Source organism: Daucus carota, chromosome 8, assembly GCF_001625215.2.
Source record: "Daucus carota subsp. sativus chromosome 8, DH1 v3.0, whole genome shotgun sequence".
In the NCBI taxonomy this organism is placed as follows: domain Eukaryota; kingdom Viridiplantae; phylum Streptophyta; class Magnoliopsida; order Apiales; family Apiaceae; genus Daucus; species Daucus carota.
This window is the reverse complement of record NC_030388.2, coordinates 25,412,736-25,656,432: the sequence shown is the minus strand read 5'-3', so window position 1 is coordinate 25,656,432 and position 243,697 is coordinate 25,412,736. Positions and strand designations below refer to the sequence as shown.

General features: G+C 34.6%; 32 protein-coding genes, 3 long non-coding RNA genes and 1 other non-coding gene across 50 annotated transcripts; 23 read left to right on the top strand and 13 right to left on the bottom strand.

The window, feature by feature from the left end:
• Positions 1 to 17,446: 17,446 nt before the first annotated feature.
• Positions 17,447 to 21,657, top strand: LOC108199273 (protein NRT1/ PTR FAMILY 5.2). The gene is made up of 4 exons (XM_017367023.2): positions 17,447 to 17,704; positions 18,546 to 18,763; positions 19,745 to 20,310; positions 20,646 to 21,657. The coding sequence occupies exons 1-4, from the start codon at positions 17,587 to 17,589 to the stop codon at positions 21,526 to 21,528; spliced, it is 1,785 nt and encodes a 594-aa protein (XP_017222512.1). The 5' UTR covers positions 17,447 to 17,586; the 3' UTR covers positions 21,529 to 21,657.
• Positions 21,658 to 21,696: 39 nt separating this feature from the next.
• On the bottom strand, positions 21,697 to 26,879 carry LOC108199272 (protein unc-13 homolog). 2 transcript variants are annotated; one of them, XM_064082871.1, is made up of 7 exons: positions 26,273 to 26,879; positions 24,931 to 25,443; positions 23,916 to 24,800; positions 23,303 to 23,755; positions 22,984 to 23,170; positions 22,588 to 22,777; positions 21,697 to 22,491 (listed from the first exon to the last, which is right to left on the bottom strand). In XM_064082871.1, exons 1-7 carry the CDS (start codon positions 26,282 to 26,284, stop codon positions 21,813 to 21,815), a joined length of 2,919 nt encoding a protein of 972 aa, XP_063938941.1. In that variant the 5' UTR covers positions 26,285 to 26,879; the 3' UTR covers positions 21,697 to 21,812. The 2 variants fall into 2 exon arrangements, with proteins under 2 accessions (XP_063938941.1, XP_017222510.1); XM_017367021.2 differs by having other exon boundaries at positions 21,697 to 22,777.
• Positions 26,880 to 27,031: 152 nt separating this feature from the next.
• Positions 27,032 to 30,187, bottom strand: LOC108199274 (heterogeneous nuclear ribonucleoprotein 1). Of its 2 annotated transcripts, XR_010286340.1 has the most exons (3): positions 29,821 to 30,145; positions 28,058 to 29,290; positions 27,032 to 27,361 (listed from the first exon to the last, which is right to left on the bottom strand). XR_010286340.1 is itself a non-coding variant. In XM_017367024.2 (2 exons), the coding sequence occupies exons 1-2, from the start codon at positions 30,040 to 30,042 to the stop codon at positions 28,160 to 28,162; spliced, it is 1,353 nt and encodes a 450-aa protein (XP_017222513.1). In that variant the 5' UTR covers positions 30,043 to 30,187; the 3' UTR covers positions 27,827 to 28,159. The 2 variants fall into 2 exon arrangements, 1 of the variants encoding a protein (XP_017222513.1); XM_017367024.2 differs by lacking the exon at positions 27,032 to 27,361 and having other exon boundaries at positions 27,827 to 29,290; positions 29,821 to 30,187.
• A 1,146-nt stretch (positions 30,188 to 31,333) lies between these two features.
• On the bottom strand, positions 31,334 to 34,807 carry LOC108197394 (uncharacterized). The gene is made up of 2 exons (XM_017365002.2): positions 34,041 to 34,807; positions 31,334 to 31,810 (listed from the first exon to the last, which is right to left on the bottom strand). The coding sequence occupies exons 1-2, from the start codon at positions 34,289 to 34,291 to the stop codon at positions 31,753 to 31,755; spliced, it is 309 nt and encodes a 102-aa protein (XP_017220491.1). The 5' UTR covers positions 34,292 to 34,807; the 3' UTR covers positions 31,334 to 31,752.
• Positions 34,808 to 35,746: 939 nt separating this feature from the next.
• On the bottom strand, positions 35,747 to 41,514 carry LOC108197030 (uncharacterized). Of its 2 annotated transcripts, XR_001801894.2 has the most exons (3): positions 39,010 to 41,496; positions 36,199 to 36,277; positions 35,747 to 36,122 (listed from the first exon to the last, which is right to left on the bottom strand). It is a non-coding gene; the product is annotated as an uncharacterized LOC108197030 (long non-coding RNA). The 2 variants fall into 2 exon arrangements; XR_010286390.1 differs by lacking the exon at positions 36,199 to 36,277 and having other exon boundaries at positions 39,010 to 41,514.
• A 2,451-nt stretch (positions 41,515 to 43,965) lies between these two features.
• Positions 43,966 to 47,401, top strand: LOC108198427 (protein MAIN-LIKE 1-like). The gene is made up of 4 exons (XM_017366181.2): positions 43,966 to 44,070; positions 44,932 to 45,785; positions 45,887 to 46,370; positions 46,523 to 47,401. The coding sequence occupies exons 1-4, from the start codon at positions 43,966 to 43,968 to the stop codon at positions 47,399 to 47,401; spliced, it is 2,322 nt and encodes a 773-aa protein (XP_017221670.2).
• Positions 47,402 to 48,432: 1,031 nt separating this feature from the next.
• On the top strand, positions 48,433 to 50,812 carry LOC135148527 (uncharacterized). The gene is made up of 2 exons (XM_064083805.1): positions 48,433 to 49,515; positions 49,613 to 50,812. Exons 1-2 carry the CDS (start codon positions 48,433 to 48,435, stop codon positions 50,810 to 50,812), a joined length of 2,283 nt encoding a protein of 760 aa, XP_063939875.1.
• A 1,236-nt stretch (positions 50,813 to 52,048) lies between these two features.
• LOC108200049 (protein PROTON GRADIENT REGULATION 5, chloroplastic) lies at positions 52,049 to 52,797 on the top strand. The gene is made up of 2 exons (XM_017368108.2): positions 52,049 to 52,456; positions 52,564 to 52,797. Exons 1-2 carry the CDS (start codon positions 52,202 to 52,204, stop codon positions 52,666 to 52,668), a joined length of 360 nt encoding a protein of 119 aa, XP_017223597.1. The 5' UTR covers positions 52,049 to 52,201; the 3' UTR covers positions 52,669 to 52,797.
• Positions 52,798 to 53,568: 771 nt separating this feature from the next.
• On the bottom strand, positions 53,569 to 73,074 carry LOC108200048 (eukaryotic translation initiation factor). Of its 2 annotated transcripts, none has more exons than XM_064083320.1 (6): positions 73,070 to 73,074; positions 56,735 to 56,948; positions 55,915 to 56,083; positions 55,678 to 55,803; positions 53,947 to 54,012; positions 53,569 to 53,868 (listed from the first exon to the last, which is right to left on the bottom strand). In XM_064083320.1, exons 2-6 carry the CDS (start codon positions 56,935 to 56,937, stop codon positions 53,821 to 53,823), a joined length of 612 nt encoding a protein of 203 aa, XP_063939390.1. In that variant the 5' UTR covers positions 56,938 to 56,948; positions 73,070 to 73,074; the 3' UTR covers positions 53,569 to 53,820. The 2 variants fall into 2 exon arrangements, with proteins under 2 accessions (XP_063939390.1, XP_017223596.1); XM_017368107.2 differs by lacking the exon at positions 73,070 to 73,074 and adding an exon at positions 64,038 to 64,042.
• On the top strand, positions 58,055 to 59,990 carry LOC108200047 (peroxygenase). Its single transcript, XM_017368106.2, has 6 exons — positions 58,055 to 58,205; positions 58,735 to 58,884; positions 59,035 to 59,120; positions 59,215 to 59,309; positions 59,389 to 59,514; positions 59,616 to 59,990. The coding sequence occupies exons 1-6, from the start codon at positions 58,085 to 58,087 to the stop codon at positions 59,767 to 59,769; spliced, it is 732 nt and encodes a 243-aa protein (XP_017223595.1). The 5' UTR covers positions 58,055 to 58,084; the 3' UTR covers positions 59,770 to 59,990.
• LOC108198904 (uncharacterized) lies at positions 62,359 to 63,799 on the top strand. Its single transcript, XR_001802215.2, has 3 exons — positions 62,359 to 62,563; positions 62,995 to 63,051; positions 63,321 to 63,799. It is a non-coding gene; the product is annotated as an uncharacterized LOC108198904 (long non-coding RNA).
• LOC108197762 (uncharacterized) lies at positions 65,625 to 67,635 on the top strand. Its single transcript, XM_017365456.2, has one exon. The coding sequence runs from the start codon at positions 65,763 to 65,765 to the stop codon at positions 67,494 to 67,496; it is 1,734 nt and encodes a 577-aa protein (XP_017220945.1). The 5' UTR covers positions 65,625 to 65,762; the 3' UTR covers positions 67,497 to 67,635.
• Positions 67,997 to 70,210, top strand: LOC108198930 (probable peroxygenase 3). 3 transcript variants are annotated; one of them, XM_017366704.2, is made up of 7 exons: positions 67,999 to 68,280; positions 68,362 to 68,519; positions 68,631 to 68,780; positions 68,885 to 68,970; positions 69,072 to 69,166; positions 69,449 to 69,574; positions 69,646 to 70,206. In XM_017366704.2, the coding sequence occupies exons 2-7, from the start codon at positions 68,420 to 68,422 to the stop codon at positions 69,785 to 69,787; spliced, it is 699 nt and encodes a 232-aa protein (XP_017222193.1). In that variant the 5' UTR covers positions 67,999 to 68,280; positions 68,362 to 68,419; the 3' UTR covers positions 69,788 to 70,206. The 3 variants fall into 3 exon arrangements, with proteins under 3 accessions (XP_017222192.1, XP_017222193.1, XP_017222190.1); XM_017366703.2 differs by having other exon boundaries at positions 67,997 to 68,519; positions 69,485 to 69,574; positions 69,646 to 70,210; XM_017366701.2 differs by having other exon boundaries at positions 67,999 to 68,519.
• LOC108197285 (large ribosomal subunit protein uL14) lies at positions 70,348 to 72,453 on the bottom strand. The gene is made up of 4 exons (XM_017364863.2): positions 72,295 to 72,453; positions 71,639 to 71,923; positions 70,922 to 70,963; positions 70,348 to 70,594 (listed from the first exon to the last, which is right to left on the bottom strand). The coding sequence occupies exons 1-4, from the start codon at positions 72,305 to 72,307 to the stop codon at positions 70,512 to 70,514; spliced, it is 423 nt and encodes a 140-aa protein (XP_017220352.1). The 5' UTR covers positions 72,308 to 72,453; the 3' UTR covers positions 70,348 to 70,511.
• An 873-nt stretch (positions 73,075 to 73,947) lies between the features above and the next one.
• On the top strand, positions 73,948 to 83,635 carry LOC108199771 (pre-mRNA-processing factor 19). The gene is made up of 18 exons (XM_017367741.2): positions 73,948 to 74,100; positions 74,229 to 74,311; positions 74,846 to 74,917; positions 75,010 to 75,072; positions 77,104 to 77,190; positions 77,285 to 77,432; positions 77,558 to 77,679; positions 77,849 to 77,965; positions 78,536 to 78,631; positions 78,714 to 78,773; positions 78,958 to 79,032; positions 81,103 to 81,207; positions 81,346 to 81,462; positions 81,543 to 81,620; positions 81,711 to 81,807; positions 82,640 to 82,691; positions 82,897 to 82,967; positions 83,067 to 83,635. Exons 1-18 carry the CDS (start codon positions 74,088 to 74,090, stop codon positions 83,180 to 83,182), a joined length of 1,572 nt encoding a protein of 523 aa, XP_017223230.1. The 5' UTR covers positions 73,948 to 74,087; the 3' UTR covers positions 83,183 to 83,635.
• Positions 83,636 to 84,238: 603 nt separating this feature from the next.
• Positions 84,239 to 87,020, top strand: LOC108199772 (serine carboxypeptidase-like 46). The gene is made up of 9 exons (XM_017367742.2): positions 84,239 to 84,724; positions 84,839 to 84,943; positions 85,036 to 85,131; positions 85,215 to 85,393; positions 85,485 to 85,787; positions 85,867 to 86,000; positions 86,082 to 86,174; positions 86,286 to 86,403; positions 86,583 to 87,020. Exons 1-9 carry the CDS (start codon positions 84,484 to 84,486, stop codon positions 86,763 to 86,765), a joined length of 1,452 nt encoding a protein of 483 aa, XP_017223231.1. The 5' UTR covers positions 84,239 to 84,483; the 3' UTR covers positions 86,766 to 87,020.
• A 1,076-nt stretch (positions 87,021 to 88,096) lies between these two features.
• Positions 88,097 to 91,630, bottom strand: LOC108199773 (uncharacterized). The gene is made up of 8 exons (XM_017367743.2): positions 91,439 to 91,630; positions 90,209 to 90,705; positions 90,025 to 90,097; positions 89,853 to 89,933; positions 89,653 to 89,716; positions 88,629 to 88,716; positions 88,446 to 88,530; positions 88,097 to 88,135 (listed from the first exon to the last, which is right to left on the bottom strand). The coding sequence occupies exons 1-8, from the start codon at positions 91,517 to 91,519 to the stop codon at positions 88,097 to 88,099; spliced, it is 1,008 nt and encodes a 335-aa protein (XP_017223232.1). The 5' UTR covers positions 91,520 to 91,630.
• A 2,182-nt stretch (positions 91,631 to 93,812) lies between these two features.
• Positions 93,813 to 95,623, top strand: LOC108197731 (plasmodesmata-located protein 2). The gene is made up of 3 exons (XM_017365425.2): positions 93,813 to 94,883; positions 95,074 to 95,187; positions 95,285 to 95,623. Exons 1-3 carry the CDS (start codon positions 94,091 to 94,093, stop codon positions 95,290 to 95,292), a joined length of 915 nt encoding a protein of 304 aa, XP_017220914.1. The 5' UTR covers positions 93,813 to 94,090; the 3' UTR covers positions 95,293 to 95,623.
• On the top strand, positions 95,425 to 99,696 carry LOC108198425 (dynamin-related protein 4C-like). The gene is made up of 3 exons (XM_017366180.2): positions 95,425 to 95,560; positions 95,791 to 97,984; positions 98,135 to 99,696. The coding sequence occupies exons 2-3, from the start codon at positions 97,510 to 97,512 to the stop codon at positions 99,616 to 99,618; spliced, it is 1,959 nt and encodes a 652-aa protein (XP_017221669.1). The 5' UTR covers positions 95,425 to 95,560; positions 95,791 to 97,509; the 3' UTR covers positions 99,619 to 99,696.
• Positions 99,697 to 100,784: 1,088 nt separating this feature from the next.
• LOC108198424 (dynamin-related protein 4C-like) lies at positions 100,785 to 103,068 on the top strand. Its single transcript, XM_017366179.2, has 2 exons — positions 100,785 to 101,259; positions 101,449 to 103,068. Exons 1-2 carry the CDS (start codon positions 100,785 to 100,787, stop codon positions 102,921 to 102,923), a joined length of 1,950 nt encoding a protein of 649 aa, XP_017221668.1. The 3' UTR covers positions 102,924 to 103,068.
• Positions 103,069 to 103,704: 636 nt separating this feature from the next.
• On the top strand, positions 103,705 to 103,785 carry TRNAS-AGA (transfer RNA serine (anticodon AGA)). The gene has a single exon. It is a non-coding gene; the product is annotated as a tRNA-Ser (tRNA).
• A 4,408-nt stretch (positions 103,786 to 108,193) lies between these two features.
• On the top strand, positions 108,194 to 115,406 carry LOC108200026 (nuclear transport factor 2). Of its 2 annotated transcripts, none has more exons than XM_017368084.2 (9): positions 108,194 to 108,376; positions 108,621 to 108,755; positions 110,273 to 110,579; positions 112,252 to 112,526; positions 112,645 to 112,831; positions 113,171 to 113,292; positions 113,383 to 113,454; positions 113,650 to 113,731; positions 114,919 to 115,406. In XM_017368084.2, the coding sequence occupies exons 1-9, from the start codon at positions 108,338 to 108,340 to the stop codon at positions 115,122 to 115,124; spliced, it is 1,425 nt and encodes a 474-aa protein (XP_017223573.1). In that variant the 5' UTR covers positions 108,194 to 108,337; the 3' UTR covers positions 115,125 to 115,406. The 2 variants fall into 2 exon arrangements, with proteins under 2 accessions (XP_017223573.1, XP_017223572.1); XM_017368083.2 differs by having other exon boundaries at positions 112,639 to 112,831.
• A 916-nt stretch (positions 115,407 to 116,322) lies between these two features.
• Positions 116,323 to 119,574, bottom strand: LOC108197569 (uncharacterized). Its single transcript, XM_017365221.2, has 6 exons — positions 118,825 to 119,574; positions 118,061 to 118,233; positions 117,506 to 117,584; positions 117,248 to 117,430; positions 116,773 to 116,945; positions 116,323 to 116,684 (listed from the first exon to the last, which is right to left on the bottom strand). Exons 1-6 carry the CDS (start codon positions 119,281 to 119,283, stop codon positions 116,615 to 116,617), a joined length of 1,137 nt encoding a protein of 378 aa, XP_017220710.1. The 5' UTR covers positions 119,284 to 119,574; the 3' UTR covers positions 116,323 to 116,614.
• A 7,141-nt stretch (positions 119,575 to 126,715) lies between these two features.
• LOC108197503 (auxin-responsive protein IAA12) lies at positions 126,716 to 129,684 on the top strand. Its single transcript, XM_017365146.2, has 5 exons — positions 126,716 to 127,073; positions 128,370 to 128,692; positions 128,884 to 129,007; positions 129,165 to 129,226; positions 129,321 to 129,684. The coding sequence occupies exons 1-5, from the start codon at positions 126,889 to 126,891 to the stop codon at positions 129,377 to 129,379; spliced, it is 753 nt and encodes a 250-aa protein (XP_017220635.1). The 5' UTR covers positions 126,716 to 126,888; the 3' UTR covers positions 129,380 to 129,684.
• Positions 129,685 to 131,077: 1,393 nt separating this feature from the next.
• Positions 131,078 to 138,733, bottom strand: LOC108199508 (3-isopropylmalate dehydratase large subunit, chloroplastic). Its single transcript, XM_017367341.2, has 15 exons — positions 138,493 to 138,733; positions 138,266 to 138,406; positions 138,003 to 138,173; positions 136,927 to 137,079; positions 136,742 to 136,810; positions 136,519 to 136,635; positions 135,571 to 135,645; positions 135,305 to 135,382; positions 135,096 to 135,191; positions 134,876 to 134,925; positions 133,767 to 133,821; positions 133,327 to 133,458; positions 132,648 to 132,695; positions 132,407 to 132,565; positions 131,078 to 131,503 (listed from the first exon to the last, which is right to left on the bottom strand). Exons 1-15 carry the CDS (start codon positions 138,538 to 138,540, stop codon positions 131,363 to 131,365), a joined length of 1,533 nt encoding a protein of 510 aa, XP_017222830.1. The 5' UTR covers positions 138,541 to 138,733; the 3' UTR covers positions 131,078 to 131,362.
• A 747-nt stretch (positions 138,734 to 139,480) lies between these two features.
• Positions 139,481 to 142,175, top strand: LOC108199509 (mediator of RNA polymerase II transcription subunit 22a). 2 transcript variants are annotated; one of them, XM_017367343.2, is made up of 4 exons: positions 139,481 to 139,582; positions 140,724 to 140,895; positions 141,294 to 141,359; positions 141,782 to 142,175. In XM_017367343.2, exons 2-4 carry the CDS (start codon positions 140,743 to 140,745, stop codon positions 142,016 to 142,018), a joined length of 456 nt encoding a protein of 151 aa, XP_017222832.1. In that variant the 5' UTR covers positions 139,481 to 139,582; positions 140,724 to 140,742; the 3' UTR covers positions 142,019 to 142,175. The 2 variants fall into 2 exon arrangements, with proteins under 2 accessions (XP_017222832.1, XP_017222831.1); XM_017367342.2 differs by having other exon boundaries at positions 139,485 to 139,582; positions 140,727 to 140,895.
• A 2,611-nt stretch (positions 142,176 to 144,786) lies between these two features.
• Positions 144,787 to 163,510, top strand: LOC108199558 (DNA mismatch repair protein MSH1, mitochondrial). 3 transcript variants are annotated; one of them, XR_010286336.1, is made up of 24 exons: positions 144,826 to 145,079; positions 146,407 to 146,545; positions 146,668 to 146,765; positions 148,010 to 148,085; positions 148,203 to 148,322; positions 148,493 to 148,540; positions 150,715 to 150,779; positions 150,909 to 150,994; positions 151,145 to 151,309; positions 152,591 to 152,700; positions 152,819 to 152,924; positions 153,035 to 153,110; positions 154,842 to 154,900; positions 155,479 to 155,546; positions 155,934 to 156,107; positions 157,475 to 157,681; positions 159,007 to 159,263; positions 159,341 to 159,484; positions 160,051 to 160,381; positions 161,001 to 161,720; positions 162,176 to 162,362; positions 163,052 to 163,156; positions 163,282 to 163,321; positions 163,403 to 163,510. XR_010286336.1 is itself a non-coding variant. In XM_064082855.1 (23 exons), exons 1-22 carry the CDS (start codon positions 144,967 to 144,969, stop codon positions 163,105 to 163,107), a joined length of 3,405 nt encoding a protein of 1,134 aa, XP_063938925.1. In that variant the 5' UTR covers positions 144,826 to 144,966; the 3' UTR covers positions 163,108 to 163,156; positions 163,282 to 163,419. The 3 variants fall into 3 exon arrangements, 2 of the variants coding, with proteins under 2 accessions (XP_017222920.1, XP_063938925.1); XM_064082855.1 differs by having other exon boundaries at positions 163,282 to 163,419; XM_017367431.2 differs by lacking the exons at positions 163,052 to 163,156; positions 163,282 to 163,321; positions 163,403 to 163,510 and having other exon boundaries at positions 144,787 to 145,079; positions 162,176 to 162,657.
• LOC108198993 (uncharacterized) lies at positions 163,079 to 164,406 on the bottom strand. The gene is made up of 2 exons (XM_017366763.2): positions 163,748 to 164,406; positions 163,079 to 163,390 (listed from the first exon to the last, which is right to left on the bottom strand). The coding sequence occupies exons 1-2, from the start codon at positions 164,263 to 164,265 to the stop codon at positions 163,237 to 163,239; spliced, it is 672 nt and encodes a 223-aa protein (XP_017222252.1). The 5' UTR covers positions 164,266 to 164,406; the 3' UTR covers positions 163,079 to 163,236.
• Positions 164,407 to 166,740: 2,334 nt separating this feature from the next.
• LOC108197560 (uncharacterized) lies at positions 166,741 to 170,507 on the top strand. The gene is made up of 4 exons (XM_017365208.2): positions 166,741 to 166,976; positions 168,214 to 168,284; positions 168,440 to 168,575; positions 170,254 to 170,507. Exons 1-4 carry the CDS (start codon positions 166,796 to 166,798, stop codon positions 170,334 to 170,336), a joined length of 471 nt encoding a protein of 156 aa, XP_017220697.1. The 5' UTR covers positions 166,741 to 166,795; the 3' UTR covers positions 170,337 to 170,507.
• A 903-nt stretch (positions 170,508 to 171,410) lies between these two features.
• LOC108199527 (histone-lysine N-methyltransferase family member SUVH9) lies at positions 171,411 to 178,389 on the bottom strand. 4 transcript variants are annotated; one of them, XR_001802438.2, is made up of 3 exons: positions 176,080 to 178,389; positions 175,148 to 175,290; positions 171,411 to 171,816 (listed from the first exon to the last, which is right to left on the bottom strand). XR_001802438.2 is itself a non-coding variant. In XM_017367368.2 (2 exons), exon 1 carries the CDS (start codon positions 178,127 to 178,129, stop codon positions 176,138 to 176,140), a length of 1,992 nt encoding a protein of 663 aa, XP_017222857.1. In that variant the 5' UTR covers positions 178,130 to 178,389; the 3' UTR covers positions 171,411 to 171,816; positions 176,126 to 176,137. The 4 variants fall into 4 exon arrangements, 1 of the variants encoding a protein (XP_017222857.1); XR_001802439.2 differs by having other exon boundaries at positions 176,126 to 178,389; XR_001802437.2 differs by lacking the exon at positions 175,148 to 175,290 and having other exon boundaries at positions 176,080 to 178,388.
• A 4,759-nt stretch (positions 178,390 to 183,148) lies between these two features.
• On the bottom strand, positions 183,149 to 189,664 carry LOC108197158 (cell division control protein 2 homolog A). 2 transcript variants are annotated; one of them, XM_017364682.2, is made up of 9 exons: positions 189,554 to 189,664; positions 188,474 to 188,517; positions 188,216 to 188,400; positions 187,057 to 187,177; positions 186,376 to 186,549; positions 185,109 to 185,272; positions 184,837 to 184,924; positions 184,691 to 184,744; positions 183,149 to 183,523 (listed from the first exon to the last, which is right to left on the bottom strand). In XM_017364682.2, exons 2-9 carry the CDS (start codon positions 188,480 to 188,482, stop codon positions 183,434 to 183,436), a joined length of 885 nt encoding a protein of 294 aa, XP_017220171.1. In that variant the 5' UTR covers positions 188,483 to 188,517; positions 189,554 to 189,664; the 3' UTR covers positions 183,149 to 183,433. The 2 variants fall into 2 exon arrangements, with proteins under 2 accessions (XP_017220171.1, XP_063939406.1); XM_064083336.1 differs by having other exon boundaries at positions 189,550 to 189,568.
• Positions 189,665 to 193,788: 4,124 nt separating this feature from the next.
• Positions 193,789 to 194,928, top strand: LOC108198951 (membrane protein PM19L). Its single transcript, XM_017366725.2, has 3 exons — positions 193,789 to 194,012; positions 194,102 to 194,279; positions 194,434 to 194,928. The coding sequence occupies exons 1-3, from the start codon at positions 193,892 to 193,894 to the stop codon at positions 194,666 to 194,668; spliced, it is 534 nt and encodes a 177-aa protein (XP_017222214.1). The 5' UTR covers positions 193,789 to 193,891; the 3' UTR covers positions 194,669 to 194,928.
• A 4,170-nt stretch (positions 194,929 to 199,098) lies between these two features.
• On the bottom strand, positions 199,099 to 199,578 carry LOC108197785 (small acidic protein 1). Its single transcript, XM_017365488.2, has one exon. It carries the CDS (start codon positions 199,439 to 199,441, stop codon positions 199,253 to 199,255), a length of 189 nt encoding a protein of 62 aa, XP_017220977.1. The 5' UTR covers positions 199,442 to 199,578; the 3' UTR covers positions 199,099 to 199,252.
• An 897-nt stretch (positions 199,579 to 200,475) lies between these two features.
• LOC135148202 (uncharacterized) lies at positions 200,476 to 202,599 on the top strand. Its single transcript, XR_010286105.1, has 4 exons — positions 200,476 to 200,805; positions 201,282 to 201,410; positions 202,042 to 202,185; positions 202,459 to 202,599. It is a non-coding gene; the product is annotated as an uncharacterized LOC135148202 (long non-coding RNA).
• Positions 202,600 to 202,696: 97 nt separating this feature from the next.
• LOC108198423 (myosin-6) lies at positions 202,697 to 219,452 on the top strand. The gene is made up of 33 exons (XM_017366178.2): positions 202,697 to 202,850; positions 203,002 to 203,060; positions 203,178 to 203,337; positions 204,857 to 205,006; positions 205,074 to 205,210; positions 205,282 to 205,428; positions 205,518 to 205,619; positions 205,906 to 205,963; positions 206,049 to 206,150; positions 207,811 to 207,848; positions 207,957 to 208,083; positions 208,190 to 208,360; positions 208,450 to 208,581; positions 208,933 to 209,042; positions 209,153 to 209,213; positions 209,611 to 209,788; positions 209,868 to 210,073; positions 210,923 to 211,237; positions 211,556 to 211,654; positions 211,798 to 211,874; positions 212,026 to 212,104; positions 212,382 to 212,462; positions 214,146 to 214,319; positions 214,905 to 215,033; positions 215,227 to 215,394; positions 215,931 to 216,023; positions 216,119 to 216,189; positions 216,294 to 216,393; positions 216,483 to 216,539; positions 218,078 to 218,134; positions 218,671 to 218,754; positions 218,852 to 218,946; positions 219,022 to 219,452. The coding sequence occupies exons 1-33, from the start codon at positions 202,698 to 202,700 to the stop codon at positions 219,137 to 219,139; spliced, it is 3,888 nt and encodes a 1,295-aa protein (XP_017221667.2). The 5' UTR covers position 202,697; the 3' UTR covers positions 219,140 to 219,452.
• Positions 219,453 to 227,127: 7,675 nt separating this feature from the next.
• Positions 227,128 to 229,661, top strand: LOC108198625 (probable indole-3-pyruvate monooxygenase YUCCA3). The gene is made up of 3 exons (XM_017366392.2): positions 227,128 to 228,107; positions 228,197 to 228,568; positions 228,963 to 229,661. The coding sequence occupies exons 1-3, from the start codon at positions 227,412 to 227,414 to the stop codon at positions 229,191 to 229,193; spliced, it is 1,299 nt and encodes a 432-aa protein (XP_017221881.1). The 5' UTR covers positions 227,128 to 227,411; the 3' UTR covers positions 229,194 to 229,661.
• Positions 229,662 to 243,697: the final 14,036 nt, after the last annotated feature.

The window sequence follows — 243,697 nt, the reverse complement described above, 5'->3', positions numbered from 1 at the left end:
GCTAAGTCACCTAGCCCTTAGACCGTCGCTCGAAAAAGAGCACTGAACAGCTGAGTCACCTAGCCCTTCGATGAAGACTAGGCTGTTCTTGAAGTGATTATTGCCCCACTCCGCTGTGATGGGTGTCTCAATATCGCTCCCAGGATAAAACAGCACAGACCGAACCGCTCACAGACACGGAAACGATCAACAACGACTAGCACCTCAATTCGCCCAAAAAATCTATGCAACTCATATACGTTTGCAAGATAGGCACTTAGAGATCCTACTTAGAAAATTCTCAATTTGCCCAAAAAATCTTTGCAACTAATTCACGTTTACAAGATAGGCACTTAGAGAATTCTCCCTTTAAAAAAAATCTCAAGTGTCCTTCTCTTTATATAGGGACAAGTAGTTGCTCTCTTACTATTTTACTCGATGTGGGATCAAGTCACAAAATAGTAAAAACAAAACAAAACAGGTTTTGTTCATTATTTATATTATTCAAATTACTTAATATTAATATTTTATAATATATTCAGAGTCTGATTATTTAAAATAATCTCGACTCAATATATTTAATATTAATAATAAAATAATCTATATATAAATAAACGTGAAAAAGATATAGAAGTTTTTACTAGCACTAGGCCACACAAGCATTCCACTTGTATTAGTAGTTGTAAACACACTTATACAAGATGCTATATAAACTCCATAATATCCTTTTACAAAATCAATGTGGGACTAAATCCACATAACCCATTTCAACTGAGCAACTTTGCCTCAGTATATTTATGGATTTCCACTAAGAAAATATCTTAGATCCAAGTACGAAAGTTTAAGTCCTCATAGCAAGGAACAACCTCCAACTATTAGTTTCTGGAAATTACATCAAGAACATATATAAAATATGACTCAAACTTTTCCATTTTCTAACAATCCCCCACAAATCCATAATAGAATTGCATATCAGATTTCATCATGACTTGTTTTTTCAGAGTCGGTACCCTTCCGGGTTTGAACCCTCCTAAGTCCTCTACTTCGATGGCTACTGGATATAGATGGAATGTTTCACCTTGAATCTTTATCCATTGGGTGTAACCACACTCCATAGACGACGACAAGTCAAAGGCTATGGTGCCAATCTACGGCTCTGAGACATTAAGGGTCGTGTCTCGATCCTGTTCGTCGAATGCATCAAGGAATAACCCTTTCCTCTAATTGCGACCACACAATTACATTCGCTTAGCTGGGCATCTCCTAGAGATGTACTGCTACCATCTCGTCTAATGACTTGACCCCATTCAGAGTTTTAAAACTCTTGCTATACTAGCAGTGACAGTACCTTTTAGGTTTACAGGGGATAGACTCAGATACATCGGTATCTCAAGTTGTAGTTAAAGGTACTACCGATCCACCCTTACAGCTTGTTATACCACATTGAATACACTTCGAGGGATCTCCTCTCAGGTGTATTGGGTTCCCGCTGTAGATGAATCATGATGGGTTATCAGTCCCATCCCCAACCTCGACTTAAGGACAACAGCATGCTCAAGTCCTTTAGTCAGAGGATCGGCTAAGTTATCTTGAGTACCAATGAACTCAATAGCAATAGTCCGATCAGACACCAAACCCCTTATAGACTTAAGTCTAACTTGGATGTGCCTCTTTGTTTTAGCATTATACTTCGCACTTCTGATCTTGTCGATAGTTGTACGGCTATCACAATGAACAGAAATTGCCAGTAGCGGACGACTTACTACAGGCAACACAGACATAAGTCCATGTAACCATTCAGCCTCCGTCCCCGTGGCATCCAATGCACACAACTCAGCCTCAAACGTAGACCGAGTTACAATAGTCTGTCTAGTCGACTTCCAGGATACTGCTCCACCCGCAAGGGTAAACAGATATCCAGTCACCCCATTGGAACCAGACTTCTTAGCTATCCAACTTGCATCACTATATCCCTCGAGCACACCAGGATATCTCCTGTAGTGCAATCCAAGATATATGGTGCCTTTCAGATATCTAAGTACTCTATCTAGAGCATCCCAATGAGTTCTGTATGGACAGCTTGTATATCTTGCTAACTTAGACACAGAATATGAAATATCTAGTCTAGTACCATTAGCAAGATATTGCAAACTTCCAATAATCTGAGAGTATCTTAACTGAGACACAGGTACACCTGATGCATTCTTGGTAAAAGCAACTTTAGGATCATATGGTGTACTAGCAATTCTACAATTTGAATAACCATACTTCTCAAGTATAGATTTCTCTATATAATGAGATTGTGACAAGGTTATTCTCTCAGTTGACTGAGTCAACTTGAGTCCAAGAATCACACTAGCCTCACCCATATCCTTCATTTTAAAGTGCGCTTTCAAGAAATTCTTTGTCTCGTTAATAATCTCAATATTGGTTCCAAACAATAGTATATCATCCACATACAAGCACAACACAATATGTTCACTTCCTTTAACCTTATAGTAGACACACTTGTCATTATCATTAACTATAAAATCCGAAGTCAAGACAGTGTCATCAAACTTCTTGTGCCAGTCTCTAGGTGCTTGTTTCAAGCCATCGATAGACTTGACTAACTTACATACTTTCCTCTCATTGCAAGATGCAACAAATCCCTCAGGCTAATCCATATAAATCTCTTCTTCAAGATCACCATGAAGAAAAGCTGTCTTTACATCCATTTGATGGATGATAAGACCATGTACGGAAGCCAATGCGACAAGCATTCGGATTGTTGTCAATCTTGCAACAGGAGAGTATGTATCAAAGTAGTCAATACCTTCTCTTTGCTTAAAACCCTTAGCTACCAATCTAGCCTTATACTTATCTATTGAGCCATCTGGTTTCATCTTCCTTTTAAAGAGCCACTTACATCCTATAGTAGTACACCCAAGAGGGAGGTCAACCAACTCCCATGTTCCGTGAGAAACAATAGAGTCAATTTCACTCTTCACAGCGCCTTTCCAATGCCTAGACTCCGAAGAATCCATAGCTTGTCGAAAAGTTAAAGGTTCGTCCTAGACATTGTAAGTGACAAAATCACTTCCAAAATCCTTAACTACCTTTGCACGCTTACTCCTTCTAGGTTCCTCTACTTCATTAGGAGTAGAGCTACTAGCAGGATCTGCCCCCACATTTGTCATCTTTTCTACATGATTGGGAATAGAAGTAGATGTGTGAGTAGGATCATCACTAGAAGAACTATGAGGTATACCAGTCTTCATAGGGAACACATCCTCAAAGAATGTTGCATCACGAAACTCAACTATCGAGTTTGCCACTATACCATCTATGTCAGATTTTAATACTAAAAATCTCATAGCTGTAGTGGTTTCGAGATAGCCCAGAAAGATACAATCAACAGTTTTCGGCCCTAGTTTCTTTCACTTCTGTTCAGGGACAAGTACCTTAGCAAGGCACCCCCACACACGAAGATACTTTAGACTAGTTTTCCTGCCTTTCCATAATTCGTAAGGTGTCTTGTCCATATGTTTCAGAGGGACTCTATTCAGAATATGGCAAGCCGTATTCAGAGCCTCCCCCCACATGTACTTAGGCAACCCCGAATTAATCAACATACTGTTAATCATATCTTTAAAAGTTCTGTTCTTTCGTTCTGCCACCCCATTAGACTCAGGTGTATATGGTGGAGTCACCTCATGAATTATACCATTGCTCTTGCAAAATTCATGAAAGGTGTTTCCCGTATATTCACCACCTCTATCAGATCTCAAACGTTTAAGCACTTTACCAGTTTGTGTTTCAACTTCAGTTTTAAATCTAATGAATTTTTCAAGTGCTTCATCTTTATGTTTAAGCAAATAAACATAACAATATCTACTACAATCATCTATAAAGGTAATGAAATATCTACAGTGTTCCTTAGTCAACACACCACCAAATTCACATATGTCCGAGTGCACTAAATCTAACAAGTCAGAATCCCTAACCACACTATGAAAAGGTTTCCTTGTTAGTTTAGCTGTCACACATACTTGACATTTAGTTTTCTTATCAATGGCATGCTTTGGAATCAACTCTAAGTTCATCATATTCTTTAGAGCACCAAAATTTAAATGACCAAGCCTAGAGTGCCACAAATCGGATGATTCAATATTATTAATAGAAGGAGAAGCAATATCATTAATAAAACCGCCTAAAACAGGCTCCACATTTATTAAAAACAAGCCATCTGACAAGTAGCCCTTGCCAAAAAACACACCAGTCTGAGTAATAACTACTTTATTACACTTTAAAGAAAGTTCAAAGCCATTTTTAACCAAACAACTTCCACTAATAATATTTCTTCGAATCTCGGGAACATGATGCACTCTAGTAAGGGATAGAACACGCCCTGAAGCAAACTTCAGGTCCACGTTTCCTATTCCACGAACTTGAGCCGCACTAGCATTCCCCATCGTCACTGTCATCCCATGAGCCTGTTGATAAGATACAAACAGAGTAATATCAGCACAAATGTGCACATTAGCTCCCGTATCAATCAACCACTCATTAGACATATAAGTGGAAAATAGTTCAGGGTTGTACTTAACATACCCGTCATTGGTTTCAGAGACAACAGCCTCACCAACAACCATGTTAAGCACAGGCCCATCAGTGGTTCCAAGCACAGTATTTGCTTGTGCTACCACCTCAGCTTTCTTTGCTTTCTTTACAGGATAGTCCTTACTCCAATGACCAACCTGTCCACAAGACCAACATGGTTTGTTGGCCTTTGATTTCTTAGCCTTGCCCTTGTCAGTTTTGGGCTTAGTGTTCACCTTCTTAGCGACAGACTTTCTTTTCTGTCCCACAGTCACTACATTGACCTTCGAGCTACCAGATTCAGTTGGCATCACATGTCCCTGTTTGGACTTGTGCTGCTCCTGCACATAGATGTCCAGCATCAGGTTAGTCCAAGTGATCTCTCCCTTCTGCCTATTCAGGGAGAGTGCAAACTCTTCCCAAGACTTAGGGAGTTTTTCAATCACAGACATAACCAAAAACTTTTCAGGAAGGTCCATTCCGGACTCCTTCAAAGCATGCACCAACGTCTCAAACTCATGCACCTGCTCAGTCATGGATTTTGTATCCACCAGTTTGAAGTCCAGGAACTTAGCCACAGAATACTTTTCCAACCCTTGCGAGTCAGTATTGTGTGTCTGATCAAGCTTCTCCCACAAGGTCTTAGCAGTGTAGGAGTCAGATGAGTAAACATCGAACAGAGTGTTCGTTAAGGCTGCTAGTATAGCAGCCCTAGCCACCCCATCCTTTTCCTCCCACATAGCATAGGCCTTAAGGGTTTCAGCCTTTTCCTGTACCACAACTGGTTTCTCATACTGTAACACCGGCCACAGACCCTTAACCGTAAGCCACAGTTTCATCTTTTTCTGCCAGCGAGAAAAAGAAACTCCCCCACCAAATTTATCGGGAGTACCCGAAAATCGATAGGCTGTGGGAAACGATACGTAGTCCAGTCGATGTTACTAGTAACACCAGACCCAGAACCAGTGGTACCAACAACCGAATCACCAATTTCGTTAACCATCTTGCTTACTACGCAATATAACAACTAATCACTTCAAGATTGTTGCAAATCGCTGATTAATTGTGTATATGATCTTCGTGCATGCTATATAGTTGTGATTTTGTTTGCCTGTTCTTGCTTATATAATATAACTGCTCTACACATTGTTGCTGTGATATTCACTGTTATTTTTTTTTCCAACAATCTTGAAGTGATTATTACCCCCACTCCGCTGTGATGGGTGTCTCAATATCGCTCCCAGGATAAAACAGCACAGACCGAACCGCTCACAGACACGGAAACGATCAACAACGACTAGCACCTCAATTCGCCCCAAAAATCTATGCAACTCATATACGTTTGCAAGATATGCACTTAGAGATCCTACTTAGAAAATTCTCAATTTGCCCAAAAAATCTTTGCAACTAATTCACGTTTGCAAGATAGGCACTTAGAGAATTCTCCCTTAAAAAAAAATCTCAAGTGTCCTTCTCTTTATATAGGGACAATTAGTTGCTCTCTTACTATTTTACTCGATGTGGGATCAAGTCACAAAATAGTAAAAACAAAACAAAACAGGTTTTGTTCATTATTTATATTGTTCAAATTACTTAATATTAATATTTTATAATATATTCAGAGTCTGATTATTTAAAATAATCTCGACTCAATATATTTAATATTAATAATAAAATAATCTATATATAAATAAACGTGAAAAAGATATAGAAGTTTTTACTAGCACTAGGCCACACAAGCATTCCACTTGTATTAGTAGTTGTAAACACACTTATACAAGATGCTATATAAACTCCATAATATCCTTTTACAAAATCAATGTGGGACTAAATCCACATAACCCATTTCAACTGAGCAACTTTGTCTCAATATATTTATGGATTTCCACTAAGAAAATATCTTAGATCCAAGTACGAAAGTTTAAGTCCTCATAGCAAGGAACAACCTCCAACTATTAGTTTCTGGAAATTACATCAAGAACATATATAAAATATGACTCAAACTTTTCCATTTTCTAACAGTTTTAAAAAAGGTTGTTTGTATAACTAAAATATATTTAAACATCTTTACTAAACACATATTTCTCAAATCTATTTCTTAGTTTTTTGACGGACTTAATTATTTGAAACTTATTTAAAATGTGTAACAAAAATGTACTAATTTAAACATCTCTATTAACTATTTTAAAGTATATATCAATTAGAAAATTAATATTATTCTAGCAAAATTTTATCTTCTAAATGAAATTAAATATTAAAAATATATAAAAAGTAAATAATATAAACCAATCATGCATCACATAAAACTAGTGTTGATTAAAGTTTTTTTTTTTTTGACAAGTATGACTTATAGCCTTATAAATGAATATCTTTTCTACGAAAAAATTCTTGGGTGAGACTTGAGACGACAGAAGATAAGCTCTTATAATATATTTTTAATTCCCACCCTTCTTGTATTAATTTTATGTGCCAATAAGCAGAGTTTAGATGTAAAAGGAGAGCATAAGAAGGCAATGTTAAAAAGTTATCATGAAATTGCATTGGAGGTGGAGAGGGACTACTATTGGGCCTTGCATATGGGTCATAACATTAGCTTCTTAGCATACCGATCTAAGAAGATCTTGAAGTTATGCTAACTTATAAGGTAAGAGGTCCCAGTCTCGATAGTCGATACTTTCACTAGGCCTAATATGTCTTGAACTGAACTTTCCTTTGCTGGAATCTCATTTCCTATTCAAAGATCTCAAGGTACATATTCACCAAAATAAGGCATTATATATATTTCGTGTTGATTAACATAAATTTATTGACCATGCATTTACTTAGTAATGTTACATATCTAAATTATATTTTCAAAACTTTTTTCAAATGATGTGACAGACAAAAGACTAGCTTTAATTATGTGGTTCATGTGCATACGTGAGTTTCATTATTATCGGTGTAAGTCCAACCAATCATAAATTATCAATCATAAATTGCCAATTAAATTTGCGAAATAAATATTTGGGAATATATTTTAGATACCTAACATTTAGGTAATGATATCCGTGATGTTAATATTGTTTCACCACTTAATATCATTTTGTATGTTCATTTTTCTAAAGTAATCTGCTTCATTTCTTTTGACGTACACCACCTTATGTCGTTCCTAGAGCATTGAAATTACAAATTAGAACATTGAAAACATAAATTATATCTTAGATTTAAAAATTTATATGATGAATATGTTTAATAACTATGTAGTCTTAATTATTTATCAAAAATATAAAATAATCTAATATTTTATATTTATTCTACAATGTCATACCAAACAATCAAATTATACTCGTTCCACTCATTATAACGTGCATGTTTGGCTACCACTATTTCCAGCTTTTTTTTCAAAGTTAGCTTCTACTTTCCTTTCTGAGTAGTGCTACATGCACAGAATTAGGTATAGAAATTTGTACAAAATGAGGTGGCAACTGAGGTGGAAAATTTTAATGGGTGCTATTATAAATGCATATACACACTACAAGAAAAACTGCTTTTAGCGATCAAGTCCCACCTCGGTCGCTAAAGTCTGTCGCTGTTTGGAAACAATAGCGACGGATTATCGGTCGCTGATACTTTTAATCGCTGATAGCTGTTTTTCTTGTAGTGACAGGGGTCCATTCCAATGAAAAGTTAACACATATGTGAATGTTTTTTATCCAATTTTGTGCATCTAGCATACTTCTTTCTTAATAAGCTGAGAATGCTAGATTTTTTTGTGAGGACTTCTACTTTTTTCCCAAACATTTTAATCACTTATAAATCTTAATTTATTTTTCACTTATACTCACTTTTAATTCATTTTTTTATTTTAACGAAAAAATATTTTTTCTAAGTTTACCCAAACCGCCTTACCTTCCGCTTCTGACTCGAGTGTACTAAAGTTCGTACACTTGTCTGATTTAGCACTGGACTCATGTGAATAACTACTCAATTCCTTCTCTTTCTGATTTCTGATAGGAAGTTGGTTTCTCGGCAATTAAGCATTCAACTCTAATCGCTACAGCCCTCAAGTTGGTGCAACTACGAGAATCTCAAAAGTGTAATATTACTTCGAACATCATATGTAAGACTTCCTTAAAAAAAAACCTACACTGATCACTATGTCAAAATAAAATTACGATTTTCAAATATTTGTGATATATTTTCAGGGCAAGTCACGGCTTGATTGACTGATATCTTTGAACAAATCTATTTAAAAATTTCACGGTTCTCACTTTTATTTAATCCGTCTAGCATTGTCCTATTGATATTAGCTGAAGAAAAAATCACTAGTATCACTAGTATTTGAAAACAATTTGAGAAGTATAATAAATAAATATTACTTTTAAATTTTGTGTAGGAAAAGTAATACTTCCCTGAAACAGGGAATTATTATCATGACCACCACGCCATCAATTAAAATTATTTAGTACATTCAATAAATCAAGCAATCTGTCAAATGAGATCACAATAAAGATATACAAATCATTGACTAATCGTTGTCATTATACTCCAATTTACTTTTTATATCTAAAATTGCTTAAGTTGAGTGTATTTAATGTCTTCATCTTGAATTATTGAGCCTTGAATTGGTTACTATATGAGTTACTTGTGGAATTGTGGAGTTGTGTGCAGTGATGTTATACAGCATATTGAAATTTCTTCGAGCATGCATTCCTGCGGGCTGCGGCGTTAATTTGTTATTGCATATTGAAAAGTCATGATTAGTTGATTGATTCACTCTTCTGGATTATTTGGGTAATTATTTGAGCTACTTGTTTGACTCGAATTTGGAAATGAAAATTTAAAGTTTACTTAAAGTTTTTCTCCAAAGCGATCTTCAGACAGAAAGCGGTAAGTTTTTAATTGGGTTTTTTTACAAAATCCAAATCTAGAAATTTGTTACAAAAATAATATAATTTTTAAAATATATTTGCAAAAGTACAATCTTTAAAATAAAATTTGCAAAAAAAAATTATTTTTTGAAATTTTATAACAAAAATATATTGGTTGTATTTGCAATCATATTTGCAACTGCTAGCAACTCTATACGCAACAACAAATGTATTTTTGAAAAAATTTGTTAAAAATATCACATTTAATTGTGCAGTAGGTTGTAATTAGTGAATAGATCGCAATCCCGCAAGATCAATATTAATATTACAAAATCAACTAAAAACAAATCAGAAAATCAACTAGAAGAAGTAATAAAATTTGTATCTCCATCACTTCCGACCAACTCTATATCGTCTCTACTTCTATCTATCCATCCTTTGTTCATAGACACCTCTATCTTTCTCTCTGTCAAGAAAATTAACACAAATTTCATTTCATTCGTAAATCACCCATTTTTATGTACCTATCACAAATTCAATTAACACAAAATAACAGCACTCGTAATACCCTAATTTAAGTCTCATGAACAGTAACACCCAACATGCAACACCTCTTAGGATCCGTGATCTGTGCGAAGTCACTGTTGAGGGTTTGTTTTGCTGCGATTTCAGTGTGCATCCACTCTGCACTCAGTTTTATCTGTCCTTACGTCATAGTCTCTTTCTCTTTGTTTATTTTTGGTTGTTACATTTGAAAAAAATACATATCAAGAAAAATTAAGGGGCCGTTTGGGTTAGATTAAAAGAAGTGACTTCTTGCTTATAGTAAAGAAGTGGAGTAGAAGTGAGAAGTAAATAAGTTAATAAAGTGTTTGGAAAAGAAGCATTCTCAGCTTTTTAAAAGTGCTTCTACTTCTTTACACAAACGGGTCAAGAGAAGCAGAAGACAGAAGCAGCTTCTGCTTCTTTCAACCAAACAGCCCCTAAATGAGGTAAGTTATTTTTATGTACTTTACTAATTTGAGAACTAAAAAAGGACGAAAGGCGTACCATCTTTCTCACTTATCACAAAAGAATTTTGAATTGGGTAAAAAGAGTGTGGAGAGATAATTGAGAGAATTAATTAATTGAAAAATAAATGAAATAGAAAGAAGCATATCATATTCTTCAAAATATTTTGATACATACAAAAGTTGCATGAAGTTACACTGTTTATTCACAATTTTAGTAAAATTGTAAAAAAACTTATAAAATATATTTACTAAAGTTCCAATTTGATTTACTTAACATTTTTCATGGGCTCTATTCATTTTAATTTTACCTATTGTTTCGAGAAACTTATAAAATCATAATTGAGTTACGGGCCACCAAATAATGCCTACATGTCTTAGCGATCGTTCATGTTAATCGTTACATATCTAAACCGTCAACATTATCCAAATTTACCTCCATGTATTTATTGCTTCACGTTATTGACTCAATGTTGAAAGTCAAAACGTGGTTAACATGAAATCATCATTTGACAGAAGGATAATATATCAATTTAGAGAAAATAGTAAGCAAGTCGACGTGGCATGTGACAAGGAAATCGTAATAGCGAGAAAAAAGTGTATATTTTTTAGAGAAATGTTGAAATGTAGCTTCGGTTGTGAGACTGACACATTGTTTTAGTCCAACGTCAACGGGAGAATAAAACGTGAAAATGGTAACCAGCAGGGACCCCATGATTGTGATGTCGAAACAGAACACAAATCCAACTCCGCCATTTTAGAACTTGAATTTTGAAGAATCTCTGACTTCTTAGGTTTTACACTTGAGGCTGTCATACTTAGGTATTGTTGGGGATTGCTGTTGGAGACATCAACAGCAGCTTTTTGCTGAAAAACAGGTGAAAAACTGTTTGATAAATCTAAAAACAGTTTTCCTGAACAGTAGCTTTTAGCTGAAAAGCTGCTTTTAGAAAAAGTAGGTTCCCCCATGCTTTTGGAAAAAGCTGTTTTCAGCTTTTGTCAGAATCTGTTACAAATTTCACTATCAAACCTCATCAAAAAATTATATTTTTATATTATAATTCAAAATAAGCAAACATCAAAAAAATTACCATACAGCTATCTGATTTCTGCAACAACACTTCTTTTACCAGCACTTTTTCTAAACACACAGCAATTTTTAACAGCACTCCCAAACAGACCCTTAGTCCAGAAAAATAAAAAGAAATTGAGTGGAAAGAACACATACAAATACAATGGGCCTGTTTGTTTGCCATATCCGTGTCTGGCTTCTACTTTTCTTAACCCGTTTGTGTAAAGAAGTAAAAGTATCTTTAAGAAACTGAGAATCCTAACTTCTCTCTCACAGTTTCTACTTCTTTTCCAAATATTTTATTAACTTATTTACTTCTCATTTCTGCTTCACTCCCTAGTTTAAGTAAGAAGTCACTTATTTTAAGTTTGTCCAAACGGCCCCAAAGACAAATATCTTATTAAAAAGGGCTTCTTTATACATTTACGAAGTTTAAAAGAATTTTTGCAAAAAACTTATCATTTTTTAAAATAAATTGTAAAAATACTATACTCCTGAAAATATTTTCAAAAATATGGTGGTTGCATATGCAACTACATCTGCAACTACTAACAACCTGATGCAATCACAAGCGAAGCGTTGGGAAAAAAATTTGAAAATATATTTATTTGCATAATAGTTGTAACTGGTTGCAAAAGGCAGAAAAACATGCAGGCAATCTACTTATCTACTTATCTACTCTACTTATATATATAGTAGCTCAACAGGTCCGTGTCAAACCTCCATCCTGAGCAAATAAATTACCTAGCTCCGAACCTGAGCCTAACTCCGAACCTAACTCCTCTTCATAAATATAAAAAAGATGTTAATCATCAGAATCGAACCCAAGATCTCTCAAATACAAATACACCACTCACACCACTTCAACTACACAATCAATTAGTTTGTTATTCAAAAAGCATTAACTACATACATTAAAACTCTTTTACCTATATTCTTTTGAATATCTTATTTAACTGAGGTAAGTTATTATTTCAGCGAAGTCTTATATATAGTGTACATGATAGATTAATATCTATAGATTAATTATTTGTGTAAATAAATTTAAAATTGAAAAAGGATCTGGATAATCGGGCTCGAATCTTGATTCAGATTTCTAAAAATATATATAATTCATATTCCAATAAAAATGAGTGGGTTCAAATCTAACTTAATAGTTTAAACGAGTACCAATAATATATTATAAATTTTAATTCATGTATGTAATAAATAAGCACAAAAACTGAGGTTTCGGTGAGCATATTTGAAAGGAAAAAAAATGATGGACCTTCAATATGAACTATGTAGTATTAATTTTTTTTAATTATAAAAGGTGATTTATAAAAAGATTAATATATTTTGGAGAACATAAAATATAGCAACTGAAAGAATATTCTTATTCAGATTACTTTTTATTTTAAACTTATGAATTCAGAATTACACGTGTAACTAAATTGTTTTTAAAAAAATATTATAGATATAAGAATAGTGAGAAAAACATCAAATTTGATACTAGAAAATATATCTCAATAATGTAATTTTGATGATATATGAATTTGAAATATTATAACTTGTGATATGACGATAAATTTCGGGAAATTCTATATTGTTGCTCAAAATTCAACCAAATGAATATAAAACGCGTTTATGAGACCTGCTAAAAAGAATTGAATTATGAATTTTACTTGGTTAAAATAAAATAACACATAAAAATAAGTTATGTATATTAGAGTCTTAAAAATATAATTTTAATATGTCATCCATCAATATATAACATACCAGTTAAACAAAAGGATTCAAACTACAATTAAACTAATCAATCATTTACTAATTAAACTAAAAAAATATAATTAATTCTGAACCGGATAATCCAACGCGATACGGTGAAAACTAATATCTGATTAAACGGGACTAGAACAAGAATATTTTTTCCATAATCCAGAGAATATCGAACAACACCTGATATGATCTTTAACAGTTGAACATGATATATAACATTGCTCATTCCAAAGAAATACGAGTATCAAAAATATTTAAAAATGTGAGTTTGCACGAATATAAAAAGTAACTACACGACTAATTAAACTAAATATTTTATATTTTTATGAATTTCATGGGACCTAACTCATATCTACACTCTTTTTGTTATTTGAAATTCCAGAAAATCATTTTGAGATCTGGTTTATAACAATTACATGACAAATCATTACAAATCTTAATCAACAAGCTCAGACAACTAATGATAAAAAAAAATTACTCCCTCTGTCCCATTTAATTGTATACGTTTCTTTTCAACTGTTCGACACGCATTTCAATGCTTTTATAAAACATAGTTCTGTAACTTATTTTTGAGATTTTCTTTTTCTGAATAAAAATATAACATTCAAACTTTAATTCAAAAAAAGAAATTTTTAAAAATAAATTACACAACTACGTTTTACAGGAGCATTAAAGTCCGTGCCGCGTCCCCGTCCCCCAATGTATACTACTCAGGGGGACGGAGGGAGTAAAATTTTATAACAGGACAATATTATAACATTGTATCAAAGTAATCATCTAAAGTTTTAAATTAACAATAAAAAATCTAAGACATTGAAGTGCTATGTAATTGATATGAAAATTAAAAGGGTAAGCCACATCAAACGTGTCGGAATTTTTTGGGTACAATTATAAGGTTAGTAGTTCGATAGATGCTTTTATAATAAAATAAGGTATGAGTCTTTTTACATATAACATATGTTTTAATTTCTATTTATACAAACTGTGTGCAACGTATGCTAAAAAAAATGTGTTGATGATCCGCCCATCATGTATCACTTAACCATTATACAAACGTACACTCGAAAGAGAAGAAATAAATGTAAAACAACGCGGACCACACATCTTTATCTAATCATGATTTAGTATATCGTAATTCACATACAAAATCAAGTTTTCATCAAAATCATGGTTATATTAGATGAAATAATTTAATAATTTTCAACAATAAATTACAGATACTTTTAATGAGCTATAATTAAAATCTAAAAGTTCCAGTATTAATTTTATATATAATTTTGAACACGTAGATAATATAGTAGTGACCTCTGTATCCTAACGAGTTGAACATAGAAAAATCAGGTCAAATGTAGTTTTTGATCCATAATTTTTTTAAAACATAATACTTATTATTACTATTAATGCTATTAGGTTGCATATATTACATTTCATATTCACATATTTTGTCAAAAAATAAAACATAATAATTATGCTCAAAATAATACGATGACACATGGATATTATTTAAAACGCAATATAGACTAGAAGCCCGTGCCTCGCACGGGCTTACGAGTTGAATATAGAAAAATCAGGTCAAATGTAGTTTTTGATCCATAATTTTTTTAAAACATAATACTTATTATTACTATTAATGCTATTAGGTTGTATATATTACATTTCATATTCACATATTTTGTCAAAAAATAAAACATAATAATTATGCTCAAAATAATACGATGACACATGGATATTATTTAAAACGCAATATAGACTAGAGGCCCGTGCCTCGCACGGGCTAACGAGTTGAATATAGAAAAATCAGGTCAAATGTAGTTTTTGATCCATAATTTTTTTAAAACATAATACTTATTATTACTATTAATGCTATTAGGTTGCATATATTACATTTCATATTCACATATTTTGTCAAAAAATAAAACATAATAATTATGCTCAAAATAATACGATGACACATGGATATTATTTAAAACGCAATATAGACTAGAGGCCCGTGCCTCGCACGGGCTTTTATGCTAGTTCTAATATACAACCTAAAAAGAAGTAAAGAAAATATCCGATAGAGCGAGGGAACATGACATAACAATAGATCAGCAGTTTAGCACAGCAACATTTGCACTGATCCAAAACTTGTTATCAACATCCTACCCGAGATCATCCATACCCGCAAGTATTTAGTGGTCCCTGTTCATGCTTGACTTTGATTCTTTCCCTCTATGTGAATGGTCAACACTTCTACTGCATATATTACTCACAATACAGTTAGGTATCCAGGCAACTTGCCTGTTATTGTCATCGAGAAACATATACTGTCAGAGTTTTTATAACCTTATCGATTTGGAATCTCGCTTAATAAGCATGTTGATCATGAGTTATATGGTCCCACAAAAATCGATCAAACATGGCCGCGATATTTTCTCCAGCGATACTCTGCTCTTTTTTTTATCAATAACAAGTTCTGAATTCAATCTCGATCCAGTACTGATAAATTATTAAAAATAATTTATCTGACTTAGCGAGTTAGCGTGGTAGTAGAAGGAAAGATAGTGATCAGATTCTGGCCCAAATGCGATGCACGATTTAAAAGTGATCGCGAGAGCATATCTGTGTTGGGTTAAATTATCAACCTTTTTTTTTCTCATAATTATAGATAGTTGATTTATTTCAGATAAATGTCTTATTTATATAATATTTATTGATATCAAATATTACATATTTTATATTCATATATATAAGTCTTTTATAGTTTATACTGATAAAAAAACTCAATTACATATTTTAATTTCTTTCGAGTAAATGAAAAATAATATAAAACAAACCAATCCAGCTATTTGGTCGAGAGCCAAAAATGTGGACGTGCTGAGAGTACGAGTAAAGCTCCATAACTCTACTAATCCCATGTTTCAATTCCTAATTATGGTCTATACACGTGTCCCCGTGTCTACTTCCTAATTTTGTTTTGTCTTTCGCCTGTCGCGTATTTTTTCCTCATCGGGTTTCAAAGGGTTCGATGATAGACATATCCTGTTGTCTGCATCCGGGTAAATAGTTAGCGGAGAAAGTACTTAGACGAGTCATGAGAGCATACAATTCTTACTGGGGATTTGCATATGTATATATTCAACTTTTTGTAGCGAATCATGAAGAAGTAAAATATGAATGAAAGTAAAATATGAATGAAAGTACTCCTACATGATTATCTATCAGAGAGATTCTCATAAAAAATTATTAGCAAGTGAAATCTTGAAATTGTGTTTATTGGATGAAATGAAATGGGAGAAAATAGATCGAAATTTGTATTTTAAATTGAAATGATTAACAAAAATAATTATTTCATTTCAAGCTATTTGTACTAGAAATCAAATCCATGTGTTTGAGACGAAATATTCATCCTAGATCTTTATCACGTTTCTCTACAATCTTCATTTTTAAAACATTCATATTTAGTCATTGTTTTCTCGTATCTTCTCCCTTTTTCTACAAAATTTATTCATAATTTTTCATTCTATTATCACTTATTATATTCCATTCAAGTAAACGTAATTTAAGTCTTCAGAATATATATTAGTATTCTGTCACCGGTTTTATAAAAACATAACGTCCTTAATTCGAGAGAATATGGTTCAGACCAAACCCGCATGAATTTACTGTGAAATTACCTAGAGTACATATTCGGGACTTTTAAACTGTAGCTTCCTTGATTAAAATATGCTCCAATAAAGATTTCAAATGTTCTTGTCTAATAAGTTTGGACTAGAGATGCACAAAAGATCTGTTCGGGCCAGATCCAGACCGGGCCAAAAAAATCCGGATTTTTTTCAAACCAGATCGGGCCGGGCTTTTTTAAAAATCAGGCCGGGCCGGGCCGGGCTTTTCCAAAAATATTAGGCCCGGTTTAGTTATAAAAAGGCCGGATTTTTCAAAAATCCGGATTTTATCCGGGTTTTTTTGAAAATATTAGGCCTGTTTTAGGCCCTCGGGCTGGGCCGGGCCAGACCGGGTTTTTTTCGGATCGGATTTTTCAGATTTTTTTCCAGATCGGATCAGATCGGATTTCAGATTTCAGATTTTTTGAACATCTCTAGTTTGGACTATGCAAGTATGCATACTGAAAAGCTGGTTTTTTTTAGTTTGTGGAAATTATCGACTAACTTTTTCCCATTTATATTTCATACAATAAAAGATACGATGCGAGCGGTCTATAAAATGGCCGAGTTGCTCACACTTTGTTGGCAGAGAAAACACTTCTCTCCAAGAGTGGTCAATAGTTTACAGAAGATACCAACACACATATAAAAACAACCACAGAAGCTCATCAGCTTAAACATATTCATATACAATGGGTGCGGAAGAAACGGGCCATGATGATTACACGCAAGATGGAACTGTTGATCTTAGAGGTAACCCTGTTCGAAAATCTCAGAGAGGAGGATGGACTGCTTGCTCTTTTGTTGTTGGTAATCCCTCTCCCTCTCTCCCTCTCCCTCTCTCTCTCCCTCCCTCTCTCTCGCTCTCCCACCCTCTCCCTCTCCCTCTCCCTCTCCCTCTCCCTCTCTCTCTCTCTCTCTCTCTCCCCCTCACAAAATGCCATGAAAACAACTTATAATAGAGAAGAGTCGTGTTTACAAGTGGATGGCCGGAAGTTTTCGAATCACCGGTGATTCCATTATAATGCAAAGATGTATTCAAACTAAAACTTCTTAACTTGCATCTAAGTTATTTTGAAGATTATATCCAACACAGACCTCTTCTAGTCTTCAACTCGATCTCGGATATTTTTTCATGATACGTAGTTATCACTTGCAAGTTGCATCTATGCACATGGTAGGTATGTAGTTTCAATAGTATGGTACAACCTCCATAAGCTAATAATAACTGCTCATAAGAAATTAATTTTTTTTTTAAATAAAGGAGACCCATAATTATATAATTGATACTATTACAATTCACATATGCAGTAAAAGTAGTAAATATTCAAATTATAAATTGAACATAAATTTCGAAATTCACACTATACATTACCTTGCAGAGTTTCCACACTCATTTTTTCTCCATGTTATAACTACGCGAGTCCATGACCAACTAACTCGTACCTGTTATGTTCAAAGAAAAATAATGTGAAGTACTTATAGAGCCGGTTCACGCCGACTGCTTAAGCCAGAAAACGAACAGGGCATCGCACTTAATTACAATGTTACCGATACTCGACATTTTACTATGTTATCGGAACTCGACAAAAATATTTAATATGTATACGTGTTCGAGTGCTAATACTCTAATCCTATTGAATTTATGCAGTGTACGAGATATTTGAAAGGATGGCGTACTACGGGATATCATCGAATTTGATATTATACTTAACGAGGAAGCTGCACCAGGGGACAGTTACCGCATCAAACAATGTGACCAACTGGGTGGGCACCATCTGGATGACTCCGGTTCTGGGGGCCTATATCGCCGACGCTCATCTCGGCCGATACTGGACTTTCGTCATCGCCTCCGCCATTTATCTCACCGTATGTTTCTCTTCCTTTTTTGCTAACTGTTACTTCATAGTCTCTTCAATTCTTATGTGGTTTATTTCTCAAAAGCTTGAAATTTTATGAACAACAAAAAATCGAAGAACCTGGCTTTGAATATTCTGAATCTAGCTAAGATATTTTGAATTTTCAACACATGTGGAGTAGGACTTTTACGTATCACAAATTTGTGGGTAAGGTTGACAGGGACTTGCATGTTAGTTTCTTGTACTACACTTGTTTTTCAACTGTTTCTGAAAAAATATACTATTAAACATGTGAGGCCATCCAAACCGCTTGTTAATAACATATGTTCGACGGATAAAAATTTATTGAACGAAATTTTATTAAACGAGAGAAATTTTAGATTGAATAGGGTTCTTTTTTTTTTAAATCCGGGATCCGGACCAGTGTATTCTTGACGGTCGAGTCAACAAGATAAGTCCGAATATTTGCATATATTATGCAATAGGAAGGCGTGAACTGATGCAGTATTATATCACCTTTCTTTAATCCCCTGCATGCATGTTGTCTCTTTTTACAAGATTAAACTACTCAAGCGTTGAACGATTACGTGATCAACTGACAAAATAATATTTTTATTTTAGTTACTAAATATTTATAATGTCACATCACTCCATCACATAATTGCAATATAGTATCTGATAAAATAAATCAAACTTGCGTAAGTTATCGCGGTCAACTCTACTTATGACATAAACGACGACAGAGGTGGCACAATAGTCTTGCCCGTTACCCCTGTCCCCTGTATCGTAATCAATAAGTTTTCACAAAATGATTTTATATTTAAACTTTATTTTACACCAAGTAGTTATATATTATCTCTCTGTTTCAAAGTCTTTGTCAAGTTGTATTTTAAATGGTTCAGGTAAGGGTGATGTTTGTTTACGGAAATAACTTCCCTACTCTTTTTATCTTATTTTCGAGTGGGACATAATTTTCGACGTGATCATGCAGGGTATGGTTGTACTGACTCTCACAGTCTCCATCCCCGGTTTAAAACCTCCTAAATGTGTGGACCCTGACATATCGAATTGTGAGAAGGCCTCCACGTTGCAGCTAGCATTATTTTATGGTGCTCTCTACACTCTCACAATAGGAACTGGTGGAACCAAGCCCAACATTTCAACTATTGGTGCAGACCAATTCGATGACTTTGATCCAAAAGAAAAGGCCCACAAGCTTTCCTTCTTCAACTGGTGGATGTTCAGCATTTTTCTGGGAACTCTGTTTGCAAACACTGTTCTTGTGTACATACAAGATAATGTAGGATGGACTCTTGGTTATGGACTCCCTACTCTTGGCCTTGCTGTATCGATCATGATCTTCTTGACCGGTACGCGATTTTATCGCCACAAGGTGCCTGCTGGAAGCCCTTTTACAAGAATGGTTAAGGTCATTGTTGCTGCATTGAAGAAGTGGCATGTACCAGTCCCAAGTGATCCTAAAGAATTTTATGAACTTGAGCTGGAAGTGTATACCAAGAAAGGAAAGTTCAGAATTGATTCTACACCCTCATTGAGGTTTGTCTTACATAGTACAATCATAATCAAATACCTAAATCAACTGACTTGAAGATATGTATATATAGAAAGAAGGGTCCGGATCCCTGACATACGTATGTTAGTAGCATATGTCAACAGAAAAAAAAAAAAAAAAAAAAAAGCTGGACAGCTTAACTCTAAGTTTTTGATGTATATACAGGGGTGCTACAGTATCATTCCGCGGAAAATTACCTCATTCTAGCATTTTTCACGTCCAACACTTTTTTTCTAGTGGACGTGTACTATTAGCATTCGTATATTCTGGACCAGCTTCCTAGAAGAATACTTAAAAGTATGCATTTGTTTTTGTGCAGGTTCTTCAACAAGGCTTGTGTGAAAACAGGGCCAACAGATGAATGGACATTGAGTACAGTGACACAAGTAGAGGAAACGAAGCAAATGTTGCGCATGATTCCTATTTTATTTGCTACTTTTATTCCAAGCACGATGATTGCTCAAATCAACACACTCTTTGTGAAGCAAGGCACAACTCTAGAGAGGAACATTGGTTCCTTCAAAATTCCTCCGGCCAGCTTAGCCGGATTCGTCACATTGTCCATGCTTATATGTGTGGTGCTCTACGACAGAGTTTTCGTTAAAGTTATACGAAAATGGACTAATAATCCGAGAGGTATAACTATTCTGCAGAGGATGGGGATTGGTATGACTTTCCACATTGTTATTATGACAGTTGCTTCACTTATGGAAAGGTACAGGCTCAGTGTAGCCAAGGATCATGGTGTAGTTGAGAGTGGTGAGCAAGTTCCATTAACAATATTTGTGCTTCTTCCACAATTTATCCTTATGGGGACAGCTGATGCATTTCTGGAGGTGGCTAAGATTGAATTCTTTTATGATCAAGCTCCTGAAAGTATGAAGAGTCTCGGAACTTCTTATTCAACTACTAGTCTGGGAATCGGAAGTTTCTTCAGTAGCTTTCTTCTTACCACTGTGTCGCATATTACCAAGAAGAATGAGCACAAAGGGTGGATTTTGAATAACCTCAATGCTTCTCACCTGGACTACTACTATGCATTTTTCGCAATACTCAACTTCTTGAATTTCATTTTCTTCTTAGTTGTGAGTAGGTACTATGTGTATAAGGCAGAGGTTTCGGATTCAATGGAGGTGCTTGGAGAAGAACTGAGGGAATCCAGAAGATCTGAACAAGAATCAAGTAGAAGATCTAGACAATAATAACAAGGAAAGCTTAGCAAAGTTTAGAAACATTTACACTATGTTTCATAGTCATGAAATTCCTCCATGTTGATTATTAGGAGTATATTTTGCAACAAATGGTATAAAACTTATACTTTGTGTGTGAAAGCCTTGAACTTTATACTAAATTCTCAAAAAACATGACAAAAAAAGAATGTTTCAGTTTACACTTACACTTCACATGAAGAACATAGGGGTAGGAACACAATTATTCAAGTCCAGTTTTCTATATTCTTGTTTGCAAATTTGGAAAAATAATCTCTTTACCTCCTCTTTGGTAATTGGAATGTTCTTTTCAAGTAATTGCTAGCTGCTTGATCATTTCTATGGCACAGGACTCTTAATATAGTATTCGGATCCGACCTACTCCATCTTCCTGTTGTTGGTGGCATAGACAGTTTTTGCCCTGCCCCAACTGCACTTACCCCATATGTCTCAGTTGAAACTCTACCAAAATCTTCCACAAGCTGTTCTGTGGACTGTCCCATCAACGCCACTACACCTTCCGCTATCTCTGCCTCCCTATCCACCAAATCTTCCGCAAGCAATCCTTCACCAGCTGTAGAAAAAAGTTTCTTTAAGCTATCAAAATCCTCCTCAATCATAGGGTGTTCTTGCCTAGTAAAAACCCGAGTACCCCCTCCAGCTAGCAAAATCATAAGGAATACATCGAAGGATGCCTTCATTACTTCTTTTATAGCCAATGCTTGAATTTTCTCTATTAATATTGCCCCTAAAAGTATTAGGTTTTGTTTGAGAATCCTCACAGCTGGTTTTATACGTGCATTCTCTACACCATGAACATATATGCTCCCATAAAATATAGAGTTTGAATCAAGGAATATGAGACGATAGCCTGCAACTTCTGAGACGTGTCGTGTGGCAGACTGAATGCCAATTCTTGTTTCGTCGAAGTAGGAATTGCCAGGCTGGTGACCACGGCTGTTGGAGGGAACAATATTAGGGGATAAAGTAAGTATTTTGTCGAAATTGTGGAGCTGTGAAAGAAGGTAATGCAAGGTGTTGAGGCGAATGTACAGGCGTTGTGTTCCACGACTGGTTGAGGGCCGGGGATGGCTTTCTTCATTAGAACTAGTAGAAGCAATGTTGATCAAATTTTCCATGGGAGCTGTGCAAAGGCCGCCTTTCTTCCACAACTTGAAGAACTTCGGGTCCCGGTTGCAGCGTGTGAGAGGAGGCAGAGTGGGAATATAGCTCTGTTTCGAACCTGATTCATAATGAGTAACACAAATTCAGTTAAGCTGATCATGCTAAAACTTGTAAAACATTGAATCTATAAAGTTGTAGAAACTGATTCTTGTTTACTAATTAGGACTAAAGATCGATGTTACCCTCAAGTCATTTCATATCAAATATTTTTTTTAAGTAAACCAGTGGCAAGTGAAAACCGAACTTAGTAGAGGCATTGCGTACCACAAGATGAAACGAATGTGGTGTATTCCTGGAGTAAATACTCTAAACCCTCAGCTATTTTGTGAATCAAGACCTCGGGTATAGTTATTGGAATTTCAAAGAATTCATCCAGTGCTATCTTTGTAAGTTTCACTAGCTCCACTGCAGTTTGTGCATAAGGCTCGTTCTTCGACTTTGGGTTCCATGTCTAAAAAACTCTATATTAGTGACCAACTATATGTGCTCCTTGTAAAAATTGTGGCGGTTCTATGTTCAGCAGTTGTGTATGACATGTGTTACAACAATTTTTCGCAACTTATAATTAGTACTGAAAACTTACTTCAGTTTCTTTAGCTTTTTCAAGAAGTTCTTTCCCCAAGTTCAATTTTTGTTGAACCCAGTGTCTTATAGACTTCATTATGATTGAATCAACTTCATATGGTTCCATTTCTCTCACGATCATTTTGCCACCATCTTCACTCTCCACAGAGTCTTCCACCACCATCTGAATCAAAACATTTTCAAGCCTCCCGGCCCTCTGCAAAACTTCAAGCGTCTCATTTGTAAGTGAGGGTGAATCAGATAAGTATTGCCTCAGTAAGGTTCCATAGCAAGTGTGTAGTGTCACAGCTGCAACACCTGCTGGAATCGAGTGCCACTTCTTTAGCAAAGGACTATAAGTTTCCTTCTCCATCGTTGCCAATTCCTCTGTGGCCTGAGCTAAATGAAGAAGGGCTTCACCGACTTCTTCCACTTCAACCACATCGACATTAACATTTCCATCATCAAGCATCTACAGATAAAAAAATATAGAAGAACAATCAGTCTAAAGCTATAGCTACATATAAATTTTTAGAACTTGATAGTTCATGAACACTGATCAACTTTTAGCCATTTGACATGTCTGCAGTACAAATGTACATTCAATTTCTTAAAAAAGAGCAGGAAGTTACCTTTGTGAATGCTTTTGTTAATGATGACCTTATATAAAGATCAGCTCTATTTCCCCTTGAATCGGAAGATGTGTCATCATCTTCCTCATGTGAAGTTAAAGTATAATCCGGGACATCTTCTTCCAGGATCCTGGTAGCTGTAGAAACCAGTGGTAACATGCTCTCCATCAGCCCCATATTTTCCCTACTAAAATTAGCATGGTAATCAAGCAGTTTCTTATCACACCATTTTTTCATGGACTTCAATCCTTGGCCTAACATCTTCACATATATAGGCTCACGATCCGCCTTTTTTGCATCATTCGCTACCTCTGCCAGCACAGCAAGTGAAGCTCCAAGAAGATCAGCCTCCACTTGGCCGGTCTTAATATATTGATGGAAAAGCACCCAAGAAAAACACACTTGGTGAATGGACCTATCGATCCCCAAAGTAGTCCATGTCTTCTTTACAAGTTCATAATGCTCGTCGATCTCATCAAGCACACATGTACCATCCTTCAAGTCGAAAACTGAGTAGAGAAGAGCTGTGTATAAGTGTATGTTGAGGGGATATCCATCAGCCCAGTGGCAAACATCAGTTGCTGATCCATCAGGGCTTCTCCATGCTAGTGCGACTACATCATTACATAAAGCTTTCATTGCTCTGGAGTTTCTGTCAGTGTCTAATGGCTCTGACTCACAAGCATTGATCGTTTCTTGAAGACGAATTGCAAATTCATTTGTTTTATCAACTGGGATTGAAGGGTAGCGGAGTAGCCCTGCCTCGAGAAGCTTGAGTTGACGCCTTTGCCATACATGGTACTCCACTGGACTACTGAATTCAGCAGGCTTTTGCTGGCGAAGCAGCTCTAGTGGAAGAATTATTGTCTCTGCCCTCCTCCCTGTCTGCAGTAAAATTCATAATTTACAAAATTAAAACCTTAAATTGAAACTTGAAAACATTAAAATGAACGATCTTCTACGAAATCAACAAGCAAAATTAAACAAAAATCAACAATTTTTGCATGTAACATACTTGGCCAACAAGAGTCCTCATGAGCGTCTTCCTGAGCCTATTATCACTTTGCTCTGTGACCCTCATTTGTTGCCTCATAATCTCCGCAGGGCGTCTCTGCCTAGGGTGCGAAAACTGAGAATACCCCGGACTTCCTGAGGCGTCAAGTTCCAAGGGTGAACCTGCAGGCGAGTCTGGATTGGAGCCATACGAATCAGTCCTCCTATACGATGGCAACCGCCTAAGCGTCTTCAATCCCAAGACCTTCTTGATGTTGCTTGTGACAGGGGAGCCGGGCCTGGGGGAACTGGCATGAAGATCAAATTCAGTGGAAGAGGAGTGGAATGAAAGAGGGGTTCGTCCTCCAAAGCCAGGCAAGGAGCGGCATGATGTGAAGAAGATCTCGTATGCAGCCATGCGAAGGTCATCTTGGTCGAGGCCATCGATGATGGGAGTCCCGAAAGGCCATGCAAGCTGGTTGGTCTCCACCGTGTCATGTACCATGTTGGACGTCTGAGTGCAAGGAGCAGCTACCTGCAGCCATCTGAATTGATTAATCTTGTTATATATGATCAAGTATCATCTACATTATGTTGATGATCAACATTTGTTGAGAGAGAAGAGAAGAAATGCAGAGAGAAAGTTGTGGAGAGAGATCGAGAGAGGGGAGAAATGCACAAGGAGAAGGAAGGGCGAGCATTGATTTGCGAACAAAATGACAGTTTTAGCATTTTAATTTGAGAAGACAATTATACTTCACATGCAAAGTGTTACATCTTATCTGCATGCATTTGTAAATTTGCTATCTGATTGGAATTTATGAAATCGAAAGAAATGAACTATATTGTATTTCAATGTTTAATTCATGTCCTCGTTTTAATATTTATTACAAAATATCCAATGATCTAACTTTTATAAAACTTACATAATAAATAATTATCAACTAAACCGACTTTGAGAATTTGTTACAACATACATACAATGCAGCAGCATATACATGGGTGGCTGGGTGCTAATTTGAGAATTCTATTCGTATAATACTTTTTGACAATTTAATTCAGATTTTTCTGCCTTACAAACGAGAATCAGTTTTAATACTTGTCTGTTTAACAAGTTTCGGTATGAGTAAGAATCTAATCGGATGTCCCACAATAACTGAAGATAAACCCATCATCGAGTTATCCAATTACTGAGCTATCCAATCCCGTCTGGAAAAAATCTTTCCGACCTTTTTACCTCCTATGCTTATCTAATTGATTTCTTAAATTCAACTTTTTTACAGGCGTTATCCTGGCCGGACCTACGCCAATAATAATAATAAAAAAAAAAAAAAAATATCCTCTTTTCATCGATCCCACTTTACCGGCGAGGTCATCAGTATATCTTGCCCGTTTTGGAAACATCATTGCTAAAACCAATCTCTGAATCAATGCATCCAGCCAATTGACAACTCCGCAATCTGAAATAAACAAAATGATAAGGGGGTTACCAGCCCCATCTCCTGCTCATGAAGTACCTAGTGTTTTTTAGCCTCTGCTAAATTTAGCCAGATTCAGATGTTTTAAGCATGAAAAGTACGGATTAACAAGTCAATTGGATCTAGAACCCAAAGACCTGTGATGACACAGTGGTACCTACAAAAAATAACCCTAAAACCTTGAAGAATAAGATAGTAACAGCTGAGGCACCAAGAGAGAAGAAAGCATCTGTCGTTTTTAGATGGTAAAAATCAGGACAACTGATACAGAGAATGTGGTTTACAGACAAACACCTAGCTCAGACATAATTGTACATTTTTTGAATCTAGTGTATACCGTCGAAAGTAACAAGCAGAGTACTGCGTAGTTGCATTCTTTCTCATTAATGATTACTTGTGTATAAAACAATTCAATACAGTCTTTTGAAAGTAGAAATTTGTAGCTTATATACAAGATATGCTGCATTCTAACACTAGCAAGATATATGCATATATCGGGCACAAGAAAGAGCAAAACAATTTCCTGCAGTCAAAAACAATATAGTAGAAACTACTTTAACAAAATTATATTCGTTTTCTTTATCTAAAAGGACACAAAGAAAAAACAGAAACCAGAATAAAGCAAGTTTGTGCTGCATGAATGAGTAACATTAAAAAAAGGCTTGTATTCTATTTAGCAAAAAAAGAAAGAAAGGCTTGTATTCACCTAGAATCTAAAAGTATAAAATTTTGGTAGCAACTTTTACTCCTTTTGTCCTGGTCTAATCAAAGCCCAAACAATAGGCAAATTAACTAATGTTATTTAAAGTGTGCAGGATACCCACATGAACTCCCGAGTTTAGCCTCTGAACACTTCAATTTCACCCCACAACCTCAGTGGCACTGTCAGATCTTCACGGCCTTGCTTCAGAATCCTTAGCATGAAGCTTTTTTATAGCCATGACACATCAAATTGGTTATCAAGCATACCTCCTCCTGTACAACACAAGGGCACAGAGCCAAGTCATTATGCCATTGTCTAATTTCAGCTACCACTATGGTTACCGCTAATGCTACCACTACGGTTATACCGCTAATTCTACCAATACGGTTACCGCTACCGCTACCGCTACTGCTACCACTACGGCTGCCACTAATGCTACCACTACAGCTACCACAAATGCTACTTACTGCTAACACTACTTATACGCATACAACACAGATGATCCAAAATGGCTAAAGAGCTCCACTTCTACCATATACAAGGCTCACAAAATCCTCCATACTGCTACAGCCTACAGAGTCTGATTTCAATTCTAATTACCTCATCTCGAAGGAAATTTCCAACATATAGAACAGTCACTGAATCCTTATCAATGACTGCAACAGGTCTCTCTGAATTCAATTCTAATTACCTCATTTTGAAGACAAATTTGAAACACATAAAAAAATAAAATCATATCACAGCAATCAAGGAAACAATATTAATAGTTCTATATCATTCATACACATTACACACTAGCATAAAGAAACCTTCAAACAGACAAACAGATACTTGTAAGCACATCAAGTTCAAAACTACACTTAGCAAGCAAATAGGAAGAGCCAAAACCTAATTAAAGATACTGCTTATTATAAGCTACCAAAACACTTAAACAGATACGCAAACTACTAAAATTCAAGCATTCCAACCATTTCAATTGTTAAATGCATGATGCATCAATTGTTTGCTGCAACAGCCCTTTAGAACATCAACTGTGTGGCTTTTTCAGAACCAGACTCACGATATCAAAATTACTGTTGTGGTGCGCCATAACCACCGCCATATCCAACTTGTCCGCCACTAGGTGCCCCATAACTACCAGAACCTTGCGAGGGGTCAGATCTCCATCCTTGGTTTCCGTATCCTGAATTCCCTGTTGGATCCCCATAATTACCACCCATGTATCCTCCACTGCCAGATTGTACTTCACCACCAGCAGATGAACTATTTGGGGCACCACCAGGCCGACCCCCAACAGCACCATATGCAGCTGGATTTCCATATGACCCATCCGGTCCACCATATCCACCATAGCCATAACCTTGGTTCCCATAGGCAGCAGCTCCACTAGGAGATTGACCTGTGGGCACAGAAACAGGTGCACCACCAGGACCACCGTTAGAGCCACCCGAAGCACCCCACTGAGTATTACCATATCCAGAAGATGCATGGGCACCATATGCATTCCTTGAAGCACCTGCTGGACCACTACCATAAGAACCATAACCAGTATTTGGGACATTAGGGTTTCCATATGAGGCCCCAGCAGGACCACCATACCCAGGATTGGCACCACCATAACTACCATAGCCACCAGAACCAGCGCCATTACCACCAGGACCGTACCAATTACTAGATGCACCATATCCAGATGATCCATATGATGGATAACCACCACCAGTATTCTGAGACTGCATGTACCTGCTCGAATCACGACCATCATATGAACTTACATTGCCACCAGATGCGCCATAGCTCGGATAACCTCCACCACCACGGCTTACACCGCCACCCATAGTACGACCACCCCCACCAGCATTGGAATCTCTGGGAAGAGCCCTTTTAACTTCCACTTGCTTACCGTTCAAATCATGGAAGTTTTTGTGCAAAACCCGATCAACTGCATCCTCGGTATCAAAAGATATAAAACCAAACCCACGTGGACGATTAGTCTGCTGGTCATACATAACCACCACATCAGTAACTTGCCCATAAGCCTCAAAATACTGACGAAATTCTTCTTCACTCAATGTTGGAGGTAAACCCCCAACAAAAATTTTCTTAGTCCTAACATCACCACCCCCATAGCTTCTGCCAGAACTTGGGTTCCCAGCCTTCGACACTTGTTGTTCTTCCCTAGACATGGCCCTCTTAGGCTCAACCTAAAAGTAAAAAATTACAATCATATAAAAAAGGAGCAAGCAACGAACAGGCCACCATTAACCAAAGAATAACCAAGAGACAACAACTACATGAAATGCCACAGCCACACAACACAAGGCCACAAGCCTCTCTAACAACACCCAAATGGGAAGACACTGAATCCAAATAAAAGCAATCAATCAACTGGCTTGCTGTGGCCACTAAATAGCACAAAACTATGCACAAAAAACCAACAAAAGAGCAACTATAAATCACCAGTAACATTCACTCCAACTATCCAAGGCAGATGACACGAACAAATCAGCCGCACATAAAACCATTAAAAAGTCAAATCAAAATCAAAACATCAATTATCCACTAAAACGCTAAAAAACCCTCGACCTAAAACACCTCTACTACCACAATACAATACCCACAAAACATCAAATCAATACAAAAACGCCCAGAATCAAATTCAACAAAACAGAAACCTAGACCCACATAAACACAAACACACACATACATAAAAAAAATAAAAAATAAAAAATACCAATCTGCCATCAATGACATGTTTCTCCTGAAGAACAGCATCAAGAACAGAAGGATCTGCAAAGACAACAAAGCCAAAGCCTCTAGGCTTTCCCGTAAGCTTATCTTTCATGACAGATGTCAACAAAACCTCCCCATAATTCCCAAAATACTCACTCAGCTTCTCCTCAGTCGTGTCCCATGATATCCCACCAATAAACAGCTTCCCCTGATCTGAATCCATCCTATCGTATCTATAGCTGTGTGTATACTTATTTATACCAGGGTTTCAGCTGAGTCGCCGACTGGGGTTTGGGGACAAGTCAGGAATTTGTGTATTGGCGTTGGATATATATTGTGGAGATAGGGTGAATATCGTCGTAATCAACGGCCCAGATTTTATCACCTTATTTTTGGTTTTTTATCCTGTTTGGACAGGTTTTCTTATTATCTTTTATGTTGTTTTAGCTGTCCTGTTAATATATGCACAATGAAAAACCCTATTAAGCAATAGACTTCTACTTATTCTTTATAAAATCAATAAAACATATTATTTCTAGTAATTCACTATAATAAATGATGTGAGAATTTAAATATTATTTCTTAGATGTATTTATATTAGAAAAGATGAAAATTGAACTAAAAGTGAATATTATACTCGTAAACAATAGGTTAAGAGTGACATATTAATTATGGGTTTGGATCATTGCACTCCTTATCCAACCGTCTCCGATTCTCCGACCTAGTAGCGGGACGGGGATCGATCGGGGTCGAGCAAGGGGAAGAATGATCATCCTTGTACAAAGCTAGCTTGAAAAGTTAACCTAATAATAAATATAATGAGATTCATGATATAAAATTAGTTTGAAAAATTAAATTTATAAATAAAAGAGTAGGATAGACGGAAAATAAGTTAAATTTGATACAAAATATAGCACCAATTGACATGTTAGTTTCACTTTTTGGTATCAAATTCACATGAAGCAAAGCACCTTGGTTGGTTGCCCGGCCAACTAGAGTCATATTGAGAGTAAATGCATGACGCATCTGTCCGATAACAAAAAACTGGAGTTGTTTATAAGACTGATATCATCCTAATTAAGCGAACTCTAAGTATATCCCTAGGACATGTTTCAAGTTACACGAGGTAAAGTCACTAGCAGAGGCTTGAAAGTCCGAGCACCGAACTTAGACATAGAGAGAATGAAACAGAAACTGTACCAAAGCTCAGGAATGAGGTGAAACCGAAATAGAATTTGTGGAGGACGACATAGGCTGCATTAGATTAGTTATGTATATCAAATCACACTTTAAGTTACCTTCTGTGTTGCATCCAGAAGGAAGCTAAACCGGCCTTTTTCACCTTGATCCGACGGTTTCCAACAGACTAGTTTAACCTCTACTTCTTCTGCCCTGCGTTACTGCTATTTTAGAAGACGAGAGTTGAAATCTTTTCTGCAATAGTGTATGCACGGCTACCATGCAAGTAACTTGCACAAAGTTGAGGTAAAATCAAATTCCATATGGACCCATAATACCAAGGATAAGCATTTCAGGAAATTTTATTCTAACGAGAAGCAAAAATCACATAGATACTTTCTCCTATAATACGATATACAATTTAACACGAACATGAGTTACACTTGTACATATTAAAGATCACTGATGTAATAATTAAGCATAGATGCACATCGTAAATGTACTTTAAAAGGCTATATCTCGATATAATCATGTTGATGAGTATTTGCTCCTAAAAACACGGGTCTTCTTCCACCAGGAACCTCAGCATACGTTAAAGATCCGTGGCAAACTGGCTTGCCGGTGACAAAGTTGCACATGGAAAACTTGCTCAAAACAGCAACCACTCGCTACCAATAGAAACTTTTACAGTTAAAAGTACAGCTCACAAACTTTTACTCTTATATATTTGCTGACAGGTGATCTTCAACAAGCTCTACATTATTCTACAGAGGCAAGAATCTGATTCCTCGTCATCGGAGTCACTTGCGTCACTGCAGAAAAACACAAGATTAGCAATGACGGCAACTCAAAAGTTTCCTTTCTTCAGCACTTTTTATATTCACTATATACATGCCATAATCTTATTAATGAAGCTACAACAGTTGTTACATAGTTCACAGTACAGTAGCAAATCAATTGAGCAAATCAGTTGTTACTTGAGTCAGTCCCACATTAGTATTTAGCCTATTTAAGCAAATCAATTGTTTTAAAATGTCAGATAATCTTAGTTAATATCAACAAGGAACCAAGTTCTCTTTTTTCTTGCCATGTTCTCTTGCTAAATTTTTCAGCTGCATCTGGTTCAGGATCTCCAACAGTTATCTTTACTTAACTTTAAACAATCTACTTGTAACCTCCGTGAATTTCACAAAACATCTTTTCTCACTTTCTAATGTCATCTCAATTCTGATAGAAAATTACTGGTGCCACGTCGGATGGAAAATTAAGTATGGGATAGTATTATAATAGGAGAGGATTAATTGATTAAATGATACTTGGTCTATACCAAGTCTTGATTTTATGTAAACAACAAAAACCCTTACACTGTATCTACTCATACTTTCTTTTTTGACAGAATACTTGTTTTATTACATGAAAGGTATTATTATTCTTTCATAGATTAATCCCTTAAATATCCCTTGTAAAGTGAAAATGGGAATAGACTATTAAAATAATCAAAATCCAAGGATTGTAGCGATGGGGCTACAATGTGAGGATTATAATCATTCCCAACAAGAGAAATATTGAGAATGAAAACATAACAGTCATAAATTTATGTTCCGCAGTTCTAAGCAGTGATAGGAATGGAAAGAAGGGTATGTCAATGGGGTCATTTAACTTACTTGTATTCCAACCCTAGCCATCCTATAACTACAGATATGCTTTGCAGACGACATGGATACAACAGGAAAAAGGAACTTTATCCTAATACTAGCTCTTTAAATGAACCCCAAATATATTCACCTCGGCCTATAACAGTACATATCCATTGAGGCTTGCAGACTCTTGCAACGTTATGAAGATCATTAAGTGTTTATCCTTCAACTTACTGGTAATTTAGGATTTGCAGTTATATGTGATGCGTGAATAATCAAACTTCCATAACAGATTTAAAGCAGGATTCATATGTTTTTTGGAGGCTAGTAAATAATGCAGCCCCTTACATTCCAATATACTTATGCTCCCGTTATCCACTCATATTCCAAATCATTGTCAACCACTCAGCCATTCTAACATCATTATCACTGGAAATGTGTTAGCCCACAATGTTGTCTGTGGACCATGGATTGTCAAGAAACTTACCAATAATTCTGATCTCAAGAGTACTACAAAGTGAACATATTTATAAGTTTTAGTTTAGTTTTAGAAATAACCTAAGCTAGATACATAATCTTAGTGGCTTTTCTCTTTATAGAAACTGGGAGACAACAAATGAGTTTGAAGGCAATGACTTGGGCCTCATACTGCTTAATTTAGCACATACAGAACTTGATTACCATGACCACTTGGAGATATCATCAAATCCGGTTTTGTACGCCAATATAAAAAATTTCGCAGACTTAGTTTAATATAATTTACTAGTAACTGATAGGCTCAACACCAGAATATGTATTATCCTGGAACATCACCAGCATTACTAGTATGATGGCACTCAAAGCAGATTCAGCTTGGATATCACTTGGGCCTTGGCCATAATTAAGACTTAAAACAGACTATCACCCTTTTCAGATGCTTAACAGTACGCTGCCACCCAAAGCAAATTTAGCTTGGATATTGCTTGGCCCTAGTTAAGACAGACTATCACCCTTTTCAGATCACAAAAGACGGTTCCTTCTCATTAGCAATGAATATCCCTCCAAGATAAGGCAGCACTGAGCACTTAGCTGCCAATAGGAAATCAATGCCCAATGTAACGTCGAAATGATCTAGAAGCATCGCTAACAGTTTACACTTTCCTTCCCACGATCTATGCAGGTATTTATGTTTTATCGTTTACTTGCACTTATCTATCCTCCCTTACGTTCAAGACATTAGTTATCCACAACAAATCAAGATAATTTATTAACTTTCCTATATCAATCAAATACAATCAAAAAAGTTTACTGGCAAATAAATAAATACTAGCAATCAGGCATCACAAAACTACAAGATTAAATTTCATATCAAATTCACAAACTCAAAGAAATATAGATAAACAAAATCACTAACAAAAACGATTACCTTGGTTGATATTCCAGCACTTGAGCAAGCTTATTCCCATTAATATCATTCCACATTACTTTCCTTTGTGATTTCTCCACCTTCCTTGACAACCCACCTCTCCGAGGAGGAACCAACAATGTAGTCGTCTCGTCTTCATCCTCCTTCCTATCTCCATCAAGTAAACTAGTTTTCGACTCCACATCACTCAACAACGCCTCACTCTTAACATCATTTTTATCACAACCATAATCTTTCCCATTACTATCCATTTAATCTCCGAAATCAAGTAACTCTAAAACCCACGAAAATTCCTAAAAATATTGAAAACAAATCATCACACCAACAACGCCAAATATCAACTCTCACAAAATTCTTGAAATCAAAGATATAACAAAACCCACTAACTTTATAAAAAAAGATCAAATCTTTATCAAAATGAATACATAAAAGACTATAAAAACACAGAAAGATCAGATTTTTGCAACCAAGATTGCAAAATTGAAGATCATATATTCATCAAACAACAAGTCAACCCAAGTGAAAACAGCAAATCATAAATACAAACACATGTACATGTAAAGAAAGTGGTGCAAATAGAGTTAAGACAATCTAAGAAAATTTATTACAGAGAAAAAGTGAATAAAGAAAGCATTAATGAGATGAAAATTAGAGCTGGAGAACCCTAAAGCTAGAAAAGAGGGATATAAATTGTAATTGTAGTAGCACAAGAAATGAGAAGAGAGGAGACCTTGACTACTATTCTTGCACTACACCGAAACTGATGTGTATATTTTTGATTAAATAAAAAATAATTTTTGTATTCCCTTCCTTTCATATTTTATACGTATTTTATGTCTTTTTCTGAATATTTACGCATTTTAAGAGATTAACTAAAATATTTAATTTTCTCATCTATATTTTTTAAATTACACTGTGAGTATATATATATATATATATAATGACGATTTTCCGTTGAAAAGGTCTTTTTTTTTTATCAAATTGATCTATTTTCTATTCAAACTCTTAGTAATCAGTATATATATATATATATAACATTTAAATTATTGCTTTTAAAAGAGGCGAACAAATGTTATTTGACATAATTTTTTCCAATAACACAGATAAAATGGGACGAGGAAGTATATTTTAATAAAAACTTTTTGTAATTTTAATTTTGATTTATGCTTATTTGACATGTTTGATAGCAATTCTTCCCATGTATTTTCTGAAGAGGCTAATTTTAAAATTTTATGTTAAAATTGAAAATGCGTTTCCATATAAATTGCTTACTTCAGTCAAGACAGTTATATCAAAATTTAATTTTTTCAAAGATTATTTCTTTTTCACAAAAAGATAAAATTATGAAATACCTGGATAAGAAATAAATTTCCCATTGATGAAAATGGCCAATTGGAATATAGATATTATTTTACACTAAAGAATATGGTATCTTTGCCAAAAAAAAAAATTAATTTAAACTTGAATTCAAATTTATTAATTTGATAAAAATTCATATCCACAAACAGCTATAACACCAGGGAGCACTGGTCTCAGCTGCCCCTCTTCTCAGTCCCAAAAACAAACACACAATCACTCTACATGTGAGGGAAAAGTGTGTTAGTGTGTGGGAGTATTAAAGATGCCAGCCTTTCAGATGGCATCACCCACTTAATGAAAATCTGTTTCTGAATCTACCAATAAGCACTCACCCAACACTATCTGGATTAAACAATCAGGCAGCCACTGTAACAAAATCAAATATTTTTATGACAGATTCTGGTGGAATGCAAATGCTAATTCTTCTATTTCCGTCTCCAGATAGGCAATCATCTTTAACCAAACAAATAAAGCAATTAAACCTTAAAATGACCAGGCAAGCGATATGCGCTCAACTTACATAAACGGTAAAAGGGATTTTACGTCCTTCTGTTTGGCAGACAAAGGGTATCCACTTCAATTCCAGTGTCGATCCCAACAGTGAGTGGTGGGGACAGTAAAGTTCTGTTTCTAAGAGCAGCCAAAGTGTTAGTGGCTGCATTACCAGGAAGTGGAACAGCTATCTCTCTTCTGTCTTCAAATCCCTTGTGATATGCAGAACATCTGTGGCAGATTAAATTAGCATCTCTTGGTTAATATATCATTTAGGTCAAGCAATTTACAAAAGACCAGAACTCACACTTCTTTAGTGTTGCGCAAGATGAGTATCATAGCAACAACAAGCTCGAAAAGCACATTAATGAAATAACAGGAAACACCTGATAGCAAAAGAAGATGCAAGTATAACATAAATTCATTAATTTATAGATTTATTTATAAAAGCTGGCATATCAAAATGCTTAAAGCCCTATTGGATGGGAAATCAACAGTATACTTTCAAAGGATAAGATCACCAAATGTACATAACTCACAAAGATTGACAATCTACTGTTCCATTAATCCAGCGTTCATTGTTCAGAAGCTAATTGAATTAATCATTACTCAGCTAGAATCAAAGAATATCCTTTCAAGGCTTACTAGATCATGGATTATCATGGTGGTTCATTTTTTTCATGTGTAATGACAGTAAAAATAGCACTAATTGTTTTTACTTCATATGGCCTCACGTCAAACTTTCATGGATTATAGTTGCATCACACTAAATCATAAAAAAGAGTTTAACTAGAGGTACACAAATTGGTAACAAGATCAAAGTTTGTATTCAATAGACCTAACCCAAATAATAAGGTATTATCCAAATTAAACCAAACCAAATACACCCGGTAACAAGTTACTTAAAATAGTTACCAGTTAGATCTACAGCATATTTACTCTTCCATATCAACTCGTTTCTACTTAAGGAATTGTATTTTTATATGGAATAAGGTTCCACGCTGTGCAGCAGAGTAGATTAGTAGAACCTAAAAGAGTTTTAGCTGAAACTTAAAATTAGCCCTGGTATTCAGTGGAAAAAAAAGGTATTTATCCATTATGTTAAACAAGAAGCATTTTGGTCCTTTATACATAATATTAATTAAGAAATTCAATTTGGAAAACTAGGCATTTTATTATCAATCTTATGAGCATGAACTAATTTGTTTCCCTCAAAGGGGGAGTAAAGTGACTGGGGCACAGATAATGCAATACTGGAGATCATTGTTCCCATATCTAGAGTCAAGAATTTAAAGGAAGTAGTTATTACTCCTATTGCAGAATCTTGGCTTTCAAATCCCATTACAGCTTGAACTCAACTATCTATTCATTCCTTGTACAGGACTACAGATTATGGCCAATTGCAATTTATTTAGTAAAGGATCAATTATTTATCAGTTATATACTATATTATAGAATCTTAAGAGTCAAATAATAGTCCCTGGGTCAGGAACGTTAATGCCTACGACCTGTAAAATTTCTTAAAGTCTTTAAATAATGGCTGCTGTATTGTGGAAGGAAGATTTCAAAAAGAAAAAAAAAAATAGTTTTCTCTGTACTCTATGGTGTGAGACACAAGTATTCTAAGTGTGAACTAGCTTTCTTTGTCCCTTATCAATCATCATTTTAGTCCGGTCTTACTACAACCTTGTTACCTAAATCAAGCCATCGACAGACCAAATTGGTAATATTAAAGAGACTTGCATCGTCGTAGCTGAACTATACAGTTGTTCCACCCTCAAGTTTGTTAATCTATCTAGTGTACTAACTAAATGGTAAATGCATTTAAGGTGGCACTATTGATTCATGCAGACATATATTTGAAGAGATGTCAAAGGTGCTTCTTACTTCCCAAACAGAACTTAATTTAATTGAACTGCGCTCTTAAATTTTTAATTGGGGTTTTGTCAAGGAGCTGTGCTCTTAACTAAATAAAATGCATTAATATAATATTATATTATAATACATTTAATGCACCTTAAAAACGTGACCCTGTCTGTTATATTGAGCAAGTAAATTTCTATCAACACTAGCCTGCAAGCAATTACAGTAACAATCTTCTTTACTAGAAGAAAGGAATCTGCCTTATTTGATACTCATCAAAAAGTAGCAATTATATTACTGAGCACCACACTAAAGGTAATATTAGAAAATGTCATATCACATGAAGTATCTTGAGATTCATACAAACTAAAGTTACCATACTTGTTTATCGGAGAGATAGGCCTTTATGTGTGGCTAATAAACAGCTATATTGGCAATAGCTGCCCATATTGTCCACCAGCTTTTAGACTAATTCAACAATTAGTTGAGGTTCTTAAGCTTTGCAAATAAATATATAATTTGAGCAAGCATTGATTCAAAAACGGTTGGAAATATGTTGATCAATTACTCAGCTAGCACAAAGTTCTTGCCTGTGAGCATGGTTAGACAGGAAAAGCCTCAACATATCTATCTTCTAAATAATCCTCATCAGTACTTTATGCATTAAGACGAGAAAATTTTCAAAAAGTTATAATGTTGCATACAGCAATTAATCAGTTGTTACATGATAAGAAACATTAAATGTGCAGTAGCCTAATAATAGACATAAATCTGACACTTGGTACGATACAAGGAAATATACCAAGCACCAATTCAAAAGACGAGAGGACCTAGAAGAGAGAGACCTAGCAGTACCATTTATTAGTAATGGCAGCCAATACAAAATTTGTACAGATACTTCTTAGGATATTTTTTTCTATGAAGGTAACACGCAGAAATCTAAGGTTGACTAAATAATTCATTATTTTTGGATTAGCACATACAATTCATATAACTGGAAACTGGGAATGTATTTATATGCTTAAATTTTACTAACACTTAAAACATATAACATTATAAAATTTTACTGGCATGTCCATCAAAAAAATGAAATAATTACGCTTTTAACAGCAAACAAGTAAATCACAATATTTTTATTTCGATTAAAAAAGATAGAGACGTGATTATAGAGATAGCTTTCATTCAGTTCTGTAATCAATAGGTTATTGGAGTACATAACTCAAAATATTACAAATATAAAACCAAAATGCCGTACCTTCAGATGACTATATCTTTATCTTTCATTTAGGAACTCATAGGTATTTGCAGGTCAAAAGCCATTACTAAGGTACCTCCTTGCTGCAAGTCACACATTTCACCACCATGGAAAAATGAGAGCAAATTGAAGAATTGATCACCCATGGAAGGTGTATATTTTAGTATGAACTCTATTCACCACATCGAACATTATGCACGAACAATAATGAATATTATATACTACACTTTGGTGTCAATTATTATAAACAAATTTTGTTTCACGTTAAGTCGTTAAGAAACTAAAACCAAAAAATTAGTAAAAACAGAAAAGTACAACAGATGTTTAGACTTTAGATGTTGGAGTATCTGGAATAATCAGAATTCAGAGTAGGCCCATAACCTAAACACTTTAAGTTTTAGGAGAGAGGGTAACTCAACAGTTTGCTAAAATATCATCACTGCATGTTGTAGGCAAGAAACTGGACAAGGTGGACTGAACCTTGTGAATTCTCCATGAGTCAGCAAGTTCCAGCATGTAATGTTTTCTATTACCTTCCTTTATGAATTATGATCTTAATTAGAGTCCTTCCAAAAAAAAAAAAGAAGATATGATAGAAAAAGATCCAAGTATGCCACATTATGTCTTAGACAAGACAAAACACCATTTTAATATGTAACAGAAAGAACTTAGTGCCTGGGAGCATAAACCATTGCTGGGTAACTGGGTTCTTACTGGCCTTGACCCTAAAATTCAACATCTTTAGGACGCAAATAAGATCAAGCATACCCCCCCAACACTCAACAAGTCAACATACATGGATTGAGTCAATTTCACAGATAACTCTATGACATTCCTTAATTTCATTATGTAACAAAACATAAAACCCAAAATAAAGTACTGCAAGATAATGATCTAGCATATGATTTTTCTTTAATGAATAGAGGATTTCTTGCAGTAATAAGACATCACATTATCAAGTTGAAATATGCAATTTCCCTGATATAGATAAATTTGACCAAAAAAATATTTGTATTGGATGACTGAAGGATTCACCACAACCAATAGATTAAAGTGTTCGGGTTTTTCCTGAAAGTTTTTAGCTTCTTCTGGACTACCCCGCATATAAAAAATGATGCAAATGGCATACGTAGTCTATTTCTTGCATAACATCAAAAAGAGGGAGATCTCGTCTACATGTTTATGGTATCTCATGAATTTGAATCATCTACAGCTTTGCAACAGTACATGATTTGAAACATCGGTCATATGAAAAAACATATTTAACATGCATTGAGGCCTATATGAATCACATACTAATGATATTAAAAGGGAACAGTTGCCTATCATCATAAAAACGTGAAACAACGTTTCTGCATGTTAACAAAGCATTGTCAGGAAAAATAGTAAGAATCAAGTCTATCAATGTGTAGATACTTGTATGTTATTGACAATATTAAGATACAATTCAGTAATAGAGCCATAACCTCGTATCTTTGTAGCTCAATAGAACAAAAAACATCTGTCTCAATCTAACTCGAATTCAGTAACTGGGCGGACCACAGAGTTCTCAGCATCAAACCCTGCTAGCAATTGCCCACTAGACTGAAAAGACTTTCTATTATGAAAATGACTCAATAATCCTGACAACAGAAAACTTATGATCAGCACTACAATCACATGCCCGATAAACATGAGATTCACCAAAGCTTCACTGCGATATTTATACTCATCAAGCTCACACTTGATAAAATTCCTCCCATTGGCAACGTCAAATGGAAGTCTCTCACACCCACTAAACAAAAATGTATCAGTATACAATGACAACCCAACTTGTAGAACCCAAGTCCCCTTCAATATCATCCCAAAACATAACAAAAACTCCGCGAAAAACGCAGAAGGCCTAATCGAAAGAAACAAGCAACAAGCTGCACAAACAAAACCCAAACCACCTAACCAACCATACATAGCCTCACCATAACCAACAACCGCTTCTCCAGTCATCATACACTCAATAAGAAATGCAACCCCAGCATACACATACAAAAAATTCTCAGGAATCAAGGCAAGTTTATAACTTTCCTTCAAGAAAATCAAAATGAGGAGTACCCAGAAGAACAAAATTACTAAAGATTGTTGCAAAAATGCAAATTTGTAACTGGGGTGGCCAGAAATCACCAAAAAGAGTGAAAAAATGAAAACTGAGGAAATGGGTAGGCCAATTAAAAGAATGTAAAAATCAAAACTTTTCCATCTGGATTCAGAGAAATACCAAGATTTCGATCTGTAGTGAGATGGGTTTTTGAGATACAGAGATAGACAAGAAATAAGGCGTGTAATACCAATTGGGAAGATTACAAGGAATGATGAGAAATGGATTACTAATGATTCCATGTTTTTGCTAATACAATTTGGTGTCTGATTTCTAACTTTCTGTGTTTGACAGTAGAACTGTAGAAGTGTAAAATGCAAGCCCCAAATTGATTGAATGCCCATATTTTAGTTATTTTAATTTTATAAACAAAACTCTTGCTTCACTTTCATACTTCTTTCCGTTGAAAAGGCAATAATTAAAGGGGGAAAAAAGATAAAAATATCATAATTTTAAAACTTTTTTACATCACTCTAGCATAAGTGCCCACCAAGATATGCAATTTCGAATATAGATTGTGCTCGTGTCAGTAATTGGATCGATTTCGAGTAAAGATTAAATCACTTAAAATGAATAAAATTGGAAATTAAAATTTTTAGAAGTGAAATTTTAATTTCGGGTCATTTTCAGATTTGATCTCGGTAAATCGAATTGCGAATTGAGTGGGGTTCAGGTCTGGTGTTAGCATGCCAGAGTCCAAAACTTATGATTTTAGACAAAATTTTGATTTGCAGAAGTTAGAAACACATCATTTGCGATCACTACACATCATGAAGAAAAGACTGACGGTCCAAAAATTATAAATTATTATCATACATTTAATTGAAAAAATTATTAGATAGGAATGTAAGACCGAATGAGTCAATTTTTTTTTTTTTTGACAAAATGTAAATTCATTCCATTAAATTAAAACAAGTCTAGTCGGAACAAATCCCCAACTGACAATACAATCAGGTTGATAAACAATAAAACGAGCTAAACAAATAGCCGCATTGTTTCCAGACTGCTTAACACACTGAATCCAAGGATCTTTGAAACTGAAAATGAATATAAAGGTTTCTCGAGTAATCCAGCCTACATCAATCCCGAAAATGATAACTTCACAATTGACCTTCACAATAGTTCCATGGCTGTTGCGGTGTTCAGGTGACTCAGTTGTAAAAACTAAGCAATGAGGAATAAGAGTCCTCGAATAATGAACAACTATAATTTGTGAAAGATGAGCACATGCGATCGTCACCGTTCCAAGCATACCCCAACTATCTACATACCGGGAGCCAGAAAGACATAACAACCACAAATATAACAACGTGGAATCACCCAAAAATTGGGTACTAAATCAACACACGCCAAAAGGCGAGACGGGAAAACACAATCGGACCTTTGATTTCAAAAGATCTGATTTATTCAGAAAACAATCAAGTCTAAGCTCAAATCCGAAACAGATCCGAGAATAAAACTCGATTGAAATCTTCGAAGTTTAAGCAACACTCGATTTTATTGAATTAGAAAATAAGTAGAGGGCGGAGAGAGGGCGGGGCGCTGGGCAGGAGAAGGAGGTTGATTAGAGAAGTAAGGGGAAAGGAGGCTTGAAGAGGAATGAAGGGGAGGGGAAGGATAGATTGGGAGAGATGGGGGGTGGCGGCCGCCGGTGGAGGGTAGATGATAGGTTAGGGTAGGTCGACTCTAATGTTGTGTTTGGTTGGGGTAAACGATTCCGAAAGGAATGAAATGAAAAATGAACTATATAATGGGCAATTGTTAACAAATTTCATTCCTTCCTCCATTCCATTCCTTACATTATGTGCTAGAGATCATACATTCAATTTGAGATGGAATGCTCCATTCTCTCCTACCTCCAATTTCTTCTCAAATCTCATCATAACAATTTTGCCCTCACTTACATTTATTCCAAAACTTCCCTCCTATCTCTATTAGTTCCAAGTAATTTTACTCATTTCATTCCATTCCATCCATTCTCCCCAACCAAACACAACATTATTGATTAGAGAATTCTTTTGAATGAGTCAATTTTAATTGAGTGATAATTTTATTTCTTTTACTTATATCAAAATAATTAAAATTATCCGGTTAAATAATTTTTCAGCTGATAATATGTCCTCGTATTCGTATATCACGGAATCCTATGGAAAAAAATAGAATCCATTATATTGTTATTCGTGGAAAATAGGGTCACTTATTTTGGTAAAATGGCCCTCAATAACCATTTTTTTTGTTTTAATGCCCATAATAACAGAATTTGATAAAATGGCCCAAAATAACCATTAGAGACGCTACGTCGTTTAGCGTTTTATTTTTTTTTATTAAAGATGAAAACGCTACACGCAGTAGCGTCTTCTGTTTATATATATACCGCACTTTAAACCTCAACGGCTAACAAACAAAACAAAACATATCCCATTTTATACAGAGTTTTATACAGAGGTGAAGCACCTGATTATTCAACGAGTGAGGCGAGATTATTCAACGAGTTGAAGCAGCTACCATGGATTTCAATGTATATTCTTTAACCTTTGGGCGATTTTAATGTCTCAGCTTTGTTAATTTTCACTGTTTTGATATGCTTGCTATGTGCTTGATTAAATTCCTGTGTTAAACTGGAGTGTTAGTTACTCTGACTTTGAGCTCACATAGGCTAGATTAATTGTTATGGATGTGTTTTAATGTTTCATATGATTGCTAGATTATTGCAACCGAAAGAAATTATTCGTTTCATTTAATCAAATTTATCTTCCCCCGACTTGTTCCTGCATGTACGAATGCATTCGGTATAAGAAACAATTTGTTACCTGGACAAAACAATCATGGAAATGCAGACGAAGCAAGCCAGCAGCTTGACCAATGTCTTGCGTGAATTCCTCTTCGAGTTGTTTCCTGACAGTGGCCTCCAAATCAGGGCAGCTACTCTCGTAAAAAGTCAATGAAAGTCCCTCCGCTACAGGGGGGTAATCTTGTGCTTCCGAGACACACAAGTTGGAGAGTAGTGCGATTAAAACACAGGAGCATAGAATTTGAAAATAGTTGGTAAAATAAGAAGCCATTGTTAAATATTTTGTTTCTAGTTATTCTGAGTTATGATCTCCAACAATTAAGGGGTTTATATAGATGAGAATAAGATGCTTATTAGCTTCAAACACAGAGGCCACGCCATGTTCTGAGGCGGCTTACGTTTTATTTGTCTTGTCTATATTTGGATGTATTATCAGATTACATTAAATTAACTTTTTTTGGATCTTTTAAAAATCGAATTTAGTAGCCAAATACCTGAAAGCTTCAATTGCAGCCTAGTAAACTTGAGAGTAAGTGTTGATATTCTGCAGCACTGTAAGAACTTGAGTCTGATTCTTAGACTCAATTTCCATGGTGAAAATCTGACAGCCTCGGCACCCTTGTACTAGCAGGCTGCCAACTCACTGGTTTGATACCTAACTTGCTGCAAGGTTTTCCTTTCATGGAACCAGTTCACAAAAATGGTTATTGAGGGCCTTTTTTCCTTAGTTTTTGATATTTGTAAAATGATAGAAATTCCTACATTGTTTCTGTTTGTTTATACATTGCTTTTGTTATTATCATGATTAATATTGATAGACATGATTTATTGGTGAATAATATACATGCTATTTTATCATATTATTGGTTATTGGATTTACATGATACTATTATATACCATTCTGCGGGAATCGTAGTATTTGTATTGTGTTAATTTAATTAGTTTTTCTCTAAAGTTAGTATGATGTGCTGACTTTGTATTTCCTTGTTTTTGTTCACAGGCTATTGTTAGAGACCAGGGACCTCGTGATCCTAGCCTTCTTCACCTACAGGCCACTCATAGGTCTCGTTCTGTCTGGAGAACCGGTGCTGCGCCCTCGCAGTATTTCAGGCGTCGTGATGCCAACCAGTCTGATTTGAACATTGATGTTCGATTGATCCCCATTCTGCAGGCAGCCGGTTTTTATGGTGTAGCTCGGGTATCCACTCTTCAGCTTGATTGGAGTTTGCTTGGTGCTCTGGTAGAGAGATGGCGACCAGAGACACATTCATTCCACCTGCCGATGGGAGAGTGTACTATTACACTGCAGGATGTTGGTGTCTTGCTCGGGTTACCCATTGACGGAGAGCCCGTTATGTGTCCTGTAGGCCCTCCACCTGGACAGAGATGGGAGACCATCGTTGGTGAGGTATTTGGACAGATTCCTCCACCCGAGGCTTTCAATAACTCGAGGCTACGGCTCACATGGGTAGAGGGTCTCACTCCAGCGAGATTACGTGATGATGCAGGCGTTGAGGAGATCAGGCTTCACGCCAGGTGTTACTTGCTACAGTTGTTTGGGGGGTCACTGTTCACCGACCATTCTGGTGGACTTATACACTCCTCGTGGGTTCATTTTGTTCGTGACCTGGAGGCGCTCGGAGGCTATGCATGGGGTCCAGCTGTTCTAGCTCATCTATACAGGGAGCTTTGCAATGGTTGCAAAGCGAGTATTAAGGAGGTAGCTGGATGCCTTCTCTTACTGCAGCTATGGGCATGGGAGAGGTTGCCCACTCTTGCCCCTGTTCGGACCACTGTTCCATTAGAGGATGTTGCTTTTTGGGGGCATCAGCTTCCAGGACCACATGGAGCCAGGTACATAGTAGCTGTGTTTTTACTGGTTTGTACATTTCAAGTTGTGAATTGTCTTTTTAAATTGACTAATGTGTTTTTTTGTATTCCTATGATGTCTATAGGTGGCTTGTTGGACATTCATTCGTTGAGAGTGATGGAAGCACTGTGACTACGTCTCGGGCGGCATTGGATGCGCTTGCTCCACATGAGTTTATTTGGGAGCCTTATGCTGGGATTCTTGATACACTGCCAGACTATTGTTTAGCCGGCCGTCATCTCTGGCGCTTTCGCGGCCCCATGATATGTGTTTACATAGTCGAGCCACATCAGCCGGACAGAGTTGCTAGACAGTTTGGCATGATACAGCGTATTCCCGATCAGCCACACTACTCCCACGAGCATCACGGTATGACGCTGAGGGGCCAGAAGGTCTTGGATTATGCAGTCGTACATCAGCCCAGTATGACACACTGGCAGCATCGTCTGGAGCATATTTGGATTGATGACGTGATTGATGGTCATGCTACAGTCCCAGAGTACATGGATTGGTACTTGCCTCGGACTGTGAGGTTCATTAGTCAGTTGGGTGCACTGCATACCCACCTGGTAAGTATTTTTTGACTATTATATCTGTACTTTCTGTGATATGTGTCGTGTGTATTCCTTATCTGTAGTTGGGGTATTAGTTGTATTAGTCGTCATGCTTTATTTGATGGGTTCTAGTAGTTGATATTGCATTTGTATTCGTTGTATTTCAGGGAGTTGTGCTAGAGACTATAGCAGCCAGGACAGCAGACGTCCTCCCGGATATGTCCCAACTAGCCACTCAGAGTCTGCACCATCTCCGAGATCGGAATGCATACAGGTTTGATCCACGTCAAGTTGAGGAGCAGGATGCTAGACAGGACGGGGGAGGGGAGGATGCAGGTGGTAGAGGAGGCCGTGGTGGTGGCAGGAGAGGCCGTGGTGGTGCCGAGAGAGGCCGTGCTCGTGGCAGAGGAGGCCGTGCTCGTGGTGATGGAGGCCGAGGCAGTGGACGGTTAGTTGATGAGCCGGATGATGATGCTGATCATGCGGATCATTTAGGTACAGGCGAGGATCGAGGCCCAGAGTCTGATGCTACTGCTGCTACAGCTACTGTTGCTGATGCTTCTGCTGCTGCTGCTGCTGCCACAGCTACTGCTACTGTAGCCGAGGCTTCTACTCCCCATGCTGCTGCTGCTGCTGCCACAGCTACTGCTACTGTAGCCGAGGCATCTACTCCCCCTGCTGCTGCTGCCGCTGCTACTACTACCGCCGGTGACTGGTGGCCTAGTTTTTCTCTAGGCCTAAGTTTGCCTTCACAGCCAGTACCTGAGCAGCAGACTTCTCAGATGCCAGATACCAGTACAGAGCAGCCTCCTCCTGTTGTGCAGCGTCAGCATAGGATTCGACCTTGGCATGGTACACCAGAGGTACCCCCTTTTGACTTGGGCAGCTCATCACAGTCTACACAGTCTACGCAGCCTAGTCAGCCTAGTCAGCCTAGTCAGCCTGCTACGCAGCCTATTGTACCCCCTTTTGACGTCTTTTATGTTCGCCGGTCAAAGAGGGCTAAGAAGGTTCCTGACTGTGGTACTGGTTCACATAGGGGATGATTATATTTGTCGGTTTTTGATGATATTCTAGTTATAGGATGCTGAACTTGTGATATATGATAGCACGAATCTTGTAAATATTTTAATTTCATGTCGTATGTTTCTGTTTTAGTATAGCTTTAATGTTTTAATAATTAAATTGGCCGACGGTTAGGGTTTAGGATTGAGGGAGTAGGGCCGGTAGGCCCTACTCCCTCGAGCCTAAACCCTAATTAAGCGAGGCTGAAGGGCCGAAGGCCCTGAAGCCGAGACGCCGGCGGAATGATAATTTTATAACCGTTAACATTTAGGGTTTAGGTTTGGGTTTTAGAAAGATTAATTCATACTGCATATAAATTGGCCGACGGTTAGGGTTTAGGATTGAGGGAGTAGGGCCGGTAGGCCCTACTCCCTCGAGCCTAAACCCTAATTAAGCGAGGCTGAAGGGCCGAAGGCCCTGAAGCCGAGACGCCGGCGGAATGATAATTTTATACCTTAATTTAACTTAAATTAAGGCAAGGTTTTAATTCAAATTTCCAGCAAAAAAGATTTGATATTTTTACAAATCATTTTTAATATACATTTTTAATTTAATATACATTTTACAAATTCATTATACATTTTACAAATCATTTTTAATTCAAACAAATGCGTTTTTAAATTAAAAGAAATTCAATAATTAGTATGATGAACACGCTACTGGCAGTAGCGTTTCTTTAGTTTATATTAATATAACTTACAGACGCGAAAGCGTGTAGCGTTTTAACAGTTAATGAATATAACTTACAGACGCGAAAGCGTGTAGCGTTTTCCTTTAACAGTTAATGCATGAAAACGCTTTTTAAAATAGCGTTTCAGTTTTCTATAAACCTGCTAGACGCTAGTGCGTCTAGCGTTTTTGGTTTTAAACCTATAACGCTATACTCCCAGACATAACACTTGTACTGCCATACACATATACACCACACTGCCATACATTTTGTGCCCTAATTCACCCTAATTCACCCAAAATCTGCCCTAATTCATATTTCAAACATTCTATACATACAATCATGGCTTCTGGTTCGGGCTCGGGTTCGAAAGCTGGGAATACGGTTGTTGGATGGATATACCATGACGGTAATATTATCGAATCTCAATTAGAAGGTTTTATTTATGATAAACCTGTTTCAAAGCATGTTAGGCTCGATTTATCTATGAATTATGCCAATTTATGTGCTTTGTTACATTCCAAGTTGAAGATTGATAGTAGTAGTAGGTTGAGGATATTTTATAGGTCTAAAAATCCCGATAATTTGAAATTCGGGATTATACCTATTGAGGATGATGATGATGTAGAATTAATGTTTGGTGTTGTGGTGTCAAAAGGGATGCCATTTTTTGTTGAACTTTATGTAGAGAAATTGTCTTGTGATGGAAATTTGGTAAGGAGTAGTTCGAGTGTGGGGGAGAAGAGTAGTGGGCGTGATTCGGGGGGTAGTCATTTTAGACATGATCAGGATGTGGGTGATAGCTATATGTCTGTGGATACTTCCCATTTAGAGAGGATAACCTCATTCGACGATGTCGAGGTTGAAAATAATGAGGTCCCGTTGGAGTTGAAGGAGGGAAGGTTATTTAGCACGAAAGAGGATTTGATGCATGTGGTGAAGCAATACCACATTCAGAATCACTTAGAGATTGGAGTGATACGATCAGATCCGAGTAGTTGGTATGTTGCTTGCAAGTATAGAAATGATGGTTGTATTTGGAAGTTGAAAGCTAGAAAGAGGACTTCACATGGTAAATTTCAAATCATGGAGAGTGTAGGACCACATACTTGCTTGAGCACTACCATCACACGAGATCATCCCAACTTGACAGCCTCGGAGATTGCTGGAGTGATTAAATCTCAAATTGTTGCTGATCCGACAATTAAGGAGAAGGTGTTGTTAGCCACTGCTAAAGATAAGTTTGGATATGAGCCGGGCCGAAAGAAGATTAGGAATGCAAAGAAGATTGCATTGGAAGATATTCATGGCTCGTGGGAAGGATCATATGAGGACTTGCCACATTTGATGGAAACTCTTCAGTCCTTCAATGTGGGCACGAAGGTGGACTGGTGCTTTAAGGAGGATGATGCAGAGCACCTAGAGGTATGTTCTATCACCGTGTAATTTAATTCATTTTCATTAAGTATTTGGACTCCGTTATTCATTTTCTAATGTAATGTTTGTTATTTATTTGGAACAGGAAGTGACATTTAGGAGATTGTTCTGGGCTTTTAAGCCATGCATTGATGGCTTCGAGTATTGCAGACCCGTCATACTGATAGACGGGACTCATTTGTATGGACCATATCCGGGTGTTCTTCTGAGTGCAACAGCTGTAGATGGTTTTAGTCACATTCTACCATTGGCGTGTGCTATAGTGGAGTCGGAGAACAACTCTAGCTGGGAGTGGTTCATGGATAGGTTGAGGAGCTTGGTGGTTGGTCGGAGGCACGGGATATGTATCATTTCTGATAAACATTTAGGGATCATGGCAGCTATGCAGAAGGAGGGATGGTGTGAGCCACTTAATCATCATCGGTACTGTGTGAGACATTTTGCCACAAACTTTGCCACCAAATTCAAGAAAGCTGGATTGAAGGATAGATTGGTTGAGTTGGCATATCAGGTCCAGCCTAAGAAATTTGAACTACTATGGGGTGAGTTGTTGGCACTAGAGCCTCGAGCACTTGCATGGTTTGAGGACAAACCAGTAAGGAACTGGTCACTGGCACATGACTACGAGCATCATCGTTTTGGCATCATGACTACCAACCATGCTGAGAGTTGGAACAATGCAATTGTCGATGCTCGGAGGCTCCCGCTTACTTCATTGGTGCGAGTACTATTCCATAAGACGGTTGAGTACTTTGATCAACGTCGCCTTGAGATTGCAACACAAGTATCGAAAGGTAATATTTTCACCAAATATGCATCCCATCTCTTGAACCGTGCTGTAAGACGTTCCACGGGTCATAGTGTGAAGATATTTGATCGGGGGACTTGGTTATTCCAAGTAGTTACAAGGAAGGATGGGTTGAAAGGGGGAAACACACACACGGTTCGTCTTATGGAGTCTAGTTGTACTTGTGGAAAATTTCAAGCTTATAGAATCCCTTGCTCCCATGTAATTGCATGTTGTTCACATGTGAGGATGGACTTCCATGGGTTTGTTGGTGATTGGTATAAGTTAGAGAACCAATCGAAGATTTATAATGGTATCTTTGAGCCAATTCCAAACAAGGGTGATCCTCGATATCCTACCGAGCTTGCTTTCCCGAGAGTTGTGCATGACCCCGATATGGAGAAGAAGAAGGGCCGAAGAAAATCAACGAGGTACAAGAACGAAATGGATTTCCAGAGCCGGGGAAAGCATGGAGGGACTTCATCGAGAGATAGTTGATTCTCTAGTTGTTTTTATTGTTGTAGTACTATGGTTCAAGTACAATTTGATATGGTTGTTTGAATTTCGCGAAAATTGGAATTGTATGAATGATTTATGATATAAATTAAATTTTATGTTGTTATGAATTAGTTTATATTGTCCATGCAATTTACATTGAATTGGTGTTTTAAAGTTTTGGTTTTTAAGTTGCGGTTGGAGTTTTGGTTTTTTAGTGGCAGAAGGCAGTAGCTTCTGCCTTGGTTTCAAAAATTTAACAGGACAACGCTATTAGGTGTAGCGTTTTAGTGTTTTTATTGAACTTAGACGCTACACGGTGTAGCGTTTCTGCTGTTTAACAAAAATCTATATTTAGAACTGAGACGCTACACCGCGTAGCGTTTTTGTTGATTTAAAGAACTGAGACGCTATACGATGTAGCGTTTGTTGTTTTAACAAAAAAACAACTTTTTTTGTAACTTAGACGCTACACGATGTAGCGTTTTTGTTGTTTTAACAAAAACGCTACTCTAAAAACGTCTCTACTGGTTATTGAGGGCCATCTTCCGGGTATTTGGTTATTTAGGGCATTTTGAACCTAAATATGGTTATATGGGGCCAAAACCCCTTATTTTGTTACTCCCTGCATTCTCTGCACCTGTTTAACGGCTGAGAAACAAGCTCTATTTTGATGTTAACATTCAGTTGTGACCAAGTAGTACCCGTTTCCCTCCGTCCATCTGCAGAAACAAGGTTCACATTCTAGCAAAAAAATTCATAAAATAAAATTAATAAATATATGACTCATGGTTTCATTCTCGTAATTTAAATGCAAATAATTATAATTACGTGATTATATTTGATCTATATCACAATTATTGATTTACATCCGAATTACTCGTTCTCGGCTTCTCGTCCGATTTATTTTATTTGATTCGTATTTGAATATCGAACACGCGGGCGAGCACCTGCTCCCTCATGTCTTCTCGGGTCCGATTCCAACCTTTCACCGATCTAACAGCCTTGATTGTTCCACATGGAACACTAGGGACCCACTTACAAAAGTGGACCACCACAAGGGTTGTTACAAAAATTGTCCTCCAAACAAAAGGGACCAGAGGAGAAGTAAAATAAAATACGTGTTGAAAAAAATAAAAATCAAACTTAATTTTCAAGGCAGCAGCATGTGTGGCTCTCAGGAACTCTCCAACATTTCCCACACAATATCACCAATGAAACATGAGGTTCTTATAACTACACCAAAACCTCAAACCCCTCTTAAGAGATAGGAGCTTCACAATTCACTACACAAATAAAACACTACTTCTCTTCAAGGCCTTAAAAAAAATATTCCAAGATCTACCACAACAAAAAACAACTTCTAGTTTCTGTTCTGGTTGTGTGGTTCAAATGGCAACTTCAGTTCCCATTTGTTCTTCTTTTACCGGAACATGGGCAACATCCATGGCCAATGAAGACTGCGCCATGCTGGCTAAGTGTCCAACGCGGGTACGTGTCGGAAGGCCGGTTCGATCACAACCGATGATGAAGAATGTTAATGAAGGGAAAGGCCTTTTTGCCCCGGCTGTGGTTGTAGTACGTAACATAGTTGGTAAGAAGCAGTTCAACCAGCTTAGAGGAAAGGCCATTGCTTTACACTCTCAGGTAACTTAATATTGACAGTACATATTTAATCTCGATAAATTAATAAAATTTAGCGGTCCTGACATTATTAATATATAGAGGTTTTACTGTAAGTATGCTCTGTGCAGGTCATTAACGAGTTCTGTAAGTCCATAGGAGCGGATCAAAAACAACGACAAGGACTAATCAGACTGGCAAAGAAGAACGGGGAGAGACTCGGATTCCTGGCGTAATTACAGGGTTCATTGAAGTTGAAAGATTGTAATAGTTTAAGGACTTCCAGATGTATATACTCTTGTCTTCATCTGGATTAAGTGATAGTTACCCTGTTAAGCTAATATCATGAAATTCATACTTGCATATACTATTTTGTTACTTCCATTGTTATCATACTATTCAAATGATAGTAAAGATGCTTAGGTAGTTTGTCCACTTTGGTTTAAAGTAGCTTGGTGCATGAACTTGTACATGTGGTCTTGGTTTCAAAGAGTCCCATCTGCTCTGTGTGGTCTCAGTTCAAGACGGTATAATATCTTTGCATTGTTTCGCCAAATAAACAAATTTACAAGCACAACATAATTACAAAAGGTAAATTAAGAGGGCATTTGGTTGATGGTTAATGAGCCCGGTTAACGGGAATCGGAACCTAATACCCATACATTGTGTTTGGATTAGTAAATTTTTTGCTTGGAATGGGAACATCATTCCCTCTTGAAGGGTAAATCAATACCTCCACACCCCTTGGGTTACCATTTCCCATACCCTCCATTCTCATACCCTCCATTCCCACTCCCACCAATCATCCAAACACCCCCTGTGAATCGTCCCTGATACTTTATTAGTAGCAATACCTCAACATAGGTCAGGATAATCCTTTTCTTCATAACCCTAGGACTATTTACGACCATCCAATTTAGATTTCTCAGATGAACTAGTACTAGCCAGGCATCAAAACATTTCAATTGAAATTTGGCCACCAAATTCTCCATTCAGCATCAAAATTCTCCATTCAGCATCAGAGTTCAATTTGGATTCAAACATTTGCTCGTTGCGAAAAATTGCTAAAAGAAGACTTGAGGCAATGATTGTTCCATAATGAGCAATTCATAGCCCCAAGCATAGAAGTTGCAACATTAAAACTAAGCCTCCAATCCTTTAAACTCATGGGGAAAGATGCCATAAGCTGAAATACCAACAAACATTCTAACGATTTAAACAAAGTATAATAGTTATCGGAAAAGGACAGGCCCCGGTCATTTGATGGCAAAACATTGCTACAAAACAGTATATGCCGAATTGTAATATAATTCTGCTCAATATGGTGTTCAGCAATCTGGAAATTAAGTATTCAACATCAACAAGATGAATGGGGAAGGTTTAGTAAGTTAGACAGCATATCGACTTTTTGCAGATCTCTCCCTTTTAGAATCATCCTGCAACAATCAAAGACAATTCATGAGTTTATTGTATTTTTACGACTCAAACAGTAAAAGGCAGCCACAAATTCATACATGAAAGCTGTATGATATCTTATCAGTAATATCGAGAATTTCCTTCCACTTCCTTCCAATGCTCATCTGCAAAATAATAATAATAGTTAGATTGATTATAAAAATAAAATTCTATGCTGAACTGCACCATATATTATGCTAGTACATGAAAACAAAACTTCATTTTATCATAAAGAACACATGGATCAAAGAATTTGCAATCCAGTTGCATATTTTTAATTGTGTGTTGATTTGACATCAATTATAACAAGTATACAAAGTAATGCATGCCATGGGCCTACAAATTTGTTATTTATTCTAAGGCCTTGTGAAGAGGGAATTACCTTCACCAGAAAATGCAGAACATAATTCTATCGAAGTATTTCGAAGTCAAAAGCATGTTAAAGTTAAAATGAAAAAAGAAGTTATGTTCGAGGTGTTGAGCACTTCAGTTCTTTCTAAAGCATATGAAACTGGCCTCATCCTTGGTTATACTTATACCTATCTATTAGTACCAACTACAAAAATATTTGGCCCATCATGGATTTATAAGTCATCTAGAATCTCTTCAGTTCAAGGTGCATTATTATTGAATTCGCATACAAATTTCTTGTATGACTGATTTCGGTACTTGAACACAGTCATACAGATCAGCATTTCAGCACATATTAAATTGTTACTGAAAATACCAAAATATGTTTGACATCTTAATATTACAGTAGAGCAAGCATAATACAGTATGATGAAAAGTATGATACTATTAATATCTTCCTGCAGATTTTATGCGTTTGTTTATTCCCGATCTTCTTTCTCTTCTAAAGCCATGTTTGGTATGGATGTTGCAGATACCAGCTCTCTACTTGCACCTTAGTACATGTAATCATGTACTTTTAAGGGTACTTTAACAGATCTTAGTTTCAGAAAAACAAATTCTCTAACTACTAGATCTCTAAACTAGGATCAGTGTTATTAAACACGATATGCGCACAGAAGCACAAAGGCCCCCCAGAGCATAAGCACAACGAGCAATGTGCAACGCGAAATGCGCGGATTCATCGAAGAAAAAAAAATATATACATATATATATATATATAAATGATATATATGCAGAATATTGTTAATTAATAGATAAGATGACATTTAATTGATAGAGCAACCAAATTCATCATCATTTAGATACAAAGTAGAACAATTTAAAGTCTAAGTAGCAAAGAATGACTTAGTCCATTATTCTAATTCTTCGTAATCAATATTCAGAATATCATCATCTTTACTAATATAAGTTGGATCCTTAACAAAGTCTTCTTCAGCATCGTCAAGTCATATGTGTATATACAACACTTGTATGTATAAAATATATCAGTGTATACAAGATATGTGTATCTTATTACTGTGGGTATCTATATGCAATAATCATACAAGAAGATGAGTTTAATCTTTTTCTCCTGTTCGATATCTCTCGTTCTTGTATGTATATCTGGTTTGTATTTTTTTCTGAACCCATTTCCTTTAAAAATGATTCATTTTAACAGAAACATTTGTTTTGCGCTTTTGAACAGCACATTAACCCTCGATGCACATAAAAGCGAGCTCATCATTGAAGGCACATCGCATCTCCAAAGCAATGTGCTTCATGCGCGCATCATATCGCACCTCGCATATGCGCGCTTTTATTAACAGACCAGGATATAAACAAATAAAGCATGTACACATATACGCTTAATTATCAGCATTCAATGCAAGATTATTAACCTGAACTGCTTCATTAGCTGCATTCCTAGTCCACAATGCAATTTTATCCTGTCTTTGACGCACGCTGACAACTACACCACATATCTCCTCAGCCTCCTCAAACTGCTCTCCTATTAAAGCCATCAGCTGCTCAATAAAACGTCATTTACACAACATGTTCCAAAATATAGAGCTTGCAAAACAATAGCCAGAATTTATTAGATAATAACTGATTACAAAAAAGATATAGATACATACAGTTTCAAGCCACATGGTTTCAAGGCCATCCTTGTTGCTGGAAATTACAGTCCATTTGCCTCCACTCGCACACGCAGGATCTTCCCACTTGGGCTCAACTCCAGCTCGAAATAAATGAAAATCAGCTTTTTCAGGCAACCTACTGGGCTTAAATACATGATCATACAAGCTGCAGCAATATTGAAAACATCAAGTTACTCATTAATCTTGACATACATAAATACTAACACTTTTCCACATGCACGGGGCGGTAAATTCTTCAATTAGAGTTAAGTTCATACCTCATAAGTCATTCATTTCTACAAGCATCTGATACCTAATATTAGATTTTTACTTGCCCAAGTTCGACTAAATTCCAACTAAATTAAATAACCATACAAATCTAAAAGTTCTTTAGAAACTATAAAACTGGATTCAATAAACTCAATTTCAAACTTAGCTCATATTAAAATAATTATATGCATATATTGCTTCTACACCCGTTTTCTGCTGCAAAGGCCCGGGTCTTCAAATTAACATCCTCTCACTATCTATTCTCCGTAGTGGAGCAAGGGTGCGCGTATCTACCCTAATTCCACACCGGGTAAAATCACACGATAATAGAACTATAATTAGGCTTAACGAGTTTTATTTTAAATCCAATCTTTACACCTTTCCCCAATACACTCAATCGAATATCAAACACGTTTATATACAAACCACAGCTAAACACATTATACACAAACAACAACAATTACAAGATGCAAAAAATAAAACAAGAGCAAGTGAAATAATGCAAATCAGTAGAAAAAAGATACAAGAGGATGTGAAGATAATATACCACCAGAAATCTTGAATGGAGTCAAAAGTGAAGGCTTTGCGAAGAGAAGAACCCCAAGCGGCGCCGCTCTTGGGCTTGGCCTGGTTGTCGAACCAGAAAGCCCATTTGTTATCCAACAAGTTGGGCTGCTGCTGCGGCTGAGTTTGAATCTCCGTCGTCTCTGAGGGCTGTTCAGTGGCTGCTCCGCCGCTCACTTCCACCATTCTTCTTGTTTGTAGTTTTGCCTCTGCTTTCAGTCAAGTCTATGAGGGCGGGTGTAATTGTGCGGAGTCTGCAGTTTTTGGATACTTTTGTTGGGTCGATGGGATGGGCTGGACTGGGCTGGGGTTCGGATTATGTTTACTTGATGAGACCAGTTCCAGGGATGTGCCCGTGGTCCAGCGTCATTTGTTAATGTTTGGCCTGTTTGGTTCAGATTAATAAATCAAAACTCAATTCCATATTTATGTGTTGGCTTAATGTTTTGATTACTCATAAATCATAATACGATTTAGATGCAAACGGTCTTGACTTTTTATACGTAACTTAAGGTATAACAAAATTATATTTTATATATTATTTTTTTAATTTTTTTAATAAAAATTTAATATGTATATTTTTATTCAGAAAAATAGTTGAAAAACAAATACAAAGATATATTTTTTTATACCTCACATTACGTGTAAAAAATCGATTTAAATTCAACAAAACTAAAGTTGTGCTCATTTCAATGGAATGGAATGAGTTAAGAATAAAATGAAAAGTTATATAAAAATTTTAAGGAGAAGGAAGAAAGTATGACATAATAGTGACAAAACATGAATGTATTCAAGTTATGTGTGAGAAAGATGGTAAGAAAACATGATATAAAAATGAAATGAGCATTTTTTCTAAAACATATGAGTTAGAATTATAGTTAAAATAATATGAATGGAATAATTAAAGAAATAAAAATTATATACATTTTTTTTAATTAACATCATCTTTTACTTTTTAGTACAAAATGCATCTCATTCTCTATTCATTCCATTCACCCTAAGTGAACACAACCTCAGAGTTATTACTTTCATGTTCGAGTAAAATTTTGGGCAGGTAATATCACGACACACGAGTTCGAACTTGGGATGTAAAACGAGGCGTGGGTACACGTGGAGCAAGCCAAAGACAGGTGGCACAAAAAGAAGAGAGCAACGCTGCATGAAAGTGCACACTACCCTGCATGCTTGCCACGATTTTCTCTATTTTTCTCTCTCACGTCACGTTTTTTAAGACGTACATATCGATATATGCTTGCTATATCAACCTTATCTCACTTCAATTCTTCCATAGAGAAAAAAAGAGCACACAAAAGTTATCAAAAGAGAAGAGAAAATGGCAGGAATAGTAGAAGGAATGGAAAAGAATGCAACCATGACTGAGGCGCCACTGGCTCCCGTTACGATTCAGAGGAAGGTCCGCACCGACTTGGACGATACTCCTCTACCCAAGCCTTGTAAGTTTAATTTGTTTTTCTTCGGGTTTTGTACACGTAATTTAAGGTGCACAAGCATATGATAAATAACTGTTGGTATTATTTTTCGGGTAATTGATGAAATGATACTTTGAAAAAAGTGTAACTTACAAGTACCTTGGACTTGTTAAGAGTGTAATCTTCATACTTGATCCAAGAAAGCAGAGTCTCTATTGTTGTGTGGTAGATAAAGATGAAACCAAACTTGTGAATGAAATTTTAAAAAACGAGAATGGAAGATAGATATTGTTCTGAAAGTCGTTGATCATGTTCCGACGAAAAACTGATTAAATATCTGATTATTCAATTAATTATTTGATTAATTTCAGATCAATGATTAAATATTTGACTATTTAATTAATTATTCTATTAACCTCCGATCAATTCTTGTACCGTATATTAAGTCTCATTTCCGCTTTCTCGAACACTACTAATAGAGTATTAGTGTCATAGTCTGCTCAGGGTCTTAGTTAAACAATAGATGATTGATATATCTAGATGTGATTTTCAGACATGGCGAGAGCTCTGGCTGCGCCAGACACAGAGCACCCGAATGGGACACCAGGTCATCATCATCACAACATGAGTGTTCTCCAACAGCATTGTGCTTTCTTTGATCAGGATGACAATGGAATTGTTTACCCCTGGGAGACTTACTCAGGTAACTAATCATTATAAGTCACATGATCTCTTGGTTTTGCTTCAGTATAATCTTTCAAATTGCATTGTCTGCAACTGCAAGAGACTTGGACTTTCACATTAAGGTGGTTGCTCATTTTATTCTGCTGCTTGTTTACTTCTATATTAACAGGATTCAGACAGCTTGGATTCAACATGATTGTGTCGCTACTCGCTGCTGTCTTCATCAATGTCGGGCTGAGCTATCCGACTCTGCCTGTAAGTTCGTCTTAATCTGTTAGCAAGAAGTTTATACAATCTGTGGTTTGCAATGCTGTCCTAACCCTGTATGTGAGATTGCTTACTTTTTCAGGGGTGGTTTCCGAATCCTTTGTTTCCGATACACATTTATAACATTCATAAATCCAAGCACGGGAGTGATTCAGGGACTTATGACACCGAGGGAAGGTAAAGTATCCTCGAATTCTAATGTTGCCCATATAGAAGTAAATAATTTGTCAGTTGATCTGATCTACTTATAATGCAGGTACATGCCAGTGAACCTTGAGAATATCTTCAGTAAATATGCTCGTACAGTGCCCAATAAGCTGTCACTTGGAGAGCTATGGGACATGACCGAGGGGAACCGTATCGCGTTTGATCCTTTTGGGTGGTAACTGAATATGCCTCCAGCCTCTGTTCATGTCCTGATAATTTGTGCCTTTTGTGGAGGCTTGCAGCTGAATAAATTTTGTTCTTGTGTTTCGGTGGCAGGGTCTCGAGCAAATTGGAATGGGGGATTCTGTATGTACTGGCTCGGGACGAGGAAGGATTCTTGTCAAAAGAAGCAATCAGGCGCTGCTTTGATGGAAGCTTATTCGAGTATTGTGCTAAGATAAACATGGGATTGCAGGGGAAGACTTATTAATATGGTAGGCGAGTTTGCCATAATCTATGGTCTTTGATTCGAGTCCTGAATAAGAATGTTGCTGAATAATGTTAGTTCAGCTGTACAGACATAAGACACTTGAGATGTGTTTATGGATATTATGTTATGCTTGCTTTAGTTGTTCCCCGTAATCTAATCCTTGGCTCTTCTAATGTGTTTGAAAAGTTAAGTGCAGTACTGAAAAGAGTTCGACTCAAGTAGCCATTTTCCATTTTGCAACTCACCGTTTTGGTCAAAATCACTTTATTGCTTATACTTTATATAATTGCACTATGCATTCATTTATTATTTTTAGCGCATCACTGTGCACCCTTTCTGTTAAAAGATTCGGGGTTAGTTTAAAAGATTCGGGGTTAGTTTGGGTAATATTTAAAATTTAATTATACATAGATGTTTATTTGAATTTTTTTAACCTTCTAAACGATATTTTTGAAAATTATTAAAGAAAACAAAAAGATTTTTTTAAAATAATAAAAGTCAAAATTATTGAAATCTTTTTTGTAACTTTTTAATAGATTATAAAAATTAGAGATCTTGTAAAAATTCGTAATAAATTCAATTAGTTTCGATTTTAATAATTTTTGATGATTCGGAAAACACTTTTAATCGTCTATAACTTTCATTCATGTTGTTTCCTCATATCATGTTTCGAAATATTTTAAAATTGAATTTTAAACTAAAAATATGAGTTGTAAATACATTGTTTCGAAAATATTTTGTAGCAAAACAAATTATAATAAGTAGCAAGTGGTTGCAAAGATCGAGAAGTAAGTGCGCTTATGAGGCAAATACTAATAGACAAACACAGCCATAAAATCAACTAAAAACATATCACAAATTCAACTAAAATCAACCAATAAAACCTTTTTCTTCATCTCTCTTGGTCGTCTTTCTTTATCTTTCCACCAAACTCTAAAAGCAACAAATCAATCTATTCTAATTTATTCTTATGCTGCTTAGATTTAGAATATTTATGAACCTCAAGCATCTTTAACGAGTGTAGTTTCTCTCTTATATGCTTTATTGTCATCTTTAATACATCTTCTTCATCATTTATTTCATCTTGAACATGTGCTCAGTAAACATCTTTGGTCGGTGCTTGGGCAAGACCATAGACCCCGAATGTATCATCCAACAAATCAATATATTAACGGCTGCTAGCAGTCATCTGACTCCTCCTAACTCGTAAGAAATCAGCTGCATTGACAAAAAAATAAAATTCTAATGTCATATGAGACTTAGATAGTGTCGTCATGTATATATACATAGGGCTGTGCATTCGGTTAACCGAATTTATAAACCGAAATTCTTAAATAATAAATTAAAATCTGAAAATTTTATGAAGATATTAAGATATGCTGGTGTGCACTGACTACAGAGTCCAAACGCTTTTTAAGTTAAATTTTATTGAGTTCTTTGCATTTACTGTATTGTAGATTTGCAGTCGTCCAGGAAGTTGAGATATATATCTGTGGTAAATTGTTCTACCTCTATGAACTCTTTTCAGAGCTCAATCTTTTGTAAACTAATTTATTCTGTTTTTTGTATTTTGACACATGATCAAAGTCTCGGTTGCAGAATGAAGTTTAAAAGTATTTTCCTGCTGGTTATATGTTTATCTCTTACAGAGATCGTCTGTCATGATTCCATAAACTACAGATCCTAGCTTCTGGATACTAATTCTTTTACAAAGTATAAACAAAATTGGTTAACCATTCGGTTTCGGTTAACCGTGGTTAAAAAACCGAAAAACCGAAATACCGAAATATCAAAATTTGGCTACCGAAAATCGAACCGAAATTTAAATTTCGGTTAACCGAACCGAAATTATTTCGGTTTTTCGGTACGGTTTTCGGTTAACTGAACCGAATGCACACCCCTATATATACATTAGTATGTATATATGCTTTATTGTCATCTCTAATACATCTTCTTCATCATTTATTTCGTCTTGAACATATGCTCAGTTAACATCTTTGGTCAGTGCTTGGGCAAGATCATATGACTCCGAATGTATTCGTGTATCATCCAACAAATCAATATATTAACGGCTGCAAGCAGCCATCTGACTCCTAACTCATAAGGAATCAGCTTCATTGACATATTTTTTTTGCCTAATGTCATATTAGATTTAGACAGTGTCGTCATGTATATAGACATTAGTGTGTGTATATGGTTGTGCAAATATATTTTTTTGTAAAAATATCGAAATTGCATTTAGTTGCATCCAGTTTAATAATATAATAATAGTATTTTTGATAAATACCTTTATCAATTTTATGATAAAATATTAATTAATTGGCACCATGCAAACTAATAACCTACAGAGTCATGCGTAAAGATTGATTTAAAGAGTATTGATTTATATCGTGATACTAAATTAAGCATGTATTTATTTTTTAAAATATTTGCTAACATTAACTAAATAAAACTTAATTAGTTTAATTAGAATTTTGATTTAAAATATATCCTATGAATATTAGGACTTAGAAAGCCCATATTTTATATGGGCTTGGTAGCCCAAATTCAATATCTCAGTATATATATTTAAGATGTATGTTTTCTCGGCTTACTTCACACATCTCATAAGAATGTAAACCCTAGCCGCTCATATGAGGAAGACCAGAGATTGAGAGAGAAGGAGGCATCCGAAAGGGTTGCACCAATTTCGAAGAGGTTATCTTCAGTATTTGTATGAATATTGTAGTTGAGCCTTATTTCTTCTTATTCGTGCAAGATATTCAACATCCCAATTTCATCATAATATGACTTGGTAAGTCATTGCTTAGTTTCGATTTTAATTTAACTCGATAACATGTATTTATTGTTTCAGTATTTCCTAAATTTTAAACATAGTTTACCTTATTTTAACAAAAATCATATCGTATGATTTCACTTTTTGAATTGATTTGATTTTGATTAATTCTTGAATTACACATTAGTCGAATTGTGTTAGAATCTGGTGATTCAAGTTTGATTTAGATTTCAAGTTTATAATTAGATTTTAATTGCCTATAATCTGATCTAGATTGTACTTGAAAGCTTTCATTTATGACAAAAATTATAATTTGATATGAGTTTCTACATACAGATATCATGTACTTACACAATCTTATACTTCGTCCATATTAAATTATTACTTTAAAATTTTCCACTATGATTTTTTTTGTTATGCTTTATAAATTCATGAAATATCCATTTCAGGTAAACAATGAAGAAATTGCTCCAAAAAAATTGTGCTCTATTATCATATATTTGCAGGTAATAATTTTATATTTGTTACAGTAATTCATAACTGTTAGTTTTATATTTACCCAGATTTGTGCTAGACATGATTTTGATTTTTCGTATCTTGTGTGCTTAATCAATTCCCTTAATGTTCTCTTATATATAATGATGCTTAGTTTTATTGATCTAGAAATTAGAATCTACAATTATTTGAAATAAGGTGACATGTTCTTGGTTGATATAAATGACATGCATATACTGATGGTTATATTAATGGGATTTTATTGCTTGAAATTTAACAGTTATGGACAACATAAAAGCTTTGTGGAACACATTCTTGTGAGGACTTCACCCGTAGCATTACAAGTGACCACTTGCTTAACGGTGAATTACATAAATAGAAATTCACTGAGTAACCAGAGTGCAAAGACATAAAGACAAATATAGAAAGTCAAACTCCAATAAAGATGTACTTCTTCTGAATCCTTCTTTTGATTTATCAACAATGCGTGCAAGAGTCTTCTTCTAGCTCCAGCTACAATCACTTGTTATCCAAAGCTAATCCAGTCTTGAAAATATGAAGTTAAAGATCAAACGGTGGAAAGAAAAACTTCATAGAGATAGAAAATTTGCTGCAGTAAGATACAGATGAGCACGGCAATTTGATTTGATCTTCTACTTTTACAAGTATTTAATTATTATCATAAAAAGTCAACAAAAGTTAGTGGAGTGAAGAGAAAATGTACAAAAAAATAGTGAATGTGCAAGTTACTAGCTTTAAGTACATGAGTAAATTTATACTTTGAAAATTGATGTGAATTTCTACAATCATACTAGTATTAACCCAAAAAGAATATAATTTAGATATATTTTACTATTAAATATATCTATTATTGAAAAATGGCCACATATCTCACAAAATAGAGATATAATGTCCAGAATAACAGATTTAGAAAAAATGACCCCAAATACCAATTATTAACGCCCGGAAAGAAGACGCTAGATCGTGTAGCGTTTTGTTATTTTAACCCAGCAAAATGCTTGATGATTTAGCGTTATGTTCTTTTTAACCCTAACATAATGTTCTATTCTTTTAACCCAGAACACAACGTTAGACTATCTAGAGTTTTGTATGAATATCCAAAACGCTATAGAATGCAGCATTAATAAATTGTGTTTGAGGCTATTTTTCCGCATCGTGATATTCAGGGCATTAACGAGCATGGGTTGCCTAGAGTGTATTTCTGTTTTTCAGCGCGGCTAACTAATCTCAAGACAATGGGGTCGTTTGGACAAGTTTAAAAGAAATAACTTCTTGCTTAAACTAAAGAAGTGGAGTAGAAGTGAGAAGCAGAAGTAAAACTTTTAAGTTGTTAAAATGTTTGGTAACCTTAACTTATAAGTTTTTTGTAGTGTTTGGATATTTTGACTTATAAGTTCATGCAATGTTTGGTATTATAAAATATTTTTTAAAAGTTTTTACATTGATAATAGATAAAAATCGGTAACAAATTAAAATACAAAATAATTTAAATATATTTAAGAGTAATAAAACTTGATACAAAATAATTAAACTTTAACATAAAATAATTGAAATACAAAACAATTAAACTTGATGTTTAAACAAAAAAAGAAAAATCATTGATAATAAATAAAACTTGGTAACAAAATGCAGAGTGAGGCTGGGAAAGGGGTTACGTTGTTTTGTTTTTAATGAGAGAAGTTAAAAAAAGAGAGAGGCACATAGAAGAAGTAAGGAAACAGAGCTTCTAACTTCCGGTTTTAGAATATTAAAAAAAAAAAAAAAGTGCTCTGACTTTTTTGTTCAAACAGGCTTCGGGCTCCTGAAGTGGGCTTCTCCTTAAAAAAAGCCCGGATTTCTTCGATCCAAACACCCCCAATATTATCATTGTAAACCACTTTTTGTTAAACATCTGGGAAATGATTTCGGGGGGACCTCCATGCATTTACTAGTCAACAACAGACCGCTAAGCTAGTAAGTCAATTCAAGAACACTTATGTGAAGCGCACTCTTTCTTTATTATTAAGAACAGTTCTGTAACCTGTAACTCATGTGCTCCAACATTTCCGGAAAAAGATAATCTCAATTTATTAAACACTTTCTTAGAAAAATATGAAATGTCACATATAAATTCAAGGTCTAAAGTTAGGTAATCCACACCTAATATACACTAATAATCCTCTGGCAGCATGTACCTAAACAATAATGTATAATCACGAAACCAAATCATTTTATAATTTGCAGCCTCATGTGCAAATTTTCTTCTTTCTTCCTTCTTTTTTTAAAACTTAAACTTCGAGTAGTATTCAGATTATCCGTGAGCGAAAATCGAATCCAAAATGCGGGATTTGATGCTAATAGAAAGTAGAAACAAGTGATGTGCATGTTCAAGTCCTCGTATGCCACATTCCAACTAATCTAATAGTAGTATTAATTTAAAAAACATGTGACTCATACGTATTCATTTGAGTAATACTGCTAACTTCACAAGATCATGATTAATATTGAGATATTCCTTTACAACATGCTAAAATCCAACTTAAACGTTTATTATGTCAATGAAAATACCTTTTTATATTTCTTGAATGATGTACTTCCAGGCCCCAGACACTGGAGAGTGGGACAACTCATTTTCTGCTATAAATTATTCTGCTGGTACCAACTCTGTGAGCTAGTACAACACTAGAAAAATTGAGTCTTGCATCATTTTCATCACAATTCAATGGCTAATAGCAAAAGTATAGTTTTATCATCTCATCAATCTTTATCTTCTGCTACTGATATTGAGTGCTCCATATATGATCCTTTTTACATAAACCCTTCTGATAGTCTGAACAGTCTTGTTGTGTCCACACAACTCACTGGTGACAACTACAAGGAGTGGAGTGATGCAATGATGATGGCACTTGCTGTGAAAAACAAGGTGGGATTTATAGATGGAACCATCAAGCAGCCTAGTGCAGAGGATGATCCTGTCGCGTTTTCATCCTGGAGTCGAGCAGATCAGATGGTCTTGTCATGGTTAGTTAATTCACTTCATGAAGATTTTGTTCTTAGGAATGTTAATGCTAATTCCTCTGCTGAGCTATGGAAAGATCTTTTGTATCGTTTTTCGCCTGATGAAGGGCTGAGAATATTCAACCTGCAGAAGGCCCTTGCAGGTCTTAAGCAAGGCAATGATACTGTCACAGTTTATTATGAGAAGTTGAAGGATATATGGTATTATTCAAGCCTATATCTCTTTTTCTCTTCTTGTAGCTGTGAATCCACTGAAAATTATTTCCGCGTACAAAATTTGATGCAGTTTCTTGTTGGTCTAAATGAGACTTATGATAAATTAAGGAGAAATATACTTTCTATGGAACCTCTTCCATCGGCTGATGATGCTTATATTCTTGTTTTGAAGGAAGAAAGCCAAAGAGGCCTTTCTGTTCTGTCTATTGCATCTGAACATAGAAACAGTTATTCTTCATTGATCAAGAACTCCCAAAGTTATTTGTCAGCTCATAACCTTATATCACCTGATAAGTCTGACCTTCACCTCCACTGTGGTTATTGCAAATTAAATAGTCACACCATCGACAAATGTTACAGACTGCACGGATATCCTCAGTCCTTGAAGGACCTGTTTACACCTAATAAGAGAGCAATGGAGCTTCAACATATAAGTCATGAGCATCCCTTGACCTTCTCTAAAACGAGCAACGAAGAACTTTTTTGTTCTGGCTGCAGATTAGCATTGTCTGGAGGTCCAACATATAGCTGTGTCGAATGCAATTATATCCTTCATTACTTATGTGCAAAAGTGCCTCGCAAAATGCATGATGTAGCCCATAGGAAACACCCCTTAACACTCCTACTTGACACCCCTAATCACAGTGGCAGGTTTCTTTGTTGTGCTTGTGGTGCTTCTGGTAAGGGATTTCATTATAATTGTGCTACTTGCCAGTTTTCTCTTGATGTGCATTGTGCTTTGATACCAGAGTCTCTCAAGCACCAGTCTCACTCACACCCTCTCAGCCTCAAAGCTTCGACATCATCTAGCCATTGTGCAGCCTGTGGTGAGCCAAACGAACGGGTCTCGTTTGGTTGTTTGGATAGCAAAAAGAAGCACAATTATGAGCTCCATGTCTACTGTGTGACTTTGCCTATCAGCATCCAACATATAGGCCATGATCACACACTCAGTTTACGCACTTCTTGTGAGCCAATTGAGGAGGGGAAAAGTCTTTCATGTGCAATATGCATGAAAAACATTAACCAAAAGTTATGGTATTATGGTTGTAATGTTTGCTACGAAGTCGTTGCTCATACTAAATGTGCAGCCTCTAAGGTTCTGTATGGTACCAAGAATGGAATGGTAAGGAAGCAGATTCTCAACCGCGTCGAGCTGATGAAGCAAAACATATTGGCTGGTAGGATCGAAGAATGTGGTCAATGGTGTCCCCAAAAGTGATTTTTTTTTTGGATGAAATTTGTATGAATCTCATTTGTTACCTTTGTTATCTGCTTTTAGTATTATTGTCTTCTCAGTCAATGGGGATTTCTGGACATCCCTTGTGTTTCTTTGAGTAATATAAGAGGCCGTTTGGAAACATGCATTTCATTTCAAATGATTGCTTTCAAATGACAGGATTTGAGTTGTCATTTCAAATTCTCAGATTTATACTAATATTTGAATGACTGGATTTCAGATGAAATCCAAATTCCCAAACAAGTTATTTGATCAAATCTAGAATTTCAAATGAAATCCAGGTTCCCACAGGCCACAATTTTTGAACAACTGCAGGTGAACTTCACCAACTGAACAACAAACACAAAAGTTGCTGGTATAAAAATTGAAATTGCTTCAGACAAGAATACAAACCAACTCCAACTAAGCAGGTAGTAGTTAGTTGACCAAGTGATTAAACCTGCATGATAAAAAGTTTGTTACAAAATTCATACCTTAATAAACTCATGTTTTGATGCATTTTTACGGCATCATGCATTAACAGAGAAGGAAGACGATGATGATTTTAGCACGTAAGGATTTAGTATCAAACTAACAAAGATTAGAAGAAGTAATCAAACTGCAGCTTCCAATCAAATTCCTGCAACAGAGTAAATTACTGAAATTGATGCTTTCACAAGTTCTGCAGAGCACCAGGCAAGAAAGTAATTTTAAACACGAAATGGTTGGCGTAAATTAGTCTCAACAGAGGTTCAGAGTTATGTGCCTGGTTAGTTACCAAGCTAATGTGAGTTATGTGTCTGGTTTGGGTCCAAGTTAACGTCTTCTCTGCGTTAAATTGCATCAATACTACATTTTTCCATTTTAGTGTTAACAGACCACAAGAGATATCAACACTAAAGAAACGAAGAGAGAAGGCGAGAAAGATGAGTAAGGATGATTCAATGGCAACAGAGGCACATTTGGCTCCAGTGACTACTCGAAGAAGGATAGGAAGTAATCTAGAGGACTCGCTTTCAGAGCCTTGTAAGTTGTTCTTCTACAATTTTAACAAAACATACTTTGATTTGATATAAAGTTTGAAATTTGAATCCAAACACTTAAAAATTATTGAAAAATCATGAAAAATGTGAAAAGATCAGGCAAGGGCACTGACTGCATCAGACACGGATCATCCTATTGGAACAGAAGGCCCCAAGAATCGCGGAATGAGTGTTCTTCAACAGCATGTTGCTTTCTTTGATCAGAACAACGATGGCATAGTTTATCCGTGGGAGACTTATGCTGGTGATTATCATCCAATTCATTAACCCCGCGTCTTAAATCATACTCTTTTTGTGGTAAATATGAGGATTGCTTACTAAACAATGTAAATTTTATTCTGTAATCAGGATTTAAAGCGATTGGTTTTAATTTGATTCTTTCCGTCATTTTGGCATTTGGTTTCAATCTAATCAACAGCTACCCAACTCTCCCTGTAAGTGCATGTCCTTCTGCATAAACATTGCTGTACTTTATATGTTGCAGTAAGATGTTAAGGCCTTGTCATTTTACTCGATTGTTTATATACTTTTGCAGGGGTGGTTCCCTTCTCTTCTTTTACCTGTATATATAGATAACATTCATAAAGACAAGCATGGAAGTGATACTGGAGTCTACGATGCCCAAGGGAGGTATTACAACTAGAGATTAGATAGTTTGGATTGTTTGGCTGAGCTTAAAATTACGACTTATGACTTAACGTGATTTAATGTGATAATAGTAAACAATACTGTTAAGACTCTTTAACATATCACGAATAGAAATCATAAGGTAAGGTAATGATATACTCTATTCGATGGATACAAATGAGATGAGTTTTGTTAAATTGGAACCTCTTTTAGTACCCTTGAGAGACGCACAGAAACAGAAACACAGTACTCTTTACTTCCATTTCAGTGTGTGCATATTTGCAGGTTCATGCCCGTAAACTTTGAGAACATGTTTAGCAGATACGCGAAGAAGGATCCTGAGAAGATGACATATAAAGAGCTGTGGAACATGACCGAGGGAAACCGAGTTGCTCATGATATTGTTGGCTGGTTCGAACATGCCTCTAGTCTGTTTTAATAAAGCTGGTCACAGTTGATACTAATATTTATGCTGATTGCAGGCTTCAATCTAAGGGTAGTTGGACACTATTCTATATTATCGCAAAAGATGAGGATGGTTTTGTGTCCAAGGATTTTATGAGGGGATTGTTTGATGGGAGCTTATTTGAAAAACTAGCCCAGAATTACCGAACAGGAATTTAGAAAAAGATGGATGACACTGATGGCAAATGCTAGCCAAAGGCGCTGCCCTTACATAACCTAAAAGTTCCGTCCCTCTCGTTTTCTGTTCGACATGCATTTTAAAGCTCTTTTAACTTCACTGTTCGACACACATTATAAAACTCTTTTAAAACATAGTTTCGTAACTTATTTTTGTTATTTTATCTTTGTGTGTAAAAGTTCAAACATCAAATTTTTATTCAAAAGAAAAAAGATTAAATAATAGAGTAAGTTACAAAACTATATTTTTCAAAGAGCATTAGAATGCATGCCAAACTCTCGTCCCCTAAAGTAAACTACCTAGGGGGACGGAGGAAGTATTATTTATTTCAGAACTTCGTAATAAATTGAAATAAGATTCTCATTCCATACAAAAAATTTCCAAAATTTCCTAGTCCAACCACTAATAACACTAATCGATGGGTTCCTGTTAACCGGACTCATTAACATTATTCTAGTGACCAAGCCTGAAAGCATATCAACATATATATAAAACCAAGTGATAAGAAAAGCACAGTACATCAGCATATATAGCCCACAGCTTCGGAAACTTCTGAAATTTTAAACCCATAACTTGCAAAAGTCTTAATTTAGCAATGAACATGAACACAACCATGACAATTCAGGCCAATATTTTTTAAGAGCAAAACAACTGATTCACCTATCAAAACTGTCTATAACAGATTTATATAGAAAAACAAGCACTCTAAACAATAGCATTAGCCGCACTGGCAATCCTAGGCCACAAATCAGCACACTCCTTTCCAATTGGCCCAGTAATGGCAGAACCTGAAACAGGGATAGCAAAGTGAGCAACTAGCATATATATGCTCCATACATATAAAACAGATGCAGTAGCATAAATAATTAAATACAAGTAATTTTGGGACAAGTGCATAGAACTCCAAGATAGCCTACAACTATCTTGAACGGAGATGTTCAAGAGTAAATGGAAAATAATGAAGTTTTCCGAACCAAACAAGAGCTAATTCACAATAATACGGATAAAAAAATCCTGGACAACCATCACAAATCAAATGCCTTGCAAGCAATTCAATATGATAGGCATTTACATTCAGGAGAGTACAATAACATGGGGTGGACGTTTCCACTTACCTTTCATCTCTCCCTTCGGGTTCACAATAACACCGGCATTATCTGTAATTGGACAAAAAAAAACAAGTCAAAAAAAAGTAGAACTGAGGATGAACTTACAGTATATGATCAAGAGATCAGACCACAGCAGGTATTTCACAAAATTTATAAACTGCGAAAAATGTTTAATAAGAAATGTGGGGTCTAAATGGAGCAGATGTGAGCACTATATGCATCAAGACACCTGTAACGATAGACACGATCAGTTTCCCAGATTTGTAACTGTATCAACTATTGATTACTAGTGGACACCTGACTTAAATCTGGATGGCTCCATTTTCAAAAAAAGTGCAGAACTTCCTCAAGTGCAATATCATTTTAATTATATAACTCTTTGAAGTTACCTTTAAAGTAAATTTTCTGACTGGTTAAATAATTACCATATATCACAATGTGAAAAAATAATGAAAAACATTTTCCAGTCTCAGACAGAGTGACAAACAACTTGCCGCCTGGTATAAGCTGGAATTTGATCTAGCTGGTTATGGGAGGTCCACGGAAACCTTAGTTAAATTATAATTTGAACCACATCACCAGCAACATCAACACTTTTGAGAAGACAGCAATCATCACAAATACTAACACTATGCCTTAAAATGGTAAGCCACTAACATACAATATCTGCAACAGGAACATCCGAACATACACACAAGGCATTGAAGGGTTTAGTTCACACACCTTCAAAATACATGAAAACACCATCCTTTCGGCGCCAAGGCTTGCGCTGCCTAACAATGACAGCCGGCATGACCTTCTTTCGAAGATCAGGCTTACCCTTCTTAACAGTGGCCATCACCATATCACCAACACAAGCAGAAGGCAACCTGTTCAACCTCCCCTTAATCCCCTTCACCGAAATGATATACAGGTTCTTAGCCCCCGTATTATCGGCACAATTCACCGTAGCCGCCACTGGCAAACCCAGCGACATCCGAAACTTGTTACCCGCGGAACCTCCTCTCCCTAATTCCACAAAACCCAATCAACATTCAATCACCCAAAACAATCAACCACATCATCTAACACAAACACACCCTAAATAAATAAAGTTGAAGCACCATTTACAAAAATCTCAAAACCCAATCAACATTCAAACACCCAAACAATCAACCACATTGTCTAACACAAATTTACCCAAAATACATATATGAACAAGGTTGTAGCATCTGTTTACAAAATTAACAAAACCCATTTACTTATTTTAACTTTTATAAATTTTAGTTTACATGAACACATAAAAGATTAGATTGTATCAATATATTTATGCATACAGAGATTTATATATTAAGATAATTGAAGAAATTGATAACGGGGAGTGTGTAAAATGAACTGACCTCGCTTCGACATTGTGGTGGCTGATGAGACTAGGGTTCTTAGTAAGATGTGTGTATATTTATATGAAGGTGTAATTTAGGGTTTCAGTTTATGATTTCAGATTTGGGCTTATAGTTTCGGGTGCAGAGGGTTTTGTTTATTGGGTCAGTCCATCTTCAGAGTCCAGACAAGTTGACGGACTTTCACTCTATGTATAATTTTTGTACTTTTTAAAATTGTTTAAGTTTTATTTGGTTCAAATTCTTCGAGTACGAGTTTGATTCATTTTAAATCCATATCTAATGTTTGGTTACGAAAAAATTATTTTGAAATTCATACTTCAAATTTAAAAGGTGTGTGTTTTTTATATCTAAGCAGAGAGGTGGGTTTCAAGCATAGCTACGAGAAATCAAAACTTTTTTCTTTATGTCATCTATATTTATACAATTGCATATATGTTTTTTATACAAAACAAACCAACAACTCAAGAATATATTAAAAGAATTTAGTTAAAATAATATTTCAATTTAAATAAAAATGATTATTCAATATATTTTTCATCAATGATGTCTATTTAATCATTCAAACAAACACATGATATCAGAAATGATACCTCAATCCCATGTCACACTGATACGATTTCTAATTCCAATCTCAGATTCTAAAACCAAACTATCCTTAAAAACTTGTTACCAAGTATATATTTATACTTTTTGTTAAAGATACTGATCTTAAATGAATGGAAATGAATTTAATTTAATCTATTAACATAATAACATTTGAAATTAAATAGATTTATTTTAACACTCAACCAACACGTGATATCAGAAATGATACCAGAACCCCATACCACCATAACCTGATTCTTGATTCCATCAAGGGGTGTAAATGAGCCAAACAATTCGTGAGCTGCTCAAACTCGGCTCAGAAAATATTCGAATTTGCCTCGAAAATAATCGAGCCGAACTCAAAGTCGAGCTATTCAAATAGTTCACCGAGCCGATTTCGAAATTCATATTGCTCGGCTCGCGAATCGAGCCTGTATGATCATAATTATTTTTATATTATATCCTTACTATTATACATAATATTTAATTATTGCATCTTTTTGTATATTTAATCGAATTAAACTCGAGCCGAATCGATCATGTTCGAGTCTTTCTTAATATATGGTGAAATCATTTGAGATTTTGAGCCGAACTCGACCCTGTCAACTTTTCACGAGCTGAGCTTCGAGTTTAAAATTAAAATCTCGATTGAGCTCGAGCTCGAATTCCGAACTTTTTAATCGAGTTCGAGTGGAGCCTAGAGGTGTTCGACTCGTCTCAAGTCGATTACACCCCTAATTTAAACCTCATATCGCTCCACGAACCAAACGATATTCTTGCATTTACATTATTTTTTATATATTATAAACGAGTAGCAAAAATAATATATATTTTAATCTTCCGTCTATAAGTATCTTTTTTAAATAAATATTTTTTATTGATATTGATTTTTATTTTTAACTAATTATAAATGATACTCCTTCTGTCTCAATTTATAGGTCTATTTTGGAATAAACACGCGTATTAAGAATCAAAGTTCAATATATATACTTTGGTTTTTGGATCCGTATGTCTAAAATTCAGAGCATCCGAATATAGTTGGGATTTAATTTAAATACTTAACCGAAATATACAGATTCGGTGGCAGTAAAAATAGCCATCCCTAATAATCGACTACCATTCTTCAACACTCCCCTCTCTCTCGCGCACACTCTCCCCCCCCTTTCTCTCTCGACTAAAACCCTAGCTGCCTATTCTCAATTGCCATGAACTGCTCAAGTAAGCACGTCCTCCTCTTTCTCCCTACATTCACATATCTCTATATATCTGTTTCCACTTAAACTTGCTTGCATCTATGTATCTAATTTTACCCAATTTCTCTTTTTTGTGGTTCTGTAATTTTGCAGTCTCCGGCGAAGTACCGGACGAACCAGTTGTTTCCAAGTCTGGACTTCTTTTCGAGAAGAGATTAATCGAGTGCCACATCTCCGTCAGTTCCGCTCTTTCTTCGTTCTAATTTTTAGGGTTTATAGCAGTTTCGTTACTCGATATCGTAATGTGGATTTTAGTTTTCATTTCTCGCGACTTAGGATTTTTTTAATAGGCATTTCGTTTGTCAGCTACGTGTAATGATGTAGAAATTAAAGGCATTTCTTTTTTGTTTTGTTTCTTGGTTACTGTGGCAGTAATGTTTAGATTTTGATAAATATGAAATGAACTTTAGTGTTGTTTTTTGTTTATTGTGTTTCGGGGGTTTAGGTAACATCATTTAGGTGAAAATCTATGGAATAATTGATGTTTGGGCGAAATAGTGTGATGAATAATTTTGTTACGAAATTGAATATATCTTTGTGGAATAAGGTTTTTTTTTCTTAGTCTACATGTACAGTTTTTACAACTTAAACATGCCCTATGTGTACCCTTTATCATACATTGACCATTTAAGAGGGGGTTTATGATATTGTATTGGAGTTGAATTTTTTTGGTAAGAAGCTGTGTTGATTATGTTTTCTTCTCCTAATAGGATTACGGAAAATGTCCGGTTACCGGGGAGACCCTCACTATGGAAGACCTTGTTCCAATAAAAACTTCCAAGGTACATATATGTGTGTGTCTTCATGTGATAATTTTTTTCGTAAGTAATGCTTGTGTCAGTTTCGAAGTTAATTCCATTTAATAACTATGCAGATTGTAAAGCCAAGACCAGTACAGGCTGCAAGCATTCCTGGGATGCTAGGGATGTTCCAGATTGTAAGTGCCTCGGATCATGGTTCCTTGTGCAACTTATTTTGTTACATATAGTTTTTTGTGAACCGTACAATACTGTGCTTTCCTTAAATTTCCCGATTTTTATGCATTGTAGTGAAAAGTTATTGCTCCGTTTCATCTATTTTGTCCAGTGTCAAATATCAACATTTAGTAATCAAATGAAACTACCAAATTTAGGTTCAATTATTAAAGAATTTATTTATAAAATTTAACATATTTAACACTCAATTCATCTTTATAAGGAATCGTGACCAACACACTTGGGATATATAAAATAGGAAATGTGATCAAAATAAATGAGACAGAGGGAGTAGGATAATATCTTAAATGATGACATGATATATAGTTGTTTCTAGAGTGTAAAGTAGTTCTTCCAGGTCTTTATGTATATTGAATTATTGAACTTTTAGTGAAAAGGCTGTAATGTCATATGGGAGTTTTGCAGTCTTGAATTTGTGTTTTAAAGTTAGAGATAAGATAATACATTAATTTTAATTTCTGTTCTCTTGAATAGCTTATTAGTTTACAACTAGCCTTTAACCAGTGCGAAGCACGGGCGGGTATACAACTCGTAATTTATTATTTATAATTAAAATTTTAATATTATTTTAGTAGTATTTTAGTATTAATGAATTGAATTTTAATTAAATTATATTAACTAACTAATTATATTTTCTCGAAAAAATTCAGCTTTTATAATTTATTATCTATTTATAAATATTTTGTTGTTATTAATATTTGGATACTATATTTGTCGTGTAACGGATTAGAGTTAAAAAGAGTTATATGAAGGATCTTGTTTTAAAAAAAAGGTATTCAAAATTGGATATTTATAACTTTATTTTAACATCATTATAATTTTTTTCTGAAATATTATATGATGATGTATTATGATGAGTGTTTTTAGTATATGAAACTGTTTAACAATGCGCATGTTATAGAATTCTAGTTTCAGAGGGAGAGTAACAAATAAAAAAACATAACTAAGACATGACCATACCAAAATTTTGTACGACTACAAATTATAGCCATGTCGGCTTATTATAGTATAGTATAGATAGTATAGATTGACCCCACAATGGACATGTCATTGATTTGTTTCATAATTTCTTTATATAGGTAATGTTTATCTTTTGTAATTTCGTTATGATCATTATTGTTTCAGAAGATATTTTTAATTATGTTTATTAGGGAAGGCAGATAAGTAGGTGTATATATGTTAGCACGTTTTCCCTTTGTTTCTATTACCTCTAAAGGTATTCTTTTCTGTAAATTGGATCTGCATTCAAGTGATTTGTTTTATATAACATACAAATTGAACTTAATACATTTAAATTACAGTATCATACTTTGGTCAATCTGTTGAAGTACCCTTTAACGTCATTGACAAATATTTGATATATGTGTAATGGACGCTGATGTGTAATAAGAAAACTTTTGCGATATTCACATACTGTCCATTTGGCTGATGCCGGTGAGCCTTTTTTTTTTTTGTTGAAGTGTCTCATCGGACAATGTTGTTGCGATATTCACATACCGTCTCATTTGGTTGGCTAGAAGTAGGATTGGGTAGGGTCGGGTTACCCAACCCATGGGCACCCTACTTTTAACAATTTATAACCCAATTGAATTTTGGCTTAAATACTATTGGGTTGGGTCGGGTAGGTGGAGGGTAGGGTCGGTTTGGTTGGGCTACCCGACCCATGGGCACCCCTAATAACAATGCATGAGTATTTAATGGATGCAACACAACTGTTAGTCCATAGAACATAGGTAGTTTGTTAAACTATAAATGATGACCTTTTTTTATGAGAGCAGCGAGTATCTATTGATGCTTGTTCCATTATTAAATTTTGTAGTTGACACTGAATATATGTTGTCTCTTGTCGGTACCTACTCGGTCTGCTAGGCTGTACAGTATTGGTTATGATATCAATGTACTTTAAAAAAGTCCTCTACTTTTGACAATATATCTTATTTTATTTGTGTGTATAATTTTTGTTCTAATACTAGGAATGGGACGGTCTCATGTTATCAAATTTTGCATTGGAGAAACAACTGCATACAGCAAGGGAAGAGCTTAGTCATGCCCTTTATCAGGTGTCTATTTTTCATCATCTGTTGGTTCTTGTATGAATTTTATATAATTTCTGTACGTAGATATATTCAATGTGGTATATCTATGTTTTGGCAGCATGATGCTGCTTGCCGTGTAATTGCTAGACTAAAGAAAGAACGAGATGAAGCAAGGTCACTCTTAGCACAGGCAGAAAGACAGATACCCATGTCTACATTTACGGCAGTACCAGAAAATGGTTCTACTTTAAGCAACGGGAAAAGAGGTTTCCACACAGATATATATCTTTTACGATAATGAACTTATGACCTGTTCTCTATTCGTAGGTTTTTCACTTCCTGGTTTTATACAACATTTGATATTAGGAATTGTTTTTATTGTCTTCTGAAGCCTCCGAGGATGAGGAATTGGGTCCTGATGGGAAGAAATTGCGGCCAGGAATTTCTTCCAAAATTATTGAGGAGCTAACTGATTGCAATGCAGCACTTTCACAGCAACGTAAAAGGCGCCAGGTATTACATCCATATAAAAAATATAAGTTTACTTATCATACAGACACTCCAATAGGGCATTGTATTATCATTGGAATTTGCTACTCGTACTTACTTTTTGGTCATAACTAGTGTTTCTCATAATTGGTAGAAATCGCTTAATTTTCTATATATGGCTGCTATACTGCAGATTTCTTCATCATTAGCTCTTGTGGATGCTGTGGAGCGGTACACCCAACTCTATAGTTATCCTCTTCACAGAACTAACAAACCAGGGATCTTATCTGTGGACATTCATAATTCAAAGGTGAGGGGTACAATCCATGTATTTATCTCAACATGCACATGCTAAAAAAACCATTTATATATATTAAGTTCATACCCAGTATTTTTGGTACTTTGGTTTTTGTTAATCATACACACACTGGTTTCTACATAAAATTAGTTTTCAATACTTACTTGGGCTATATCTAGACATGTGCTATAATGAACATGTTAGTTTATCGTTTCCTCCCTTTATTATGCTACTGTAGTTGGTTTGTTTATGCTTACATAAGGGGAATTATTTCAATTGTTGGTCGCCGCCTAGTGCAAGTTCTGTACATTAAGTTGTTAGCTTATAATTGCATCACGTAGTGAAATGGATGTTTCTTACTGTACGCTATCATATATTTACTTGCAATTTATATTTAGGAAGGATGGTAAATGTATTCCTTTGACAAATTATGAACAGCAGAAGTCATTTGATAACATAGAGCAATGATCTTGATTTAACTCTTTCTTTGCAGTGCAGTAACATTAAATTTATTTTAGTACTGCTCATTCAAGAGAGCTAGTGATACATATTATTTTATATTGTGGCATGTGTTCTTTTCAGGATATCATTGCCACTGGTGGTGTCGATACAAATGCTGTATTATTTGATAGAACTTCAGGGGAGATCCTATCTACACTCAGTGGTCACTCGAAAAAGGTTTTTTTTTTCTTTTTCAATGTTTTATAGTTCCTGTTAAGATATTTTGCTGATTAGAGTGGTTCGTGTTTATTTTAACTAGGTGACAAGTGTAAGATTTGTAGCTGATGGTGAACTTGTAGTTACTGGCTCTGCTGATAAGGTTGGCATCTTTTTGTTGGGTTTATGTTTTCACTTTTTGGCACTTGTTGATTATCCATTTTAATTTTGTTATTGATTGTTTAGTTTGTTCTTTCTTGTGAAATTTCTGCAGTACTTCTGTAAATGCTGTTAATATGTGGCATTTTCCCTATCGTAATTACATTATTTGGATTTGGCATTTGCAGACAGTCCGCGTATGGCAAGGGTCAGATAGTGGAAATTATGATTGTCGACACGTTTTAAAGGATCATACAGCAGAGGTGAAAATAATATCATTTTCTTTAGTAGACTACTCCCTCCGTCCCAATGGATGGTATACGTTACTTTTTGGCACGCTTTTTAAGGCTCTTTAAAGTATAGCTCCACAACTTTTTTTAAAATTTTGATTAAACTTTTATTCAAAAAAAAAAATTTTGAAAAAACATTATACAATTATACTTAATTGGAGCCTCAAAATGCGTGCAAACAGTGAAAGTATACATCCCATTGGGACGGAGGGAGTACTTGTTAAAAAAATTTATGTCATGTGACTAGTTTAACTTAGTTGTGTTCCGAGAAATGTACTCTTCAACTAGGCCACCAGGCAAATTAACAAAATATATGATTATGTGCATTGGACTTTTTGTTGAGTTCAGAGTTACAAGGTTCATGATTTGCCGTTGAAATTTGCCATGTTAGTTAGTCAATTCCGGTTGCAAATGGTAACTCTGGCGGATAACACTTTCGAAAAGATAAGAAAAATAAAGAATGAAGAAAACTAAGCAAGCAGGCTTGAAATAGGTTTGAAGGTAGAAGGAAAAACAATATATATGGTGAGAGCATGGATTTGAACTGGAAGGAAGGAGATGCTGAAGTAGTTTAGAAGAGAGGAGAAATGTGCCTAGGTTAGCATATATAGACGGCTGTATATTTATGTTTCTCTTCCTTACTCTTGAAATGTAAAGTGGCTGCCAAATTTGGGGTTAGCAAGGTTAGTTCATATCTCAGATGCCAAGATTTGGGCCCCAAAATATGCAAGCCTAAATAAGCCTCTTATTATAAGCAAACTTATTAATTTTTTGACACCGAACCAAGTCCTATGTAACATCAGTCAGTGTTTTATTCCTTGTAACATAGCAATTATGAAAGGTAACTATCGAGGAAGACTGTATAGTTACACCAAAGCAAAAAAAGAGGCTATAAAGTTACATGTGTTGAGGTTTTAGTTTAAGTCTTGTTAAAACTCCAAGCATATTGGTACTTCCTTCGCCTTTCTTCCGGGATGTCGAGATATTCAAATCAAAATTGGTGTTTGAGTGTGTTTAATTATATAAAACAAAGAGGCCAGTAATGCTGTCTCTTTTCTCTAGCCCTTTCTTCCTGTTTGGCCAATCTGTGCTCACCTGGAACTCTATTTTGTAGTTTTGTTTGTTTTTTATGCTTTCAGCTTATAAATACAGCAGAGATTAAAAGAGAGGAAGATAGATCGCGGATAAATGTAGAGAAGTTAGAGAGAGAGAGAGAGAGAGAGTAGAGTAGAGAGGTATATTCAACATTACAGAAAATACTACTGAGAAGTCTATTTATAGACGCACCAAGTTATTACTAGCAGTATTATGTAAAGAAACAAATATCCCTTAATATTAGAGATACAGCAGAGATTAAAAGAGTGGATGATAGATTGCGGATAAAGGTAGAGAAGTTAGAGAGAGAGAGAGAGAGTTGAGAGGTATATACAACATAACAGAAAATACTACTCAGAAGTCTATTCATAGACGCACCAAGTTAATACTAGCAGTAGTATGTAAAGAAACAAATATCCCTTAATCAGCACAGTAATACTAACATAACAGAGATACTGATGCTACCATCCTGTCTATTACAGTATTACTCAGCCTGATTTTTAAAATGTATTACTTTATTGGTTGTTGACCAACAGAAAGCCACCGGCCTGTCAAGGCGGAAGCTGCCGGTTTGATCCTATCAGTCCTGACCGATTAAATAAATACATAAATTCATCTCTCCAACTCGTATGAAAATGTTCATGCTTCATTTAAGCATGCATCAAGAAACATAAGTAAGCCCATGTATTGAAGATATTTGTGGTTCTTATTTGATATCATGAGATAACATGATTATTCTGAAAGATCCCAAATTTGTCTCCTCAAGTTGACCATTGTAATATCTTTAAATTATTTGAATCAAATTCGTCTCACTTTTTTGAGATTACTGTATGCCACTATTAGTTATTTATACATTATTTCTGTTCATATTATTGGAGCTCTTCGAGTGTCATCATTACGTCCTACATTACCAACCACTGATTTGAAGAACTGATCAATTTGTGACAGGTGCAAGCTGTCACTGTCCATGCAACCAACAACTACTTTGTGACAGCTTCTCTTGATAGTACATGGTGCTTTTACGATATTGCTTCTGGTGCATGTCTAGCACAGGTATCTCTTGTTTCCTCTTATGATATGGAGACATAAAGACTCACTACTCATTTGATGCTCACATTAATGTCCTTAGAAAAACATGTATTTGAGTACTCTGATGACTTCCGGTCTGAATTCTGTACTGGAATTCTGCAGGTTTCGGATACTACTAACTCTGATGGCTATACATCTGCCGCTTTCCATCCTGATGGTCTCATCCTTGGAACAGGCACCTCTGGGGCTGTTGTTAAGATCTGGGATGTAAAAAGCCAAGTATGATGCTATCTAAGTTGTAAACTCATTTGGCTATCATCTTGCTGTTAAACATTACTCATGTGTTTTTCTGCCTGCAGGCCAATGTTGCGAGATTTGATGGCCACATTGGGGCTGTAAATGCTATATCTTTTTCAGAAAACGGTTACTTTCTTGCGGTATGTGTTTCTCGTAACTGACAAATGCTAGATTGCCAAATTTTTAGACTTTTAATGTCATAGCTTAAGTGTTTTCTCTTCAATCGTCAGACTGCTGCTCAAGACGGTGTTAAACTGTGGGATCTCCGCAAATTAAAGAATTTCAGAACATTTTCACCTTATGATGAAGATACACCCACACAATCAGGTAGTGTAATAATTAGCATGACCAAATCTTGTGCTTACATATGTGATTTTAAGCAAATCTAATATGTGGGAATTGTATGCTTATTTAATTATTTGGATAAATCATAGTGACGTCATGGTGATCATTATCCTGCTTCATATGGTTGAATCCTTTTCTTTTATTTATTTTTGTTGTTTTCAGTGCCGAACAGAAGTTTTCTCTTTACTATGAAACAATTGAATGAATTTCAACAATTCACTTTCGGGACAACTGAATTGAATTTAAGAACAGCCAAGTGTTGTGACTTGAGATCAAGTTGCACTCTGTTGGGATTTGTAATTAACTTTGTGTGTTAGCCTGGACTGTCGTGCCTAAAACCAAATTATTTTTTGTTATATAAAAAAAAGGAATGTTTCAGTTTCTGAGGGGTATTTTTATTTTTTTTTAAAATACTACTCCCTCCGTCCCAATCAATTCTATACAGTTTCCTTTTTGGGATGTCCCATCATTTCTATACATTCCCAAAATAGCAACTTTTTATAATATAAAACACTACTACACCCACTACATTCTCCCACTATATCCATTATATAATAATAAAAACACTATTACACCCACTACTTTACTCCACTATCTCAAATCTATTATTAAAAAATATGTGGATCCCACCACTTTACCCACTTTCCATCTAAATTTACTCATTTCTTACACTTTTTCTTGGTCTCCGTGTCCGATCCCAATGTATATAATTCATTGGGACGGAGGGAGTATTACAGTAAAGAGAAAGAAAATGACACTCTTCTTTCATAGCGGCTTATGTAGCCTCTCACACGTCATTAATTACTTTTTTCAGTGGACTTTGATCACAGTGGAAGCTACCTTGCTATTGGAGGCTCAGATATCAGGTTGGTTTATTACTGGTATTCCTGCTTATCATATGGTTTAAGAATGTTTTAGGTATCTCCTCAGATGCTCCAAGAGCTAGACCCGGAAACCTTGTGAGATCGATGCATATCTTACAAAGTCAAGTATATAACTATATATGGTGGAATCACATGCCTAATTTAATGAGATTCTGACACTTGTATTTTGTTGTTTATATTGCTGCAGAGTATACCAAGTTGCCAACGTGAAATCTGAATGGAATTGTATAAAAGTATTACCTGATTTGTCCGGCACAGGTCCCGCTCTCTCTACCCGCTGCCCCCTCTGTTAAATTTTCTAAATTACATCATATATTAAAAATTGCCCAAGATTAAATTTTGCCTATGTAATTACAGGCAAAGTCTCTTCTGTAAAATTTGGTCCAGATGCAAAATATTTAGCAGTTGGGTCGATGGATAGAAACCTTCGGATTTTCGGGTTGCCTGGGGAAGATAGTGTAATGGAGTCATAAGCAGGGATGCATCAAATTCAGGCGTAGGATCAATCTTTTGTAGCAAGTCCTACATTGTCTAGTTCTTGTTACAGTATCATTGTACCGTGTGAGCTGCTGAAGAGGTAATAGTTGACGGCAGATTTTCCTGTATTTAATAGACGCAGAGCATCTGCTTCAAAAAGAATTAGCTCGTGCCCAAATCTGGGAAGTTAATTTTGAAACTGAGAAAAATGTCATCTTTACATTACAATGTTATTTCGCTTTGAACTGAAATATTGGGTATTTCAAAGTCCTCTCTTTCCAATGTGAACGCAACTAATATTAGGATATCCTAGATTATAAAATTAGGTTTGGTCATTAACTCCTTTTGTGATCAAATGGGCAAGGCTTATCTGATATACAGAATTTGTAATGTGAAGTGATGCTAGTTATCCCGACTTTTTATAAAGCAAATTTTTATGAGAGCTCTAATTTTTGTGCATGCGTCAATGATTTTATATTCATTAAAAGTATAATAGTTATATATTTTTTAGCATTCACTAAATTGCCCAATGAACAACAGACTTGTACTTTTGAATGTTTATTCTGATCTTCTCAGTGCTGAAACACCCATACAAATGTCGTTATAACTTGTTGAAGTGCAAACCTTGTTAAATATGTCAGGATTGAAAACATTGCTGGACTTCCAGCTAAAAAATTCAATCTTAAAATTCTTGTAAAACATTCAGAATTTTATAATTGCAGATCTTGTTTATTTTGTATTTCTTGGGTGAATGAATCTGTAAGGAATGTCGTACGAGCTCTTTGGTAAATCTTACGAGCTCATGTCGTAGTATAATATTGCAGTGACAGAGATTCAAACCCAGTATATGGGATCAACAAGGAATAAAGACAGCTAGCTGATACAGCGATTTACATAAAAAACAAGTCTGCTTTGTTCATCTGGCTAAGATTGACACTTCCAAAGTACATATACCATAAACAATTCTTGACTTGCAGTTGTAATTTACAGCTTACAAATACAAACCATCAGATACTACTTGTATTGTATATCATTTTTAAACTAAGGCGCACAATATGAATCCATCCTGGAATATCGAACACATAATCCATCAACAAAGCAAGCCGGCACAAAAATAGAAGGAATCCCACAAGACATTCACACTGAAACAAATGTAACCAAAATTCCTATACAACAACCAGTTCTGTCCGCTCCTACGTTAAATAGCATCAATATATCATTGGCAGTTGGCACTCATGGTTCTCCTACTTGTACATATACTTCACAATGTGTGGAGTTTGTTGCTATATCTTACCTCATGGCAGTGACTAATGCATTGCGTTTTCTTGGAGCGTTTGTTTTGTTGCTGAGCCACGTTCTGTGGTGCGGTGCAGAACCAATTACAGAGTTACCGGGACAACCAGAGAATGTTGCATTTCAACAGCATTCAGGATACATTGTGACAGATGCCCTACATGGCCGAGCTTTGTTTTACTACTTTGTCGAAGCTGATACTTCTGATCACCTTTCACGTCCCTTAACATTGTGGCTCAATGGAGGTTTCTTTATATATGATTACTGATCCAGAGTTCAGACTGTGTAGTTTTGGTTTTATTTAGCTAAAACGGATAAATTAGCTTTGTTAATTTGCTTTGAATTGTTTGAAACTTCAGGGCCGGGTTGTTCTTCACTTGGATATGGTGCATTCATGGAAAATGGTCCATTTCAACCAGGCAAGAAAGGAAACCTCATCAAGAACAAATATTCTTGGAACTTAGGTATTCAATCTTAGTCTGACTACTTTTTTAACGATGTTATGATGACTATGATATCAGTAGCTTTCTTGAAATGTTTGTTTTGCTGGCTGCAGAATCAAACATGTTGTATCTGGAATCGCCTATTGGAGTTGGGTTTTCATACTCAAACACAAGCTCTGACTATATCATGTGGAACGATACGACTACTGGTATGGATTTCAGCATCTTAATCATTATTAATGGATATATATACCTTACCCCAGAAGTCTATAAGTTTCTCCATCTATGGCAGCTAAGGATAACTTGGCGTTTATTATAAACTGGCTCGAAGAATTTCCAATGTATAAAGACTCCGACTTCTTTTTAGTTGGAGAAAGCTATGCAGGACACTATATTCCACAGCTTGCTGCACTAATACTTGAACACAATAAAGGGAAAAACACCCAGCCAATAAATCTCAAAGCAATTGGGGTAATGAACTCTTATTCAATGTTTTCTAAGGAGTAATTATTTCTTTTTTTTTTCCCCAGATTGACATGAGTTTTCATTTATATACTTCTAGCTGGGAAATCCACTTCTAGACATAGAAATCAGTGTAGAAGCTGGGGAATTCTTATGGTCACATGGAGCAATATCGGATGAGACATTATACCTGGAGAAGACTGTGTGCAACAACTCTAAATTTCTACAAGAATACATTCATTCCGGTTGGTCAGAAGGCTGCAATGATGTATTTAACAGAGTCTCAGATGAAATGGGAGCAGATGTTCTAAGTGATGACCTCCTTCTACCTATATGCTTGTCCTCATCGACTTCCACCACTCAGTTTAAACCTATGGGATTGCATGGGAAGAGCCATGAAGCAGTAAGTTATTCAAGTCCAGGTCTTTTTTTAATCTATTGTATGATTCTTGGCAATGCATGGTTAAAACAAATGATAACAGTTTGCTAGGAGAGGAATTGTGGGAGACCCTTGTCTTCAATCAAGGATTTTCACATATCTAAATAAGCCCGAAGTTCAGAAGGCATTACATGCTAATACAACTCACCTTCCTTTTCATTGGGACTTCTGTGAGGGGTACGACTCTGCTCCCCCTAACTCTCTCTTAGTCTCTCATCAAGCAACTAACATGAATCTGTATTGTTCGCCTGCATGAAGACCTCTTGTATATCAAGAAGAGAACTTGGCTTTGAATATTATACCCCTAGTCAGATACTTACTAAACAAAGGGATTCCCATCTTGCTCTACAGGTAAGTATCCAACTTCTCAAATCTTGCGTTTTATTTAACAAATTGCTTTCCCCCCTCCCCCTCTCTACCAAAGCGCAGCATGAACTAATACAGTATTTTTTACATATTAAGTGGAGACCAAGATTCAAAGATACCACTGACTCAAACCAGGATAATTGCTGACAAGCTTGCCAAAGATTTAAAGCTCCAGTCTTATACAAACTATGGCCCTTGGTACGACAAAAAACAGGTGCGGATATGTGAAATCCTACATTTTATGCATACACATAGGCCTAATTCGACTAAGAATAAGAGAATTACTAAAATCAGATGTCCTGCTTCTGAAGAAAAAATGCATTATATCAAAATCAGCACAAGTGCAGAACATTTGCTCTTTCGGGTTTTATTCTGAGTGTAAGTTGCATGCAGGTGGGAGGATGGTGGCAGTCATATGGTAGACTGACAGAGGGAAAGAATGTTACATATCTGACATTCGCGACAGTTAGAGGAGCAGCTCATGAAGTGCCCTTCACCTCTCCATCCCAAGCCCTCACTCTGTTTCATTCATTTCTACACGCCCTTCCTCTTCCTACGCCGCCCCCTCAACGTTAAACCAAATCCCTGATAAGATGCTGGCCTCTGAAATGGTCACCTGTTTCCGAAAATAATTAGCAAAGGCCTAATAAAACAGTTCACAACTGTAGTCAGCAAGCAGAATCTGAGGGCATTTGAAAACAAGGAGACTTGATACACATTTGCTAGCACTTAGTAGTCTTGGTCCATTCTTGCAATTGACAGCCAAATAGTTTCTGATTTTCCATTGAGATTGCCTACTGGAATTGAGGTTATGACATAAAAGAGCATTCTAATCTTTTAATAAAAAAATTCTAATAAATTTTCTATTATATACATTATTTTCGAATTTTCAAATGATACATTAACATTATCTTCCATCTAATACTTTCAAGACCGGAATAGCACATATAAATTTCACAAAGTTTCCTAAATAAATAAAATTTTGTCATAAATATAATTAAAATATATCATAATGACAAATTATAAGTACTTTACATGAAATAAGCGGGGTAAAATTTTTTCTAACAATAAAAACTAAAAAAACTGTTTAAATCGGTATTGAAAAATATCTTTTTTCTTTTTACAAAGTACAAAAGAATATGCGTATATATGCAAAAATATCACTTTATAAAAGAATATGAAAACCCAAAATTTTATCAATTTAGATAGTTTAGCACGTGTGTAAATCTATATTCTGATTGAATATATATTCTCTCTTCACATGATTAAGCCATGAATATATCTCAAAATAATCTCTTCATTCCTTTATATCAACATGCCATAAGCGAGATATATCAACATAATTATTTATTTAATGACATTAATTTTACATTTAATAATCCGTTATTTAATAATGCATTATTCCCTGCATTATTTTTTCTAGAAAGTGGCAAAATAAATTTTGGGTTAAAAAACGATCATACTACCACCATTCCCGCCTTAAACAAAATTTTGAGTTAATTTTTTCTTCTGTTAAGAGTGTTGTATTGCATCATCTACTTCTATATTTTTTCCAGTGAAATTGATTTATTTCGTGTACAAAATTTGTAGTCTTTAGGAAAAATCTTCTTATGTTTATTATATAACTCAAGTAAGTATATCTTGTTGTAGTATAAATATGATATTTTTCTTTAAAATTTAGCTAGTTCCTTAAAAATAAGATATTTAGAAAAAAAAAAACTAAACATATGACAAACAATAACAAATACAACTAAACCTACAAGACAAACTCCTAACTTCATATGATTTCTAGAAATTTATCAGAGTTAAAAAGAGATCATAGCTCCAGAGAAAATAAAAGAACAATTAAATCTTGCTTAAATTTATGAAAATATTTCATCTCGCTAATCCAAGTTTTCTTCTCCCTTTTAATTTGTGTATTGAGACGAGTGTGTAAAACCCCAAAGCTGCAAAAAAGAAAACAAAAAATAAACAACAATTTAGGATATAATATCAAAAAAATAAAGGATATATATCTTCTCCCTTTTTTTCTTGGATTTTTTTATTTTTATCATCCCCTGACCAATCCAAAAAGCATGTTTATATTTTTTGATATTCTACCTAAAAATGTTCTATCTTTTAAAAAAAAAATTAAAACTATAGTTCTTTATATCTTGGCTTCTAATATATTCTCATCAAGTAACTTGTAAAACATAGCATATTAAAACAAAATTTAAAAAACAGTCGATAAAGGTAGCTTGAAAAACTCGGTCTTACCTCAACATTTTTCAATTCAAATTCTTGATTATGAGCCAAACATTGGTTCTCAAATGTGTCACAGGGTCCACTGGTCCCAGACAACCTTCTTGCCACAAAATTAAAATTTAACCTATCATGATTTACGATTTAAAAAGAAAAAAAATGAATAAAACTATGTAGTGTTGAAAAGAGTGGTCTTACAAATCACCATCAAGGCGTAAAGCAAAATTTCCGCCTCCTCCAAATGCCAACAAGTCATTTAAGCACAAATAGAAATATCGGTTGGCACCTAAAAAAACATCATAAACACGCTATTAAAATAATACATGTTATTGCAATACGTATCTGCATATATTATATATGCTATTAGGATTAATAAATGTCCCATTAAAATATATCTATACATGTCATATATTATTATATATGAGAGGGAAAGAGAAAAGGAAATTAGGATTAGAAGGCACGCCAACGGAATCAAACATTATTATTACGCTCAAGCTCAGTTAGTTTGTCAATCGATTTGACCATATTTAAAAACAAAATCATAATGGTCAAGACATAAAAATAAATATATGTTAACTTATATATTAATAGCTAAAATAATTCAAAAGATGCATGTTCGAGTATTTAAAATGATAGTTTATGCAAAAAAAGATACAACTATCAAATCTAACCGGTAAACCATCATTTTTTTTGGATGGAGGGTAGTATAAAATCTTTAATAAAAAGTATAATATACAGAAATTTAACCGCTAATGACTATCATACTCACTCACTTTACGGTCACAAAACTAGCATCGACACTCACATCATAAGAAGGATATAGATCTTATTTCAACAATTCTATAACAAAGCCTACACCTTAAAATTACACGATTTTATGAAAGAAAAATAGTTGATACAGTTTTTTTTTTTACAGTTTATAAAATAAATATTTATTCTTATATACTTCTGCTTGTTGTTTCCCTCATTCCCCTGACCTTATGTTATTGGCCCACAACTTGCTCTCTACTACAAATCAAACACAATTAGCAAACGTTCACTGCTCTCTAGTCTTCAATAAAATCAGATAAGCAAATTATCGCTTTTGGGAGGGTAAAAGAATTTTTCAATGACATTATAATTAGGTCTCCATGAATATATTATGATACACATTAATGCTTTAACTAAATGAGTATTGTACAAATATGTGAAAAGACAATATCAATTTTCTCTAAGAGAGTACCTTTAGGCCTAAATAACCTTGGCCCTCCATCTATGGTCGTGAATACAAAGGTTTGATTTGTACCCTGTTCAAATTTACATTAAGCATAATTTTATAGCACTAGTTAGAAAATGAATACTAGTAGAGAATATAATGAAAATTATTTTATTTGGGTGGATGTTTCAAATGAATAGGTTGCTTCATATTGTTAAATAACTTACTTGATACTTTTGCTTGGCGGTAGGTGCAAGAGGACTCTCAAACAACCCACCAAATATAGCACCTTGCATATCTCCAGTAATCTATGTGAAATGTATTGTATAAATCATGCCAAATAAAAAAAATTAATATTGAACTCATTCAGTATATAAAATAGTGAAGATGTAAGCATACCAACAAACAAGGACCTGGAAGGTCACCACTCTTCCGTATAAGTGTACGAAGTGATATACCATGTTTCACCGTGCTGCCCTTTATGTAAAAAAAACCCATATAAAACCAAGTTCGCATATAAATAGAATATGGAAGGAGAAATTATAAAAATATATGATATGTGACAACTTCAAACCAATATTACCTATATAATAACACCCATTCACAACCTTTAACTATATTGGGAAGGGCTAGTTGAAGAAATCCATACAATTCTGCATAGAGGAAAAGAGACTCATCGGTGAGTTTGGGCATGAACTTTCTGAAACAATGTTGATCAGTTGCATCCTCAAAAGTATCACAACCACTCGTACTCCTAGAGATTCCATCTTCAATTTCTTTTGGAGTACAAAAGATTTCTTTTTCATCAAATGTTTGACTGATTACAGAGCCTTGCTCTGTATGTTGACATTGTATAGTTGGATAATCTTCATTTACACACTTAAATTTACATTTCACATTGTTTTTCAAAGAAACATCTCGTTGTAAAAAACTTCTATTTTTCCATCGAATAGGTTGTGACTGAATTGGTTTAATGTCATCATTTTCATTGTTAAGTCGGGATTCCTTAAAACTTGTTGATGGAAGAACATAAGAAAGGAAAGAAGACAAAGATTTTCCCTCCTTGCTATATTGTGTGGCCTGCACATGTGAAAAGTTGTAGTACATATTTTATTATTGCCACAAATAATGATAATGAATATCTCATTTGATGAAGTATGTAAAAGAAAAAGGAATTCCATAAACCAGTTCCTATATCACAAAGTTAGGAACGAATGCAAATAATAACAGACCAACCTTGTATCGAGTAAAAAAAGATTAAAAAAATCATGCCAAAATTCCAAGAATCATGTAGATTACATATATTGTTCATATGGTTATTAAGCACTTATATGGTCCAAAATCAACATAAATATCGAAATATCGAAATAAATGCATCTATATGGATCACGGCAAGGAACATACAAAGCAGCAGTAGGAAAAAACATGATCATATACAAAAAATTCCAGAGATAAAATATTTTAATAAAAGTTAATATTAACATCGATATAGTTGCTGTAGCTTAAGAAGCTTTTTACATACGGGCAATTTCTACTTTATTATGGAATATAAATTTATAAATTAATTCCCAAAATTTTCATCCAGTTATTAATGAGCCACAATAAATATTCATATCCAATTTAACCTAGCAAACAAAATGTCAATATATAGAAGATCTTCACACATATTATGAGCATAAATTAGACATGATCAAGCAACAACATAAAAACAAATAACATGAAATCACATTACATCAATTATATTAGATTACACACACGTTTATGTATGTATGTATGTATGTATGTATGTATGTATGTATGTGAAGAGAAGTACCTGGGATTGAGGATGGGTTGAAGGAGAATCATAAAAGAGAAGAGAAAGCTTGTCAGATACTTTGTCTTTTAATGAGTACATATCACCCTCAACCCTCTTCTTGCAACAACAAGAATAAAGACACAAATTTGCAATCAAATAATAATTATCAGGGTGTAATGAAATTACAAACCTTTCAATTTAGAAAGAGGAGCTGAAAGGGGAAGAATTTTGATTGACAAAAAAAAAATAGTTGTGATATCAAATTTAGGCAGTAAATTTCGGAAAAAGATTTGCAATCGAATATTCAAATATTTGGAATCCTACTACTTTTATTATTCCTAAATAATTTTTTTCATCTTTTAGATTTTTAGAACATCTACAATATATGGGATGAGAGGTGCCAATCAAGATTAATCAAAATTTTTAATATTGTCAAATCATGAAACTTACTAATATTTTATTTTCTTTCTCTTGAAGATTATTTTTAGTAGCATCCTTGTTAAATTTTACTCTAATTGTTGGCACTCAAGTAGTCGATGTAATAAAATAACTATAACTATAAATAGATACGAGAGTACATGTCTTTAACCTGAATGCACGTCTATTTTTTTTTAGTAGGATGTCAAAAGTTGGCAATTTTCGTTAACACTTCTCCCACTCCAACGGAGAACCAACGAGACCGTCACGTCACATCATTCCACATTATATTTTGACTTCTTTTTTTAACACTCCCCATTGAAGTTGTTTATAGAGATGGTTTAGGTTAGCTCTTTAGGTGTACATGCATGAATTCTGATGTGAACTTCGTTCATTTCAAATTGATACCAGGTGAGAGTAAATTAATCTAAAATTGATTTTTCAAATTTCAAGATAAGAGAGCATCTTCAAGAAGTCTCCGAGAATTTTTAGGTAGAAAAATAAAGATCATTGATCAATATAGAATTCGAAGTGATTCTTAAAGGCTCTATATAAATTTAAGAGCTTCCACGTGGTTCATAACTTATCTTTGTTGATAAAAAAATTTAGTTTCTCCAATTCATCTCCTTCCTTTCTCTCTATTTTAATTTACATGTGAATAAAATATAAAATAAAAAACGAATATAAAAAGTATCGATGAAGTTGATACTCTTAAAAATGTACTAATTAATGTGGAATATAATTATTTATATTATATTTAGAAGACTTCTAGGAGATTTTCACAAATATTTTTGAGTTTTTGATATTCATACGGGGATATGAATAGAAGTTGCGAATAAGGAATCAAATTTGTATTTTATTATTTTCATCATTATGTATATAATTACATGTAAATGAATCAAAATATATAATAATATTAATTAAAGTAATATCGGAAAAGGTCAAAACAAATTGATTGCACACATTCCTACATGATGCACTAGATTTAAAACAATACTACTACTGTAACACCCCAATCCTACATCGAGAAAGAATGAAGATAAGTTTATAAACATAAGTATTATCGTCAATTATACCAACAAATCATAATCTTTTGAGGATTTGTGGTGGATTTGTGGATTGTCCAAATAATTATAATTAGACTATTTTTTTCGACTTATTTTTGAATTGAAATATTAAGACTTATCAAATTTTCGAGAAAAAACTCGGATTTGACATTGAGTTTTCGCCATTACTCTCCGGCGAGTATTTATTAAGTGCATAACTGTAAGGCATTAGTTGTGTGTGCAAAGGAGTACATGAAAATAAATTAAAGAGTCCTGTGAAGCCCCCTAATCGAGTAGAGAGAATCACAACTTTCTTGCATGACAGTATGTGCAGTAAAGAATCTTGCTACACTCTTGATCAATTTTCATTTCGAACCCTAGCTGCCTAGCTCAACTGTTATTCCACTTCCACCTGGGTCAAACTTTCTTTATACAGTTTTAACTTACCTCACCACACAATCCAAGGCTCCTCCTGCACCCCCTCTCTCTCCTCCTTTGCATTTCTTCAACCTTTGTACTACTCTCTTTACTTAATCACTCCAACCAACCCATTTGCTGAGAAATTGGTTTCTTCAACCCAATCAACAGTGCATCATTACCCTGCCATTTTTTAGCTCCATTTTTATGGTATACATGTAACTGGTTCTGATTAATTTTTAAAAAATATTCTATTAATTTATTGATTACACTCCGATCTTACTAAAAATCTTGGATTTATCATAAATATCTCCGATTTCTGATTTGTACAACATGTTTTAAAAGATATGAAATACTATTGTTCTACCAATTATTTATGTTTTTGCTTTACATTATTTTAAGTAGGATAGAACAATTGTTTTCAATACTATTGTATCAAAATGTGTGTGATCTGTCTAGCACAACCAATTGTATACATGTATACCAACTTTGTAGAAGATACAATACACACAGTAGTTGGGTAAAAAAGATGCTCCTACCTCATCTTTACTGCACATCAAAAGACAAAGTGAATCCAAAATCCAAGTCCAAAACCAAGAACCCATTTTGAGCAAGTTAAAGAATCAAGAAAATCAAGATTATCAGAACCCAACTCCCCATTCTTTATCAAAATCAAGATTATCAAGAGGGTCCAGAATATTTTCTCAACACCTTTCAATCTCTCATAATCAACCCATGATTTGCCATTCAAAAAAACATATCCAACAATAAAAAATACAAGCTTTACAGAATGAGCTTACCAAGAAAACCCTTTTGCATCCTCCCTCTTTTCTTGACAATCTTTGCAAATCTTGAGCTCATAGCTCACCCCAAATCTGCACCAGACTACAACACATTGGTCTACAAGGGTTGTGCCAAACAATCCCTCTCAGATCCATCTGGGGTTTACTCCCAAGCCATTTCAACACTCTATGGCACCCTGGTTCAACAATCTTCAAAAACCAGGTTCTTCAAAACCACAACAGGGACTTCTCAAACAACAATCACTGGCCTTTTCCAATGCAGAGGAGACTTATCAAATGTGGACTGTTACAACTGTGTGAGCAGGCTCCCAACCCTCACTGACAAGCTCTGTGGCAAGCCTGTGGCAGCAAGAATCCAGCTCCTGGGCTGCTACATGCTCTATGAAGTTGCTGGGTTTGCTCAAATCTCAGGCCTTGAGCTTTTGTACAAGACCTGTGGAGGTTCAAGTGCAGGAGGGACTGGCTTTCAAGAGAGGAGAGACACAGCCTTTTCGACACTCGAAAGTGGAGTCACTAGTGGGAATGGCTTCTATACAACTAGCTATGAGTCCATGTTTGTTTTAGGACAATGTCAAGGTGATCTAGGGACTTCAGATTGTGGAAGTTGTGTTAAAACTGCAGTTCAAAGAGCTCAAGTTGAGTGTGGCAGCTCTATTTCTGGTCAAATTTATCTTCACAAGTGTTTTATTAGTTATAGTTATTATCCCAATGGGATTCCCAAGAGATCATCACCAACCTCATCTTCATCTCCATATACTCCTACTTCCTCTTCTTCACCAGGTAAAATTTCATTATTATATTAAATAATTACAAAATTGCCATTAACTTGTGCTAATGAAGCAACCCTTTTGTTATCTTTTCTTTTGCTTTTTCTTTATGTTATTCTTCTTTTCATATGTATGAATATTGACTTAATTGAGGGTCTTAAAGTAGCTAAAGTTGAATGGAATTTGGCTTTTGATTAATGTAGATACACAGCAGAATACAGGGAAGACAGTAGCAATTATATTAGGAGGGGCAGCTGGAGTGGGATTTCTAGTTATATGTATGCTTTTTGCTAGGAGTTTATTGAAGAAAAATGATGGTAAGTCAATAGCACATTTTACATTGACTTCAAAATTATGTGTTTGTGTGTGTGTTTAATTCATTTTTTGCGGGGTTTTTTTTAAAATTTTGTGCAGATAATTGAAATATGAGGATGGCTTTGGTGAACTAAAGTTCAATTTTGAGGTGGATTATTTCCTTTATTTTTTGAGTAATGAAAAAGATGGCCATAGAGGTGAAGAGCTTTTTGAGATGGGGATTGGAAAATGTATTGATGGTGGAGATGAGATTGAGAATGGAAGATGAAAGATTGTAGTAATTGTTTATTACAGAGTTTAACAGAGGAAGAGGTGTAAGAATGAATGTTTGTCAAAAAAGGACTAACAAATTGGCCCTTCTTTTGCTCATTGCAGGTTATAAGTTTTGTCTTGTTCTTTTTCATCTATCTTCAATATTACTCTCTTCTTTCCCACTGAGATTTCATTCTTTTTACATAATTAAACACTGCTCTTGCATGTGCTTTGCTCTAATTTATTTTTATGTACCCTAGTGGTCCAAGGAATAGTATATTAAGTTCACACTTTAAAACACAAAGTATATTTCTTTTCTTTCATTAAAACTCAAGATTTCTCCTAAAGCTCAGGTTTCTGGTGAAGAATGGATTTTTTCGTTCTTAGAAGTAAGAGTAAGGTCTGCGGACAGTCCAGACTGAACGGAAACGAGCTACGATTTCACTGGATGTCTGTTGAGCTTGGTTTTAGATGATTTCATGGGGTACTGAAATCTTTTTACCACCAACTTGGTGTTGTTTGTGTATTATTGCCTTTTTGTGGGAGGGCTTTTAGTGGAGCCAAAATGTTTCATTGATCCGGTGAATCATTTGCAATATACTAGTACTATTATTGTCCTCTACATTACTGTGACAAAGACCAAGACTCACCAAGTCTTAGAACCACTTCTTAAAGCAGAAACAACTGGGATGACTCTTCTGGTATTAAAGGCTGATGAGATTTCTTGACAGTACATTAATTAAGTCTATAATACGAATGATACTAGCATACATCTAGCGGAAAAAAGTGTTGGACGTGAAAAACCCTAGGAGGGGGCAATTTTCTGTTGAATGATACTGTAGCACCTCTTGTATGTACATCAAAAACTTAGGGTTAAGCTGTCCAAAACTTTTTTCCGTTGCTGACATATGTATGTCAGGGACCCAGACCTCCCGGACCCTTAGTAGTTTATGTTTTTGGTTAGAAATTATAAATTAACAGCTGTAATTTCCATTTACTATAGTAAGATACTTATACAAGGACTATACATCAAGGTTATGCATAATGCTGGTACAAGCCGTTGCGGATCCAGAATCGAAAATAAACAGCTCAACTCTACTTAATTTGCATTAACGACAAGATACAGGGCAATTCGCGAGCAGCAGCAAAATTTATACTACTTCAATCACTACAGGTGGAAGATATGGAACTGTTGTATATTCCATCCTTGTTATTTTTTTTCTGTATTACACTGGATATAAAAAAAAGTGGTGGCAGCCAGTTCTATTGATGTCCAAAATGGGATGTTTGTTAGAACTACATTACTGCTAAATATTCCCAACCTTTTTTTCTCTGTTACATCCAAGATTTGCAGTCCTGTTCTGGCCCCCCTTAACTAAATCTTTTCACATTTTCCCTGGAAGCACATGAATCACTGTAATATACTGAATTGCATTGAAATAGCTATAAGGGAGGAAAGACATTTCAAAACCTGCAATAACAATGGAGACTCCTGTTATCAGCTTCCCAGATGTCTACCAGTGTCACAAAGTAAATCTGAATATTAAATCAGCTTTGCAACCCTGTCTGCGCATAGTGCATCTTTGAACACTCCTCATTTATCCAACAAATGAACAATACCAGTATAATGGCTGCATGTAATGCTACTCATATTCTTAGTATTTTCCTTATTATATCAGTCCTGCATGAGTAACAGATGGTACATGTAATAGGTTTCATTTTGTTAGTTTTTTAAATCAGTTATTTACTTGTTTAAAAAGTTCATTTTCAGCTTTTTAGAAAGTTATTTAAAAGAACATAATTTTTTCATATAATTAGTCACAACTCTTGGTCTCCAGTACAGAATAAGTGCATACACTGAATATTAAAACTGGGGAGTGTATTGATTCTTGGTATTTCCAAACGTGCTTTTAAATGAGCTTCATTCTTCATATTCCAGGAGAAAACAGTTCTGGAAATGAAGAGTTCTGTATCTGAACAGTTTTAGTAGTCAAGAGTCAGGCATGCTAATTGCTACATGAATAAATCCACTATATATATGACTCTGGAGTAACATAATGTGACAAGCCAAAATGGGTAATTACATAAATCAAGAAAATTCTAGTGAGGTATCTGGGGTTGGTGCATCTCTTGTGTCATCGTATAATGATAGGATTCGACCGCTCTTAGATGCCATTGATAAGCTTCGAGATCTTAATGTTATGCAAGAAGGGATTCAGCTCCCTACTATTGTTGTTGTTGGTGACCAGTCTTCTGGCAAGTCCAGTGTCCTGGAATCTCTTGCTGGTATCAGCTTGCCTCGAGGCGATGGCATTTGTACAAGGGTCCCTCTTGTTATCAGGCTGCAGAATTATGCACTATCTGAAACACAGCTTCAGTTGGAGTATCTCACAAAAGTAGTTCCTACAGATGAATCAAATGTAGCGAAAGAGATTAGCTCAGCCACTGATGAGATTGCGGGTAGTGGAAAAGGGATATCGCATACCCCTTTGACACTTGTGGTAAAGAAAAATGGTGTCCCTGACCTTACTATGATCGATTTGCCTGGTATGCTCTTTTTTATATTTAGTTCTTTTGATCATTGTTATGTACACCATAAAATATTAAAGGATTGTTAAACAATTAGTCTATTTGATGGCTATTATTTTCTGCTTATTAGCTTTTATTTATGTTAACATAAAATAAAATTTTCAACAGGGATTACTAGAGTTCCAGTGCATGGGCAGCCTGAGGATATCTATGAGCAAATTTCAGGCATCATAATGGAGTTTATTAAGCCACAAGAAAGTATAATACTTAATGTTCTTTCTGCAACTGTAGATTTCCCTACGTGTGAATCTATCCGAATGTCTCAACTTGTGGACAAAACAGGAGAAAGAACCTTGGCAGTTGTTACCAAATCAGACAAAGCTCCTGATGGATTGCATGCCAAGGTGATGGAGGATGATGTTAAGATAGGTCTGGGCTATGTATGTGTGAGGAATCGAATTGGTGACGAGTCTTATGAAGAAGCAAGAATGAAAGAAACTAAGCTTTTTAAAGCTCATCCACTACTCAAAAAAATTGACAAGTCAATGGTTGGTGTTCCTGTTTTGGCGAAAAAGCTTGTCCAGATTCAAGCTAATATCATATCTAAATGCTTGCCTGATATTGTAAAGAAAATCAACATGAAGCTGAATGCAAATGTTTCTGAGCTCAACAGTCTTCCGCAAAAAGTGTCTACTGTTCCAGAAGCAATAGCTACTTTCATGAGGATTGTGGGATTGTCTAGAGAGTCCTTGAAAGACCTTTTTGTGAGAGGTGAGTTTGGTGAATACCCTGATGATAAGAATATGCATTGTTCTGCTCGTTTAGCTGAATTTCTTGACAAGTTCTTGGAAGAAATAAAAGTTAGTTCTGTCAATAACTCTTCAGAGAAGTTTCTCATTGATGAAATTAAGGAGCTACAGGAGGCTAAAGCGATTGCCCTGCCTAATTTCCTTCCTCGTTCATCGTTTCATGCTTTGGTACAGCTCAAGATTAAAGCAATTTCAGAAATGCCTTCCAACTTTATTGCTAAAGTATGGGACTATGTTGAAACTGTGGTAATTGCGATCCTGGCGCGTCATTGTGAGAAATATCCACAATTTCAGTCTCGTATGACCAGAGCAGCCCACAATTTGATATCAAGTGTCAAAGAGAAGTCGACTGAACGAGTTTCAGGGATTGTGGAAATGGAGAAGACTGTTGAGTATACATGTGACCCTGAGTATCTGGTGGAGTGGAAAAAGCTTCTCGCTAGTAGTATTAATTTTAATCAGACTTCTGCGGTGATTAATCTTGGATATTTTGGGAACATTGATGTTAGTCATCTGAGGAGTTATCCTAATGGTATAAGAAATGATGCTTTTGACCTGAAGTGTAGAATGACTGCTTACTGGAATATTGTTCTCAAAAGGATGGTTGATTGCATTGCTCTTCAACTGATGCTGGCTATACGGAGATTTGTGAATTGTGACTTGGAAATGGAAATCGTGAATGAGTTTATGCAGACAAAAGAGGGTGGCATTGAGCGTATGCTGATTGAAGTGCCGTCTATTGCTATGAAGAGGGAAAGGTTGAACAGAAGTATTAGTGTACTCAAGGAATCAAGGGTGGTTCTCGCTAAGATCATTGATAATATTGCTCTGGCTGATGATTAGTTCAAGCAATCAAGTTTCTAATTGCAAGTTTGTAAGCTCTTTATAACTATGGTTTGGTAATGATATGCTATTATATTATTAAGATGTGCTCTGATGTTGTGCTATGAACTTCCAATTTGTCATTTTCAAACTGCTACTAAGTTTTGGATGATTATACAAAGTTTTGCCCGCTTATAGTTTTATTTAATTAAGGAAAAATATGACTCGAAATGTTTTATAGAAGGCTACGAAAATTTAAACATCTGATAAAGCAGACTTCTGATATTTGTATTGCAGACATGGTCCATAGGAAGGTGCAGTGAGACTTAACTGTCTACTAATATAAATTTGTTCATAGATTGATCATAGTAACAAGTTTCTAATTTGTGATTATAGTCTAATGGAAAATATGGAAATAAGACTTTTGATACACTGCTTAAAGTTGAAAAGACAGTAACAACCGACTCTGTACAAATTTCTTTGCATTCAGGAGAACAAACATTTAAAATTCTCTATTTCCAGCCAAGTAAATATTCACCTTTATTCTGGTTAGATTCCGGTTCCTAGATCTGAACATGAGGTGAAGGCAAAAGCATTTATCAACCAATTCCTTTTCTCTTTGGCCAATTACATTTTAACAGCTTATATGTACATTGGGAAGCAAGGGTAACAATGGAAGATTGTTGATAAATGTGCATTAAAAAGAGAGAGGCTCAACTATTTTGGGATAAATTTTTTTCCCAAAAAGGACATCTAATTTGGGATGGAGGGAGTAAAAAAATTAAAACATAGAGATTATTAAGTTGTTGTGTTCATGGACCTTTAGGTCCTTTCCTTTCCCAAGTGCCAAGTACACTTATTCTCAACAAAATGGTCACTAGTAGAAATTAATTTCCTGCATTTACTGTTCCTGGAGAGTCCAAGAGTGATTAGGTGTTGCACAAAGCACTACTTTGGGACTCCACCACCACACAAGTAAACTGTAATGATGCTACGTATTTCTAAGTCTGCTTGTTAATGAGCTTAATTCTTTTCCAAGAGGTAAAAACTCTGGAAAAGAAAAAGAATTTGAACAGTTTCTGACTAGTAGTCCTAGTAAGTAGCATAGAATGCAAGCCTGTGAATCCACTATATAAAGGACTGTTCAGTAACATTCTGTAAACATCCTACATTTCAAACTTAGAGAGATGATAGTTCAAGAAAATTCTGTTGACCAGGTACCTGGAGTTGATGCATCCCTTCTCTCATCTTACAATGATAGGATTCGACCGCTCTTGGATGCCATCGACAAGCTTCGAGATCTTAATGTTATGCAAGAAGGGATTCAGCTCCCTACTATTGTTGTTGTTGGTGACCAGTCTTCTGGCAAGTCCAGTGTCCTGGAATCTCTTGCTGTTGCTGGTATCAGCTTGCCTCGCGGCGATGGAATTTGTACCAGGGTCCCCCTTGTCATCAGGCTGCAGAATCATGCACAATCTGACTCAAGTCTTCAGTTGGAGTATCTTACAAAAGTAGTTCCTACAGATGAGTTAAGTGTAGCGAAAGCGATTAACATGGCCACCGATGAGATTGCTGGCAATGGAAAAGGGATTTCTCATACTCCTTTGACACTTGTGGTGAAGAAAAATGGTGTCCCTGATCTCACTATGATTGATTTGCCTGGTATGCTTAATACTCCTTTTAGTTCTCTTAATCATATGTTTCGCGAACTATTAAAACATCGTTGAACCAAAAATGAACAATGCTAGAAATGACATTTCATGTATTAGTTTCTAGCTGTAATTAAGTAACAGAGTATTGATATATAATCGATTAGCAGGTACTTTGACATTATATAAAACTTTTAAACAGGTATTACCAGGGTTCCGGTTCACGGGCAGCCTGAGGATATCTATGAGCAAATTTCTGAAATGATAATGGAATTTGTAAAGCCTGAGGAGAGTATAATTCTCAATGTTCTTTCTGCAACTGTCGACTTTCCCACCTGTGAGTCTATCAGAATGTCACAGCTTGTGGACAAAACAGGAGAGAGGACTCTGGCAGTTGTTATGAAATCAGATAAGGCTCCTGATGGATTGCATGAGAAGGTGATGGCAGATGATGTGAAGATAGGCCTTGGCTATGTATGTGTGAGGAATCGGATTGGTGATGAGTCTTATGAAGAAGCGAGGATGAAAGAAACTAAACTTTTTCAGGCTCATCCGCTCCTGAAAAAGATTGACAAGTCGATGGTTAGTGTTCCTGTTCTGGCAAAAAGACTTGTGGAAATTCAAGCTAATATTATTTCTAAATGTTTGCCGGATATTGTGAAGAAAATCAATGTAAAGCTGAATGCAAATGTTTCTGAGCTCAATAATCTGCCTCGAAAACTGTCTACTATTGCAGAGGCAATAGCTATTTTCATGAGGATTGTGGGCTTTTCCAGAGAGTCTTTGAAAAAACTTCTTGTGAGGGGTGAGTTTGATGAATACCCTGATGATAAAAGTATGCATTGTACTGCTCGTTTAGCTGAAATGCTTGACAAGTTCTCAGAAGAAATTAAAAGCAGTTCTGATAATGGCTCTTCAGAGAAGTTCTTGATTGATGAAATTGAGGTGCTAAAGGAGACTAAAGCAATTGCGCTGCCTAATTTTCTTCCTCGTTCAGCTTTTCATGCTCTGCTACAGCTAAAGATAAAAGCAATTTCAGAAATGGCTGCAGACTTTATTGCAGAAGTATGGGACTACGTTGAAACTGTGGTGATTGGTGTCGTTGAGCAGCATTGTGAGAAATATCCACAGTTTCAGTCTCATATGACAAGAGCAGCGCACAATTTGATTTCTAGTGTCAAAGAGAAGTCCACTGAACGAGTTTTAGAGGTCGTGGAAATGGAGAAGATGGGAGGCTATACGAGTGATCCTCAGTATCTGACAGAGTGGAAGAATCTTATGAGTTGCAGTGGTAATTTTAATCAGAATTACACAGTGATTAATCTTGGACATTTTGGGAGCATTGATGTTACTCATTTGTGGAGTTATCCTGCTGGTATAAGACACGATGCATTTGACCTGAAGTGCAGAATGACTGCTTACTGGAAGATTGTTCTGAAACGGATGGTCGATTGCATTGCTCTTCAGTTGATGTTGTCTATACAGAGGTTTGCAAACGGTAAAATGGAATCAGAAGTCGTTAATGAAGTCATGGATACGAAAGAGGGTGGCATTGAACGCGTGCTCATTGAAATGCCTTCGGTTGCTGGGAAGAGGGAAAGGTTGAACAAGAGTATTAGCTTACTCAAGGAATCAAGGATCGTTCTTGCTAAGATCATGGACATGGCTGATGCTTAGTTCTGGTTCTTTATTGGAAGTTTAGAAGCTCATTATGTGTTTTAAAACTCTATTGTCTTAAAATTTGGTACTCATCTTTTGTCTGATTGTCACTAAGACATGCTCTAAGATATTGTGTTATGTACTACTTCTTATCTATGTTCATCATATTGTGAGGCCACTGGTAAAATGTCTCTCTTTTGCATCATCCCATGAGCATTTTTCTATTTCAAATATCATAGCATTGCACACAATTGCATAGTAAATTCTTAATCCAGGATCAATCCAAGAACATGAATTTCTATAGTTTTTCTTCTTATAAGCACTGTATAATTTCAAATAATTACTAAAAAAATTGTTTTTAATTTTAACCCCGATTAATATGAATTTTTTGTTCCGCCATTTAATAAAACCCAGGAATATTGCATGTAAGAACATCTTCACAAATTGCATGATCAATAACCAAGGTTGGGCATTGGAAATCTAATAAGAACACAGCTCCAACAGATTGCCAGTTTTTAAAGGATTCCATGTTAAGAGTTACTCCCTTTATATTTCAGTTTGATATTTTGACTTTGATACGTAATTTTAGATTTTTTGAATCCATAACAAAATTAATTGTTTTTGATTAATTTTTTTATGAATAATAATTTTAGTTACACATTTTTATTCTGACAAAAAAAAATAGAGATTATCCGTCAAAACACCAAAGAGCGCCGAGAGTTGTTGAGGAACAGAAAATAAGTTTACGTGCATCGCTACTAAAGAATATTTATCAAATTGGGAAACATTCATTCATCTTGTGGTCGTGCCGGAGTGGTTATCGGGCATGACTAGAAATCATGTGGGTTCGCCCGCGCAGGTTCGAATCCTGCCGACCACGCTTTTTTTTTGTTTTCGGAACAAGGATTTCATTTTTAACGCAACAGCAACAGCATTTGAACATGGAACAGGTATAAACACTTGTTTTTGGGAGAAAAATATATACTTGTTTGTTTTTTAATGAAATGACAATAATAAATAATAAAGACACTTGTCTTTTTAATACAAGTTTCAATTCGTATTTTAGATCTCAATAGTTGGCTCTCGGTCTTCCGGTTGAAAACCAACGTCGATTAAGGTTTGCAGGTGCACTATTTCACGGCGGAGATTTAATTTTCAGAAATTTTCCATTTGTCGCTTAAGGATAGAACTTGCCTTATTTCTTTTTTTAGATTCGACGAATCAAATGATTTTTATGTTTCAATTTTTGCCTCTTATTCTCCCTCTGAATCAAATCTTTTCCTTCCATAATGGTTCAGTTCGTATTAATATCCATAATACAAGTCAAAACTTGGATGCAGAAATATAAGAAGGCGAACCCTTTCTCCATTGAAAAATTAAAAAAAAATGAGATTATCGCAAATATAAGAGCATCTCCAACGGCGTTGGCTATAATCGTTGGCTAAATTGGACCTGTAAAATATTATGTAAAATTTGCTGAACCTGCAAGACATTTTGCTTCAATGGTACTGGCTATATTGGTTGGCTATAATTTAAAAATAGTATGTTGTTAATATTTTAAATTGTTAAAATAGAATATATCAGTTCAATATGGTAATAAATGATGTACAATCTTCCTACAGATTTTTTTACAGACCTGTAGAGGTTCGACAAATTTAGCCATCCATAGGAGGTTGGCTAAATTTATAAACAACAGGTGAGCATGGTTGGAGTTGAGTTTTTGGAGCTGTTGGCTAAATTTTTTTATTTTAAGTAAGCCAACTCACTTTTTAGCCAAGGGTTTTAGATGGTTGGAGATGCTGTAAGTCATTAAAAAATTGACCAAATTTGCCCAATGTAGAGGCAATCAACAAAGCCGCATAAGTGAATATATAATCTACGGAAAAGTGGGCTAATCCAACCAATCGTGCTTGCACAATGGAAAGGGCCACCAGTTTATCTCTTCAACAAATCAAATTGGCGGTTAAATTAAACTTGACGGTTTATTTATTTATAAAGTCTGTATTTAAATTGGTATTGGGATCATAATCATAATTTTTTAATTTATACATAAATAATATCTCTTATAATTTAAATTTATATATAATTTATCATTTATAAGTAATCTTAAGCATAATTATTAATTAATCATTAACATATTTCAACTTTAATAATTACTAACATCATTCTACTTTTTACGAGTTATATTGCAGAATATAGTGTACTGTGATTTATAAAAATAATTGTTCTCTTAATTATAACGTTTCTATTTTAAAACATAACCCCCCCCCCCCTCCCCACAATACATGTCTTTTTTGAAAAAATTACGCGTATTAAGAAAACATTAATCAGATAAAATTTTCTCGCTTGTACTCCTAATAAATGCATGAATGTAGACTCTTATTTAACCTTCATTAATTGTTATACAATTTTCAAGAAGGGTAATTTTGGAATAAGTCAATATATTTGCATTGGAAACTAAAAGTGCACAAGTATTATGGGACAAAAATTTATTCCAAAAGAGACATGTATTGTGGGACGGAGGCAGTAATCTGCTCATATGTTTAAAACTATTACTCCCTCCGTCCAACCTAATTGTTTACATTGGTTTTGGGTATGGAGGTTAAGAAATATGCATAAAGTAGTGGAAAAATGAAAGAAAAATGGGTGAAGTGCTGGGATCCATTGATTTTTAATATATAAAAAGAGATAATGGAGTAAAAATAGTGTGAAAAGTAAGAAAAAGTGAGAAAGTGGTAAGACCTATTAACTATTTTAGGAAAGTTTTGTAATGTAAAGAAACGAGTGGGACGTCTCAAAAAGGAAACTGTAAAGAATCTGGTGGGACGGAGGGAGTATAAAAAAAAATCATTATTAGATTATATTTTATCCAATTTAAATTCCAATACTCCAATATTTTGTGGATTTCATAGAACTTAGACCTATAATTGTAATAGAGAACACAAATAGAGATGATTGTTGAAGTTGTTATTCAATATTATACACCGATTTATAGAAATTGAATTATTTATTCTAAATTTAAGGAAGTCATTAGAATACCGATGGGGATACTCTTGTATATTGGAAGTCATGGCATCCTCATAAGTCTCTCTAACTAACCCTAATTCTAATCTAATAGTGTACAATGATAAAAACTAATCCTCCCCCTCATAATATATGTCTTTTAATATTTAAAACTAATATACAAATAGAAATCCAAAACCAAGTAGGATTCTGTATCAAAATTCGCAGCTTTCTTTTCTGTTCAGTTTTCTAGCCTTTACAATTGGACTTTGCTTCTTGGACCACTTCTGAATTAAAGAAAATTTCAAGGGCTTCGCGTGGGCTGTAAGATCGTTCAATTCTGACATCCGGAACTCAAGTTATGGCCCAAACAGTGCAGAAATCGGGTTAAACCCAATAAATCCGAATTTCCTTAGAATTTAGCTATAAAATAGCTATTTTAGCTTCAAATCCTTCTCAACTTGGAATTCTTTATTCCCTACAATAAAACATGAAAATATATTAAATAAATGTCCAAATCAATGCAAAATATAATTAAATATGGGAATAAAATCATATAGAATATATATAAAAATATATTCTATCATATATATTATAATCCATTAAAATATAGTTGTGGGAATTTAGTTGTTGAAATACAGTTGTTAATGTACTCATAAATGATCGAATAAGCCATTAAAATAAAACCATTAGAATTTGAAATATTGGATTAAATATTATTTTTGAAATATGATGAGGAACTACTATATGAAACACTTAAAACAACTTTTTAATTCTAAATATTATAGAAAACCGTTATTTTATTATTTTATAAAAACCTAATCCTTAAACCTTAATTTGTGACATAGAAATAGACTAAGGATGGAGAGGTTAATGATCCTCTGCTATACTCTACTCATGTTCACACTTTACACACATTTACACTCAAGCAACCTATCATATTCATACAGCAATCATACATAAACACACTCTCCACACATTGTAGATATTCATACAGCAATCATACATAAACACACTCTCCACACATTGTAGATATTCATACAGCAATCATACATAAACACACTCTCCAAACATCGCAGATAATTCTCATTTTTCACTGTCATCTTCGAAAACCTTCTCTCATCCACATCGGAAGCGCCGCCAAACGCCCCTCCGGTATTATTGTATAGGAAACCTTCGAGCAGCTATATCACAAAACAGCCATGCACGATGAAGGAAAATCACGACCGAAATTTGAAATTACTAAGTAATATCGTGTTTTGGTGCAAAATCACTGAGATTCTCCAATCTTCACATATATCGGCAAAGTTTCCTTTGGAGTGGTTTCTAGTACTAAAAAAATTATTTATATTTTACACTCAAAAATAGAAACGTAATATAAATATTAATGGGACACAATCTTTTATAGCGGTGATAAATCCATAAAATTGATTCGATGAACATAAAACAGATATTATCGTAATTTGCTATAGTAACCGGAGAGTCCGTGCAGGAATGCAAGTGAGAGCAGCAGTGAAACTGTAAAAAAGTAATAATAGCAACTACACCAAAAAACACACGCAGCGAAAAGAACAAAAACCTTCACTCTTTCCCCAATCCATCAAAACCCCCCATCTCTGCTATTCACTCCTCTATCTAGGGGTGCCCATGGGTTATCAAAACCCGCCCAAACCGATCTAACCGACCTAACCCGACTCTAAACCAACCCGAAAATATTTAACCCGAATTTTGATTGGGTTGAAAATTATTAAAACCGATTTAAATGGGTTGGTTTAGGGTTTTGCCTATAACCCGCCCATTCTAACCCGACCCGCATATTTTATTTAATTTTCATATATTTTATTTGTTTTTACTGAAACAATTTTAGGTGCCTTTCTATCTAAACTAAAAATATATTACATATTACTTAAATTTATAATAAACGCGTGAAACAATTTCTAATTTGAACGAATCATGAGTTCCGCTTAATAAGAACTAAGCTATTGGCAAATAAACTCGATAATGAGCTCACCTTATCTCGAAAAAATCGTGAAATTACAAAACTAAGTGACCTTACCTCACACTCATTTTCTAATAACCTATTCTACCCAACCCAAACCGACCCAAACCGAAATAAATTCTAACCGACCCAACCCGATGAAATTTAAACCGATCTTTAGTTGGGTTGGAAATTAAAAAAACCGAACTAAATGGGTTGGGTTAGGGTTTAACCTATAATCCGCCCAACCCGACCCGCGGGCACCCCTACCTCTATCTACACACACAGAATCTTTCGGTATCTACTAATTATCTTACAAATATTTTAATTTCAGCACTTATTCCTCAGATATTGTCATGTGTCTAGTGTTTTGGTACTAGTGTTTAGCCGCTCCCCTACACTCTTCATTTCTCACTGCAGATCTAGGGTTTAATTAGGGTTTCTGTCTCCCATGGCGACTCCCTTTCACTTGCCCCTCACTGCTGCTCAGGTACTCTCTCTCTCTCTCTCTCTCTCTCTCTCTCTCTCTCTCTCTCTCTCTCTCTCTGTCTCCCTCTCCCTCGCTCTCTCTCCATCTCTCTCTCCCCCTCCCTCTCTCTCTCCCTCTCCCTCGCTCTCTCTCCATCTCTCTCTCTCTCTATCTCTCTCCCCTCCCTCTCCCCCTCCCTCTCTCCTTCTCTCTCTTTCTCTCTCTCTCTCTCTCTCTCTCTGCTTATGAATGCTTGTCATTGTAGGTTGGGACTTATTTTGTGGGGCAGTATTACAATGCGCTACAGAGCACTCCAGAAGTTGTTCATCAATTCTATACCGATGCCAGCACTGTTGTTCGTACTGATGGCAATATTAGAGAGACTGCTTCAGCAATGCTGGTATATTTTTTGTATTATATATACTATTTTTAGTTATATCTAGTTTTGCCGTTTTGGTGTAGTTTTCAGAATGTTTAAAGACCCTTCCACAATTTAAAAATGAAGACTATTTAGTTTATACTTGATATTTTTAGTTGCTCTGTAGAGACATGTAACTGCTGATTTAGGTGTTTTATGGATTTTTGTTATATATTGTTCATTCTGATTTTCGAGTCTTACTTAGACTGTTGGTCGCAATTAAGATTAAAAAAGAAGAAGAAGCTTACTTCCATTCCTGGCGCACAACGGATACAAAAGAAGACTTGTTATTTGCCTCTCCCAACTGTTCCGATAATGCTTTTACCATATAAGTAATCGTTATAGTTAAATTGATGGGCATGAGCATCTTTCAAATTTGTATATTTGATGGCACTTCATCTGTTCTGAAAGTTTGTATACTTATTTTGTGTGTTAAAAAATCTGTACACTTTGAGTTAATTTAATCATGTTGTGTGGATATTAAACAATAATCAGTTTAGGTTTTAATTACAATATTGTTTACTGTTTAAACTAGTGGTGAGCGTTGGTTTGTGTGGTCGGTTTTAAGGTCCAAAACGAAACTTTTGGTTTCTCAATTCTCAATATACAAAATTGAAACTAAACTTTATGTAAAAAATGGATACATTTTAATTGGTTTGGTTCGGATGGGTTTTGGTCTAAACCAATTTTTTTATAAAATTTAACTCATTAATATTTTAAAACCTAAACCATGCATATAAATTGATATCTTAAAATAGAATTCGTTATTATTTTGAAGAAAAGTTCATGTCTTCAAATGGATGATATTAGTGCCCTGTTTTATGTTTGGGGCCTTTGGGCTTATACATACTATATAGATTCAAACTTATACTTGGTAGTACATACACGAGTAACATGACAAATGTGTATTAGTGTATTAATTTAAGGTTTGGTTGTTTTAGTTGCTCTGGAGGTAAAAACATAAACCGAACCGGAAAAATTCGGTTTCTAATATATCAAACGATTACCAAACCAAACCATTAATAAACGGTAAAAATCGGTGTGAAGTTTGAATGTCTTGGATTGGTCGCTCTTGATCGGTTTGGAGAATTTTTGCTCAACCCTAGTTTAAACCTTATCATTGTTTTGTCAGTTTATAAATATTTGAAAGTGCTATATTGGATGTGATACTTTTCTTGCCTGTAAATAATTATGTTACTAGATGGTAATACATAAGATTGCCGTACTAGGTGTTGTAGGTGGTATAAATAATTTATCCTATTCATCTTATCAAATCACCCCCTCTATTTGGTTTCCTTAATGCGACCTGCAAAGTCAGTAACTATAGAAAGTTCTATATAAGGTATGCTTCCAATATATTAATTATTAGTCCTGGAGCATATTATGTATGATATTAATACACTATGCAGTATGCACTTCGATAACCCTATTGTGTTAGTCATTTGGCAAGAATCATTACATAGTAATTAGTATTCTCTCTTGTTTTCTCTTCATTGCAGCAAATACATGCACTTATCATGTCACTCAACTACACTGGAATAGAAATCAAGACAGCAAATTCTTTAGAATCTTGGAATGGAGGTGTGCTGATAATGGCTTCGGGTTCTGTGCTTTTAAAAGATTTTAATGGCAGGAGAAAATTTGTTCAGACATTTTTTCTGGCACCTCAAGAATCAGGATTTTTTGTTCTCAGTGATATTTTTCACTTTATTGAGGAGGATCAAATTCACCAACATCCAGTAGCCTATATATCTCCAAGCATTCATGATCCCAAGCTTCATGCTTCAAATTCTATTCAGGAGTCAGGTATACAGCTCGCACTTGTAATTTATTAAGTAACCTACATACCAACCAGAATTCGTAAGAGGATTTGTGCTCATGAATAACATCCGGGTTTGTTTGGTATTTCAAGTCTTCTTTATTTTTTTATGACTGTAATTTTCTTAGAGTTCTCATTATATTTGTAGTGCTTTTATATTTTTATGATTGTTTCTGGAGGATACGAGTCGAAAATGATAAAGCGTATACTCATTTTTCATTATAGAAAGAGAAAGTTGAACTATACTTACAGAGTAGAATAAAAAAATTATCTGGGTTAAGTTGTTAATGCAAAAAGGGTAGTTACTGTGTGCATGAAAGTTAAATGGTATTATATATACAGAATTCATTTAGTTAGTTATTTGAAAGAACCTGATTAAACATGTAGAATCACAGAGTTCTAAGAATTTTTACCTAGAGAAAGTACTTAACGGACTTGTGTTGAATTTTATTATGTAAATTTATGGAAAATTTGGAAAGATTTAGGTTGCATAAATAACTTGATAAAGTCCTAAAACTCGCAGTCTATATTTATTTTATTTAAATATTTATTCTTTAATGATATCTTGATCTCATTACCACTTAAAAGCTACTTACCTCTAGTTGCGTATATGATTGTTACGAACATTGTTTATACGGCGTAACCGCTACGTGGCGCTAGTAGAGGGTATATGTGTAGATATAATATATAAAATATACAAAATTTTGATAATATTAAAGCTAAAATCCACATTAAACATAAAATTCAGATTTAGTGTTTCACTGGATATATAAATTTAAAGATGTCACATTTCATAAGCACTTTGTATGTTTTCGTCTGAAATTCTGCACAGGAATTTAACCAAACATGTGGTCTGCATTGTGTAAATCCAAGTTAATATAAAAATTGGAAGAAGAGACGAAAAAGATGAAAAAGATAAGAAATAAAGAAGAGAAGAAAATAATTAAACTTAAGAAGATTAAGAAAATATTGGGGCAGGTGCCATGGCGTAAAAATGCCATATGGATGCTAAACACGCCATATTGATGCCATATCCTAAAGTACACTGGCGAGGAGGGGGGGGGGGGGGGGATGCTATATGGTTATGAACTATTCTAAATTCACAACTCTTCATGCACGTGTGTGTATTTGTATTATTCACAAATGTATGTGCATATAACCATTAAGTTAATGATAGAGATTTTTTGGTGAGAGGATCTATGAGAATATATGAGGTCGACTTTCTCGCCGCCAACTCAATAATTATCTTTTCTAATATTAATAAGGATTAAAAAGATAAAAAAATATCATAGGCCTGGGGAGAGAGTGGTTAAAACTTTGTACCATCTAAAGTTTTCTTGACGTACTTATCTGAGAAATTTATGGTGTGTTACAATATTCAGAAATCTGATGAGTATACCTCAGAGAAAGCACGTAGATTTTTTTGCCAGTTTCTGTTTTTGCTAAATAAGATATAATGTATATGTTCTAAATTTTGGTTCTGATATCTAAAAGTTTATAGATTACTATGATAAACAATTAACAAAATTCTTATGGTGCTTGTTCTGAAAGAATGCAAGCATACATGTGTGTGTTTAGGTGTAGTAATAAAAAAATGTATTTGGTGTTTTGATATAATTAACTTAAAAGCAGATGGGATGACAAACTTTTCTTTTGCAGTGCCAACTTACATGCTTGGTGGAAATTTCCAGGCCCGAGAATTTGTTGGTTCATCTAATGTAAAGGAAAATCCCACCACTAATAATTACAGTTTCTCAGAGCAACAGCTGCAGCAAGTACCACAGACTGACAATATCATCAAAGGCAACTTTGCAGTACAGTCTGTACAGTCAAATGGTTCACTTCAGAGTACTCTAAATCCTGTACAAGAACATCCGTCCACTCCTATTGAGGAACCGGCCGAGGAACCTCACAAACACACTTATGCTTCAATTGTATGGAATACATTTTTGAGTCCTAAAGCCAAAATTTAGTAGGACATTTCGGCTTCACTAAACGGGACTGATTTTTATTATTTTTTTCAATTCCTTGATCGTTATCTTGAAGTTGCAGGTTTCTAAAGGACAATCTGTGCCAGCTGTACATGCTCATTCGTCTTTCAAGAAGATGCCGTCTCCTGCTTCAGAGTGGGAAAATATACCAGAGCCATCGTCTGATCAGCAGTCCTATACACCCTCAGTTGCACTTGATAGTTTTGGGAGGGAGGCTGTAGAACAGATCTCTGTTGTAGAAGATGAAGGTGACCTTTTCTAGTTCATTCCTTTCGTTCGTTTCATTCTTGTTCAATGATGAAAGTCTATAAACACATTATGTAAAGAACTTTTGAGGCACTACTGTACATGAAGGTCTCAATTGTCTTTCATATTACTGCTATGGCTTAAATTATCTACAATCTTGCTCTGAAAATCAATTGGATGAATTTGCAAAAAAGAAATCTGTTTTGTGTTTTTCTTTGTTGACATGCAAACTCACTGTGTCTGCAAATGTTATCAGTTACCACAAACAAGTGGTTTTTTACTGTGTCTGCAAGTATTTTTTTTCTGAAGTCCCTGATTTCTGTATAACTCGATGTTTTCAGTTAAGGTAAAGTCTGTTTATGTGAGAAATGTGCCGTCTACTGCATCTGCTTCAGAAATTGAGGAAGAGTTTAAGAAATTTGGTAGACTGAAGCCTGATGGCGTGGCCATTAGAACCAGACAAGTTAGTTGTGTCAACTATTTAAGAATTTTGGCTTGTATGCCCCAACAATTGATATTAATCTAGTGCTAAAAATAAATTGCAAATTTGTAGCCGAAGGAGCTGGGTGCCTGTTACGCGTTTGTGGAATTTGAAGATATAGCTGGAGTTCAAAATGCAATAAAGGTAAGAGTAACTGAATTTTTTTTCTGGTCCTGGAATTTCTTCATAACAAAACTCATTTATCCTCGTGTCATCTGTTATTTTTTTGCAAGATTGGTAAGTTGTCCCCATTTGGAGTTGCTTTATAATCTGTTTACTGCAAGTTACTTTAAAAGTTGAAATTGTATGCGGGTTCAATAATTCACTAATTTTTTGTAGGCATCAACAGTTGAGATTGCTGGACAACAAGCATATATTGAGGAGAGAAAAGCTGACAGAGTCAATGCTTTTCGTGGAGGACGTATGCACTGCAATCTTTATTCTCCATAATATATATTGTGTCCTGTCTCTGCATGTTTTAGTTATACTCACCAAGTTCTTATGTGACTTTCTATATTTTCACTTATATATGATCTACCTGGTATAGTTGTCAGTTGTGTGCCCAAAAATTTCTCCTTTCCTTGAAGTTGGAACCTTTTGTTCGATTTACTACTTGCTTAGATTACTTACACTCTATCCGACAACTGCCAGCTCATGCACTGCATGTTCAACTAAATTACATATTATGTGCACTGTGCACACAAATTTATTATGCATATTATAATACCCGTGATTGAAATATCGCTGTTAAAAATTTCTGCTTGAATCGTGAGACATTGATAGTCTTTGCCTCTAAATTTGATTTTCTAGGCAATTGGGTTGCTGTGTTTTTTTGCTTAAATATTGGATATTGTTGTACATTGTGTAGCAAATGTGATGGTTATATGTGACAGGGTCCATGCAGAAGCAGTAAACTTTAACTTTAGATTCTTGTGCATACTCTGTTTTCCATCCTTTTGAACTAAATATCTACTTAACTTATAGTAAACTCAAAACAGATGTGATGTGACTAAAGTCGAACTCTTCTCCACTCTATTATGGGGAACATGTTACATTATTATTGTGTTAAAGGTCAAGTGCTGAATACACATGCATCCTTTTTCCATGGGGGTTCGGTCTCTTATTACCAAGAGAACAGAACAAGCAGTACTCTAGAATAGGCTCGCCTGGAGGATGGCTAGGCTCTTTTTAGAACCCTGTTTCTTATATGTACTACTTCATACTAGAAGTCTAGGTTTGATTATGCATGTATTTTAAGATGCAACAAATTTATCTGACAAAAAATTTATACGGTCTTCCATATTATACCTTGTAAGTTGGGAGGCCAAGTTTTTTCTTTTTCTTTTTCTTCCCCTCACGGGGAGGCCAAGTTGCATATACTAAAGCCATTGAGATATTTTGTGGGATTGTATATTTTCCTTTTCTATTTTAAGCCAAGTTGTAAATAATTGCTTGCTGTTGCTCAACTAATGGGGCTTCCTTTTTCTGTACTTGCTGCCTTTTAGGCAATGCATGAATCAACTGTTTACATGCAACAATTTTACTTGCTGCCTCTGATAAGTAACATGTTTGATTTTCGTGTCATTTAACTTAAAAATCTTGAAACAGGAGGGAGAGGTAGAAGCAGCAGGGGTAGCTATCACATGGATTCGTCAAAGGGACGCTTCAGTGTTCGTAACTTTAGCCGTGGTGGGCAAAATGGTGACCACAGCAGACCTCGAGGCAACGGAAATGGATACTATCGACCCAGTCAACGTCAAGAACGAGTATCTTCGCAGCAAGTATCAAGCAACGGCCAGAACTCTTCAGAGTGAAGGATTGTTAAATATTTATGTTTCTGAAAGTCTCACATTTTTGGGCAGTCTCATTATAATTCAGCACATTCATCGTATAGGTATTGGGAAAGGGGGATTTTTTTTACATAGAAGGCCTTTCAATTATAGGCAATGAAAAATGCAGAACTCAGAACTTTTTATAGCTTCTTAGCTATGTGAGGTCCAAGTGTGTGTGCTTGTTCTTTCCATGAGAAAGATAGTTAAATGCAGATTTTGTGATGCATGCTTAATAAAATCACCCTACAAGACTTTTGAAGTTCAGATTTTTGCGATGGAGCAAAATTGCATGTTTTTTTTTCAGTTCAAGGTTTACTGTGTGATATTGTTGGTGCTTGGTGCCTCCTGAGGAGATTGAATGTTCAAAATTTCATTGCAGACTAGTAAATGTTATAACCAAACTCAATGGAGGATCCTCACGGAAGTATTGTCGGTTTGTTTATGGGTACTATTGCTTGCATTTTTGCATAGCACGTATTGGCTTTCTTGACGAGTTAAGACCCCTAGGTGCTAAATGTGCTAAATAAGTTGTCAAGTTGGCGGGCTTTGGAATATTACTGTCACTAATGTTGTGTTTGGTGGAATGGAATGGAATGAGTAAAAATACTTGAAATTAATAGAGATAGGAAGAAAGTTTTGAAAATATTTGAGGAAGTGCAAAATTACTATGATGAGATTTGGGAAGAAATTGGGGATGAGAGAGAATGAAGCATTCCATTTCAAATTGAAGGCGTGATATCTAGCACATGATGTAAGGAATGGAATGGAGTAAAGAATGAAATTTCTTAAAAATTGTTCATAAAATAGTTCATTTTCCATTCCATTTCTTCCGGAATCATTCACCCCAACCAAACACAACATAATGGTATAGAAATTGTAATCGGAATTGTTTTGGAATATTACTGTCACTAATGGTGTAGAGATTTTGGATTTACAAGGAATTTATCTGAATTTGGATATATTGGAGGTTTTTAGTCAAATCGGAATGTAATCAATAAATTGGTGAATTTTTTTTCCAAGATTAATTGGGAATTTACAAAACACTGCTGTTACTGATGTATCATGAAAATAATTATTCCTTTATATCCTGTTTTTTTCTCATCCAGGATTCTCTTAAACTCGTCAGAACCAAAAAGATATAACAAATGCAGAGACTAGATATACATATAAAGCTGAAAGAGACATAGAATAAGCCTGTTTAATATATGAATGTTAAAGTTCTACATGTTAATCCATATTACATTGAAGCAAGAACATATTTTGATGCCATTATTATGCCACTGCACAAACGATTACAGCTTCAGATAACCTTGGAAGTTTTTGAGGTTAGTGGACAAGATACATCACATGTATCAATTATTAACTAGCTAAAATCTATAGGCCATAGAAGCTAATAGCAGCATCAACCGGAAGCAATGCGCTGAGCATCCGTTGTAGGTGTTTCTGCTGTTTGGATAACTGGCATCTGAATGTCACTCTGTGCTATCTTCGTCTCCATCATCAGTTTCCCAGAGAAACCTAGCATATGCTGCCAGAATATGGCTGAAAACAGGGCCCCAGTTTGTCTTATCTTAAGAATGAGGAAAATGTAAAAACACTAGAGTTAATAGAATAATTAGCCTCTTTGTACCTATCTTCCGGAGCAGCTTCAACTGCACGCTCATAGTAACACAAAGCTTTATCATGATCATGATAGAGTTCCCACAACAAATTAGCATACTGCGAAATGATTTCTCCATCTCGAGGGGAAGCTAGTATTGCACGTGAGTAGTAATTCTCGGCTCCTTTAAGGTCCCCCTTGGACTGAGCAAAAACAATCATTAGTTAAGCCTATTTTTGGTACTTGGCAAGTCATGCTATTCATAAAACAGAAGTAGTCTATACTGCTTTCTTGAACATGACATTGTACTAATTCATAATACAAATAGAGCATGCCTTTTCAGTTTGGCTTAACTTGGGTTATAAATCTAAGCACACTTTATGTAAGAGAGAAACAGGTTCTACAAATTCGTTCCATAACATTGAATAGCAGCTGGCAATAGACATATGAGTTGATCGGTTACTAACTGCCAATAGGAATAGCCAAAAGGACGTTTATATTTCACCTGATACAGGAACTGTGCATAATTTTTCAGAAACAAAGGATTGGAAGAGTTAGCCTCAACCATCTTCTTGTAATAGTCCTCTATATCGGCACCTTCGTCGGTAGGTATATCTATATGATCGGTGCTAACTGGTTTTTCTTGGTTGACTGATTTTGGGATGTCAGCCGGAATGTTGTCTTCTAACTGAAAAGTAATTCAGAAAGTTAATAGGGATAGCATACAATGCATTATCATCTGAAAACAAAATCAAGAGATAACCTGAATGACATTGGTTGATGCAAAATCTTTATGATCGTCTACTTCCCACAAGAAACTAGCATATGCTGCAAGAACATGACTGGAAAAAGAAGAAAAGAAATCACATCAACAGGGAAAATTAGACCGCTAGCAGGGGATGGGACCAAAAAGTGTAAATTTCCGTTGAAGTTCATATTGGCATATTTTTATGTATATAGTCAATTTCATTAGAATTGTCAAATGAGGTTTATCTAAAAGCCAAATACATGCACGAACCATAAACTTGGCAAAAACAACATGCTCTCAAAAGATTATCTAACAAAAAATGGCAATGCAAAATTTCTTATTATATAAACAGGCAAAAACAACATGCTCTCAAAAGATTATCTAACAAAAAATGGCAATGCAAAATTTCTTATTATATAAACAACAATACGGAAAAGATAGACAGGTATTTTAGCCACAGTTCACTCAGTGAGAGATAAAATCATTTATTGATCTGAGTCCCGCTTAGTTATCCAGCGCAAGATACAACATTGAAGTATTGAACTTTTGCATTACCAAAGGACTACTCACCTATCCTCAGGAGCAGCACAAGCTGCACGTTCAAAGTAACTTAATGCCCTATCTTTGTCATGGTGAAGCTCCCACACCAATTTAGCATAAAGCAACATTATCTCACTGTCGTTAGGATCTGCTAATGTAGCCTGGAAGTATAGATCTTCTGCTCCAACAAGATCTCCCTTGGACTGTAAGAACAAATGAAGCAGACCATTAATTGAAGGACAATCCCTCACAACTTCATCATTAAACTAAAACAGAAGTAAGTTAAACGCACACAATCACTTGCCAACAGGCTCATGAAGGAACAATAGAGGAACAGAAACTGTTGTACATCATGTATCTCTCAATTCCCAGCAGTTTCCTAATTGTTCTGGCCAGTGCAGTTCCGAACTTAGGCAGCTCAACAAAGGGAATACAATGTTTCAACAATTTAACTACTGCAACCAGTGTCATCTGTGCTTAGACAGCATGTTAATTTATCCATAACTTCTAAATTTTTATTCGTTTAAACAATAAGATAACATTACTTATGCTCGAGATTATAAAATCTATCACCACAGTATATTAGCTCCTTAAAACGGATACCATATATTACTACAAGTTCTTAATGAGCAAAAAACCCTAGCATACCACCAATCAAGGAAATCATGAAATTGCATCTATAACTCAAGATATGTAAATATATCATCGATGCCATTACGATTACTAACAAAAGAAACCTTATGAATTAAACATCCTATCTTCTAAAAATGCAAAATCAGGAGATTACAACCAACCTGCAAAAGCTGAGCATAGTTCCTCAAAAACAAAGGATTAGAAGGATCCTCACTAACCAAGCTCTTGTAAAACTCCTCAACATCCTCAACTTGATCAAAACAAGAAGTGTTGAAATCCACACCAAAACCACCACCACCTCCCACACCATTACCATCCATCCCAAACCCTGTTGCCAGATACATAGGAGGACTCACTGGCCTCTCAATCTCTTCAATTTTCATTTTCTCAAGTCCATAAAAAAGCCCTTCATTCTCTTCATCTTGTTCCTTGTCATCATCATCTTCCTCAATCAATCCCATACCATTCTTACCAAAACTAAAATCCCCACTTCCTATTTTATCACCAATTGTCACACACCTCTCTAATCCATCATTTCTGACTCTGCTTTCTCCATCTTTGTCATCTCCAATCCCATCTTCAGAATTGTATATGCAGAAAGAAGGCTCAGTTCTCAACATTGGATTAGTAGAATAATATTGAGCTGTTTTGAATGATTTGGTGAAAAAGAATGGAGCTCTAGATTAAATTTAGAGGACCCAAATGGGAAAGCTTGGCCTTAGAGTTGAAATCTTTGATCAAGCTGGGTGGATTATATGCTTCTGATGAACTTGTGTGTGAGTCTGTGCGAGTGCATGTGATGTTAGTTTCTTGCTTCAGATTCTGGAAAACTTGCCCACTTGTGAATTAATTAAACACAGGACACTCTTGAGTACGAATTTTAATCCTGACAAGTATTTATTTAGAAGTATGATTTTTTAGAAGTATTTATTTACCTTTATAGGTATGATTTTTTCACACCTCAAAATATGTATAAAAGGTCAAAACGACATTTTTTTGGAACAAAAAGAGTATATGTTTGAAATATTTTAATTAACGTGATTGTTGTATATGAATCGTTATTAAAAAATGTGAGTCAATAAAAATGAAAATCAAAACTTTCAAAAAAAAAAAAAAAATGAAAATCAAAATGAGTCTATCGGCATAATTTTTGCTTAGCCCATGGATATATACTAAAAAAATCGATAAAATAAAAAGGATAAGCATCACGTGCAATCATAAATGATTATAATGTTGTCAGTGCAAGCTTGTGATCCGGAGAGAGACCTAAAACAACGTATAATCCAAGTTGGCAGGATGCATGTGATTTCTCCATTGTTTCAATCTCCCAACCCATGCCCATCTGTATGTATCAGAATTACACAGACGATTCGTCTGTTCTAAAAATCGCTGATTAATCACGATTACCGATTAATCTCTATTTCGTAACTCGTCAAACTGATTAAATCTTCGATTAATCACCGATCAATCCGATTAATCTCCGATCAATCTTCGATCAATCCAATTAATTCCCGATTAATTCTTGTTCCGTGACTTCACCGATTAAGTCCGATTCCCGCTTTTTACAACACTGGACAATTCATAAAAATAAATTGAATTAAAATTTATAAATCCGCATTTTAACTAAAATATTAGTGTATCCGTTGTAATTTTTAATTCATTTATAAATAAATGCTTTTAACTTATAAAACTTCAAGCCGCCGGGCTTTTAAACATATCAAACACCCCTATTACTTAAAATGAACACCATCTCACATACCAATCAGGGGCGGAACCAAGGCGAGACTAGTCCCCGGCTGAGAAAAAATAATAAGTATAATTTATTTATTTCAAATTTTTTAGCCCGGGGACAAATTTAAAAATGATTATATATATATAAAAAAGAGGCCAATTAACATGATGGTTTACATCAAGAAAACCATATTTAAAGACATAGACGAAGAAGTTATCTTACAACGTTATCAAAATATGCAAAATCGTAGAATTCGGTTGTCATCCATTCTTTCCTAAAAAAAGGCAGTAAAGATGTCACCGCTTAACCAATTAAGGTATGCATATTTATTTTTAATTTTTTTGATGAAATTTTAATAATAGTTCAGTCCGGGGTTGAAATTAATCCTGGTTCCGCCACCGATACCAATATTAAAAGAATAAGCTAAATATCGCACAAGCATAATTATAATATTATAAATAATTTTATTTATATTTTCTCATCTCGTGTCAACATTAGTTAATGACAATTTTGTTCTCAAAGTTACAATCTTATTTCCCTCTTATAATAAAATTTATATTAGACAGATACTATTGAGTACAAATTTATAGTCTCTAAATTTATACTCCCTTCCTTTTATATTATTTGTGTATTGTTTAATAATAAAATCTGAAGTATATTTTATAGTATATAATATATAATTTTACAGTAACTTCTAAAAAATTAAAATTAAATAATATAATTAAATTTAAGTTAAAATTTAATCAAATTCAAAGGCAACAAATATTTCGAAACAAATATAATATTAAACAGATATTCCTATATTAGTGAGAATTTTTAGAATAAATAAAGTAAGTTATTAAAAAATAAAAGTATAGTACTCCATACAGTATTGACATATATTGGCCCAGAAAAGGGGAGAGTTTTTCAAGGACCCAGCGGGTTCAGTTCTGCACTTACGAATTGGGCCGCCACATTTGGATTAAATACTACTCCCTCCGTCCCTAAATACTTTTCTCATTTGTACTTTTCACGTTTGCCAACACACATTTTTAATCAATAATATTTTTAGTTTTGTATTAGTAATAAACAAAAAAAATTTACTGTATTAAAGTACTCATAAATACGAATCCAACAAGATCACTCATGACTATATTTTATCTTATATATTAGACGTAAATTAGTAATTTGTCTCATGTTATGAACAGTGCCGACATTTCAAACGAGAAACGTTTTTAGAGACGGAGGGAGTAAATACTTTTTGTTATGTTGGAATTTAACCGACATCCCCAGAAATCATGTTCTAAAAATCGTTTAATCCTAACTGTCCAAAGTATCTTAATACAGATGTTCAACTTGCCAACTAAAATGTTGAACATCTTAATTATAAAATATTAATATAATATAATTATCAATATTAGATAATTTACCTGAATCATCTCATTTAACTCTAAAAATATGGAATCCAGATCCGACCGAAGTTCATTTTTGAAAATATTTATATAAATGCCTGTATTCGGGTGCGGTAACGTGGTCCAAGAAATGATAAGTACACGAGAGCTGCACACGAGAGCTGCCATGAAGTGTAATACATAAAACTAAAACATCATCATCATAATATACAATCAAATAGTCAATATATTTTCTGCTAATATTAAAAAAAAATCTACTTGAGACTGCAAGGCATTAAATTGCGGAGAAAAGTTGCTTATGATGTGCCTACCAACCAAAGCCAGCTAGCCTAGCTCTTTAGGTCCCTACTTTCCAAAGCAAGTTTTTGTGCTGTGTGTCTTGTAATCACTCCCTCCGTCCCTCTGGGATCTATACATTTGTATTGGGCACGGAGACTAAAAAAACTGTATAAAGTAATGTAAAGTAATAAGAAAGAGAAAAAAAAGTAGGTAAAGTGGTGGGGCCACTAATATTTAAGTGATAAAATTTGGAAAAGTTAATGAAGTTAGTGGGTGAGTGAGATTTTTATATTATAAAACCTTACTATTTTGGGAAAGTTTTGAAATGTATAGAATTGAATGGGACATCCCGAAAAAGAAAGTGTATAGAATTCAAAGGGACGGAGGGAGTAGTAGACACCGCCCATTTTTTTATTACTCATCGATTCAAGACTAGGAGCAATGACACTAGAATATACCTCTTCTTTATGTTTTCCTTTTATCACTGCATGACTTTAACCTTTTTCATTTTGATACTAAAATATAAATAAATTTAAATGGGTTTGTCTAGTGAGTGGTTATGAGCAGATACCAAACACGGAATTTCATATGTTTGAGAGATTTTTATTGATGTGTTTGTATTTACAGGATATCCAGCATTATTAAGATATAAAAATCAATTAAAATCTTTTAAACTTATAAAATTTCACCCTTAGCATGTGCGCACATCAGAAAAACTGAATTTAAATTTCACCTGATAAACTTTCAAACTTAACCGATTACTACCGCTGAAGTCAATAAAAATGTTTCGAGAGTTGTCCGAGGGCCAAATCATTAATCGGATGCATTTCAATATGATTTGTAAGATATAAGTTAAAAATTGGCTATATAGATAATTAATCTGTCAAATATCGGTTGAATATTAAAATTTTAGAAAATAAAATAAAAAAATAATCATTATATTTATATTAATATTAATGTTATAAATAATACTAATTAATACTGATCAATGGTCCGATTAAATATTCTAACTAATCGTGTTGTTTCCACCAAATATTTCTGATTCCACTTTTTATTAAATGATCTAAACAAATAAATATTTTTGGAGAGCTGTCAAACATTTTTCTCGGAGACATTTTGATTTAAAAAACACTGAATTAGCATATAGAGTAGTTGCTAGTCACTCAAAACGGTGACAGAAAACAAGCAAGGAAACCATGCCAGTTATAAAATGCTAAACATTCGCCATACACTGCACGATTCGGTGTTTGAGTGTAGATCTATTTGTTAAATTTAAAAAGCAAAAGGCGAGACGAGAAAATAATAAATAAATTTAGAAAAAGAAATAATCTGGTCTACTGTTGGTTAAAGTATTGCACGCGTGATTTCTTGCTATTGTAACCCTCAGATGAAGATCTTTTGTCATTATTTGATTCTGCCTATAAAGCTTAATCCTTGTTTTTAAACTTAGCATCAACTTCTTTTTTTATTAAACACATGGTTATTGTCGGAGAATATATATACATGTACATGTATACGCCTACTTTTATACTCCCTCCGCCCCGATGGTATACCCAACGCTCGGTGGCGGAATCAGAAAAGACTAGAGGGGTGTTAGAGTCCCCTAATCTCGAAAAAACAGTGTAAATTTTTTTTCCAACCTCCGCTGAATTACTCATGTCAATATAATTTAAGGCACTTAGATTGAGTTCAAAAGATGTCTTATAATATGTCTTAAGTCAAAATTTAAGGTATTTGATGAAAATTGTTAATCCAAAAATATCCCAGTGATGCGTTCTATCACTGGGAGTCTAGAACAACCTCTTGAAACCTTATTTATAAAACATATCTCTCCTTGTTATATCCTATATATTATTATAATAGTTATACATACTCTCTTTATCTCTTTGCTTTGAACTTGCTCTTAGTCTAAAAAGAGTGTGATTAACAAATACATTCAAACAGATACACTCATAAGTCATACGCACACACTCTCATCATGAACTTGGTCTTACTTCACCGTCGAGAAACAACACTACTCTAACTCAACTTCTCAGTACGATAAATTTCAGCCGCGAACCCGCAACAATATGCTCATATGCGTTCTCTTTTCTGGCGGTCATGTCACTTAGAATTGGTTATTTACGCTTTTTCAGATGTCTACAGTGGTGTAAAAAAGTCGCTATACGTTAATTTTTTTCCGACGCCGTTTCTTATTGCTGTATTCATGTTAATGCACTCGGACAACGTTCTCTTTTAGGCCTTTTAACCAATAAATACATGCAATCTAGAGAGATGGTCGTCTCTCTTTAATGAATGTGGTATCAATGTTCAATTCAAATTTCTATAGGTCCTTCACAATCTCACTTGCTTCCAAATTTGAGCCCCCTAAATATTATTCCCGGTTCCGCCACTGCCAACGCTACATGTTACTTTTTAGCACGTTTTTTAAAACTCTTCTAAAATATAGTTTAATAATATATTTTTTAATTATTTTTATGTGAATAAAAGTTTGATACTTAAATTTTTATTAAAAAAATTTTTTAAAAAAATATTATAAACTATACTTTATAAGAACATCGAGATACTTGTAATAACACAAACATTTTGTTATATCGTTGAATATGTTATAAGAAAGAAAAGAGAATTTTTAAAATTTGTTATATACAACTTTTTATATGATTTTTTACTCAGATGACAGAACTTCTATGACTTTCACATTATATATTATATATTATATTTATTTGTTTTAATATTATGTTAATAATATATAAATTTTATTTCATTTAAGATAATTTAATATAGGGCTTACATATATTTATTTTACTTTCTCAATATGTATTCATATATATAAAGTTTAACATTATAACTTATAGAGTACATATCTAAAAGAAATGCTAGAAAAGAAGGAATATGTATTTATGCCCTGGTGGCCAAAGTGCAAACATATTGCATGTTTTACAGTTGATAAAGATTTGAATGTCTAGGCACTGATAGTATAATGGTATAAAGTGCATCAGTTTTTGGTCGTCTTGAGCTTTCAACTTTTTTGTCCGGTGTTTCTTTCTTCATTGCCATGTACTCCTACAAATTAAGTCGCTAATTTTTTTAATTTTTTTTGAAGTAATTCGCTAAATATTTATTCTTCAGCATTTGTCATTTTGCTAAAGTAAACTTGCACCATAAGGTTCATTTCAGAAAACCATTGAATTAATACTGCATTGCGAGATGCACCACAATGAAAATCATGATAATTACCTATAATAATATGCATAAAGTATATGAATTACGAATAATATGTATAAAGAAAGTGAAGTACTCGCTTGTCAGGCATGTGAGAAGAGTATAATGTATATTTAATTTTGTGAAGAGCCAATCATGAGACCAAATTATTTATATCCTTATTAAAATTAGAAAATTTGGATATTTTAGACCATACAGTTTATCTTGTAAGGGAGAAGAAACGAGTATAGTTATATATAAACAAATATATAGAGGCATATTTTCAAAATATTGATTTTGAAAGTCATAAATAAATTGGTCAAGAAGATTGTTAAAATTAATAATTATTCAAAAATAATGAATTGCATATTTAATTTTTAACTTTTACTAAGCATAAAATTTTAAATTATAATTATCTTATTAAGCATAAAATAATACTCCCTCCGTCCCCTTTTACATGTCCACTTTGAAAAAAAAAATTTGTCCCAAATTACTTGTCCACTTCTCTTTTCAAAACAACTTTTTGTATGCTTTTCCAAAAAGTAACAACTTCCAATGTTTGACTAGCATATAATATACACAACTCTATCTAATTCATTACATTTATTAGAGATGTGTATGAAAACAAGATATCCAACTAACATTTTTTTAAGATGCGTTATTTTTTCAAAAGGGACAAGTAAAAAGGGACGGAGGGAGTAATTCTTAACCGATGCAGTTATCCACATTGCGAGTTGCGAGTGGGGGTGACAATATTTTCAAAACCTGACCCGGTCCGAATAGAGTACAAATTGGAATTTAATTTGTTTTACGGACCGAACATGTCGGACAAAAATATTTTTCAAGAGTGAGACCGAGCTATTTATCCGAACTGCATAGATTTATAAACCGAATTTCCAGAAAATAAATTCGAATCAAATTCACACCAGTCCATTTAGTTTTTCAATTTTAATTTGATTTTGCTGACTCTTTGCACTACTCCCCTGTGAAGTACTCCCTCCGTCCCACCCAATTCTTTACATTGGGTTTGGGCACGGAGGTTAAGAAATATGTATAAAGTAGTAGAAAAGAGAAAGAAAAGTGGGTGAAGTGGTGGGACCCACTGATTTTTAACATATAAAAGAGAGATAGTGGAGTAAAAGTAGTGTGAAAAGGAAGAAAAAGTGGGAAAGTAGTGGGACCCATTAACTATTTTAAGAAAGTTTTGTAATGTAAAGAAATGGATGGGACGGCCAAATAAGGAAACCGTAAAGAATCTGGTGGGACGGAGGGAGGATTATGATTTAATAGACCACCAGCAGCAGCACCAAGTTGAAGCTTGAGACATGGTGGGATAAGGAGATTTTGGAGCACTAAAACAGACACACTGGTCCCACCTACCATCACTCTCTTCTCCACCATCCCCCATTCCACTTTTCACTTTACTTTTGTCCCTTTTTTCACTACCCAAAAACACCCCCATTACATTTCTCTCCCATAATTTATCAAAACCTTCTTTTAGTTTGTCAAACAAAAAACTACTCCTCATAGTACCAACTTCACACATATATATTTCCTTATCTCCATTCTTTGCAACAAATTTAAGAGTTACCCTAGCCTATGTGTTAAACAAAGAGAGCAAAATGTCTTCTGCTTACCAAAATGAAGGTGAACTTGAACTGGGCCTTGGCTTGAGTCTCCATACTGGCTCTTGTAGTAAAAATAATAATGATACTCAGTGGGGTGGTGAGCATGTTAAGAAGATAAAGACTGCTAAAGATTCTGTTGCTTCTCAGGGTGACTTCTCTGCTTCTCCTCCTGCTGTCAGGTATATGTTTGCATGTTTGTTTAATGCATGTTTATGTTGGAAAAGTTGCTTTTTTTATATGTTTTTTCATGTTCTTTGTGGTATTTGTAGTTGGTTTTTGTGTGTAAATTGGATTATTTGATGGTCTTGTTAGGTTCTTCAAGTTGGGTTTTTTTATGATTTGTTAATGTTTTGACAGTCTTGTTAGATTTCTTGCAGTTATTACAACTTGAGGTTGCTTTTGATATGTAGGTTCTTGTACTTTTTTGCAAATAGGCATTTGTTGTTACGAGAAATGTTTTACTACTGATTGAACTACTATTGTTATCCATTTGGAGTTTATGTTCTGTCTTGCTTCCTTGTTGAAAAGTGGTTTTGGCTCTTTTTCCTAACATAGACAATGTTATGGTTTGGTTATAGAAGACTTGGCTGATATACTTTTATGTCAGTTTGCCATTACAAAGCTACAGATGATTGTGTGAATCAGAGGCTTGAGAATTTTTCAGCCATGTGTTCTGCAGATCTTTGTATGTAGTTGTTATGATTGAAAATTGATTCGAAAAGATTATGACCAAGATTGTGCATGCCATCTAGAATCCTAGATCTTCAAGAGCATATATGTATACTTGTGTAATTGTGCCCACCCACCAGGGACTGCCTGGTGGTCAAGCTCATACCCCAGGACCCTCACCCCCTTCACAACCATCGGTTGTGGGTCGTGGTTTCGAATTTTCACTCTCATCCCCTTTTACAATTGCACACTAAAAAGCTATGTCGTGGACTCGTGGTTTCAAATCTTCTCTCCCCTCCCCGTGTACAAATGTACTGTTAAAAACTACTATGTCGTGGTTTCGGATCTTCACCTCCCATCCCTTGTAAACTGACAAGAAACCATTTAAAAAAATGCAATGTATGTACATTCATGTATGTGTCGGTGTGTGTTTACCAATAAAGTATGACTCGTATATTGGGAGCAAAGGTAGTGGCTGGTTTCGAGTATGGGGTTTTGGCTATACTTTAGTTAACAGCAATATTTTTGTGGGTCTATGTGGTGGTGGCTAAATTTTAGCAGCAATTTAATTGCAAGCTAACTAAAAAGCCACTTGTTTGTATCAAATAGTTGTGATTTAAGACGAAGAAAACTTCAATAAATATAAAATAGACGTATATGTCCAATTATTAGTTAATACCATATCTTCAAGGGCATAATATTGAATTTCAGGTATTTGTAATATTCAGGCTCTCAATATGCCATTCGCACTCTTGCCTGATTAGTTTAATTAATTCTTTCATGTAATTTTTGGTTTCCGGACACAGTCAGGTTGTAGGATGGCCACCCATAAGGAGTTACAGGATGAACAACATAATTAACCAAACAAAGTCCACAAATGGTGATCAAGAAGAAAAGGAAATGGATGTGAATGATACAAGTAAAGATTCTTCGAAGAAAATCAACCATGGAAGAGACAACAATGATACTACTACTAAAGAAAGAGGACTCGTTAAATTTGTGAAGGTGAATATGGACGGATTACAAATAGGACGGAAAATAGACCTGAGTGTCCATGCTTGTTATGAAACTTTAGCTCGAACAATTGAGGAGATGTTCTTTAAGTCCTCCACGACCATGAATTCTATTGGTAAGTCCTTAACCCTATAAGCTAGCTAGCTTTTGGATTGAGATGCTGAATAGCATCAAATAACACGTTATTTGGTCATTTGCTGCATGAGGAATTGAGGATTGGTCTGTAGATATTGTTTTTTCCAGAATGTGTTTCTAAACTCAACTGTATACCTTCTGTTTATTGAATATTCGAACCTGTGTAATTAGGCCTTGCTGGAATGAAAAAACAAACTGTGCAACCATCAAAGCTTTTAGATGGATCCTCTGAGTTTGTGCTCACCTATGAAGATAAAGAAGGAGACTGGATGCTTGTTGGAGATGTTCCATGGGGGTATACATATATAACTTATTAGTCATTACCACACACACACACACACGGATAATTAACATGAAGAATGAGTAGTTAATTTGCTACAAGTCGTGGCAAAGGTAGTTAAAAGGGACACATTAAATGCCTCTGATTCCTTGTTTTTTGAATTATTGCCCAGAATGTTTCTGAATACTGCAAAAAGGCTTAGGATCATGAAGACATCCGAAGCAGGCAGCCTAGGTATGTACTGTAAAAGCTCAAAATAGTTCTCAAGCACCAGCATCGCAAATGTTAACTATTTCCATGATCTTTAAAATCCAAATTTCTATTGCAGCCCCCAGGCTCCAAGAAAGACCTGACACGCAGAAAACGAAGCCGCCTCAGCATCACTGAAGCCACTCCAACAAGCTGAAGAAAAAACTCACAGGAAAATATAGTTCTTAAAAGTTGGTCAAGTTTGTATTTCTTTTTCATTTTATTTTATTTAAAGTGCCCGCAGGCAGTTCGTTGTTTTAGCCAACATACTACTACACCTTTAGCGATCCTACACAGGTTTATTTACAGCTGAGTAGTTTGCTAATTTACCAGTTGATTATAATGTATATATAAGAATGCTTTCAGTCTTCAACTTCTGTGTGCAAGTTTTGCTTTCTTTGACACTTGATGTTGGAAAGAAGCTTACCATCTTCCAGTCATTACATTATTGTTTCCTTTGTAATTTTTTTGATTGATTTTTTTTCATTTTTTTGAAACTCGAATTGTGTTCCCTTTTATATTTTAGAAGTTAGTAAATCAAGTTTTGTCGTGCATTCATTCGGAAGTGTCCAGCAACTTGGTACATTTCATTTGATGCTCCTCCCTTAGTCCCGTTATACAGTGTTTGCATTTAACTTGAAAGTTACAAAAAAAATCAGAGTAATGTTTTCATAAATTTTCTTTGATCAAAAATAATTTTGGCTTATAATGACTTACTCCGTCTGTCCCTCTCATTTTTTTATCGTTTTTCACACTGATCGACACGAAACATAGTTCGATAACTTATTTTTAAAAATTTTCTTTTTTTTTATAAAAGTTTAAACATTAAATTTTTAGTCAAAAGAAAAAAAATTAAAATAATTTATCGAACTATGTTTTACGAGAGCATTAGAATGCGTGTCGAGCCCACGCCCCCCAATGTAAACAAATTTGGGGGACGGAGAGAGTATAAGTTATTAAAAAAATTTCAGTAAAGAGTATCTTAAACTAGCCTTAAACTAAATTATGACATTAAGTCAGTTCTCGACTTATTTCTCATCTTAAGTCGATTTCAGAATTATTCTATAAACAAATATTTTTCGCAAAGCTGACTTGAAACCTTGATGAACAGGCTCCTAACAACGCATGATACCGAATCTGGAATGTTTTCAAAGGGTGCCTAGAGAGAGTAAATTTATTTTGTTGCATTCCATAATTGTTTCCCCGGATCCTCCGGATTGAAAATGAGTAGACAAGAATGCATGCCACACATCTTCAATAATTCCACTGTAAAAGTTGCCATCTTATCTTATCTTTGATAATAATTCCCTGTGACAATAATTAAAACATATTGAATCATTATGTTACAGCAATCAATACTTCATCACTTTCCCTGCCACTCAATATGGTTATTGAGTGGTGTTTCCCATATACAATCAAGAAATGACCCACTCCACTCAAGCTTTGAGGTGAAAAATTTGTGCTATTTGTGTTAGGGCCCCTCAGGTGAGTGTGCCCTCCATAGTTGAGCTAGCAACATGGCAAGAAACAGAAAACTACATCCTGCTGATTTCCAAGTCTAAACCATCAGATTAAAGCTATTTTCTCTTTTGTTTGAGGCGACACACGCCAATGTTATACATGGTCTGTATCCATCAGAAATGTACAACATGAAGAGTCGATTACCGCAGAAAGTGTCATAGTATTGTAGTGCAAAGTTGATATATTTCATCTATCATTCTTCCAATCAAATTTGAGGACATCGTAGTTATACCTTGGTTTATCTATATATATTTATGATATATAGAAAATCAGTAAATTTGATCATGCGGAAATTATTTATTTGTGAACTGCAAATGCAAACACCAGCTCCTTGCTCTTCATCGTCAGAAAGGAATACAGAAGCTTTATATGGGTATATTGTATTATCATATCCATGTTTTAAGTTAGATATTTAGCTGACATTACAATGCCCGGTGTACTATTAACTCATAGCATACAAAAACGACAACAGTAAACTACTATACTCAAAATCTTGACTTTAGAAGGTAATGAGTCAGATCCTGAACCTGCTATCTCAGCTCCAATGAACAAGTTTAACACAAGTACCAAAGTCACCTTTGCGGGTACAATCTCAGCCACCTACTGCAAGAACTCTCTTGGGTCAGTTACATAGCCAGTCAAAGCTGATGCTGCCGCAGTATATGGAGAGGCAAGATAAATTTGGCCTTCCTTGTGACCCATGCGACCAGGGAAGTTTCTATTGGTTGTGGAGACACAGACCTGCAACAACCCAAGTCTACTAATATCAGTCACTATCGTAATTGTAAATTGGCACCGAAGATAATTAGCTACTGCCAACCAATAATTTTGAAAGGATGAATAGGCACATTATAATCTTGAAGACAGTTGTATAGACAACTTCATTACACAAGCACATGCACTTTTTAGTATTACATGATTCATTGCGGTATAGAAATGTTCACTATATATTTACAATATATGTTCTAAATGGAAAAGTGTATGTAATATTAGGACGAAAACATCCATAATATTACATGGGTGTATATATACATAGATATGTTTACTGCATACCACATTCCAAGGAACAAATTAAATCATAGAAGCCTTGCAAGGAAATGAAAAACTCTAAATGTTTGGCTTACCTTAAAAAAAGTCACTCTTCGCTTGTACTTAATACGTACAAGTGCAAGTAATTTTTTACTTATAAGTTATTTTCTTATAATATTTACCATCTGTTTGGATAGTATAATTGATAATGTATATCATGACTTATAGATGGCAAGAAAGAATCATTACAAGCGGGGCCCTGGGTATTAGTTAATATAGGCTTTTGTCATCAAATCACAAGTTTAATATAAGTAACTAAGTAACTAAGTGTCTAGTTTTATTATTCAATTTAGAAGTCTGTTTTAATTTACTTTAATATTATAAACTAAGGGCCACAGATGTTGATCTTAAATTCTATATCTCTAGTGGACTAGGCACTACAGTTGAAAAAATGATAAGGGAAACTATTCGCCCTTTGTCAGCACAAAAGGTTAAGAACACCATTAGCATGAACATCATTAAATGTAAGGACCCTTGTGCAAACACAAAAATTAAGATAACCAAGCTTGATGAAGTGTTTATTTCTTGTCTAATCTGAAGAAAGGTTCCACTTGCCTGTGCTTCATTCATGCGGGCATAAGTGTCTTTTGGACCACCCAAACAAGCACCACAGCTAGGACTTGCAGGTGTATCACAGCCCGCTTCTTCAAATATCTGCGAACAAGTCTTCCCACCAGACCCTGGCACTGGAAGGCTATACACGTCCATCCAGACCTACATATGATTATAGTAACCACTTTAATCCTAATATATATAAAATGCACCATAAATTAGGATATAAAAATATGAAACAAACCTTTTGGGTTGCAGGGACCAGGAAGGTGGGAACTTTCACCTTTTTACCCTGCACGTGAATTAAGTTCATTAAACTTGAGACATCACATTCATGCCTACATAATAACATACGTATTTTAATATGCTTATCCCAAGCTCTGTGTGTGAAGAAATACATAAATACAAACAAATGATTACAAAATATAAATTTATATCCTGGACAGTAATCTTTTAAGTACGAGCCAAGATAGGTTATACAAATAGAATTTAAGACCAATACCTACAACATAGCAAACTGCTTACCAAGAGGCTTTAAAATCTATTTTATTGAAACAAGCAGATATAAGTGCAGATATTATTTTAAAGAACGAGTAATGATTTAATAAGATCTTGGACACACAGTAAAAGTTTGGGCTACTTAATATGCATGATAATAAATTCTATCAGTATAGAATATAAGAAAATCGAATATAAGAATCTAGTAACATATAGTTTATCTTGGTATGCATATCTAAACATGAATGCCGGTCATGTCTGCTGAAAGGTTCCACTTTATCAGTTACACAGAATGACCTCGGAAATGTATTCATCCCAGCAACAAGACAGCAGATATAAAAATTGTGGTGACTTGGTTGAAAACCAAAGTCAAAAGTACAGTTTACATTAGATAAGCTTAACAGTAAAGATAACTCATGTCTTACTGAAGCTAGAAAAACTTTAGCTGCAGCTAGAAAATCCTCAGTTTTTCCACCAGTACAAGATCCAATATACACTCTGTCGATTTTGACATCTTTGCATTCTCTTGCTAGTGCACGATTATCAGGTGAATGAGGCTGAAAACGATATCAACAATGGTTAAACAGCCATTGAAACAAAAACATAAATGAAATATTATGAGGCAAACAATCTTTTTCTCAAACTGAAGATCACTCTCAGGAGATTACTGTGCAAACACTGATACAAACATAAGAACTCTCATTCTCCATCATATATAATTACTCAGGAAGCTTGATTGGGGAGGACTGGAGGAGACAAAGAGAACTTTTCCTCTCAAAGGCTCTTCCTTAGAGTGCATTTTTTATTCTTTCCTTACATTATTGCAAGAACCAAAAAACTAATATCTTAGAACAACCAGACTCACCTTTGCGACCAGGGGCTCCAGCTTTGAGATATCAAATCTGTACTCTGAAAGAAATCTAGAAGATAGATAATTTTATAAGTATAGTATCACCGTCACGCAAAATATGGGAAAAAACAACACAAATGAAGATAATAGTGGTGACATCATAAAGAGCAGCAGTAATGTGTGCTTCCACAAAAATTGTGTGTCAGTAGTTTACAAGAATCCCCATTAGGCGTTAATACCAACCAAGTAGAGTCCCTGACATCCAATAGAAGTCTATCTTTATGGTCCTTAATAGTAACAGACACTTATTTACACATCGAAGTCTAGAATAGTTACGTTTGAAATTGTAATATATTCATTAAACAGTGCCCCATGCATTCCCACAAAATAAGAATAGTTTATTACATTAAGCAGAACATCTCAAATTTCAACCATATTGGCATCTTTGAACATATAAACATGCTTGAGATTTATATATAAGTATTTTGTTCTCTGTATTCCTTTGTACTGAGATTAATAACTTGCTTATAATTCATTAATCATATCATTCTATTTTTTAATATTCACTAGCCCTAAATACAAAAGAGAAATTAGTAGAGCATAAAATAATTCATAACCACGCATTAGGATTACTCGAATTTATCCAGCAACACTAGGTGAAGATTATCAATAAACTGAACAAAACATGCTACCAATTTACCTAGTGTGTCAGGGTAAATTAATGAATGGTATATGAAGGAAGCAAATGAATTAAAACAAACAACTATTGCAACATTAGAATCCATTTAGAATAAGAATAACAAATGACAGCAGCAATATAGTTACACCTAAAACGATGACAAAAACAATAATAGTAATAACAATGTTAGTGATATATAACATTAATAAATCATCATGAATCATGATAACAGCAAAAAGAAGACCACAAGAAACTAGTGTATTAGGAAAGTTTCCATTTCTAAATCTCCATATTACCAGAAATCCAGTATATATTATCTGAAAATAATTTATCCAGCTGTGTACAAATCTGGTACTTCGATCCAAGTAACTGTGCTCATATTGAATTAGGGAACATTGAAAAGATAAGACAGATAAGGTCTCCTTTTAAAGGACTTAACTAGTACCTTGCTTTCTCATCACTGTAAAGTGCTTCATAGGGCAGAGATGTTTTGTCCTGTCCAAGTCAATAAACAGCAAAAACAATTTAAGTCATACAGAGTAGTCCCAAGACGTGCAAACCCTAAATATTGTACAGTCCATATTTTACTGGTGTAAATATCATAAATAGTAGAGAATAGTAATAGAGAGTCCATTCATACAGGTATGATCACTTGTCGCACTAACCTCAAGGTACTTATATGTAGTAGCATCAGCTGGGATAACACCATTTTTCCCACCAGCTTCAACAACCATGTTGCACAAAGTCATCCTCTCCTCCATCTTAAGAGATACAAAAATTGAATAAAGAGCCCGACATAGATTTATATATACTTCTTTAACATAACTACATAACATAGATTCTCATACCACAAGGGCAATATTTCAAAACTTACACTTAAGCTTTCTACAGTAGACCCAACAAACTCCATCGACTTGTATGTTGCACCAGAGACTGAAATTTCACCAATAATCTACAATGAACATTTACAAGTATCTCACCAATCAACCAAGAAGCCACAGACTGAAGCAAGTAACCACACCATTAGACATAAAAGACTTCAGAATGCATTAAAGATAAAATAAGTCAAATCTATATATCATTTACAAATGAGAACCCATTGCAAGGAAGCTATATGCCAAAGCACATAGAGAAACATACTTGTAAAATCAAATCCTTGGCGAGCAAGTAGTCCGGCATTTCACCATCCATAACAAATCTCAAAGTCGGAGGCACCTGCCATTTCAGTATACATGAAAATTGTAAGTAAATGGTTTAAAGAGGTAAACAAGTTTACAACAAAGTACCGAGTGATGTAAGGATATAAAAAATGTCTTATATTAATATTTTGTGCAGTTCTGGAGATTTTCCTTGAAAGTTGAACCTAAATCATCTGGAAAAAGTAGGATGTCAGTCTTTACTTAGGTTTAGCATGCCAGTCCTCCAAAATTCAAACAAAAGATTTCCCCTCTATGCAGCCATTTGAGATATGTGGCTGGGAAAGAAACCATTCAGGTATAATGTTCAACAGGGATGTATATTTCACGAATACTTCATCTAGCACCAATTTCATTTATTGTTTATGATGGAAGCCATGAGAGTGAATATTTTCAGATATCCCAGAGATCAGTGGCATCGATCAAGGACCAAGACCTTTTGATTTTGAATTCTAGAACTAGAACTATCTCTTTTAAAAGCCTTCTTTAGATTTTAAAGGTTAAATGAAGTTAATTTACTGAAGCAAGCAGATAGACAGATACAAAATATAAAGTGTTGGTGCAAACTCATAGGGGGAGTTTGGTTCATGGTTAAGCGGGAGGCCAAACCTCAATACCATGTGGTAGTATTGGCATTAGCAATTTGGTAGCTTGGAACATTCCCTGTCAGTGGGTAAATCATTCCTTTTGCACCCTTTGGGATATTAAATCATTCCCATTGCCATTCCCCCATTCCCGATACCCACCGACCATCCAAACATCCCCATAGAAAGACAGGATAGGGCATACCAGACAACTAGAATGCATGATTATCCAATTTAAAATTAATTGTGCGGTAAAAGAAAATGTAAAGACGTATGAATTTGGAAAAGAAAAGGTTTAGTTTGACAACCTTAAGCAAAAGCTTTCCTGTGCCCAGTACAAAACCAGCATCCGTGTTACCTATACCTGTCGCAAACTGACCGAATGCACCAGCTGTACATGTGTGAGAATCTGTTCCTAACAGGACCTGCATGTGTATAAAATTAAAACAACTGTCCAACTTTAGATGCCAAAAGATTTCAATAATTTCTTCAAATATATACAAGAGAGGATTAACAGTTCAAAGCACCCACCTCCCCAGGTCTGCAGTGACCTTCCTGAGCAAGAGCAACATGGCATACACCCTTATAATCTGGGTTGGCCTGTAATTCCGTAAATTGAATTTAATAACAGTACGCAGATAGCATTAGCTACTATCGGTAAAGATCTAGCAAAATACGTGTGGGGTAAGATCATGATGGGGAAAAAAAGTGCCTGCCTTGAAATTGCCAAGATCATTAATATCATAGAAGTACTTGATATTTTGCTCATTGCAAAAATCTCTTAGAATATCAACATTTCGATTTGCTCGCTCATCTTTTGTAAATATGTAGTGATCAGGTATAATGACAAGCTTCTCACGGTCCCAGACCTAGAGTGTTGAAAGACAGAAACAGCTGCATATTAGTTTAAGATGGAGTTCACCATTTATATATAAACTATGTATTGGTCCTACTTAATCAAACACTGTCATTTTGCAATTTGCATCATAATATTGTAACAGAAAGTCCATAAATTTATTATAAACACTCAAGCCCTAAATTCGAATGAACTGAAATCATCTGATTATTTTAAATGTGTTATAGATCTCTGCTCGACGATCGACATCACTAGAAGTATATGTATCACATTTTTTGTGACAACGAGAAAAGTTTATCAATTCAGAAATGAGCTATACATTATACATATCTCCTAGGCATAGCTAAACATATTACTCTCTCAAGCCAACCAAAAAAGTTCACTTAAATAGCTTAATTAAGATAAAACTACATGTCCTTAACATTTACAAGTATGCAGGTTATCCAGTCTCCCTGTGTTGTCATTGACTAAATACTTAATCCAAAAAAATGCAACAACCTTTTATATATGTAGTATATAACACACATTCATGTAAAAGCAGAATCCAGCACCACTTTTATATGTAAACCATAAAAGCTTTCTTTCATTTTCTGCGCCATCAACTTCCATCCAAAATATAGTTACAATATGCTGTGATGCTGACTACAAACAGCTTAATTTAGAATCAAAGAACACCAATGTTTTCAAATTCACAGGTCTGTGACCAAACCTATCGGGTGAGTGAACACATAAGCCTCCCTATAAAAATTCATCTAAATTCACCCAGCATAAATGCATAATTATATTACTACTATGTTCCTGATATAACCGGCATCAGTTTGCATTCATTCGGGGTTCTTCCCTTACTATCCAAAGTTAGTCTTGTAGTGTTTGGCCACCAAATACAGGTGCAGAATAGTTATAATAAAACAATTAATATACTTCTCTAACCATTACCTTAGCATTTTGCCCAAACTCTTTTTTGAAAATCCCAATAGAACCAGGGCCACAAACGTCATGGGTCATCAAGATATCGACATTAACCCAAACATTTTCACCGGGGCTCAACTGGGGTTTCTCAGAAGCCCTAGCTAGTATCTTCTCTGTCATAGTCATTCCAGTCTTAACCTAAAAACACATCAAAACCCCAAAATCAATCCAACCCATATCTCTCACACACGCATATACACAATCGAATCAAAAACAAGAAAATACCCAACTGAGCCAGTGGTGGAAGGAGTTCTTTGAGACTGTGGGGCCATAACAGACACAATATTCTTGGAAACCATCTTTTTCTTGGCATTTGAAAGGTAAAATGAAGTGTTTGGCGAGAAAGAAGACAAACCCACATCATTTCTCCGCTAAAAGAACATAAAAATCATATAAAACTTGAGAAAAATAAAAAGAGAAGGCAGAAAGATGGAATTTTTACTGGGAAAGAATGAACCTGGTTGATAAAAGATGAAGAACTTGAAGCAATAGCAGCTGAAGCCATTGATTGATTGTCAGTGAAGAAGATGATGTGCTTCGATTAGACCCGGATGGGATATGGATCTTTAGCGGTGTGTGCAGGAATTGCGGCGGCAAAGCTTGACTTGGTTTTGTTGAACACTCAGCTCGTGGATATCAAGTACCAGTGGTGGGCTGGTGGCCCCGTGAATTGGAGGACTACATAAAATGGCAAGTTCTCAGATTAATAAAAAAATGCAAATTATAAATGAAATTTAACAAATATGCAAATTAAAAACGGATTTATCAGATCCCATTTTAACTCGGAACTTATACTAATTTGTAAGGCATATAAGTCTAGTAGAAAAACAACAGCTAATATTGAGTTAAACGGTTCGTCTCAATAACAATGATAATATATTCATAAATAAATAAAAATATATTACTTAACTAAAAATTACTCCTTCAATTAGACTTAATCACAATACTCGATAGAATTCCATCTCGATGAATTAAATGTGTCATCCCAGTTATCTCGATCACAATACCCGATAGAAATCCATCTCGATGAATTAAATGGGTCATCACGAGTTATATTGTTAGAATGGATTTGAATACTCACTATTTTCGCTGCCCACCTATCAAAATTAAAAAAACATGTTGATGAATTGCTTGATAGGGATGTCTAATTGGAGGAGTTACTCTCTTGCAAATCACAATTTCTAATCAGTAGCAAAAAAACCACTAATTTAAAATTCTTATTCAATATCATCGAATTTTGAAGTATGATTTATATTTATAATTAAAATCACAAGGTTGCGTTACATTTTTAAACTCTGAATCAAATAGATTTCATGAAAAATTTCAAAAAAAGTGATAGATTTCATGAATCAAAGAAAATTATTTAAATTTCAATTGAATATCCAGTACTTTTTCTCGCTCACAAAAAAAATCAGTTTAATTATTTTCATTTCTTTTGGTTACTTACCCGGACCAAACTGACACTGAATACCTGTGTCAGCTGTGAGGAGTGGTCTCCTCTTTCGTTCCCTCTGTTTATCAAATTTTAGACCCCTCTTGGGCTTCAGGTAACCACTTTTTACTTATTCTCTCCGCAGTCTCATCTTAATTATACTCACGCGTTTGAATCTATAAAAGCATGTACGTTTTTGTATGTATCTCTGCACTCGTTTAGGGTTCCACTTACCTTTCTGATTTGTGCCTTGTGCTGCTTAATTAGGTTTATAAAAATGACTGATTTTTAAGTAATTACGGGTTTAATTGTATTGAAGTTGTTGATTATTGGTTTGTATTGACTCTTAATTTAAGTCTTTTTGGGGGAATCTGAAGTGATATTATGTATAATTGCTGCTGCTGCTGCTTGTCGTCTGTTAATTGTTGATTCTAGCCAGAGTTTGTCAAAATTGTTGGTTGCGTTACTGATTTATCGACTATAGGTCCGTGATTAGATTTTGTCACAGTATGAAGGTGATAACGTTTAGAGTACATGCACATATTGAAAATTTTGTGATTTTTTTTAAATGCTTTTGTCTATGATATCTGGAAACTTGTCAACGAGTTAAGTTCATTTTTTTTAAAGTAAGCAAACAGTGTTCCTTTTCTTTCTTTTTTTTATATATAACAATGCGGTTCTTTTTGTGTGTGTGCAGCACATATATTTGTTAATTTTGAGTACAATGTGTAAGATTTTAAGAAATTATATGATTGTTTCAGTAGAAGGATCAGTTGATTTCCATGTGATGTGAGTTCAATATCAATATGCTACTTGGTGATCCTGGTTCTAATTTATTAGATAAATGGAAATGCTTGCTGAGTTTGTATTTTCAACTTTTCACTTTTTGGATTGTGATCTTGGTTCTGCTTTAAATGAATCAAAATGCTTGTTGAATTTGATTTTTCAAATTTTCGATTTTCGGGTCAGGCCTCACAACCTATTCTTTTTGTAATTCGTGTTAAAATAGGTCAAGTTCAGGTATGGTAAGGCACTAACAGGTTCGGTTCAACTTTGATATATTAATCCTTTTTGGGTAGACTTACAATTTTTACCAATTACTATTCTGTACTTTGAACCTGACCCATTACTAGCCACCCCCAATGCAAAAGTGCAATTTTTTGCCTGCTTTCTTAGACGTTTATTTAATTATTCAAAAGAAATGAACGTACTATGTATAACTAGGTTATTGAGTACTTAACTTTCTTGGACAACAGCAGTTGCTTCAAATTAATCATGAACAAGGGAGGTACAGGAGGTGGTGGTGGTGGTCCCACAGCTGCAGCTGCGCTTGCTGCTGCTCAAAAGCAGAAGACTTTGCAACAGAAAGTTGACAATGACATTGGAAATATTGTTGACAATTTCAGTTTCATCGTCAATGTTGCCCGGGTACTCTCTTGCCCCCTCTCGCTATGTCCTTGTGCATATAGCAATGTTAGAAGTTGGTTTTGTTAGAAATTCTGTCTATTATGATCAATGTCAAACAGTTAATCTATATTCAAACATTATTGTTCACTCTAATATCAGGAAGTACCTGTGTACTAGTAACTTATGTAGTAAAAAATTATATAAATTAAGAACTGTTAATCTCTGAAGGTAAACTATTTACTGGTCAAATCGTCCTAATATGAGTGTAGTCGACAATATACTTATGCTCATTGTGCTTTATATACATTTGTACTCTTAAGTGCTGCAGGTGTTTAAGTTGTCATGTAATCCCGAGGCTCTAGCTCATTTGCATCAGATAGAACAAGTGTCATAAACTAACAGCATTGTGCACATTGCAGGTTAATGATCCACCTGTCAGAAATTCACAAGAAGCTTTCATGATGGAGATGCGTGCATCCAGAATGGTATGAGGATGCCATTTCAGATCTTTACATACATATTAATGTTTTGTGAACCATCCTAATGGAGACCTTAATGCAGTTTAACAAAGAAAATGAGTTGGTATATATTTATCCTGTATTACTCTGACATGCTAGTCTGAATGATAATTTTTTCTTTCTTTTTCGTAATGGGGTAGGGCTTGTTTCTGGTGTGTAGATTTGGTGTACTGGTTAATTGTGATTTCGATTCGCCTTCTGAAGATCTGATGTTGTACTTGTACAGTTATATGTTGTCTCCTTGGATGTAGCACTTTTACCTGCTAAAAAGTTCCTACTGAAAATTGACGAACACTGGTGTCACATAAAGTAGCCTTATTTGTCCTATTTTACAATGTGGCTCACTGGAAGAAACTTATCCGTTACCTGTATACACGCTTCTTAAACAGGTTCAGGCAGCCGATTCATTGCTTAAATTGGTGTCAGAGTTGAAGCAAACAGCCATCTTTTCAGGGTTTGCGACCCTTAATGATCATGTAGAGCAAAGAACAGAGGAACTAAACCAGCTGGCAGACAAAACAGATGGCATGTTGGCCAGAATCGGAGAGGATGCTGCTGCTAGTCTTACGGAGCTTGAATCTCACTATTATTCGTCTGTTAGGACAAGCCAAATTGACACCATGTAATAGCTTTTATTGAAGACATTGTGTAGTCTTGAATGACATGTAAGCAGGTTGCATTTCGATATTTGTACCAGTGAGGCTGATGTCAATATCATCCTCCTCCTTGTATATTTAAATATTGTATTTTGATAATATAATATTAAAATAATATGTTATGTTATATATTAATATAAATAAGGGTCATGTTCTTCATAGAAACCTTGGCCTAAGAACTCTCAGAAGTCTTAGGCTTATTTCCAGTATTAATCAAGGTTCTGCCGCAGAATACACATGCAAAAAATGTTGTGGTTATGTATTATATTTTGAAATTATTTTTGAACACATACGACTATAATTATGCAACGGAACCACTAAGCGGAAGTTTAGTGGTTCCAAGGTTCTGGTTTAAGGATAGGTATTCTCTTGAACGCGTTCTTATAAATATATGGGATCTTTTTAAAAATACCCATCTGTAAAATTTTTTTTTTTAAATTACTACCATCTTTTTCATTGTTTTTAAAAATACCTTTTCATAAATTTTTTTTCTTCAAAAATACGATTTGCAACTTTTGCAACCTCATTTGCAACCTTGGGCAGCGCAGCCGTAAAAGTTGCAAATGAAGTTGCAAAAGTTGCAAATGAGGTTGCAAAAGTTGCAAATGAGGTTGCAAATGAAGTTGCAACTGCAGTTGCAACTTTTGCAACTGCAGTTGCAACTTCATTTGCAACCTCAGTTGCAACTAAATGCAACTGAAAACTATATATAGTTGTAAATGAGGTTGCAAAAGTTGCAAATGAGGTTGCAACTGCAGTTGCAACTTTTGCAACTTCATTTGCAACCTCAGTTGCAACTAAATGCAACTGAAAACTGTAAGTAACAACAGATGTATGGTGTGCCCCTAGCGGGGCCATTAGATTACAATAGAATCAACTGAATGCAACCATATGCAACTGAATACAACCATATGCGACCATATATGCAATTACAAATCCTGATTTCAAGTTCCAGTTTTCAAATGTCATTTTCGACCTCATTTTCGGAATCGATATATATATATATATATATATATATATATATATATATATATATATATAGGCTCATGATCAAATAGAAACCACTCTTAAAATAAAAACTAGAAACCAGTTTCCCTACCACTATTTATAACTACGGGTATCACTAATTTATACTGCACTAATCACTGTTTTTATACAGTATGTAAACAACGATTTTTATTATCAAAATTGAGAAAATCTACTTATCTAAATTATTGATAATCGGTTATAGATGATTAATTTCATCCGTAAGAAGGTTCTTGGTGGTAGGAAGCCGCAAGAGAAGTTGTATGATGATGGTAAGTAGTCGTTAGTTTTGTAAGTTATGATGGAAAGTGTATGTGACTATTGGTGATGATAAACAATGGTGGAAAGTTATAGAAACGTTTGGTAATGGTGGTAAGAGGTCCATTATTACGATTTGGGTGAAGATGATGGTCATATACATTGCATATATGTGTATATATATATTTATATTCGCGAGATATGCTATATATAAATGAGTGATATGTTATGTACAAATTAGTGATTTCTGTAGTTAAAAATAGTGATAAAACACTGTCCAGAAACTGGTTTTTAGTTTTTAGGCTAATTTGGTTTCTATTGGAGTAGGACTCTCTCTCTCTCTCTCTATATATATATATATATATATATATATCGATTCCGAAAATGAGGTCGAAAATGACATTTGAAAACTGGAACTTGAAATCAGGAATTCAGCTGCATATGAAGTTGCAAAAGAGGTTGCAACACGGCTGGCGCCGCCTGTAGTTGCAAATGAGGTTGCAAAAGTTGCAAACAGTATTTTTGATTTTTTTTTTTATGAAAAGGTATTTTTAAAAATAATTCTGGAAGGTAGTATTTTTGAAAACAATAAAAGAAAAGGTAGGTAGTTTTGTAGATTTCCCTAAATATATTATATATAAATATCCGTATATCGTATGTTTTAAGAATAGGTTAGAACGCGTGCATCATGTGAATTAATAAAGCAAATATATACAATATTTTTTTTTAAAACATGCATATATCGTGTTTAAATGATGTAAGAGCATCTTAAACGCGTTGGGGTTAATTATAATAGTTGGCTAAATTGTTCAGACATTATGTAAACTTTTTTGAACCAGTACCACATTTTGTTTCGATGTTACTAATTATATTGAGTGGTTATATTTTAAATATAGCATGTTATAAACAAATTTTATTATTTTAATAGGTTAATAGATGACGTGACATTTGCTAGGGAAAATATAATCATTTTTTACTATAATTCTATAAGACGCGTTGGAGTAGGAGATTTTGAGAAGATCATGTATATTTTTTTTGTTTTAGTATTTCAACTTATTTTTTAGCTGAAGATTTTATAAGATCGGAGTTTCGTGAGTATGTCAAAAAAATAGCTATTTAGTTAACTGAGTTTTTTTATTTCACAGTCCAATTATTATAATTGAGTGTTCAAGACATGCTCCGATTGAATTTGAATATTTTATTAAAATTATTCACTTTTCGTGAAAAAACAAAATAAATCTCTTATAACTAAACAATATTGAAAATGGTCTAACGTTATAAAATGGCCGGATATGACCTGGGAGGCAGTATTGAATCTTGTTTCTCCCTGTTTTCTTATAAAATTTTATTTAGCAAAAAAAAAAAAAAATATTGATCGAATAAAAGGGCCCTTCACAGTTCACGCCACATATGTGTCAGACATAAGTAAACTTGTGAAGGGAGAGAAACGGCTCATGTCTAGTCTGAGACAAGTACACAAAGCCCTTCTTCTTCATCTTGTTTGTGGCGGGAAGTATCCATTACTGAGCTTCCGTAAGGCCAGTATAAACCCTAATTTCTCTGCACTGAGAAGTATTATTTAACAACAAGACCTTCCGTTTATATTCACAACATATATACTTTCACACGCACCAATGTACTGGGCCACCGCCAAATCCGTCGTCGTTTCAGCCCCTCGTTTGCGCTCTCTTGCTCTTCTACTTCGTCCCCCTCTTCACAGTCGCCCTTTCGCCTCCTCTCCCTATAAGTAATCTCTATCTCTCTCTCTCTCTCTCTCTCTCTCTCTCTCTCTCTCTCTCTCTCTCTCTCTCCCTCTCCCTCCCTCCCCCCCTCTCTCCCTCCCCCCTCTCCCTCCCTTCCCTCTCCCTCTCTCTCGCTATATATGTGTAGTTTCTTTTCTAGGCTTGTTATTTTATTTTTATGTCTTTTGTTTAAATATTTGAATGCATCCTTAATTTTTTTTTAATTTGGTGTTCCTGTTCTATACTACAATGTAAAAGTTTTCCTGGAGAAAATGAATGTACTGCTGACAAGGCATTAATTGCTATACCACTATGAGTTTATGACCACTCTACATCCAGTAATAATCCCCGAAAAGTGATATACATTCTTTAACATGTACCAAACACAAATTTGATTTATGTAATAAGTTGTAATTGCTGTCTCAGCTACGGCATTACGGGAAAATGGATTATTTACGAAGTGATGAAAGGAATTGGAGGTTCCGCGGAGGCGCATATAGCAATCTAATAACTCCAAAACCCATTCAATATGAGTATATGACCATGTATCGGATATAAGCTCATGGATTTGAATTACATTCCTTTAAGATGAGAGACCTTTGATGATTATCCTGACCTTGTCCTTGATCCCTAGCAGTTGTTCCTTAGTGTGCGGTACACTCGACCGTATCAACCAGAGAGAAAATCAATAAGGTGGCTGCTACTACTAGGTTTTTAATGTTCACTCGGGAAAATCTAGTTCTAGCAATTAGCTGATGTGAATCTTACAATTTTTTCCCGCATGAACTAGATTTTTCCGGATGAACATTAAAAACCTAGTAGCAGCAGCAGCCACCTTATTGATGTGAATCTTACAATTTTTTCATAACATCTCAATTAAGATGTAAAAATATAAAGTTAGTCAAATATAAATATGTTACTAATTATATTTTGAACTTCATGCTACTGGGTTTTACCCCCACTGTCATGTGCTAGCTGCCTAGCTCCACTTTTGTCTCTTATGATTAACCATAATTTTCAATTCATCTGTAAATTGATTTATTATTTTTGTAAAAAAGTAGGGACCAGGGGTAAGTGAATTTGATATCGAGAATATTAAGACATGACGTACATCTTGGAGATAAATGTAAAAGATGATGAATGTTTCATTACATATTCCTTTTATTTGCTGCAAATTTGTTGCTCTTAGGTCTTCACTTTGCACAATTAAGGTAGGAAGAGTTGGTTGCTCCTTCAATTTTTCTAACTTAATTGTTGCAAAATTTTGGATATCATTGTTGTCAATCAGTTCTTACTAATTATATTCCTCTATTCTTTGAACTATACTTAAAGCATCGAGCAGTGCAATCAGATTCGTTCCTTGAAAGAGAAGAAGCGCTTGAGGGGAAATATTAAAGCTCTAAGAAACCACAAAGAATTAGAAGGTTCCCTAGATGAGAAAGATTATTCTAACATTTTGTGGTGGAAGGAGGTACCCTGTGCAAGATTTTGTTGCTTAAAGTGGCGCATCACAAGCAAATTCTTTTTCAGTAAATATTGAAATATCTTTTATTTGATTAATAAGTGTTTCTAAATCTGATGTTTTTTAATCAGAGGATGCAGATGTGCAGGAAGTCTTCTACTGTTCAACTGATCAGTAGGCTTACATATTCCAACTTGTTGGGTTTAGATGTCAACCTGAGGAATGGAAGGTGACATTTTGGAGCTCAATAGGAATTTCATAAATTACTTTGTTTCTGTTTTTCTTTACAATATAACTTACACCTATTCTACTGAAAAATATTGTTTCCTAAACTTCTTAAAAGATAGGACATGGGAAAATGCAGGAAGATAAAATGTTTTCTTTGCATCTGATTACGGAATGTATGAAAACACTATGTTTACAATGGAGCAATCAGTTCTGGGTCATAGAGACAAAACATGGCAGGAGTACTGTTAGTTATGTATATATGTTAACTGCTACTTATTATAAATAAAAGTAGGAACTCTACGTTGATGTCACAATTACCTGATACACTTATGTCATGCGCTTCTTAACACTGATAACATCTTTGTATATATATTGTTGTTACAAGGTAATAGATAAATTTTCAAAACCCAATCAAATTTAGAAATGACTTTTGCACTTGGTAAGATATGTAAAGATTTCTTGATGTCATGTACACTTGAGGAGCTAACCCTATAATGCATCGCATTTTGAACCACAAGCAGGACATTAGCAAGGTTTAGTTTTCTCTTTCATCTTAATGAAGTAGATTTCTATTCATTACATTTTTTATGCAAAAAGGTTTACGATATTTTGAATTTTGCCAACATGTTTTGTTACTATAGTAGGTGAACAATGGCACACGACTAAAAATGGTCTCAAATATTTATTTAAGATCTTGGCTAGACAATATTGTATATCAAGAAAATCGTCGTATCTATAGTTGTAGACATGCGTTTTGTTATGCACAACATGACTTGTTCTCTAAAATTTTGTCTGATCTTTAGGCTTAATATTCAGGTTGTGTTTACTTTGGCAACGTTGACCGTTGCTCAGCTTTCACAATGTCTTGATAATATAATGTCAGCCCTATTGAAACTCCAGAAGTCAGAAGATGATCTATACAACAACTTTTGCTCACCATGTTTATCTCGAGATATAGCTATCACCCCACAGTGTTAACTTTAATTCTACATTGTCTTTTTCTGAAACAAACCATTCTGATTTTTGATAATCATAAATAGAAGTATTAAAGTCACTGATAACTTCTCATTTTCATATATCACAGAGTCATCGTTAAATGCTGAAATACTAAAATAAGGGGCCATGACTTTACATATTTTTGTGCATGTTTTATTTATTAAACTCTGTACAAGAACTATTCTCCTCTTTTTGATTATACATTCTAGACAAGAATCATAATAAATAATATTTCAATAACTTATGTAGTCTTAAAGAAGGATCAATCAACTGGGAAATGTTGCAATTCAAGTCTAGATTTCCACGTGAAATTTTGCTATGCAGGGTATGCTATACTTGTGATTTATATATAATTCACATCACAGTCCCTTTCTCTAATTTTTCTTCTTTAAGTTGTATTAAATTATGCTTTTTCAAGCATCAATGTATTTTGTCTATCTAGGTGGGTGACTTTTATGAAGCCATTGGCATTGATGCTTGTGTTCTTGTGGAATATGCGGGTTTAAATCCATTTGGTGGTTTGCGTTCAGATAGTATCCCAAAAGCTGGCTGCCCTGTCATGGTACAGTTTCCATTCAAGTATTCTGTAGAATACTGTGAGAACAATGGTTTTGTATTGGTAGCATTAGTTTAAATTCTAATCTTACATCATCATCATCGATTTTTTTTCAATGAGTTTTCCTTGAGTTTTGGTGTTGACCTATTTCCTTTAATCACATTTTTTTTTTGCAGAATCTGCGTCAGACATTGGATGACCTGACCCGGAATGGTTATTCAGTTGTGAGTACATTAAATTTTAAGGATGTTAATATTATTTGTCATTAATATTTATATTTGATACACGTTATATAGGCTTGCATGGTTTTTGATGTGTGTATTTATATGCAATTGGAAATGTTTGAATCCCAATTTTCTTGGTGTTCAATCATAAAAGTGTTAGAAAGATGTACACTCTACTAGAATAAGATAACACTGAAGAGGGGAGGTATTAGCTCCTATGTACGGCAAATGAAAACAAAAGAAAAAAAACCTTATAAGTGATTAAGCTATAAAAGGCTAAGAAAGATGGAATAATAAACTATCATATTCTTAGTTATAATTGTAGCTTTGTTCACCACCACCACCACCAGGACCACATGATTATATCTGTATATCCATATTGTTGGTAAGTCATAAAAGATAATATTTCCCAACAATAGACATTATCTGAATTAACAAATGGTATACATGTAAGAAAGAAAAGCCACATATGGCGAAACAATACATTATCTAATTAAGTGTTACATACCACAACACAAGATTTAATAAATCTGAGGACCGACTTGTATTCTAACAATAGCCAGTAACAGTTCTATTCCCTACTAACCGTTTCTTAACCTTGCCATGCTTCAAAATGGTAGAAGGCCCCAGCCACTCAGCTACTCTTGCAGCCAAAGACCAAGCTTTCCTCTTCTTCAACCACTAACTGAAACAAATATTTTTCACAAGGTTCTTCATCACTTTTAATCAAACACGAAGTCACGAACAATCATGTAACTCTTTTTAACTCTAACATTATCTATTCCAATATTCTATAATCAGTCGGTTAATATAATTTAATCAAATTTCAATTCATTAATCAAAATTCAATTCATTATTATAAAATTCCCATTGTCATAGAATTTCCAATGCAAAAAACTATGGCATTATACCCTTCGGTACATCTTGGCCGTGCCATTTTACATCAGGCTCTTTATAAGTTTTTATTAATATTACCTATTTTAAAATGAAAAAAATAAAGATATTTATAGCAATATTTATGTTACTAATAATTTTAATTCTTCTAGATATATGTTCCTTTTATTTTTGGATTTCAACTTCATGTTTAGACAAGTAATTAATTCTCTTATGTATTAGTTTTGCTATGATGATCTGATAACACAATTATTTAATAATTATCTAATTATGTATGATATTATGCCGTCTTAGCTGTATCCAAAGTTTAAGTAGTTTTAAACATGTTGATTTGGGTAGTTAAATATGTGTTGTGTCCACCAATCCGTACTAATTCTCAGAGCAACCTAGGGTACAAGTCAATGATGTGGAGATCAGACAAGTGGAACTTAATGATTATCAATCTTTTCTTGTGAATGTTAAGGAGGCTTTGTACAGTCCCCACTGACTCCGTAATTTAAAATGCTTTATTTAAGGGATACCTACCATTGGCTTTCATAGTTTCATTGTATTATTGTTAGGATTCGTGTTTGAGCCTTTAAGATTTTCCTTTACATTAAAACTGGAGGTGGATTTAATGTCAATAAAGGAAAATGATGCTAAGTTAAAACATTGAAGTTACTTGTTTAATATATCATATTTTTACTTAAATATAAGTATATTTATATTATAATTTTCCAAAAAAGTATTTCTATTATATATCATGAATATTGTGAAATTTGGACGATAGGTACTATTTAGTATTTAGTTACTAGGAATCTAGACAATAAGCAGGAGGACTTTCTTATCATCCAAGACACAATTTCAACTATGCAAGGAGATGCTATCATCCTAAATTAATTACATTTTGATTATTATTATTATTTTATTTTATTTTAAATTTGTGTTCCTACAGATCCCTTGTAGAGGTAGGTTCTATCACCTGTTGTCACCCTTTCCTAAACTTGTCCGACATCACTGACATTACTATCAATTCCTCTCTTATTGAGGTTATTAGATACAAAACATGAGGCAAAGACATGTGAAAAACAGTAATGATTAAGGAAGGTAATGCATGTTATTTTGCATATATTATTGAAATGAGCATGTCTACACTTGCTGATTAATAGATAAAATAGTGATTTTAGGCAGTCCTTTTGCTTGGTAGGGATCTTATCAATCATGACTGATTTGTATCCATCTTTATTTATACAAATAATAAGTGACAATGTTAAGAGTTTTAACATGTCTGTCTAACACAGTGCATAGTAGAAGAAGTGCAGGGTCCGACTCAAGCTCGTGCTAGAAAAAGGCGTTTTATATCTGGGTATTACATGCTAATTACATTTTGTTAAATTTAAGTGTCTTGCAGTGTTTTTTTTTATCTAACAGCTATAGTTTATTATGCTTAGTAATTATACATATCTTCCACTTACATATTTCTTAACACACACAGCCATGCACATCCTGGTAATCCATATGTTTTCGGACTTGTTGAAGATGATCGTGATCTTGATTTCCCAGAACCAATGCCAGTAGTTGGTATGTGCTAAATATATCACTATGTATATCTATGTAAGAGGTTTTAATCATTGGTAAATTATTTCCGAGCTTACTTTTCAATACTTGTTTTATCACTTTTATCTTTGCATAATGCTTAAGTTGTTTATTGTGCTGATTGTCTCTACTTAGGAGTGTCCCGCTCTGCAAAGGGGTATTGCCTAATCTCAGTACTAGAGACCATGAAGACATACTCTGCGGAGGATGGTCTAACTGAAGAAGCTGTAGTTACCAAACTTCGGACTTGTCAGTATCATCATTTGTTTCTGCACAGATCGCTGAAACACAATTCTTCAGGTTTATGAGATTCTAGATCTACTGGGTCTTGGCGTTTTTACCATACTACATTAATACCATAACTAGGATGTTGGTGGGTGACCAAATAGTTATTCCAGACTAAATTGTTTTATGTTGTTATTGCAGATTGTTACATCCAATATGATATATACTGAGTTTCATTGTACTTTGCTGCAAGTCTTATGCTATATGCTAAAAAGTCACGTTTGAAGAGTCATAATAATTATTGACATTAGTTACATATATTTTTGAAGTGCAAGGGGGAGGGAGAGTCGAGGATTCAAAACCATGACTTTGTCATGGGGGAGCAATTGGGAATTAGAATTTGTCGATGGGCTAGCCATGAATCCCGGTTGTAGTCAAATTTTAATATCAGTTTTTTCAGATAGATCTTTATAACGTAAGGAAATTGGAAGATGGCGTATAAAGTTTGTTTAAGAAAAAAGCAGGACATAGTAGAATTATTCCACAGCATAGTTCTTTTCACTATTGGTCTGGTCACTTCAACTTTTTGTTTCTGGATTTCACTCGAAGGAAAGGTGGGGAAGGAAAAGAAGTAAGGGTGCTTTCTTTTTGAGTTAAGTTTCCTCATCTTTTGTTGGAAAAAATGGTGAAGTGTAATGGAACCTCCGCAAATATGTGTGAATGAATTTTTGTTCAACATGTGAGAAGAGTAAGAGAGAAAAGACAGCCAAAAGGTGTTTCATTTCTTTTTCTTTCCTAAAATGGGGAAAATAGTTGGTCTTCTCTTCCTAGACTAATGCAGATGCTCACTAGAGTGTTGATCATTTAAGTTGAAGATCAATTAGTGTTTTCATTAATTTTGAGCTGCCAAGTTTAAATGGGCTTATCTGGTGGCTCATTTCATTTAAATCTTACTTCGACTGAAATACTAATTAATTTTATCTTGAGTTCATTTATTTGCTATATGAGCTTTAGCTGACGTAAAAATCCCTTAAAACATTTATTTTGTATCTTCTTTACCTTTTATGCCTATTTTTTTCCTTTTCTAATCTATAAATCACTTGCAATGTATCTTGTGTCATTCTTTAGGATTATCATGGGCAGAACTAAAAGGTTTTCAGTGTGGGAGCTAAGATTTAATTAAAAAATTAAGCTAATATGTCTCTAATCTTCATAAATTCTATTAAGTACTTTTATGTAACTTTTTTTGTAGCAAGGGCTATAGTCCCTCCTAGCTCCTATGTAGCTCCACCACTTAATGTTTTCAAGATATTCCTTGCAAGAAGGTTTTTTTAAAATCATTAGAGATTTTTTCAGGTACTAGTCGGTGGGGAGAATTTGGAGAAGGTGGGTTATTGTGGGGAGAATGTAATGCGAGAAGTTTTGAATGGTTTGAAGGCGACCCAGTGAATGAACTGATCATTAAGGTTCATCTTTGATTTTGTCTCTTTACTGTACATCTGTATAGTAATTATTACTTTTTTTGTGTGTGTGCTTTACCTACTGTCAGAACTTTTACGATCACAGTTGGTTGTAAAAATTTAGGTAAAGGAGCTCTATGGTCTTGACATTGAAGTCACGTTCAGAAACGTTACTGTTGCTTCAGTAAATCGGCCTCGTTCACTACACTTAGGAACAGCCACACAAATTGGTCAGTATATGTTCTTTGGCTTTCGTATGCTTTGATTTCTGAATTCACTTTAGTAAGTTGCTGCTTCATTATGAGCAGAAAAACCGTGTTTCCTATGGTTTGTGTTTCAGGTGCTATATCAACAGAAGGCATACCAAGTTTAATAAAGGTTCTACTCCCATCAGATTGCATCGGTCTACCAGTTTCGTGAGTGAGAAGTTCCCTGAATTGTTTGTTCACAAGTATTTCCACATTACACCTAATACAAGCAGCTCGAAATTTCGTATCTATATTATAGATTTTTACTTCCCATTGCGCTGTGTTCATGGTTGATCAGCCAGGCCAATAGGGAGGTCAGTCAGCATGTTCTTTAGGAGTGGTCAGGCAACTGTTGAATAACACACTTTATATCACATTAATCATTCTATAAGAATCACACTCAAGCTTGAGCATTTAGAGCATCTCCAATGGTGCTCCTAAATCATTCGTTAAATAATAATATCAAATGTGGCTCCTAATGAGTTAATATATTGAAAAACGTGAGAACTCCAATACTACTCTTCATGCTTAGCTCTTTATTCACATTTTATATTTATTTTATATAAATAAAAGGGAAAAGTTACCTAAAGGCTAAAAGAGAGGGAAGCTAGAAGAGAAATTAATATTATATTCATAAATAAAAAGTTAAGAGCTACTCCTACAAAAAAAAAAGTTAAGAGCTACTAGATGCTCTTTAAAAGAGAGGAGAGAGAGCAGGCTCTTAAATTCTTAAAGAGTTTCTAAGAGCCCATTGGAGCACCAATTCTTGACTTGCTCTTTAAATTTAGAGTTAAGAGCTTGTTTAAAGAGCCCATTGGAGATGCTCTTACCATAATACTAAACTTGGCGGTCTTGTTTTTACATAAAACTCAATTCAGTTGGCCCCAAATATTATCGCCTTAAAAATTAATTTTGGACAACCTATAATTTTGTAGAACCTTGGACCTCAGTTGAGAATCTGAACATGCAGGTAAGTTGACATGCCCGTGAGGGACTCATTTATACACCTAAACTGTAACCTAGGTCTGCTGGGTAGATGGCATGCAGGTGGAAGTTGTCACGTGGGAATGTATTACTTTAGTGGATGGCTGGTTATGATGAACGGTGCTATGTACACTATTGATAACATGATTGGCATTGATGAGAACGTCTTGAATTTGATTAACAGAGATCGTTAATCCCCGGCCTTTACTAGGCAGAGCCTTAAGTGTGGACTAGAATCGACATCAGTAAAATAGTAAATTGAGTCCTTGCTTTGGACACCAAGTGTCCAAAGTTCGTATGCAGTATGCACACTTCACAATAAGCTTTTTGCTTTTGATTCATTATATGCACCATTATTATTATTTCGTCATCACATCGTTTGCTGGTACAAGTTTGTGAATAATTTCCTACAAAAAAGGTTGGATAGGGATGAACAACATGAAAGATATGTTGGACATAATAATGTATGTTCACAATTTGTGATCTCCTGGAAATGCTAATAGGTTACCGTACATTCATACCTCCTCAACTGATAAGTAACCCAAAACAGCCACAAGTACTTTTAAAAATTAGATATATTGATCTTCTGACTAGGAAATGCACCATTGTCTTATGGGAGAGCTGTTGCATCTCATGACCTGTGCCATTCTTCCTGCTCATTATGTAAACCACATTGGTCTAAGGAATTGTATATAATAATAACTGGTTGTGCATTTCTTTAAACAGATTAGGCAAAAATGAAACTAGACCCATAATAGGGGCTAGATAAGTTTCATTTTTGGCCAATCTACCTCCACTTCTCAAATTATACTTCACATTCTACAAATTAAAATAAAAAGTTGTTCTGATGTATGTGCATCTTTTCTTAAGCATGGTTAATAGTATTGGCTTCTTAGTGTTTGTTATTTCTCTTAGGTATATTAAGGATCTTCTTTTGAATCCCCCTTCTTATGAAATCGCATCAACAATTCAAGGTAAGTGGTCGTATATTCTACCCCTTTACCCTGAAATTGAAAGAGGATTTTAAAACTATGCTCTGTGTATTAGTATCTATCTGTAAATAGTATATTATGATTGTGACAATTAGTTTACAATCCTAGAGCAAAATCAGTTCATATTATAATTTCAGATCAAGCAATATAATTCTAAATGACATTACTGGAAGAATGAGATATATTTAGAGTTAATAAAAGTTTCTTAGTTTATTAATGACTTGCTTTATTGTTAAGCATACTTTCTATATTGAATAGTGAAAGAATAAAAAAGTTGTTGCAAATGAGATAATATATGCTTTGACCAACCATGGTTCAAGTCTGCTAATCATCACCTATTTGTCAAGGCTAACTAGTATACTAAGATGAAGGAAAAAGCAACTCGTTGCTGGTTATTCCGCATATTATCACTGCTTTAAGTTGTCATATATAAGGTATACCAGCCTTGAGCCTTATAAGGGGTGACAGTTTATGCTGGTGCTAAGTCTGAATCTTCGTTAATTACTGCCTTAAATTTTCCCACTTCATATGTTGATATACTTTCCCATATGATGTTGCAGCAATCTGCAAACATATGAGCAGTATACCATGTTCAATACCCGAGTTTACTTGTGTTTCACCTGCAAAGGTTAGTATTTAATTACTTTCCATTATATTTAATAATACATGACATGTGTTTTTGGAATTGTCAAAGCCTACAATTGGCATTAAAAGATTTTCAGCTTTTGACGAATATAACTCAGTGAGCATGTTCTTATTAGTAGTGCTTTCTGTAACTGTGTCTCCTTCTACATGAATCTGGCCTATAAACTGGATATGGTTGGAAAAATGGAGAAGTTTCTGTTAGCAATAATTATATCGTTTTTATGTTAATTATGAGTATGGTAAGTAACTGTAGCGTTTTGGTAACTCAATTGAAAGTTTACGTATTCCTAAGCATAATTTATATATCGATCTTATAATGTTTCGTTTGCATAGTATGTTTTATGACACTTGTCTCATGCATCTACTGCAGCTAGTAAAACTACTTGAGTCGAAGGAGGCTAATCATATTGAGTTTTGCAAGATAAAGAATGTGCTTGATGAAGTTATTCAGATGCACGGGAACTCTGAACTCCATGAAATTCTAAAATTATTGATCGATCCTACTTGGGCAGCAACTGGATTGAATATCGACTTTGAGAAACTAGTAAGGATAATTGGTGTTTTGCCACTTTTCGTGGGTTATTTGGAATATTTGAAGGAAATTATGATACTGAATCAGTAGAAAGTGTATGCAGAGGCAGACTTCTGATAAATAACTTTTTTTTTATTTTATGAAATTGATACCAGGGGCCATTCTTTGTTGTGAGAGCACTAACTTGCATGCATTTTGTTTCTTTAAATCGCTTTGCTAGATGTCCATCTTCCTAAATTATAAGGTGTTGGGGTGAGCCACTAAAAGGATCTTATACATATATGACTGCCTGGTTGTTGAGGTTAAAGAGTGGATCACCATAACAAACCTTAGTGTTATCACTGCCTAATTTTTTTATTTTTGGCTTGCTGCTTCTTCTGTTGGTTAATGGCTATAATTTTTATTACACGACACATGTGGAAGCTAAAGTATTATATATTAGAACTTATTTAGTCCTGAGTTTCCAAGTTTTTTGGGTCGTGTGATGGTCATCCTTATAAAGTGCTAAGTGACTTGCTGTCAAGTTAAAAGAGCTTGGATTTGATTATTATAATTGTATTCTGTATCTTTTACGTATAAAATGTTACATATTATAATATATGAATTGTAATTTAATACAGTATTATGAGTCCAGTTCTTTAACCACAGTTCTACCGAAGCTGACTTTGGGCGAATCGAACTTACACCATTGGTGGGTGGAATGAACTTTGGGGATTTCCGCTATAATATATAGAGGCGAAAGTAAAACCTCCATTAATATTATCCATCAGCGGGTAAGATGAAAAAACTCGAAACAGGTCCTTGTCCAACTTTGGTTGGTGACACATTTCCATTATATATAAAATATAATATTTTACATATCAAAGTTGCTAGTAATTTTCATTACAGTTTGCTTGGAAAATTTCCTAAGTGGCCGCTTAAGCAATAAAAGATCACCTAGCTGCTTAGGACTGCTTACACGCTTTTTAAAATACTGCTAATCCCATGTGACCATCTGTCACAAAATTTTATGGTGTTGTAAAAAGCTACCAAGTGGGTCTCCTACATTTAACAGTTTTGTTGTGTACTGCTGGTATTGGTTTTCTTTTCTGTAGCTTTTGTTCTTACTCGTGCAATTGCCATGTTAAGCTAGTTCGATTTATTCCTGAACTTAGTTCGTGATGTTCTTAATACGTATATATCCACAAGTAAAAGTTTGAATTTTGGCTTCCATGGTTTCTTTCATCTTGTGGCATATTTACTCAGCTCAACATTTCACGTGCTTTCAAGCCGCTTCTATATGAGATTGGACACAATTGTTCATGCAGATAAAGATACTTTTGTTAAAGTTTTCTCTTCCTGCATGTGTCTCTAACATGTCTTATCATGTGTATTTGTAGGTGAAAGAATCCGAAATGGTGTCTGGTAGAATCGGTGAAATTATTTCGTTAGACGGCGATAATGATCAAGAAATATGCTCCTATTCAGCCATCCCAGATGACTTTTTTGAGATGTTGGAGTCATCGTGGAAAGGTCGTGTGAAGAGAATCCACCTAAACGAAGCTTTCACAGAAGTGGAAAAGGCAGCCGAGGCTTTGTCATTAGCTGTAAGCCTTTTGCACTATTTTGTTATAGATAGGTGATAGGGAGTAGTACCATACATAAAGTTTTCGCTTGAAACTTGCCCTTGTTACTTTTGTCATCCTTTAATCATGCATTCTCTTGAATTTACTATGGTTTATTATTATATACAAGTAAAAAACAAGGGGTTCTATTTTGGAACAGACGTGTATTAAAGAAAGTTCGGGGTCCTCTAGTTAGATGTGGAATTGAATATGACCAATCAGCCTTGCATTCGTGATGTGGAGCTTCATGATTTCTGCACAAGTGTTATGGCATACCTCCTATTTTCATGCATCTTTTGGTAGTGAACTACTGATATTTTTACTGATGGATAATCCAACTTACTGGGTGCCTTTCTTCCATGGAGCATTAAAGTTCTAGATACCATTACTCGATATGGGTTGATACTTACAACCCAACTCTGTTAAAGGTTGAGGTAATGTGCCTGATGAACAATGTCGTGGAGCAGTTGTGGTGAGAATAAACATACTGGAAGGGGTTCCCACTTCCCAAAAAAAAAAACTGTAATAATTAGGAGAGGACCATAATTCCGTTGTATTGTTAACATATAAAACCAACTGAACATATTATAAGTCGTACTTAAAGGCCTCTTAGTTTAAAGGATATTTGCAAACTGATCAAGAAACCCATAGAACAGATGGTACATTTAGGGCACAAGAGACTGCTCGACTATATGCTGCCTCTTCCTCTCAGCATTCTCTTCAGTTGGCTTCCTTGTTTCTGCATCGGTTCTGTAATAATTTCTTAAACTTTCTGCGTGTCTATGTTTGGTACGCAGTATGTAAATATTTTATAGGGTGGAGTCTTTGCAGTATGGGTCACGCTCTATGTTTACTCGGACTCTTTATTTTGCTCGAATTACTCGTGTCGGACACTCGACACCTGGACGTGGACTCTTGTACTAGGACACTATTTTAGGCAAAAAACATGTAAATTTATCAAAATATTATAGAGTTCGACACATGGACACATATTCATGTCGGACACTCTAGCCGAGTCCGAGTAACATACTCACACATTCACACTAGTTATGCCATATATTACTTGTATTCGTGCATTTACTCTAGTTTGCCATCTTTGACACATCTAGTGGATGCACTTTATTGTTTATAAATTTGACATTATAATAGTTATATGCTAATGCTAATGTTTTTTTACCCTAAATTATACTCTTTTTTTTTAATTTTCAAATTTTAATATTTGCAAACTATAAATTCAAATCCTCGCCTTTCGACCTGAATTTAGAAACAAACAATCATTCTTACAGATGTTTGATATTGTATATTAGGTCACAGAAGATTTTGTACCTATATTATCAAGAATAAAAGCGTCGACAGCACCACTTGGAGGACCAAGAGGGGAAATATTATATGCTCGAGAGCATGGAGCGGTTTGGTTCAAGGGTAAACGATTTGCGCCATCTGTTTGGGCTGGTACACCTGGAGAAGAACAAATAAAGCAGCTCAGGCCAGCTGTAGATTCAAAAGGCAAAAAAGTTGGAGAGGAGTGGTTTACCACAACGAAGGTGGAAGTTGCATTAGCAAGGTCCAAATTTCTGTAACTCAGTCAAAAATTAAATTGTACTTCCAAAATAGAGAGTGAGTTCATTTCCTATGTCTCAGGTACCATGAAGCAGGTTCTAAAGCAAAAGAAAAGGTCTTGGAATTGTTGAGAGGACTTTCTGCTGAACTACAAGCTAAAATTAATGTTCTTGTCTTCGCCTCAGTGTTGCTTGTCATTGCAAAGGCCTTATTTGCTCATGTGAGGTCGGGTATACTGATTTGCAGTGTTTTTCTTCAAGTACTTATACAATAGACGCTCTTTGCTTTCGCTACCAATCTCATTGTTTCTTTTAGCTCCTAAGCCTAACGAGATGTTTAATATAAACGCACTATTAGCTGATTCCTATGTATTAGTATATTCCAAAAAAAGATATAATTAACGTATTATTAAATAAAGTATTTATTTCTTCGCTTATGTTGGAAAGAAGGACAAGATATGTGTCCTAAAATTTTAAATTATTAGCATTTCTTTTAATGAACTAAGGCTTATGTTTTGGTGATCCCTCCAAGTATATTAGAACATTTAGATATACTTGGGTGCTCAAAGTATTTTGTAGTTCTACACAATAGATCTTTAAGCGACGTGGTTGTAGAATTGATTGCAATCTGCTACCGAACAATCTTGAGGAGTTCACTCTTCTCCATCAAATCAATTTCACAGTTAATAATACCAATCACTTTAAGAGATTAAGAAATTACATCCCTTTAATCTGTTTCATGCTTAGACATAATAACAATTCCCATGTATTTTTTTATTTTTTTTGATACAGTGAAGGGAGAAGAAGGAAATGGGTTTTTCCTGTCTTATCTCAGTTTGACAAAGGTGGCAGTATGAAGCTAGTTGGTCTATCACCATATTGGTTTGATGCTGCAGAAGGCAATGCTGTACTGAATACCGTTGATATGCAATCACTTTTTATCTTGACTGGACCAAATGGTGGTGGTAAATCCAGCCTGCTTCGTTCAATTTGTGCAGCTTCCTTACTAGGAATATGTGGATTTATGGTTCCGGCTGAGTCGGCCTCGATTCCACATTTTGACTCCATCATGCTGCATCTGAAATCCTATGATAGTCCTGCTGATGGGAAAAGTTCATTTCAGGTTGCTTGCATGTTTAGTTGTCTGCACCTCATTATATTCGTGTTCACATTTCCTCATATGTTTTCACCAAAATAAATCATGTTTTAGAATTGCAAAAGGATGCTAGTTTGGGTAGCCTGAGCAGTAATGATAAGTGATTGTACGACCCAGGGCTGCATAATATGACGCGCGCGCGCGCGCACACATATATTTAAATATTAAATTGCAGTGGCTTACACCTCACAGTCAGAGATTAGGGTATATTAATTAAGTTTTCATAAAAGTTGGCATATTTCTCATATAACGAATTCTATATAGCTTACTCTAGCTCAAATTTATTGCATATTATTATCTTGAGTCCACTCTAATAGATATTTTTAATTAAGGTATGTTGTCATTGTGATATGATATCAAGTTTATGTTCATTACACTGAACTTGGCCTAGATTTTTCTGAACATTAAATGGCTGATAATGGGCTAAAAGATCCAATATCAGAAATAGTCCGGCTGAATTAGTATTTTACTGATCTTAACTTAATGGCATGCCCTCTTTAGTTATTGCCTTAAATTTGTGTTGCCTTTAGGACAATAATGAATTGACTATATCACATGCACTATTATTTTACTTTGTACTTTTCAGATTGAAATGTCGGAGGTTCGTTCTATCATAAGTGGAGCGACTTCAAGGAGCCTTGTACTTGTAGATGAAATATGTCGTGGAACAGAGACAGCAAAAGGAACTTGTATTGCTGGTAGCATAATTGAAACTCTGGATTTCATTGGCTGTCTGGGCATTGTGTCTACTCATTTACATGGTATTTTTGATTTACCATTGACTACAAAAAAGACGGTACATAAAGCAATGGAAACTGAATATATTGATGGTCAGCCAAGACCGACATGGAGATTGACAGATGGGATTTGCAGAGAAAGCCTAGCTTTTCAGACAGCTCAAAGGGAAGGTGTTCAGGAAACAATAATTAAGAGGGCTGAGGAGTTGTATTCTTCAGTTTATGCAAATTATTCTTGCCTGCAGCATGAAACAACTGTTGAATTGTCTACTAGTGATAAAAACAGGATATTTCATAAGGCTTACGAACAGAGTGCCGGGGAAAAATCTGCATGTTCCGTTATGGCATCCACAAACCAAATGGATGTGCTATGGAAGGAGGTAGAGAGCGCTGTGACGAAAATATGTCAGAAACAACTGCTTGATTTTTACAAGAAGAAAAATATTTCAGAACTTTCAGCTGTAAAATGTGTTCTAATTGCTGCTAGGGAACAGCCACCCCCGTTAACAGTTGGTGCCTCAAGTGTGTATGTGTTGCTTAGACCTGACAAACGACTTTATGTTGGAGAGGTACTTGACTTCTCTTTATTTTTTATACTGCCAGCATTATATGTTGAAGCAGGTTATATATATTTAAAACGTTTTCCGACGAGAAGAGTCCTCCAACTATCTGACCAATGACACAATGTTATCAAATGCGATGATTGATCATGGGGTAATTAGCATGTTAAATATATCTTTAATCCTGTTTTGTTTAGCTAACAGAATTTATGTGCATGATTCTACTTACTCTTAAGTCTTAACAGAGCAGAGTGTTTTGAGTTGCTTATACCTTAAATTTAATTGTTAGGTTTAACTAGGAGTCCTTGTAATGGGATGAGTATCCATTTACAGAGTAAACAGCAGATCATGTTGCTTTAGTTTATTGCGACCCAAAAAATATTTGTCATAAATAGTTTCAAGTTTATGTATGTATTCTCTCTTTATATGTGGACCAAGTTAATTTTATAATCATTCTGCTACAGACTGATGATCTTAGGAGCAGGGTTCGTGCCCATCGTTCGAAGGAAGGATTGCAGAATGCTTCATTCCTATATCTCTTAGTCCCTGGAAAGAGCATAGCTTGCCAGCTAGAAACTCTTCTCATCAACCAGCTCCCTAGTAAGGGGTTTCAACTAACCAATTTAGCTGACGGCAGGCATAGAAATTTTGGTACTTCTGACATCTCCTTGGAAAATGTTACATTGCATAGATGATGCCATTATGACAAATTGTGGTTCATGTAAAGATGCCAAACATTTTGTAAACTTTAGCCTTGATGTATAATCTAGTAATTTAAGTCAATTAGTGAACATTCTAATTCCTTTTACAGTTGTGGCAGAAATTTTGGGTTAGATGTCTGGCACTTCTGTTAAAGGTCTCGCCCCATGCAACTAGAAAATGTATTTTCTTTTATTGACCCGTACCCTTTGCGTTTGCCGTCTATGAGTAATGTTACTTTTCCTTGCAGTCCATATTGTAACTTTTTGGTTCAGTTGCATTTGAATTAGGCTGAACAATTGAGGTGCTTTTATCCCCTCTATTAGCCAACTGTATGTAAACATCTGGCATCACTGCATTTTTAGGGCTCCACAATTAACTTAGAACACCTCACCGCCAGCTGATCTACGAGTACTTGTTTGGTGGTTTATGATGCTGCCATGCTGGTACAGCAACTGTTAACTAGGAGGTAATAGTCTACATGTATGCACTTCATGCGCAATGCAAAAGATCTGATTACTATAATCGGATCTTCATAGTTCATCTATATTTTTTAATAAGAGAAACTTTGATTCAGTACAAGTTCTGATTACTCTGAATTAATGGAATAATGGTGCTTTTTTTTTTATTTTTAATCTCAGATGTTCCAGAAAATGTTCTGAAAATCTGGAAACAAATATGTGAGGGTTCCCTCTAATTTTCTTTATTTGTTTGCAACAAGAGAAGTTGGGAACACAAGCAAGAGAGTATGTAGTCTTTGTTTCTTACTCTTACTTCCCTTCCAATAATAAACTTTGGTACACAGCATTAGCGGTTAAATGGAATGTCATGCTAAGAGCCAGAAATCTTTCTGGGTTTTGGTGTTGAGCAGGTAGCCGGAATGCTGGCCCTTCTTATGAACTGCTACACAGGTGCATTTGCTGTTCTCAATCAAGTATTCTACCATGTCTCCTTTTAATGGTGAGCTCCTCCTTTGCTTCCTAAACAAACAGATTCATATGTTACACCAAAAAGAGAAGCAAACCAAGCGATGACGGTCCAGAAGGAATTAATTGAAAGGAAATGAGGTAAGGTTCTAGGTTGCGTTATCTTGAATGGAATTAAATGAGAGAATAAAAAAGTTGTTTCTGAAAACAGAAACTATAAAACAATTTCCAACGGCATGTCAGTGTTGTTTTTGATCAGGAGAGAAGGAAACCATTTGTTATCAAATGTATCTTATTTAAAAAAAAGTTATAAGAGTTGAAGGGAAAAAACAAACCATCACATATATAATCCAAAAGTGCATGTATCCATACTTTTTTCAGAAATAAGTGACTTATTTAAGAATTACTTACCCTAGAATAGCCGTGGACAAGGTTCTGCGTTGTCCAATAATAAGCAGATCAATTCCGAGTTCTGAACATTGAGACAGAATAACACCAGCCTTATCTTTGCCTTCCATTGGCACCACCTCCATTGACACGTCGATCTTTGGCATAGCTTTCTTGCACGCTTGCTTCATCTCTTCTAAGAAACTCAAGTCTACGCTAGCCCCGCCCCCAGAATTTGAAGAATTGGAGGAATTACAACGAACATTAGGCTCTGATGCCGCGGCTCTGGGGCTGCTATGATTATTATTATTGTTATTATTATTATTGTTATTGTTATTGTTGTTGTTGTTGTTATTAGTCCCCGATCTCTTGAAGAAGGAAAACGAGTGCTTCCGAAGATTATTATTGGAAACATGGAGGAGAATCAAACTATCATTATCAAGAATTGCATGAGACAGAGTGTATTGAAGAGCAGATGCTGATTCACGGGTGGCATCTGCAATCACCATCACTTTCCGAGCCGCGGCTTTGCCGCCTTCCATGGCCAGATTGGCTGGTTAAAACTAATTACAATGATATATGGAAATGCTTTGCTGCCATGCATGCACCAGCACCTGAGGTTAATATCATTTGACAGGGGATCATGTTTTGGGGTTTTGTTTCTCAGACAGGGAGATCATTATTCGAGGGTTGGCTCTGATTTTATGATCACCAACTGACAAGTTTATGTTCTTGTCATTGCCTTGTTTCAAATTAGTAAGTTTGTGTTATTTTTAGCAAGGTAATCAACTGGACCAGGTCAACCACACCTTGTTTAGAGCTTTAGGTATGTTGTTAGACTCGATGATGATAAAACGTATTATATACAAGTAATGTTACACAACTCAAATTGTGTCAATTTTTTCTCAATTGGACGACATACACTAATCTCGTTGTAAAGAGTGTGAGCGGAATCAATCACAATTTGTCAACTAAAATTTGAAAATAAATTTGATTTTTTTTATCGGGTTCTCTAGTATTTTTCACGAACTTGACATCATAGAAGCATATTGATTATCAAGAGATCATTTAAAATATCATAGGTTAAATTCTAGGAAAAATCATCTTTATTCTTTTAATAATATGATGGAATTTCATGCAACGTGACATGAAACACCTTTCAAGACTATGATCATCACTGTGTTCACTGTTTAGTCGTAATAGCTTTTCAATATAATTTTCTTGAGGTAATTCTAAGTAAATTCAAAGACTTGTTGCATGCATAGTGAGACCGATCACCGATTAGCTTTCTTGTCTGTAATAGAAACAAGATTATTAGATGGTGTATTATATAAAAAAAATCTTTAAGATATTCATCATAAATAGTGTCTTTATTAGAAATACAGTATGATGTTCCTTAATGATAAGATAAAAATATCTAATATAATTTTATATAAATAAATGTTGTTATGAATGGATAATATACTACCTATAGTATCTATTGATCAGTAATCCATCGATAAATAGATGAGATTTTTGTAGTATTGAAGGCACTTTACATATTATCTGCTGATAGTATGAGTAGAGCAAATGATAGTACAAGTTGATTAACTCATAAAATTATAATTTATTAATAGATGTGTAATTAGAATGATAAATTATAAATCACGCAAACTATTCAAGTCAAATTAGATCGATGGCTATATTAAAATTATCAACAAAAGAAGAATACAAATGTTTCAACTGTTACCCAAACCTATCAACGATTAGTGAAAAATTAGTATAATATATTTCTTACACTTTATCTTATAAAATATGATATTATTGTCAATTTTTCTAAATGGGAAGGTAACTATAAAATCAAATATTGGGAACAAAAATACTAAGAGACACATTATTTTTATAAAAGAAATGCAAGTAAATAAGATATGAAGTAATATGTAAATGTAATTGTTATCTAAGGAAATGAAAATATTCCACATTTCCAGCTCTCTTCACTCTTCAGATAAATATAAAAAAATGATTTATAATTTAAAGATTAGATTGATAAGTTTAAAGTAAAATTAGCTGTATTTTCTTTGAAAGTTGAAAAGGGAAAATAGATTTTTTTGTCACTGAACTTATTATGTTTTTAGAAACTTGCCACTCAACTAATTTTTTTTTCCTTTTAGTCACTGATGTTAGGTTTGGATTTGTTTTTAGTCACTAACTTAGGTTCGGATATGATTATTAGCATTGTGATAATTTTTTGTAGCATCGTTAATACATAGTGATAGTATATAATTTTTTGATAATATAATGTATGTTTATATCTTTGTATATAGCAATAATAACATAAAATGAGGTTATATAATATTAAAATTAGGAAAAATCGTAATTAGAATTCTAGAACTTCATTAACTCATCAGTATGGAATCAATGACTTCAAATAATTTATGCTCTCCATGATAAAATAAAGCCTAATTGAGTGATACGATGCATCATTTTTTACTATTAAAATTTCAATTACCTAGTTTAGCCTAAGATCTCTCTTAAATTTATCCTCATAATTTTTAATAACTTTATCTTATTATAATTTTCAAGATAAAGATAAATAAATAGAGAGGAAATCTTAATCTTCGATGATTTATGAGATTTTATTTTGCGTATAAAAATTCAAATACTAAATTTTTATTCGGAAGAAAAAATAAAATAATTTATGAGAGTACATTTTTAGAAACCGTAAAATGCGTGTTTAACTCTTATCACCAAAGATAAACAATCTTGGGTACATAAAAGTATTATATATAAAAATAGACATATATCAAATTATCAGAATATTACATGTTATCACTATATTTTAATAATACTACAAAGAATTAATATAATGGTAATAATCAAATCCGAACCTAATTTTAGTGGCAAAAAAAATTCCGAACCTAATATTAGTGACTAAAAGGAAAAAAAAATTAGTTGAGTGGCAAGTTTCTAAAAACATAATAAATTCGATGATAAAAAAATCTATTTTCTCAGTTGAAAATGGTTTTTTAAGTCAAGTAGTACAAGTTTTACATATATCGTCGATAGACAGGAAGAGAGAAAGTGTAGGTTGCAATGGGAGTAGTCTTCATTACAAAGATAGAGAAAGCAAAACAATGGTGGAGATTGAGGCTGTCTTTCAAGAATGCTACTTTCTTTGTCTGTTTCTTGAATATTCTCACCGCCTTGCTCTTACTTCAGCCCTTTCTCTTTGCTTCCTCCCCTCGCAAATCCCCTTCTCATCCATCCATTGCAGGCTTGTCCTCTCTCTCTCTCTCTCTCTCTCTCCCCCCCTCCCTATGTAAATTTTATATTTTAAACTTGATTTTGCCAAGAGAAACTGTATGTTCTTACTAATTTAGTTATCAAGTAATGTTTATTTGTTGCTGAAATGGGTTCTAGGGATATACCCTTGATTTCTTGGTTTGTAATCTTCTATAAAGTTTCGATTTTTATACAAATTTTATTGTCTGGTTTTATTTTGTAAAATAGGATAATAATGTGTGGCAATGTTTGTAAATTGAAATGGTTTTGAAGTTTTTACCAACTCTTCCTACTTTAGTAACTAAATTTTAGCTACATCATGAACAATTAAGAGCTTTGATACTTGAAAATCAATAATTGAAACCTCTCTACTAAAGTCATCTGCTGGCCACTATTTAGCTAGAGTTAAGAAAAAAAGGTGATCTGAATCTGAACTTCAAATAATGTCTCATAGACCTATTGTCCCTTGAACCCTACTTAGTTCGTGTTGTGTATAATGTCCAGCTGGGGAACGCCCCCCCCCCCCCCTCCCCCCCCTATGGAAAAATGAGTTGCTTTGTAGATAGGGGTTTATATTCACTTAATCTAAACCCCTTGCTCTTGTGCGTGAGTTTATGGATAATTTATCTTGAAAAATGAACTAATGAAACTAATTATGGGAAGTCGAACCGAAGCATTCTTGTAAAGTTGTGAGGTTTATAGAGCCTTTGTGTTTGGCCTGACAGGTTACTATTACTTATAACAAGGTAGAAAGTTTAGCTTTTAATTGTTTGTGTAGCAAGTAAAAATTGCTTATTGATGACTCATAAGTTAAACTCTGAGAAGTAGATATTATTAATTTGCAGTTTGATTTCAGAAAAATGTCATCTCTTTTAGATGTGACTTTTCGTACTTTCTTGTTCTTTTGTTATGTTTAATATATTTGATGTTCTACATAACTAATAAATCTATCCAAACTGGTATTAACTTGTAAGACAACATGTACTTTTATAACTTGCAAGTGATAGAACTTTTTTTGGGATGAACCAATTGGGAACATATTTTAGTACACATTTATTTGTCTCATATTCTACAGAAATAACAAGTTCAATACATCCTTCCTTCCAAGGATGCTCTGACCTGAGCTATCAACTAAAAATGATTTGGCTATCAGGATTTTGGTAAATTTTGATTGTGCTCTTGCTAGTGTTCAAAGGCAGTGTACTTATGTCTTAACATTCAAAATACAGAGCAGATCAATTACATTAAAGAATCTGAAGAGATACGCCGTGCCATGGAACCTGTGGAACTGATAAAAAGAGTGAGTCTTATAGTGTTATGAGTTAGCTGTATTATGGTGATTGCTGTAATTTGAGTTGGTAGATGTAGACAAGAAGAATATATATTAGTTTTTTCCTTGCACCACTTTTATTACGAGTTAGTACTCCAATGCTCAAGTCAATCATCTTCCAATAGGTCAGGGAAATTGAGAGAGAGGTATATGTAGAAACAGAGCCAATTCAACAAAAAGATACAAAGCAGGCTGTTGCAGTCAATCTAATATCAAGGCTAAATGATTTCCATGTCAACTCGGATGCTGCCAGCATGAAAGGTTCGTTTCTTATCTCTGGACATGTAGCGCTATATAATTGGTCATGCTAAGTCGCATTTCCAATTTTTTTTATTTAATAAGTTCAGAGCTCGCAGAGGGCAAGAAGTCTCATTATGCTATGGACTGACTGTTTTTTACCAGTATTAGCACTGTTATATTTGATGGATACCTGATTAAAGTTATTTGTGTTAAATTGAAGTCTTAAATGAAGTTACGCTTGTAAGAATAGGAACTAATTTCTTGCTTGATAAAAGATTTAGTTTGTTCTTGATGGCAATCCTCTTAATCACCTTGGCCCTTGATCTAGTCCAAATTTATTACGTTTTCAATTCTTGACCTACAAAAAAGGCTTTTATCTAGATATTAGTGTCAGAGACTTCATTAAATACAGACACATATGTGTTATATAAGATACAAACTCAAGTTCAAAATATGTATTACTTTCTATTTTCTAAGAATTCTTTCATTCAAATCTGAGTTTGGTGTATGTACTTAAACCTCTTAATTCTCATCTGGGGATGCTTTCTATAAGATCAGTATTGTCAACTTAAAAGTATGATGGAGGCCGAATAATATAAATGTGTTATACTATAAATTGATTTATAAGAATATTTTTTAGACAAAATGTTTTTGTTCCAAGTACAGTATAATTAAATATTTATTGAGATATTAATTATATACTATATGTTTTATTGAATTAAGAAGGGAAAAAATGGGCTCATTTTAGTTGAAAGTGGTCATGTGAATTGGAGTCTTCAGTCAAGTAATGCTTTCTTTTCAAGGACCAGTAATGCTTACTTACTATATATATGCGGATGCTTATGAGAGGTAAATGGTCCTCCCAACTAGGGATTTTCAGTCAAGTAATGCTATCTTTTCAAGGACCAGTAATGCTTACTTACGATATGTATGCGGGTGCTTATAAGAGGTAAATGGTCCTCCCAACTGGGGAAAATGCTGATTTTAACTATCTAGCATTCTTTCTTCAAAAAAAAAAAACTATCTAGTATTCTAGTGCTCTACATTGCAGTTGCCATAATGTCGTACAGACTGCAAAAGTTTGTTACTCTCATTTCTAGTAATTGAGGATGTAAATACATCACTTTGGTGCATTGTAAAGCAATATATGTGCTTTATGTTTTTAAAGTATAAATCTACACGTTATTTTATTTTAGGGCTTAAATACTTGCTAAATAGTGCTTTCTCTGTTGCTACCACTACAACTGTTCATATTGTTATTACTTATTATCAGCCAAAGACAAAGCCAAACTAACCTACGTGTTTGTTGTAACCCATTTTTATTTGCCAACCGTTGTTGGAATAGTGTGGAATAAACTGTCCTGAGCTCTTACATTTATTTTCCCAAGTACATTCTGTAGCATCTTTGAGCGTCATAGAATGAAATAACTTCATCATTTTCCAAATACTTGCTAATGTTTTTTTATCTCCATGAAATTTGGAGGTTGTGTTCCTAACTCTTATTCATGGGACATGGGGGTGTTGCAAAAAAAAGCAACAAATTTTCTTGAAAATACCTATTCTGTACTGGCAAAAAATGACATCCTATTCCTAGCTATCTTTTTAGAAGTCCAAGTACAAATAATTTCCTCATGTTCATCTAGTTTAATCCATTTTAAGAGGTTTATATGGTTAACGGAAGTGGCTGTTATGTTTGTAGCTCTCGAGGAATGGCGAATGCGAAAGATGGAACGGGCAAAACAACGAGGCCTTGGAAAAAATGCCACTATCACTGTGCAATAATAACTTGATTGTCTCATTGTACTTGCTGATTCTAAAGAATATGACAATAGTTGAACCAATGAATAGATCGACATATTACATTCTGAGATTGTGATATTGTAGAATTATAAGTGTTCTTATGATGTATATCCTACTTTCAATAGTTTAAAAAAGTATATAGTTTTGAGTTCACCAGAACTTGTTCTCACTCCATGTTAATATATTCTTTTCCTGTCATAACAATTGTTTTGGGACAATTTGTCCAGAAGTTAGAAATATATAAGGTTCAGCAAAGACTTTAATATGTGTAATTATTAACTTTGCCATGATGGTAATTGTACCAGGCATTTCCATCGTTTTTGGCGAAATTAAGGACTTATTTCAGGGGAAATTCAAATTCATATAATATTTTTTAGTAAGATATATTTAACAGGTATCCACCATTCCTTATTTGCAGAAATTAGTCAATCACTTTTTTCTGAAAAATGAGATAAGTCGAACATGGTATCGGTGATACAAAGAATATGTTGCTTTGGCAAGTACTTGTACTTGCTATGCTGAAGTGTGAATTTCATTTATACAGAAGATAATGTACAATTTTGGACAGAAAATAGTAGTTATGAAGAGAATCTCTCTGGACATCAGTCAGCTTAGATAATTTCTTGAAAGAACACTATTTAATAACTTGTGCACTCTACTAGTGTCTGTTTGCCTCGCCTGAGTTTGCCATTGTTACAGAGGTAAAAAAAACAATTGCAATAATGTTCGAGTTACTGGAATGAGTTCTATAACTAAAAATATAAGCACTCTAGCTCGAACTAGTATGATAATGACTTACAGGAACATTTAGATATCTAGTAGTACTCTTAATTGCAATACTTTGAACAATAAAGCAAATCAGATGTTATCTTCCTATCTTCACATCATTATATTTTAACTGCAAGACATAAGTAAACTTCCTGTAAACCGAACTACTAAAGGCTAACACCGATGTACCTCTGTGACTGGTAGGTGGTTGCAAAAATATTGTTGGCAATCAAAGAAATCACAATCAGTAAAAGGATTACTGTTTTAAAGTATTTCTAAGAAAAATGATACAGAAAACCACTATAAAATTATGAGTTTGCCAGTATAACACCGATCGTGGTTCAAGCACACATTCAAGACAAATGATGCTTTACAGATAAGTTGTTCATTCATAAAAACGTAATCGGACTCAGTGTGCACTATCCGTAGAGTTGTAACTAAATTACAATATATATGACCTCCTGGCCTAAAACAGGAAGGCAGTACAGCTATGTTATACAATTCCTGTACAGAATTATATGCGTGCTTAATACATACAACTAGTTAGATAAATAAACCTACTCCTGACGTTTGTTCGTGCAAAGTAATTACTCGGCGGTGCTAGTAAAGTAGCGGTAGTCTCATCAAGATACTTGCGCTTGCTCCATTAATCCAAAAATGCACCAACCCTTGCGTTCCACATGAATGCTGATATCTGCACAAAGCCAAATTTAGTTTTCACAGTCGGTTACTATCAGTACCTTGAGCAAAAAATCCATATAAATACTATCGGAGGGATCTAATAAAACCAGTCATCAAACTGAAGATATACTCCTGGGGCCCACATCCGGCCACACTCAATCCAAGCCAGGCGGCCCAGGCCCACTAGAGTCTCACTAAGGCTTCGGGCAAACCCCTAACAGGCTCCAGACAGCCCTAGAGCCAAATCTTGGCCCCTACCATTCCCATTACCATTCTTCTTAGTTGCATCGGTTTGTATTAAGTTAGTGTATTTTAGTGGTTTGTATTGGAGTGTGTGTGCGCGCGCGCGCGCGCGCCAAATACCTCTTAAATAGCAATCTAGTTTTAATTTTTTTCCAAAGGGGAAGCAGCTAATAAGTTTTAAAAAGAAAATTATCAGGGCATCTCTGTGTTGGCAGACACAGTTTTTGGTTTGTAGCTTATTCTGATAGAAACGACGACTGTTATTCAGTGTTACCGACTTGCTGTAAACAAAATAATAATTCATCATAAATTATATCTATACCTGCTATTAAAGCCGAAACACTAAAAAGTTATGGTCGGATTTGTGGTCGATCGGTCAGTATTGGGGCGGGTCTACGGTCTCTTTATTTTATAACATGTCTTAATGGGTCTTTTTTATTATAATTAAAACACATTTGAACGTTCTTATTGAAACATATTTCTCGGGAATATTTATTTATAAATCTTTTAACCGGTTTAATTATTAGAAACTTATTTAACATGCCCAATAAAAATATATATTATTTCAAACACATCTACTAGTTATGTAAAAACCTATTTTAAATAGAAGTAGCATATTATTATAGCATAAATGTATCATAGAAACAAAATCAAATATTAAAACACACACAATAAAAGAACAAATATTACAAGTCACCCTTGCACATGCTATAAGCTAGTTATAATTAATATCACACACTGAAGATTTAGTTCTTTTCAGAACTTTTACTTAATTTGGTCAGATTTTGGTTTGTCAACACTCAAGGCCACAACGAAATGATTGAGTCCATATTTGCTCTGATAAATCTTATCTACTGTATTAGCAAAGCGAAAAAATAAGGTACATATGCAAAGTAAGGTTTGAATTGGTGAATTTAATGTGGTTACTGGTTCTAGGGATTTGATTGATGAGCTGCTTTGGAGGCAAAAACTAGCTTTATAGAGGTTCATTTGATAATAATACCCTTTTATTAAAAATAATTTTGTAGGGAAGGAAATCATTTAAGGGACGATGCGAAGTCGGTACTACTTGTTTTTGGCTTAACGCTGGGGATACGAACTGCAATTAACTCCTCTTTCTCTTAATTCAGCAATATTTTCACATAGGGGCCAGTTTACTCAGCACTGTTTAATTATTCAGCAATTAAATTTATTTCTACCAGACAGCCACTTAACAAGTATAGATGTACTCGTGAGAAGATACTCTATTATGAGGAAACTAGTTTAACATATAATCATTGCAGGAACCGAAGCTAATAGATTTCAGTATTTTACAATATGAGCACGTAATAAGAGCTATATACAGGCATACAGCTACCACCACAATTTATCCAGATTGGGGCCGAAACTGGGAGTGTTTACTGAAAGGATTGAGCGGTATGAGTTATCTACTATACATAAGATACTGATGGGTCATTAAGGAAAACAATATTTCCTTATTGAACACTCTGCTTTGTTATTTTGTTATATTGCTAACTGGAAAACTTTAATAGTCTACATATGTAAAATTTGCAACTAATAATCACTTGATGTACTTCGTTCATAGGCATATTTTAGAGAAATAATATTTGGTGACCGAAATTTTGAAGTGCCGGCTAGCTTCTCATACTCTAGTACATAGGGGTGTAATTGATTTAAACTGCTTGTGAGCTCCTTAATTTCAGCTCATAATATATTTGAACCAGGTTTGATGATAATCGAGCCGAGCTATTCGCATACTCTGTCGAGCCTAGCTCGAACTTTTACTCAGGTTGTGAGGTTCGCAAGACTAATCAAAGTGCACAATGAACATCCAAATCAAATTGAAAGTACAGAAAGGAAATAAGGTACTAATATCAGTCTTCAAAACAATCCGGGCTCAAATACAGAACAATAATGTAGCAACACAATCACAAAGTACTGATAGATAGCGAAACTGGAAATGAATAGACTATATAATAGTCTACGAGGTTTGAGCCTGCGAAGCGGGTAAAACATGTGTGCGGAGATGGGAAATCGCCATGCGAAGCTCATCAGCAATGGCATTAAGGGCGATATGACTCTCACGCTCTCGGTGCGGGATCATCGATTATCAACTCCAACCTATCCTCAGCCATCCTAACTATCTCCTCAAGCCTAGATATCAAAGTTGGCCAGTGGCGCTCATTCGCTCATCACCCCTATCCTCTTCGTACAACTCATAAATCCTCTGGCGATGGATTCGGTTCTCTCCTCAAACTCTATCAACTAACCTTACCATTTCCTTATATAATGAAAATGGCACGGTATCGGGAAATCCGAAAGTGGACGAAGACGATGCCTGCCACAGTTATATAAATACATATAGTGAATAAAAAGGGGTTATATATTTATATAACTATATGTATATAATTATAAATAACTATATGTATTTATATAACTGTTTGGCAGGCATCGTCTTCGTCCACTTCCGGATTTCCCGATACCGTGCCATTTCCCTTATATGAGGAGATGGTAAGGTTAGTTGACAGAGTGCAAGGAGAGAACCGAATCCTTCGCCAGAGGATTGATGAGTTGTACGAAGAAGATAGGGGTGATGAGCGCCGCCGGCCTACTTTGATATCTAGGCTTGAGGAGATAGTTAGGATGGCTGAGGATAGGTTAAAGTTGATGATCCCGCACGAGAGCGTGAGAGTCAGATCGCCCTTAATGTCATTGCCAATGAGCTTCGCACGATGATTTCCCATCTTCGCACACCTGCTCCCACCGCTTCGCCAGCTCAAACCTCGTAGACTATTATATAGTCTATTCATTTCCAGTTTCGCTATCTATCGGTACTTTGTTATTGTGTTGCTACATTACTGTTCTGTAGTTGAGCCCGGAATGTTTCGAAGACTGATATTCGTACCTTATTTCCTTTCTATACTTTTAATTTGATTTGGATGTTCATTGTGCACTTTAATTACAGATATATTATTATAAGACGGTTTTATTAAAATAAATTTTAAAAAAACAAATCGACAAACTCGAGCCGAATATATCACATTCGAGCTTTTTGTCAATATCTAGTCAAATGGATTCGAGCTTTCAAGCCAAGTTCGAACCTTTTGAATTCCTCTCTAGCCGAACTTTGAGCTTAAAAAGTATAGCTCGCTCGAGCTCGAACCCGAATCCAAATCAGAACTTCATACTACAAAGAGCAGACACCTATCCCCTCTTTCTGAGTTTTAAAACTGAAACAGCTAACCTGCAAAAAGGCCATTCACCTCCTGAAGTTTAAATTTAAAACAGCAAACCTGCTAAAAGGCCACTCAGCCTGTCAACCATATATCCTTCCTTCCATAAAACATGATTCAATTTATAACACTAAATTTTATGAAAGTTAGAATAAGTTTACATGGCCGTTTTAGTATCATTCCCTTTCACTTTTTGAGGACTGGGGCATCATTATAATGTACCCCAGCTTGAAAAACTTAAGCATTAGTCCCAAACTAAAAAGTGAAGGTACAAAACATTTTTATGATAGATTAGTGGTTGAGGCGCAGGGGAATTGAGCAAATTTAGACCCTGTCGATTTGGTGTTTAGAGAGTATGAATTACGAACAATACAATCTCTAACACTATTCTATTTAGCCACTACATACCAAAATCCGGCTCAAAATTAAACATGAATACAAACTTTAATATTTCACATGTGTATATAACAAAGTTTGACTGATACTGAAATCAAAGAGAATAGTTCAACAGGTACTGAAATCGTATAGATTTAAAAGCAAAAAGAACACACGACACAGTATGCAACAAATATAGAAGTAGATTAACGTATTCGCTTCTCTTAGATGACTATAGCATATAGGTCCCATCCTCTGGTATATGCTTCATAAAGAGATTAACTGCAGTTAAAATAGATGAAACGCATGACTCTGCCCTATAGTATATTCAGTGAAGGTTTTATCCAACCATGGCCGTACACATAACCAATTAGTTGCAAACCACAGGAAGCAATATTATAAAAAGTTGCATAAATTGTATATACCTCAGTGCAGGAAAACAGAACATCACATTCAAGAACTGCAACAAACCTCAGAATGCATTCAGTTACAGATGGCAAGCTTCGCCGTCCATTCTTCTGCCACCCCATAATCGAGACTAAGCTCCCTCAAGGGAGGGATATTCTCCATTGCGAAAAGCATAGTGCGGGGAAACATAACATTGTTATGGTCAAAAAGCACAAACTGTGCAAAAACATTTGGAGAATTACTGTGGCTAATATAACAGGCAACATTCCTCAAGCTTGACACATCCATGGCAAAATCTAATGGAGGAATTGCTGGATACGAAGGACGCACATAATCGGAATATATTTGTGACAACTCCCCCCATTCTGCCCATCTCTCTGCAAACCGGCTTGGATAAACCAAAGTATCACCAACCATAGAAATCACCTGAGCTTGATCACGAGTGAGAACAACTCCTGCGTACTCGCAGATAAAAGCACCAGCCTGTATTAAGTCCAATGATCTAACCCCCCAACCAGTTTCCCTTGATCGGAAGACTTCAAACCTACTTCTCACCCCTTTCTGGCTGACACGATTTCGACAAGTCGGAGGACATCGACATTGTGGGCCACACTCAAATACCAGTGGTTTTCCTTTAATTAACATCCCCTTGTTGTCATACGGAAACTCTCCACCATTCTTCAGAATACACAAACAGTCGAATGAACATCCAGAAATACATTCACAACCACTATGGCTCCCGACCTGGAAAACATACTTGGGAATAACAGTACTCACCAAATACTGATGATGCAATGGATCCTGATCATTGTCGATATCATTAAATAAAAGAACTGGCATAGTTTCTTTCTTGCCAGATAAATCGAGGCAAAGATAACCCCTTGGTCTGACATCTAAAGGTTTAGTCTTAAGCATCTGAGCCATCTTAAGAATTGTACTGCCCATTTCAGGCTGATTTTCCATTCTAACGAGTTTAAACTTGTAAACCCCAAAACCTGACTTGCCTACATCAAACCAAGTATCTACAACTTTATATAATCCATCATACACATATATCTTCCCACTATTCGCACCTGAATACCTAAACCCTCTAATCACTCTCACCTCAACCTCATAATGCATACTCCTCTCCAATGCCAAATTCCCTCCTTCCAATTTCTGATGCGCACATTGTTTCCCATTCTTATCCTGCCCACCATGCCCAGTATAAGTAATCACATACCCGGAATCCTCATCATCCTCATACCCTCCCGAGACAATAACACTAGTGGCCACCGGCTCCCCATTTGAACTCCTATTAGACGGCAAATAATCAATCCCAGCTTGAACCTGTCCATGTAATCCAAGCACACACAATTCCATCCTAAAAAAGAACACATCCCCAATCTCAATCCCCGGAATTGCCCCCACAATCCTCTTATCCCTATTCAACCACAACCCACATTCCCTCATCAATCCAGCCGCCTTAGTATCCCCCCTCGTCTTCCTATCAAACGTCCCTCCCGCAATATTCCTATCATCATCAACAACCGCAGAAACACTCAGCGAATCAAAGATCATCCTCGCTCTCCTAACAATCTCCCTATAATACTGCTCATCCTCCTCGGTCAAATTAGTAACCCTAACCAGCTCATTCGACCTTGGAGGATACTTAATTTTCTTCGGAACAATCGCCTGTTCCTCGGGAACCGCCACAATTGCAAGCGCAAGCTCATTCCTCTCCTCCTCCTCCATCACACTCTCCTCCTCCTCACACCCCCCACTCGTAAAAGCCGAATTAAATATCTCCGATATCCGATTAAATTCACTCAACACATTACTAGCCTCCGGCGCGGCTGCCCCTTTCGAAACACCACTACTAGTACCAACACTCGCAACACCATCAGCATTAGCATTAAGATCAAACCCCGGGTTTCGATTACGAGCACTCGAGCCCGGGGTAAACATCCCAGGTGGACTCTCCAGATCTTCATCCAACGGCTCAAGCTTCGGCTCCACTCGAAACGCCGTCGTATCAGGAAACCCATTCAAATCAGGAAATCGAGGCGATGGCAACACGGAATTCATTTTTAATTGTGTCAAACTCGAGGCGCTGGAGATGACGAGAATAGACACAGATTAATTAAGGATGTTAGAAAACGAGATTGAGAATATAGCAAGTGAATTGTAGCATGAAGAGGATGTAATGAAACAAGTCGAAAGCCCCAAATGTAGTTCGGGTTAGATTAGATACAGCATCTGTATCTATTTTGATTTGTCAGCTGGATATAATAACATTTTGGTGAAGATGTAGATGTGTATTTCCATGTATTGCTAGTAGTAGTTGGAACGAAATACTTTGTGTTGACGTTATATTTTTGATAAGGATGGCTCTTCTCTTCTGCGATGATTTTAATCACAAATATTCCAAATTATTATGCTCGGTTCATTTCAAATTATTATTCTTATTTGTCTATTTCACATATATTAAGAAATGTAAAATGGAATATTTTGTATGTAATTTTCATTTAATATATTAATTATAAATTTGAATTATAATTTTTTATGATATTGATTACAAATTCGACTCTAACCTATTATTTGTCATCCCCATTTTTTAATATGAACATTGATCATGATGTGTGAATCATTCTTAGTCAATGATGAAATAATAAAAATGTCTGGATATATATTATATTAGTTTGTGGAGAGAACAAATAATATGGAACGTTTTCTCTATTAGAAAAAGACTAATATTTTAGGATGGAAAGAATATTAAATAAAATATAAAGATTTAGTTTTATTTAAAACAACTAAGATATTTAGTTTGTTTTTTTCTAAACTAAGATATTTAGTTTGCTATTATTGTTTTATAGTAAAATTTAAATTTTTTAAAAATATGGGTAATTTACAATTAACAATCAAGTTATTTGTGAACTAAACTAACTATTATTTTTTATAAATTTAAATTATGTATGAATACTAGCTAGTGGGAAATTTTTGACTATAAAATTAAATCTAATAAATAGAAGATAAAGTATCTTGACAAGTGAATATGTTTTAGATCCCAAATTTATAGAGTATTATTTATTAATGAATGAAAATTTATTTATTTAAATAAAATTAATTTTACAAGCTTATAATATTTTATATAAGTAAATACTACTATTCTTATAAATTTTTAATTAATTACATTTTATTTAAATTCTAGGTCCGGAACATAAACACTATATCACTATTATTAAATTAATATATGTAAATATGTAATATTTAATATTACTCTATTTTTCCCACGATTTTATTTAGGGATAAAAATTTAAAAATATATTAAAAAATTTATGAAAACCTCAAAATAAAAAATAATTTAAAACAATGCCGGATAAGTAGGAAATATGTTTTTTCTCCCTTTCTCTTTATTGGGGTGGGGACCAAAAAGGCATTTGTGTAATTTGCACTGTTTTATCCGCACCACATTTACGTGTACGATATTTACCTCGATTTGTGTAATCATTGGGGTAGTTTCCACCGGTCAAAGGTAAAATCTCTGCTTTTGAGACTAAAGAAATTCGACCCACGCCTGCGGACGATATCATCGGTTCTCTTTAGCTTTTAAATATAATTAAAATGAAAATTAATTAATTTTAAAAATTGAAAAACGTAATTGTAAACCGCCAACCAGTTCAGTTCAATTTGTAGAAATTTTGTTTAATTATTATTAATAATTAATCTTTGATAATAAAATTAGATAAACAATGATTAAAAAATAATAAAATAATCTATATTATACTATAATAAGCCAAGTATAATTTGTACTACAAAATTTTACTTTGGTACTCTCCCTCTGCAACTACAAGTCTACAAGGTGTGGTCCACGACAACGGGTTGGATCGGTTCGGATATTTGAGATATCCAAATCCAAATTCAAATTATTTTTAAAATCCAAATCCAAATCCAATCGGGTTTCACATATCAAATCCAAATCCAAATCCACATCCACGGGTTTCGGATCGGGTTCAGGTTTGTTCGGGTTTATCCAAAACCTGAATCCCGAAATTTATATAGTATTGTAAAAATATTATTTTTGATTTTTTCGCACTTAAATTTCATTACATATAAAACTTAACTACTTTAATAATAAAGTATTACACATTAATAAAATCTTGAACCGTATTTAATAATTTCTAAACACATATCTTCACTGCAAGGAGTATGAAATTTTAAGTAACTCATTTAGTTAAAAAAAAAGTCACTATAACCCAAGAATATACACATTCACACTCTACCTATATATATAAACAAAATTTAGTAGATTTGAAATTGAAAAAAAAGTATATTAGTATACATATACATACATATATATATATATAGATTTTTTTCGGGTTTTGGGTTTGGATCGGATTCGGATTTCGGATCGGGTTTCGATACGGAATACCTAGTATCCAAATCCAAATCCAAACTCGTTCGGGTCTAAAAATCAAATCCAAATCCAAGTCCAAATCTAAAATATCGGGTTCGGTAAAATCCATTCGGGTCGAAACGGTCGGGTATCCATTCAGATCGGTTTTTTCTGCCATCCCTGACATTGTTAAACAATTTTAAAATACTGAAAGGATAATATATTATTATATAATATTTCATAAAAAAATTATAACGATATTAAAAATAAAATTATAAATATATAATAATTTTATTTTTATAAATAAATTAGTTAAAATTTAAAATATATACGATAAAATAACAAATATTATAAACCGCCTCTGCGTTGCACGGGTTATAAGCTACTCCCTCCGTCCCACCAGGTTCTTTACGTTACTTTTTTGCACGCATTTTAAAACTCCTTATATATTTATTTTGCATTTTAAAGTATACTCACATTATATATTTATTTTTTAAAAAAATCCTGAAAAAAAGTTTGAGATTTAAACTTTTATTCAAAAAAGGAAAAACTAAAAAAATTATTATTTAATTATTCTTTGTAAGAGCCTCAATATACGTGCAAACAGTGGACGTAAACATCCTGGTGGAACGAAGGGAGTGTATAATATAATAAGTCAACCTGAGTATACACTCTAAAATTTTGTTTAGTCTCATATTCTTGATCATTTTAAATCCCTCATTTCTCTATTTTAACAAAAATGAATATAACAATTATATTCTGTCAAAAAAAAACAATTATATAAATAATATCTCTTTCTAATTATAAAATATTTTACTCTAATCATAACATATTCTATTTAAAAAAAACACAAACCATCACGTGACTTTTTTTTTTTTTTTGAACTCAAACATATTTTACTTGTATTACACGAATCATGAACTCTTTTTAATGCTGATTTTATTTATTACAAGACAAACACTAAGCTTATATAAGATAAATAATATGTTTTTTTAAGAAGAAATATAAAATATGAAAATATGATTTAAAACGTATCAAAAAATATATTATCTCCTGACGGAGGCTTTCGGTTCTACCAACCTGGGTCCTGAGGACTGACACCTGGCTCGCGTTAGGAAATTTTGCTCGACAAAACTACTTGATACTGTAACCCGGTACACATGTTTTTTGTGGCTCATAATATAATCTGATTCTTACTGAGAACGCTTGAAAACTTTCTCTCGTTTGCTCAGGGATCAAACACAAGATCATCATACAATATTCATCGTTCTCTGTCTCATGTTCTTCGCGACTTTTTTTATACAATCACGCAAGTGCCCACATTGTTGTTAACCATTTTCTCTCGTTAACATTCTAAAAAGACTTTCGGTTTTTAGTCTTGTTACTCACAAATTAACAGGATAACAAAGAGAATTCATATCGGTTAATAAATGAAAGATCTTCCTAATATGTGACCAAGATATATACTAACAACTACTCTTTTTTTTTTCGACAATGCAGGCTGATATGCCTTATATAAATTAGTATATGTTCTAATACTTTTCGGATAAGTCAGAGTCGAATCCGGGTCTTCCAAGACAATAGAGGGCTATCCAATCGTGCTCAAGAACTATTTTTTTATTAATGAGATGAAATCAATAAAAATTCATCACTTAAGTAAAAAGCAATAGTTGGTAATGTGATCTCATTGACACACACTAGAAAATTCGATAAACAACAAGCAATTTATTTTATTTTATGGATTCTTAACTAATCATGCTTTTATTTGATATTTAACTCATAACAAAAATATATTATACATCCAAATTCTTTTATTTAATTTTAATTTTTAAATTACTAATTTCTATTAATTTGATAAATTAAATTATTATTTGCTGATATTTTGTTGTTAAATTATTATTTATTTTTTATGTGTTAATGTATTTGTTTTTGTATTTTATAATTTCTTCGTTCTATATCGCAAGAGTTAGTAAAATGTTGAGATTTTTAGAAGTATAAACATTTCAAGTTTATAAACACTCTCTCTCTATATTTTTTTTCCTCAAAATTTTTATCTCTCTTAAATATATGTACATATATACAAGCTACTGATCTACAAGCCCTCTTTCATCAAGTTAACTCATTCATCTCCACTTTCTGAACCTCCTGGACGGCTGCTCAAGTTCGACTAAGTGCCAAAATCCAACCGGATATCTGAACGGCTGCTCAAGTTTGTTTAAAATTTTATTTATAAACAAATAAAACTTCGTCAAATCAACAAAACTTTTTGTAAACGTTTTTCTAGGATTAGACGATAATTCGTTTTATCATAATTTTAAAATTAACAATTAAAATTTCAGGAGCTACTTCAACTCGACTCATTCCTTACAAACTCGAATACCGACAATGAAACTTATTCTATTAATTAAATGACCAAACACGATCAGATAGGAAAAAACCTTACACTTGAACTCAATAAATAAAAACAGGAGAACTTGACTCCAACAGCCCCAACGCAAATTTCAAATTTCAGGCCAACGTGATGCATTCATATGATTATAAGAATGATAAGCCATGAGCTGTACTGTGTCTGTGTCCCAAACCCAAAAGGCCAAAACACTGAGAAACTAGAATCAGGCCAGTTCTTTTTTTTTTTTTTTTTAATCTCTGCTTAATTCATATTTTTGCTACATGGCAAGAACGAAAAATATAAACATGGGAAGCAATACAAGTCAATCAAAACATACTTCCTTGAATAAAAGATTTCAAATGTATGCCTAGCAACAGTACAAAGAATTACAAAAAATTTGACAATACATGTGCCATTGAACATCACATTTTAGAATGCAGGGAGAGACTATATATGATTGCTCCAGCAATCCAGCTTGGATGCAATACGAACCACGTCCAAGGAGAAGGAAAGTAAATAATTATCAAAATACTAGCACACATATCTTAAAAAATCAAACACCATAAACTCTATCATGAATATACAATTCCAGCCGGAGAGATAAGACTTAAGGAACAATCCCGATATCCTTGAAGTATTCATGCTCAAGTGCACTCCTGGCAGTAATTCTTCTGCTGGGATCCAAGCAAAGCATTTTCTGTGAAAAACGAAAACTATCAGAAATTGTGGATGTCTAGATTGTTTAACAGTCACAATCATGGGTCTTTCATTGCGATTTTTTAGGGAAAGGACAACCACAAGAAATTTAAACATTCATGCACACAACTGTCTCCACTGCAATTCTGTAAAGTCCAAACCCTTGACCTCATGTTACAAAGGTTGAGGGCTCTACTGTATACACTATGCCAAACCTTGCAGATGAGGGGCCTTTATTATTTTATGTGTATATATAGCACAGTTCATTATCCTATTATACATTATTACAATAATGTCTATAAAGAGCATAATGGGCGGACACAGTCTCGGAAGACGTCGTCCAGCAAAACTGGCATATTCGCTACTTTAATAGGTATCAATGAATGTATAAGATTAAACAAATTGCATCATTCATGGGTTAATATCATATAGATTCACCTGTGGTATGTGTATAGCACATAACCCAGTAATAACCTTATTAAACCATTGTTTACTAATCAGTAATCACATCCAAAGATTGTCACAATGCTCATTTTAACTTTGGTATGGGTCTTGGGAAGGCCAGCTGCAAAACAGCCCTGGAAGCTGGATCATCCAAATGAGCTAAGCTAGTTCATACAGTAACATGGAGAATATAACCTATGGTAGAGATTAGGTCAGAATATGGGTGGGTAATACTTTGCAACTTGCAATGCGATTTTCATGGTTTTATGTTGCAAGAAAATACACATTCATGAGACACACAAGTAAGGAAATAGCCAAATAGGGAGTGATTAAAATCAAAGAGTGCCCATGCAGTGAAAATATAGATCCTAGTGCTAGAAAAGGTTTAGAGTCCATTATTTACCTCACCCAATACTTTTTGAGATATATTAACATATTCAAAAAAAAATCGCTAGTTCTTTAACTAAGTGAGAGCTTTGAATTAAGAATAGACTTTTGAGCCTTGTGCTTTTTCTTTTTCTGCCTTGAGTAATTTCAATTAGAAAGGTCAAGGCCCTCGTCCTATTTTAGAAATATTAAGAGAGTTGTAAGAACACAATCTTTTTAAGAAATTTACACAACTCCGCCTCTGTGTTTACTTAAGAAAATTTCATGAAAAGGAAGATAATTAAAGATCATTGATGACCATTATATACAAGTAGATATATAACATATCTGAACTCACTTTGAGGAGATTGAGACCGGCCACATCGAGATTTGGGACTACGTTTCCCAGTTCCTGCACATTAGAGATGAACTAATAAGCTTCCAAGATATGCGCAAGATATATCAATGTAAGAAACACCATATTACCAAAAAAAATTAAATCACCTTAGATGGCCATTTTGGGAAGGCAGACTTAAAATCAGGAAGAGCTGTTACTCCAGGCCAGGTATCCTCATTTGGGGTACCCACAATTCTTCATTGAATCAATTATAGAAATAAATAACTCAGAGTTAAAGGGACGACGAAAATACAGTGCTGTATACAGATAATTCTGAACCAAATTTTGTGATGGGTTCTGGATCTTAATTTCTTAAACAGTGCTAAAAAGGATACACTTCGAAAGCAATGAAAAAAAATACAAGGGCTCGAAAGCTAACCTGAAAATCTTAAATAATTCATCAATCTCAGAATCCCCCGGAAACAATGGCTGTTGGTTCACCATCTCAGCAAAAATACAACCAACTGACCACACATCAACTGGTGTGGAGTAGTGGCGGGATCCAAGGAGTATCTCTGGGGCCCTGTACCAAAGTGTCACCACCTAGAAAGAAAATCAATATTGTCATGACAAAGATAACACTAATAGCTTACCCAATAAATAAATTAATAATAATAATAATATATAATCTGAAAAAAATTACTATGGTCCACAAATTCAAAGAAATTGTCAAAATTTTATTTATTTACCATCACTGTCCCAAGATTAATAGCCTAAAAGTATAAGAACATGCAAAATACGGAAAAGCAATCAAAGCCTAAACACTAAAAGCATAGTTAACTTATCAGACCTTGAAATTGGTTCTAGAAATCAAAGCAAAGAACAAATAAGTAGTCAGCATCAACAAAAACATAATAATGGATAAAAAATACAGAGCAGCTTAAAACTTTTTATACATAATTCATTTTAAGCTGAATCTACCTTTAAAGTAACAAGATATTACTGCCAAACTAAATATTTGAAAGTGCATTCCACAAAAAACATCCCCATTCCCATCCTACCAAAATTATTGAATTTCATTTGCTGATTGATTTAAAACATAATATTTGCCGCAGCAATCGAGTTTGAAGGCTGATTAATAAATGTAATCGTTTCTTAAAAATCACTTACAGCTTCCACCTTAATTAAAAAAATATACATATAATTTAAGGATCAGTGCATAATGACTTCCAAATCTTTTCCCCAGACAGATGGTTTCTATAGTCACCCACAAACACTAAGATTAACAGCATTGTAAATATTTTTAAATTTCTGTTCTGACTAAGGGGATAAAAGAAAATTATTAACTCATGTTTTTAGCATTTCAACGTGACAAAAATTTTTGTGTGAAAAAGGAAAATTTGGCAAACAATAATTACGACAACTGCAAACTAAAATACTCACACTATCAAAGTGTAACACCAAGTATGTGTTTGTGGGTGTGCTTACTAGCTTATATCTCGTGCAATACATGGGTGAATATTGAGTTTTGACACTAAAATAAATTTTAGAATTAAAAAAGCCAAAGAGATAAGTTCAAAATGTTTATATGTGTGTACAGTATAATAGAGTAGGCCCGTTAAAATATGTTTTCAATTAAAGATGCTCATGAGTTGGCTCTTGACCCAAATACCGAGCGACCAAAATTTTTAATGTTACAGAAGTACCTCGTGTGTAAATGTCCTGACTGGAATTCCAAATGCCCTGGCAAGTCCAAAATCTGCAAGCTTTAGAGCATTGGTACGGCGATCTATGAGCAGGTTTTGGGGTTTGAGATCGCGATGCAGAACTCTATGGGAATGACAATAAGCGATACCACGCAGTATTTGATACAGAAACATCTACACCAAAAGGAATAATTAGACAACCATACTTTAAAAAGGATGAAAACAAAACAATGCATTTAAAAATAATCTCAACAACTAAGAGAGGAAAAGGTGAGCCGTTAGGTTTTATAATTTTGTATACAATGAGAACCAGAAAACTGAAATACTGTAAGTTTGACTGCATGTGCATTAATGTTCTGATATCTGAGGATTTCTCAGAGAAAAGAAATGATAGCATTCTCTGGGATTGATGAGAAAACTCTCCCAGGCATACAGAACATCATAACTACACTTATAGTTCAGCAAACAAACTAAAATACAAGCGTCTAAGAGTTTTTGTGTACTATATAAACGACAGTACAAAAGAGTAGTGACTTGTTTAATACTCCTGTTATGTTATGATTCCAAGTGTTGACACATATCTCTATTAGGCAAGAAAACACTAATGGTTGTAATTTGAAAGGATAATTAAATTTTTGCGCATAACTTATAATAACCTCTATGGACAAAATGATCACTCACTTTAATCAGACGTGGATCCTTTGCAAACTCTGGACATGAATCCATATGTTTCTTCAGATCCAGGTCCAGATATTCAAATACCAGATACAGCCGTTTCTCGCTATGCACAACATCTTGTAGCCTGATGTTCATATATCAACAATTTTCAAGTACACACAGATCAAAATTACATTAGCAATCATATTCTTGTAAATTATACTGCACAATTAGACACCAACTTATATATTTAAACATTCGCAACATTCTCATTATGACCTAAATTGCTATAGAATTACACAACAAATATATAATGCTTTAATGTATTAATATTTCCAAAACATTTTAGTGCGAGACAAAGGTGATGAATTGGGACCCTCTGATGCTAATAAGCCAACATTTTATCTGTTATCTAACATAAAATATACATGAAAACTCCTAGGACAGTTTCTCAACTACGAGCATACAAATCCAATTCAATGTAAGATTATAAAACATTAATAATTTCAAGTGCATCAGCAGCCTTTTATAGAACAGATACATCAACAACCTAAATGTAGAAAATGATAAAGAAAGTACACAAATTTAAGAATGTTAGACATACAAATGAAAGTAACTAAACCAGTCGCACAAATATAAACATGGTACAACAAACAAGACAGCTTTAATGGTCGTTTGCCTGTTCAGAGTATTCCACAACGATCATGTACTTTATATTTGATTCCTGAAACTATTAAAAGTGATATGTATGAATTAAACAATTATATCCAGAATGGAAAGAACATTCTCAACCTCTGTTTATTTTGCTTCCAGCCCCCATGTCAGACACTTGACACTTAGACACTTAGACATTGAACATGGACACTTGGACATTTTAGGCCAAAAAGATGTAAAATGCCGTGTTTAGGTACTACTCTTACAAAGTGAATTTCATTTTTTGCTACTTCACGAGAGTTTTATTATAGCTTTCATCTGAATTGAAGGTAATAGCAAGCTTCACAGAGTCATATGAAAGTAACTACAAATTAGCTTTGTAAGAGTAATTCAAAGCACATAGTGTATTTAAAACACAGGACAGTCAGAAATAACATTAACTCATTGAATAAACATCATTCACCATATTATTTTTCCAAAGCAGGAATGGATGATTATGAAATCTGTAACACACAAATGCTTAGTGTACCTGACAATATTTTCATGCTGCATCTCCTTCAGTAAAGAAATTTCTCTAATAGCAGTGCTTGGCACTCCCTCATCTTCCTGCTCTAAACGAATTTTCTTTAAAGCAATAGTTTCATTTGTAACGCGGTCACGAGCCTTATAAACTACTCCATATGTTCCTTCACCAATCTTCTCAACTTTTTCATACTGCAATGCTTACAAATTTCAGTAAATATAGGAAGAGAATATAAAGGAGTAAAAGAAGATAAATTTTGTTTACCTGGTCCATTTGGTCGACTGAATAGAAATCTCTGCACTGAAGACCTAAAAAGAAATAACGAGACATATGTGAATAACAATTTATGTTTGTGCATTAACCCATATTAGCAAAGTTAGAGACCTATATGCAGAAAGACACTATCTGAGGATATAACTATCAGAAAAGATCCGCCGCACTAAATAGGAGTGCTGACATAGTAGTAAAAAATGTACTAGATATATATTAAATTATGATTATGTACATTAATTTTGGACCAATAAATGAACAAGAGAATGCGTCTTGAAGGCGGCACATACATCACCAACACCATTTATTATAGAACGACTAGAAAAAAGTAACATCCCGTGTTGAATTACGTCTTAACTTTTAGCCCAATAAAGTAAAAGAGAATGCATCTTAAAAAGGTGGCCCGTATAAATTTATTATTCAGAATAACGGAACCGCAATGCAATTACATATAGCATGGGATGATGACATGAAAACTAATACCACCACGCGGATTCCGTATCAAATTTGAGACAACAAATGCAAAAGATAATGCATCTATAATTTGGCGGCACAGATAAAACAACAATGTAACTGCAACGCAACTACAAACACCACTGTATCTCCTACAACCACTTGAAACTAATAAAATGTTGTAAATACTAGACGGCCTTTACAATATTTCAATCAACCAGCCTGAATTGTCTAAACCGAATACTACCCACTAGTCATCAATCTATTTATCACATTTCATCTTATAGCTTAAAAAACAAAATTCAGTTGCACAACTACACTAATCACTTAGGCACACAATTCATTAATTCAATACATCTAATTGTAATTTCATTCAAGGTATAACTAATTAATCAACATTTCGGCGTTACCGAAAACTCGAAAAGTATTCGATAATTCGTGTTCCGTGTAACTCATAAACAAGTTAGAGATAACGCATATAAATTGTACACAGTTACATCAAGTGCAAATCAAGCAAAAACAGATCCTGATAATACAAGTGAGTGGATAAATAATGAGCAAGCATGTAGATATGAATAATTGAGTATGAAAACCCTAGAAATGAGAAAGAAATGTACATACAGAGCGAGAAGATGGGGGAGAGAAATCTCGAGAGAGGAAAGGGGAAGATTTTATGCGGAAAAGAAGTGTGTGAGAGGGAGTATCACTGTAATTCTTTTTGGTCAATGTCAACTTTACTTACTTTTTACCGTGGATGTAGTCCTATGGCCATTTATTTACTGCATGTAAATTTGTAATTATTGTTATTGTTATTATATGAAACTGTATTTAACACGTTTAGAATTCTACTGTTATTCTCTCTCAAATTAGGGTTTTGAGAGTCGACTCTCAAAATTAGCCGTCACTTCTCCATTCTTCACCTTCATCCTCTACATCCACCAAATCATTTTCGCTCTCCCATCTTCTCCACTATTTACCTGTTTTTTGTTTTTCAATAAAATCGAGTGTTGCTTAAACCTCGAAGATTTCAATCGAGTTTTATTTTCAGATCTGTTTCGGATTTGAGCTTGGACTTGATTGTTTTCTAAATAAATCAGATTTTTTGAAATCAAAGGTCCGATTGTGTTTTTCCGTCTCGCCTTTTGGCGTGTGTTGATTTAGTACCCAATTTTTGGGTGTTATATTTGTGGTTGTTATGTCTTCCTGCATTATCAATGAGAATGATTGGGATGGAGTTTTGGGAGATCTGGTTTATCGCATCATTAATACTTTCGGCATGTCTATAGCTGGCTCCCGGCATGTAGATAGCTGGGGTATGCTTGGAACGGTGGTGATCGCATGTGCTCACCTTTCACAAATTATAGTTGTTCATTATTCGAGGATTCTTGTTCCTCATTGCTTAGTTTTTGCAACTGAGTCGTCTGAACACCGCAACAGCCATGGAACTATTGTGAAGGTCAATTGTGAAGCTACCATTTTCGGGATTGATGTAGGCTGGATTACTCGAGAAGCCTTTGTATTCATTTTCAATTTCAAGAATCATTGGATTCATTGTGTTAAGCAGTCTGGAAACAATGCGGCTATTTGTTTAGCTCGTTTTATTGTTTATTAACCTGATTGCATTGTCAGTTGGGGATCTGTCCCGACTAGACTTGTTTTAATTTAATGGAGTGAATTTGCATTTTGTCAAAAAAAAATATGAAACTGTATTTACTTAAAAGTATAAATAATAATTCAATGACATTATAAGTGATTAAATGTTTTAATTAATTTTTTTTAAATACATGACAGCATGTAATCGTATAGTATAAATTAAGTATTAAACATGTATATATATATATATATATATATATATATATATATATATATATATATATATACACATATATATATTACATAATATATTATATATGTTATACACGGGTAGTAAATCCAATCCAAATTTTTCGAGTAAAAATTACCTGATCTTAGTCATAAAAAATACTAATTATAATTAATATTTTTTAGAATTGGGATTCAATTCTTGTCTAATTTTACCACTCTTAAATAATATACATGCTCTTACGCCGAGTGTTAAATTATAACAGTATCGAAGTTAAAAACAATAACGTTGTTTGTTTAAAAAGTTGATTGCACAACAATATTATAAAAAAAATTCTTTGACACGCTTTACAAAGTTTTAAATTATATGAAAGATAATAATATACTTTCACATTTTGCTTTTATTAAGATGCTCAAAATAGTGTCTTTTTATTTTGAGCTGCCGACAGTGAAACCTAATTCCCATGTTCTTGTTATTTGAACGGCAAGGTCACAATGTCATAATGACAAGGTATGTTACACTGATATGAACCGTTGTTATTTGAAAAATATTATTTAGTAATGTCATATTATTATATATTGTAATCTAAATAATGTTCTTCAAATCAACAAACGTTCGTATAGGTGTTCGTTGGATTATAACTGCGATTTTTCCATTTAATAGGTATACAAAAATTTTTATATGTAAATATGTACCACATATATATGGTTTCTTTCATGTGGTCCTATTTTCGTGCCTAATAAACCAATCAAATTGTTAAAATTGTTAGTTCATTGTTCTTATCGCATTTTTGCACTCTATTTAAGTGGAATGTATGAAAATTTATGACATGCAAATATTTTTTATTGATTATGTATAATTACAGATCCCGAAAAACTAAATGATGTACAGACTGAGTACTATATAAGGTAAGTATAATTTTATGTTTCTTTATATTATGTGTGGCTATGTTCGATTAAGTTACAGTTCACTATTATATTTCGATCATGGTTTGATATTCCAGAGAGCAAAAGGGTTTGCTAGTATGTCGATACAATACTTACTAAACAATACATGATCAGCAAAATCATGAGGGAACAAATTTTTCAAGAAATTCACTTGGAACGATTTCTTTGAAAAGAAATATATTCTTTCCAATATGTTTATGGTAAGAATCAATCGAATCTCGATTATTGTCCAAATTTAACATAATATATTTCATATTTGAATTAAAAACCCGTAGTTAAATGATGATTAATTTAGGTTAAAAGCCACTGGGTGTTAATGTGTTATTGATGTTATGCAATCCTAAAAATAGTCTTAAAAGCGATGGGAGAAAATCTTGTATGATCCTCCAAGATTCACTAAAGATTCTTCTTCGCGAAATTTAGAATCCTTCATGCGATAATTCGATAAATGTAATATATGCATGTTCTCTTAACATCTTTATACATGTATTGTGAAATGGTAGAAACTATGATGAAGATTAATAAGATACCAAAAATAAATCTTACCATCATACACTTCTAGCCGTACTAATAAACATGCGTACTAATGTCTTTCTTTTTTAATATGTAACAACTTCAAATATATATTTAGGGTTGTACTGTTAAACATATGCAATGATTATATTAATCAACACATGAAATTTATTCAAGTTGGAATGTTACAATAACAACACATCTTTTAGAACTGAAACTTACAGCACATTATATATGTATGCACAATCTCCATAAAATCATGATACGAAATTACGAATGTTATTAAATATAAATATATGGACAAAAACGCGTGAAATTCTTTTTTCTCTTTTCACATGTGGCGAGTTTGGTTTGTTGATGTTAAGCTAATGAGCCTGGCGAAGTTACAATTGAACAATTTTGAAAGTGATATAACAAGATTCGGACAATCATGAACCATCTACTTGACAAGAGATAAAGGTAAAATTTTGAGAGAAACACATATCATCTAATCACCAAGACCGTAATTCTAACAACTTTTCAATAGCACAAGTAAGGCAATATGATAGTAGTTGAGTCTTCGCTTTAGCATTCGGTTACATCGCTAAAATAATAATAAAATAGATGATATTTTGATGTTTAAAGGTGGATTGCTAAACCTCATCCATATCGGTAGTTGTATCAGTAGTTGTTGGCTGTTTTGCGTTTTGTGTTGATTTGGTAACTGATATGAATGTGAAGTAACAGTTGATTCAGTAAATTATAGTCCTCATCCATCTGATATTTCATCCATATTTTTAGATTTTATCAATCTCGATCGGAACAAAATGAATAATAATATTTATGTAATTTGCTGAATCAACTACATGCTCCTCCACATCTCGACCCGAACATAATTAATAATAATATTAAATTAGGCCATCCATGTTTTGAAATTGTTCACGCGAAATTTTAAAATCAAAGCGAGGGAGGAAGCCAAAAAATCCGCACCCGTTGCCTTGCATAGTTACATGTGATTACTCAATTTTTAATCATAAACTTAACAAATATAAGAATCATACGATCGTCATATATAATATGTACCCACATATCTGATATACATGAAAGGGAGGTGACAAGGATACACACAATTTTACACTTTATTTTTGTTATTTTTAATAATTTAGAATATTATGTGGCATCTGAAATGTAGTTTTTACCTTTATTTTATTGATATGATATTTTGCTGTTATATTTATATCTCAAATTTGAAGTATATATGTCTTTCGTACAAAGTTGCTGAATTTATTATTACGATGCAATATTAAAGATGTATATCAATATTCAATATAAAATTATTAAGCAGTATAGATTGTTCCAGAAAACACAAGAAAAGTGTACCCACAGATTGATGATATCAAAAATAACCGGATATACATGAATGTTTAGTGCTAAAACGTTGCACGGGAAATAATACACATGCAGACGCATACAACTGACACGTGTCCCTCCACGTGTAGCATTCTAGGACACGTATCCTCAATTTATGCCCTTGGCACATGGTTCTACCAGGCACATACTTGTATATAAAAGGCACCACAACTTGATATGCAGAGCACAAAATAGGTACTTTAAGTTCATTCGAAAAGAGTTTGTGAAGTTCGGGCTCAAAGAAACTTGTGAAAGGTTTAAAAGAATTGTTTCATACTATAGAGAGAAATGGCTGGGAGGAATATAGCAGCTCCATTGCTGTTCTTGAACTTGGTGATGTATTTTCTGGTCTTGGGTTTTGCGAGTTGGTGTCTCAATAGGTTTATCAATGGCACTACTAACCACCCAAGTGAGTATTTTTATCTAGGTTTATTTTTATTTTATTTTTTGAGATTTCTTCCACAAACTTGTGTATACTAACAATTTTTTTGCTTGCAGGCTTTGGAGGGAACGGAGCAACCAATTTTTTCCTGACGTTCTCCATATTAGCTGCTGTGCTGGGCATAGTCTCTAAGTTTGCAGGTGGAAATCATCTCCGAGCTTGGAGGGGTGATAGTCTAGCAGCTGCAGGGTCAACAGCCCTTGTGGCCTGGGCTGTTACTGTCCTTGCATTTGGGTAATTAACTCTTTCGTTGTTTTAACTTGGTATGTCGAAAATGTTACAAATGTTAAGTGACCAGTTTTCCAAAACCAGTACGAGCTCTGAACTCGAGGCTCGAGTTCTGATATCATGTTAAGTCCGTCTATTAAAAATTATGTATGTTGTATAGGTTGGCATGCAAGCAGATAGCTGTGGGAGGGCACAGGGGATGGAGGCTGAGGATCCTGGAGGCCTTTATTATCATCCTCACTTTTACTCAGTTGTTGTACCTCCTGTTGGTGCATGCGGGTATTTTCAGCAGGAACTATGGGCCGGGCTACAGAGACACGGAGTATGGTGTTGGAGGCGCTCATCATGACCCTGCTCTCAAGGGTTCTTCTGCTGTGCCTGCTGCTAGGGTTTGAGAACAAGTTTTAGCTGGATCGGATGGGCCAAGTGAGATGGGCTAGCTAGTTATTGTAGTTATTTGTGGTCCTAGTTAATAAATTTCCTGTGGGTTGTAGTTTCTGTTTTACTTTGTGTGATGTGGTTTTCACTTGGCAGTAACTTGTTTTATTGTGCACATGCAGTCAGTTGGGTCACATGATTGGTTTGTTGATGTAATCTAAGTGTATTGTGTGTTACTGGTCTCCACTTTCCTTATTGTAAATCTGTTCTTTTCTCAGTTCTCATGTTAACTAAAAAGACGTGTAAAGATAGGAGCATGCAACGCCAGGATTCTTTATCTGATTAGTAGCGCAGGTCCCAAGGGCACTAAAAATAATCTATAGGAGCGAGAATGGATCGAAGTGCGTTTTTATTTGAATTGCACCAATTCATTTGAATGATCTGAAGACTATATATTTTAGTTGAAATTAATTGGAAAGAACAAGGCGAGGAAACAGTGAGGAGATTAAAATGGAACTGAGCACAAGTATTTATTCCAGCTGCTTGCGAGCTAGCTCCACCTTAGGAACTTTATGTAGAATCTAAAATTAATGAATCTAGACGAAGATAGTCGCAGATATCTTCTATAGAATCAAAACTACGCATGGCTATCCCACATGTCCGTGGTATATGTGCACTCTACTCCTGCAGGTTATTTGTTTAGTCTGAGATCGATAGAACATTAGACTTTGGCTTGCTGAATTTTTCGTTTCTTTACCCTGATATAGGTTAATGGTTAATGAGCTCACTAGCAAACTGGGAATAGAAACCCCATACCTCATACTAATATATTGTGTTGATTAGCAAATTCATACATTGTGTTTGGATTAAATTTTTGTGTAGAATGAAAAGCTGATCCCGGATAAATCATTCATTCAACACTTCTTGAGTTATCCTTTCCTATACCTCTCATATCCATTCACAATTTCCATTCCAAACATCACCTCTCATATCCATTCACAATTTCCATTCCCACCAACGGCGTTTTTTACACCCCCGTCGGATAACCATCAAGATTGTGTTTTCTGGTGATGAATTTTTCAAAACTACCGCGGAAGATTTATCTGATACAAGTAGAAATTAGACGGTTTGATATATTATCAAAGGAAAACAAATCATCAATATACTTATATAAAGGAGAAGCGAGGGGCGTCTAGGTGGCGCTTTTCACATCGCTCCGTTCTATTTTTCTAATTTTCTGGAATTTTTGGATGAAAAATATCAAAAATTAGAACTGCCTTTTTTAGTTTCGGATATATTAGAAGCAAGTTTCAGAATCTGATTTTGTTTCAGATTATTTATGGAATATAATAGCTTGAAAGTTTTAATCTGATTTGATTTTGTTTCAGATTATTTAATTATGAAAAAGACAAATTATTTATGGAATATAGAAGCTTGAAAATTTTAATCTGATTTTGTTCAGATTATTTAATTATGGGAAAGAGTAGCAAACAAGTCTCTCTGCATCTATAAATACCCGTATAGATCGTTGGGTTTTGAATCATCTAATTAACACAATCTTCTCTCTCAATACCACAAACCTACCTGATAGTTCTCTTACTCGATTTTTAAAGGAGAAGCGAGGAGCGTGTAGGTGGCGCCTCTCATATCGCTCCGTTCTATTTTTCTAATTTTCAATACCCGTATAGATCGTAGGGTTTTGAATCATCTAAACTTAACCTCCTCTCTCAATACCACAAACTACCTGATAGTTCTCTTACTCGATTTTTAGAGGAGAAGCGAGGAGCGTGTAGGTGATGCTTCTCACATCGCTCTGTTCTATTTTTCTAATTTTCTGAAATTTTTGGATGAAAAATATCAAAAATTAGAAATACCTTTCTCTTGCTCGATTTCTATAAGTGAAAGCAGTTTATACGATAAAGGTTGTTGCAAGCAAATGTAATTATAGACCGTTATATTGGAGTCGACAAATCCAAACACGGGAAAAGAATATAGTCTTGACATGATATTGATGGTTGATGTCAATAAATTAATTATTAGTGATGTATATTTGTTGGTTATTCTTTTATAATATTTGTTTTGTTCATCGGACATGTTTGTTGTTGTTAATGTTTATATTATTTACTTTGTATACATGAAAGAATTATTCATGCATTATCTGTTTGTATGTTTTTGTGCACAATCAATCCAAAAAAATTGGAGGAAGGTGACAATGTAAGAACATGATTATTTTTCAAAAAAAAAACAAATAAAATTAAGATTCGTCATACTTTAAATTGTTAATTACGTGTATAAATTTATTTTCATTTTTTCACCATGAATTATAGTCCAATTTTGCAATTTTATATGTTAGTATTGGTATTACATCAAGATTTTTATAATATAAATTTATTTTATCCTACAAATATTAACTTTGAAACATTAATATACTTTTTATAGACAGCTATAAAATTATTTTATTCTTCAAATATTAATATTGAATCATTAATATAATTTTTATAGACCGCCGCAACGCGCGGCTTCTCAACTAGTCATTCAATAAACTAGTATTCTTCTATATGTGGAAAAGTGCTGCTAAGGTTAACTTGCATGAGTACGAAATACAAATTAATGATAATTTTGTAATAAGTTATTCTTAATCTTTTAAATTATTTAAATGTCTCTCTCTATTTACATTAAAAAATTCTATTTTTTAAATTACATAAATGTTCAAAAGATTACATTAGTGTTCAAAAAATTCATATTAAAAATCCCTTGTACTCCACTTATATCACTAACCTAGATGAATAGTTGCCGGACACTATATGCCCCCCGGATTTCTACATTCTAGTTCTTTCTGGAGGGGCTCATCATTCAACAATCATCGCTTAAACTGTCTAATTTTCAGCGACATTATATAAATATTTGATGAATGTCATAGTGTATATTTAGTAAAACCAGACTTGTATGTTTTTCTACACACTGTATGATTTTGTACTGTCATAACTCATAACCTCCATTCTGTTTCTCATGGAGCTCAACTGCTCAAAGTCCAAAAGACTGCAAATTCATAAACTATATACTGTTCCCCGTGGTAGGCTAGCAACCCATACACACTTGTTTGAAGACTTCTACTCAACCTATTTCTTAGAAGGAAGACATCTACAAGAGTTACAAAAACTAATGTATAATCAAGTACACACACACTAGTTCAAAAAACAAGACAATAGGGGGCATTTGGATTAAAATTGGGAATGAGAATGGAGGTTAACAAAAATGAGGATGGTATGGAAACCCAAGGGATGGGATAGGTATGTTTTAACTACATAGAAGGATTGGGGTTCCCATTCCATAAAACGAAATAAATAATCTATACACTTATGCATGGGATTGAGGTTCCGATTCTCGTTAACCAAGCTCATTAACGATGAACCAAACACCCCTATATCCATTCTAAGAGTTACACTTGCTAGCCATGTCCAATTTTGTGCCTATACCAAAGAATTTCATCAAATTCAGAACTTGAACACACATGCCCATCTACGACTCTCGCACACAAGTTAGTACTAGGATGAATGAGAGGCATTGAGAATAAGATATAAGATTCTACATAATCACTTTGCGTAATCCAACTGCATTCTGATAATACCTTCACAACCCTATGAAATTATTTATACTAGCAGCAAGGAACCCAATTCAAACCAAAAGAACAAGGCACACAGAATTATGGACCAGGAGAGTCCAATGCTTTTCCTGTCCGGCTCTATGGTACTTTCAAAACGAGGCATCACACATACATAGAATTCTATTAGCGAAACTAGTTATTACTTTAAAACCAAACTCCCACGCAAATATTTACTGCAACCGATTTGTAACAGATCTTGAAGCTCTCCATCTCATGTATATGTTAATAACAGTAATAATTACAATCCTGCTCTGGAAGAATCAAATGATACCTTTGTTAAAATACTCCGGAAATTTAATCATAACCTCCATTACCGCAAATAGGAAGATCCACATAGCTCTACCCCCTCCGGCCTCCCTCCCAAATTATTCCCAAGTAGGCAAGTACAAAACAAATCCTTTTGATACATCCCTTCACCTCCACGTTTCAAATTATCTCATTCCCCATCATCACCAATCACTCATTCCTAACATAATCGTGATCCATAACAAACCATGTATCCAAGACTCCAAGTAGTTTTCCTGCTACTCCACCTATCTAATAACAATCCGCTATCCTCATTTATAACCAAACACATAATGTACTATAACAGTGATACCGCAACACAAACTACCCTAATCCAATAAAAGCATTATCAATCCAACAATACAATTCACCGGTTAACAAATTCCGGTCACATCTATAACACACACAAGACACAGTGTTTTGCTATACCGTCTCATCGTGACAGAGACCGTGATTCAAAGGGGATGAATATATAGAATTGTCACAAACAACGAGGAGTACAACACGAAAGGCAATTAGGATATCAATAACATTCAGAAACACAGTACACACAACATAACAATAGCAATAGTAACGCAAGGAATGTTGACATTAGAAAGCAAACCCTAGAACAGACAGATATTTATATAAAAGGAGATAGTAGTGGTTCAATTCAATTGATGTCAGCGTCATCAAAGTCGTCATCGAACGAATTGAAAAAGTCGGCGTCGGCGAGCCGGTGGTGATCGAAAGTGATGGGAGCCTCGCCGAACATCTCGAGAGCTTCGTCGTCGACGTCCATGGCCATGGTGGAGCCTTGCTCCTCGAGCTCTTGAAAGTAATCTACTGCCATGGCTTTCATATTATCTCTTCAGATCGATCGATTTGTGTGTCGATGTTTGATTTTGTATGTATATTCTCGATGCAATTGGAAACGATAGCTGAGTTCTTATGATTAGAAATGAGAGGGAATTGATCTGACGGTATTAGATGGGCTGATGGGCCGCGGGATGATGAGATTGGGCCATAGTTTACTGGATTATTCTAGAGGCGGAACTTGAAGCGAGTGATCCAGCGACGCACGTGTCGCATGCTATGATAAGAAGAGGAGGTACCTGTAATAATACTCTTATTTTTTTAATAATTTTTTTTGAGAATATCTTTTTAATATTTTTATTTTATAGTATTAAATTAGAAAGATTTTAAAAAAGTACTCATTTATAAGTATTGTTATTAAATATATTGAGGTGTGTGAAAAATAAATGACTCATTCGATCATTTGTGATGATTAATAGTCAATTGTAATGGTCTGTTAGTCAAACAATTTTTTGTAATATACTTTTAGAAATGTCATCAACTATATTTTACATAACGATTTTTTCTTAATCAAATTAGCAATGTAATATATATGCGTGTGTATATATATTCGATGTATATATATTAAGATTCATATATATATATTTTATAAGAATTTGAAATATCAAATATTATGGGCGTGATACTAACCTTACTCGACATGTTAAAACTAACCAAATGTACCTGCAAAGAACTTAAATAATAAGTTTGAGGCCGTTTAGCGTTTAGAATTTAGTGACCAATTTCACATATTAAGCTAACCAACAAAATTTTTTGTTAAAAATAATTTTGAAACCAACACTAAAATTTGTTTTTACATTTATGAAATAAGTTTGGGCATGTTCCGAGAAAAAGCTCCTTACCAAACAGGGACTAACATGCCTCCCGAACCAAAAAAAATCGATAGAAGTGACCAGTAAAAAAGCACGTAGGTGTAACTAAAAATGTGACTTCCCCTCTACAATCTCTAACGTCTGTGTATAGCTCTTTTTTTTTCCCCTTCCTGATGCAAAGAAAAGACATGCATTGAGAACTTTTTCTAACATCCCAAAGAGAGAGAAAAAAAATCTGGGAGATTAAAGAAAAACAATTGAACGAATCAGGAGAGTTGCAGGGGATTTGATCATAACAAAACCAATTTAAGGTCTCATCCGCCATTGCAACATTTGTATATATCATTCATTGGCATGCAAAGAGAGTGAGACGAGGAATGAGAGTTGAGAAACAGAGACATGCAACAATCAGGCCTGTCTTTACGACATTTTTACATGCACATTGTCTACATATGTGAACAACCATTCATTTGTTATGGATTTCTCACATTTTTTGAGATAAATTAGGGTTCTATTGCTCCTCTAATCCTCGTAAATGGTATGTAATCTCTTCCGCTTTTTCGAGCTTAAGCTAGATTTTTTGCAATATTGCAGCTTGATTCATCAGTTCTTTCTTGAGTTTGTGCTCTCTCTCTTTTTTAAATTTATGTGATGAAGTCAAAGCCATGTTTTTTATTTTGCTGATATCTTAATGTAATTTATGGAAAATCAGGATATTTTAACGCAGATTCTTGATGCATTTTTAGAGATACCTCCCTGGATAATGTTACATTGCTCAATTAGAATTTAGACATCTAGGTAATAGTGGATGACTTGATTCACTCAAATGCCAGTGCCAGCGTAGGATTGATGTTTGTAATTTTCTCAATCGAATTACATCATGCACATTCAGATGTTTTACTTCACTGCGATCAGTATTTTTGGTCATTTGAACGAATACATGACATTGGTAGTAATAGCTCAGATACCCAGTGAAAGGTCAAGGTTTGATTTATGTGAGTACTCGTTTTGCAGTCTGCCTCAAAAACTGTAGTAGTTGGATCTCAAGTCTGGGTCGAGGATCCTGAGATAGCTTGGAAAGCGGGGGAGGTTGAGGCAGTCAAAGGTGGCGAGATTACAGTAAAATGCACATCAGGAGACACGGTCAGTAAAAGTTTAATCACAGTTTCTCAAGAAGTGCCGACAGAAAAATGGAATTTAGATATTGTTAAGCGAAAACGAAATCCACAATGCCATCAACTATATGATCATGAATGGTAGTTTTCTAATTAGGTGTACAAAAACAATATGTTTGCATTCACCTATTCAGGAAATTTTAATGATCAATATGTTAAGTAATTTGGATGGTTAAGACTTAAGTGTATGTATCTTTAGTCTAAAACCATTTAGCTCGCTTTTGTGGCAATTATATTTGTTTTTTGCCACTTTGAGTTGTCCTCTAGTATGCATGAAGTTTTCCTTGTCAATTTATGATGGTTATGTTGTGACATTAATAAGGATTAAATTTTTGGTAACTGCTTCGCCATTTAAAAAGTGACCTTGAGCTCCAGGGCCCAATTTAGCTATAGAGAAAAACGGCAGTAGCCAGTAGCCACACTCTGGTTAGGGTATACAATGACTCAGAGTAAATTAATATGAGAAATATTGCATTATTCTTGATGTTTCTGGCAGTCTAGTCCAGCTATTTCTACTTTTATTGGTCATGTTTATTGCCAGTCTTATAACCTGGAGATATATATTGTTCATCATGGCACCTTCACTTTTCACATTTTAGGTTGTATGTAAATCATCCGCTGTCCATCCCCAAGATCCTGAGTTCCCTGAGAGTGGTGTAGACGATATGACAAAACTAACTTATCTGCATGAGCCTGGGGTTTTGCAGAATATAAGTTGCCGATACAATCTCAATGAAATATATGTAAGCACTTATCTTTATTGTACTTAATTTCTGTGTACGTTTATACGTTTTAATTGTGGCAACTTCTGTGCTGATGACATTTGCTATAGCGAGGCTGCTACTTACATATGTTTATTTGCTTTGTATATCTTTATAAGACCTGAAAGTCCTATTATCTTTTGAGATGTTTTATTGTCTACAGTCCTCAATAAAGGATGTACAAATTTTTTAACTCATTTATAATCATTTCTCAGCTCTCAGCACTACACGTCTAAGATTTTTTCTTGTCTGTAGACTTATACAGGTGAAATATTAATTGCTGTGAATCCATTCCAAAGTCTACCACATTTATATGACAAGGATGTGATGGGAAAGTATAGAGGGGCTGCTTTACATGAGCTGAGCCCGCACCCCTTTGCTATTGCAGACTCAGCATACAGGCAAATCTCAGATATTACTGTCTCTGAACTAATTAAGTTGTTATTTTGCTTTTACAGTGCCTTAAAAGTAAATGGAATTTTGAGTGCAGGCAAATGGTCAATGAGGGAGTAAGCCAGTCAATTTTGGTTAGTGGAGAAAGTGGAGCTGGTAAAACTGAAAGCACAAAAATGCTTATGCAGTATCTTGCATACATGGGAGGTAGAGCTGAAAGTGAAGGGCGAAGTGTAGAGCAGCAAGTTCTAGAAGTATGCAGATCACTGAAACTTCTGTTTTCGGTTTTTTTTTTCCAAATGTTTTATCGAATTTAGTGTATAATATTCGTATAAACTTTTGTCAAGTTTTTCCTTACGTTTAGTTATGCAGAGTAATTTTATATGGACTTTTTAATCTTGGCAGTCTAATCCTGTTCTTGAAGCATTTGGTAATGCAAAAACTGTGAGGAACAATAACTCAAGGTGTCATAGTTTGTTTTCGATAACCCTCTTTCTTATCTTCGAAATTTTGTAGTCAATATTATATTTTTGATTTTTAACTATTTAATACACTTCACATTCAAATGTGAAACATGGCAGCCGTTTTGGTAAGTTTGTGGAGATTCAATTTGATTCACGGGGAAGGATTTCAGGAGCTGCTATCAGAACCTATTTATTGGAAAGGTCCCGTGTTTGTCAGGTCTCAGATCCTGAACGAAACTATCACTGCTTCTATATGCTTTGCGCTGCACCGCCAGAGGTAACATATATGCATGTCTGCATAATACTACCTTGTGAGTATATTAATGCTAGTTGATTGGTTATTCAGTGGCTTAGTTTTACTTTACGTTATACAAAGTTTATTGCGTTGTTATTTTATATTGATTATTTAAGATCAAGAAACTTGAGTAAGTGTGAGGTGCATATGATCTATTACAATTGAGTTTACGCGGGGATAGTTGACAAATTACGTCTCTAAGTTTCCTTTTAGTTGAAGTCTTCCTCATTAAAATTTACAATGATATTCCTTCTAGATGTCAATTTTGTGCATTTTAGTCAAAGAGTTGGCTGTTTATTTGGTTAGTGTCATCAAAGGTAGCAGTGTCCAATTCGTTAAAGCATCTATAGATAATTAATACAATAAATTGTCTTAAAGAAAACTTACGGATTGTGAAGATAGTCACAAAGAGTTTTATTCAATTACTTCTAGGATTTAACGAGAGTATATTAGTATGCAGAATCAAGCAGGAAGTTACTAGGAGTCGAGGATAATAAGAAACAAACATAAAGACAAAATGTGGTTGATGTGCCCTTGTAACAGCCCCAAAGTCTTCCTCTTAGGCCATTGTTTGTTTCATTAGTCTCTTCTAAATACTAATGTCACGTGGAGTCTCAAATGATGATGTATAACTACTCGTAAAAAACAAGCCACTGATTAGGACAAGTTTAACTAAGAGACATGGTACATGTTACCCTAATACAGTGAAGAATTTCAAAATAGGCTTCATGAAGACATAGAGAAGTTACATTAAAGAAAAACCATAGACTATATTTTTCCTGGATTTAGTCATTACTCCAGATCACTTGGAACTTAGCTAGTTCCCTGTTCTGTCGTTAGAGGTTGACCATTTTGACGCAGATGATTTCAAGATGGCTTTAGAATATGTTTGTTCTCTGGGTATTATAATATTTTTAATTTTAAATTCTGAGCTACTTATTCTCTCTACTTTTTCTCAAACGATTCAAGCGCTAGCACCTTGTGCTTGTGGGCATATCTCTTGCCTGGTCGAACGAACTCGATAACTATAATATCCAATTGCTTTTCCTAACTATTTTCTTTCCATTATTTTATAGTCAACACGACATATTAGATTGCCTCCAGCATCATGATTTTAAAATGATAAATTTTTGAATGGCTGCAACATGAAACTGAACAACCTTTCTTACCAAAAGCTTAAAATACCTTGGAAATTTATCAGGACCTGGATTGATGAGAATGCATTGATCTGACTCATACAGTAGTTCCCTGTAGTTTCTAGGTTCCAAACGAATTATCAGGATAGCAGTTGTACTTCTTTGAATACCTTTATCCCCTTTTTTTTTCCTTAGTCTGCTGTTACAGTTTCATAGATCTGCTATGGTATATTTTCTTCAAATTCTTGTTGCCACATTCCATATCTGTAACAGTTGATAAAAATAACTAACTAATCTATTCATGATTTCAATATTGAATGTGTCTATCCATATATTTATATGTATTTACCTATCGCGGCTTTCAGGATGCTGAAAGATATAAAGTAGGCAAACCACGGAAATACCATTATCTAAATCAATCAAATTGTATCGAGTTGGATGCAATGGATGACGCGAAAGGGTATATTGACACAAGAAGGGCCATGAATGTTGTGGGAATTGAATCAGATGACCAGGTTGATTTCTTTATCATTTTGACTAATAGTACTTCATGACAATTACTCGCTAATATCGTCTTTGCAGGATGCAATTTTCCGAGTGGCTGCAGCTGTTCTCCACTTGGGCAATATTGAGTTCAAAAAGGGTGCTGACGCAGATTCTTCTGAACCTAAGAATGATGAATCCAAGTTTCATTTAAAAACTGCAGCTGAGCTACTTATGTTAGTGATAATTTAAGGCCCACTTAAATCATTTATAGTGATGAGTACGTCTAAATGCTACTCCTTTTCAGGTGTGATGAGCAAGCTCTTGAAGATTCCTTGTGCAAACGTGTGATGGTAACTCGGGACGATACCATCACAAAATTCTTGGACCCAAATGCTGCTGCAGTCAGTAGAGATGCTTTAGCAAAAATTGTTTACTCAAGATTATTTGATTGGTGAGTATAATCCGTCTAGCAAAACTTGATTTAAGAAGTACCGGCCTCGGTTTTTTATGAACTGAACAACTTGGTTACTTGGGACACAGGATTGTGAACAAGATTAATAATATTATTGGTCAAGATCCTGATTCAAAATATCTGATTGGGGTTCTGGATATATATGGCTTTGAAAGTTTCAAGACAAACAGGTGCTTAACCGGTACGCTTTTGTTTTAAACATTCATAACTACTGCGAAGACAAACTTGCATTTGAATACGCTATTGAAAAACCTTGGACAAATTTTTTCACTTAAGGTTGTTGCTGTATCTGTATGATGGTTTGATCCATGAATGATCATAACTCAGCTGGATATGGTAGTTTATGCTGTATAGGATACTATATAGCTTGCGGATGTGAATATGCACTTTCTGGATATATATTTTCATTGTACGATTTCTTATTTCGTTAAATAATTCACATTTGGTTTTATGCAGTTTTGAACAATTTTGTATCAATCTAACCAATGAAAAACTTCAACAACATTTTAATCAGGTTCATGTCTAAACTGTGCCTTCTTTTCTGGAGAAGTTTTAAAGGAACTCTGCTAATCTAGCGGGGCATTTTTTATCTTTGGCAGCATGTTTTTAAGATGGAACAGGAGGAGTACACAAAAGAAGAAATTGACTGGAGTTATATAGAGTTTGTTGACAATCAAGATATTCTTGATCTCATCGAAAAGGTTAATGAACACATGAACTGCTTCTCTCACCCCACCATCTTCCCCTATTTTCTTCTTTTTCATGAACCTAATGATTTTTCTTTATTCCTCTGTTTGTTTAGAGAATGCACTGGGGAAGTCTTGTTATTAAAATTGTGAATCAAAGTTAAACAAAAAAAATTTACAAGGAAAAAGTGCTTCTCAAACTTCAAATTGCTCATTTTCTCCTCATCGACTAAGATTCTGCACTCTGGTTTTTTGTTTTTGCATCAGCGTCTAGACTCTGAAAGAGAAAGTCTAGAAGTCCTGCGCTCTAAAACTTGCAATCTAATGCTTCTTTGAAGCTTCAAATTATCACTGAACTCTCGAAAAATATAGATTTTTAACCTTTTACTTAAAACCTGTCATTGACCCACCATTTGACTTCCACCCAAAACCCGATATATTGAGCACAAGAATGGATTCATATGACTTGTTATCACAAATTTTAAGCATAGGACACGTCTTTCTTGCACATGTAACCTTAGGTTCTGAAGTTTTGCCACCTCTAATCCTATTTACTCAAATTTTATCTATAAAACCTAAAAGTTTGTTTTGGACAGCGAATGCACGTCCCTCCACACTTCTGGTTGGACACCTATTTGCAAGACACCTAGCAAATTATACCTGTTAAAATATGTTATCGTACGACTTAGCTCCCCTAGGCCCATCCTAGAAGGCCACCTAGCTACCCGGTTCCGCATTTCCCAGTACTGGAAGAGTACACTTGGCTTCCCCTATGCCCATAGTGGCGCAAACAATAGCATGACTTTGTCCACTTTAGGACAAAGCACAAATTTGTTTTTAGGCACCTCACAAAATGTGCTCCGCATCAAAATGTATGATATTAATGGTGTTAACTAGACAACTATAAATTATTTATGTCCTTCCACAACCGATGTGGGATAAAAAGAGACTATAAATGTTTCAATCATCTTTGCTTAACAGTCACAATTCTAAGTCATAACGAAATTGGAAATTTATATATTTAAAATCATAACGAAACTGGAAATCCTATATATATAACAGACCAGGAAATATAGAATTCCTGATCAATAAATATGGTATGTGACTTAAAAAGATTTATCACTCTGTGTATTATATATTTACTTTGGTAGTCTATATACATTTAAGGGATAGTTTTACAAGCCACTACAAACATTGACTAGTATCTTTATTAAAACTTGGTAATTTTATTGATAAATTTGTAATATAATAAACCACAGCATTTTTCTCTACCCATCACATTCCCAGCAATATAGTGGTAACTGTTGGATAGTATCCTCCGCGCAAATCATGATAGTTAATCTGGTTATCAGTTATATCAAAAAGCTGATTAGTGTGGGAATTTGAAGTACAATGCAACTTTTACCATTGCATGCTAAGATTGGTAAAGAGTATCCAGACTATAAGTCTTTGGCCATGCTTAGAAGAGATGAGCGTGATGCATGCATAATTACTTATAGGCCTAATATTTCCAACCCACAATTTATTACTTAGATAATGCTACAATAATGTTAGTAGTATTTAATGCAGATATTGTATATGTCTAGCTTTAGCTACAGTTGTCTACATATTCACTTCATGCATATATTTCTTATGTGGAGTTATTGTTGTAATTTATTGTATTTTAATATCTCAGAAACCTGGGGGCGTGATTGCACTTCTTGATGAGGCTTGGTATGTTTGAATTTAGTATGAGCTGGATTTTTGCTGAGTTTGTCATTTCTTTGATGATTGGACTAAATTATCAGACAATATTTTATTCTGACTTGATTTTAACTATAGCATGTTCCCAAAATCAACCCATGAAACTTTCGCACAGAAGCTGTATCAAACATTCAGCAATCATAAACGTTTCGGCAAGCCGAAGTTGTCACAGACTGATTTTACAATATACCATTATGCTGGTGATGTATGTACTCCACTAGTAACATAGAATCTACATTTGAATGCTTTATACCTTAAATTAAGTTATGGCTGTTATCGTTTTAATTGGAAAATATTAATTTTGATATCAGGTTACTTATCAAACTGATTACTTTCTGGACAAAAATAAAGACTATGTTATAGGAGAGCACCAAGCACTCTTGAGTGCTTCTAGGTGCCCCTTTGTATCAGGACTATTCCCACCTTTACCTGAAGAATCTTCCAATAAATCAAAGTTCTCGTCAATAGCTACTCGATTTAAGGTATATTTGTTTGTTTGTTACTACACTTTTTTGATTGGATGATTTTGTAGTAAATTGTACATTTACTTTTGTCAAATGCGCGCTACCAGCAACAACTTCAGAGTTTGCTTGAGATACTTAATGCTACAGAGCCACATTATGTTCGTTGTGTAAAGCCAAACAATCAACTGAAGCCTGGTATCTTTGAGAATCATAATGTACTAAATCAGCTTCGATGTGGGGTTAGTTAATCTCTCGCTTTCTCGTGTAATATGTTCTAATACTCCCTTCGTCCCAATTTATCTGTCTTGTTTGACTTTTTGTGGTCAAATTGACCAAATTTTGACCGATAATTAGTAATTATTCTTACATGATCTTGAAAATCGAAAAAATACATTTTAAAGTAGAATAGATGTTGATTCCAGTAATATATTTTTTAAAATTTTTCCAATTATCTTAAATATGTAAATTTCAGTCAAAATTTGGTCAATTTGACCATAAAAAGTCAAACAAGACAAATAAATTGGGACGGAGGGAGTAGTTTGTTACTCAGGTAACCCTATGAACATAATAATAATCATAATAATTTTCAGGGAGTTATGGAGGCAATTAGAATCAGTTGTGCTGGATTTCCCACAAGGAAACCATTTGATGAATTCGTAGAACGATTTAAGATACTCGCCCCTGATATTTTGAGGGGAAGGTTACATTGCCGACTTTGCTAGCGTGATTCATATGTGTACTATTTGTGGTTTTGGTCTATTATTCTTCCTCTTAAACTTAATGAATTTTTGTTTGTGGTGTTTTATGAAGTTATGATGAAGTTGCTGCTTCCAAGAAGCTCTTGGAACAAATGAAACTCAAAGGTTACCAGGTATGTTTTGATTGCAGTTCTGTATATTTTGTTCACGAACAAAATGGACCACAAAAGAACACATAGCAATAAAAAAATAAAATATATCCATATTGCTTCTACTTTTTTTTTATTAATAATATTATTTCCAGAGTAATTACAGATGTATTATTACGTTCTGATTCTTGCTTGAAGAAGTAGTATCTGTAATATCCTTTGTTAGAGGTTCTAATCAATACATTAAAGTACAAAAAAATATAGCATTTGGCTACGTGCAATACATTTGAAGCATGTTTCACTATTGAAGTAATATGCAGACGTCTATCCTAGGATTAATCAGCTGAGCTACAAAAGATGATGCATTTCCAATATCAGTTCCTTCTTAAAGTAACCACACTATATCTTATCAATTTTGCAGATTGGTAAGACGAAAATTTTTCTACGAGCTGGACATATGGCAGAACTAGATGCTCTTCGTACAGAATTTTTAGGAAAATCTGCAACTAAAATCCAGAGCAAATATCGGTCACACTACACTCGTAAAATCTATGTGAATACGCATTTCTCTGCCATACAAATTCAATCATATATCAGAGGTATATATTAAATAAATTAATCCGCGTACCATATGACTAAACAAATGACGTAATTATGTAATCACTGTGATGATTGCAGTCCGACTTGCACGCCAGTATTATGAGAGAAGGAAGAGAGAAGTTGCAGCTGTGAGGATACAAAAAGAAACTCGGGCAAAAATCGCTAGGAGATCTTACAAAAATATGCAGCTGTTAGCTGTTCATATCCAAGCTGGAATGCGGGCAAGGTCTGCTCGCCTTGAATTCCAAGTCAAGAAGGAAGCTCATGAAGCAGCGGTAAAGAAGGTAAATACGCATATATATATATATATATATATAGATTAATGAACTAATAATACACGGTGTTAAATATAGTGTGCATCTACGGCAGTTAAATTAATTAAATGTCTCTTTGACCATTCTTACTATGTCCCATGGACTGAGAGCCGCAAACATCTGGCAGTAAAGCAGATAAACTTTTTTGACCAGGGGTGAAAAAATTTACATTAGTGCTATTGTACATGTCATTATGATCAAGTTACTGTCATTTGTAGAGTCAAATTCAGAAAAAACAGGCCGGCAAACAGTTTATGATGATGAAAAAAGTTGCAATAGCTACGCAATGTGTGTGAGAGTAAGAAAAGCCCGCAATGAACTAAGGAAGCCTAAATGGCGCAATCGCAATCATTTACTTTCTTAATATATTTTGCTGTTTTTTTTTTATGAATACACATTTGAAATGGCTCTCTATGATGTATAGAAGAGACCAGTTCTCCTTCAAATTCAAAGTGATGCTAACCCACAACTCTAGAGATGTACTTTTTGTAATTGTGAACTAAACAAGTGGCACTCATTTTTGGATTTGGCGAAAAGCCACATGGTTGTACTAATTAATATATGACTTATACAAAAGGCAGGATCTGAAGAACTGTAAGCTTCCAAAAGAAAGTATATAATGTATCTAGTTAACATACCTCATTGTGTTTACCAGTTCTCGACATGACACTTCCTGTGTTTTCTACAAGAATGAAAGAACATCTAGTAGTTCACCTTTATTTTTCATTCAAAATATGTTTAACATATAACTCATAAGCCTTATGCTCCTATATCTTGTATACTGCAAATGGGATCAGAGTTGTTTTTTTTTGCTTCCAGGCTGCTGAAGAAGCTCGTAAGCTTCAAGCTGAGGAAGAAGAACGTAAGCGTCAAGCTGAGGAAGAAGAACGTAAGCGTCAAGCTGAGGAAGAAGAAAGTAAGCGTCAAGCTGAGGAAGAAGAACGTAAGCGTCAAGCTGAGGAAGAAGCTCGTAAGCTTGAAGCTGAGGAAGAAGCTCGTAAGCTTCAAGCTGAGGAAGAAGCTCGTAAGCTTCAAGCTGAGGAAGAAGCTCGTAAGCTTCAAGCTGCTAAGGATAATAAGGAAAATGAAGTTAAAGAAGCAAAGTCCCGATCACAGAAAGAGGAAGGCACGGGGGTAAGTCATTACATATGCTATGCTGTATGCTAAGCCCAAGTAATAAGGGATAATATACTTGTAAAAGGGGCTATCTCCAACCCAACACTGTAACGCTATTATAGTATAAAATCGACTCCAATGCAACACTAAAATGGTGTAAAACTTACAGCAAATGGATACCCAACACTATAGTGCTATATAAGAAATGACTGTTTACTCTGTTTGTCATTATTTTGTTTGCTCAATCCTTCTTATTATCCTAAAAGTGAAGTATAACATATATATTATAATGGAAATTTAGCAGTATTACTAATTTTCTCCTTTTCATCTTTGTAGGAGGAAGATGTCGCAGGTGATGATAACGAAGTTAGTGATAGCGAACTTAGTGATGGTGAACTTATCAAGAAGCTGAAGACTCAAAACAAGGAACTCAAGGTTTACCAACTGAACAACTTTGTGCTGTTCTTGATGGCACTCTGGGTGTAAAATTGCTTTATATGCTATTGACATATTAATGTGTAATTTACTGGAGAACTTATATCCATTTATGTCGGGATTTCTCTTGCCACATATTGCAGTCTCGGGTTAATTCACTAGAAAAGCAAAGATTGGACGCAGAGTCAATGATTATCCAGCTGAAGACTGAGAAGCAAAGGTCATTACATCAATAATTTTCTCCTTTCAATTACTTGAGGAATGTATTTTCCATACTGGAGTAGTTCATTATGTATCTATGATAAAATTCTGGATAACTTAGAGTTTGACATATTTTTATTTTTACTTGAATCTGTACTTCAATATTCTAGTCTTGAAGAAAAACTGGCTGACATAGAGGCGGAGGAACAAATTCTACGGCAACGGTCCCTTCGGAAAATGCCAAGCCAGGTTAATTTTCCAATTATCAGTAGCTTCTTTGTCTAAACTTTATGAAATTTCCCTTGCTATTCTCATATCACTTGCAGTCTGCGCCTTCGCAGAAAGGTCATCATGCAAGTGTTTTTTTTTTTTTTTGCTAAATATCATGCAAGTGTTCAAGTATAACTGGCATAGTACTTTTAATATCTTTTCCAGTTGTATAGCTCAATTATCTTTTTGTCTCATCTGTGGCCGTGTAATCTTTTCTACCATTTTTATTGAAGTACTCACTCATTACTTACTGCAGAATCAGGGCACCCCCCCTTTAAAGAAATTTGGCACCGATGCTGATGAGCAATTGAGGAAATCGGTTATGGAAAAGCAACGTGTATGTTCTCTCCGCTAAAACAGATATATAGCATATAGAACTATGTCTGTTTTTCCTCTTCCATTTGCGTGTTTACTATATTATGGGAAACTTTAGTGGCTATGTATAAGAATCCACTTTAGTTGATATAACTATCCACTTACAAAGTACAACAATTCCAAGAGTCAGAACATCCTATGATATTTTAAACCTTCTGGTGCGTACTACCATACTATTGTATGGCATAGGTGTATTTGACAAGTTTTAAACCTTCTGGTGCGTACTACCATACTATTTAATGTGTCTAGTTATTATCTTACATTATATAAGTGGTATCAACTTAATATTTGCCATACTTTTCCTATACAATTAAAAAATCAAAAGTGTCGTATAAAATATGAGATTGAACCAAATACAATACTGAATATCTCATGATATTGCAACACCCTCCTTTCCCTCAATTTGGAGCATGTAGATTTGAATGCCCAACTTGCTTATTAAAAGTTTACACAGTGCTTTCTTTCCCCAATGCTTTAGCATAAATGTCAGCTAGCTGCACTTTACTAGGAATATATGAGGCCATTTCAACTGTTATCGCATCTCGCACAAAATTACAATCCACCTTTATATGTTTGGTTCTTCTATGAAATATATAATTTTGCACTATGTTCAATGCCCATCGACTATCACACAAAAGTAGGGGTGGCAATATTAGACCCGACCCAACAACCCGACACGAATTCGACCCATAAAGTACGAATTCGGGTTGGAATTTTTCGGGTTCGGGTCGAATTCGGGTTGACCCAAAATCAACCCGAAAAAAAGGTCATTTTCGGGTTGAATTTGGGTTACCCGAAATTGACCCAAAATTACCCGAAAATTAATATATAATATAAATATTATATATGTTTATATAAAACACATATATTTATGTTATTTTTGTAATATTTATTACTTATATTTAATAAAAAATTGTTTAATTTAATATAAATTTATTTATTTGAATTAAAATAATACTTATTTATTATTAAAAAAATATATTTATTAATAATATTATCTTTCGGGTCGGTTTCGGGTTACCTGCGGGTTGAGCGGGTCGGTTTCGGGTTGGGTATTCTGATCCATTAAAATTTCGGGTCGGGTTCGAGTTGGGTAAAATTTTTGACCCGCGATTGCCAACCCGACCCGAACCCGACCCGAACCCGAAATTGCCAGCCCTACACAAAAGTCTCATTCCCTTCTCACGTTTCTTATGTTGCACCCTAAGATCCCATAGTAGCTGTTTTAGCTTTTAAATTGACATGTTATCTCTTCCATTGAACGATGTTCTGCCTCTATATTGAGATATTATGATACACTGTAATATAGTTGGTTACAGTTAAAAATATCTTCTTAGTTGTCAATGTATAATTACATGTATGGGCAATATTACTGATATTATGGTATAGATAAAGAGAGCTCTGAAGGAGTAAGATACTTCCTCCTTTGGGACCTTTGCTGCTAATACTCGGCAGATGCACGTACACTTAATTTCTACTTTATTGTTTGCTCAGTAGAGTTGAATAAAGCTTCTTTTAATCCTATATCTGCATAAATTGCTTTCGTCTTTACTCTCCATTGCTTTACTAAAGCAGCTTTAGTAGTTATGCAGGTTTCTTGTGCTTGCTACCCAATAAACTTATATATGTATTACTTGTCCTGCAGGAGAACATAGATGCTCTTATTAAATGTGTGGCGAACAACGATCTTGGGTTTAGTGAAGAAAAACCAGTTGCAGCAGTTACAATATTTAGATGCCTTCTGCAGTGGAAATCATTTGAATCAGAAAGAACCAGTGTATTTGATCGTCTTATTCAGATGATTGGTTCTTCAATAGAGGTAATAATGTATAGTAAATAAAAATTATTAATATCATCAACAAGAAATTCACTTTGTTATTTCTAGTGAATTCAGGACCATATTTATAATAAGAATGTTTACAACAATTCTTAAAGTCTTCTGTCTTCTTTGCATTTAGGTTCTTCACCACAGCATCTATAATCTGAGAAAAAAATATACAACTGATTCAAAGTAAAAGTAGGAAAAGCTTCAATTTTTCATAATCATCATTGCTTTATATCTTTATCCGCTGGGTTTGCCTTTTTTAGTTGGTGTCTTTTCGTAAAGAAAGTTTTGAATGTGCCTCGGTTGCACTATCTCTCTTCATTGCAGACCATGCATCTCCAGTTTACCATCATGGTCCATGGATCTTGTAGCTTTACAAAGATAGTTATTTGCTTCATGTGAATCGAATTTTTTGGTTTGTCCAGAAAATTAGTTTATGTATTAGAATTGTATGCTTCCTCAAACACTTACACGCACATGTATATCTATGCATCTCTGCAATAGTTTTTGACTGTCAAATTTGGTTGTAAGTATTAATATCATCATAGCTGAGTGTTAAAATATTTTCTGTCTCCACAGAATGAAGCTGACATTAATCATATGGTCTATTGGCTTTCTAACACATCTACGTTGTTGATTTTACTTCAACGGAGCTTAAAGTCATCAAAACCTCCTCAACCTACAAGTTTCTTCGGTAGAATGACTCAGGTATGCCATTCTCTGTAGGCAATTTAATATTTTAATATTATTTTTATACTGGGTGGGACTAAGTCTCTTATACTTCTTTCAGTTTATATGTATATATTGTTAAGGAGGTATTCATCCAGCTGCCTGCTACTGTAATATCTGATAGATGTCCAATCATGTTGTATTTACTGTTAACACGAAAACGATGTTTCAGACTTTTCGATCTTCTTCTGCAAACCTTGAGGTTGTGCAGCAGATCGATGCCAAGTATCCAGCTTTGCTTTTCAAGCAGCAACTGACAGCTTATGTTGAAAAGATATATGGAATTGTTCGGGACAATTTAAAGAAGGAATTGTCTCCATTTATTGATTCTTGTATTCAGGTACAGCTTGTATTCAAGACAATGATTTTGCAATTCCTCTAGTGATAAACTCAGTTTTACTAGTAATAAACACAGATTGAGAGAGTTAGCTAATACTAAGGACAGATTACAAAGCACACAACTATTCTGCATTTTATAGCTATAAAGAGATTCTGTTTGTCGCCATTATTATCTAAGATCAAGGGTAGAACTCGACACTTATCTACTTCAGGATGCTTCTGATTCCAGTTTCTCCATTAAAATTGCAAAATCTAATCCACGGTGGTATCAAATTTAATTTTCCTTCACAAAGGCAGTTATGAGGATGAAGTACTGTATCGGCCTTCTCACTTATTCCTTGCAGCTCCCTTCTTTTACTAAATTAATCTCTTGGTCAGCAATTTTAATCCCAGTTACAGATTTGTATATTGAGTACCACCGTGGGACTGCATTAATAATTTTAATTAATATGGCTGAAGGTATAATGTCCCATTTCATTCTAATATATATTCTTCCCTTCTAGTGTGAACTGTCAATTTTTTGAACTTTACCTTCAGGTACTAAAAACACAATCAAAATCAGAGCATGATCAATGGCTAGAAATGGTTAGCTGCTTAAACCGTTTTCTCGAAACAATGCAGAGAAATTGGGTAAGTAATTCTGTGATATGGCCTAGAAAGTTGTGGCAGATGTTTTACTTAAAAAATGGACATGTTAAACATTCTCAAACTTTCTTCTTTTTCAGGTGCACCCCGTTCTTATACAGAAAATTTTCACTCAGACGTTTTCTCATATAAATGTACAGCTGTTTAATTGGTAGGTAGTCAGTCAGTCTTTACGGCTCTTCTGTATTATCATTTAATCCCTTTATCAAGTAACAATTTCGTTTAATGATTTTGGTTCCATTGTACGTGTTCCAGTCTTCTTGTCAATGAACAATCTTGCACATTCAGGAATGGGGAATTTGTGATGGGTGGTTTGGCTAAATTAGAGGTTTGGTGTAACCAGACAACAGAAGCGGTACAAATTTTTATAAACAATAACTTGATTCATTTTTCTATCTCACTTTTCCAGATGATATCAGATTCACTTTATTATTCTTGAAACAGTATGCAGGCTCGTCATGGGATGAACTGAAGCAATTAAATCAGGCCGCTGAATTTTTGGTACACATTTGTTGCTCTAAGAGTAGATAATTCTATTACAATGAACTTTCTTTCCTAGAAAATTAGCTTATGACTTCTAATCTTTCCTGTATTACCGCCAACTTGTTCTCTCATCTGGACACTCGAACATAGGGTATCCACACATTGCATTTAATTTTTGGCCAAATACATGCAAAAATTGTTTAAATATTGCCAAGACCAGTACTTGGAATCAATTAATTATATCTATGTTGGAAACTTCCAGCCAACCTGTAGGTTACAGAGGACCTTTTCCAACCTAGTTGCTCAATGTGCTTCCTGAATTTAGAAGTCGGATCAGTGACCTATATAAATATGTAATCTTCATTTTGCTGTTTGTGAGGCAGTATTATACAGACGATTATCGCTCTTTAACTTATTAGTATTCTGGTCTGTCTCAACGAATATGGGGCCCTTAAACCTAAACTTTTTTAGTAGGCCCTTGAATAGTAATGAAAGATAAATTTGCAGTGTTCATTGAACTGAAGACCATATATCACTGTTCTCATCGATCTTAACGGGATATCATTTGAATTATCTGAAGTCATAATAAATATCAAACATATACCTCTAAATATGTGACCGGGGAGCAAAAATATTTTTTTCTGAGTTATACACATTTTTCTTGAATGTTCTCATAACCAAGTAAAAAGATGTGATTCTAGTTTCAGATAATAATTTTAGATTTTAAAAAAAATATTTACTATTTATTTTAATTAAAAGAAAGTAAATAACCATAAAATTAAAATAAATAGTAACTAATTTTTTTAATATCTAATATATATATGAAATAATAGAATTCGAATATGTTTACTTCGGTGTGATAACGTTAAAAAAAATGTGTAGAATTCAATAAAAATCATTTTTGCTCCGCGGACACATATTTTGAGGTACCTATTTGATATTTATTATGACTTCAATGACTCAAATGTTACCCCATTAAAATTGATGAGGAAAGTGATATATGACCTCTACTTCAGTGACCACTTTGATATTTAACTCAATTTGCATATAAATAACAGTAGAGGCCTTTGTGCCGGTGGTGATTCCTTTTTTTCCTTTAAGGAGGGTTGATGGAATATGTAAACATAACATTAAGCAGTCTTTTACCTAGATGCCGAGTGACATTTTCCTTTACAAGGTTCAGGGTTAGAAACATTATGAGTGGTGTGAATATATTTTGTGATAATATTAAGTGGTCTTTGACATTGAATTTTCGGTTTACTATATGTGAATATATATCAGTCAAATTATTATGATAAACCTACATATTTTTGTATCTCTTCTGGATTGTTGGGGTTTTTTTATTTACCAAAGACTGTGAAGTAGTAATTAATAAAGTAAGTGTGGAAAATTAATAGTTTACTACTATGATTTCTGAACCTTTAAATATTCCTGTGTTTGGTTTACTGTTAGACTTCCTATATTATTATAAAAATTTTGTCCACATAAATCACTGAGACTGTGTAGTAAAATTTGTGCCAGCCTACTTACTTCATTGCATCCTATTTTCTATGCAGGCTATAGAGGAGAAATCGCAGCTCACTTACGATCAAATGACAACCAGTATATGCGCAGTAATTCCCCCCCCCCCCCCCCCCCCCTCTGTTTTTTTTGTTTCTCTTTTCTTTTTTAATTTACTATATTGCTCGTTAAGAAAAGATGGGCATAAAATGATTAGGTAGATATAGTTCCACTGAGAGTAGTGTGAAACATCTCTCTTTCTCTCTCAGTTTTTTTTGTTCCTTTTCTTTTTTAATTTACCATATTGCTCATTAAAAAAGGCGGGCCTAATATGATTAGGCATATATAGTTCCACTGAAGAGTAGTATGAAACATGTCTCTCTCTCAGTTCCACTGAGAGTAGTGTGAAACATCTCTCTCTCAATTTTTCTGTTTCTTTTCTTTTTTAATTTAATATATTGCTCATTAAGCAAAGGTGGGCCTAAAATGATTAGGTAGATATAGTTCCACTGAAGAGTAGTGTGAAACATGTCTAACAAACTTCCTAACCTGTACACGAATTCACTCTGCATGCTGCCTTCTATGTCATAAAGCTTGGAGGTGTGCATAGCATATAATTTCTCTTCTTAATTGATGTTCTTGTTGCCAGGCTTTGAGTATTCAACAACTGCATAGACTATGTACATTTGTCTACGGCGATGACAAAGATTCTACCTCATGTGTATCCCCGGACGTAAGTCAAAATAAAGCTATAAAATGCTTATGGACTTGCATCTGCACATTTTATGTATATTGGATACTAGTTGTGTGATCCTCTCTGTTTTTTACAGGTTCTCGCTTGTATGAAAGAAGTAATGACAACGAAGGACTCCGAGGAAACTGATACCACTAATATGAACTCGTTTTTGTTGGATGATACTTCCAGGTAACAAAGATAAAAGAAAACCATCTAATTATTATAATAATATCATCTATTTACTAATCCATGTTATGAATCCAGCATTCCTGTTTCGATTGATGAAGTCAGTAGTCTGATGAAAGTGAGGAATGTAAATAATGTGAAGCCTCCTCCACAACTAATAGAAAAAGAAGCTTTCCACTTTCTACAGGATACATGAGTTAGGAATCGCATTGACAGTCAGAAAATATCTCTACGGTTTCCCAATACTATGTGTATATTCGTTCCCAATTATTAGATATCTAGATATGTACCTCACGGCGAATGCAGTGCCTGATTGTAATTATAGTCTTCCCCATAGATAGCAGAGCAGAGTTGTTTAGGCTCTAGTCCCATAGTTTTCGTGTGTTTAGCTCATTGTTCACCAGTAGCAAATGGAATTAGGAAACATATTGTAAGCTTGCTCTTCCAAATTCCTTATAAGTATACAGTCTGGTTCTCATTTGGTAATATCATTTCCTCCTGTTCTACAACCTTACGATGAGCTAGTGTTTATGTTTGCATTACTGTGTTCAGCAAATGTTTGGCTGCTCACTTGTAAATTAAAATTAACTTATTTGTACAGTTTGTTTTTCTTTTTGTAATTAAGTGAATTGAGATACATAATAGTCTAATTTATTTATTCTGATATTTTTGTTCAACTTATCAAAAAAGTTTAAATTTAACTTTAGAAATATACATATATAATTATTTAAAATAATTTAAAATATCTAATTATTGATTATAAATTATCAATAAATTGATTTATAATAATTGAAACCTGTCAAATTTTATAACTTTACTTGCAAATAACATTTTTAATCATAAACGAAAACAACTTCTGAAATTGACCCAGACACTGGGATTATGTTTATGCTTTGGCTTTGACAACAAACTAGGCTAACAGATAATTTTGGAAAGTAATATGTATTTTGAGAATAAAAAGAGCCATTTTCATAGTTGTAAAGTTATAATTTTAATTATATATGTTAAAAGTTTTCAAAATAACAAGATTTTATTATTAATATTTAAAAGGTTAAATATCAAGTACAAACTGTGTCTAAAATATTCAAGTAGATCACTTATTACAGATTTTACTCAAACTGATAATTAATTAACTTAATTGTTGATTTTGTTAAAGTTAAAAATTGAAATTACCCAAAATTGTAAAACGATAACATAGTAGAATTTGTTTTGGGTTTCAATATGATTACTAAAATTTTTTATTGAGCTCATGGAATCATGATAAATCCTAATTAATTCTCTCAAATTTTGAGGTTTCGAAAACTAAAAACGATTTATTAGTTTAATATATTTATTTGATAATATTGGTTTAAAATTATAATATCAGCATTTTCAAAAAAGTTGATTTTAAAATTGATTCATATCGTGTTTGTGATTGCAATCAAAATTAACTTTGATATCAATTTTGCAAAATATAAAATTAGAATTATATCTTATGTTGCAAAGTATTTCTAAAATTAAATTGTAAAAATATTTTCTTTGAGAGTATGTTTTATGTTACATTATAAAAGAGTGTTTTTTCCAGAATAAGTACGTTTTAAAATAATATTGAAGGGAAAATGTATTTTGAAAACCTCTATTTTAATAAAAAAAAATTATAGTGAAAAAAAAATTAGTAAATTCAATTTAACACTGTTGAATTGTACGAATAATGTTACTTAATTTAGTTAATAGATCTCTTCATAACATCAATATTTTCACGTAGTTTATAGAAATTTATTTTTTATATAGATTAGATTCGTTAAACTAAGCTTTAATTTAATGAATTTGTACGTCAATTTAAATATCTATCAATTAGTGGTTGAAAAGGTAATAATCTTAATATCCTTAGTTTCTAAAAGTACGGGAAGCGAATGTATATTCTCTTATTCTTCTTTTTAAGGTGAATATATTATCATATATTCTCAATACAAACAACTTTTAAGACGTGGATTGAGTGAGTGAAAAATGAGTAAACTAAGAAGTTAGAACTAGAATATCAAACCCTAAAGCATGACCTTTATTAAGTTAGAACCCTATTGCAAATTTGCAATCATATCCTGAGCGCCGAGGAAAGCCACCTTTATTTTATTTATTCGGTTATAGTGTTTGTACCAAACTTTGGTTTGGTTTTCTTTTGCACTTGATTTAGTATTCCCGGTTGACCAATCATCTGAATACTAATTAAGGAAATCCCTTTTGCTTATTAAGTAAATATAAAAGGACAACACTGACGGCTGCTATTTTTCTTTTAAGATTCATTACGATTATTTTAGATAGTTTACGTGGATTCAATGATGAACAACACAAGTTCAATCGAAATTAAATTGTTGTTGTGAAAATAAACTAGTAAGATTTGGCGCAATTGGACAATGGATCTGGTTCATTAAGAAGCGAACTGAATATACATAAATATATTCATTAAAAATATTCATTGTTTTTATGTATAATATCATACATATAGTATTAAAAATATAAAATTTTCAAACTATACGGAACTGTGGTATTTCGATTAATAAAATCGTGTATTTTATAAACAGGAAGCAATATATCTTTGGAGGCTGTTAAATGTATAATAAATGTTTATTTTACTACTGTTTACAAAGTTTAATAATCAAACCAAATCAAACTAAACATACTCAGTATATCCCGCTTAAAGCAGGGTGTGAGGAGGGTAAGATGTACACAGCCTTGCCCCTGCCTTTAGGCTTAGTGCACAATAAATAATATATTGTGTGATATAATATTAATATACTTTAGCACATGGCCTTCTTCACATGGGACTTACCTAAACGGTTCCCGTTTGTCGATGATGGGTGACAATGATCTGAAACGGTGACAATGATCAGAAACGTAGATATCAAACTGGATAAGAAACGGAGATATCAAACGGTGATAATGCGCATTTTTTTAAATTAACTTGACTTCTTCTTGTGTAATCCATCTATGTCGGTTCTGCTTCATCAAATCCTTCGACAAAACAACATTTGTGATGATCCATTAGTACGCACTAAACCTTATCAAGTTTTTCGACGAACCAACATCCGTGATAATCCATTAGTACGCACTAAACCTTATCAAATCTTTCCACAAACCAACATCCGTGATGATCCATCTTACCAAATCTTTCAACGAACCAACATCCGTAATGATCCATTAGTACGCACTAAATCTTACCGAATTCTTCGACGCACCAACATCCGTGATGATCCATTAATACGCACCGGTTAATAAAAATCCTCGTACGCCGGTCTTATAATTTATAAATCTCGAATATTCAATATCCCTAATATTTACAAATCATAATTTTTTAGTTTGATCCTATATAATATCTTTGATTATCCAAATTTTGATACAATCTATCATTTATAAGTTGTCTTGCACATAATTGTATATTAATCATTAATATCTTTCAACTTTAACAAGTAATAAGATTATTGTTCTGCTTATTAGTTATATTGCAGAACATAGAGTCCTATGATTTATAAAAGTAATTATTCTACCATTTGATCACGATGTTTATGTTGCAGAACATAATGTGCATGTTGTCAAATATTTACAAATATTATTGGACAAAAAAAATTGAAATTTAGATGACTAGATTACATTTTATCAAACTTTATAATCCAATACTCCAATTTTTTTTGTACTCCATAGAACTTAACTCTACAAATAAATATATAAGTTTTTCTATTCTAAGAATTTTCGAAAATTTTATCGTTAACATTAGTCAATAACTATGCACTCTAATTCAAGAAATATCTTTAATTCTTAGTGATGCTACAAGATAATCAAACATGCTATACAAAGAAAAAAGATATCAAACTATAAAACTAATGATACATATAAATATAATTTCAAAAAAAAAAAAATGATACATATAAATATATAATAAATATACCGGATAGAAGAAAGTAAAAAAAATATCAAAGATATAATATAAATATATTTATTTAATCAAAGAGATTTAATTATAAAACGCATATTTTTAATTCAAACGAATTATAATTGTAATCTAAATTTAGATTATTACATAATACATATCTTAACATTTTTAGCACCACAAGTTGAATCTTTTTGTCCATCAGTTTTGACATATCACTATGTTAAATTAAAAGGATAAAATAAAATTAAGAATCTATAACATTACATTTCGACTTATATTCACCCTTAGTTTTCATCGTGTCAAAAACTTAAAACGAACAAACGGAGTCAAAGGATTTAAGATGAGGTGTCAAAATATATTTAAAGATATATTCTGCAATTTAAAATTTAAGTAATAGAATATAATTGGTCGGAGCTAAAGAGATGAGTTTTGCAATTAATTCAAATAAAATAAAGCCTCAACAAAGAATTAATTCCCTGAATTGTATACGGAGGGGACAGGGACTCATCACGGGTTTTAATGCTCCCGTAAAATATAGTTTAATAACTTATTTTTATGATTTTATTCAAAATAAAAATTTAAATATATAAAATTAAGATTTTAAAAAATAATTGTATAATTATATTTTATAGAAACATTGTCGAGCATTGAAAAAATAACGTATAGAATTGAATATGAAGAGACTATCAAATAAAGAACAAGAGGGGCACGAACTTAGCATTACTGTGATATATATCAAGAGTGTGCATATCAGTATCCTATAAATTTTGTTATAAATGATGAGTGGAAACGCATGGTAGATAGGGGGAAGACAATTTACTGGTTGATGAATGTCCATGTGACTCCACACTTGTATACACAAAATAAGAATATAAATTCAGGTGGTGCCACTCAGTTCGGGACCATAGGCCATGGCATTCGCATTCACTATAAGAAGATACATTGGACTATATAGCAGCTAACTATAGCTCAAAATCAGTGAAAAACGGATATCGGACTTAATCGATAAAATCACAAAATAAAGACTAATCAGAGATTAATTGAATTAATCAGGAATTAATTGAATTGATGGGTGGTTAATTAGAGATTTAATCAGTTCGGTAAATTACGGAACATGGATTAATCCATCGATTTTCAGAAGAGAGCTGAGAAGTATACCTACTCATTCAGCTTTTTTATCTCAACTTGATCATGGATATATGTCTGCAAGTAAAAAGTCTTACATATATAACAAAATAGAGTGGACGTGCATCCCAAAAATGATGAGGCTACAACAAAATATGCGTGTGACAGTAATAAAGTTGGCGATTTATTCATATATTTATTCAATCTTTATTGTTTGTTGTTTGCTGTAAAAGTAAATAATTAAATTACAACAAAAGTAAAGTCGTTTCTATTCTACTGGATTCTAGCTTTATAGAACTTTCGATTACGCGTGTTTGAAACTATTGACATACTATGATACTTAATTAACCCAACGCGTTTGTGATTAAGTTTAATCAAAAGTGATTAAGCTGCACCGCACAAAGTAGAAGAGATCATTATAAAGCTAAGCCGATACTTAATGTACGTATTTTTTAAGTACGTATTTTTCTCCCGAAATAAGTCCTTACGAGCCAGACATGCTCATAATCCGAAATTCTCAAAGTAGAACATGCACCAAGAGGGATGCAAAATCGATGTGAACCAGCATTCTTCTAAAGCCGAGGAGCTCAGAAATCAAAAGCTCTGGTTCCTATAAACAAAATTTATAATTCAAGAAACACCCCCTCTCCACCCTCCCTAGCTTCTGTGTGTGCACGCTGCATTGAAGCTCCTTATAATAGTATAGATTATCTTGAAGAGATGATGACAATCTGGGGATGATGATTGCACACTTTTTCCAAAGGCATTGGTGAAAAAACATAAAAAAAGGAAAAATATCTCAAAAATAACCAAACACTAGTTTCTGATTCCATGAAAAGAAGAGACTATTTGGCCAAGGTTCCATGCATGCAAGCACATGCAAATTCTCCTTCCCCATGACTTTCCAAGCAACCCCCTCTGGCCCTCTTCTATCCCACATAATACATGTTTTAATAAGTGTGAAATCGGCAACTCCGAGTTAAAAAGACATTTATAAATGTCGAATAAATTTAACTATGTGCCATGCTACAAATTCCGATGGGAATGAAAGGAGTTAACTGTTTTTCGGGGATTTAATACAATGGTCCATGGTTGAGTGTAACTTACTAGTATAACATCCACAATCTCAATGCTAGGAACAGAGTGTATCTTCAAATGCCAATCTCAATGTGATAACGAAAACTTGTATAGTGATGGCGGTGGTGGTGGAGGTGGAGGCGTGGTGTTTTAACCGAGGGGAAGGTGAGCCTACTCCACATTTCCACGTGGGCATATTCTGCATATCCTCGTCAGCATAGCTGATCCCTCGGAAATTAATTTTAAGTAGCAGATATTAGATATTTTTTCTTCCAAGAAGAGAAACTAACCAAACAGGTTGCAAACTTCCCTTTCACAACTTATTCTGCTTCCACATCGTTTTCCAGTAGTCCAAGTCTCATCAAGCTTAATTGTGTTCCTGCTAGTTACTGGAACCACACCTAGAGTTGGCAAGAAGCTTAACAGATACCGCTTGCATAAAGTATATTAGAGCTTGTAAACAAAATTTTTCTTTCTAGCTATTTCAGTTCCCTACAGTAAAATTCAAATTTTTATCAGTTATTCTGGGATATATATTCTTAGCAATTAATTTCTGGATCAAATAAGGTTATGAATGATGTACATTAGGCGAAGACATTGAATTGTTGTCAGAAATACTGAAATAAGCAAAGACATTGAATTGTTGTCAGAAGCACTGAAGTCTATACACTCTGTATTACCATGATATAGCAACAAAAAACTACCATCATCTAATGTTTTATTAACTGTTGCACAGACCTTGCTTACCTGTCCCGACTGAGGGGCTTAAACCAGCTTGCTGGAGTAGTCCTCTCCTGCATAATTTAATCAAAAGTAAGTAATCACAAGTAGTTTCTGCTGAATTGATAAAATAATCAAAAACAAAAACAACTGATAAAACTTTAACCAAAAATTAAAAATCAAGTCATTTCAAACCTCTGTGATCTTGCAGACATTATTAGCTTTATAGAGTCCATACAAACCTTTGCTAATATTTACATAACTTTTTTGTAAACCATTCTTAAAGCCTTCATATGCAACTAAAGTATACTTCATTGAAATTAAATTGGAGTGCGCGAGTGGTGGCAAAGGCACTCCTAGTGCTAAAAGAAATTTAGGGGTTCAATGCTCAACTTCCCCTCAGCTGTACTTTAAAAATTGGTTCATCACCTCAAAATTAAAAGAGGCAAGTTGTATTATGTGAAAAGCAGAGGTAATTTGAAAGGTACAAAACTTGCTCCTTATAATTGGAAGAAAAGCAATTTTTAATTTCCTTCAATATACATTTCAAACATACAAACATGTGTAACTATGTACTTGTGTGTGTGTGTGTGTGTGTGCCTGTGTGTGTGTAGAGGGAAACTACAGCTATTGATCAAGGGTCCCATTTATTTATGTACATAGACAGATAAATACATTCATAGGGAATTTCCCTTCAGTTTGTGGCATTCAGTTTGTATTAGCAACATTTGTTGCATTGGTTTCTATAACTATGTGCTATCCGCAGAGTGACATTTATTACAGGGATGACGAAATGATCTAACAGCAATTGATATTGGAAGGACCAATACACCTTCCAATTAAAACACAAACTAAAACTGCCACGGGAAGCTTGCAGGTCGACCATGTGCCAACCTAGGTTGATGTAACTGAGTATATAGATTGGGGTGACTAGCTATGGTTCCTAGGTGGTAAGTATATACAAAAGAACTATTGTAGGATAAGTTTAGCTCCAATTTATCACCTCCATTCGAGAAAGGAAAAGAAATATACAATAATTTAGAATGTTTGTCATAGTTATAACAGATATCTATAAGGAAAGCAAGCATCAGTCTGTGTGTCTGCAGACGGACACAAAGACTTATTCAGCAGTCCAAAACATAACCAAGAATTTCACAGACAGACTCTCGTTTGTAGGTGGAGGAGAAGTAATATATAGTTATGTTCAAAAACAATTTTCTGAATACAGATGAATTTGGGACTTTCTGTAACATTTGGAATTGTAAGTTAATAAGCATAAAAGTATTAAATCCATGTACTTAAATGTAAATTTGTATGTGGAAGTATTAAACAAAGGAGGTGGCCACATACTTATGATTTGCGGAAGACCTTCAAAGCATCATTTTCGAATCCATATCACATGGTGTACTCATGGCTAGTTCCCCTATTTAAACCTCTCCATCCCTCTAACCCCCTCCACACATTTGCTTCAAACAAAATTAACTACACATTCCTCTCTTTCTTGTTCTTTATCTCTATCGTTCAACAAAGACAAGCTATTTCTTAAACCTTCTTTTATGTCTGATCTTTTAATGCTATTTTGACTTCATTCAAGAAAAACCAGCCTCAAGTTGATACTCATATATATATAAACAAACTCTTGATGCATTGTACAAATCCTCATATACCAACAATGGTTCATAACCTTGAACATGAAGATCACTTCTTTGCTGGTCGCTGCATATTGGTGAATGGACCTGTCATTGTAGGTGCTGGTCCATCTGGCCTAGCAGTGGCAGCTGGCCTTAAACAACAAGGAGTCCCGTACGTAATCCTAGACCGAGCAGACTGCATTGCCTCCCTATGGCAAAACAGAACTTATGACCGCCTAAAACTTCACCTACCTAAACAATTCTGCCAACTACCTTATTACCCATTTCCGGAAACCTTTCCTGAATATCCTACAAAACACCAATTCATTGAGTATCTCGAGTCCTATGCTAAACGCTTTGAGATTGGCCCGAGGTTCAATGAGTCTGTGATGTCTGCCAAATATGACAAAACCTGCGGTCTCTGGCGAATCAAGACCACGATGCTCAAGTGTCCCGGGAGGGGAGAGATTGAGTATATTTGCAGGTGGCTTGTTGTGGCAACAGGGGAAAATGCAGAGAAAGTTGTACCAGAATTTGAAGGCTTAGAAGAGTTTGGTGGCAATGTCATGCATGCTTGTGACTACAGGTCTGGTGGTGTTTATAAGGGTAAGCGCGTTTTAGTTGTGGGCTGTGGCAATTCAGGCATGGAAGTATCCCTTGATTTGTGCCACCATGATGCAATTCCTTCAATGGTTGTTCGAAGCTCAGTAAGTAAACAGTAAACACCATTCTGATCCTACTACAATGATATTAGCGACACAATATTTACATGTGATATATTGGTTTTGATTCACAGGTTCATGTTTTGCCAAGAGAGATTTTTGGAAGATCAACATTCGAACTAGCTGTTTCGATGTTAAAATGGTTACCAATATGGGCTGTCGACATAATCTTGCTGGCTAGTGCAAGGTTATTACTTGGAAATATAGAGAAGCATGGTCTGAAAAGACCAGCAACGGGACCTTTACAGCTAAAGGACAGTACAGGAAAGACCCCAGTCCTGGATATCGGTGCATTACAAAAGATTAAGTGTGGAGAAATTAAAATAGTCCCTGGAATTAAGAAATTTTCAAGGGGTAAGGTGGAACTTGTGAATGGAACAAAGCTTGAGATAGATTCTGTTATTTTGGCAACTGGATATTGCAGCAATGTTCCTTCATGGCTGAACGTAAGTTTTGATATATTGTTTCTTCTATATATAACAAATTTAAGATATTAGCCACTAATATATATTTAATGTTAGTGTTGTATATATGGACTTGTGTGACAGTTACAGAAGTTAACCTTCTGTACTCTGTACATACATAAGCACTCTGCCACTCATCAGAACACTGTTCTGTTAGGTAGCTTAAATGTTTTTTTATGAAACAAAACAATTATTGCTTCAAAGCTTTCTTCAGATATGATCTCTAGTTTTACACATAGAAAGAGTCTGACCATTTAACTATTTAAGCACAGAGAAACTTCAAAATCACACCCTTTGACTTCATTCATTTTGGTTTCTTTTCGTTTTGTTGATTTATTTTTATTCCATATGGAGCTGAGTATTATTCCAACCACAGGAAAATGAATTTTTTACTAGAGAAGGTTTTCCAGTAGCCCCCTTTCCGAATGGATGGAAAGGAAAACTTGGGCTATATGCAGCTGGTTTCACTAGAAAAGGTCTCTCAGGGGCATCATTAGATGCGATGAGAGTAGCTCAAGACATTGGCAAACTCTGGAAAGAAGAAACAAAGCAGAAGAAGCATTCGGTAGCAGTTGCAGGCCTCAAAAGATATAAATCTCAATTCTGATACACTGGACCAGGAATATAACTGATCCTGAAGAGTGAGGCAATAGAAATTAGGGAAGTAACGAAGTACTGAATTTATGTTTATCTGTTTTGTTTTGTTCTGTTTGTATTTAAGTGTTGGTAATTGTAGTCGATAAAATGTAACCAGAAAAGGGGATGTGAATCTGAGAGCAGCCCTCTTCGGATAAATCCTGAGTCTTAGAATGATTTAGGGAATTCTGTACAAAGGAAGACGAGGCTTTCTACTTTTGTGTTTACCTGATAATCATTGTATATGCAATAATCACATGTATTAGGAAAAGATTCTCTATTTATAAAATTATGCTTGTGCTTTTATATTAAAATGTAAGAAGCCAAAAGTGTGATGATTAGGAGTTCGTAGCTAATGATGAGTTAACTTGATTTTGACATAGATTATTTGGACCTCGAAGATTCTCAATCCTAAAAGATGAATATTTCCAACAATCATAACTGGTAGTGTTGTACATTATGAACTAGTATAAAATCAGTACAAAAAATATAGAGTGATAAACTATAGGTAACCCTCCTTCAAGTCTTCAACATCCACATTTTGGTCCACCCTAGTATTGAATGCAATGGATGGGGCTCACTCTCCATATTCTAGTCCATCAGGGACCCAATAAATATTGTGGACCTAATGTTCATTATTCCCCAACATATACATTCTTCTTATTGCTACACTGACTCTCTTCACTGATTTTGCATAGGAAATGTATATAAACTCTAGATCTTGGAAAAATGGATGTTAACTAGCACATGTGTAGCGAGCCCACAGGGGCTGCAATATATGTACAATCTCCATCAGAAGTAAAAGAAAATCCCAGATTTGGTATAAGTCGCAAGAAGGTTTTAGCGCTAAGTTTAACATTCTTTTTGTTAATTGTTTTATAGCGCTACAAACCATAAGGTCTGATCAAAGGACTGGAGGGGATAATCCAGAAGATTGATATCAAGAACAAATAGTAATTTCAAAATAACATCATTCAACTTTTCAATGAATTGGTACAAACAAATATAACATAGCTGGGATCAAGGGATGGCAGAGGATTTGTAGCATCATAATCTGGGATAATATATATTCTCGGTTCTTGTAATTTATTGAGCTTTCCAATGCTTGAATGATTGGTATATATATATGTGTGTTTATGACATATATAACTAGCCAATTATTACAACCACCACCTATAACATTCAGATATCTTGAATTCACAAATATATATATATAGGCTGAATCATTTGTACTCAGATGGTCTATCACCATTGGCAACCATCACTAGAAATACTTTTCTTCAAAGTAGCATAAAGAAACAATCATTCTCAATCTCTGCGCATATGATGTTAAGCTACAAAAGTTACACACGTTCTCTAGGCTTCTAGACACATGCAGTAGTATTAGTAGAATGACAATAGAGGCCAGGAGACAAACTGAAAGTAACAGAGAAAAACAATTCAGAGAGAGAGAGAAACTAATACAGTTTAACATGAGCATCCAGGAGAAAGAAAATTACACATATTCTAATCACTCGTGAATGATACATATACATTTATATTTACTAGAAATCTTTTAGAAATACAAACTAGTTAGAGAATCTGGTAATCCAATTACTTAATCATATAGTTAATCAATCTAGGGTTTTTTGTTTTGTGAAGATTTTAAGGTATGTATTAGTAATGATGTTGTAAAATTGTAACTTATAAAACAATTCAGTATGTATTAAAATCTTATAGACTTCTTCCAGGCTCTCTCTCTCAACTCGCTAAAACATTATACTTCACTTTCTTTTTACATCTTGTATGTAGTAATTTTTAATAAAAATAAGAATATGACCAAGATGAAATAGATTCTGCCAAAAAAATGAAAAAAATAAAATTGTTAGATTGATGGTTCTGCAATTTCATGGCAAACTTCCAGGTTTAGCACATAACGACAGTCGACATATGTTCGTTAACATACAACTTGAGATTAAGTAAATTTTTATATATGAGTTTAAGAACGCAGCATAATTCCAGTCATTCTTTAAACAATAAATGATTCTTTTATTGTAAAATGGTTTGAATTTGAACCTATCTCTAGATTCATTACAAGACAGGGGAATACATATATATACACATAGACAAGCCATATGAGTCTCCATGCTGTAGTTTTAAACAAGCAGAAGACTTTCATCTCAATGGCTCATCCAAAGTCACTTTACAACCATACACTCAAAAACCATCATAAACAAGTACTAATGCAAGTCAATTTGCAATATAGATGAATACAACGGTAAGTTTTCTTTCATCAACTTGTTTCATTCATGGAAAGATTGAATTTTAAGTTTGTTCACACTTCCAGCTTGTAACATGGGAGCTACAGTTGTATCTGTCCTTTTCATTTTGAACTTACATGTACTAATAGCCTCTTATACAGAAGACATCCCTTTTATCGAGAGAAAGAAACACATGGGGTGGCCACGGCCTATCTATTTATATTCAGGTCCTCAAGGAACTGCCCATTCCATCTTGTTCTCATCTCCGTTCCGCAGTCCGAATTTATTATGGCTCATCTAGACATGGCTATGTCCTTATCAGAGCTCTTTCTATAAATTGTGATGGCTAATAAACTCTTACCTATCCTTCAAACTAGTTTCTGTTATCACTAAATTAACAACTTCGGGCACTATAAAATGTGATCAACTATAGTATATCTACCCATTGCACATGATATTCTTGTCGTATTCAGACAGACCAGACTTCATAACGACAAAGCATAATTCATTACCTTAACAATAGCAAGTACTCAAAGATATATCTTGCATTGTGACCTAGTGGATAGCCCTCGATTCATACTAACGAGATGTGAGGGTTTAAGTCTTGGTGGGGGATGTGCGTGTGTCCGCAAGTATCAGAGTAAAGGCACCTCTCCAAAACCCTGCTGTGTTGATAGAAAATATAAACAAGCAATGGCAAGCTTCAGTGTGTTTTTTAAAATCCTAATTCAACCTCGAGCTTATAGAGAATTTAAGATAACCACTAATAATAACCAGAGCACATAAAGGTGTGGTATAAAGATGTCAAAAACATTGAGACCCAAAGATAATGACATATATGGCATCAAATACAACATAGTCAAACAAAATACTTGTCTAGAAGTAGTTTTCTGCCCATGCCTTAGAACAATATAACAGTTCACTTGCCTTTTAGACAGCCGGTGAAGATAAACAAGCTATTATATTATGTGACAGAGGAGGAGCTGGCCGAGTGCAAGGCAATTGGTTACCCAGTCAGCAAATGAGTTCAGAAACTTCCTTCCCTAGAAGCAAAAGGAAACCTACAAAATAGCGATTTGAAAAACAATTATTGGCACATAAGAGAAGAAGTTGGACTCACAAACTCTGACACAGATACATATACGGAGGCTCAGAAATATCAAACGAAACAAATATATCCAGTATATCATACTCACTCATAGACAGGGTGTGATGAATGTGAGATGTACACAGAGTTACCCTACTCAGAAGTAGACCAGTTGATTCCTTAATATTAAAACCAGCTTTTGAGTAAATTTAGTTGAAAAATTCTTAAAATTATCTGAAGTTGCTCATAAGCATTAGTTCGATAAGCTCAAGAACAAACCAGATACGCTTAATGGTTGATAGTAAATCAAATGCTCTTTCAATCACCTAAACAGAAATGCTAAATGGTTTACATACTGAACTTAACAGGGGTTTAGCACCATATGCATTTTAAAATTGAAGAAATTTGACCCAAGGCCTTTCGAAAGGTGGGTTTACATATTTGAAATTGAATGTTCCATAAAGCATACAACCCATCTTCCACACCAGTTCCCTAATTTCTTGCACAGCCAAAAGAATACAAAATTATCGTGTTCCGCTTCTGAAATCCTAGACCCCCTATGGGTGAAATTAGTTCTCTACCAGTTGATTGCATGATAAGATTGGATATATTTTATAACGGCTGATACATATACTACACAAAATTTAGTTTTTGATTATATCATAATAATTGAAATTCAGAGTCATTAAATCAACTATGGTGCTATAAATATTTGAGCATTCTTCCCCGGTGCATTTAAGCATTTTTCCTTTGTATGAAAAATGGAAAATTTTAGGTGCCCAAAAAACTGTTATCAAATTTTTTTCCCAAATCTAAGTGGTAATGTATAATTGGTTCCTCCCACACTAACAATAATGGAACCCCTATATGCACATCAATCTCCCAATTCAAAATAGTCATATGTATGTCACGTTATTTGGTAAAACATTTTAAGAACGTAGCACTACCCATGAAAAACAAGAATCGCAACTAATTAAATTGACATAAAGTCATAAACTATCCATACTCCTTGTTGATGTAAATTGAAGCCTAGCGGATACCTACTCGTGCCACCCAGAGCTGATGACTTGCGAGGCATTGTAAACCCTAACAAGAACCTTACTGTGAAAAAATCAAAAATTTGTAGGGAGGACCATTACTAAAAAATTACAATGGAATAAATTTATCGAAAGAGTCGTGACTAAAACGAAAATAACATAAACTAAATTTAGTATGATTTTGTCCGCTCCAAGCAACCTGAATCACCGGACTTGAATTAAATACCCTGGGCAAGGGTTTGCCATAAAAGTTGATGCTAAAGAAATAAGTAAATGTTTAATACTAAGACTAGTTCCTCGGTTCCTCCTATATAAAACCTTTATCAAACTTGATTTCGTGTTTCCATTTGCATGAATTCAAACTAAGCTTACATGCAAGAAACACAAACATGATAAAAATATATACAGAAGAAGAGAGAGGAACAGTTTGCAAGAAAAATAAACACTCACCACTTTCCGCTAACTAAGTGCAGCAGTGGTTGGTGCGAATGAGTGCAAATGAGTTTTCAACTTGAAGTTAAGCATCAATCCATTATAACAATTTTTTTTTTATCTCCCAAAGCATTTTGATAATATCAGTGGATAATTGGAAATTAAAATTGATCAATTGAATTAACGATTTAGGATTTGTTCTTTGTTGAATAAATCGGTGATAAAATATTTTACAAAAGTTAACCAAAAATTCTAATATACTGATTTTTTTTTTATAAATAACCTGGAGGACATGTTACAGTGATGACCATTTTCCTTGTCCTCCGTGTTCCATCAAGAAATCAAAGATATTTTGGGTCACGGGACAGGATCAAGAAACTTTCATAAAAGTTTACGGGACAGGATCGGTAAACTTTCATAAAAACTTATTTTTCGAAATAATCTTCGTTAAGAATATTGTGTTCCTTCAAAAAAAAAAGAATATTCAATGAGTTATTTTTGTCTTATGAGAAAGATTCATTTGTGTTGTGTTTGTCTTAACGGTGAAAATTCAATCTGTGTTTTGATTGTTTTAACAGTGAAAAATGTTTGAACATGGGATATTCATGTTCCGTGTATTAAGAACGAAAATAACCTTCTTAATTACAGTTGAACCTCGATTAAGTATCGATAAAGTAATAAAGTAATATCCTCATTAAAGTATTATTTTTTTCGATCCCAACATAGTGTATTTTTACTCTCGATAAAGTAATATTAATCCCAACGTTATTACTTTAAAGAAGTTTAACTGTAGACATATTTTGCTCCGTTTATAGTTAGTTAGCTTTACAATGATCAACCGGGGATCAACAAACACATTTCTTAATCAAAATAAGACAGGATCAATCTGTTATCCCTTAGAGAGAAAATAAGAATCCTGATAAAAACGTAATAATTATTTGGAGAGAATAAGAGAAAACTTCATTTCATTCATCTCTTCAACCAAGTACATAGGTGATTTATATAGGCTATACATGTGTAGGTTACAAAGAAAATAAAAGCTGAAAGTAAAGCTTGTTGACATAAATATGAGTAAGTTATAAGTCATCCAATTAATTACATAACACTCCCCCTTGGATGACTTGTACTAACATCAAGCCTCGTTAAAACCTTACTAGGAAAAACCCAATGGGAAAAACCCTAGTGAAGGAAAAAGAGTCCATGTGTTGTACATAATGTAATGTAAAAGAAATATCGTATCTCCCCCTCATTTCAATATATCTCGAATTTTACGCATTCCAATCTTGTGTACCATTTTCTCGAAGGAAGATGTAGGAAGCGCTTTCGTGAACAAATCTGCTGGATTTTCACATGATCGAATCTGACAAACATCAATTTCACCTCGTTGCTGAAGTTCATGGGTGAAGAAGAACTTTGGATCAATGTGCTTTGTTCGATCTCCCTTAATATAACCTTCTCTAGTCTGAGTGATACATGCTTCATTATCTTCGAATAGAACTGTAGGACTCCCTTTATTTACTGAAAGACCACATGACTCTCGGATATGGTAGACCAGAGATCTAAGCCATACACATTCTCGACTTGCTTCATGAAGTGCCAATAGTTCAGCATGATTTGAGGAAGTTGCTGCAAGGGTCTGCTTTGTAGATCGCCAAGATATTGCAGTATCACCATATGTGAAAATGTAACCTGTTTGTGATCTTCCTTTATGGGGATCAGATCGATATCCAGCATCTGCATAACCAACTAACTCCGCTTTTGAGTCTTTCGAGTAAAATAAACCCATATCCATGGTCCCTCGAAGATATCTAAATATTTGTTTAACATCGGTCCAATGTCTTCGAGTTGGAGCAGAACTATGTCTTGCTAACAAATTAACAGAAAATGAAATATCAGGACGTGTACAATTTGCAAGATACATTAGTGCGCCAATGGCACTCAAATATGGTACTTCAGGACCAAGAAGTTCTTCTCCCTTTTCTCGTGGGCGAAATGGATCCTTTTTCTTTTCAAGTGAGCGAACAACCATGGGTGTACTCACAGGATATGCTTTATCCATAATAAATCTTTTAAGGATTTTTTCAATATATGAGGACTGGTGGACAAAGATTCCTTTAGATAAATGCTCAACTTGAAAACCAAGGCATAACTTTGTTTGGCCCAAGTCTTTCATTTCAAATTCACTTTTCAAATATTCAATGGTCTCATAAAGTTCATCTGGGGTCCCAATGATATTTAAGTCATCAACATAAACTGCAATGATAGTAAACCCCATTTTTGTCCTTTTAATAAAAACACATGGACAAATCACATTATTAATATAACCATTTTTCATAAGGTATTCACTTAGACGATTATACCACATCCGACCCGATTGTTTCAATCCATATAATGATCTTCGCAACTTAATAGCGTAAATATCTCGGGTTCTTGAACTACATGCTTCGGGCATTTTTAAGCCATCGGGGATTTTCATGTAAATGTCATTGTCTAGTGACCCATATAAGTAGGCTGTCACAACATCCATTAAATTCATTTGAAGCCCTTCGAGAATTGATAAACTTAGTAAAAATCTGAATGTTGTTGCATCCATTACCGGTGAATAAGTTTCTTCATAATCAATTCCCGGTCTTTGTGAGAAACCTTGTGCAACAAGTCGTGCCTTGTATCTCACAATTCTGCCTCAATAGCCTCTTTCCATTTTGGCCAATCATTTCTTCTTTTACATTCGTAGATCGATCTCGGTTCATGATCCTCGATTTCTTCAGAAATGTCAAGGGCAGTTGCATATGCAAATATTTCATCCAGAACCATTTCTTTTCTATTCCACTTTTTTCCTGAAATGATATAATTTATCGAGATCTCTTCATTATCCTCATTTTCAGGTGTTTGATCATACTTTGAAGACGTCTCTTCAGTGATCAATTCCATTTCTTTTGGAATGATGTCATTTGATGTACCAGCTTGCTTATCAAGTTTCCTTGTCTTTCTAGGATTTTTATCCTTGGATCCAATAGGTCTGCCACGCTTCTGGCGTGCCTTAGACTCGTTTGCTAGCATTATCTTATTTACTTCATCAGGAAGCTTAATTTTACAAGGAACATTGACTGCTGGAATATGTGACTTTGTCACTGTCTTGACATCTGTAAATGCATCTGGCAATTTATTCGCCACTTCTTGTAGGTGGATAATTTTTTGAACTTCAAGTTCACACTGATTTGTACGAGGATCAAAATGAGACAGGGATGCGGCATTCCACAAAATTTCTTTTCTTTCTTTTTCAAAATTTGACTTATCTCCCCCTAATGCAGGAAAAACTGTCTCAACAAACTGACAATCGGCAAATCTTGCCTTGAATAAATCACCAGTTAAGGGTTCCAAATATTTTATAATTGAGGGAGAGTCGAACCCAACGTATACCCCTAATCTTCTTTGGGGTCCCATTTTTGTTCGTTGGGGAGGAGATATTGGAACATATACAGCACACCCAAATGTTCTTAAATGAGATATGTTCGGTTCATTACCATTCACAAGCTGCAATGGGGAATATTTATGATAAGCTGTCGGCCTTAATCTAATTAACGCCGCAGCATACAGGATTGCATGTCCCCAAGCAGAATTTGGCAAATTTGTTTTCATAAGCAAAGGTCTAGCAATTAGTTGCAACCTTTTAATTAATGATTCTGCTAGACCATTTTGAGTGTGGGTGTGAGCAACAGAATGCTCCACTGTAATCCCAATTGACGTACAATAATCGTAAAAAGATTGAGATGTAAATTCTCCTGCATTGTCTATTCGGATATTTTTAATTGTGTGATCAGGAAATTGTGTCCTCAACCGAATGATTTGAGCAAGGAGTCTTGCAAATGCAACATTACGAGTGGATAATAGACTCACATGTGACCAACGTGTCGATGCATCTATCAATACCATAAAGTACTGAAATGGCCCACTCGATGGAGTAATAGGTCCACATATATCTCCTTGAATTCGCTCCAAAAAGGTCGGGCATTCAGTTGCAATTTTCACATGTGATGGTCTTGTGATAAGTTTTCCTTGAAAGCAAGCAACACAAGACAAATCTTTGGACAATGGAACAATTTTGTTCTTCAAGGGATGTCCATTTGAGTTTTCTATGATTTTTCGCATCATCACCGAACCCGGATGACCTAAACGATCATGCCATATAAAAAAGTCTGTTGAGCCTTCTATTTTTTGATTCATCACCATATGTGACTCAATTGGATTTATAAACGTATAATATAAACCAGATTTATACGCTGGTAATTTTTCTAATATTTGTTTACCCCCTGAGACTATAGATGTGATACACAAATATTCATTGCCATCTTCATTTGTTGTCTCAATATGATAACCATTATTGCGTATGTCTTTAAAACTCAAAAGATTTCTTTTTGATCGAGTTGAAAACATTGCATTCTCGAGAAATAAACGTGTACCATTAGGTAACACTATACTTGCTCTTCCGGAGCCTTCAATTAGATCAGCAATACCCGAGATTGTGTTAACATTAGCCTTCGCTAATATGAGATGCGAAAAATATTCTTTATCTTTTAAGATTGTATGTGTTGTTGCACTATCTGCCAAACAAAGTGATTTCTCTTCTTTTGTAGTAGATAATAAAAGGCTTCTGGCCATATTTCTAAACAAAGCAAAGAAATGAGCTTTAGATAAAACAATATTATAATATATTTCATTTATGATAGAGGAAGCTTACATAACATGCATAAACTTAGCATAAAGCCAAACATTTTTTAGATATTAAACATAAACATTAAATAAAACAAGGTCTTAAACATAAGGCTTAGTTCTCGCCGCCATCAAATTTGGTCATCTCCAAATTCCCATCCTCAAAAAAATCACCAACTTCCATATGAGTCAGGCTTGAAGGATCAACTTGATTTCCACTTTCAAGGTGTGCTTCTAGATGGGCAATTCCCAAAGAATCATTTTTCTCAGTAAAATTAGTTTCAACACCTTTTAAAGAGGCTTGATAGAGGTCAACTAAATGTTTGGCCGTACGACAGGTACGACTCCAGTGGCCTTTCATTCCACAACGGTGACATATACTTTCAGTCCTTGTAACCACTGTACTTCCCTTTGGTTTTTCCTCATTTCTTGTCCACTTCAGGTGGTGAGATTTCTTTTTAAAGTTTGAGTGAGGTTGGTGAGTATAACTTCGACCATGCCCAAAACCTCGTCCACGGGCACGTCCACGGGCACGTACAAATCCACGTCCATGCCCTCGTCCACGTCCAAATTGTTTATTTTGCTCAGAATCGTTAGTGGTCACAACATTCACTTCAGGGAATGGTGTTTGTAAAGCATAATGTAACGTAACTGTAATTACGATAACTCAACACAACAAAAGACAGGAAACAATACGTAAGTATTATACAGGAATCTACAGGTTGGAGATTCGATACGAACAGACAAAGACAATCAAGATATCTGAGACGAGCATCAGTCCACTGAAAGAAGTTCATTAATATGTTCAAGCCTCAGTGAAGAACAAAGTTCTATGTGTTTCTGCTATCAAGATTGCCTGAAGATCAAGTATCAAAGACCAGAAGATTCCATTATATTTAATTTGATTATTTATAATCAAATTTATCGAAGCAACATCTAACCCGGAATGACTGATCAAGTATATTATCAAGCAAAGGATTCAAAGAATCATTTCAGTTCGAGTCGTTCGTGAACCAGACCAGTGCACAGGACGTCAGGACTTACGAAAGTATTCAGTGGATTCGATCAACGGATTAATTGATCAAGTTAATCAAGCTGCTCCTGGATCTATTGCCAAAGGAAATTCTTAAGTGGATATATATATATATATATATATATATTAATTGTGAATTATTTGAATTTAAATAATTCAAGTAATTTATTAAAGACAATTAATTATATATATATATATATGTATATTTAATTCGAATGCAAAATGAAAAGTCATGAGAAATTGTCTAAGTACCAAGTTCATTACAGGAGGATATAAGTGCACTTGGAGCGCAAACTTTGACTGGTCAAAGTTTGCGACTCCAAGTTCTACTCACAGCTCTACCACTTATTTTCTCTAAGTCATGGCTGTGTACAAAGAAGTGGCGCAAGGTTTGACCTCAAGTCAAAGCGCCAACTTTGACTTGAGTCAATCTCGTCTAAACTTTCTAAGGCAATGCTCACTGTGATACTGTAGTGATCAAGTGAGGCGCAACCTTTGACTCCCGGTCAAAGTTTGCGCCACACACTCCCATCCATCTCTCAAAGCGCAACAACATGAAGAAACGGCTAAGTCATACACTGGAGTATCAATATTGGCGCAACCTTTGACCAGTTGACCCCCTGTAAACAATGGATACTTATTGGGCGCAACTTTCATGTATATATATGTGTTGATATATATGTATCTGAAAGTGGCGCCACTCCTTGTTTATACCTGAGTTAGTTTTTATTTTTATAAAACAAATCCGTCCAGGACGAACTCAAGTCGTCCAGGACGAACTCGTTAACCATGGTTAGTTGTTGGGAAGTCTATAAATAGAGCTTGAAGTTTTCATTTGAAAACAACTACACACTTTGTAAGTGCACACACTATACACATTCTCGAGAGTTAAATTAGAAGATCGTATTTATCGAGAGTTTGTAATAGAGTGATTGTAGTCTCTGCAGCCGACACTTGTGTTGGAATTTGTAGCACCCGAGGATTATTTCTAATACAAAGAATATTCCCCGACTTGCTGGAGTTATTTATTTACGATTGATTTAACATGGACTGAAACAGATTATCCGCAATTAAATTAAATCGAAGAAATTGGTACGACGTATTCAACCCCCCCCCCCCCTTCTACGTCTGATTGGACCTAACAATTGGTATCAGAGCTTAGCTGATCGATATACAGATCTGAGATCCGTAACCAATCTGAAAAGCTAGCTGTCCGTACAATCGTAATTTTATCTGATAACAATGTCGACACACAAGTTAGGAATCAAAGTACCTCCATTTGACAAGGATGACTACAACAACTGGAAGATGAAGATGTTGCTGTACATCAGAGTTGCTAATCCCATGTTCATTGGGATTCTGGAAAATGGTCCATTTGTGCCTATGAAGATTATTCCTGAAACTGTTGAAAATGGTGTTCGTATTCCACAGAAGTCTGTTCCCAAAGAGAAAAGTGAATACACTGACACTGATAAGGAATATGTTGCACAAGACCATAATCTGCAACTCATAATTGTTGAATCAATGACCAAGACAATGACACATCTGATACTAAGTCTGAAAACTTCAAAACAGATGTGGGACACTATTGAGGCATTGATGGAGGGATCTGAAGAAGTCAGGGAAAACAGATACGATATGCTAATTGCCAGATATGAAGCATTTCAGGCAATACCTGGAGAGAACATTTCTCAAATCTACGAGAGGTTCATGTTGTTACTGAATGAACTCACCCTGCATGGAAAGACTTATCCACAGAAAGAGATAAACAGAAAGTTCTCATTTGTGATGCCACCCCATCTAGTTGTTAAGACAGAGACCATCCGGGAAAGAAGCGACTTCAGGACTATGACTTTGGAAAAGCTATTTGGAAAACTGAAGACGTTTGAGATGGAACTTGAACAGAGAAAGATTATATATGATGGTGGATCAACAGAATCCAAGAGTATGGCCTTACAGAAGACCACTGCACTGATTGCTGATCAACCATACTTTGGTTATCAACAATTAGTTGAATATGGTATCAATGATCACACTGTTGCTCAGAGTGATTGTTCATCCATCAAAGCTGACTATCCTTCTACCATTACTGAGATTGTAGAAGCTGAAGTTGATGAAGTTTCTGATGAACCGGAGGATGAGTTTTACACTCAAGAAGAGCTGGAGCAGCTGGAAGATAAGTCAATGGCTTATATGGCTGCAAGGTTCAAGCATATCAAGTTCAGGAAGAACCCCCGGTACAAGAAAACTTCAGGGAACAAGTTTCAGGGTAAAGGAGGATACTCAGGCTCAGGGTCAAAGACTACTGGCAGTTTCAAACCAAACATGTACGACAAGAGCAAGGTCAGATGCTACAACTGCAATGACTTAGGGCACTTTGCAACAGAGTGCAGGAAACCCAAAGCTGCTCCTGTCAGAAGCAACTCATATGATAAGAAGAATTCTTATGAGGATCTGAAGAAAGAGAATGAGAAGCTAAAAGCTAAGTTGGAAGCAATGGTGGCCAAGCACAAAGGAAAGGCTTACATTGCTGAGGGAAAAAGCTGGGATGACACAGATTCTGATGATGAACCTGTCCAGAGCAATTATGCATTTGCATTAATGGCTGACACTGTCGAGGAATCTCCATCTCAGGTATCTCCTGAAATTTCTGTTGATGACATGACTACTGCTGATTATAAAAAGACTATAAATGAACTAGGTCAAGAGATGTATAACTTGCACACTAGTTTATTAGCTTCAGAATCAGATAACTGTAGTCTTTCTCTAAAGATAGCTAAACTTGAAGAAAGAGTAGATGAATTAGCTTTAGAGAAACTCATGAACACTAACCTTAAAGATAGAATTGAATATCTAGAGAATAAGGAGAAGTGTAGTGCAGAAATTGAGGAGTCCCTTAGGTCTCAGATTGCTGACCTAGAAACTAAGCTTAGGGCCTATCAGAATTCTGCCTTTCTACAGAAAGAGATCTTGGATAGTCAAAGGGTTGATAAGAAGGTTGCTATTGGCCTTGACTATAGTTCTTTGGAAAGAGCTAAAAGAAAGAAGAGAAAAGAGAATGAAGGCATATTTATTTCAGCAGGAACTGAGAATGCTCCTGAAGGAACAAATATACCTAAAATTCTGAAGAACACCAAGACCCCTATCTTTAGAATGGCTCAAACAGAACCTCTGATAGAAGAAGACCTTGTCATCAAGGAAGAGTTGAAAAATGAGGAAGTTGTTAAGCCTCGAGTAAAACAGGAATCACACGATGGACCTTCTAATTCCCAAGTCAGAGATGACTCAGATAAAACTGGATTAGGAAGTATTAGTTCCAACAAAAAGAAGAACAACAGGAATGGCAAGTTAGATCCTAGGAACACCAACTCTAGGAATTCTAATGCTAGAAAGGTTTGTAATAATTGCAATTCTACTAATCATCTTACTCATGCATGTAAAGTGATTAAAGTAGATAATTCTGTTTCTAGCATGCCTAATACTGTTAACATGAATGCTGTTCATTTGCCATGTGGTAGAGTAGGTTGCATGCAATGTGCTATGAATATGATGTCTGCATGCTTTACCATGTTGAATGCATCTTTTTCTGCACCATCTACCATGAATATGAATATGCCTGCACCCTCTGTTGCCCCTGTGGCAAAGACTGCTAGTCCTTCTAAGAAGAAGGAAACTCCCAACTCCAAGTCTAAAAGCACTTCTGCTAAGACTAAAAAGGAGAAGAGTCCAGTCACCCCTGAACAAGCACATGTTAAACCAGTTTCTGTTGATAATCCTGTTTCTACTAAATCACCTGGACCCAAGAACGTCTGGGTACCAAAGAAAGTTTAATCCATTTGTGAATGCAGGGCACAGGAAAGAAAAGAAAAGTTGTGTGGGTTCTTGATAGTGGTTGTTCAAGACACATGACTGGAGAAAAGTCCCTGCTCACAGATG

Bases quoted from the DNA above. Each gene is read 5' to 3' on its own strand.
- LOC108199273 (XM_017367023.2), top strand. From the start codon at position 17,587: ATGGGTGCGGAAGAAACGGGCCATGATGATTACACGCAAGATGGAACT. The intron at 17,705-18,545 runs GTAATCCCTCTC...GAATTTATGCAG, and splicing joins TGCTTGCTCTTTTGTTGTTG to TGTACGAGATATTTGAAAGG. The intron at 20,311-20,645 runs GTTTGTCTTACA...GTTTTTGTGCAG, and splicing joins GATTCTACACCCTCATTGAG to GTTCTTCAACAAGGCTTGTG.
- LOC108199558 (XM_064082855.1), top strand. From the start codon at position 144,967: ATGTACTGGGCCACCGCCAAATCCGTCGTCGTTTCAGCCCCTCGTTTG. The intron at 156,108-157,474 runs GTAAGGATAATT...GTGTATTTGTAG, and splicing joins ATATCGACTTTGAGAAACTA to GTGAAAGAATCCGAAATGGT. The intron at 160,382-161,000 runs GTTGCTTGCATG...TGTACTTTTCAG, and splicing joins ATGGGAAAAGTTCATTTCAG to ATTGAAATGTCGGAGGTTCG.
- LOC108198425 (XM_017366180.2), top strand. From the start codon at position 97,510: ATGGGTAATTACATAAATCAAGAAAATTCTAGTGAGGTATCTGGGGTT. The intron at 97,985-98,134 runs GTATGCTCTTTT...AATTTTCAACAG, and splicing joins TACTATGATCGATTTGCCTG to GGATTACTAGAGTTCCAGTG.
- LOC108199272 (XM_017367021.2), bottom strand. The intron at 24,801-24,930 runs GTATGTTACATG...ATTTTACTGCAG, and splicing joins TGAGGACTCTTGTTGGCCAA to ACAGGGAGGAGGGCAGAGAC. The intron at 23,171-23,302 runs GTAAGTTTTCAG...AGAGTTTTTTAG, and splicing joins AAAAAGCTAAAGAAACTGAA to ACATGGAACCCAAAGTCGAA.
- LOC108197569 (XM_017365221.2), bottom strand. From the start codon at position 119,283: ATGTTGAGAACTGAGCCTTCTTTCTGCATATACAATTCTGAAGATGGG. The intron at 117,431-117,505 runs GTTATCTCTTGA...ATTACTTTTCAG, and splicing joins CATCAACCAATGTCATTCAG to TTAGAAGACAACATTCCGGC. The intron at 116,685-116,772 runs GTACAAAGAGGC...CCCTGTTTTCAG, and splicing joins GAAGCTGCTCCGGAAGATAG to CCATATTCTGGCAGCATATG.
- LOC108199773 (XM_017367743.2), bottom strand. From the start codon at position 91,519: ATGTACTCATTAAAAGACAAAGTATCTGACAAGCTTTCTCTTCTCTTT. The intron at 90,706-91,438 runs GTACTTCTCTTC...TCACATGTGCAG, and splicing joins CAACCCATCCTCAATCCCAG to GCCACACAATATAGCAAGGA. The intron at 88,717-89,652 runs GTACTCTCTTAG...ATGTTTTTTTAG, and splicing joins AAGGTTATTTAGGCCTAAAG to GTGCCAACCGATATTTCTAT.
- LOC108197762 (XM_017365456.2), top strand. From the start codon at position 65,763: ATGGCTAATAGCAAAAGTATAGTTTTATCATCTCATCAATCTTTATCT.
- LOC108200047 (XM_017368106.2), top strand. From the start codon at position 58,085: ATGGCAGGAATAGTAGAAGGAATGGAAAAGAATGCAACCATGACTGAG. The intron at 58,206-58,734 runs GTAAGTTTAATT...TGTGATTTTCAG, and splicing joins TACTCCTCTACCCAAGCCTT to ACATGGCGAGAGCTCTGGCT. The intron at 59,515-59,615 runs GTAACTGAATAT...TTTCGGTGGCAG, and splicing joins GCGTTTGATCCTTTTGGGTG to GGTCTCGAGCAAATTGGAAT.
- LOC108197394 (XM_017365002.2), bottom strand. From the start codon at position 34,291: ATGGATAGTAATGGGAAAGATTATGGTTGTGATAAAAATGATGTTAAG. The intron at 31,811-34,040 runs GTAATCGTTTTT...GTTTTTCTGCAG, and splicing joins GTGCTGGAATATCAACCAAG to TGACGCAAGTGACTCCGATG.
- LOC108200049 (XM_017368108.2), top strand. From the start codon at position 52,202: ATGGCAACTTCAGTTCCCATTTGTTCTTCTTTTACCGGAACATGGGCA. The intron at 52,457-52,563 runs GTAACTTAATAT...TGCTCTGTGCAG, and splicing joins CCATTGCTTTACACTCTCAG to GTCATTAACGAGTTCTGTAA.
- LOC108198951 (XM_017366725.2), top strand. From the start codon at position 193,892: ATGGCTGGGAGGAATATAGCAGCTCCATTGCTGTTCTTGAACTTGGTG. The intron at 194,013-194,101 runs GTGAGTATTTTT...TTTTGCTTGCAG, and splicing joins TGGCACTACTAACCACCCAA to GCTTTGGAGGGAACGGAGCA. The intron at 194,280-194,433 runs GTAATTAACTCT...TATGTTGTATAG, and splicing joins GTTACTGTCCTTGCATTTGG to GTTGGCATGCAAGCAGATAG.
- LOC108197503 (XM_017365146.2), top strand. From the start codon at position 126,889: ATGTCTTCTGCTTACCAAAATGAAGGTGAACTTGAACTGGGCCTTGGC. The intron at 128,693-128,883 runs GTAAGTCCTTAA...CTGTGTAATTAG, and splicing joins CACGACCATGAATTCTATTG to GCCTTGCTGGAATGAAAAAA. The intron at 129,227-129,320 runs GTATGTACTGTA...TTTCTATTGCAG, and splicing joins ATCCGAAGCAGGCAGCCTAG to CCCCCAGGCTCCAAGAAAGA.
- LOC108198427 (XM_017366181.2), top strand. From the start codon at position 43,966: ATGGAAATGCAGACGAAGCAAGCCAGCAGCTTGACCAATGTCTTGCGT. The intron at 44,071-44,931 runs GTAAAAAGTCAA...TTTTGTTCACAG, and splicing joins AAATCAGGGCAGCTACTCTC to GCTATTGTTAGAGACCAGGG. The intron at 46,371-46,522 runs GTAAGTATTTTT...GTTGTATTTCAG, and splicing joins GTGCACTGCATACCCACCTG to GGAGTTGTGCTAGAGACTAT.
- LOC108200048 (XM_064083320.1), bottom strand. From the start codon at position 56,937: ATGGTGGAAGTGAGCGGCGGAGCAGCCACTGAACAGCCCTCAGAGACG. The intron at 56,084-56,734 runs GTATATTATCTT...ATATTGCTGCAG, and splicing joins TCCATTCAAGATTTCTGGTG to CTTGTATGATCATGTATTTA. The intron at 53,869-53,946 runs GTATGAATTTGT...TGATTGTTGCAG, and splicing joins AGATATCATACAGCTTTCAT to GATGATTCTAAAAGGGAGAG.
- LOC108198993 (XM_017366763.2), bottom strand. From the start codon at position 164,265: ATGGAAGGCGGCAAAGCCGCGGCTCGGAAAGTGATGGTGATTGCAGAT. The intron at 163,391-163,747 runs GTAAGTAATTCT...CTGTTTGTTTAG, and splicing joins TTGTCCACGGCTATTCTAGG to GAAGCAAAGGAGGAGCTCAC.
- LOC108197560 (XM_017365208.2), top strand. From the start codon at position 166,796: ATGGGAGTAGTCTTCATTACAAAGATAGAGAAAGCAAAACAATGGTGG. The intron at 166,977-168,213 runs GCTTGTCCTCTC...TTCAAAATACAG, and splicing joins TTCTCATCCATCCATTGCAG to AGCAGATCAATTACATTAAA. The intron at 168,576-170,253 runs GTTCGTTTCTTA...TTATGTTTGTAG, and splicing joins GGATGCTGCCAGCATGAAAG to CTCTCGAGGAATGGCGAATG.
- LOC108199509 (XM_017367343.2), top strand. From the start codon at position 140,743: ATGAACAAGGGAGGTACAGGAGGTGGTGGTGGTGGTCCCACAGCTGCA. The intron at 140,896-141,293 runs GTACTCTCTTGC...TGCACATTGCAG, and splicing joins TCATCGTCAATGTTGCCCGG to GTTAATGATCCACCTGTCAG. The intron at 141,360-141,781 runs GTATGAGGATGC...CTTCTTAAACAG, and splicing joins AGATGCGTGCATCCAGAATG to GTTCAGGCAGCCGATTCATT.
- LOC108199527 (XM_017367368.2), bottom strand. From the start codon at position 178,129: ATGAATTCCGTGTTGCCATCGCCTCGATTTCCTGATTTGAATGGGTTT.
- LOC108198423 (XM_017366178.2), top strand. From the start codon at position 202,698: ATGGTCAATGAGGGAGTAAGCCAGTCAATTTTGGTTAGTGGAGAAAGT. The intron at 209,043-209,152 runs GTTACATTGCCG...TGTTTTATGAAG, and splicing joins CCTGATATTTTGAGGGGAAG to TTATGATGAAGTTGCTGCTT. The intron at 209,214-209,610 runs GTATGTTTTGAT...TCAATTTTGCAG, and splicing joins TGAAACTCAAAGGTTACCAG to ATTGGTAAGACGAAAATTTT.
- LOC108197731 (XM_017365425.2), top strand. From the start codon at position 94,091: ATGAGCTTACCAAGAAAACCCTTTTGCATCCTCCCTCTTTTCTTGACA. The intron at 94,884-95,073 runs GTAAAATTTCAT...TGATTAATGTAG, and splicing joins TACTTCCTCTTCTTCACCAG to ATACACAGCAGAATACAGGG.
- LOC108198625 (XM_017366392.2), top strand. From the start codon at position 227,412: ATGCATTGTACAAATCCTCATATACCAACAATGGTTCATAACCTTGAA. The intron at 228,108-228,196 runs GTAAGTAAACAG...TTTGATTCACAG, and splicing joins CAATGGTTGTTCGAAGCTCA to GTTCATGTTTTGCCAAGAGA. The intron at 228,569-228,962 runs GTAAGTTTTGAT...TTCCAACCACAG, and splicing joins ATGTTCCTTCATGGCTGAAC to GAAAATGAATTTTTTACTAG.
- LOC108197158 (XM_017364682.2), bottom strand. The intron at 187,178-188,215 runs GTACACTAAGCA...TATGAACATCAG, and splicing joins CAGCATGAAAATATTGTCAG to GCTACAAGATGTTGTGCATA. The intron at 186,550-187,056 runs GTGAGTGATCAT...CTTTTGGTGTAG, and splicing joins AGGATCCACGTCTGATTAAA to ATGTTTCTGTATCAAATACT.
- LOC108199771 (XM_017367741.2), top strand. The intron at 74,312-74,845 runs GTCAGTTCCGCT...TTCTCCTAATAG, and splicing joins TAATCGAGTGCCACATCTCC to GATTACGGAAAATGTCCGGT. The intron at 81,621-81,710 runs GTATGTGTTTCT...TTCAATCGTCAG, and splicing joins AAAACGGTTACTTTCTTGCG to ACTGCTGCTCAAGACGGTGT.
- LOC108199772 (XM_017367742.2), top strand. From the start codon at position 84,484: ATGGCAGTGACTAATGCATTGCGTTTTCTTGGAGCGTTTGTTTTGTTG. The intron at 85,132-85,214 runs GTATGGATTTCA...CATCTATGGCAG, and splicing joins GTGGAACGATACGACTACTG to CTAAGGATAACTTGGCGTTT. The intron at 85,394-85,484 runs GTAATGAACTCT...ATATACTTCTAG, and splicing joins TAAATCTCAAAGCAATTGGG to CTGGGAAATCCACTTCTAGA.
- LOC108199274 (XM_017367024.2), bottom strand. From the start codon at position 30,042: ATGGATTCAGATCAGGGGAAGCTGTTTATTGGTGGGATATCATGGGAC. The intron at 29,291-29,820 runs GTATTTTTTATT...TTTTACTTTTAG, and splicing joins ATGTCATTGATGGCAGATTG to GTTGAGCCTAAGAGGGCCAT.
- LOC108198424 (XM_017366179.2), top strand. From the start codon at position 100,785: ATGATAGTTCAAGAAAATTCTGTTGACCAGGTACCTGGAGTTGATGCA. The intron at 101,260-101,448 runs GTATGCTTAATA...ACTTTTAAACAG, and splicing joins CACTATGATTGATTTGCCTG to GTATTACCAGGGTTCCGGTT.
- LOC108197785 (XM_017365488.2), bottom strand. From the start codon at position 199,441: ATGAAAGCCATGGCAGTAGATTACTTTCAAGAGCTCGAGGAGCAAGGC.
- LOC108199508 (XM_017367341.2), bottom strand. From the start codon at position 138,540: ATGGCTTCAGCTGCTATTGCTTCAAGTTCTTCATCTTTTATCAACCAG. The intron at 134,926-135,095 runs GTTAGTGCGACA...TGACTTGGACAG, and splicing joins CTACATATAAGTACCTTGAG to GACAAAACATCTCTGCCCTA. The intron at 131,504-132,406 runs GCAAGTGGAACC...GGGTTGTTGCAG, and splicing joins CCCGCATGAATGAAGCACAG to GTCTGTGTCTCCACAACCAA.
- LOC135148527 (XM_064083805.1), top strand. From the start codon at position 48,433: ATGGCTTCTGGTTCGGGCTCGGGTTCGAAAGCTGGGAATACGGTTGTT. The intron at 49,516-49,612 runs GTATGTTCTATC...TATTTGGAACAG, and splicing joins ATGATGCAGAGCACCTAGAG to GAAGTGACATTTAGGAGATT.
- LOC108200026 (XM_017368083.2), top strand. From the start codon at position 108,338: ATGGCGACTCCCTTTCACTTGCCCCTCACTGCTGCTCAG. The intron at 112,527-112,638 runs GTATGGAATACA...GTTATCTTGAAG, and splicing joins AACACACTTATGCTTCAATT to TTGCAGGTTTCTAAAGGACA. The intron at 113,732-114,918 runs GTATGCACTGCA...ATCTTGAAACAG, and splicing joins CAATGCTTTTCGTGGAGGAC to GAGGGAGAGGTAGAAGCAGC.
- LOC108197285 (XM_017364863.2), bottom strand. The intron at 70,964-71,638 runs GTGTGTGAACTA...GTCCAATTACAG, and splicing joins TGTTTTCATGTATTTTGAAG to ATAATGCCGGTGTTATTGTG. The intron at 70,595-70,921 runs GTAAGTGGAAAC...TCCCTGTTTCAG, and splicing joins CCCGAAGGGAGAGATGAAAG to GTTCTGCCATTACTGGGCCA.
- LOC108198930 (XM_017366701.2), top strand. From the start codon at position 68,288: ATGTGTCTGGTTTGGGTCCAAGTTAACGTCTTCTCTGCGTTAAATTGC. The intron at 68,971-69,071 runs GTAAGTGCATGT...ATACTTTTGCAG, and splicing joins ACAGCTACCCAACTCTCCCT to GGGTGGTTCCCTTCTCTTCT. The intron at 69,167-69,448 runs GTATTACAACTA...GCATATTTGCAG, and splicing joins GTCTACGATGCCCAAGGGAG to GTTCATGCCCGTAAACTTTG.